This window comes from Pinus tabuliformis, chromosome J (assembly GCF_031772625.1).
Source record: "Pinus tabuliformis cultivar Carrire ecotype Pingquan chromosome J, CPIR1, whole genome shotgun sequence".
In the NCBI taxonomy this organism is placed as follows: Eukaryota; Viridiplantae; Streptophyta; class Pinopsida; order Pinales; family Pinaceae; genus Pinus; species Pinus tabuliformis.
Window position 1 is genome coordinate 738,725,452 of NC_142295.1, and position 288,358 is coordinate 739,013,809.

The 288,358-nt window shown below is 38.7% G+C and overlaps 1 protein-coding gene across 2 annotated transcripts; it reads left to right on the top strand.

Annotated features, from left to right (window-relative positions):
- The first annotated feature begins 5,874 nt into the window (after window positions 1-5,874).
- LOC149228837 (tRNase Z TRZ1-like) lies at window positions 5,875-152,239 on the top strand. Of its 2 annotated transcripts, XM_089378390.1 has the most exons (8): window positions 5,879-6,393; window positions 67,753-67,915; window positions 68,017-68,087; window positions 68,183-68,278; window positions 68,452-68,565; window positions 151,037-151,105; window positions 151,655-151,729; window positions 151,825-152,229. In XM_089378390.1, the coding sequence occupies exons 1-8, from the start codon at window positions 6,184-6,186 to the stop codon at window positions 151,897-151,899; spliced, it is 873 nt and encodes a 290-aa protein (XP_089234516.1). In that variant the 5' UTR covers window positions 5,879-6,183; the 3' UTR covers window positions 151,900-152,229. The 2 variants fall into 2 exon arrangements, with proteins under 2 accessions (XP_089234517.1, XP_089234516.1); XM_089378391.1 differs by lacking the exon at window positions 68,452-68,565 and having other exon boundaries at window positions 5,875-6,393; window positions 151,825-152,239.
- Window positions 152,240-288,358: the final 136,119 nt, after the last annotated feature.

The window sequence follows — 288,358 nt, forward strand, 5'->3', positions numbered from 1 at the left end:
TTGGTCCTCCTCCTGCAATATAGTTCGCAAAGACCGGACAGTGATCTTTGTCATGCCCCTGACCCTTACATTTCAGGCACCATATCTCTTCGCGCGCCTTCGGTCGAACTATTTTGTCCTAATTCAAGCTTTACATTTCGAGGCAAAGGTTTTGCAACTATGCATGGATCTTCTGAACCCCCACATTCGGATCTTGCATCAGTGTTTCATGCAGTCTTATTGCAATCTCCAAGGCCTCTTCCTGGGTCGTAATCTTCTATTGTGACAGTGAAACCCTTAGGTGAGGTAGGAGCGAAGCCAAAAACCATTCGCAGTGCTATCCATCTGTTAAGTTCATATTGGCTTCACAGATTTTACACTTCAATCTCTGATCCAATTCCCAAGGTGTCTTGCCTGGTTTCATCGCGATTTCCTTGAACCCCACAATCGACTGTGCCTCATATTTAGGCCTACTGAACTCTTTCTTCAATGCGCTCTGGATCTCTGGCAACCTAGCGTTTGGGTTATCATTAGAGTACTTGATGTACGAAGTTAGCGCGCGATCCTGTAAAGCACTAACCAACATTGCCTTCTTCACATGATCATTTGTGATGCCCTGAGCTTCCCATATAACTTTTATGATGAACTAGAACTGGTCCGGGTCCTCATTTCCCAAGCCCTTAAACAAAGGTAGCTTCACTGAATTCGCCATGTTGAACTGTGGTGGAGGTGGTGGTGGTGTGGGCGAAGTCGTAGGTGACGGTGGTGAAGTTGGAGGTGGTGTAGGTGGAGGTGGCAGTTGTGGGAATCCTTGTTTTATCAACTAAACTGCACTTCGCAGAGAAGCCTGTGCTACTCCCTCTTCATTACTCAAAGGAGGTGAAATCAGTGGGCTATATTCAGGGCCCTTTCTTCCTTTGTTCCTGTAAGTCTTTCCACTTCGCATAGCTCCGAACATCAAGGTAGCTGCATAACCCGTTTTTTCGCACAATAACATCTTAATCCAAGTATTTAAAGACTTCAAGTACTTACCTCGCGGACCTTTGAAAAAGCGTCGCTCCGCCTTGCTGTAACTGACTGAGGTATCGACCACGAATTTAGTCACAAATCCTCCTATGATACGATTGAGCCAATGATCGACAGTGCGGGTGATCTTATCCTCAGAAGCTTCCAATCTCTGTACTAGCTCCGGGGTCTAGACAATAGGACCATCAAGCCTCCACCTTCCTTAGTTATCCGCTAGCTTCACGATCCACTCGTATAACTCAACTGGAAAGGAACATAAAAAGATCTCATGGATTTCTGTATACAGGTACCTGTCTAGCCACTGTTCCTTTGTCAGCCGCAGGTTTCTGTTCTCCTACACCGTGAATTTGTGGATCTTTCTATCCAACTAGTCCTCAATCTCTTTCTTAGTTGGATTCTAGTGATATGACATCACACATCTCTCATGCAGATTCCAGTCCCGCAACGAAACCATTTGTTGGATTTGTGGGCCCTGACCTAAGTTCAATGTTAGTTAGCCAAACAAATCCCTACACTACTGGCCCTTTCGACATCAGCCCGCAGAGCGCAGACCGAAGTCTCACCCAAAGCAATATGGGGGGATGCTGGAACCAAGTTTCCGCACCCTGAGATGGTCATGATGTTGGTTTATACCCTCTGCCCCTACTTTCGTGCAGGTCGCTAAGCCTTAGGGCTCTGTCAGTCTACCCTTTATTCCACCCTTCAATACCTCCGCGAAGGTGTACGATTGACCTTCGCGCAGCCCTAACCCGTGGTCCAGGTACTTTCGCATAGCTATGACAATGTATTGTATAGGTTCCCAAGTTATCTCAAGTGTTTTACTTATCTTACTAATCAATCATAGTTAGCGCTGCGTAAACTGATATCCTTACTTGTGTTCAATTAACCGATACAATCACATATATTCGCGCATCAAATAAACATTGTAAATTAAACCCAAAATGCAATATAATCAGATGCATTAATAGGAACTAAATACACAGTAATTGCAAAATACTTCTCTTTATTGATATCTTCTAGTTTAATACAAACTCTATCCGCCCTGCACACACAACTGCAGGGGTTCGCGCACTCAGCTGCGAACTTCCACCCTAGGCCTCTGCGCACTCAGCTGCAGAGCCTCTACCTACGCTAAGACCCGAGAACACTTAGACTTGTCCACTCTACTTTGCTACTTTGTTCCTTTCTTATACTTAGCTCCTTTTTATACAATCCTATGGTCCGCGGATTATGGGTGGATCTTTATAGCCGACTTGACACTTTACAAAATAAGGGCGGACAACCCTTTATGACTCTTGACACCTTCGTGCTTCGTGACCACAAAATGCAGAGACTTTACAACTTTATTACAAAATTATCCCAAAACATGGGCTTTTAGCCCCAAAACTACTCTTGGGGGAACCTGTTTCCAACAATCACCTTGCTTGCACCAAGTAGCACTGACCTTATCATCTTGTAGCATTGCTTGCACCAAGATCATCATAATAACTTTATCATTGAACTCATACCATGCACCAAGATCCATGTAAACTGAGATTATCTTTTCGAAACTTCAAACTTGTTCCATTCATCCGAACTGTACTTAGTCATACTGTGATATAGTTGTTGTGATATCCGCACTGAAGTATCCTTCCTTTTACCTGGTATCCAAACTTATATATGTTCATATGAAGACTTCAGAAGCTGACCGAATCATAGAGAAGGAGACCGAACTGTACTGTGTCATCGAGCTCCTTTAGATCACCGAAAATCTCAGAGAGGAAAATGCGAGCTTTCTTCTGTGGCACAGTGCGAAGATACACCCGAAATCACAGAGGAAATGCGAGCTTGATTTTTGTGTCTGGACAGTGAGGGTATATGCCTATATATAGTAGTTGGGTCATACATTTAAGCTGACATATCTTTATGAACCAACGTGTCCTTTTATGTTGAGCCGACATGTCATATATATATGACATTCTCCAAAGGTTGTGTCTCCATTTATTGAAGCCGACATGAAGTTTGAGCATATATATATTGATGCCGTTAGGATGACTATGCTTGTCTATTCTGGAGGACTCTTACAAGTGTAACAACACTTCATATACATGACTCTAAATTATACATTTATGACAAGATGAAAAATCCCTAAAGACATCAAGAAGAAGTCTTTGACCTATAATAAAAACTTCTTGCTTAGGAAACCCATGATGCAAGTATTACAAAATACCTTTTATTATCTTTGTCTTCTTAATAAATTCATAATTACATGTCATTATGAAGACCGAACCTAGTTACATTCTACAACAATACACACACTCAACACTCCATTACTTGAACAAAGGAATTATATTACAGAATAATGTCTTCAATACATCTTTGAACTACAAGTTCTTATTAACTCTTACTTCTACTTCTTCCCACCTCAAGGAGAGCAAGGGATTTTATACAACATCTCTTTTATCTAAGAATAGAATAAACAAGTGGATGGACATCCATGAAAATAAGGTTGTTGATTCTTTCAAATAACGGAAAAAACATGGACCGACTGAGTCTATTCAATTGTGCGATAGTTGATGGTTGAGTCAACTTCCTTTCTTGGTCATTCACTTATCCCTGTCACTTTTCCCTTGTTATAATCCATTGTCAACTTGTTTGATTAGTTTAAAACCACCAACTGGATAGTTGATTGTCGTGCTGGAATGACTGATGTGGAGTTGCAACACTGTTGCCAAAGTTACAACAATGGGTAAAATAGAGTTGTAGCAATCACACCATGGGAGGCAGCATGAGTTGCAACAATGATATCAAGGATAACATGACTTGCAACATCGACAATCACAACACAATAGTCGCAGTAATAGTACTCATAGCATTGGAGCCACATCAATAATGATGAATAGCAACAATGGTGAGGAGTAGCAACAATGGTGAGGAGTAGCAATAATGATGAGGAGTAGCAACAAGGATGGAGAGTGTCAATGATGATGAGGAGTAGCAATAACGATGGAGAGTTGTAGCAATGATGGAGAGTTGCATCAAATGCAGTCACACCTCAGAGTTGTAGCCATTGAATCCTGCCTGAGCATTACAACACTCGTCGAGAGTTGCAATGCTTATGAGGAGTTACAACATTTGCTAAGAGTTGCAACTACTATAAAGACCCTACGCTGAGTGGTTCTTGTGCAATCCTTGAATCATGTATGCCACGGTTAGTGAAAAAAGGTAACAATTTCTTGCAAAATGCATATGAATAGACATTAAAGTGGCTCATAGAAGGTTATTTTCACCTTGACAAAAAATGAGTCAATATAGATGAAAAGGTAATAGAAAAAGGATGAAAAATGGGAAAATGATGGGAAAAAATGTATTAAACGGATGCTAAGGATATGCCAATTTAGGTACCCATCAATAGGCTCAGGATGACTTGGGTAGACCCAACAAAATTTGGAACAATTCAATGGAGTGATCCATGGACAAGTCACCAAAGGAGAGCAGGTCAAATCAATGGTACTTGTGTTCACCTTGGAAGAAATGGGGCTTCCAAGTGTGCAACAAGCTCATATCTAGGTGGATGCCTCAAGATGCCAAGGCATAGAGATACAAGCAAGAAGTTCCAAGTCACTTATAGGAGTGCAATGAGTTTTTTTATTGTACCAAGTTTAGGGTTGGGCAAAATGGAATGACTTGCATTGCCCTGGTAAGACATAGAGTGAAACATGGCATGTGTAATATTTAAGGGTTGGATTACGCAAGATTGCTGGGCAATTTAACATAGCACTGACATTCATAGTTTTTTTGTACTTCAATAGTTGATGCATAGATAGTTTCCCGCATTCCACCATTGTGTCATCTAACATACACTATATAATAAAGGGTTAAGTCATGTCTTAATGTCCATTTGTACTTGTGTTATATGGTTGCTTTATGTGTATATGATATTATTTGTTTCTTGCATATTGTTAATTAGCTAAGTGTGGCTGGACATATGCCTAAGTGTTGATTGTTGGATGAACTAAGTGAGTTAAACTTGATTAGGCATTAACTTGTTGTAGCCTAAGGCAAAGCTATGGGTAGACCTTAGGTGAAGAGATGTAGTATGGTTATAGTAGCTGTTGACTAAGCCACTATGATTGAGGCAAAGCATTACTACACGATCACAAGTGTTGCAATGATTTGCGTGAACTCAATTTGCAAAAAATAATTCAGGCAAACTGCAAGTTCTTGACAACTAAATTCCATAGAATGAAAAATTTAATATATAAATCTTTGTATTAGTAAACAATTAAAAAACCGATAATTTACCTTTGTGACTATTCACATTCACATTCACATTCATAGTTATAAAAAATAGTATTATGGATAAATATATAAATCAACACACACCCATATAAGCACACATTATAAATAAATAAATATCTAAAATAAACTATGTGAGAGAATGTAACATTTCCTTTCCATTAATAATCTTTATTTTGAAATTATATAAAATTCGTTTCTCTATCAATGAAATATCTATTTTTTTCACTCAAAAATTTTGAAATGTATTATTAAGGTTATGACGAAGCAAGATACCAAATTGATATAGAAAACACTTTTTTTTGTGTGACAAAAGAGGAAAACTCTCGTCTTGCTCACCACAAGGATTTGACTATGAGCACAAGGATTTGACTACTAAAATTTATGGTGTACATATTCTAGCCCTTTTAGATCTTAAACATATGACCATTTATAAAAAAACACATAAACACATATTTTTAAGTGGTAAACCTAATTAAACCCACACAAAAGATTTGACTACTAAAATTTATAGAGGCCTATATACTGTACTTCCTCTAATAATAATCTTGAAATGTACTTTTAAAATGAATTTCCTATCCTCCCTGATGGTGGTTTTTCGTTATACATTCACACTTTCTACTACCTCTGACATGACTGCACCTCACCAAGTTTCCGTTACATCAACAAATCCTCAAGATTTTATTACAGCTTCACATAACTCTAATGTTTTTTTGTTCATGTTCACCTGTAATATCAATTTAATGCACATGAGAACAGTTCTGAAGGCCTTTGCATTATAGACATTCCAACTGTGCAATCAATTTCATGCACAGGAGAACAGTTCTGATGGTCTTTACATTATAGACATTCCCAGTAACGAATTTTGAGAAATTGTGTTGCGAGTATAGGCTTCGCATCATGGAACAACACAAAGCAGTGGAAATGAAGAAGGAAAATAACAGAGGGCGGATGATTGCTGGATATTCTATCGAAGGTCTGTCAATCGGAGGGCACGAGACTTGCGTCATTGTGCCCACCCTAAAGATGGCCTTTGACATTGGACGCTGCCCTCCGAGGGCCATCGCGCAGGATTTCCTCTTCATCTCCCACGGTCACATGGATCACATTGTAAGTCGCCACGTCAATATTCTACGCACGCCTCTATTTTTATGGTTGGACTCAAATTGGTATTCAATATTCTGTAACTGTGGGTTGAATTTAAATGCAGAAGGAGAATATTAATTTAAGCAAAATTTCAGTAATATGCCATAACTTTTTTACAATACAGATAACAACTATAAGCCAAAGAAGTTTATTGATACGCTGCATTAATCCAGAGTTTTATTTACCAAGGAGGACCGTGCTAATACCGGACGAGACCGTGGGTTGACTCGTTCATGGTCTTGGCTACATGGTTAGGTGTTGTCCGCTGCAGTCCTATTTTATTGAATTTGGTCGAGCTGATTGGTTTACGAAACCCCGAGGGGATTGGTGATCGGCTGATTGATTAATTGAAGTTCATCACGCTGCTAGCAAGTATTTGCAGTTGTTTGCTAGATAGGGTAACTTCTACGCTCCCACGATGTGGGCTATTGACTGTTTTGTGTGGAAGTGATGTGAAATATAGAAATTGAATTGAGTTTATTAGTTTAAGAAGCCCCGATGTGATTTGTTTCCAACTGTCTACTTTAAATTGCAAACCTCTCTCATTATATTGTAAAAGTTACATGTCCCTGCAAAAGGAGATGGGTCACATAGTGACACCTTCCAGGCCATCATCGTCAATCAGACTCCATCAAGAAGATAGTAGCACACTAGAATCAAAATCAGAGAATTCAATTCGTTCAATGAACAGAAAAATTGCACTAAGGTCTGTCAAGGCTATTCTGAAACCAACAAAATCAAAACCTCAAGGTGATTGATGATGCCCTATTTCGAGCAAAGATGATTAGTGATAAGGGGATAATATGTGGCATATCCACAGATCGATGATATGGATTGTTGAATAAATATTGTAAGTGATACGGGAAGAAGCACAGATCAATGATGTGGCACATATGGATAAGGCTGTTTGACTTGGTTGATCTGACTTTAATATCTGTAAACCCCTGATATTTCTAATATAGGGCACACTAGATTCAAAAAAAATAAAATCATATTATACAAAGAACTGAAAAACTGAACTGAGGCCTATCAAGGAAATTCTAAAATCAACATGTCAAAAACAGAATTTCGAGTTGATTGTTGATGCCCTATCGTCAATCAAAGATTGTTAATGATAAGGGGTTGATATGTGGTTAATCCATAGATTTATGACGTGGCAGATATGATAAGACCATTTGACTTGGTCAGTTTGACTTTCATACTTGTAAAACATATTTCTAATATAAACACATGCATATTGCTGCTCTGCAATTTTTTTGACAACCACGGATTGAATGTGATCTTTGTGGTTGTCAGTCTTATGTGTGTTTGGTTTGTGCATCTCTTTCTCTCTCTCTTGCTTGCTTGCTGTATGGTATTAGATTGACAATCATTGGGATTGTGACTGGTGTGGTAACTAGTCTGAAAAGGGGTGCGCTATATGACTTGCCAAAAAGGAAGTTTTCATTTATATGGTGTGTGGTCGGCAGAGGAGGCGATTATTGCTTGCCAAAAAGAAAGCTTTCACTGGTGTGATGTTTTGTCCAAAGAATAGGCTACTGTTGCTCATAGAAAAGGAAGATTTGATTGGTGTTATGCACTATGAATAGGAGATCGCCATTGAACAACTCACTGGAGAGGAAGCTTGCCAGATTTGAGCATTTTAGGCTACTGAAAGGGCTAAACCATAAAAAAATCCTCAAATGGACTACAGATCTAGGTTGCATACTTATTGCTCTGTTTTATTCTTCAGAAATGCCCCAACAACATGCAATTTGAGTGTTTTTTTGTTATGGGTGCAAATTTTCAGTGGTTAGAGACAAAAGTTCAGTTGCGCTTCCCATTCCCATGTAGATTCGAGGTATGCACATTGTAGAATGCTGGGTGAATTTGAGTTTCAATAGCTCAGTTTTTGATTGCAAAGAGTTGGTTTTTAGGAAGGTGGCAAGTGTGTTTCAAGCATGTAAATGAGTAAAAGGACCATTTGAGTTTTTTGAAAAATGCTATAAAGTTTCTATTTAAATTTAATTTGAATTGAGTGAGTTTGTGAAGTTGTCTTTTCTACCAAAAATCTGTAGTTTTTTTTTTGAATAAAATGCTTCCTTAAATATTGATATGACCAAAATATGTATATAGAGGATATTTTACACAAAAAGGGGGCCTGCAAATGTCACTGCCACAAGCACTACCTAGACTCAATCAAGCTGGTTAATTACCAAAAAATCCTATTAGTCCTAAACACAATCACCAGGGCTAAACAAAAATATTGGAAGCCTATAAGAGAACAAGACATAAACATGGATCTTGTCCAAGCATATTCATGGTGATTTGGTCATCAAGCTACTTTAGGAAGGAGCCCAACGTCAGGGGCGGGTCATTGTATCTTAGGGGGTTGGCCCCCAATCTGTTCTAGCATATTCAGGCTCTACGATGATTGGATCCCATCCATTGTTGCTGGGGTCAACTGCTTTTCAACCTCAAATATAACAAGTTTCTATTGTTGGAAATTTGCCCTTTTGCTACATAGGCTTGGGTGGCTAGTTATGTCTTCTCTTCCTCCTTTGATTGCTGGGCCAACTTGGTGTTGTTGTTGGCCTTCTGACTTCTTGGACTGTTGAGAGCATTCAAAATGAGGTGGACTCTGGAGGGGTGCCAGGCAGCTCCCTACGTATGGTGCATGGGGAGCCTGCATGAAAATCCAACTCTTTTGTGGGGTGGACCATCTCCATCTTTACCTTATGTACTTGAACATTAATCTGCAAGCAATATTGCATGTATTTGGTAGCTATCAAAACCTAGAGAAACTTCTAGCAAGGTGTGAGTTATTAAATAGGACACGATAGATGAAAAAAGAATTTCCACTCATATGAGTTGCTAAGAATCATGAGTTTCCAAACCCAGGGGAGCTTGTCACCCAATAGAGCTACTTTTCAAGAAATGGAGACATTGAGAAATTGACCCGTGAAGGATCAATCCACCCCCATCTAGACTTGGCAAAGGGACAAAACCAAAACAAATGCTTGAGGGTTCAACTCTACCACACTGAGGACAACCACATCTCTCAAGTTTCAACCATAGGTGGGTAAATCTTGTGCCTATAAGTAGGCCACCCATAATTAACAGCCATGTAAATAAAGCTTTTTTGGGTTCTATAACAACTTCCACAAGCAACTTGAATAACAATATCTTATGCTTTGACTCAAGTCTCCATAACACATTCAATTAGTGATCAAGATTAGGCTTTGGGAACAACCACTTATATCCATTTGTTGGCTTTTAATTTCCTATCATGCCACCGACCTTAGGGAGCTTGAAGTCTTAGTTGACAAAGTGAGTCTAGATCAATCCTTTGACCCAATCGAGTATAATCTTGTTTGGATTGGTTAAAGCATACTCAACATTTTACTTCTAGCCACGTACCCAATCCCTTCCCAAAAGGATAATCTTGTTTGGATTGGTTAAAGCATACTCGACATTTTACCTCTAGCCATGCACCCAATCCCTTCCCAAATGAATAAACAAATCCTCGACATCGATGATGCCTCCTAAAGAAATTGAGGGACAAGAACTAGGGGTTCTGTTAGGTCCCTATAATACTAGTGATTCCCCCATTACTATTGTCATTGTAGCCCTTATTGTTATTGTTGTGCACCTATTGCTCCCATATTGTTATTATTGTGCCCCATAGAAGCCCACTATTGTTATTGTTGTGCCCTTATATTATTATTGTTATGTCGAATTTGATTATATTGTGACCCCTTAGACTCCTATATATAGAAGGGAGGTTTTGTCATTTGTATCATCCAAGAATTATTCGTGTAATGTAAAGGAGGTTGCCCCCTCGAAGAGGTTGATTTTGAAGTTGTTGATCTATCTTTTCTTCTATTTTGTGAGCTGGTTACATAACATTTGGTATCAGAGGTTTGGATTATAGGGTTTCGCTACTTCCAACAGGTCATCGTGGCATTTTCATTCTAACTTTTTTCTACGACGTTTTAGAAGCGGAAATTAAAACCCATTTGAGCCGAAATCTCAATGAACCTCGGGTCCGAATTTCAGATCTTTTCTCACTATATTTTCAGAGATAGGATCCAAGGAAGTTAGGGTTTTTGCAGGCTCTCGAATTATATCTCAAACAGGTGACTTGGGGAAAATCGTCATAACTTTCTCTCTAAGCATCAAATTGAAATTTTGTAATAAGTTACAGAAAGAGGATGACCTGTAGTTTTCTGTGTATCGGTTCAGGTCTTAAGGTCAAAACAGTGACATGTGGCACTTCATACAAGTTTGCTCTACTGAACCAGTCTATAATCAGGTCATCGTGGGAGATTTGGCATAACTCTTCCTTGGAGAATCCAATCTTGATCAGACTTGCGGGGTTGGAAAGAGGACTCAGAGGGCTACCGCAGGACGCAATTTCAGACTTTAGAGATCCGAAATTACAAAGATACTACAGATTCAATATCGAGCTCCTATAGAATGAAAAAATGTGTGTAGTTTTTTTAAATATTTGCATAAGTTTGGTTTGAAAAATTAGTTTGAAGGAATGCAAAGGGCATACTGAAACATTATTATCATTAATTGATGCCCCGAAGAAAGAAAATGGAAACACCTAGTAAGCAACTCGAAGAAGAGGAAGAAATGCAACATGATATATCAAAATTACGAGACCAAGTGTAACAAAATTCACTGTCACAAAAAGTAACAAAAACTAATATGGATAGTTTAAAGAAAGGTGTGGAAGTTAAGATGGATGGCGTGGAAGCTAAGATGGATGGTTTAAAGAAAGGCATGGAAGCTAAGATGGATGGTATAGAAGAAAAACTTAAAGGCAACATGGAAGATTTGAAGACAGACGTGGAAGCTAAGATGGATGGTATAGAAGAAAAACTTAAAGGCAACATGGAAGATTTGAAGACAAATTTGACAAATTTGCTACAAGAAATGCTTACTAATGGCGAAAGGGTAGTAAAGGAAACTCATGAGGAGAACAAAAGAAATGTTAATCATGATTTCATAGACTCTAATGGTGGATTGAAGACCCACCATGTTCCAAAGATCGATATGAGGAAGTTTGATGGCAAGGATCCCATAACATGGATACTATAGATGGAGCAATATTTCGATCTCCATAATGTGCAAAACACACAAAAGGTACGTGTTGCAATTTTATATTTGGAACCAAATCAGTTTGTATGGTATTTATGGCTTTGCTCTCGTAAACAAATTGTCACTTGGGCAATTTTTACGAAAGAAATGATAGCACATTATGAGGATACAAAAAACAACACTTTTTTTAGCCAATTGATAAATCTCAAACAAAAGGGTTCAATGATGGAGCACATTGAGGACTTCCAAAAATTGAATATAAGGGTAAAAGATATTCCAGAGGAGCATAGGATTGATGTGTTCATAGGGACTTTAAAGGATAACATCCAACATGAGGTTCGCCTTTGGGAACCTGATTCATTGGAGAAGGCATTTAGGTTGGCAAGAAAAATGGAAAGCAAAATTATGGCAACAAGGAAGCCTACCACTCACAACTATAAAGATGGAATTGTTGTTGCCCCTAGCCTTCCACAACCTACAAGGTTGACACCAACACAATTGGAAGAAAAAAAAGCAAAAGGGCTTTGTTACAGTTGTGATAACAAATAATTTAAAGGTCATAAGTGTGCTGAGAAGAAATTATTTTACATAGATTGTGAAGAGAAGAAAGAAAATGAACAAGAAACATCAAAAGAAGAGGATATACACCAAGAACAAACCCTAGAGAAAGAAGAAACAAATCCGACCATATCTTGTAATGCATTGGCTGGAATTATCACTCCTCAAACTATCAAGATAGAAGGTCATATCAAGAAGGAAAAGGTAATAGTGTTGATTGATTCGAGCAATACCCATAATTTTATTCATTGTAAGATAGCCAAGGAATTGAATTGCTTCCTATATCCAACACCAGAGTGTCAAGTGATAGTTGCAAGTGGAGGAACCATAAATTGCTCTGGAAAGTGCCATAATATCAAGCTATCCATGGGAGAGTATGTATTGAATAGCCCAATGCTTTCCATTCCAATGGGTAGTGCTGATGTTGTACTAGGAGTCCAATGGCTACAATCCTTGGGTATAATAACTTTTAATTTTCAAGAACTTTTCATGAAATTTTCTTCGGAAGGAAAGGAAATTGAATTAAGGAGTATCACAGGGAAACCGGGAAAGATAATCAACTCTAACAGAATGACAAAGCTTCTAAAGAAAGAACAACGAGGCGTAATTGCACAATTATGTTTGCTAGAGGTTCCCACATCGAAATCATCTATTTCTCCAGATCTCCAAAAAGTCTTAGACAATCATTCCAAGGTATTTGAGACTCCCAAAGGCCTCCCACCTATTCGTGATCATGATCATACTATTCATTTGATTCCAGGAAGTGTTCCTCCAAACATTAGGCTTTACAGATATCCCTATGTCCAAAAGAGTGAAATTGAACGTATGGTTGTAGAAATGCTAGAGGTTGGTATAATTCAACCTAGTCAAAGTTCTTCTCTGCTCCAGTAGTATTGGTGCACAAGAAGGATGGGTCATGGCGCATGTCTTCGGATTATAGGGAGTTCAACAAGCTCACTATTAAAGATAAATTTCCCATTCCTGTCATTGATGAATTATTGGATGAATTGCATGGATCAATTTACTTCACCAAGTTGGATCTTCGTTCAAGATATCATCAAATCAGAATGAAGACTGAAGACATTCCAAAAACAACATTTAGAACTCATGAGGGTCATGATGAATTTTTGGTCATGCCTTTTGGCTTTACCAATGCACCTTCTACATTTCAAGGTTCGATGAATTCCATTTTCAAACCCTTCCTTAGAAAATTTGTGTTAGTATTTTTTGATGATATACTAATCTATAGCAAGTCTTGGAAGGGTCATGTTCAACATGTTGACAGGGTGCCCAAACTATTGGAGGAGAAACAATTATATGCAAAAAGCTCTAAATGTTTCTTTGGAGTACAAAAGGTGGAATATCTGGGTCATATTGTATCTCATGAAGGTGTGAAGGTAGACCCTAGCAAAATTAAAGTCATTAAGGAATGGAAAATCCCCACATCCATAAAGCATCTGCGAGGATTTCTCGGGTTGACATAGTATTATAGCAAGTTTGTTAAAAATTATGGGCGAAAAACATCACCTCTAACAACATTATTGAAGAAAGATGCATTTTCATGGACTCCAGAAGCAACGAAGGCCTTTGAACATCTTAAAGAGGCAATGTGCCAAACATCGGTCTTAGCTACGCCAGACTTCACAAAAACCTTTATTGTGGAATGTGATGCCTTGAGAAATGGAATTGGTGCTGTTTTAATGCAAGAAGAAAGACCCATTGCTTTCGAAAGTCATCCAATCAAAGGAAAGTATTTACACAAAGCTATTTATGAGAAGGAAATGTTGGCAATACTACATGCACTTAAGAAATGGCAACCCTACCTAATGGGAAGACACTTCAAGGTAAAAATGGATCATGATAGTCTTAAATACTTTTTAGAACAAAGATTATCTTCAGAAGAGCAACAAAAATGGGTTACAAAGATGTTGGGTTATGACTTTGAAATCATCTACAAAAAAGGAAGCAAAATGTTGTGGCAGATGCACTCTCAAGAAAGGATGAGGACGTGGAAGCATTGCTTTGCGCCATTTCTATTATCCAACCAGATTGGATAAACGAAGCAAGGGATGAATGGAAGAATGACGAAGAAGTGTGGGCACTCATTCAAAAGTTACAACAAGATCCCAGTACATCTGATACATTTAGCTGGAAAAATGATTCGTTATGGTACAAAGATTGCTTATACCTATGTAAGAATTCCCAACTCAAACAAAAGATTCTTATGGAATTGCACACCTCTCCCTTAGGAGGGCACTCAGGATTTTAAAAAACTTACCACAGGGTTAAGAAGGAATTTTTTTGGGATGGCCTTAAATCAGATATTCAAAAGTTTGTGGCGGAATGTTTGGTTTGCCAACAAAATAAAGTGGAAACAATTAAGACCCCAGGTCTATTATAACCTTTATCCATTCCAAGCCAACGTTGGGAGGAGGTTTCAATGGATTTTATCACAGGCTTACCCAAGTCCAAAGGAAAGAGTGTCATCATGGTGGTAGTTGACAAACTTACCAAGTATGCACACTTTTGTGTATTATTGCATCCATTTAAAGCCAATACAGTTTCTACTGCATTTATGGAAACAATTCAAAAGCTACATGGAAACCCAAAGATTATTGTAAGTGACAGAGATCCCATTTTCACTGGAAATTATTGGACATAATTATTTTCTTGTCTTGGTACGCAGTTAGCTCATAGCTCATCTTGTCATCCTCAATCTGATGGGCAAACTGAGATAGTAAACAAATCTTCGTTGCTTTGTATCTGATAAACAAACACAATGGGTCAAATGGTTGCCTCTGGTTGAATGGTGGTATAACACTTCCTTCCATACTGCAGCAAAAATGACCCCATTTATGGAACTTTATGGATATCATCCATCGTCCATCACATCATATTTAAGAGAAAATTCTAAGGTTCAAGCAGTGGAAGATCACATCGAGCATCAACAACAAGTTCTCCAACTCTTAAAGGATAACCTCACTTTGGCGCATAATAGAATGAAACAACAGGCAGATCAACATCGCATCGAAAGAAGTTTTGATGTAGGTGACTGGGTATTCCTACATCTACAACCATATAAACAAATGTCCTTCAAGCAATCTAAGAAGGATAATAAATTATCACCAAAGTATTATGGTCCGTACAAGGTGTTGTAAAAAATTGGTACTATGGCATACAAATTGGAGCTTCCTGCAACTTCCCGAGTGCACCCAGTTTTCCATGTTTCAAGCTTAAAGAAGGTTATAGGTGACAAACTCCCATTTCAAACAATATTGCCAGAACTTGACAAGGAAGGAAAAATCATATTGGAACCTGAAGCAGTCACAGAAACAAGAACTCGACAGCTACGAAATCGATCAATTTCGGAGTATCTCGTCAAGTGGAAGAACTTACCCACTAAAGATTCCACATGGGAGGGTGAGAATTTTATACAGAAGCATCCAAAACTATTCAAGCGTTGAGGACAACACTTTTTTGAAGGAGAGGGGCATGTTAGGTCCTGATAATACTAGTGATTTCCCCATTACTATTGTCATTGTAGCCCTTATTGTTATTATTGTGCCCCATAGAAGCCCACTATTGTTATTGTTGTGCCCTTATATTATTATTGTTATGTCGGCTTTGATTATATTATGACCCTTTAGACTCCTATATATAGAAAGGAGGTTTTGTCATTTGTACCATTCAAGAATTATTCATTTGTGTAATGTAAAGGAGGTTGCCCCCTCGAAGACGCTGATTTTGAAGTCGTTGATCTATCTTTTCTTCTATTTTGTGAGTTGGTTACATAATAGGTTCTTGAGCACCAAGACACACGGATAGCCATATGGAGTGGTCAGTGAAGGTTATTTTAGCTCTCCAACATTGGTCCTTGTGGCATAGAAATAGTTTGATTGCTTCCTACACTTTTAGTTACTACTCAAACTCTCGGTAAAGGAAAAGTCTAACCTTGGTAGGAAAGCCGAGAAGCAACTACTAGGCTAGCCACCTGTTGTCACCTTAGTGGCCTTGCCTCGTGCTTTTAGGCTAAGAGAGGAAGTTTCCTAACTTGGAGTTGGGGGGGGGTGTCCCTTGTTGAAGATGTAACTAATATTGGTCTTTATAATGTAATGTAAATTCATCATTAATATATTTGTTTATTCATTATTACTATATTTTATTTTTGGTCAAAGAATGTTCTTCATGCTCATATAGTCAAAAGAGTCCAAAATAATTTATTATGAGTAAAAAAGAAATGTATTTGAGTCAAGTCCCACTTGGACTTTTGAAAGAAAAAGAAATTGTATTTTATTTTTGAGTCAAAAAGTCAACACAAGACCAAGTCGGCCTATGTGGCAGCTATTCAACCCTCCTAGACAACTATATATAAGAGTCAACTCGACCTATTGGAGCAATTCACTCACTTATCACTCACATCATCGATATCTGTGCCAAAAACAAGAAGAAAAGGAGCTAAAGTCCAATGAGAGAGAAGGAAGTTGAAGGAGAGATAAAATTCGAGTATTCTGCCTTGTTTTTGCTCACACATGCGAAGGTTTTGTGGCATCTCTGCTCAAATTACAGGTCCGAAGTTTGTCCTTCACTGCAGGTCCGAAAATTCTGTGATTTGACTAGATTTTAGAAGTTTGACTAGCATTGAATTTCATTGAATTTGACTTGATTGGAGGAGACTTGGAGGAGGGTTGACTTGGGTCTTTGTGGCAGTCTATAGTCTTGGTCTTGGGTCTTGGATATCTCATTTTGATCTGATTCTATAAGAAGGATCACACATGCGAAGGTCTTGTGGTATCTCTGCTCAAATTACAGGTTCGAAGTTTGTCCTTCACTGCAGGTCCGAAAATTTTGTGATTTGACTAGATTTTAGAAGTTTGACTAGCATTGACTTTCGTTGAATTTGACTTGATTGGAGGAGACTTGGAGGAGGGTTGACTTGGGTCTTTGTGGCAGTCTATAGTCTTGGTCTTGGGTCTTGGATATCTCATTTTGATATGATTCTATAAGAAGGATTATTGGGTTTTCCCCTGGCCTGGAGCCTAATTGTTGGTGTTCTTTGTCTCCTTGTGATCTTCATATTTTGCACTTTTGTATACTTAATTGATGAAGACAATAATATAAATAATAAAAAGCCAGGAAACATTAACAAGTAATTATCAAGTTAAGAGAAATCAATCATTATCTTCTTGCACTTGGTTTCTCAACATCCCTAATGGTCAATCAAGCTGTGACAATGGGTGGCTTGTCTAACAGTCAATCGAACTATGATAGTGGGTGGCTTGCAAGCAACTACTAGGCAAGCCACCCCCTGTCACCTTAGTGGAGTTGCCTTTTGCTTTTAGGTTTAAAAAGGGGGTTTCCTAACCTGGAGAGGGGCGTGGTGGTCTTCCTAATAGTCTATCTAGCTGTGATCATTGTGAAAAAGGAGAGTGTTCTTTAGCTTGGATTGACTAAATCTTAGAAGTTATTGTTAAACTTATGTTTTTGTAGATTTGAAACATGTGAAGCATACAAAGTTTCAATCAACCACTTCAATTACAACAAGCCTTTGGAGCTCATGAGTTGTGTTATGTGCTTATTGTTACGCTGGAAAAGAATCATGAGAAAGGGTGGCAAGTAGTTAATAAATTTGCTCAACATTCACAAATATGCTCATGTGTTGGATAGGAGTCTTGCTTCATCAATTTCCTCAAAGACAATGTGGAAGTGCCAAAGTCTAGATCATTTTATCATTCACATCCATCGTTCAGCCATATGAAATGTGTCTATTGGAAATACTGAGAGGGGGGTGAATCAATATTTCCTTTCAATTTGTTAATTCTTTTAATCTTTAGAGCACAAAATCACATTAGCATTAGATCAAACATAAATCAATATCAAATCACATGAACAGTAAACAACACCGTTCAACAATGCACTATAACAACCCCACCCATGGCCCTCTTATAAAACACATTGTAAATATTTTGCTATATGTGAAATTTGAAAAAGGGGGCTGACTCAAAGGGACATGGATTCAAAGCTTGGGAGGAGGATTGCTTGCTTGGGATGTTGTGGTTTCTTGTGTAGAAAACTTGAATTGTTTGGACAACCATTAAAGGTTGGCTGGTGCATGAATTTAATGAACTGGTTCTTGAAATTAAATGGGCTGCAAGAGAAAGTACGCAGGCCCATGTTGCTTGAGAAACAACAACAAGAAAAGAGGACAAGAAGTCCAGCAGAGAGTCTGCGCATTGCAGGTCAGCAAGGACGCAAAAGTCACTGTAAAACAAGGAAACAAAAAGGATGGCAGGAGGAGGATTCATTCGAAGGAAAAGCTAGAAGCAGACAGGGGAAGACACCCATTTGAACTCAGGTGTGCAAGAGGCAGACAAAGAAGGCAGAGAAGATTTGGAGCATCCAACGAGAACAATCCGCAAGTAACTCTAGAGAGAAGAGAAGAGAATGGGGTTGGTTCTCTGGTTTCCTAAAGACCGCCGGTTGAGATAGGATCCCTGGAGCCTTGTAATAGCTTGGGTCCCTAGAGGCTATGGGTTAAGACAAAGGTCTCTAGAGCCTTGTAACAACTTGGGTCCCTGGAGGCTGTGGGTTGGGATGGAATCTCTGGAGCCCTGTAATAGCTTGGGTCCCCTGGAGGCTGTGGGTTGAGATAGTAGACTCTGGAGCCCTATAACAACTTGGGAAGAGGCCATCCTGAAGCAACATCAAAGGAAGATCTAATTGATGACTTGTGGTTACTGCATTATTGTAACAATGGATTCTGGACTCCCTAGAAGGGGGTGAATCCTTGTGTGAGCACTTGGGGGTGAGGTGGAGCACCTTTGGACTCCCTGTGCTGTCGAAGGAAGCATTGGTCAGCTGGTGGGATTGAGGAAGGAGGTCCTTTGGAGTCCCTGTTTCGGTTGGCAGCTGGTGTTTTAACCCCTTAAGCAAGCACCCCCCTCAGACTCTGGAATCTGGCTCGAGGGTGACAACTGCAAGTAAGTGTGGCTGCAACTGTCTATGGTTGGGTGGAGAGTCCTTGTCCCAGACTCAGTTGCCTTGCAAGTTTAAAGATAAGTATCTGCTAGTACTTGTTTATCTGTTGATGAACCATGATGCATTCTTGACTGTGATAGTTCTGGATTATGGAACTATATTTGTGTTGTTTATGTATGAATATGTGGATGCATTTTTATGCAGATACAATATTGATGGACATGTTGAATATAAGTTGTGTGTGTGTGTGTTGTTTCTTTGGAATGAGTGATACTGTTAAATAAGCTTAGTAAGCATGAGCTTCTGAACTGGAAATAATAACTTGCTGGTGTTGATCATAGAACAACAGATGCACAAATGTGTAATAAACCATATGATAATAAGAACCAAGCTATAACGCTGAGCTGAACCTTAAGTCGAATGAAATGCTTAACTGTAATGAGAACAACACATAAATGAATGAAAAGGAACATAAGGCCATGTTGCAGGCCGCAACAAAGCCATAAGAGCTTGGAATAAAACTTGAAACAGTGGGCTCAAAGACCCTTTATTAATATGAAACAGTTACATTGAAGTTTGTCTGCTCAACAGGGTCTGCATTTGCTTACATCCATTTATTTGCCTAAGTTACAAGCTGCTTTGCTGTGTGACAGACATTGTGTGAGCATTGAGGGTTGTTTCCCTTGGGGGCAGATGAACCCATCAACTTTACCTAAATGGCCTTCAACCTTGCATTATGAGTAGGCTAGATATCTTTCATTGATGTCCTAGTGTTGTCGGTGAGGCACCAAAAGGTTCTGCGTAGCGCCATGGATCTGCTTACAGCCCCGACATGGATTCTGGCACTATCGTCGTGTGGCGGGCGAGGTGGAAACCTTTTAGTAGTCCTGCCAAGCCCGTGGTAGGTAATGGCCGCTGGAGCGCCTACGCCGACATGCGTGGGATTTCCTATTTAGGAATGGGGAATGCAGGCGGGTTAGGAACTACTTGGAGTTAGATTCGCCCAAACTCAGGAGGGCTAGTATCATGGAACGCCTTAATAAACCATTGGCGTCGACATGAAGCCTTGAAGTTGATCTGGAGGTTTGCTGGACCTCTAAGGCAGAGCCATGGTCGAAAAGACTGGCTCGAGGAAGTCTGTGAAGTAACAGAGTTTGTTCTATGGGCAATCGTGGAGATCCCCATCTAAGATGTCGTTTGAGGCAGGGCCAAAATCTCCTAACCGAGCCATCGCAGAGAATGAGAAGAAAAACTTGTTGCGACATAGAGGGATCAAGCCCCGAACTTATAAGAAAGATCGGGCAACCTTATCCTTTCGTGGATCAAGCCCTAGCCGTGGAGACCTCTCATTGACAAGTCTCGATTTCCCACTAATGCGATTGGTCGTGAGAGTGTTGATGTGGCCTCGAGGTGGAACTCAGAAGGAATACCTCGAAATATTGTGACGGGAGGCAAAAGGGGCTAACTGGGATAGCGACAGTTGGGACATGCTGGCGGCCATGCAACCCCGGTTGTTATTTTATTGGTTGGGGGTGGACCTACCTGACAAGTCATCTTGTTAGGTTTCCCCAGAGCAGTCGCATAAGGTGTAGGCGGAAGGGAGCAGGATGAGGTGGCAATGCCACTACGTGTCCCAATCAGGAGCATGGGTCGTGCACGGGTGCGACCCACCAAATCGATGTGGCCTGGAGATAGAAGCTGAAGGTCTTACCCTGCAACATTTCTAAGGGCACGAGCAAAGAAAAGCTGGGTGAAAAGAAGCGGGATGATGTGGCACTATGACGTGCGCCCGACAGGATTGCTATTGGTTGGAATGGTAGGCCCACAACCACATAGGCCCGAACGCCTAGCCCGAAAGCATGAAGAGAAGGTGCAAAGTGAAAATGCTTGGCAAAGCCTGGAGGGATGACATAAAGGGATACGTGGCTGGGCTCGCACCGTTGTTGTTGTGGTGTTATTGGGTCGAGGACTGGCCACTTGCCGAGTCAACTCGACGAAGTTCACCCGAAAGTTTAAAGTGAGAGTCAAATGTAAAGCGTCAGGAGGTAAGCTAGCGGGATGACGTAAGTCACTCCACGCATCGATGCACGCCATCCTATTGGTTGAGAAGGGTCTTGCTAGCCATGTAGGTTTGATGCCATGATCCCAGAAGAGATTAAGAGGGTAGGAAATTTGCAATCGCCGGGATGAAGGCAAATGGGATGACATGGGAGTGGTTGTGGTGGCAGCAGGGAGTTGGCTTTGGCGGACCAATGGGGAAGAGGCCATACAACTCCATCCATGTAAGCCCAGAAAGTGAAATCCGACGAGAAGTAAAAGGGGTGCTTTCAGTAGTGTGCTAGAAGGGACCAAACACGGTGATGTGGGTTGGTTGCATGGACATACACGCAATCTCGACAGAGCTCTCACTGGCGGAGGAAGCACTTGTTGATTTGGGGTAGCATCGGATGTGCTCTAGCCTCGAAACTTGGTGGAGAGGCTAAGGCACATGAGATCTCCAATACCTAGAAATGGTTTGGGTAGATTCTAAACAGTTTGAGAGATATTAAAATAATTAATATTTTCAATGGAGTCCCTAAGTTTGAACTTAGGGAAAATAAAATACTAATGTGAATTAATATAACACTGAGTTAGAATGGTCCAAAAGTCATGGATCAAGCCATATCTAATCTTAGCCGTTGATTAGGGACTTGATCTCGGCTGTTGAAATGTCAACGAGAAAAGTATAAGAGGAGGCTTGAGGGTCACTTGGAGAACACACCCAGTTGATCAAGATTTCAATTTTCTGGGGCAGGGTTTGCTAAGGAAGTCGAAAGAGTGATTAGAGTTGCAGCTTAGGGGCAGTGAATACAGAAGCAGAGATAAGAGATAGTACCAGGAGGATTAGCGCAGAAGCCGGGAGAGAGGGACGCAGAGCCAGCCAGAGGCTCACGCAGTGCCAGCCAGGGCCCACATAGAGGCAGCCAGGAGCTGCGCAGTGCCTCAGAGAGCCAGCGTGGGTGATGCAGAGGCTCTAAGGGCTGACGTAGTGCCTCCTGAGGCTGACTTAGGGCAAGTCAGGGTGACGATGGGCCAGAAAGGGATGACGCAGTCCCTAGAGACTGACTCTGGGGTTTTCGTGGGATAGATTGGAGTTGGGAGCTATCAGAGTGTTTATCCGGGGTTTCAGTTGGAATATTTGCTTCCGAGTAGACAGGTACTATTGTCGAGATTATTCTCTGTTGGGTGAGCTGGTTTTGGCACCCAGATTGTATTCAGAAACTGCATAATAATAAAACCTTCAGATAGCTGCACCAGTTTTCCCGCATTGGGTTTTTTCGGGGACATTGGTCCAAAAACAACGGTGTCACTTGTGTGCTTGTTTTGTTTGCTTCAGTTGATGATCTGTAATGTGTTGAGCATGTGCTTGTATTTATTTTCAATATTTACCTGGTAAATAACTTGTTAATTAATCAGAACAAGTAGGCAGAAATAAATCAGAAAAGTACATTAAGGGTTTTTAACAGTTAGACTTAGAAATTCCAACATGGTAACAGAGGGTGGTTGCAGATCACAGGAGAACTGAGGAGATCAACTGAGCAGAGCAGCAACAACAAAAAACAGCTGTCCCGAGTGATAGAAGCTGTTCCTAGCAGAGAAGCAGCAAGGAAGGGGTGACATAGTGCCTGTGTCATCATGCTTGAGCTGGGAAGAGGATCAACGCAGTGGCAGAGGGGAGCAGACTCGACCTATGCAGTGCCCGGTCATCTTTCTTAGTCAGGAAGGATTGACACTTGTGGCCAAGAGGTGCGGATTTAGCTAGTGCCGGGATTGCGCAGAGCCTAGAAGCTCTAACCCTCAGTTTGCTAGAGCTTAGGAGGCTGTGGGTAAGTTGCAGAGTGAAGCTGGTGGGGTACTGTAGTCAGAACAATACCTAACAGGGCAAGACTAAGGAGGAGGGAGTTGCTACTGAGGATTTCTAGCCAAGAAATCCGGATCAGTGGTGTAGCGGCACTAACGATCGGAGTGGGGGCATCTCGACATTAGTAGAAGGGTTTCCAGGAGGGAAATTGAGGCTCAGAGGGAGTCACACTAAGAACTTCCAGGAGGGAAGTAGAGGAGCAACGAGATGGCAGTGAACGGGGTAAGAGACCAGGACAAACTGGACGGAGCCTCAAACTTCGTAGTCTGGAAGGCCAAAATCTTGTTCGTTCTAGACAGGAATCGTGTCAAGTACTTCGCCTTGAGGACAATATCGGTCCCGGTTGACTCGGCTGATAACAATAAGTACAAGGATGCAATGGCGAGGGCTAAGAGCATCATCCTTGACAGTCAAGGACCATATAGTACTACATATTGCGGAGAAGAATACGACAAATGAGATGTGGGAGGCCCTAAAGAAATTGTATCAGCATACTTCCGTGCAGAGGAAGATGCTACTAGAAAATCAGCTGCGGTCATACCAGATGCAGAAGGGAGAATCGATCGACATCTTCCTCGGTCAATTGAAGGAGATCCGGGATCAGTTGACTTCCATAGGGGCCACGCCGGATCAAGAATTGATGGTGAGAACAACCCTGAACGCAGTCTCTGAAGATTGGGCGCTGTTCGTCCAGAGCATAATGGGCAGGGCGACCCTTCCAGATTGGGAGGAAATGTGGGCGACTCTTCGCCAAGAAGAGATTAGAAGGCTGACCAAGGTAGGAGGCAGCGGCAAGGGGATCAAAATCAAGGAGGAAGAGGAGGAAGCTGCCCCAGCATCTGAGGGAAAGCAAGAGAAACTGAAGAAGAAGGACCTCTCCAAGGTCAAATGCTTCAACTGAAGATGTCAAGGGAAGATGGAATAACCTCATATTTTATGAGGATATCTGAGATGCGGGATCAACTACAAGATCTGGGAGAAGTCATGTTTGATAAAGAAATGACTACAATTGTATTAAATGCACTACCATAGGAGTGGGGTAAATTTACTTAAAGTATTTATGGAAAAAAAGAAGCTACTCCATTCCAGGATCTATGGTCACTATGCAAGATTGAAGAATCTAGACTAAAGGCCAAATCTGATGTGGGAGTAGGTGAGCAAAATCAAGCTTATGTTGCAATGACAAAAAGAAAGGGACAAAAGTTTGGTCCTCAGAAAAAGAAGAAGAACATGGCTAAAATACAATGTTATGGGTGTAAAAAATATGGGCACTATAGGGGAGATTGTCCTAAGCTCAAGAAGGACAATAATAAAAGAGGAAGAGAAGAAGGCCACATCACCAAGGAAGTGGAGGAAGCTGAAAAGAAGAAATCCAAGGAGGAAGTAGTAAATCTCCACTATTGAGATAGTCTTCCTCACATAAGTTCTTTTCAAGTTCCTAAATCTTTTAAGATATGGCTATCATGATTCACGAAGTAAAATAATGGGATGCATCAAGGCATCATAGAAGCATTGAAAGCAAGAGCTTGGGACATCATCGTAGAGAAGCATGAGAGACAGTTAGAATCTATGGAAGTCAAGGATATAGCTCTTGGAAATCTCATTAAAAACACAAGTGGCAAGGTCATTTAGTACAAGGTTCATCATACATCTGTCAAATGGAAACATCTGCTGATGGGGATACTTTAGATCCTCAATATTCTCTGATGGAATCTTTATTGAAAGGTTCACCGATCATGAGGAGAAGCAAGTGTTTCATCAAGAATTTCAAACTTGTGGAATTCATGGGATGATGGTATGATGACATAAAAGTGAAGCAGATCAAGGGATTGAAGGGATTGAAGCCTTTTCAATCAAGGAAGCTGCTGCAGGAAGTCTGGATAACCCAAAGGAAAATGAGGTATGTATGCTTACAGTCTCTGAAACTAGATTCGTCCAAAACAGGCCACATGTCAGAATCCCACGAATCCGACAGGATTCGATGGGAATTCGAATCCAAAAATGGGACATGACATGTCTTAACTGGACACGATCGAATCCCGATCGTGTCCCGATTTTGGGATTCGAATCCCAAAAAAGTGAAACCCGCGGCATAAAAACAACGCTGTTCTTTTCATTATTTACCATTTCTCTCATTCGTTTTTGCAAATAGTGAGCTGTGGGCAAGGAGCTAAGGGTTTGGAGCGTTCGACAAGGAGATTCAAGCACCAGGTAAGTGCATTTCATCTCTATTTTTTTGCATTTCTATTACAGCAGTTTGTATATGATTTTTTTTTACAAATTTGTGCATGTTTTGTTTATTTTTTTTACAGTATTCATGGCTCAATCAAGGGCAGCAGGTAGGGGGCAAAGGAAGGGGAAGAATGTCTCCATTGGAGATGCCCCTCCTCCCCCAATATCATCAGAGTCTGCTGCAAGTAATGTTGAGGGAAGACTTCCTCCTAAAGACAACATTGAGAAATATCCCTTGTGGAAATATGTCACAAGAGAGGATGGGACAAGCACCAAGGGGAAGGGAGGAGGCAATGTGAAATGGAGATGCAACTTTTGCCACAGTTCTTTCAAAAGCACATATTACCGTGTGAAAGGCCATTTGTTGGCTTTACCAGGTTGTGGAGTTGGAGCTTGTAAAGCTATTCCTTTACAAAAGAGGAAAGAAATGGAAAAAGAGTTCACTGTTGGTATGGCAAATGTGGCTGCAAAATCAAGAAAAACCAAGAAGGAAGACCCCCTTCCATTTTTGAAGAAAGACACCACCAAATTTCCATTTGAGAGTTCTATTGGGGGACAAGTAGCAAAAAGAAAAGCAATTTCACTTGGTCCAATGGACAAGATTTTTCAAAAAGAGAAACGGGAAGAACTTGATCTCACCATTGCCTTCTTTTTCTCTCAAAATTTCATATCATTTAATGTTGCATGCTCACCTCTATTTATTGAGATGTGTCGAGCTCTAACTCACGGGTCTCAATCATGGTATGTGCCTCCTGGTTCAGAGAAGTTTAGAACCACATTGTTGACGAAGGCAAAAAAAGAGGTGCAAAAAATGCTTGAGCCTATTAAAGCATCATGGCCAACATCTGGGGTTAGCATTGTTTCTGATGGATGGACAGATCCAGCACGACACCCACTCATCAACTTCATGGTGTCTTCCTTGAATGGTCCAGTTTCCTTGAAAGTAGTGGATACACTTGGAAAATACAAGGATGCACAATTTACGGGTGAGTTATTTATTAAAGTTATTGAATATGTAGGTGTTGATTCTTGTGTGCAAATCATTACAGATAATGCACCTGTTTGCAAGGTTGCTGGCATGATTGTGGAAGCTAAATATCCACAAGTATTTTGGGCACCTTGCATTGTCCATTCATTGAACTTAGCACTGAAATCCATTGCTTCTGATGTGCTTTGGATTGGTAACATTATTGAGGATGCACGACATATCCGTAACTTTGTGCAAAATCATACAAATGCCCTCACTATCTACAAAGAGTACAACAATCTATCATTGTCGAAGATTGCTGATACATGGTTTTCCTCTTCATTCATCATGTTGAAGAGGTTGAGGGAGGTCAAGACCACTCTTGGGGCCATGGTTATTTTTGAGTTTTGGTCTTTTTGGAGAAAGACAGATCAAGTAGCCTCTAAAAGAGTGAAGGACACAGTGCTAGATGATGCTTGGTGGGAGAGGGTAGATCTAATTATTCAGATCATGGACCCTATCATTTCTTTGCTTCGATTTGCAGATACAGACAAACCCATCCTAGGAGAGGTTTATGAGGGATGGGATTCCATGATTGAGTCTGTGAGGAGCATTATTCTACAGAGTGAGTGCCCCGAGTATGAGACATCACCAGAGGCCTTCTGTGGTACTATACAGGATATTCTTGTCAGCAAATGGGACAAGAATTGCACACCTTTACATTGTTTGGCTCACTCATTGAACCCAAAATACTACAACCATGAGTGGTTGAATGGTGGACCTTCCCGCAAATTCCCTCCTCACATGGATGGTGAAATCTCACAGGGGAGGAAAGATGCATTCAGACAGGTTTTCCAGGATAGAGCATTGCTTGATGAGGTGGAGGATGCCTTTGCAGAGTTTTCCGCTGGCACTGGTCGATTTGCAGGATATGATGTGATTAGAGACAGGGGGGATAAGAAGCCCTATTCTTGTGGGCAAATCATGGGGCAACAAGCCCTCCTCTTCAACAATTAGCCTTGAGGCTCCTCTCTCAGGTGACTTCATCCTCTTGTTGCGAGAGGAATTGGAGCACATATGGGAATTTGTATAGTGTGAAGAAGAGCAGGCTTGAGCAGTCCACGACAGAGATAATGGTGTATGTGAACACCAACCTTCTTCTTATTTACAGGCAGAGGGAAGAGTGGTTGAGGGGAAAGACAAAGATGTGGGATGTCTTTCCTGATGATATGGGTCTGGACAACAGTGTTGAGTTGGCATTGGCCAACATGGATCTCAATGATCCAGTGCTAGAGCTTGTTAGATTTGATGACGGTGATATTTTAGAGGGGTCATCCTCCACACTAGCAGATGCAGAGGCGACTATGGATACAAGGGAGGAGGAGGATGCAAAGGAGAGCAGTGGTGACCATGATGATGAGGACATTGATGCTGATTCTGATGATGACTATGAGGATTGATGACTCATGAGTCATGGGCTACCTATTGCCTTGAGGCTTGTATACCTGTAGTTGTTTTATATTTTCTATTTCTATTTGCCATTGGCATTGCACTACCTATGTAACACATTTTGATTTGATGACTTAATGAGAAAACTACAGCTGTCAGTGTCTTTATCTTACTATTTTGTAAGTTGTCTTTCATTTATGAATCATGATTTATGTGACATGTATTTGAATTTTGTATGTACTATGCATGCTATAATGTTACTAACTTATTTTGTCAACAGTAAAACTAACATCTAGATGAAGATCTATGTTTGAAATCAGTGAATTTGTATCATTGATGAGAATTTGTGTAAGAAATATCTAATTTCTAATATATATATATATATATATATATATATATATATATATATTTTTAATAAAATAATATATAATGAATCCTACGTGTCCTTCCGAACCAGACATTCGAATCTCCGTATCCTACGAATCTTGAATCCCTGTGTCAGGTTACTTAGCTTACAGTCTATATTGAAGAGTCATGTCATATGGTTGCAGGTAACATGGACCAATGCTCTATCTTAAGAGCATGATCAAAAGAAAGGATCTCCTCCCTCAAAGGGATGCAGGAATGCATGGGTCACACATTCACTAGATGAAATCAACATAATATGTCCTCATATGAAATATGAGGTGGTTGACTACAATTGAGGAACTCTGATTGGAAGCTCCTGGGAATGAAATGTGTGAAGAAAGGAAGGAAGAGATCGTGGAATATGCAACCATGGTAAAGACAATCAACATCCGAAAAACCAAGAAGATTTGACTAGGATATCTCCATGGAAGATATGAAGACTCTGATGAAGTCTGAAAAAGAAAGAGACCCTTGACAATATATATATCTTTGGGAGATGTGTTGATATGTATGCAAGATGCTGATGCAAACTAGAAGATGTCATGATGAAATACCATCACAAAGGTAATGTTGATTTTAATGTTCATTCCTTTATTTTTACAAATATCTGGATGGGTTTATGCAGGGCTGCCAAGGGAAGATCTATGGATGTCTTCCACCACCAATGCACATGTAGTAGGATGAAAGATCCTTAAGTAAACATGGCATGAAGAAAGCAACATGGCATGAAGGAAGGCCAGATATGGATTGATGGATCACTTTCCGATGATGACATGGTTGACTCATGGATGAAAGTGATGGATGGTCGGTGCCCTATGTAGAAGTCCCAAACATGAAGACTCCTAGATAATGAAAAGAAATTCATGACATTGTGAAGAGGAGTTCTTCAAGCAGCTGGTTGTCCCATCATCTCCACCTGAGGAGTTGTTGTAGGTCCCTAATTAAGAGGGAGCCTGGAAACAAGTTTCTTACTTGGAAGAAACTTGGAAATTCCTAAGCCAAGAGGGAGCTTAGGTACATTCCTTCTGTGGAATAGATATGTCCTCCCTAATTAAGAGGGAGAGATAAACACATCATTCTTGTCTTCACTTGGGAAGACAGAATGGAGGATGAGGTAAACATCTGGCATCTGATACTCTTTGAGGATGAGTTAGAGCATCCAAGATAAGAGTAGTTGTAGAGGACCAATATTCTTTGAGAACTGGAAATCCAGGATAAGAATAGTCCTAGTGGAACACACCCTGAGAACCCGGGTGGGGTATGTTCCCACAGAGACAATGATGAGGGTGTCTATACATCATTGGTCTCACCAGCATTGTACTCAGATCTCGTGGAGAGATAGAGCTATTAGTCAAGGCCTTGCTATGTGACAATGCTGGTTGATATGATGCTAAACAGATGGGTTACCAATCTGACTCTTCTTATGAGAATTTCTTCAGATTGAGAATGACCAAGTACCATTATGAATACCACCCTAGTTAAGAGGGAGTGTTGAAAAGACTAACTAGGTTTGGTCTTCATAATGACGTGTAATTGTGATTTTTTGTAATTGATGAAAAGAAGAAAAATAAAATTATTATTGTAATGCTTGTCTCATGGGTTTCATTAGCAAGGAATTTTATTTTAGTGATGGTTCCCATTGTGTGCCTTTAGGATTTTTCATCTAGTCATAAAAGTCAATTTGAGTCTATGTCATGTATGAAGGACCCTTCTTGGGCACGTTACATTTTTGTACAAGTCATAAAAAATATAAGAAGGCGCTCCAAGACCAAGAGAAAGTCACCTTCAAGTCGGCTTCAACAGAATAATATAATCTCTCAAATGGACATGTCGGCTCATCCTCTTGTCAAGTCGGCTTCAAAAGAATAATATAATCTCTCAAATGGACACGTTGGCTCATCCTCCTGTCAAGTCGGCTAATTAGCATGGGCAACAACTATAAATAGGGCAGTTCAAATTCCATTTTAGCACAAAATTTCAGAGAAGTATTTTTAGTGGTCTGCAATTCGATCAAGGTCTAAGAAGGAATGCAAAGATCTCATAAGAAGTCTCTCTATCCAAGCGAAGGAGGAAAAATAGAATAAGATTTGTTTGGGACTGTTTTTAGGGCTGATCTCCACACGTGAGAGGAAAGGAGAGGGTTACTGCTGCAGAAAAGGGGCCGAAGATCTCCTTGTTGTGCTAAAGGCCTAATCAAGGAATATTCAAGAAAGCCGAGTTGAAGAAGAAAGCCTTCCAGTCCAAGCGAATGAGATGATGAGGTTAAATCACCATATGTATTGCAATTAGGGACGAAATACAGTGCAGGTCTGAAGCAGAAGGAAGCCAAGATTGCCGAAAAGAAGGAAGATGCAGAAGTTTAACTAGTATTGACTTGGGCATGAAAAGCAGCGGAAGGGAACTTGTGTCTGTTGAAGAATCTAGGGCAAATTTGGTGCAGTGTGATTCTTCGTTGCTTGATAACAATTTGTGAAGTATTTTTACTTTTCTTGTTAGCTTAATCTTCGTCTTATTATTATTAAGGCATGTGTGTGTACTTCATCAAATTGCTACCAAAACTTAAGAACAAGAACACAAGATGTTGGCTCTCTGCCAGGGCCAAAACCTCTCTTCTTGAGAGGAAAACCCTTTAGTGAATTTCTCTTATTGAAGCTTCTATTGATCAATGCCAAACCCTAGACCCTTGACTAGAATATCCTCCAAGCACAAGTCAAGCCCTTTCTCCTTTCTGCACTTTGTTCCCCAGCACATAGGCTTCCTTCTTCCGACACTTTGTTCCCTGGCACTTCGTCCTCCTCCTTCCGGCACTTCGTTCTTCTTTCAACTTGTTAGTAAACCTTGTTGCACTTGCTCTAGAGGAGATACCTTTGATGAGACCCTTTTCCTATGATGATTCCTTTCTTGTCTTCACCAATCAATGAACTTGTATGACTGTAATGGAAGGGCTGTTATGATAGCAGGGACAACCTCTTTACCTTCGCATGTGTGACTATTTTCTTTGTGATTTAGACCTCTTCCTTCTTCGCTTGAGAGAGCTCCTTCTACGCTTGAGTGAGGGGCCTTATAGGCCTGCTTAGATTGCCCAACCAATGATGTTATGTGACTGTGATGATAGTGCTGCAATGACCGCAGGAAGAGGCTCTGTTTCTCGCACGTGTGACTGTTTTCTACCCTAGAAAACAATCCTCTCAACTTCAGCCTAGACTTCTCCTTGTACGCTGCACTAGAGGCTCCCTTTCTTGTCACTTGATCACCCTTTCTCTTCCTTCTTTTCTGCGCTAATTTCAGAGATGAATGTGTTTTATTGGAGTGGTGTAATGACCCTAATATATAGGTGTTTGCTCCTTCTTTTAGGCCGACTTGAGGCCGACTAGATAACTTGAGGCCGACTTGACTTTTATGCTTCAGATTTCTTCTTTTTAAGATGTCGTTGCTTGGAGGATGCTTGTGACTTTGCTTGGAGGTATTCTCTTGACCATAATACATACACATACAAGGTGTAACATGCCCTTAAGGCCTTCAACATTTCCTTTTGACTATTTGACTCACCTATAGCACTTTAACTAGTGCTAGACCTATTTCAATGAGCAAGAAACTCATTGACATATATTATAAAAATAATATTTCTTTTCTTGAATAAGTACAAATATCAAAAGTACATTTATGAAGACCGAACCTAGTTACATTTCCTTCAACACTCCCTCTTAACTAGGGAGGTATTCATACAACATTACAAGGTGTTTGGCTATTATCAATCTTTGAAGAATTCACATAAGAGAAACCGGATTTGCAATCCATCTGTTATAGCATCATATCCATCAACATTGTCATAGTGCAAGGCCTTGACTAACAACTCCATCTCTTCATGAGACCATGAGCTACAATGCTGGCGAGACCAATGATTTATAGACACCTTCATCATTGTCTCTCAAGGTACATACCCATGCAGGTGTTCTCTGAGTATGACCTTCTAGGACTATTCTTATCTTGGGTTCCTAGCCCTCAAAGAATATCGGTCCTCTTGCCTACTCTTGTCTTGGATGCCCTACACACTCAAAGAGTATCAGATGCCAGATGATTACCCAGTCCTCCCATTCTTTCTTCCAAGTGAAGACAAGAATGTTGGGTCTATCTTATGTCTGCATTTTCATTCATGGCCTTTCATCTAGACTTACGACTGTTAGTCCTGGTCTAGTACATGACCCATGAGATGGAAAAACAAAATTGTCACTCCTTTGTAATCAGGGGTGATCTAAAATTCCCTCTTGATCAAGGACTTGTAAGAGCTCCCTCTTAATTAGGGACTCTTTCATTCATCAACAACTTCTTCTTCGTGGGTGCTTCAGCTGCTTGATCTCCTTCCTTTCTTTGATGTCATGAAGTCTTTTTTCGGACTTTTTCTAGGTAGGGCACCATCCATTGATCACTTTCCTTCTTGGTTTGTCATGTCATTGTTTCTTTTGTGGAAAGTGGCTTTCTTGTCATTCATCAGATTTTCTTGTCATCTTGGCTACTTCTTTGTCATCTTGTCCATGCTTTGGAATATTCTTCTCATGGATGCTTCGTTGTACTTGCTTGTTTACATGCTTCGACCTAGTAGCCCATCACGACTTCATCCTGATATTGCTTCAACATTGCTTTTTCTTTTGTTGGATGGCTTCTTCATCACGACATCTTCATCTAGTAGAATCAGTTATCTGCATCTTTCATATCTCCAAGGCCTTCATAGGTGTCAAGGGTACTTCCTTCTTTTGTCAGAGTTGTTCGCCCTTCTTTTGGGAGATATCTTCAAAGTATCTTGTCAGATAGTGATTCTCGGTGATCATGGTGTTCTTCACATGCTTGATCTCTTTCTTCATTTGCTTCTTCTTAGATTGATAGGTCAACCAAATTATGCTTCTTGTTGAGTATTTCTTCATTGCTTGCTTCTTGGACTAGTCAACAATCTTATACTCCTTATATGAGCATATTCTTTTGTTGACCTTCATTGCATTGTAGTACATGCCTTCGAGCATGTTCTTGGTGAAAGATATACTTTCATTCTCGATCATGTCATAGAACTATCCCCATGACTCAATAATATACAAATGCTAACATGACTAAACTTTGATGCATACATATCTCATCTTGATTCTCCTTTGATCATCTAAGCTTCTTGGTGTGGCCCTTCTTGCTTCATCTTAGCCTGCCCGCATATCATCCTTTTCTTGAATCCCATGAATGGGTTTCCCAATGAGACATCTGCTTTGGTTCATGAACCTTCTTTTGAAGATTCCGTCATAGGATCTTAAAGACCCTTATCTTGCAAATGTTTCCTTTTCTTTTGATGATAGAGGTCTTCTAAGATTCTTAATCATGATCAATTTTTCTTTCATCGTGGATGAGGTCCTCTACTATGTTAATTTGGGGTAGCATCGAATGTGCTCTAGCCATGAAAATTGGTGGAGAGGCTAAAGCACATGAGATCTCTAATACCCATAAATGGTTTGGGCAGATTCTAACCGGTTTGGGAGATATTAAAATAATTGATATTTTTAATGGAGTTCCTAAGTCTAAACTTAGGAAAAATAAAATATTAATGGGTATTAATATAAAACTGGGTTAGAAGGTTCCAAAAGTCATGGATCAAGCCAAATCTAATCTTAGTCGTTGATTAGAGATTTAATCTTGGCCGTTGAAGGACCAACATGAAAAGTATAAGAAGAGGCTTGAGGATCAGTTGGAGAACACACTGAGGGAGACCAGTCAGTTCGATTTCTGGAGCAGGGTTAGCTGAGAAATTCGAACTAGTGGTCTGGAGAGCAGTAGGAGGCAGCAAGTACGAAACAGAGAGTCGGGAACAACACCAGGGGAACAACGCAGAGGTTGGAGAGGCAGACGCAGAGGCTGCAGACTGCGCAGTCACTGGAGGGCCTGCGTGGGTGACGTAGAGAGGCCCAGTGCTGACGCAGAGAGGTAGGGGTTGACGCAAAGGGTCTGGGAGCTACGCAGAGGTCAACTAGGCTGACGCTGAGACTAGGGGAAATGCTGAAGAATTTTCTCTCTGTTGGGTAAGCCAGTTTGGCACCCAGTTGTACTGAAGAATTGCTGAATAATAAAATCCTCCCTTGCTGCATCGGTTTTCCCACATTGGGTTTTTCCAGGGACTGATTGTCCAAAATATTTGTGTTGATGTGATAAATCTTCTGCATGTGTTTGTTTCTGTATTATGATGTGCTATCTCCAACATAATTTATTTTAATGTTTACTTAAGGATTTTCATAAATAACTTATCAGAAAATAAGTAGGTAAAATAAATTAGTTGTTGCAGTGATAGAATTTTCACATACTAGGTATGCTTCTTCTACATGAATATCTTGAGCTATATCTTGTCATGCTCCTATATTCTAGAAGATACTTCTACCCATGCATTTTTATTCTTATTATCAATGCTACATCTTCATGAGTATCTAGAACTCTATGTACATCATGCTTCTAGATTCTAAAGGATGTTTCTATCCATGCAATTTTTTTCTATTCCTACGTGCTCCTATACTACTAAAACTTTGAAAGAAGACTTGAAGTAAAGAGTTTGACCTAGTCATGGTAGAGATGCAGAGGATCTTCCTTCTTTTGCTTCTTCCCTTCTTCTTTCACCTCTTGAGTTATGTGAGCTTCTTCCCTCTTTCTTTTGTTGTTGTTGTCCTTCTTAAGCTCAGGACAATTCCTTTTGTAGTGTTCATATTCTTGGCATCCAAAACATTGGATTTTGGACATGTTGTTTGTTCTTTGTGGACCAACTTTGCCAAATTTTCCCTTTCTCTTGGCCATGGTAGTAAATGTTTGCTCCTTTGATCCCCCATCTTCCTTTGCTTTAAGTTTGGTTTCCTCTGTCCTGCATAGTGACCACATTTCACTGACAGTGGTCGCTTCCTTCTTGTCATATATGCTTGATGTGAAGTTGCCCCAATCCTCAGGTAGAGCATTGAGTACTATAGTTGTCATCTCTCTGTCAGACATGACTTCCCCAAGCTCTTGAAGTTGATCTTTCATTTAAGAGATTTTCATGTAGTAGGGAGCTATTCCTTCCTTTGTTATCTTCATCTTATATAATTGATCCGTCAGAGATATTAATTCTCCGGTAGTGGAGACCGAGAATAGCTCTACTAGCTTATCATAAATTTCTTTCGATGTCTCAAATTTGGAGACATAGGGAATGAGAGAGTCTTTGATTGATTCTATAAGAATCCTTTGAGATCTTGTCTCATCCTTATTGTACCTGGCTAAGGCTTGAGTTTGTTCCTTAGTAGGGATAGTGATATTTCCTTTGACATGTTCTAGGAGTTCATTTTCCTTGAGAAGTAGATCAATCCTCTTCTTCCATGCAAGAAAGTTATTGGTACCTACCAATTTATTGCTTTCCTTGCAAAAAAGACATTGATGTATATTCAGAAGGGGACATGTACTTACTTGATAGATTTTGAGATGTAATGGATTTGCTTCCTCCTTGAAGACTTGATGGCTTGCCTTCCTTGGATTTTGATGTTGTTCAAGTTGCCTTCTCCAAGTGGACTTGCTTCATGATTAGATTTGCTTAATGACTTGTAGCTTGATGTAGGTCCTGCTTCCATCTGCTCTTATTTGTAGGTTCCTTTATGTAAGGCTCTTCTTCTTGCTATGTAGACCTCCTTGATGAATGATGGATTGTAGACCCTTCTTGTCCTTGAAGTGATTGAGACTTCTAGGCTTGGTGCTTCAACCTTCTAGATGCTTCTCCTTTGATGAGTGTTCTTGAGTTGCTCTTTCCTTGATGTGTCACCTTAGCTCTGATACCATGTTGAAGAATCTAGGGCAAATTAGGTGTAGTGTGATTCTTCGTTGCTTGATAACAATTTGTGAAGTCTTTTTACTTTTCTTGTTAACTTAATCTTCTTCTTCTTCTTATTAAGGCATGTGTGTATACTTCATCAAACTGCTACCAAAGCATAAGAACTGTTGGAATTTCTAAGTCTCACTGTTAGAAACCCTTCATGTACTTTTCTGATTTATTTCTGCCTACTTGTTCTGATTAATTAACAAGTTATTTACCATGTAAATACTAAAAATAAATACAAGTACATGCTCTACACATTACAGATCATCAACTGAATGAAACAAAACAAGTACACAAGTGACACTGTTGTTTTTGGACCAATGTCCTCGGAAAAACCCAATGCAGGAAAACCAGTGCAGCTATCCGAGGGTTTTAATTATTAAGCAGTTTCAGAATACAATATGGGTGCCAAAACCGGCTCACCCAACAGAGAATAAACTCGACAGTAGTACCTTTCCTTCGGAGACAAATTTTCTGGCTGAAACCTTGGATAAACACTCCGACAGCTCCCAGCTCCAATCTGCCCCACGAAAACCCCAACGTCAGCCTCTAGGGACCGCGTCAACCCTTTCTAGCCCAGCGTCCCCCTAGCTCGCCCTGCGTCAGCCTCTGGAAGCACTGCATCAACCCTTAGAGCCTCTGCATTACCCACGTTGGCTCTCTGAGGAATTGCGCAGCTCCTGGCTGCCTCTACGTGAGCCCTGGCTAGCTCTACTTGAAACTTTGGCTGGCTCTGCGTCCCTCTCTCCCGACTTCTGCACTGATCCTCTTGGTACTATCTCTACCTCTCTGCTTCTATATTCACTGCCCCTCAGCTGCAACTCTGATCACTCTTTCGACTTCTTCAGCAAACCCTGCCCCAGAAAATCGAAATCTTGATCAACTCTGTGTGTTCTGCAAGTGACCCTCAAGCCTCCTCTTATACTTTTCTCATTGGCAATTCAATGGCCGAGATTAAGTCCCTAATCAACGACTAAGATTAACTCTGGCTTGATCCATGATTTTTGGACCCTTCTAACATAGTTTTATATTAATTCACATTAATATTTTAAACTTAGGGACTCCATTAAAAATATTATTTATTTTAATATCTCCCAAACTGTTTAGAATTTGCCCAAACCATTTCTGGGTATTGGTGATCTCATGTGCTTTAGCCTCTCCACCAATTTTTGTGGCTAGAGCACATCCGATGCTACCCCAAATCAACACTCCATCTTGGCGAGGACTATGTTCTAATAACACTCCTCGCTGAGCATCAACCTGATAATCCGACATCGGTCCCTGTGCTGATGCTAGGTCTGCTGCCCAACATTCTTTGCACTATTGCATCATGTACTGCTACCCATGGCCCTGCCACTGCCACTGCTGCATCTGTACAACAACCCCTCTCATCATGCTGCCCATAGCACTGCCACTGCTAACTGCTGCACTACAACTCAATTACTGAGAAGTAAGTAACTGATCTCCCAACTCTGACATCTCTGTCAGACTAGAAACACTTCTGATGCTGAAGCTCCCTCTGTCACTGACAAGTGCTCCTTTTCTGACCTCTGCGCTGCTGCAACAACTCTATGCATCTCGCACTGCTGCCTCACGCTGTCCTGGGACTCCTGCACTGTAGCTCCCTCTGTTGCTCCATCATCATCCGTCTCTACTGACATCTACCAGTCTTGCTACTCCTCTTCGGGGCTCCTGTAGCAAGGTATGATCCAAGAGGTTGGGTACCTTGAGGATCCTGCCCCTTATCGCCTGTAGTCCGTTTGACTACAGCTCGATGTCTCCCCACTTCCGCTCAAGTGGCGTGTGAACACTCATGGCACAGTCATCATCTGTCTCCACTTCCTTCTCCGCCCTTGCTGGCGCAGCCTTGGTCTTAGAAGCCTCTCCTTTGCTCTTCTTCCTTGGACACTAGCTCGCATAGTGACCCAGTTCCCCACAGTTGAAGCATTTGACCTTGGAGAGGTCCTTCTTCTTCCGTTTCTCTTGCTTTCCCTCAGATGCTAGGGCAACATCCTCCTCTTCCTCCTTCTTGATTTTGATCCCCTTGTTGCTGCTTCTTGCCTTGCTTAGCCTTCTGATCTCTTCTTGGCGAAGAGTCGCCCACATTTCCTCCCAATCTGGAAGGGTCGCCCTGCCCAGTATGCTCTGGACAAACACCTCCCAGTCTTCAGAGACTGCGTTCAGGGTTGTTCTCACCATCAATTCTTGATCCGGCATGGCCCCTATGGAAGTCAGCTCATCCCGGATCTCCTTCAATTGACTGAGGAAGGTGTTGATCTGTTCTCCCTTCTGCATCTGGTATGATCGCAACTGATTTTCTAGTAGCATCTTCCTCTGCACGAAAGTATGCTGATACAATTTCTTTAGGGCCTCCCACATCTCATTTGTCGTATTCTTCTTGGCAATATGTGGTACTACATGGTCCTTGACCCCGTCAAGGATGATGCTCTTAGCCCTCGCCATTGCATCCTCGTACTTATCGTTATCAGCCGGGTCAACTGGGACCGCTATTGTCCTCAAGGTGAAGTGCTTGAGACGGTTCCTGTCTAGAACGGATAAGATTCTGGCCTTCCAGACTACGAAGTTTGAGGCTCTGTCCAGTCTGTCTTGGTCTCTTACCCCGTTCACTGCCATCTTGCTGCTCCTCTACTTCCCTCCTGGAAGTTCTTGGTGTGACTCCCTCTAAGCCTCGATTTCCCTCCTGGAAACCCTTTTGCCAATGTCGAGATGCCCCCACTCCGATCGTTAGTGCAGTTACACCACTGATCTGGGTTTCTTGGTTAGAAATCGTCAGTAGTAACTCCCTCCTCCTTGGTCTTGCCCTGTTAGGTACTGTTTTGACTACAGTACCCCACGAGCTTCACTCTGCAACTTACCCACAACCTCCTAAGCTCCAACAAACTGAAGGTTAGAGCTTCTAGGCTCTGCGCAATCCCGACACTAACAAAATCTGCACCTCCTAGCCACTGGCGTCAATCCTTCTTGACTGAGAAAGATGACTAGGCATTGCGTAGGTCGAGTCTGCTCCCCTTTGCCACTGCGCTGATCCTTTTCCCGGCTCAAACTTGATGACACAGGCACTGCATCATCCCTTCCTTGCTGCTTCTCTGCTAAGAACAACTTCCGTTACTCGGGACAATTGTTTTCTGTTGCTGCTACTCTGCTCGGTTGATGTCCTCAGTTCTTCTGTGATCTGCAACCACCCTCTGATACCATGTTGGAATTTCTAAGTCTAACTGTTAGAAACCCTTCATGTACTTTTCTAATTTATTTCTGCCTACTTGTTATAATTAATTAACAAGTTATTAACCATTTAAATACTGAAAATAAATACAAGTACATGCTCAACACATTACAGATCATCAACTGAAGGAAACAAAACAGGCACACAAGTGACACCGTTGTTTTTGGACCAATGTCCCAGGAAAAACCCAATGCAGTAAAATCGGTGCAACTATTTGAGGGTTTTAATTATTAAGCAGTTTCAGAATGCAATCTAGGTGCCAAAACTGGCTCACCCAACAGAGAATAATCTCGACAGTAGAACCTCTCCTTTGGAGACGGATATTCCGGCTGAAACCACGGATAAGCACTCTGACAGCTCCCAACTCCAATCTGTCCCATGAAAACCCCAGCGTCAGCCTCTAGGGACTGCGTCAGCCCTTTCTGGCCTAGTGTCTGCCCAACTTCACCCTAGCTCGCCTTGCGTTAGCCTTTGGAGGCACTGTGTCAGCCCTTAGAGCCTCTGCATCACCCACTCTGGCTCTTTGAGGCACTGCACAACTCCTGGCTGGCTCTGCGTGAGCCCTGGCTGGCTTTGCGTGAACCTTTGGCCAGCTTTGCGTCCCTCTCTCCCGGCTTCTGCACTGATCCTTCCAGTACTATCTCTGCCTCTTTGCTTCTGTATTCACTGTCCCTCAGCTGCAACTCTGATCACTCTTTCGACTTCCTCAGCAAACCTTGCCCCATAAAATCGAAATCTTGATCAACTCGGTGTGTTCTCCAAGTGACCCTCAAGCCTCCTCTTATGCTTTTCTCGTTGACAATTCAACCTTGGAGATTAAGTCCCTAATCAATGGCTAAGATTAACTCTGGCTTGATCCATGACTTTTGGACCCTTCTAATACAGTTTTATATTAAGTCACATTAATATTTTATTTTCCCGAAGTTTAGATTTAGGGACTCCATTAAAAATATTAATTATTTTAATATCTCCCAAACTGTTTAGAATCTGCCCAAACCATTTCTGGGTATTGGAGATCTCATGTGCTTTAGCCTCTCCACTAATTTTTGTGGCTAGAGCACATCCGATGCTACCCCAAGTCAACAAGAACAAGAACACAAGATGTTGGTTCTTTGCCAGGGCCAAAACCTCTCTTCTCTTGAGAGGAAAACTCTTTAGTGAATTTATCTTATTGAAGCTTCTATTGATCAATGCCAAACCCTAGACCCTTGACTGGAATATCCTCCAAGCACAAGTCAAGCCCTTTCTCCTTTCTAAACTTTGTTCCCCAACACATAAAATTCCTTCTTTCGGCACTTTGTTCCCTGGTACTTCTTCCTCTTCCTTCCGGCACTTCATTCTTCTTTCGACTTGTTAGTAAACCTTGTTGCACTTGCTCTATAGGAGATACCTTTGATGAGACCCTTTTCCTCTGATGATTCCTTTCTTGTCTTCACCAATTAATGAACTTGTAGGATTGAAATGGAAGGGCTGTTATGACAGCAGGGACAACCTCTTTTCCTTTGCACATGTGACTGTTTTTTTGTGATTTAGACCTCTTTCTTCTTCGCTTGAGAGAGCTCCTGCTACGCTTGAGTGAGGGGCCTTATAGGCCTGCTTAGATTTCCCAACCAATGATGTTATGTGATTGTGATGATAGCGCTGCAATGACCGCAGGAAGAGGCTCTGTTTCTCGCACGTGTGACTGTTTTCTACCCTAGAAAACAATCCTCTCAACTTCGGCCTAGACTTCTCCTTGTACGCTGCACTAAAGGCTCCCTTTCTTGTCACTTGATCACCCTTTCTCTTCCTTCTTTTCTGCGCTAATTTAAGAGATGAATGCGTTATATTGGAGTGGTGTAATGACCCTAATATATAGGTGTCTGCTCCTTCTTTTAGGCCGACTAGATAACTTGAGGCCGACTTGACTTTTATGCTTCGGATTTCTTCTTTTTAGGATGTCGTTGCTTGGAGGATGCTTGTGACTTTGCTTGGAGGTATTCTCTTGACCATAATACATACACATACAAGGTGTAACATGCCCTTAAGGCCTTCAACATTTCCTTTTGACTATTTGACTCACCTATAGCACTTTAACTAGTGCTAGACCTATTTCAATGAGCAAGAAACTCATTGACATATATTATACAAATAATATTTCTTTTCTTGAATAAGTACAAATATCAAAAGTACATTGATGAAGACCGAACGTAGTTACATTTCCTTCAGCAATGTGTTGGTCTTGGTATTCGTCAATTGGAATCTCTATAAGAAGAATTTGTTCGGCTTTTCCTCTCAAAGAGTGAGAGGTTTTGGCTCTCGCTGATAGCCCATATTCTGTGTCTCTTATCTCTTTATGGTTTATGCATTGGTAGTTGTTTGATGAAGAAGAACACTAATAACCTAAGTAAAAGAAGATCCTAATCTAAAGAAGTAAAAAACACTCACAAGCAGTTACTGATAGAAGAGAAATCACTTAATCTCTATGCCCTAGATTTCTCAACAAGATCTACTTGTTTGCTTGCTGGAAAATCACTGCATAACTGAATAGATCAGATCTGATATTTTCTGAATAACACATATTAAGAAGGCCTAAAAACTCATAATTGCACATTGGTAAATTTGTTTTAGCATTTAGAAAGTTTTGGACATATTTTGGCATAATTTACTACACTAATAGTTCACTGTTTGCATAATTTTCTCACTGCTGTAATAAATGATTTCAGATCTGATATATGCACTGAATATTGCATCTTAAGTGGGTTAAAATTCATAAATTTACATTGGCAAGTCATTAGGCTACTTATTGGTCATTTTATGTTTCATATGTTTGACAATTTCTTGATTTGAAGTGACATATTTACTGCTGTCCTATACTTCATCATAAGTGACTCTTTCATGATTTATTTGGTTCATGGTGGTTTATGTTGTTAAGTTCTAACAATTGCTTGTCTTGTGTTAGAGTTGAAATTTTGTTAACTTGGCACTAAAATCACTCAAACATCTAAGCTCTTAATCTCCTAATCTTATTGATGGTCTAAGTTACTTTGGGCATTAAGATCTAATTGACATTGTGGTTGAAACATTAAGTTAAGATCATAATCTTGTGCTCTTTCACAATCTTAAGAAGCTTTGGTAAATTTATTGTCTATCTTGAGCAATTGGTATCTTAAGATTTATTCTAATTGAGCATTTTTCAATATTGGCATTGTCTAAGAGCATAGCCTTGGCATTATTGTTGGCATAAGATTTTTTGAGTAATTGGCATCTTGTGGATTTGATATTGGCACTAAGTAAATTGACACTTTCTTGGTTTATCGTTAAGTACTATTGTCATCTAAAGGCTAATCATAAACATTAATTCAACCTTAAACCAAGAATTCACCCATAATCTTTTGCATAAGCATTCTAAGCTTAGTTTGCACTAATAACTTACCTCCAAGCATAAGCTTGGTTGATAGACTCCCAGGACAACCCTTTCTCACCTAGCTTGAGGGATTCAACACCTTTCTTGTGGTTAATACAGTGACCTTGCAGTCGTCAGAGCCACAGTCTTTGCAGCGCCAGAGGCACTAGAGGGTTGGAACACTGGGTGAGGTGTCGTTAATCAAGCCTTTGCTTGCTTCCCGTTGGCTTCCATCCCACAACCGACTTTAAAGACTGGTCTCAAAACAATTAAGAGAGAGGTTCCATCTAGACTAGGCATATAATTTAAAAGTAACCAAAATCCTTGCATTACATCTAGATCTTAGGATTTGCATAGCATATAGGTTAGTCAATCGTTTAAGCAGCGGTTGTCCATCTGGTTACTTGGTCATAATTTTTAATAACCAAGAATTTTGACTCCATTAGACACCAGTCTCAATTCTAAATCTAATCAAATCTTTAAGTTTTGCTAAATTTAACCAAGTAGCTAGGCCACTCAACCGTGTCTCCCGGATAAGTGGGTTATCAACTTGTCTTTCATCATCTCATTTCCATAGGGACTACCCCCCATAGCTTGCTGTTGGGAGACAACTAGAATGAAGTGGGCGGGGATTAGAGTGACAGCCCTCGCCTTGAGCGGTTGTCGTGGTGCCTGTACAATATGAGCGACAACAGGAGGGACTGTTGATGATGGTAGCATCAGCTAGGTACTTCTGCATAGGTCTTAAGTGTCTAAACATGTGGAAGTTGTAACATTTATTTTAATTAAAATAATTATTAGAGTAATTTTCTTTTATAAGAAGAAGTGAGTTAACTAATGAAATGCAAAGGTTATTTGCATTAGTGAATTAGAGGAATCGCAACCACTGATCTCAAGTGAAGTTGAGATCTAATCTCTGTTGAGAAATGAATGCATGTAGATAATAGGGTTCAATTCCTCTTTTCTTGATAATAACCTATGATGTGTGTTGGCTTCTTTTACTTCTTAATTTATTATCTTTCATCAAGCAATTACCAAATCAAAAGTGCATGAAGATCACAAGAACAAGGAACACAAGATATAGGCACTCAGCGAGGGAAAAACCCCTCTTAGGGGAAAACCCAGTCAAACTCTTCCATTAGTAGATTCAAAACAAAATGAGACAATCCAAGATCCTTTTGACCCAGATAAAGACCTCCTCCAATCACCAAGTCAACCCTTCCTTCAAGTAGATGAACTCTGCCAAAGTCTCCAAGTGTCAGCTTCTAATTTGCAGCTTCAATCCAGAATTTTGGCCCCTCAACTACAAAATTTCGGACTTGCAGCTACTTTAGAAATTACGGCCCCTGCAATTTGCCTAGAAACCCTAGAAAACTCGCACGTGAGAGAGAGAGAGAGATGCTCAGCTTCTATCTTCCTTCTCCTTGACTTCGCTCTCTTTTTCTTGCTTGTGAATTGCAGATCGAACTTGTGAATGAGATAATTCGTAATAGGTTGAGCTCCACTTCTATTTATACTTCTTTTGCTAGGTCGAATAGCCCTAATTTGGGCCAACTTCATCAGGATAGGGCCGACTTTGTGAGGTGACAAATGACAATTTTGATTCAAAAATAATTTTCTTTACATGATACAAAAGTCTAAGAAGGGTCTAATAAATGTGAAAATGACTCTTATGACTCAAGAAAAAACCTAGAAGCCTTCAATGGAGGCTATGACCTAGAAAATAAATAAAGGAGCATGAAACCCATGCTTCAAAATAGTTTTACTTTTATAATAAAATTTCTTTTTACACCATGACTCAAATACAATTATGAAGACCAACACTAGTCACATTCTTCAACACACTCTCTTAACTAGGGAGGTATTCATAAGTACATATATACAAAGGTACATGGATGATCTCAAAATGATATGGAGAGTCTCAACTCACGCAGTGCTATAGATTATATACTTGACCAAGGTATCTAACTGGTTGGGACTAAGGTGTGTTCCAAGCTTTAGCGAATATAGGTATCACCAGGCTTCAACTCTAACACCAATCCAAGAATCTAGTGTAATGATCCTAAATAAGAATACAAGTGATATAAAGCAAATAATCTGTGCTGCAGAATATAAAAACAAAATACACATTAAACACCCATGGAAATGCCGCAAATAAGGATCTGCTGAGCCATTTTATTACTTTTTTGAAGGCAAAATACAATGGATAATAAGATGGTGCACTTGCGTTTGTCTCAATGGACAAGCATGACCAAACCCAAGTGAGAAAATGGCTGAACTGAACGTTGTCCAACTGCTGCACCAAACTGCACTATGCTGCCCCAGAAAACTGCCTTTCTGCTGATGTTCGAATGGTTGAAAGGTCCACTTCCTATGCCCATAAAATTATATGCTTTTAACCCTGGACGCCTTGGTCCTAAAGTGCTGGGATGACTCCTACTATCAAATCCTTGACTTCCCGGATGGGCTTTCGGCCTATGGCACCTGCTCTTAAGCTCCACGAAAACTGCTGGAATGGCCCTGGAATGTTAGCTCTGCTAGCCCAAAACGCACAAAGAATGCTGGCCTATTGCTGCTCTCTTAGTCCACTAACTCTCCCGACAAATACTTGATCTCTGATGGCTCCAAACTCCCCTTGCGTAATCTCCAGCTACCCAGAAATACGCACTCCCTGTTCTGCGCTGAATGGAAGTGCTGTAACACACCCTCGAAACTCTTGAAATACTTGTGGAACTGCCTCTCTAGGGCGGGCATGGAAGGTCCCCCGAAGTAGAGGTTGAATCTCTCGCTTGAGAGATTCGTGGCTAAACAACTGGTTGACTCAGCTAAACATCAGAGCAAACAATCAAGTAATTTCGTTTGCAAGATGTAAGAATGAATCCCAAAATGAGAGCTTCTCCCGCCTTATAACTCCTTGGGCCTCCCTTGCCTCATGTGGGCCCCTCCATCCACCTATTCGACTTCCCTCCTAAGTCCCTAAGTCGAAAATGATGGGTTCTCTTCCTTAGCCAAAATTGTGCAAAATTGTGTAGCAGCACCCTGTTACAAATGTATTTGAGAAGGGACATGACAGTCCTCCCATCCCAAATGTTGCTTTCCATCAAGCAACCTCAAAGATGAGTGCTCTAGGATGTGCTCACCCTCCCAGGTGGCATCCTCATTTGGCAAGTTATTCCAATGCCCCAAGAACTCCTTGATGGTCCTGCTCCTCAGTTTTCTTTCCCTGCTCTCCAAGATGGCCTCAGGTTCTAAAACCAAGTGGCCATCATCATCCAGTGGGGGTAGATTAGCTGCTGTTGTCACCTGTTGTCCCAACACCCTTTTAAGTCATGAGACATGAAAGACATTGTGGATTTTGCTCCCTAGCTCATAGCCACCTCTCCAACTCGTCTAATCACCCGTTAGGGCCCATAGAAGCGTGGCTTTAGCTTCTCGGCCCCCTTCCACTTCAACGTGGACTGCCTATAAGGCTGTAGCCAAAGGAATACCAAGTCCCCCTCCTCGAAATGCCTCTCCGTCCTGTGCCGGTCTGCGTATACCTTCTGCTAATTTTGGGTTGTCACCAAGTTATCCTTGAGAGCCTTGAGGATGTCTTGGCTCTCTTGGACCTAGTCTTTGGCCTTTGGGGCCCGATTGTCTCCAAAAACAATGTCAGCAAAAGATAATGCATCATATCCATATAAAGCACGGAAAGGAGTCATACCAATGGACATGTGGTGGGTGGTGTTGTAGCAGTACTCGCCCAGATGCAACCACCGAATCCAAGTCCTCTGCTGACCGGTCACGTAGTTCCTCAGGTACCCCTCCAGCCACTGATTAACCCTCTCGGTCTGGTCATCTGTCTGAGGATGGTAGCTGGTGCTAGGAGTGAGCTCGGTCCCAACCAATCTAAAAAGTTCCTGCCAGAAGCCTCCCATGAACCTGCTGTCCCTGTCACTCACAATGTTCTTGGGGAACCCATGCAATCTGAAAATCTCCCAAAAGAACAATTCTGCAACCTGTGCAGCCGTGTATCTGGTGGGGATGGCGAAAAAGTGGGCAAATTTGGTCAATTTGTTGACCACTACATAGATGCATTCCTTCATCTGTACTGTGGGGAGCCTTGTGATGAAATCCATAGAGATACTTTCCCATTTCCCCTAGGGCATGGCAAGTGGCTGTAGTAATCCTGCAGGGTGGATCAACTCCCCCTTGTTCCTTTGACATGCCTCACACTCCTGTATGTGCTTCAGCACGCCCCCCTTGAGGCCCTTCCATGTGAATCTCTCCTTCACTGCCATATATGTTTTCTGGAACCCCTGGTGCCCGGATAATGGTGAGTCATGTGTTGCTTGGAGTACCCTCTCTCAACTGCAAATTGGGCACTAAGAAAATGCGCCCCTTGTAATAGATGACCTCATCCATCACTCGGTAACGCTCATTTGCATGGGTACCCTCCAATACCTCGCTTTCCCTCCTATCCTTGGACTACTCCATCAATAGCTGAGCCTTCCAATCATGGCAGATGCTCATGAGGGATAACCTAGTTGGTCTTCGAGATAGAGCATCGGCCACCACATTGTGCTTTCCCCGCACATACTCTATGTCGAAGTCATAGGCCTGCACCTTGCTGACCCATCTCTGCTGCCTGTCATTGAGGCCCTACTGCCCCATGAAGTGACAAAGACTGTTGTGATCAGTCTTCACTCGAAACTTGTTGCCCACCAAGTACTGTCGGAATTTGGCCAATGCATGCATGATGGCCAACATCTCTTTGTCATATATGGAATATGACAGCTCATGTGGTAGGAGCTTCCGACTCTCGAAAGCAATGGGATGCCCCTCCTGTGACAATACTGCTCCAACTCCCACCCCGGATGCATCACACTCCATGGTGAATGGCTGGGAAAAATCCGGAAGTGCCAAGACTGGGCAACTGCTCATCACCTCCTTGAGGCGGTCGAAGGCAACCTGTGCTCCATCAGTCCATGCGAAAGCCCCTCTCTTGGTCAAATCGGTCAAGGGTGTTGCCAACTATGAGAACCCCTTGACAAACTTCCTGTAGTAGGTGCAAATGCCCAAGAAGCCCCTCAGCGTAGTCACATCTCGAGGTACTGGCCAATCCCGGATGGCCCGAATCTTCTCCTCATGGACCTTCACCCCATCAGCACCAATGATATGCCCTAGGTAGAGCATCTCTGTCAAACCAAACTCGCACTTGGAGAGCTTGGCATAAAACTGTTGCTCCTCTAGAATGCACAGTACCTCCTCCAAGTGTTGGAGGTGCTCCTCCCATGTCCAGTTGTAAATCAAAATGTCATCGAAGAAAACTAGCACGAACCTCCTCAATTGTCCCCAGAAGACATGGTTCATGCATGACTAGAAGGTGGCTGGAGCGTTGGTCAGCCCAAATGGCATGACCAGGAACTCGAAGTGCCCATAGTGGCACTGGAAAGTTGTCTTAGGGATATCCTGATCCCTCACCCTGATCTGGTGGTACCCTGAACGTAGATCGATCTTAGAGAAGTACTTGGCTCCTCTAAGCTCGTCCATCAGCTCATCTATGCGGGGAATGGGGTACCGGTTCTTCAGTGTCTTCTGGTTGAGGGCCCGGTAGTCAATGCACATACGAAGGGTTCCATCCTTCTTCTTCACCAGTACTACTGAAGAAGCGAAGGGACTGGAACTTGGCCTGATATGGCCCAATGCTAGTAGCTCCTGAATGGCCTTCTCTATCTCGTCCTTATAGGCCTTGGGATGCCTATAAGGGGTGGTGATCACTACTTGCACACTCGACTCCAACTCAATGGTGTGCTTAAATCCCCTGTCTGGTGGCTGCCCTAGTGGAATGTTCCCAAACACCACTACGTATCTATCCATCAAGGCCTGTATGTCTGGTGGTGGTGGCTAAGCCTGTCCCCCAGCCTCTGGAATCCTTAGCTCAACTGCCCATGCAATGTCCCCATGTCGCAGATCTGCCTCCATCTTGTGGGCTAAAACTCCTTAAGGTGGATAAGACTGAATGCCTCTCAAAACTGCTAGTTTTCCATCCAGCCCATTGAACTCCACCTTTGGCTTCCTCCAATCTGTTGTGACTCGCCCAAAGGAATACAACCACTGGACACCCATCATCATGTTGGTGTCTGGCACATCGACCAGAAAGAAATGGTCCATCATCGAGTAGTTCCCATAACTATTGTCAAGGAAGGCTCATATCGAGTGCACTATATGGTACAATCACCTGGTACTAGGACTGAGAAGCCCTCGAACTCACCCGTGGTGAGGCCCCTCCTCTGAACCAACTGGGCATCTATGAAATTGTGGGTAGCCCCATTGTCAACTAGGACTGACACCCTTTGCCCCTGTACAGTGCCTCTGATCCTCAGTGTAAAAAATTTGGGAATCTTGCATAAGGAAGCAAGGACTCCCCCAGCTGGGGCAAGGGATGCCCCACCTTGTGGAGGTGGTGGTGGTGGCCCTCTATCTGCCAGACTCTCACCATCTGCCACACCACACTCCTGCTCCACCTCGTCCTCCTGGTCACTGTCAGAAAAAACCTCAATATAGTGTGCTCTATCGGCAGTGCATCGATGGCCTGGTGCCTAGGGCTCCCTGCATGTGAAGCACAACTTCCTCCTCCTGAGGTCCTTTCGTGTCTCATCATCTAGCTACCCCCTCCCCTGTGTGGTCCTCTAAGGTGGAGGTCTAGTCTCATGCCCCTTTTGTGGAAAAGGGGTCCGTGCAGGAAAAGGTGCTCTAGTCTTGGGGATGACCCCCTATAGATCTCTGGTGCACAAGACTGCTTCCTGCAGCGTGGAGGGTCTGTGTGACTTCACCAGTCCACGCAGGGGCTCAAGTAAGCCCTCAATGAAGGTGTACACCCTCCTAGCCTCTGATAGATCCGGAACCATCACTGATACTCGCAGAAACTCTGAGATGTACTGCTCCAGGTTGCCTGTTTGGCGCAGTTGGGTCAGCTCTCTGAAATGGGCCTCTGGATCTCTCTGGTCAAAACGCTCCACCACCCTCCTAGTGAAGTCCTCATAAGAAGCCACATTGGCATGCCCTAGGGTGGCCAAGCCATGAAACCACCAGTCATGGGCTTCCCCCTCCATGTGTAGCGCGACCATCTTGATGGCTTCCTGTTCTGTCATCTGGTTGAGTTGGAAGTAGGTGTCCATCTTCTCAACCCAAGCCCTAGTCGTGCACTTGGTAGTGCCATCGAAAGTAGGGAAGTACATCCTCCCTATGGTCCTTTGCAGCTCGTAGTTCTGGGTTCCCTGTCCTCCATAACCCTTGTTCTTCTCACTCTGCTTGAGCTTGTAGAAATCTCTGAAAGAGAGGGCTTCCTTAAAGTCTGCATCCATAGACTGCCACTCTCTGAAATAGTCTCCCATCTGAATGGGGTCTTCACCCCTTGCAGGTTCGATTTGTGCCACTGGTACAAAAGAAGGCAATGTAGCATGAGTTGGCCCACTGGTTGATGGGTGTTGTGCTGCTGGTGAGGGATGTTCGAATGGCTGAGAGGCCCCAGAAGTTTCCCCAAACAGAAACCCTCTAGGAGTGGTCCTCTCTCTGTTCTGCGACTTGATCTCTTCCAACATATCTTTCTGACCCTTGGCTAAGTCATTCAGGGCCCTCAGGAGGCTGTCGAAAGCCATCTCTTCCCTGCTCTTGGGTTCCACCATGTCCTCCTCTTCTACTACTGCTTTCCCTCTGTCCTCCATGTCTGGAGTAATCTCCAACTCTCTTTCTCTGCTCCGGTACCTCTGCCTTCGGTAGGTGATGTTCTGCTGGTCCCCTTCTCTCATAGGAGACAATCCCCACAGCTGAGCCAAGAACTAGGCTCTGATACCACTGTAATGATCCTAAATAGGAATACAAGTGATATAAAGCAAATAATCTGTGCAGCAGAATATAAAAACGAAATACACATTAAACACCCATGGAAATGCTGCAAATAAGGAACTGTTGAGCCATTTTATTACTTTTTTGAAGGCAAAATACAATGGATAATAAGATGGTGCACCTGGGCTTGTCTCAATGGACAAGCATGACCAAACCCAGGTGAGAAAATGGCTGAACTGAAGGCTGTCCAACTGCTGCACCAATCTGCACTGCGCTGCCCCAGAAAACTGCCTTTCTGCTAAAGTTCGAATGGCTGAAAGGTCCACTTCCTATGCCCAGAAAATTATATGCTTTTAACCTCAGACTCCTTGGCCTAACCTCAAAAAACCCACGAAGGATTTTGGCTGGTTTAGACTTCTGAAATTCGACCCCCTTGGAGCCCAACCTTAGCTACAACTGCAAAACTCAGCCTGCTGGAAACTGCCTGTAAATCCTCCCAGAAATGGTCCCAAAGTGCTGGGCTGACCCCTACTATCAAATCCCTGACTTCCCGGATGGGCTTTCGACCTATGGCACCTGCTCCTAAGCTCCACGAAAACTGCTGGAATGGCCTCTGCGTTGTCCCCAAGCCCAACAATTCGAACTGCTGGAATGCTGGCTCTGCTGGCTCCAAAACTCACAAAGAATGTTGGCCTATTGTTGCTCTCTCAATCCACTAACTCTCCTGGCAAATACTTGATCTCTGATGGCTCCAAACTCCCCCTGCGTAATCTCCAGCTACCCAGAAATACGCACTCCCTGTTCTGCGCTGAATGGAAGTGCTGTAACACACCTCTGGAACTCCTGAAATACTTGTGGAACTGGCTCTCTAGGGCGGGCACGAAAGTAGAGGTTGAATCTCCCGCTTGAGAGATTCATGGCTATACAACCGGTTGACTCAGCGAAAAATCAGAGCGAACAATCAAGTAATTTTGTTTGCAAGATGTAAGAATGAATCCCAAAATGAGAGCTGCTCCCTCCTTATATAACTCCTTGGGCCTCCCTTGCCTCATGTGGGCCCCTCCATCCACCTATTCGAATTCCCTCCAAGCCATTGAAATGGCCCAGTTTGAATTCTCATGTGGGTGGCCCCCACATTCCACTAGCAACCAAATAAAGTCGAATTGCCTCCTAAGTCCGTAAGTCGAATTGCCTCCTAAGTCTGTAAGTCGAAAATGATGGGTTCTCTTCCTTAGCCAAAATTGTGTAGCAGCACCCTGTTACAAATGTATTTGAGAAGGGACATGACATCTAGGTATCGTATCCAAGGTCGAAGCTCCACAAGACCAACGATACCCTCCCTACTTCAGGATCTAGACATCATTATAGGTCGGCCAGATGTCCTCCAAAGCATCTTGTCGCCCCAAGATGCTTCATCTCTCCCTATCTACTAATCTGTGATTTCTACTAGTCCAAGCATGCTTTTGAAATATTCAAACTTCTTATTTGGAAGAGATTTTGTCAATACGTCAGCTACTTGCTCATTAGTCGGAATGTATTGTAGCTTCACAACCCCATCCTGCACCAAACTTCTAATATAGTGGTACTTGTTATTGATATGCTTCGTCTTGGCATGGAACACGGGGTCTTCAAACATCTTGATGTTGCTTTGATTATCACAATTTATAATTGTAGGATCTAATGGCCCTCCAAACAAATCTGATAGAAGCTTTCTTAACCAAACTGCTTCTTTTCCTACTTCACATGCAACAATATATTCGACTTCAACACTACTCAAAGCAACTGTATCTTGTTTTCTACTCATCCAAGAAATCATTGCGGATCCCAAACTGAAACAACCACCGGTAGTGCTTCTTCCATCTGTCTCACTGCCACCCCAATCAAAATCAGTAAAACCTGTTAATCGAATCTCCTTCCCATCATATTTTAGGCAGTGATGAATAGTTCCATGTAGGTATCTCAAAATGTGCTTTGCAGCTATCTAATGATCATGATGGGGCTCCAACTAAAATTGACTTAGAACATTTACAACAAAGCATATATTAGGTCTAGTGTTCACCAAGTACATCAGAGAGCCAACCAAGTTTCGATAACTTGTGGGATGAATAGGACTAGAATTAGAACTTCTTAACCTTTTGAGATTTGTGATCATGGGAGTTGTCATAGGCTTGGAGTCCATCATACCAAACTTTTGTAGCATCTTGATTATGTGCTTTCCTTGATCAAGATATATCTCACCGGGTTTCTGCCAAACTTCCAAGCCCAAGTAGTAATGCATAAGTCCTAGATCTTTCATTTCGAATTCAACTGCCAACATCTTCTTACATTCTGGAATTTTACTCTCCACACCTGTAACAAATAAATCATCCCCGTATAGAAGTATGATGACTGGTTCATTCTTCACTATCTTGTTGTAGAGGTTTGCATTTGGAGAACTTTTGACAAATCCAATTCATAGAAGATAGGCATCCATTCTTGCGTACCAAGCCCTAGGATCTTGGTTCAAGCTTTCTTTAATATGCAAATGTGAGTTTCCTTGCTATTTGTCTCAAAGCCTTCCGGTTGTTCAATATATACTTCTTTATCTATGGTTATATTTAGGAAGGTTGTTTTGACATCCATTTGATGGATATTCGATCCCATAGTGGCTGCTAAAGAAACCAAAGATCTAATAGTAGTGTGCCTGGTAGTAGGAGAAAACGTTTCTTCATAGTCTATTCCTTCGCTTTGAGAGAAACCCCTTGCAACAATTCTTGATTTTTATTTGTCTATTCTTCCATCAACGACATGTTTGATCTTGTAAATCCACTTGGAAGTGACAACAGATTTATCACTAGGTCTAGGAACAATTTCCCAAACCCCATTCTTCTCGATCAATTGATATTCTTCCTGCATCGGTTTCTTCCATTCTTGTTGATGAGCGACTTCTTCAAAAGTAGTTGGTTCTGCTTCAATTAACTTCGTCATGTATGCTGCATATCCTGAGTATCTTTTAGGCTTCTTGTTTTCTCTAAATGTGTCCTTTGCTGCTTTATGCCCTTCTTCTTCTTCAAGTGTAGCCCTCAACCAAGCTGGTCTCTTCTTTTCTTCGGGAATGGTAGTAGGGGTTATAGGTTCACTTGGTCCTTCTTCTTCTTGATTTGTTGGTGACTTGTCATGTTGCTCTTCTTCTTCAAATAGTGGTGCATCTTCTTCATCGGATTCAATAGGTATGTCCTTGGATCTTTTGTAGGCATGATTTTTGTCAAATATGGCATCCCTGCTAACTTCAATTCACCTTTCTTCTTTGATGTAGATTCTATAAGCCTTTGATGAAAGGCTATAACCAACGAAGATACCTTTTATACTTGTAGAGTCTAACTTCTTTTGCTTTTCTTTTGGAACATGAATGTATGTAGGACATCCAAAGATTCAGAGATGATCTACGCATGGCTTCTTTCCTGAGAATGCTTTTTCTGGTGTCATATTATCAAGAATTCTATGAGGACTTCTATTTTGTATGTATACTGCTGTCATGCTTGTTCTCCCCACAAGAATTTTGGTAGACCTTGATCAAATATCACATTTCTTATGCATTCCAAAATGGTTCTATTCTTCCTTTCTGCTACTCCATTTTGTTCAAGATTGTAAGGAACTATGAGCCCCCTCTTAATGTGAAATTCTTTGCAATAAGCTATCAGTTCCTTAGAAGTATATTCACCCACATTGTCGGATCTAAGAGTTTTTATCTTTCTTTTGGTCAACGTCTCAACTTCAGATTTGAATTCCTTGAATTTTTCGAATACTTCCTCTTTTGTCTTGAGAAGATAAATCCATGTCTTTCTAGAGTGATCATCAATGAAGGTCACATAGTATTGATGGCCTCCAAGGGATTTATTAGACATGGGCCCACATACATCAGAATGAATGAGGTCTAGTATTTCTTTAGACCTTGTATCATTGCTTGTAAAGGGTTTCCTAGTATTCTTTCCCAAGGCACATCCCTTGCATACTCCTTCATGGTCTTCCTTAATGTTGGGGATGCCCTTTACCATTTGACTTAGAGAGGGTATTATACTGTAGTGAATGTGTCCATAATAGTTTTAAAACCAGGACGGTCCAAATTGGATTAGGCCTGGTAGACCGAGCCATACCCCTGCCTGGGTCGGCCCGGTAGAAAAAAACGGTCAGGCGACCGGTTCGTTATTGAACTGGCTGAGACTGACTCGGTCGAGCCCGTCTTAAACCAGCTAGCCTTGGCCGTGAGGAAAAAGGGTGACAAAGCAGACTTTAAAGTGAGTTTTTTCTTGGTTTTTTTTCTCTAAGTGCCTCTACCCCCCCCCAATAAAAGTGATCCAACCCCCTCACATTTCCTCATAGCTATCTCATTGCATTTGTGAGGAGTTTGTGAAGAGTTGGAGTTGGTTTTTGGAGCAACAGTGAAGAGGTTCTTGGGCAATCATTGGAGCAACATTTCGGAGCAGCATTGAGGAGTTGGTTTGGGTATTTTTTTTTTTAATCAGTTCTCAAATCTGCCCTTGTTTTTTTTTTTTTTTGCAAATTTGGAAATTGAAAAGAGTATTTTTTCTAGTAGAAATGAACATTAAAGAGTTGTTGTTGTTGTTTTTTTTTCATTTTCAGACTTTTGGCCTTCATTTCCTATTCCAAATATCAGAAAATGGCTCCTAGAATGAAAGGCATTGCTTGGGCATATGTTGAGATGATTGATAATCAGATGTATTGCAAATTGTCATAAAAGAATTAAGGGAGGTGGAGGGGGCATTCACAGGCTGAAACAACACTTGGCTGGTATTAGAGGCCAAATTGTCCCATGTGCAGCACTAGCAGAGTAGATTGGGGAAATTAGGAAGGAGTTGCTAGAAAAATTTAAGAAGTTTGAGGAAGAAAAATTTAGGCAAAAAGAAAGACGTTGAAATAGGGAGGAAGAGGAGTATAAAACACATGATGGCTGCCAACCCCAATTTTGATTATGAGGGCTCTTCATCTATCCCTTGCACTGTTGCATCCAACCCCTTTTGCTATGTTCCTCCCTCTTTGGAGTCTATTCAAGTAAAGGGTAAGGGTAAAATTAAAAAGAAGGGTGATATCAAAAGTTATTTCACAGTGACACCCTCCTCTCCCTCTGATAGTGCACATGGTCCTCGAGCTAATTGAGGTAAAATCCAACCTACTTTAGATGACCATTGGAAGAAAGAATTGAGAGAAACAACCTCTGATTACATAGTTAGATGGTGGTAAGATGATGATATCCCTTTCAATGCTGCCCGTTCACCATATTATGAACCTATCTTTGAATCTGGATGCCATATTTGTTGCTGGAAGGGGCTTCAAAGGCCCTATTATGCAAGTATTAAGGGGATCTCTTTTGCAAAAAGAGGTTATGTCCATTGAAGAATATTTGAAAGATTTCAAAAGCTCGTGGGTGAAAACAGGATGTACCATCATGTTAGATGGATGGACTGATCAAAGGAACCACACTATTATAAATGTTCTTATCTTTTGCCCACCGGGAACCATGTTTCTAAAATCAGTTGGAGGGGGCATTCATAGGCTGAAACAACACTTGGCTGGTATTTGAGGCCAAATTGTCCCATGTGCAGCATTAGCAGAACAAATTAGGGAAATTAGGAAGGAGTTGCTAGAAAAATTTGAGAAGTTTGCGGAAGAAAAAGCTAGGCAAAGAAAAAGAGGCTGAAATAGGGAGGAAGAGGAGTATAAAACACATAATGGTTGTCAACCCCAATTTTGATTATGAGGGCTCTTCATCTATTCCCTGCGCTGATGCATCCAACTCCTTTCGCTATGTTCCTCCCTCTTTGGAGTCTATTCAAGAAAAGGGTAAGGGTAAAATTAAAAAGAAGGGTGATATCTGTTGACCACTACCGGTCAACTACCCATGCAGTCCACCCCCTTTTTCTTTGCGAAAAGGGGCAGCACCTGATCGACATGTCCGTGCCATCCTGCAGTCATCAGCAGTTTCATCATTTTAATTGTAAACCCAGTCTGCATGTATGAATTGTAAATAATCCTAGCAGATATGAGTCCTGTATGTAAAATTGCCTAGGTGGACCTAACTTTCTAATGATAATCTACGTCCCGGAAGGTTTTTCGTCTCACCGATCTACGATCGGCAGAATTTTCCTTCAGCCTGACCCCAAAGCCGGGATTGATTTTGTCATTCGAATTTTAGGAGAATCCTAGTGTGTTAATCTGCTAGATTATAGTTGTGTCGCAAAAACTGGGTGGTTTATGAGGGTCTATGTTAAGTGGGTTTGTCCCCTTAAGATGTAAATTGTAAAAGTCATGATGTAATGTGTCTTGAGGGTTGAAAAATGTTTTAAATCCCCTCATGAGTCCTAAGTCCTAGGTGATGTTTCCGAAGGCTTAGTTCGATGATCCATTTAATAAAATAATAAAATAATAAAAAATTAAAAAATAATAAAAAAATCATAAAATAGAGCAAAAATCCTAAAATAATAAAATAATAATATTTTAAGTGAATGCATGCAAAATATTATTTTTTAATAATTCGACGGATGAGATTAAGAGATGTCTTGATCTCCATCGACGGTCGAGATCATTTCGACATGGATCACTCGAACTAGTCGTTGGAATCATTTCCTTTAAGTAGGGTGCTAGGGGTCAGTCCAGATCAATATGATCTGTGAGTCTTGTACTGAAGAAGCTCTCTTGTAATCTGTTTCTGGTTAATAAAAGAAGACTTTGGGGTCCAAATCTTGCTGGTGTTACTCTCTGGAAGTGCTGTGAGCTTATTTAGTTTCTGCATATTTTATTTTCAGCCATTAATAATAGCTTATTGTAGAGTATTGTGAGCACAGGTATCTTGTTCACTTGCTAGGGTTTGGGTGTTGTTAGAGTTTCTGAAGTAATGGCAGGTATCTCCATTACTTTTTGAGATCTAGCAGCATTTTTGCCCTCTTTACTGATGGTTGTTCTGAGCTGTGCAGAAAACCCTTACTGAAGAAAATTGGTGGGCGTTTGGGGAAGTTCTCGGCTGAACCAGCCAACTCCCGCAAGCATTTTTTGCTGAGCCCAGTTGGATTTGATCCTGGGTCTATCATTCAGTTTATTTTTTTTAGTTGCATGAGAGATTTTCTGAAGTTCTTCACAGTGAAAACCTTAAATTTTTATTTCTTTAAAATATTTCCGTGCGTATTGCTGAATCTGGCTGTTAAGGGGCCAAATTTGTAAATTAATCAAGCTGATCTAGGGTTTCAAAATTTTGCTTTATACAGTTTTCATTAGGGTTTTCAGTTTTGGTTTTATGCATATATCATTTTTGGGTGATCTGGTCTATTTCAGGTTGCAGGATTATTAAAAATTTCTAAGGCCCTCACCCACACTTTATTTCGCCAGCAGTCCTTCCACACTCAGCTCGAGGTTTCAGATGCCCTAGGGCATTACATATTGTGCTGATCTATTATTTGCTGCGTGACTTTCTGCCGGCAAAGGTGGTGCTGAAGCACTTTGAAAGGAAGAGCATTGTTGTTTGCTGGTACTACAGCTGAAAAATTATGCCATGAGAAGCCCGCACGTACACGTTGGCAATTAAATCAAGCCTCTATAGTGGTCTTTATAGAGTTGCTCCATTGAAATTCTGCCGTCACCAAATCCCGCGGATCTGGAAGAAGCACGCAGATGCCAAAGTGTGACAGGCATGAATAAAGCTCGAATCATGAATTGCTCCTTTCATTTCACGTGGCCTGATTAAAATTCGAGTTTGCTGTGAGGAGATTTCTGGATACGTGATAAACTGAGAACTTTCCAACGTGAATGCCAGTGCATCAACGCGTCATCGTATTCATCATATCTCCGTTTTTTCAAATTTGTCAACACGTCCAGGTCTCGATTTCTATTTTGATGAAGCCAGGTTAATCTGCCATGCTCACCACCGGCTCAGCGTTTTTGGGTTTTACGATACCTGTACCCGCAAATAAAAAAAATAAAAAAATCTCATCAACGCCGCAGCAGCACGTCATTTCGTCCAGCGTAAGAGGGTGACTGTGCGTCTCTACGAGTGGTCATCAGGGTAATCCATCGATTTATGAACTGTATCCGAATTTTATTTACGCACGGGCCACGACTTTGGACTTTGGCATTCATCGATTTGTAAAGCGGTGGATTGGTTGCAGTGCGGTTAATCTTCAGTGGCCAGGTATTCTCTGACGAATCGTTTTCTCCAGCGGAAGCCTCATGCATTTTTTCTCTGGTTAGGGTCGGCTTCAGGTTTCGCGTCCTCCTTGTTTCATGGTCATTTGATGCATTTTTGTATCATGTTTTAGTTGTGTTAGATTTATTTCAGACGTAGGTTATTTTTTGTTTCATAGTTTAAAGTTTTATTTTATATAGATCTCATTAAATTCATATTTTAGAATTAGGATCTGTTAGATTTTAAATTATATTTTAGTTTAGTTTAGGTTCTATTTTATTTGGATTTTATTTTAGTTTTTGCTTATAATATAAAAAATAAAAAAAAAATAAAAAAAGATTTATAAAATTTTTTTAGGCTTAGTTTAATTTTTATGCAGTTAAGTTTTAGATTAATTTTATTTAGGAATTTTTGTTTTAATTTTTTGCCTGAAAATCATAAAAAATATTGTGGGATATTTTTGCCAGTTTCAGTCTTGGCTCGGGAATTACCTATGTTTCATCTTTTATGCTGAGGTTGAAAATTTTAACGTGGGAATTGGTGTTTAATCTGATTCAAATTTTCATCTGATGGTTAATTGCATGAATGTGGTCTCTTGTTATTATTATTCAAAGCACTTTATCTCTCAAAATCTTAATTTGCTGGAATATCACTAAGTCGTTAAGCATTTTTCTCGCATTTGATAAAAGTTAATTTTCGCTCAGGCTTTGATGATAAATGATTGCTCCTAATGAGATCATATTTCTGCAGTATCTGGTAATTAAAACGATAAAAAATTTACTCCATAAGGCACTGGTCTTTTCATTTCTAAATCCATCTAGTGCTTATCATATCGTGTCTCCCAACCAGCTGGTCGACAGTTGGTCTTCGTCGTATCATAGGGTCTACCCCCCTTAGCCGCGGGAGACAGGCTTAAACGGAGGGATCGGGGATCAGGGTGACAGCCCCCGGTCTGAGCGTTGTCGTGTCAATCTGCGCGACAACAATATCAAAAGTTATTTCACAGTCACACCCTCCTCTCCCTCTGATAGTGCAACATGGTCCTCAAGCTAATAGAGGTAAAATCCAACCTACTTTAGATGACCATTGGAAGAAAGAATTGAGAGAAACTACATCTGATTACATATTTAGATGGTGGTAAGATGATGATATCCCCTTCAATGCTGTCTGTTCACCATATTATGAACCTATGTTTGAATCTGGATGCCATATTTCTTGCTGGCAAGGGCTTCAAAGGCCCTACTATGCAAGTATTAAGGGGATCTCTTTTGCAAAAAGAGGTTATGTCCATTGAAGAATATTTGAAAGATTTCAAAAGCCCGTGGGTGAAAATAGGATGTACCATCATGTTATATGGATGGACTGATGAAAGGAACCACACTATTATACATTTTCTTATATTTTGCCCACAGGGAACCATGTTTCTAAAATTAGTTGATGCATCTGATAAGGTGAAAGATGCAGACTTATTGTTTCAGCTTTTGAATGAGGTTGTTGAAGAGGTGGGGGTGGCTAATTTTGTTCATATCATCACAGATAATGCCTCTAACTATGTTCTTGCTTGTAAAATGTTAGAGGAAAAACACAAAACCCTCTTTTGGATCCCATGTGTTGCACATTGCATAGACCTCATGCTTGAGGATATTGGTAAAATAGATTGGATCAGGAACACTATAGAGGATGCCAAAAGCAGAATAAATTTTATATACAATCACTCATGGATTTTGAGCTTGATGAGGAAAAACACAGGGGACAAGGATCTTGTTAGGCATGCCAACACTAGACATATTTTGGAAAAAGGCAGCATATATAGTGAAAGTTGTTGAGCCACTAGTTAAGGTGTTGCGATTGGTGGATGGGGAAAGATTGTCTTTGGGTTTCATTTATGAGGCTATGGATCAAGCAAAGGAGAAAATGAAGGCAACATACAAGGATAGAGTGGCTAAGTATGAGCCCATTTGGGAAATTATTGATCAAAGATGGAACAATCAACTCCATCGCCCTATACATGCAGCTAGGTTTTTTCTGAACCCAAGGTATCATTATAAAGCTCTGGTGGGAGAAGCTTTGATTGGGGAGGTGAGAGATGGATTGATTGAGTGCCTTGAGCGCATGGTCCTTGATGAGAGTGAGCAGTTGGAGATACATCGACAGATCACTTCTTTCAGTAGAATGATTGGTACCTTTAGCACGAACCTAGCAAAGATTGCAAGGGAAGCAAATGAGCTAGGTAAACAATTTCAATTTTCAAATTCTTTTGATAAATTGTTTATAATTTGAAAGTTGGATATAATTTGTTGAACTAACTCATTACACAACTATGTTTTTTGCAGCACAATGGTGGGAGGCATTTGGTAGCCAATGTCCTCAATTGCAGAAGTTTGCAATCCGTATTTTGAGTCAAACTTGCAGTGCTTCTAGGTGTGAGCGCAATTGGTCTGTCTTTGAGAGGATTCACATGAAGAAGAGAAACCGTTTAGAACAAAAACGGTTAAATGATCTAGTCTATGTCCAATACAACATCCGGCTAAGATGCAACCAATTGCTGGACAAAAGACTTGATACAGATCCTATTGTGTTGGAATACATTGATCCATCCTTAGCTTGGGTAGTGGAGACTCAACTAGTAGAGTTTGACCTTGATGAGGATTTGGTGTTGATTTTGATTTAGAGATGGATGCATTACACACTGTTAAGTTAAATGCAGATCCACTAGTGTAGCCCCAGCTCCTCCAACTGCAGGCACTTCCTTTACTCAGCCACGACGCAGGCGCATAACTCGTCTATCTTAGCGAGAAGCTACTGCTAGTGCTACTACTTCTATAGTTGCAGTTGGAGACCTTGATGAAGAGGAAGAGCTATGGGTTTCCCCGTCCGACTCTGATTCAGAGTCTGAGCTAGATGATCTTGCCTTGTCTAGCAGTAGTGTCTAGTGATGTTTTGTTGTAGAGGCCATTTAGAGCCTCCTTAGTTATGTGTTTTTGTTTTGATATCTATATATTACATGTATTGGATAGTGCATTGGGTGCCATTTTGATATAAAAGATATATTCATGAGGATACTTTGATCATATGTTGTCTTCTCTCTATATTCTGAAACTTTGAGTCTAGAAACATGAATGAAAAATCTTTAAAAATATGTTCTTTCATAATAAAATAAATATTTAATGTATTTTTTACAATGACCGAGTCATTCAAGTCAACTAGGCCGAGTCGATACCAAGTCAAAGTCCGAGTCGGAGTCGACCCTCGGCCGGTTCCGAATCTGAGTCTGGGTTTTAAAACTATAGCTTCTATGCCAAAGTTCGACGGGGCTGATTTCCATGTGAACAAGGGCTTGAGGAGATGGTGTTATGATTCTATATAATCTTCCTTTACGAATACCAATAATCCTTTCCCAAAACCAAAACTTTACCATCCACAAAAGCAACAACCCTATCTCCTTTATCTTCTAAACAAGAAATGGAAAGTAAATTCTTTTTCAAACTTGGAACATAGAGAATGTTGTTGAGATGTAGCTTTCCTCCACCTTCTAGCTTCAAAGATGTAGATCCAAGGCCTTTGACTTCATAGCTATTGTTGTCTCCAAGCTCCACTGAATGGGATGATGATCCTCTTGATAATGTATGTAGTTGTCCACTTTCTCCTGTCATGTGTCTTGAGGCTCCACTATCAATAATCCATGCATTGTCATCATCAAGTGTACCTGTAAGTGCAACCAAGAATCCTCCACTCTTGACTCTCCTAGATAGATTGTAGATGATCTTTCCAACAAAGCTTCCTGTAATTTTCAAGAGATTGAGTCCCATCTTCAAATATCTTGCCATTGAGAGAGTGATCTTTTCTTCCAAGATTGCTTTTCTTCCTTCAAATGATAGCTGATAAAGTGATCTTCAAATAGTCCTTCCTTCACCTTAGCTTTAATACCATGTTGAGAAATCAATGCATGTAGATATTAGGGTTTGATTCCTCTTTTCTTGATAATTACTTGTGATGTGTGTTGGCTTCTTTTACTTCTTAATTATATTATCTTTCATCAAGCAATTACCAAATCAAAAGTGCATGAAGATCACAAGAACAAGGAACACAAGATATAGGCACTCAGCTAGGGAAAAACCTCGCACTCAAGGGAAAACCCAGTCAAACTCTTCCATTAGTAGATTCGATCAAAATGAGACAATATAAGACCCTTTTGACTTAGACAAAGACCTCCTCCAATCACCAAGTCAACCCTTCCTTCAAGTAGATGAACTCTGCCAAAGTCTCCAAGTGTCAGCTTCTCAATTGCAGCTTCAATCTAGAATTTTGCCCCCCCAGCTACAAAATTTCGGACTTGCAACTACTTCAAAAATTTTGGCCCCTGCAATTTGCCCATAAACCCTAGAAAACTCACATGTGTGAGATAGAGATCCCCAAGAACTTCGATTTGGTCTTCCTTAACTTCTATCTTCTCCTTGACTTCACTCTCTTTTTCTTGCTCTTGAATTGCAAATCGAACTTGTGAATGAGATGATGCCTAATAGGTTGAGCTCCACTTCTATTTATACTACTTTTGCTGGGTTGAATAGCCCTAATATGGGATGATTTCATCAAGATAGGGTTGACTTTGTGAACAAGCGACAAATGACATTTTTGACTCAATTTTTTTTTTCTTTACATGATACAAAAGCCCAATAAGGGTCTAATAAATGTGACAATACTCTTATGAATTCAGGCATCCCTGTCACCATCTGACTCACAGACCTCCGGTGCTATGTGTCAATGGACGTGGTCCCCAGTGGACTTCCTGCAACTTGATACAACCTTGAACTCAAAAACATCTTTGAATATTCTATTTTCAAACACGTACCTTTCCATTGATGAGTGCCACCTCGTAACCTTTGACTTCCATTGCTGAAATGGACACCACGTTCTTCTTGCAATTAGGTACATAAAAGAGATTCTGTAAATGAATCAAGTTACCCTCATTCAATTGAGGGGTAACATTCCCTACAACCTTTCCGGGATAGGTGGCATTGGCTCCAAGTATAATCCCACGATTATTTCCATCTCTACCAAATTAGAGAGTGCACCTTTCTATCCGATGAAGTGCCTAAGGTTACTTGCTTTCTTTGAAGAGTCGGCCATTTCCTTGATGACCTGCATTACCTGTCATTCCTTTGATCATTGAAGATGTCCCTGGAATGATTGTTATCTTCATCAAGAGACGTGTCTCTGCCATTCGGACACTCCTTCGCATAATGGCCGAACTTATTGCAACCAAGGCATCTGCCTTTCCTTCCACCCTTAGATTCGAACTTCCCAATGAAGTGATTTTTAGGTAGGCCATCAGAAACTTCTGCTGCGCTATTTTGATAATATTCTCTACTTCGACTTCACCCTCGGTGAATTTGAAGAGGGATGAGGAATCCACTAATACTTTTGTCCTTTCCCAACAGTCTTCAGTGATTGCTATTTCACTCTTGCTTGGGCATTGTCTTCACCTCAGCTCTGATACCATGTTAATTTTAGGTATGTTCTATGCTTAGAGAAATTTATTTCAATTTTCATATTTAGCTCAATACCTTTTCTAGATTAGCAATCACATCAGCATTAAAGTAAACTGCAAATAGAACATAAACATAAATCGCAGAAGACAAGCCAAGACAAGAGGATACAAGATGTGGCGCTAGCCAGGGACAAACCCTAATGTGGGGAAACCCTTGATCAATTCTTCTTATATGTTTTTCAATAGTTCAGCAGAGAGAGAGAGAGATAGCACGTTTACAACGGAAGTCAACACTTTGACTTATCTAGATAAGAGCATAGATCATCACTAAGAAGATGATACATGAGTCAGTTGAAGACATGCTGCTTCAACTGATTCTCCAAGGTGACTCCTTCACCTATCGTTGTGCTGCATTTCGTCATCATGCTGCACCTCACCGTGCTGCACCCATCATCACTATGCTGCATCTCATCATGCTTCATTTATCATGACTGTACCCATCACTGTACTGCATTATGTGCCATTATTGCACCATGTTGCCATATTGATCTATGTGCTGGCTGCATCTTGCTTGATTGTTGTCCCTAGCATGCTTGTTGTCCTTTGCATGCTTGTTGTTCCATGCCAGCTGTCCCTTGCATGTTAGCTGTAACATTGCATGCTTGGTGTATTTGTTGCTAAGTACCATACAACTGTCCCAATGTTAATTAGTTGTCCCTTGCATGCTGCTCTCCTTCGGAGACAGATGCTTGGGGTATTCTGGCATTTTCGGCAATTTCGGCTATTCCCGGCAATTCCGGCTATTCCCGACAGTTCTGGCAGTTCCGGCTTCTGCACTCTGCGTCAACTTTCCCGGCTGTTCTGGCAGTTTTGGCTGTTCCCCGTAGTTCCGGCTATTCCCGACAGTTTCTACAGTTCCGACAATTTTGACTATTCCCAGCAGTTCTGGCAGTTCCCGATAGTTCTGGCAGTTCCGGCAATTCTGGCTATTCTGGCAATTTTTTAGTAGTTTGACCAGGGTCTCTTGGTCAAATTAGCCATTAGAAATGTAGCCGTTGGGATCTCTGCACACTCTATTTATTCACGCTAAGCTAGATTGGTTCTTCAACTTGTCCTGACGATGAACCACACTAGTTGGTTCGAAACGCGTCGACAAAAGATTCGCTATGTGATTTTGCCGAAGATTATCTTACAATTCTGGCTATTCCCGACAGTTTCGGCAGTTTCGGCTTTTCCCAACAGTTCTAGCAGTTCCAACTTTCCTCGGCAGTTCCAGTAGCTTCCGACAGTTCTGGCTTTTCCTGGTAGTTCCGGCTTTTCCGGTTTTTCCTGGCAGTTTCCGCCAGTTTCGGCTTTTCCCGGCAGTTTTTGACAGTTCCGGCAGTTCCGGCTTTTCTCGGCAATTCCGGCAGTCCCGGCAGTGCTCGACAGTTCCGACAGTCTTAGTAATTCCAATAGTTCCCAGCAGTTTCGGCAGTTCCTGGCAGTTCCGGCAGTCCCGACTATTCCCGGCAGTTCCAGCTTCTACCCTTTGGATTAGGGCAGTGTTATCCCTTAGGATCTCTCCTCCTATTAAAACCCAAAGACAAGTAGAGAGAAAGAGATCCCAAGTGTGTTGAAATGACTTGAAGGCCACCTCTATTTATACTAAAACGTTGAGCACAAGTGGGGTTTATTTGGTTGCTGGCCGACCTTGACGAATTGTTCCATAACACAAATAAATTCATATCTCCATGAATACTTATCGGAATCGGATGATCTTTAGATCAATCCTACACCTCTCGATGAGAGGGATCCAAGAAAAATCTCAGCTTCCATTAATAAGATGACCCACATGGAGTTTGGCCCTGGTTGCCAATTTTAACAATGTCCCATGTCATTGTGCCAGGTGACTTAGTCATACACCAATTTGGTGTCTAGCTTGGTTGTGACTTTAAAATTAGATTATTATTATTATTTGTTGGAGCAACCTGTGAACTTTGAAGCCATTTGGTTGAAGATGATACTTGGTGTAATGAATCTTCCACAACGGTTGACCATTATCTTTTTGTGACAACCAAAGTAATATACACTTGTCAAAGAATCCAGTTTATCATGGCAGTACCAAGCCTATTGAGATCCATCATTACCATATCCAAGAATCGATTCAAAATGGAGATGTGCAGCTTGAATATTTTAGAAGCGGAGACTCTATGTGGGGTCAAATTTGTAAAATTTAGAGGGGATTTCAGTCTCAATTTTCTATGATGTGATGTTTTTTTGTGATGTAAATTGTAATTGGCCCCAAATAAATATTAAGGGGGGATGTTATCATGTTAGTGATAAGGGGTTAATTGATGGCTAATCCATTGATCAATGATGTGGCATTTGTGGATAAGACTGTTTGACTTGGTTGGCCTGACCTTCATAAGTGTAAATCCCTGATATTTCCAATACAAACATATTCCTATTGCAGCTCTCCACTTGTCTGTCTGGCAAACTAAGAATTGACATTTATTTTGTGGTGGTCAATCCACCCACATTCGGATTCTTGTGTTTGATTGCTTTGTATGTTTTTCTTTCTCTTGCTATTACTTTCAAAGCTGGTGATGATTAGATGGCTCTGTAGGTGGAGAGCTCTGGTTCCTTGGATTGGTATTTCCAGGTTATCCTGATTGACCCTTGAGCCTGTATACAAAATGGGGCTGTATGTAGAAATGATGTGAATTAACAAAAAATGAACTGTGTCTTGTATTTTGCCTGCAAGGCTACAAACATTACTAGTAACCACTAGATCTACCCCTCTTTTGTCTCTGTTTACAAGTTGCATTTAATCAAGTTTTGAATTTATTGAAGCTTTATTGTTTTTAAGACTTTCGATTTGGAAGGAATAAAAGCAAAAAAAGAAAGGAAGGACGTTTGCCTACAATGTTTTGTTTGTTAATCATGGGGATCTGATTCTAGGATGCAAATCGGAGGACAACTCAGACATGTTGGACTGGTTAAATTATGGGCACAGAAAGCAGGAAAAAAATGTGCAGAAAACAATTCAGAACAATGCTCTGAAAGAGAGCAACAAGGAAAAGATGTTCTGTTGCTATGCTTTGCATCATACACACTATGCATGGGAATGCATTCCAGTTGCAAGAATGTCTGTTAAGTTGCTGAAGGCGGTTTTGATTTGTAACCATTTTTCCTCTTGGTGCACCACGTGCTGCTGCTGATGTGCATGTGTAAATGGCCATGGCAATGATAAGCATTCCTGGTGTGCATGTAGACTAGTAAGGCGGGCATGCCAAGGCTGGTGAAGTGTGTGCATAGACTCGTGAGGTGGGTGCATGTAGGCTGCTGAAGTCTGTGCACAGAGTGAAGTGGGCATGTGTAGACTGCTGAAGTGTATGTGCAAGCTAAAACCTGGCTCCCCTAGCATTTTCTCTGCCAATTTGCCGAATGGTGTTGAGGTTTTGGTGTGTAGGGGTTGGTGTATTGGAGAAGGTCAGAACAGAGGGTCAGCCCTTTCTGGCACATGTGAGGTTGTGTGCTGGATATCTGTGGTTGTGCTTGGATCAAATGGTTGCCATGTTGAGCTCTTTGATGGACCAAGCTTTAATGTTATTTTGTGTGAACCCAGGGGTCCAACATACCATTTGTTTAAAGTAGTGTTAATTGGGATTGCTGTAATCATGATTGTAATATAAAATCCTGAATAAATGAATTGAGAGCTATTATAAATTCATTTATAGTGTTTTTAAGGACTCAGGTTTTAGAATAACCATTTTTCATGTTTGATAAAATATCAGGGTGGACTTCCAATGTATGTTGCAACTCGGGGTCTATACAACATGAGGCCCCCAACAATTTTTGTGCCGGCAGACATAAAAGAACATGTAGAGAAGTTGTTTGAAGTTCACAGAGCAATGGATCATTCAGAGCTGAATCACAATCTAGTAGGGTTGAATGTTGGTATGCTCTGGACATTTTTCCTTTCATATATAACCCAAAATTATTAAAAAACAAAGTGGTTTAACTATGGGTAGGTGCTTAGTTATCAGTCCTGTCTGCAGGTGAGGAATATCAGATAAGGAGGGACCTTCTGGTCAGGCCATTTAAGACCTATCATGTTATACCAAGCCAGGTAGGGTTTTGTTACTTTGGTGTGGTTTCTATCTATTATTTCCCACCAGCACAATGGAAAATTTGTAAGCTCTTTTTGTTGTTGAACGAATTTAGGGATATATCATCTATTCTGTAAAGCAGAAACTAAAGAAGGAGTATCTTGGTCGTGCAGCAAACGATATCAAGAATTTGAAGTTCTCAGGTGTGGAGGTATGTCTGTGCAATCTGAAGTTTTCTTTAAACATCTCTCGTGTTGGAATACTGTAGTTCCTGGATTTATGATCAACAGTCATTTTGTTATTCACTAGAATGACATGATTATTTCCATTTTTTTATTATTTTCATGTTGGCATTAGTTATTGAAAGTTGCAATTGAATAGCAGATCACAGACACACTGATATCACCAGAAATTGCTTTCACTGGAGATACAATGGCTGAATTTATAGTTGATCCAAACAATGCTGATGCATTGAGAGCAAAGCTTCTTATCATGGAGGTAGCCTGCCCCCTCCATTTACCTTCCTTCATTTTTATGTGTTTTAAGCAATGTCGAAAAAGTCAAAGTCGGGATTAAATCGGCAAGGGTCCAAAAATTGAAAAACTAGTTAAAGTCGGGAGTTTTTTGAAAAAGTCGGCAAAATTAAAAAAATACAAAAATATTCATTTTTATTTTTATTTTTTTAGCATCTAGAGTATCCACAACATCAAATAAATGCATTTCCACATAAACATGTAAAGAAAGCTAATATATAATATGTATATGAAGTCTAGTGCTACATCACATATCAAAATAGTGAATCAACTCCTGAATCTTGAGTCTTGTCTGAGTCTCAACTCTCAAGAGTCAAAATATCAACAAAAAATATAATAAATGTATATCATGAGTCATCTACATGTCATAAAGTAATCAGTCACTGAGATCCTTTGCCCCTTTTACGGGAATAGGGAATGGCTTTGCCTTTTCCTCTAGAGGAAGAAGGCCCAACCCCTGGAAATACAAATGGACTCAGTTGTCCTCTAGAAGTCGATAAAAGAGGTGGCCTCTGTCCTATGCTGCTGCTGCCCATCCTAGATGGTGTCACCTCCTCCTCATCATCCTCATCCAGCTCTGCCTCCTCCTCTACCTCTGGATCTCCCTCCCCTGCAACTGCTACCTCCTCTGGATCCACATCTAACCAATCAGGGATCGAGTCCATGGTCGGCCTCTCAGTCTCGACCCTCCATGCAACAATGGTATCAATATTGTCCAATGAGATGGCTTCCACATCAGGAGGTTTCTGAAGTTGTCTCATCCACAATCGAAGATTGTAGTAGACGTAGACCATGTCATTGAAGCGTTGGGACTCCAATCTGTATTAGGGTCATTGATTGTAAATTAGTACTTAGAAAGTCTAAAATTTAAATATTAAAAATAATCAAATGAATTCAAAAAATTTATTTTGAATTTTTTTTTACCTATTGCGCTTTTTGCTGTATATTTTGTCAAATACACTCCAGTTGCGCTCACACCCAGAGGAACTGCATGTTTGGCTGAGCACTCGAATGGCAAGCTTTTGGAGATGGGGTACTCTGCCACCATAGCTTGTCCACCAAGCATCTACAAGTTAAAAGAAAAACGAGAAACATACAAAAAAAAAGTTGAAATTTTAAACTTGAAAGTTTGAAACAAACTGAAGCTTACCTGGCATTTTGGTCATCCTATTCTTAATAGCCATGGTAAAACCAAATGTGCCATCTCCCATCCTATATACCTCCATTTCTTTAGAAATATCTTCACTTTCTTGCTCAGATGCCACCATCCTCTCAACACAAGTGAAGAATCCATCCATCACCTCGGCATCAAATCTGAAACCACAGGCATATGAAAATGCGGGGTTGAGGTAGATACCTGCAGCATGAATAGGGCAATAGAGGGTATTGTTCCATCGCTCATCAAGCACTCTCCATATGACCCGTTGTTTCTCTAACACCTCGTCTCCCTTATCTTCATAATAAGCACAAATGGCTTCTTTAGCCCTATCAATGGCCTCATACAAGTAGCCCATTGCGGGCTTGTCTCTATCAACCAACCGAAGAACCCTTACCAAAGGTTCTGAAATGGCACACACCTCTTCTACTCCTGACCAAAAGCTCTGATCATATGAAACTAGTCTGCATATGCCCTCTCCCTCTGGTTTGCGGCTAATAGATAAAGCATGCCAATCCGGTGAAAGAAACATGCTCTTCACATCCCACATAGAATTCAACAAACACTGAAGAGATATGAAAGTAGTGGCAAATCGTGTAATGGTAGGACACACCAACTCTTTGTTGTTGGTGAATCTTCTCATCAAGCTAAGCACAGATGCATGATTATATATAAATTTTGTTATGCTCTTGGATGATTCAATAATATCCCTCACAATAGGAATCTTACCTATATCCTCCAACATCAAGTCAATGCAATGAGCAGCACAAGGTGTCCAAAACAAGTTAGGATACCTCTCCATAAGCAACTTGCTAGCTGCAACATAATTTGCAGCGTTGTCCATTATGACTTGGACAACATTTCTTGGGCCTACTTCCTGAATGAAGATGTCCAACAACTCACATAATAAATGTGCATCTTTAATGTGTGCAGATGCATCAACAAATTTCATAAACATTGTCCCCTTGGGACAACTAACCAAGAAGTTAAGAAGGGTCCTACTCTTCTGGTCAGTCCAACCATCTGACATGACTGTGCATCCAATGTGTTCCCATGATGCCCTAAACTCCTCCAATCTAGAAGTGCAATCAGTGTTTTCATCTTGAAGAAGAGGCCCTCTCAATTTTGCAAAGGTGGGGGCTTTGTACCCCAGGCCAACAACAACAACGCCATCAAACATAGGTTGGTAGAATGGGTTTGTATTGGCAATGTTGAAAGGAACATCACTCCATAGAAGACACTTATTGACCAACCTGTCGGCTTCTGGCTTTTCGTTTTTTTTTAAGTGTTGATTTGATGCTAGGTTGTGCACCAGGTGTGGTTCTAGGAACAAAAAAAGTTGAGAAAGATGAGGGGTTGGGACATATGGGTGTGGAAGGTGATACTGAAGAACCACTCTCACTTCCCCCCACTCTTGTGGCCCCCACAAGTTAGATTTTTAGTGCTGCCCTGGTGTCTTTGCCCTCCTCTTTATCTATCAACAATTGAATGGCATGCTGGATGATTTCTGGAGACGGATTTGGGCAAAGGTCTACATTTTGCCCCTGAATTTGCCCCAAATGGAATTTTAATCTTTTGATACCTCCTGACATATGCTTGCCACACAACTTGCAAGTCAAATACATTCTATTGACCTCCCTAGATTTGGGTATAGTATCAGGTTCACCATATTCCCAATAGGGTCCAAAAGCCTTGGCATTTTGTTTGAAACTTTGAACTTGAATTTGAACCCAGGCACAATTTTTTTTTGATAAAAATAAAAAATTTCACATCACATAAGAAGCAAACACAAATGTAATTGTTGATTTTAGATTTTAAATGCCTCTTCTCACTCACTTGAACACACTCAGATTCACTAAACAAGGGTTTGAATTTTTGTAATTTGATTCTTGAAAGTTGAAGTTTTGCTCCAATCTAGATTCTAAACAATTTTTTGATTCAAAATTCTAAGCAAAAATAAGATAAAAATAAATTAATAGAGTTATAGAAAGATTTAAGAAGCCATTTGTGTAACAAAAACTAAGAGAGATTAAAATACATACCTGGCAACAACAATTCGACACTTTGAATCTCTCACGTTGAGCACTTGGGCAATGGCAAACAGCTACTCTCTCCGCAGGGACGAATGGGAGCAAAAACAACAAACAAATGTGTTTTTTCCCCTTTTCGGCCTCTTATCTACGGCCTGGGAAAGGAGGGACAACTTTTTGGGTTGACTCCCAATAAAATCAGGAGTATTACGATTTATTCCCAATTTTTTCAGGAGGGAAAAAGTTGGCAAAAAGTTGGCCAATTTAATTGGCTGGCTGAAAAAATCGGAATTTTAGGATTTAATCCCGATTTTTTCTCGACTTTTTCCACACTGGAACTTTAAGTGTTAGTCTATTACCATGTTGGCATAGGAAAAAGTTTTCAAAGATTAGCTTCGTTACTAAAACATGTATTTTTATTTATTCATGCATATTTTCCTTTGAGAGCATTAACTCATATTGTACTATATTTTCATTTTGTCTTTCAACACAATCTAAGTGTAAAATTTGTATAATGACAGCAGAAATATAAATTAAGTGTTACATTTATTGGCAATAGATTGTTGACATCAGGATATTTTCCAAGTTGTTCCCAAAGCTGATATTATTGGCTCTATTTATGGTGTTAATTTCATCTTTCGAAATTGTGGTGATAAATTCAATAATTATTGTGAGTCGATGTAAATTATCACCATGGTTTCATCAAACTTGCCTTATAACTGTTTTTTTGGTCTTTTAACCGTCATTCTACAAAAGTTAGTGAGGAGATTGAGCTTTGAGGATACTGTGACCATTTTCCATCAGGCAAACGACAGGAAATCAACTGTTTTCATTGCCATCAGTAGAGCAATTGTGGAGTGAGGATGTACTTTGATCTAGCATATAGTTATTGTTGAGAAATCCATTAGGGCAACATTTACATTTGATTTCTCTGATTCGACATTTACTTGTGATATTGCATTTGTCTAATGTTGATTATATTAGAGTTCTTATCATCAAATAAATGCAAAAAACACAATGAACACCAGATGTAGGCACTTAGCCAGGGAAAAAAACCCTAGGAAGTGGAAAACCCAGTCAAACTCTTCCAACAGTAGATTCAAATCAAGTTGAGATAGCCAAGACCCTATTTATCTAAACCAAGAACACCTTCCATCCATCAAGTCAGCCTTGTTCAGAAACAACACATCTGCTAGTCCATTTCTTTATAAGTCAACGGCAAGTAGTTCACCAAGATGCTTGTCCTTCTTTATGTAGCCTCGGCTTCCTCAGTGCCTGTGATAATAGAGAACTTCAATTCTGTAGACTTCTCTTACTTCTGTCCTCAGACCTCAGTTCAATACTTAATACTTTGATCCTGTAATGATGTGATACCTTAGCTCCTTAGTTCTGTAATTTAGTTGCTCCAATACAAACTTGAACCTTCGATTATACTGCTCCATTACTAACTGCAATTTTGCTGCTCAAACACATATTCGGTTCTGCATTTACACTGTTCCATCACTGTATCTTCTTCTCCTGCAATTACACTGTCTTGTTGCAGATTTCGATTCCTGTAGTTTTGTTGTCCTGTTGCAGACTTCGACTCCTGCAATTTCGCCGTCTCGTTGCAGATCTGAACTGCTCTGTAATGTAACGAACTTGACTGCTTCAGGTGGGGTCGAGTTCACCTAGGTATATATAGTTGTTTCTGCCTGTGATTGAGCTGATGTGAATAATAGGAGAAGCCGACTTGTCAATTGGTTAAGGCTGACCTGTAGACTGTTGAAGAGGCCGACTTGTAGACTGTTGAAGAGGCCAACTTGATGGAGGAGGAATATGACAATAAAATATTTTTCTTTCTAAACCTTAAGGAGCCCAAGAAGGGTCTCTTACAAAAATAATTTTAACTTTAACTCAAAAAAATCCTAGAGCACTCAATGGGTGCTTTGACCTATTGACCATTGACCCAAGCATGAAACCCATGCTTTAATAAGTCAATTTAATAATAATAAAAATTTCTTTTGACAAATATATTACATCACGACTCAAGTACAATTATGAAGACCGAAACTAGTTACATTCTTCAACACTCCCTCTTAACTAGGGAGGTATTCATAATTACATACAGGGAAGATCTCAAAATGAAATGAACTACGAAGAGTTCTAGGCTCTAGCACACTTAGTGCTGCAGACTAGATACTTGACCAGGGTAACCTATCCGGGTAGGACTAAGATGGACTCAAGCTTTCAGCCACTCTAGGTGTTGAAAAGTAACTAGGTCCGGTCTTCATAATGACGTGTAATTGTGATTTAATGTAATTGATGAAAAGAAAGAAAAATAAAATTATTGTAATGCTTGTCTCATGGGTTTCATGAGCAAGGAATTTTATTTTTAGAAATGGCTCCCATTGTGAGCCTTTAGGATTGAGTAATCTTGTCATAAAAGTCAAAGTTAGTCAATGTCATGTATGAAAGACCCTTTTTGGGCATGATACACTTGAATATGAGTCAATAGAAGTGTCAAACAACCCTCCAAGACAAGCACAAGCATCCTCCTACAGGTCGGTTTCAAATAAATGATAACATCTTCATAAAAAGGACATGTCGGTTCACCAAAAGTCATGTCGGCTTATTATGAGGCAGCAACCACTATAAATAGGCAGCTCGACCTATTTTAGAGCACAAAATTTTGGTCATCTGAAAGTCTGCAATTCGGTTGAAATCTGAAGTGAAAAAGGGAGTGCGAAGTTCACAATAAGGCAGCCTACCAACCAGCGAGGAAGGGAAGAAGAAGATTAAAGTTTTTAGCACTGTTTTTAGGGCTTATCTCCTCACATGTGTGGCATAATCTAGGGTTGCTGTTGCTGTAATATATCAGTCCTAAAAAAGTCATCGAGAAGGTCTACAAGGCACCTTCTATGCTAGCCGAGATCATTAAGAGAAGCACTCTAGTAAAGCGAAGGAGGATAGTAGCCTATGTCCTCTCCATCTCCTCACACGTGCAGAATTGCTGAAGTACGAAAGTTGCCAGTCCATGAAAGAAGGCCGAATTTCAGAGCGACCGAGATTAGCAATAAAGGAAGTTTGACTAATTTTGACTTAGTAAAAAAGACGAAGGAAGGGTTTGTGTCTTGGTCTTGGAGTGGCTGATAGGTCAAGGTTATTGGTCTTGGTATTCGTCAATTGGAGTCTCTATAAGAAGAATTTGTTCAGGTTTTCCTCTCAAAGAGTGCGAGTTTTTGGCCTTGGCTAATAGCCTATATTCTGTGTCTCTTGTCTCTTTATGGTTTATACATTGGTAAGTAAAAGAAGATCCTAATCTAAAGAAGTAAAAAGCACTCACAAGCAGTTACTAATAGAAGAGAAATCACCTAATATCGATGCCCTAGATTTCTCAACATGGTATTGGAGCTAAAGTGACTAAGTCAAGGGAGGGCGTGTTATCAAGGGACACTCAAGGATCAAATCTCAAAGGAAGGCATCAAAGCTAAGATCGTCTTGAAGTCAAAACCCTAAATCAAAGAAGTTTACAAAGAAGTATTGAGATCATCATCAAGAGGGAGAAGGCCAAAACCCTACATCTACTCAAGTGAAAGTGTTTTGAAGACTATTCATCCAAAGGAATCTAGATCAAAAGGCAGTGTCATCTCACTCTTTATGGGATCAAGAATCATTTTTGAAGACTATCTTCAACAAAAAGAAGTTTTCTATTCTCTATATCATCATCAACATCAAGGAAGCAACAAGGAGAAAGGAGCATCCTATCAAGTATATGACCTTATTTGAATATGTCAAAATGTCTTTTTGCAAGGAGAGAAACAAATTGGTTGGGGCTTCAAACTATCTTGCAGGGACGAAAATAATAGATCTAAATCTTATTGAAAATGAGGTCATGGATCATGCCAAAGGATCTATCACAAAAACAGGAGAGGAAGATGCTCAAGCTCTTCTCAAGTATATGAAAGGGGAAATTAGGGCTCAAAGGATTCTCATTGAATCCATCAAGGATCCCCTCATCCCATATGTATCTAAACTCGAATCTTCAAAAGACATCTATAACAAACTGGTAGAATTGTATTCCATAAGCACTGTTGGAGAAGTCATCTCATTAAGGCAAGAACTCTACAAGCTGAATATGTCTAGGGAAGATGGAATAACCTCATACTTTATGAGGATATTTGAGATCTAGGATCAACTACAAGATCTGGGAGAAGTCATGTCTAATAGTGAAATGACTATAGTTGTATTAAATTCACTACCAGAGGAGTGGGCTAACTTCAAGTATTTATGGGAAGAAAGAAGCTGCTCCATTCCAGGATCTATGGTCACTATGCAATATTGAAGAATCTAGACTAAAGGCCAAATCAGATGTGGGAGCAGGTGAGCAAAATTAAGCTTATGCTGTAATGACAAGAAGAAAGGGATGATTTGGAAAGTTTAGTTCTCAGAAAAAAAAAGAACATGGCTAAAATCCAATGCTATGGGTGTCAAGAACATGGACACTACAAAAGAGATTGTCCTAAGATCAAGAAGGACAATAACAAAAGAAGAAGAGAAGAAGCTCATATCACCGAAGAAGTGGAGGAAGCTGAAAAGAAGAAGTCCAAGATAGAGGAAGTAAGAGATCTCTACTATGACTGAGATAATCTTCCTCACCTAAGTTCTTTTCAAATTCCTAAGTCTTTTGTTGTAAGATATGGCTATCATAATTCACTAAATGGGATGCATCAAGGCATCATAGAAGCATTGAAAGAAAGAGCTCAGGACATCATCATAGAGAAGCATGAAAGATGGTTAGAATCTATGGAAGTCAAGGATATAGCTCTTGGGAATCTCATTGGAAACATAAGTGGCAAGGTCATCTAGTACAAGGTTCATCATACATCTGACAAAAGGAAACATTTGCTGATGGGGATACTTTAGATCCTCAAGATTCTCTTATGGAATCTTCATCGAAAGGTTCACCGATCAAGAAAGGAAGCAAGTTTTTCATCAAGAATTCCAAACATGCGGAATTCATGGGATGATGGTATGATGACATAAAAGTGAAGAAAATCAAGGGATTGAAGCTCTTTCAATCAAGGAAGCTGCTGCAGGAAGTCTGGATGACCCAAAGGAAAAATGAGGTATGTATGCTTACATTTGATATTGTGGTTGTTGGTAACATGGATCAATGTTCTATCTTGAGAGCATAATCAAACGGAAGGATCTCCTCCCTCGAAGGAATGCAGGAATGCATGGGCCATACATTCACTAGATGAAATCAACATAATATGTCCTCGTATGAAGTATGAGGTGGTTGACTACAATTGAGGAACTCTGATTAGAAGCTCCTGGGAATGTAATGTGCGAAGAAAGGAAGGAAGAGATCATGGAATATGCAACCATGGTAAAGGCAATCAACATTCGAAAGACCAAGAAGATTTGACTAGGATATCTCCATGGAAGATATGAAGACTCTGACGGAGTCTGAAAAGGAAAGAGGCCCTTGGCAATATAGGGAGATGTGTCGATGTGTATGCAAGATGCTGATGCAAACTAGAAGATGTCATGACGAAAGATCATCACAAAGGTAATGTTGATTTTTAATGTTCATTCCTTTATTTTTGAATATCTGGATATGTTTATGCAGGGCTGCTAAGGGAAGATCTATGGATATCTTCCAACATCGATGCACATGTAGTAGGATGAAAGATCCTTCAGTAAACATGCATGAAGAAAGCAACATGGCATAAAGGAAGACCAGATATGGACTGATGGATCACTTTTCGATGATGACATGGGTGACTCATGGATGAAAGTGATGGATGGTCGATGCCCTATGTAGAAGTCCCAAATATGAAGACTCCTAAATAACAAAAAGATGTTCATGACATCGTGAGGAGGATATCTTCAAGCAGTTGGTTGTCCCATTATCTTCACTTAAGGAATTGCTATAGGTCCCTAATTAAGAGGGAGCCTGGAATCAAGTTTCTTACTTGGAAGAACCTTGGAAATTCCTAAGCCAAGAGGGAGCTTAAGTACATTCTTTCTGTAGGAATGAGTACATTCCTTTATTGGAATAGATATGACCTCCCTAATTAAGAGGGAGAGATAGACACATCATTCTTGTCTTCACTTGGGAAGATAGAGTGGAGGATTGGGTAAGCATCTGGCATCTGATTCTCTTTGAGGATGTATTACGCCATCCAAGATAAGAGTAGTCATAGAGCACCGATATTATTTAAGGACTGGGAATCCAAGATAAGAATAGTCTTGGTGGAACACACCCTGAGAACTCGGGTGGTGTATGTTCCAGGAGAGACAATGATTAGGGTGTCTATAAATCATTGGTCTCAACAAAATTGAGCTCAGATCTTGTGGAGAGAGAGATCTGTTAGTCAAGGCCTTGCTATGTGAAAATGATGGTTGATATGATGTTATATAGATGGGTTATGTCATGTCCCCATTTTATTCTTCCTCATAGTACAGCCAGGTGGATTTCGAAGACAGGGTATGGCCAGGTCAGTGGAACAGGTTTATGTCATTAGGGGTACCGATGGAGTTTTGAGGAGTTTTTATGGGATTTGATGGCATTCGCTTGACATATTCCATCATCAGCATAGTTTGACTTTCGTTCCATTCCATTTCTACAACTTTCAAAAATCAGCGTTATGATTGGGCATAACCTCATTAATTATGCTCGAGGTGGCATTCCGGGGAGATTAATTGATGGAACACCTCAGTGTAATAGCTCGTTGGAACTGGAACGAGAAGATCTACATGATGGGACTTTTGGATGTGAGTTTCAGTGACCTGAGGAGACATGGTGGCCAATTTACCCTTTTCCTGCATTAAAAAGAATATTTTAATTAAAATAAAAGAGGGAAAAGTGCTCCATGATTAAAATAATAATAAAATAGAAGGTTCTAGAGGGGTCCATCAGATCTATAAAAGAGGAGGAGAAGGCCATTGGAGGACATCTTGGATTTAATATTGTTTCTTGTATGAGAGGTTGAGAACCCAGTTCTCTACTCCATTGGTAGCCCCAGGACGGAAACCCTTGGGTGATTCAGTGAGATTGGGCGAGTACCCATCTTCCCTTGGTGAATCCATTCAGGGTTCACAGGTTGTAGTGTATTGTTTTTCAGTTTGTTTTGGAGGCCGATTTGCGGCAATATTGTAGATCAATTGGAGGCCGATTTGCGGCAATATTGTAGATCAATTGGAGGCCTGCTCTTCATCTCAGCTCTTTGGGGTGTGTGTGCTTGTAAAACCCAGTTTATCTAATATAATAAAGCTGAGGATTTTTCTTATTCAGTGTGTTATGGATTGCAGTGCTCTATTTGTCTTTATTTTACATGGCAATCTTCTGTTAAATGAATGTAATTTTATTTGAAGTGCTTGTTCCAAATTTTCTTAATTTGGGACATTACAGTGGTATCAGAGCATCGAACTTGGCTCAGCCTGAGTGTTCGGGTTTTCAGTTTCAATTTTAAAGTATTCGTGGATTTATTTTGGAATTGCCAGAAGTCATCGGTCAAAATCTGGAAGCGACCAATATTGCATTGTTTCATACAAAGGTCGTGCGAAAATTTCGATAGCACATTATTTTAGAGGGGAGTTGTAAATATTATATGGGCTGTTTGTTTATTTCCATATCCCAAGTTTTTTGGTTGGGGCTGTAAGTCAAAACACTATTTTTTTGAAGGGCTGTAGAAGCAATTTTAAAAGACGGGCCAAGATTCCAATTTAAATTGCATTGCATTGATCGCGGCTGAGCACGCCTGTAGCAGTCGAAATTCGTGAAGCCGTCAATCGAGCTCCCATTGCTAGGACCAAATTTCTTTCGAATCCTTGTGCGTCGGTCGAATTTTTGGAAGCCAAATTGAGGCCGAGTTGGTAACTGTGAAAAAAGGGCCGACATTATTGGCCGAACTTCTTTCGCTGGATGCAGAGTTAATTGCTAGAAGCCGTCTCTTAAGAGCCGTGATTTTGCCCGGTCAGACTGACGCATGTCGTGCGACTATTCTTTCCGCCGCATAGCAAGGCGGAGCCACCATACGATTGAGTGAAATCCTGTATATGCCGAAGGCATAGCAGAGAATAAAGAAGACTGAGTGCAATGACATTATTGACCGAAAGAGTTAAGGCCCGCGACACGTTCAAGCAAATTTCCATTCAGTCGTGGCGGTGGCAGCGACAGAGGGCATAGAAAAATATTATTTTGAATACATCACCTGGTAAGAGTGATTGCTTGAGGAGTGAAAGCCAATAGAAATTCACAGTGGGATCGTGCCTGAGTTTGTGTTGACTGCGGTGATTAGAGTAACCAAGTGAGAGTTATAATACACAGAGCCTGCGAGGGAAGTCGACTGGTTCGTTGGGCACTATGCCTGAATATACACTGATCGCATTACTTCAGAAAGATTGAAATGGTTTGTGGGGCCACATCTTATTAGCATAATGATATTCAAGCCGCCGTTAGAGCCAGTCCACGTTTAGAAGTGTGAATTGGAGTTGTAGCACTGCCAAATCTACTCAGTTCCAACTAAAAAAAGAAGGGGTGATCACACACGATCTACAAACGTAGGGCAGCGCAAGAGATCAGGAGCTCTGTGGCAGCAAATGGCATTAGGGACGCACTACACTCAAATCATCAAGTAGAACGCGATTGGTCCAGCCGCAAGTACGGGTATTGCGTGTAATCATCAGTGCAGACTGATTGCATCATTGCACTATATATCTCAAGAAATTTCATTCAGAAGTTAAGAAATTGTATTTAGAAGGCTGAGATTAATAATATCTGGGGGAAGTCAAACTGCTGGGAAATCTTCAGAAAAGTACACCAGTCAACAAGTAGCTAGTTCGGGAAGGATTTTGTTGTGTGGGATATTACGAAAATTCAAAATTGCATTATCATGATAGATGAACACAAGCAATTCTTGAAGAACGATTTGTTAGGCCTAGACATCCTAAGCAACAACGACTTAATTAACGTGGCCCAACCGCTGGTGTTGTAACGTGCTACTATTGTGGCGAGTTCCTTAGCAACTCACAGGTCGTGGTTCTTCCGCCAGACAAATCACTTGCTGAAGGTTGAGTTTGTAAGTCAGAAGGGGCCAAGCTCACATATCTAGAAGTCCTAGCATGCCGTATTGACTGATATAAACAATAAGGAGCTCGATTTTCCATGATCCCTACGAGGCTGAATGCATCTCTAGGCATAGAACAAAATCTGGGCATCTCACTGTACATCGGAAAGCTAACTTGCACCCAGCCAAGTCTACGCACCAGTTCCAGGTTCCTATATACAATATTTTTTTTTTGTATTTGTCTTGCATTCTGGAGACAATATGAAATGCTGCTATTACTATCTTTGTGACTATGTTCAGTAAAGAGGAAATACAAATATTTGTCCCTGTCTGAGTTATATTTTATGGGATTGAGTTCTTCTTATATGCTGCTCTGGAGCACAGATATAGCACTTAGTTATTTTCTTTATTTGAACAGAAGTACTTCTACAGTCATAGTCACCACAATTATTTGACGGGGTCCATAAGAGGTAAGTTACATAAAAACTCAGAATTTGTTGGGTGAAATTATTCATCTCTCTGATTTTACATCGAGTGACAGCACTTAGAGGACCAACTCTTCCCTTAAATTTCAGAGTTGAGGGCCATTCTATATCACTGTGTGTTTGAGACTTGTGGACGGGTCTGCTTCAAAATAATGGATTTCCAATATAGTGGCCTTGCATATAAAGGGAGTCCTGCAGCATATTGTCTGCAAATTATTTGAGGAAATTCCTTAGTGAGCTAGATCATTCAGACTCAATACTGTCATTATTTGGGGGGAGCATACTTGGTATATTATGTGGCTAGAGAAAAGTATAAAAGAGCATATATGTGTCAGTGGTCATTCATGTAGCTGCTCAAAGATTATTTGGAGTCGCGCCTAAATGTCTCAGGTTCATTATTCAGTGACCTTTTTCTTTGCTCATTTCAATCAATAAATTATTATGTGATCCTGTGCAATGTTGTGTGATTCCCTGAGTATGTATATTCACGAGGAGAGAAGAATTAATGACTGTTCTTACTGATATTTAAGGAATCTATGCTTGCTGATTCAACATAAATAATATGAAATTGCTCTGAAGCAGTTTTATGAGTCATTGATGTTGTTAACAAATATTTGTCTAAACCCAAGTAAAGAAAGCACACTTACAACGCTATACCATTAAGAAGCTTCTCACTAAACTCAGATTGCTCATGGATAAACTATCAAGGACTTGGGATAAATTAGCCACAGGCCAACAAAAGTTGGATGAGTCGATGAGGCAAATCACAACCCTTAGTGCTGACCCTCTAGCCAAGAGAAATTTTATGGGAAGAATTTTGGGAGGCTTCAGATCTGGGAAGGATGAAGAGACAAAGCAAAAGCTGACTCAAGAGTTCCCTAGAAAGAGCAAAAATCAAATGAGAAGAGAGCAGATTTGCTTCACATGCCAAGGAGCGTGGACACCAGATCACACAAGTGAAATGGACAGGAAATCAAATGTGACTGCAAAAATTGAAGAAGAGCAAGAAATGGCAAAGAACTTTAGTCAGTTGATTGAGGAAAGGATTGAAGGCTCCTTGGTTGGACCAGACCACAAAGAGGGGTATGACTCTAAAATTCCTGAATTGCATCAGGTAGATCACAAGTCTACCGTCTTGATAGTAAAGGATGAGAGGAATTCTTCTACTGATAATGGATCCATTAGTGTGCATGAGAACACCCTTGACGAGCATGTGCAATCAGGGGGAGTTGATGACAGTAGCCTAAATATGCATCCATGTGTGGTAGAGGAGTATGATGATCAGTCAATTGTTCCCACGAAAGGAGGAGATCAGGGAGAAGATGAGTGACTGATGTTTCAACATAGAGAGCACATAGAGGAGTATGAGCCAGATGATACACACAGTGTGCGGGATGGGCCATTTTTGGAGAGTCAGATAGTAGCTTATGTCGAGCCCATGATGGAGGAGGAGCAGACACCCTTGGGGCCAGCCATTGGAGTGGAGCAGACAGATGTGCAGGCACTCTCCAGGGAGGCAATATTTGCAGACACTTGTCCTCAGGAGACGTTGGAGATTGACCGGATAGTTTGGTAGGAGGATAGTAGATGGCAGGAGTTGTTGGAGATAGTGGTGCATCCATCTTTAGGTCGACCCATTGATGAGGTGCGGGCAGATGCACAGGCAGCTGGCAGAGCCGCAGGACATTCAGGGAGCAACCCTCTTCAGGAGTACATAGATAGGGCTTGCAACACAGTTTGGCCACTTGTACCCATTATAGGGAGAGAGGCAGAACTTTCTCGATGGATATTGTTGACCAACCAAATAGGGCAACATGAGTTGAGCATGGGCCAACATCAACATAGTAGACTTGTTCCTTACACAGGAGTCCATGACTTAGATTGGCGAGAGATCATGAGTTGGTATCCTATTGATGGAGTATCATTCTTAGTCGGGAGCAGTGTACTGCAGGAGCCCTCAGAGGTGGGGGATATTACATGCTCCAGTGGGCAGCAGAATGTGGGTTGGTCGCTCATCAGTATCTCAACATAACATCAGTTATGCCAAGGATTGGATTGGAGAGAGGTGATGAGCTGGTACACAGTTGGTGGGGCAACATTCATAGCTAGAGCTACAACACAGCAGGAGCCATGGAGCATTAACGCCCCTTCTTGGTGGCATTGGGACCCAGGTGGATCTACTAGCAGCAGGTTGAGTCAGAGATGGACATGGGATCCAGGCTAAGTTGCACGAAACGGGGAAACACGGAAGCGAAACGAAACGGGGAAGCGAAACGAAACGCGACCTCCCCAAATTTTGGAAACGGGGAAACGCGAATATATATAATAATATATATATATATTAAAAATATTTAAAAATTATTATTATATATATGTGCAATCATAAAGCATGAATGATACATTTACTTACATAAACATTTAAACATTAAGATTAAATTTACATCACATTTACTACCTGGAAACCCTAAAAAAAATTAAAAACAAATTAAAAAAAAAAAAAATAATTAAAAAACAAGTGTTTTTTTGGGGAAACGTGGCACGTATGGCCTGGAAACGCTTTTCCGGCCGTACGGCCAAGTTTCCGTTTCGGGAAACGTGGCCGTACGGCCGGAAACGCGTTTCCAGGCCGTACGGTACGGGGAAACGAGTTTCGTTTCGTTTCCCCTAGGGAAACGGACCCCTGCCCACGTTTCCTGCAACTTAGGATCCAGGTATTAGAGGATCCAGCCATGTATTGATAGCTTGGAGACGTGACATGGACTAGTGATGGGATCCGGGCATTGGGTCTCAGTGGTGTTGGGCCACCAGATTGGTACACAGATTTGGATTGCTTGAGGGCAAGCAATCTTGGAGCGGGAGGACTGTCATGTCCCCATTATTGTTCTTCCTCATAACACAACCAGGGTGGATTTCCAAGACAGGGGATGGCTAGGTCAGTGGAGCAGGTTTATGTCATCAGGGGTCTTGATGGAGTTTTGAGGAGTTTTTATGGGATTTGGTGGCATTCGCTTGGCATATTCCATCATCAGCACAGTTTGCCTTTTGTTCCGTTGCATTTCGACAACTTTCAAAAATCAACATTATTATTGGGCATAACTTAATTAATTATGCTCGAGGTGGCATTCCGGGGAGATTAATTGATGGAACACCTCAATGTAATAGCTCGTTAGAATCGAAACTAGAAGATCTACATGATGGGACTTTTGGATGTGAGTTTCAGTGACCTGAGGAGACATGGTGGCCAATTTACCCTTTTCCTGCATTAAAAAGAATATTTTAATTAAAATAAAAGGGGAAAAAGTGCTCCATGATTAAAATAATAATAAAATAGAAGGTTCTAGAGGGGTCCATCAGATCTATAAAAGAGGAGGAGGAGGCCATTGGAGGACATCTTGGATTTGATATTGTTTCTTGTATGAGAGGTTGAGAACCCGGTTCTCTACTCCATTGGTAGCCCCAGGACGGAAACCCTCAGGTGATTCAGTGAGATTGGGCGAGTACCCATCTTCACTTGGTGAATCCATTCAGGGTTCACAGGTTGCAGTGTATTGATTTTCAGTTTGTTTTGGAGGCCGATTTGCGGCAATATTGTAGATCAATTTGAGGCCCGCTTTTCATCTCAGCTCTTTGGGGTTGTGTGTGCTTGTAAAACCCCAGTTTATCTAATATAATAAAGCTGAGGATTTTTCTTATTCATTGTGTTATGGATTGCAGTGCTCTGTTTGTCTTTATTTTACATGGCAATCTTCTATTAAATGAATAGTAATTTATTCAAATTTTCTTAATTTGGGACATTACAAGTTACCAATCCGATTCTTCTTATGAGAAATTCCTCAGATTGAGAATGACCAAATACCATTATGAATACCTCCCTAGTTAAGAGGGAGTGTTGAAAAGTAACTAGGTTCGGTCTTCATAATGTTATGTGTAATTGATGAAAGGAAAGAAAAATAAAATTATTGTAATGCTTGTCTCATGGGTTTCATGAACAAGAAATATTATTTTAGTAATGGCTCCCATTTTGAGCCTTTAGGATTGAGTCATCTAGTTGTAAAAGTCAAATTTAGTTAATGTCATGTATGAAGGACCCTTCTTGGGCATGGTACACTTGTATATGAGTCAATAGAAGTGTCAAACAACCTTCCAAGACAAGCACAAGCATCCTCCTACATGTCGGCTTCAAAGAAATAATAATATCTTCACCAAAAGTCATGTCGGTTCACCAAAAGTCATGTCGGCTTATTATGAGGCAACAACCACTATAAATAGGCATCTCAGCCAATTTCAAAGCACAAAACTTTGGTCATTTGAAAGTTTGCAATTCGGTTGAAGTCTGAAGTGAGAAAGGGAGTGCGAAATTCATAAGAAGGCAACCTACTAACCAACGAGGAAGGGAAGAAGAAGATTAAAGTTTTTAGCACTATATTTAGGGCTTATCTCCTCAAACGTGTGGCATAATCTAGTGTGGCTGTTGCTGTAATATATCAGTCCTAAGGAAGTTATCGAGAAGGTCTACAAGACAACTTCTATGCTAGCCGAGATCATTAAGAGAAGCACTCTAGTAAAGCGAAGGAGGATAGTAGCCTATATCCTCTCCATCTCCTCACACGTGCAAAATTGCTGAAGTACGAAAGTTGCAGGTCCATGAAAGAAGGCCAAATTTCAGAGTAACCAAGATTAGCAGTAAAGGAAGGAGGTTTGACTAATTTTGACTTAGTAAAAAAGACGAAGGAAGGGTTTGTGTCTTGGTCTTGGAGTGGTTGATAGGTCAAGGGTATTGGTCTTGGTATTCGTCAATTGGAATCTCTATAAGAAGAATTTGTTTGGGTTTTCCTCTCAAAGAGTGAGAGGTTTTGGCCCTGGCTGATAGCCTATATTCTGTGTCTCTTGTCTCTTTATGGTTTATGCATTGGTAACTGTTTGATGAAGAAGAACACTAATAACCTAAGTAAAAGAAGATCCTAATCTAAAGAAGTAAAAAACTCTCACAAGCAGTTACTAATAGAAGAGAAATCACCTAATATCGATGCCCTAGATTTCTCAACACTAGGTACCATTAGGATTACTTGCTAACCATCAACCCAGGTACTTAGGTGCGTATCCAATGTCGGAGCTCGATGACCAACGCCACCTCTTTGGGATCTATACATCAACACATAGGCCGACCAGATGTCCTCCCAAGCATCCACCATTAGATGCTTCAACTCTCCCTATCAAACTAGATATATCCATTTGTCCAAGCATGCTTCCAGAGTGTTCAACCTTTTTATGGAGAGATTTACCTGTACAAACACAACCCCAATCAATAATAAACTTTCAAATATATGTAAACACAAACCTTCGGGGTCCTCTGATGCTACTATCATCAAGCTATCCATATAAAATTTGTTGGAAGCTTTCTTCTTCTTTTATTTCTTCAATGGCACCAAATACGTCCTCAATACTTATCAAGTCTTTTGTTTGCCACTTCATCCAATTGTACTACTTTCATTCTTTTGTTGAAGGTATTATGACTGACATTATGTGCCCTCCCTCTCAACTGGGGAGACATACTATTTCTTCTATTCAGGTTCCTTCTCAACACAACAACTTCCTTATCTTATAAGATAATAGAGACTTACAGACTTTCAAGGCTTTATTTCTTTCTTATGTCAACCAATGTTTTAAAAACCGGAACCAGTGACCGCACCGGTCCACCTAATGAACTGGGTTACCAACCGGAACCAGTCGAACCGGGACTGGTTAGGTCTAAACGAACCGGTTTTAGAAAATACATTAAATAATTATTTTTTAATGAAAAAGACTATTTTTAAGATTTAAAACCTCGATTCCAAGCCAATAGAGACAAAATATGCAAATATTGCTCATTTATATACCATGTAAAGGTGAATATATCAAAATGGCACTGAGTGCAATACATATCATCGACAAACTACATAAGCAATGAGGCTCTAAATGGCCTCTAGAGTGCAAAAACAAAGCCTACAAACTATGGGGCCAATGGCTTACTACAAGACTCAAGTCTACATATATGATAATAGTGATCAACATTATCACTTGAAACTTCTCATGAGTCATCATGATCAAACTCAGTTGGTTGAGTCTCGACTCCCAAACTTTGTAGTCACAAACTTCTCTATTGGTTCAGTGACTTGAGTGTCAAACTTCTGAAGGTATTCTGCCCTAATATGCCCTATTATTTCATTTGGTGCTCCACATTGCTTTTACATGGCCTCCTTTCCCAGCCGAGTTTTGCTTGAACCTGTTAATACCCCCTCCTTCAATGGATTTCTGGCAATATTTGCAGATCATTTTGTCATCAATCATATCACAATGAGCCCATGCTGCATCTCTGGCTTTTGGAGGCATGATGACTACTACTTAGCTTAAACTCTGCTGTTCCACTACTCCAGCAAAAACTTAACACTCTCCAAGCTCCCAAGCAAACTCACAAACACTCCAAATGAGATGTGTGAGACAAATGAGAGGGAGAAGGGCCTCTTAAAGGCTTGGAGAGGGTGTTTTTGGAGGGAAAGGACCCTTACTTTCCCTCCAAAAACCCTAAACCACCTTGGATAAGCTGCTGTGTGGGTCCTTTGCGAGCATGGCTCCTAACTGGCCAGCTTAGGGCGGAACCGGCCGGTTTGACCACAAACCGGCCGGTCATGGCCCATTTCTCGCCATCCAGCCTCCTAAACCGGGTTTTTGCTCCGGTTCCAACCGGTGGGCCTGCTAACCGGCTGGTTAGACCGGTAACCGATTAGCTAGGCCGGTTTTTAAAACTATGATGTCAACAAGGTCATCTTGATCATCATCATTCTTATAGCCTCCTTCATCATGCTTATCATTATGAACATCCTCAACATCTTGAAGATCATGTATCTGCAAAACTTAAATAGCAAGTGCAAGCAAGTATAGAAAGCATGACATTAACTATATCAAAATCAAGTCATCAAAACATTCAAAATTTAGACATTAAATACCTAAACCTAGTTAGGTTCATAATCAACAAAGGTTACATCTTTTTATATTTTAGAATTTAACAACTTGCTAGGGTTTTGTCATAAACCTTGGACTTCAATTACAAAGCCTTAGATAATATGCTTTCAAGATAGACTTTGCTAGGGTTTTTGTTATAAACCCTGGATCCATTGATAATCAAGTTAGCATATGTATATCTAGGGTTTCATTATTGAAGCTTATATCAATACTTAGGTAAACCCTAGAAACATATATTACTACATCAAATTTAGATACACAACAATCTCGATCAAGCTAGTGTTTCGATTAAGCGGAAGCACACATTCCTAAGGTTTCATTCCTCGAATCTCCTTTTACAAGGGTTTTGCTTATAAACCCTAACTTACCAAACCCTAAGAATCTAGGATTTCGACTTATCAACAACAAACTCTAACTTATCACAGTCTTAATGATCTAAGGTTTCGGTTTATAACAAGGACTACAACAACAAATCCTAAAATACTAGGATTTTGTCATAACAATACCAAAACCCTAAACATTACAAGAATGGACTTTTCTTTATTGGATCTTTACTAATAACCCTAAGAGGTCTAGGGTTTCAAGATCTTTGTTAACATATCCTAAGCAAGAATACAATTTCATTATACAAACCCTAAGTAAACTAGGGTTTCATTGACATACCCTTAGGTTAGGATTTTTATAGTGAACCCTAAAGATTAGGGTTTTATAAACAAATGACAAGATAGTATAATGCGCATAGATTCAATCTAACAATTAATCTCCTTAACAAGAATCTTTTATGATTCAAAAACCTAGACATGAAAGAGTTAGTAATGTAGAACAAACCTTTTAAAATGACCGTACCTTGTAATATGAAGAAGATTTACTATAATTTATTATACATACCTTGAATTACTCCTTTTTACAAACTTGGTAAGTTTAATGAAGGGCTCCCTCTGAAGTATTTTCATCTCCTTGTTTGTCAACTTGTGCTATGAGGATTTGATTTATCAAGTCACCATATACCTGCAATATTTTGATCAGTACTTCCAAGAAGACACTAGGGCTTTTCAGATCTAAATTCAAGAAGATATTACTTTGAGTGAATTTCAAGGGATTCTAAATATAAAGATTATGCAATTCTATTTTTCACAAGGAGTTGTCCTATAGACTTTAGATTTCATGATTTAGAGATTAGAGGGAGCAAGCGAATAAGATGAGGGCTTCTTTCTATGTAATATCTACAATATCACTATCTAGCCAACCCTAGAATCATATAGATGCCCAAACTTTATATTATACATACTTCAAAAATTACGTACCTTTGATTTGATGTTTCATTGAGCTTGATGCTTTTTCTAGCAAACTGTAAACACATTGTTAGATGACAAAATTATAAAGAAGAATATCAATACTTGAGTTTCAAAATCTCCTTCAACTGGCTGAAACACAATGCTAGATGCTTCTTTTGACTGTAGAGGAAACCTTTTAGGATGCTAAGTCAATTCTTGCTATGGACTGCTTCCTTCTTTTAGATAGGGATACTGAGCTTACTTGTAACTTTACTGCCTTTTTCAGCTGCTAGATAGAATAAGATGTAGATGCTGTTACAAGTCTTCAAATACAATTGACTGTGTAAGATTCTTAATGTTGTTTGATATATTCTTCCTTTAAGACTGATATTTTCAATTTGGCTTCTATGTTAAACTTTTCATAGTTATCCAATTTTCTAGACAGGGTTCTTGTTTTTCAAAGATGACTTAGATTTTATGACAGTCCCATACTGCCTCTGTATGACTCTATTCTCATCCTTTTGATACTTGAACTTTTCGGACACTTTAGTAACTAAAAACCTTTGAGATTTTGAGGTAGATTTAGACTTTGAGTTTCATGCACAGGCCTTCGCTATTTCTTCAAAAAGACTCTATCTTGTTTGGTCCTTAAAAATGTTACTCAGTTCCTGTTAAATTTGGCAACTAGGGCCAAAATCCATGTGAGTCATCTTATTTATGGCCGCTGATATTTTTCTTGGATTCCTCTCGTCGAGAAGTGTAGGATTGATCTAAAGATCATCCGATTCCAACATGTATTCACGGAGATATGAATTTATTTGTATTATGGGACAATTCGTAAAGGTCAGCCAGCAACCAAATTGCCCCCACTTATCCTCCACGTTTTAGTATAAATAGAAGAGGACTTTAAGTCATTTGTTACATACACTCTTGTGATCTTTCTTCATTCTGTTTTGGGTTTGATGAAGATGAGATCTAGAGGGAGTGCCCTAGGTGATACGCTGCCCTAGAAGCTGTGATGGAGAAGGCTCTACACTGTCATGGACAAGGCTCTATGCTGCCCTAATGGAGAAGCCTAATGCAGCCATGGAAGAAGCCTTATTGTTATCATGGAGAAACACCTACGCTGGCATGGAAATAAGCCCTAAATGCTGAAATGAAGAAGCCCTACTTACAGCTAAGAATATGCCCTAACTACTGTTCTAATTGAAACATAGTCATGAAGGATAGATGCTAAACGCTGTCACGAAGTCCTGATGCTAAACGTTGTCATCCTAATGCTAAACGCTGTCATGAAGAGATCCTAATGCTAAACGCTGTCATGGAGGATCTATCCTACCCTAGCTGCAGTAAGGAAGTAAACACAATCTCCTAGCCACAACACTTAAGGCAGCAAGAAGGGACACTTATATACAACAATAATACGCTGTCCTAGGCTGCATTCATAAAGGGTTTAGATGCAGCAAGGGGAGGCCCTTGACAAGCCCTAACGCAGTCAAGAAAGAGATGCATACACAGTCCATGAAAGAATCTAAGCCACAGTTAAGGAGGGTGGTATAGGCAGCTCAAGGAGGCTCCAAACAACAACATTTAAATAGGCACTAGGACGCAGTCATTAAAGGCCTCAATCCGCAGTTGAGGAGGACTGTTCGAGGTAGACCTTACACGCTGTTTACAGGAGGAAGGTCACAAGCAGTTGGTTGCTGTCCTGAAAGAAGTCTTGCACAGTCATCTAGCCACTTGCTGTTGGAGACAGCATGGTTATGTTTTGGTATGATATCCTAGGCATAAGTATCCTATAAGAAGAAGCTATGGGGTTGTTGTTTGAAGGATGAATGGATCACTGTATGAATGGGACCTGTTGAAGGAGTCTGCTACTATAGCCTAGCTGCTCTGCTAGGTTGTAAGCCATAGCAAGCAGCTAAGGCTGGTATGCATTGAGTGTGTGATGGTGCAGCATAGTGCACAGTAACAGTATGCAGCATATAGGTGACAGTGAGGATGGGTGCTGCATGGTGCAGCACAGTGATGACGGGCATGGATGTATAGCAGCAGCATGATGATGATGTATTGCAGTATGCATTTGGGTGCAACATAGAGCAATGAAGGGTACAACATAGTGCAGCATGAAGGATGCAGCATAATGATGATGAAGAGCAGCTTGATGGGTGCAACATGATGATGAGGTGCAGCACAGTGATGGGTGCTGCATGGTGATGGAGTCACCTTGGAGGATCAGTTGAAGCAATATGCCTTCACTTGAGTTCAGATCAGCTATCTCATGTGTTATATTCATAGAGAAGATCTCTGCTCTTATTATTACAAAGTCAAAATGTTGAATTCTGATGTATATGTACTATCTCTCTCTCTCTGCTGAACTATTGAAGAATATATAAGAAGAATTGATCAAGGGTTTCCCCACATTGGGGTTTGTCCCTGGCTGGCGCCACATCTTGCATCCTCTTGTCTTGGCTTGTTTTCTGATGTTTATGTTTATGTTCTATCTGCAATTTACTATCATGCTAATGTGATTGCTAATCTAGAATTGATATGGAGCTAAATGAAAAAATTGAAATAAATTGCTCTAAGCATAGAACATACCAAAAATTAACAGTGCCTTACTCTGTTATGAATCTTAAGTACTGATCCACGGTCCTAATTAACGCAGGTCTGCAGCGTCATCAATTTCATAAGTAAGTTAATTCAGTCTTCCTCCATAGTAGCTCAGTCTTGAGAGCTAGACATGAGACTTCATTTTCCAACCATCAATGATCTTCTAGCTGCCTTTTATACCATTGACCTTAGCTCTGATACCATGTTGAGAAATCCATTAGGGCAGCATTTATATTTGATTTCTCTGATTTGACATTTACTTGTGATATTGTATTTGTCTTATGTTCATTATATTAGAGTTCTTATCATCAAATAAATGCCAAAAACACAATGAACACCAGATGTAGGCACTTAGCCAGAGCAAAACCCCTAGGAAGGGGAAAACCCAGTCAAACTCTTCCAACAGTAGATTCAAATCAAGTTGAGATGATCAAGACCCTATTTATCTAGACCAAGAACACCTTCCATCCATCAAGTCAGCCTTGTTCAGAAACAACACATCTGCTAGTCCATTTCTTTATAAGTCAACGACAAGTTGTTCACCAAGATGCTTGTCCTTCTTTATGTAGCCTCAACTTCCTCAGTTCCTGTGATAATAGAGAACTTCGATAATAGACAACCCATTCTACCATTCCATGTTTGAGGTCGTTGCTATTGTTAGCCCAAGGCATGGGGGCCCTTCCTATAATAACTTGTGAGAGTCTCTTCTTCAAGGGGTAAACACTGATTGTACTCAAATATTGGTTGAGCTTAGGGAATCATGGGAGATCACCTGATGTATTATTATGTCAGAGGATTGGATAGATGGGAAGGATAGGCCCATCATTAATTTCTTGATTAATTGTCCTAGGGGGGCAATGTTTATCAAATCTTTTGATGTATCCACATATGCTAAAGATGCACAGTTACTATGTGAGTAACTGAGTTGTTGGATGGGCTCATTCGGGTGATAGGTTCACAATATAGTCTTAAGTCACTACAAACAATGCTACTGATTATGTTGCTGCTGGTAGATTGCTTATGGAGAGGTATTAGACCTTATATTGGATTCCTTGTGCCATCCATTGCATTGATTTGATGGTAGAGGACATGGGCAAAATTTCTTTGATCAAGGAAATCATTGATTTAGCTAGCAGTACTCACGAGACAGTTCACGTGGAAAAGGTAGTTGGCCCATCCCAAAATCATGCATTTTCCCACCCACTTCATTTATCTTCAGTACCTCTATTGAAAATGGTTGTTATTGATGTCGAAATTTGTCCAAAGAAAGAGGAAATTATAAAGTCAAATAGCATATTTTGAGACCTTTCAAATGGTATGTTGCACTTCCTCTAATTCCATAGAAACGAGGAGATATTAAATATTTTGTCAAGAAGATCCAACCAAAGTACAAGCAAACTCCATTTGGATACCCTATCTTTGAAGGAATTTTTTCTCCAATTAACTAGCTCAAATGGGAGCATCTGATGTATGGTTGGAAAACTTATTTTGAGACCTATCCAATGATATATGGCATGCCTTCTAACTCCTTACGGTTGAGGAGAAATGAATTTTTGAATATTCACTATACATTCTGCCAAATGCACTAGTCAACCCTAACCCAACATTCAAACGTATTATAAATATGTGCTAGAAGGAGCATTTCTAGTCACTTGACTCAAGCATTTGGTCTTGTCTTTAGGAGACAAAAGGAGTAGGTCTGAAGTTCATACCTCATGAACCAAGAAGTGAAGTGAAGTCGAGTTGAAGCAGATTTTTGTGTAAGGGTTTTGGCACATCTTTTGAAGGGTTTTTGTTTTTGGGAAGGATATCTGGTTTGTTTGAGGTATATTTTTGAGGGTTGAGTGTAGGTGTCTTTGGAGGTCAATTAGGTTGAGTTTTGGTGAGGAGAAGGCCGAGCTTCAGGCTTGTCTTAAGGGCCAAATTTTGTCCATGTAGAGGCTGAGTTTCAGGCCTGTTTAAAGTTCAAGTAGCAATATTGGTTCGAGGGCCGAATTTTGTCCCTGTGAAGGCCGAGTTTCATGGCTGAGTACTGTTGATTGAAGGCCAAGTTTAAGGGGACGAGTTTTGTTGTTTGAAGGTCTAGTTTCATGGTTGGGTTCTACTATATGAAGGTCTAGTTCATGCCTGGTTTTAAGGCCAATTATTGGTGTCTTGAAGGCCAAATTCATACCTGATTTGAAGTCCAAATTCTGGTGTATTGTAGGCTGAGTTCAAGTTTGAGCCTGCAATTACTATAAGTTGGTGCTCACCGAGGATTGATGTCCTCATATTCTTGACAGGTTGAAGTTTGCAATTTTTGTAAGTGGGTGCTTATAGAGGATTGGTGTCCTCACAAAAGATTATAATAAATTAAAGATTGTTTTCAAGTATTTTTTTGTTCAATTTTTGATTTGCACTTTAATCTCCGTGTTCATACATTGTGGATTATTGATTATGTGATGTGAATTCAGTGTCAAGATTAACTAAGTTAAAATTTTTCAAAAGTAATGAAACACTGATTTACCCCCTCTCAGTATTTAGTATTTACAACAATTGGTATCAAAGTAGGCTTCTTCAAGAAAAGTCTAATAGCTGGAAGAAGATCTTATAGGGGGCCATGGCTAGTCGAGCAACATCAATCAAAATCCTCTTTTTGATGGAACAAATTTTGTTTTCTGGAAGACAAGAACGAGAACGAACTTGATGTCTCCTAGTGCTAAAGTTTGGTAGTTTGTTACAAATGGACATAAGGTCCCATCCTCTCCTCCAATTGATTAAGATGGGAGAAAGGCTTATGTCTCCAATGCAAAAGCTATGAACTCCATTTTAAGTGGCTTGTCAGATTCAAAATTTTTTAAAGTTATGTAGTGTGAATTAGCTAAAGAGATGTGGGACAAGCTTGTAAGCAACTATGAAGGAGATGACAAAGTAGAGAAAGCAAAGCTTCAAGCTTTCTAGAGACAATTTGGAAGCGCGAAAATGAATGATGAAGAAGACGTTGATGCTTATTTTCTTTGAGTAGATGAAGTGGTTAATTCTCTCAAAGGATTTGGTGAAGAAGTTAAAGAAACAACAATTGTTCAAAGTTTTTTGAGGTCTCTTCCTCTGTGTTTTGATGCCATGTGTTGAAATTCTATAGCATGTGCAATAGAATACAATTTTATGCTCCGATAATTACTTGCTAATGATTTTAAAACAATATTTTTCATGCCATTGATATCATTGAATAATTACACAAAAAATATCAATTGTAAATGCAGTGGAAACAATAAATATCATAGAAAGACAACCATGCACAATAGACACATTATTTTTACCTTGGGAAACCCAACCTTGGGAGAAAACCCAACAATCTTTTCTTGAGGAGAAATTGTCTTTTCAACAAGGTTTACAAATAAGAAATTTGTCTAGAAATCTGAGCCAATATTTCAAATTTTCAAGTTAAATCACTAGTGAAACTTGGTCAAACCAGTCAAAAAATCAGAAGTCAACATTGGTCAATGAGTTGCAGTCAAACTTGGCGCTATGGTCAACTTGCACATGTTGTCGTGTAGTGATACTTGGTCAAACAATTGCGGTCAAATTTGGTCAATTGCAGTCAACTGTTCACACGTGAAACTGTGGTCAAATTGCTTGTCAAATTCATCCTTCACACATGTGTGGCCTTCAAGACAAAGATAATGATGATGATGAGAGATGAAAGATGATCCTTAGCAAACATATTTCTTCTTAGCTGAACTTCTCCTCCAATAGAAAAGATTGAATGAGCTTGCATTGTTGATCATTTTCCTCCTTACATGCTTGTCTATTTATATAGAGCTCTAATGTTGAGTGGGGACCCATAAAGAGGCACCTCATCACAAGAAACCCCTTCACTTATGGAGCCTACATTACAACTCAACATTAGACTAAAATTGTTTATTCCACTAATGGGTGAAAAACCCCATTAGATAAACAAATCAAACGTGCTCTATAAAAAATAGATCACTCCATCCCAGAGCAAGCAATGTGAGCATCGTGGGCCAATATCCCCAAGCTAAATCAGAATGGCTCCATGGGAGAAAGACTGCCCCTGGGCCATTGACCCCTAGCCAAATCAGCTTGGCCCCATGGGTGAATGTATCATTCCCCCTAGTCAAATCAACATGACCCTATGGGAGAATGTCTACCCGATTCTGCAAAAACATCAACGCTCCATCTTAGCGAAGAAGACATTCGACATCATGCCAAGCTTCTTTTTGGAGCATACAAACTCCCCCCTAGATAGAGGCTTGGTGATAATGTTCGCAATCTGCTCGTCTGTGGATATATACTGGAGCTTCACTGCTTCCTTTTGCACCATGTCTTAGATGAAGTGATATTTTATCTCAATGTGCTTCGACCTGTCATGAAATACTAGATTCTTCGAAAGCTTGGCATAGCTTTCATTATCACAATATATCAGGGTCGTCTCTAGCTCTTAATCAAATAGCCCTGCAAGCAACTTTTAAAGCCCCACTACTTCATGAATTATGACACTGGTTACAATATACTCCGCTTCCGCTGTATTAAGTGTGACAGAAGTCTGCTTCTTGCTAAACCAGAATATCATAGTGGATCCCAAGTTGAAGCAACACCTCGAGGTGCTCTTTCTATCTGTTGTACTCCTGGCCCAATCTGAATTATTATATCCGTGCAACCTCACTTCACCACTTGAGACATATCTCAAACCGTATCCAATTGTACCATGCAGGTACCTTAACAAACGCTTCGCTGCAACCCAATGTACATGCCTCAGCTCAACCATAAACTAGCTTAGGGTGTTCATCGTGAAGCTAGTGTTAACCAGGTACATCAAGGATCCAATCAACTGCTTGTACATAGTGGGATCCACCAAATCTGAATCTGAAGCAGAATCACTTAGCTTCTTCAGATTTGTCACCATAGGTGTAGCCATGGACTTGCAGTCCATCATACCAAATCTCCTCAAGATCTGAACTGTGTACTTCCCTTGTCCAAGGAAGATCTCACCTGGTCTTTGCCACACCTCCAATCCCAAGAAATAATGCATCAAGCCAAGATCCTTCATCTCGAACTCCGAAGCCAACTCCCTCTTGCACCTGACAATGAGCCTCTTTGCCCTAGTAAGGAACAAATCATCAACATACAACACCAAGATCAAAGGATCACCATCAACAACCTTGTAGTAAAGGTTAGGATCCACATCACTCTTGGTGAAGCCCAAACTCATCAAGTATCCATCAATCCTGGAATACCATGCACTGGGTGCTTGCTTGAGTCCGTACAAAGCCTTCTTCAATCTGCAAACATGGGACTCCTTCCCATGTATCACAAAGCCCTGAGGTTTCTCTATGTACACTTCCTCCTCAATCACACCATTGAGGAATGTGGTCTTTACATCCATCTGATGTAACCTCCAACCCATAACTGAAGTAAGATAAATAATAGTCTTGATGGAAGTGTACCTGACAATTGGAGTAAAAGTATCCTCATAGTCATCTCCCTCTTTCTGGAAGAACCCTCTTGCCACAAACCTCACTTTGTACTTTTCGATGCTGCCATCTGTTGCATGTTTGACCTTATAAATCCACTTGGAAGTCACTACGGACTTCCCCTCTAGTCTTTAAACTATCTCCCACAGATCATTCTTCTGATGGATTGATACTCCTCCATCGCGACATCCTTCCAAACCTACTAGGCTGTTGCCTCCTCATAACTGGAAGGTTCAAAATTAATGATGTGGCTCATCAATGCCATATAAGTCGAGAACCTTTGTGGTCATTTGCTCTCCTTGAAAGTACCACTAGGAGCTGCATGCCTCTTTGCATCCTGCAAAGTGTCATGAAGCCATTCTAGCTTCTTCTTGGTCATTGCAACATCTCTAGGCGTGTCCATTGGCTCTCTTGGTTCCACTGACTCCTCCTAATAGTCTGAAGGATGAACAACTGGACTAGAGGGGTTTGTACCCACATCCTTCAGAGCCTCCCGCTCCTATCAATCTCCATATGAGACTCTCTAGACCTCCCGAAGGCTAACAATGTTCGTATACTTCAACAGTATGCTCTGATACCAATGTAACGAACAAAGTTCGTACTCTGCAATAATCTTTAGAACACTTCGAAGACAAAGACATCCATTGTAGGACAAGTAATTGTATAATAATATTTGAATACAAGTGAGATGCGATTGTTACAAATGAGGCTTACTTATATATCTGGGAAGGTGCCTCTTCATGATTGATCATGTCCCATTAGACATGCCTCTTCAGTACTAATTACTAATTAATGTTTCACTAATTAATCATTACTATATTTACATTATTTTTATATAAATTATATTCATAACATTTCCTTTTCGAAAAGCTTTGTCCTTAAAGCTTATTGTTGACAAGGCGCATCATCTGTTCTTATCTTGTAGTCTATTCGCATCTTTTAAGAATTCTCGGAGTAGTCATATTTGTTGATACAAATGATAGGATCCTCTAAGTGTAAACAAAATTGTCGCACTAAGAAGGGATATTTAATGGATCGATATTTATTCCTTTCTCTTCAATTTGAATTTCCACATTTGACGATTTCAATGCTTCCTTCTCAATAAGGTGTTGTACCTTGTTTTCTAATGACGTCTTGTCTGTTTTAAGCTTCTTAATTTGAGTTAGTAATTTTTCACTATGGTCTTTAAGCCGAGAAACTTCTTCATTTTTGTTAGCGGTGATCTTGTCAACTTCTCTTTGCATATTTTGTAGTACTTTTTTACCTTATTGAAAAATTACTTTTGAAATAGCTTGTATGTCCTCTGGTGTTATTGAATTTGGCTTCAATGTAACTTCCTGTAATGTTATTTTTTTCTTGTTGTATGAAAATGTGAAAAACTCATTTTTTCGTATTTAGGATGAAAGACTCTAGAGTTTCCATCCAGCGTGAACCCAAAATAATGTTACCTTGATCGTTCCATAGGGATTGAATTGAGAATTATGATATAAATGTATAATCCCCAATGTCTATTTGTAAATTGGTTATCATATTTTTTGTTGTCAAAACAACCTAATTTTTCAATTATATTTGTCTTGGGAATCACTAATTGATTTGCGATTTTAGGGTCGTTTTATATAATTTTTATTTTCGGCTAGCGAGATAGAAATAGTAACATCTTTCCCTACAATAGACCCTTTAATTCTAAATAGTACTAAAGCATAGTTATGTGAGACTTTTGGAAATCTTCCTTCCTTTACTTCCGAACTAGATTCCATTCCCTTTTTGTCATTTTGCTTTGTCGAAATGAACTTGGGGTTTTTAAAAGAAACCCTTTTATCCTTTATAACAATACTTTTAATTTTAATTTTATTCTTTTCTTTTAATTTGAACTTCAATGCTTAGCCCTTAAATTTTTATATCATTCCACTTAAAATTAATTCACTCCTGCTTTCATACGGTAAAAACCTACAAACTAAATAAAAATAATTTACCCTTATTTTCTCATGTGGAAGATAAACTTTCGTTTTTAATTTAAAACTAAATGATTTAATTCAACTTTTGTTGTAAACTTCTGAAATCTAAATACAGCTTATGGTTTAATTTTTTTTAACGGGGAATCTAAAAGGCATGAGATTTGGTGACTTTCGATTTTAAGAGCTATATCCTTAATTCCCTATTTGTTTGATTATTGAAGGGTCACGTTGGTTGACCAACTTGTAGATTGATTAATTTAGCTTCACAGAGTTGAGTATTGTGGCTCTGTTTGGTAACAATATTAGCGGCATAATATAAAAATTGTATCCACCCTGACGACCGATTATTGATGGTGGCCTGGCACAGAACAATCGCTCAACAATTAATTTTTTGAAGAGCTGTGGTGCGGCGACATTGGATGGCGACAACGATAAGTTACACTGGAATTTGTATGACGTGTATGGATGGCGAGTACCAGACTGTGGTGGCAGCGGTGTCTTGACTACGTTGCAAGGATGTTGTCGGTTGTAATCCGGCGACGGCTTGGGGATCGGGAGAGTCGACCGCTTGCAGAGACAGGCTTACAACTATGTATAGAATGGGTACGCTTCTTTTTCCTTTTTATATATATGTTAAATTCCGATTTATTTATTTATTTTTTTAATATGTTTTTTTTATAATCTTTTTTTTTAAATATAATCTCTTTTTCATAACTTTTTTTATTTATATATCTTTTTTTATTTTTATTTTGATTTTTCTATATATACTTTCTCTTTCTTATATATATATGTTTTTTTGACCTTTGTTTCCAATATATATATATATATTATTTTATTTTATATTTTTTATCCTTTATATATATATATTTAATAATTTTATGGCCAAAGGCCTGACAGCGAAATGGAGAACTTCCAGAAACTTGTGTAGCGAAATGCTTGAATTACGACAACAATGAAGTTGACGAAGAGTCAATGACCAAAGGCTAGATCAGACTGGTTCTCTGCAGCGGTTGAATGACCCTAAGGATCGAACAACTCTGATACCAATGTAATGAACAAAGTTTGTTTATGCTTTAATACCAATGTAACAAACAAAGTTCCTTTACGCTTTGATACTAATGTAATGAACAAAGTTTGTATACTTCAGTGGTATGCTCTGGTACCAATGTTACGAACAAAATTTGTGTATTTCAGCAGTATGCTCTCATACCAATGTAATGAACAAAGTTCGTATACTTCAATAGTATGCTCTGATACCAATGTAACGAACAAAGTTCGTACTTTGAAAAATCTTCAGATCACTTCGAAGACAAAGACATCCATTGTAGGACAAGTAATTGTATAAGAATATTTGAATACAAGTGAGATGTGATTGTTACAAATGAGGCCTGCTTGTATAACTGGGTAGGTGCCTCTTCATGATTGGTCATATCCCATTAGACATGCCTCTTCGGTACTAATTACTAATTAATCATTACTATATTTACATTATTTTTATATAAATTATATTCATAACAGCGTCCCGCTTCTATCAATCTCCATATGAGACTCTCTAGACCTCCTGAAGGCTACCTCCTCATCAAAAGTAACATCTCGACTAACCTCAATTTGATATTGTCCTGGAATGTAGATCCTGTAGGCCTTCGAAGTCTCGTTGTATCCCACAAAAGTACCCTTCTTCCCAGAAGGTTCTAACTTCTTCCTCTTCTCCTTGGGCACGTGGATGTATATTGGACAACCAAAGATCCTCAAATGACTGACCTCTGGCTTCACTCCTGTGAATGCCTCCTCAGGAGTCTTGTCCTCCAATATTCGGTGAGGACTTTTGTTTTGAACATAAATTGTCCTGTTGGATGCCTGTGCTCATAAGAACATGGGTAAATCCTGATCATGAATCATCGCCTTTATGGCCTCCACAATGGACATGTTCTTCCTTTTTGCAACCCCATTCTGTTGAGGGTTGTAAGGAACTATCCACTCCCTCTTGATCCCTACCTCCTTGTAGAAATCACTGAAGTCCTTGGAAGTATACTCTCCTCCATTATCTGACCTCAAAACCTTGATCTTCTTCCCTGTCAAGTTCTCTACTTGAGCCTTGAACTCCTGGAACCTACTGAAGACCTCATCCTTGGTCTTCCAGTAGAAATCATCAATGAATATCACATAGTAGCAAAAGCCACCCAAAGATGATACTGTCATTGGTTCACAGACATTTGAATGTACTAGATTCAAGATCCCCTTGGACCTACTATCACTGCTCGGAAAAGATCCCTTGGCATTCTTGCCAAGTGCACAACCCTTGCAAACACCCTCATGCCATCTGTTGTAGCCCAATTTGGCACAACTAAAATATTAAAGATCTTCAAGAAAGTTCCAACACAGGATTAAAATTGCAAAATTTGATGGCACCTGATAACATTTGCTGACAGCTCTACAAAGGGAAGACATTCTTGCTTTTATGAAAAATGATAAGAATGATGAAATGCCTCATGGTTTCATTTCAAATGTTTGGAAAGGGGGACAGTTTTATGGGAGCTATTTAATGTCAGGTATCATATTTCTATAATCATGTTTTGACAAAAATAATTTTGGTCCAAATTGAGCGTTTACGAAGTTAATTGGTGCCCTCGATATGTTAAAAGAGAAGCGTATTTATTTAAAAATTATAAGGCTAGAGCCTATTATTTAAGTCTCCTTGGTCTCCATTGTGCATCATATATGACTATCGCATCTCATAAATTAACAAACAGTGAGCAAGACAAGCCAAGGCATTGTGAATATGAGCCTACAAGAGCCTATCTATTGCACGACGTGCCAACATGGGAATTGAGCCACAAGTAATATAAGGGTTGAAATGTCCTTTTATTCGAACAATATGGGATATATCTGCCATTTGTATAACTAATGCAACTCAACATGAAAAAGAGCATGGGTATGTACGTTGAATACATTAAAGAGGAAGTTGTTTTATCACCTGCATATGCGCTTTTATTGGTTGTTGCAGGAGAAGAGCATTGCCATGTGGGATCAAATAATATCAACCTGCAAAGTAGTCGAAGTCACTCAATCTTTAATTTGACAATTGAAAGCAATGCTCATGAGGGTAATTTTGACAAATTCAATTTATCTCAACTTAGTCTAATATAGTAATAGGTCTAGCCGGATCTGAGAGCTCAAAGAGTAAGACCACTGGCCTAAGGCAAAACTAAGTCATCTTTGAATGCACATGGCCGTGTATCGCTTATATGCACTATTACACCAATGTCTTGTAATATAGAAAAGACAGGAAAGTGTGTATTGCCATGGAAGTTTTGTACCAAGTTCAGGACTATGAAAATAAGATACCTTGTAAAAAAACAGATTTGTGTTCAACAACAAAATAAACATGATGAGGAACTTTTTGGGATACTTGAGCAAATGTTTGGCAATGATGTGAGACAAAGATCAGGCCACCATGGCTCTACTGGTTAAGATGTGAAGGGAGAAGCATCAGGTGGTGACAAACTTTTGGTAGATACAATGTTGTCTATAGAAAGAAAATCATTGGAACCCTCAACTGCAGCTTATTCATCTCACCTTTCCACTGGCACTGATTTGAGAAATCTAAATGAGGTGAGGCCTGCACAAAATTGGAATGAAAGGTTTCCAGGTGATTAAACACCAATACAAGGTGGAAAGGATTGTTCTAAAAATGGAGGGGACGGTGTGTTATTGAACACATGTTTTTCACCTATTAGGTCTCCAGCAAAAGATGACAAGAGAGCAGAGGGGCAGAGTGAAGACCAGAAGTGTGAACGTAAGGCCAATGTGGATAATTTAGTGCTTCATTCAGGTGTCAAGATAGTAAAGCGGCATGTTAAGAGGGTAAAGTGGGGATTGAAAGATGAAATTTGTATCCCTTCTGCTGTAGAAGACGGTATAAATCGTGGTGTACATGGTGTGATATCTTTAAAAGATGCAATGTCCTTATCCAAGCATCAAGCATTTTGGACTGAAGTGACGAGAAAATTTAAAGAGGACATCGGGCTCTATCTATCAACATATAAGCTGTTTCAAAAGTTTAGGAGCATGAACTACAGGTACTTGAGTATTAAGCAGAGCGATATCCAAGAATTCAACAAGCATGATAAGGACCTTTCAATATGCTTGAACAGGTTTTTGGCAATGGTAGCTGTGTCACTTCTGATTCAGATATTAAAAGACGAAACATATCTGGTGCTCCTTTTTTAGGCAATGAAATTGAAGAGAATGTATGCAAACAGAGTAGAGTCTCGGTTATAGACGATGAACCACAAACTGAACATGAGAAAGCTATCGAACAAGATAGTCAAACTTGTAATCAACTTCCTTTTGAAGTGCTGTCTGCAGATAGAGCCAGCATGGGAGCACAAATTACAAAGCGAAAATAAGTTGAATCTTGTCCCAATGTTGTGAATGGAAGCACTCTACCTGTGCCTTCTTTATCCACTGGAAATCCTTCAACATGTGAAGGTCATCAAACAGAAGTAACTTTCTCAGCTTCAACTCATAATGGCGTGGAAAATCATAATGAATGAAGGACAGGGAACATGCTGGAGGTAGAAGCAATCAAATCCATGATCAAATCATTAAGCTACTAAATGAAACTGAGAAAGATCATGAACGGAGACTCCAGAACATACTTTCTAAATCAGAATGCAAGAGTGGGGAACAGAAAGGAGATCAGTTTGTCACTCATGACATTTTGACTGGGAGTAGAAACCTTGAAGATCTATCTGATAATCAAAGTGATTATGCTGAGGTTGTAAAACATCTTGAACGGAAATCAAGGAAATTACAACTCTTGCAGGAGCTTTACAAAATCGAACAACAGGAAATAGCAAGGTCAGGCTTCCAACAGATGAAGCAAAGCGCTCTGCTGAGAAAGAGAAAAATTAATTCATCTATGTCAGATGCAGAGTACAACAAGGAAGGCACAAATTGCAAGTATTGTATGGATGTCAGGAAACAATCTGGGCAATGCTATCCAAAGATTGATATAAAGGTTGTTAATGTTAAATCATGCAACAATGAAGAATTCAAAGAGATAAAACTCAGCAAATCGATGGTTAATAATGCAGTCCCTTCACATCGATGAAATCCCGGTAGCATAACTTGCACATAATTTATGCACAGAAGTGGTCCCGGAGGTGGAATCAGTAAAACTGCCCATCGAATGATCAATGGACCAAATTCATTACGGAAGCGCTACCTCGATTTTCCAGAAACTGCCACAAGTGGTCCCCTAGGCAGTAATTGGTTTCCAGGAATCATATGTATTTTTGTCAATGTATGCATAAGTACTATAGTGGGACCTGCGCTCCAACTCTCCACCTTCAGCTAGACTTTAGGTGGCTTTTAACGAAGCCTGGGCTTAATACTGACATTTATATTAAAATTTCATTAACAGTTTTGGGACATGAAATGTATTGGTATTCCCTTCTAACTTGAAAAGGAGGTGGAGTTTTTATTTTCAAAGTTTTTTTGTTTAATATTATATATATATATTGTTAAAATTCTTTTTTGTAATTTAAATTGCTTAAAAAAAAACCTTTGACAAACAATTCCTTAAACTGTTTCAAGAATCAGTTAGTTCAGTTAGGCTAGGAGGCAGAAATAAAAGCTCAGGAATTAGATTTTAAGGGGGTTCAGAGTCCAGTCTTCATGACTGAGTATTGTAATCCAAAATCTTTTTGAAGCCTGAATAATATATTGCAGTTTGATTCCAGTTATGGGAAGTTGCAGCCATTATTTTTCCTGTCATGTCTCGGTATTCATCCATGTCTTTTCCTCTTTTGGACAGTGTAAGATGTAGCTGGTGCTTTAGTTTAATTTTTAATGAATTTACTTAATTGTACTCATGATAATTAATCTTGAAGCCCTTAATGGGCGCTCCACATCCAGGAACCTCATTCATATTTTCTTAGTCTCACATTATTCTTTCTGCAGTGGTCTAAATTCAGATTCTTAAGTGCCTAGTTTGGACTCTATTCTCTATTCTTCTTCAACCCACTCCTCTAGTCCAGCATTTTGCAACTCTCAAAGCCTCTGGCCATTCTGCTTTGGAAGGCTAGGGTTTCAAAAATAGAACTTTTGGTTACAAGACTTCATGGCCTGTACTTTCAACCACTAATTTTAATTATTTTAATCAATTTCAAAATGTCTCGAGCACTGGTTCCCCCATAGCTAGGAACTGTTTCCTGAGGTACAACACCATCCTACTCAATGCTGACAAAGTCATGTAATGCAATTGAGCGAATCTCCAATGCCATAACTCACATAAACTGATACTGTCATGTACCAATGCCTAAGCTGGATGTCCTAACAATCTGTACAGTCCTCCCTCTCGAACACAAATCACTCCTGCTGAGTCTATGCTCGAGCCCTTAGGCCATACAAGAACTTGACCATCTACAAATGCAACTCTGTAACCTCTATCCTCCAACGCTGAAATAGAGAGCAGGTTCTTTTCAATCCTGGTACAAATAATACATCTCTCATGTGTAGAGAATCTCTAAACTTTGGCTGAGACGATGTTGTCCCAACTCCTTTCACTGCATACTTGTCATTATCTCCAAGTTCCACCTGCAATGCTGAATCCTTCACTATAAAATCTGTGAGAGAATCTCGTGAACCTGTCATGTGTCTAGAAGCACCACTGTCCACCAACCAAATATCACTACTGTCTGTAATAGTGCCTGTAAGAGTGGAGACAAAGAAATATTCTTTCCAAAGCCCATCTGCAATCTCATCAAGTTTACATTCCTTTGTCTTCCTCTATGGTAGATGCACATCATCATCATCATCAACATTGGCTGTTGATGAATGTTGCTTTCCCTTTCTTTTCTTCTGAGGGCACCGGGAGGCATAGTGACCAAATGTATGACATTTGAAGCATCTCATCTTTGAAGGGTCCTTCTTCTGATCTTGAACTAGACCTGATCTTCCACCTCTATTTTTCTTATCAAAGTTTCTTCTTCCTTTTCCTTTGGGTTCGTCATCTTGAGGTCTCCACAAGCTGTTCTTGTACAACAATCTGGCCTTTTCCTAGACATAATTAGTCCAAAGTTGATCAAGCTTGGGCAGCTCGGCACGTGCACAAATACCCTGTACAAATGGATCCCATGAAGAAGCAAATCCATTAAAAGTCATTGTGACAAGCTCTGCATTATCAATGGTATCTCCAATGGCTTTAAGATGATCTCTCAACTGAGAGACTCTCATGAGGTAAGTGGCAAATGAATTTGATCTAGACATCAAGATACTATGGAGTTGATGCCTCAAGCCTAATTTCCTTCAAGTGTTCTTACTCTCGAACAATCCCACTAAGGCATCATACATTTCTTTGGCAATCTTCAACTCAACAACACGTCGAATCAAGTGGTCCTTCATGGAATCTATCAAGATCCTCTTAGCTTTTGCTTCATTCTTCTTATGCTTGGCTTTCTCCTCAACAACTACTGGTTCTAGGACATTTTCCTTTAGATAATTTTGAATCTCATTTCTATTTAAGATAATGAGTATCCCAGTCTTCCAAGCTTTGAAATTTGTAGCACCATCCAACCTGTCTTCTAATTTGAGACTGGGTATGTAATGTCCCAAATCAAAAATTTTGGAACAGGCACTTCATATAAAACTATCATGCATTTTCCAGAAGATTGCCATGTAAAATCAGAACCATAAATCTATAAATTGCACAAAATCTCATTAAGAGATCACAACATGAGAAACAATGAGAAACGTAGCAACCAAAACCCAGTTTTATTATATATAGATAGATGCCAATACAATCGCTGGGAATGACACTCCGGTCTCCAAACTGAAACAGAAAAACAATCACTACACCTGTGGATTCTAAATGAATCCACCAAGGGGAGATGGGTGCTTGCCCCATCTCTCTAAATCACCTGAGGGTTTTTGTTGTGGGGCTACCAAGGGAGTAGAGAACCACGTTCTCAACCTCACATACAAGAAACAATATCAAAACCAAGATGTCCTCCAATGGCCTCCTCCTCTTTTATAGATCTGATGGACCCCTCTAGAATCTTCTATTTTATTATTATTTTAATCATGGAGCACTTTTCTCTCTTTTATTTTAATTACAATATTCTTTTTAATGCGAGAAACGGGTAAATTGGCCACCATGTCTGCTCAGGTCACCAAAAATCCCATCCAAAAGTCCCATCATGTAGATCTTCTTGTTCTGGTTCCAACGAGCTATTACACTGAGGTGTTCTGTTGGGCGCCGGATCCCCCAAGGGCAGTTTTGGGGCTAAAAACCCATATTTTGGTCATAATTTTGTAATCCAAGTGTAAAGACTCCGCAATTTGTGGTCGTAGAGCGCATAGATGTTAAAGAGTCATAGGGTTGTCCGCCCTTATTTTGGAAATGTAATGTCGGCTGTAGAAGATCTACCCATGGTCCGCGGACCATGGGATTGTATAAATAGAGCTAAGCTCTAAGTAGTTAGAAGAATCAATCAATGAAGCAAGATCGAAGATGTATAAGAGATAGCTCTGAAGTAGAAGTCTAATTCTTGGGTCATAGCGTAGGTAGAGGCTCTGCAGCTGAGTGCGCAGAGGCCTAGAATTCCACAGCTGAGTGCGCGGACCCCTGTAGCTGAGTGCGCAGGGCAGGTTGATTTTGTAATTGTTTGGAATTATCAATAAAGAGAAGTATTCTACAATTTCTGCGTCTTTATTTCCTGTTTATGCATTTGGTTATGTTGGGCATGAATTTCACTTATAATGCTTATATGATGCGCGAATATATGTAATTGTGTTGGTTAAGTGAATGCAAGTAAGAGCATTTGTTTATGCGAAGCTAACTAAGATTTGTTAATAAGACAAGTAAGATACTTAGCGTAGTTTGGGAAATATCGCAGCCAGCGTGAAAGTATATCAGCCCTAGGTTAGGGCTGCGCGAAAGCCAATTGTACCCTTTCGCGAAGGTACTGAAGGGTGGAACAGAGGGCTAAGCAAACTGCGTGAAGGCAGGTATAGCCGGAATAAACCGACATCACATCCATCTCAAGGGTGCGGAAACTTGGTTCCAGCATCCCCCCATACTACTTCGGGTGAGACTTTAGTCCACGCTCCGTGGGCTGATGCCAAAAGGGCCAGTAGTGTAGGGATTTGTTTGGCTAACTAACGCTGAACTTGGGTCAGGCCCCCACAAGCCAACAAATGGTTCCATTGCTGGGACTGGAATCTGCATAAGAGATGTGTGATGTCATATCACTGGAATCCAACTAAGAAAGAAATCGAAGGCTGGTTGGACAGAAGGATTCACGAGTTCGTAGCACAAGAAAACAAAAACCCGCGACTGTCAAAAGAACAGTGGTTGGACTGATACCTGTATACGGAGATCCACAAAATCTTTTTCGCTTTCTTTCCTACTGAGCTATACGAGTGGATCGCGAAGCTAGCAGATAGCCAAGGAAGGTGGAAACTTGGTGGACCTGTTGTGTGGACCCCAGAGCTAGTGCGAAGGTTGGAAGCATCAGAGGATAAGATCGCCCATGCTGTCGATCATTGGCTCGATCGCGTCATAGGAGGATTTGTTACTGAGTTCGTGGTCGACACCTCGGTCAACTATAGCGAGGCAGAGCGACATTTTTTCAAAGGATTGCGAGGTAAGTACGTTAAATCTGTGAATACTTGGATTAAAATGCTGTTGTGCGAAAAACGGGTTATGCAGCTACCTTGATGTTTGGGACTGTTGACCACTACGTGTCAACTTCCCATAGCGGTACACCCCCTTTTTTCGCAAAAGGGATAGTGCTTGAGCGACGTGTCCATGCCTGTCATCATCAGCCCGATCATATTGTTTTGTAAACCCAGTCTGCATGTGTAAATTGTAAATAATCTTAACAGATCTGAGTCATGTATGTAAATTGCCTAGGTGGACCTAATTTTCTAGTGATAATCTATGTTCCGGAAGGTTTTTTGTCTCACCGATCCATGATCGGCAAAGTTTTCCTTCAACCTAACCCCAAAGCCGGAATGAATTTTGTCATTAGAATCTTAGAGGAATCCTAGTGTGTTGATCTGCTAGATTATATTTGTGTCGCAAGACTGGGTGGTCTATGAGGGTCTATGTCAAATGGGTTTTCCCCCTTGAGATGTAAAATTGTAAAAGTCATAATGTAAAGTGTCTTGAGGGTTAGAAAATGTTTTAATCCCCTCATAAGTCATAAGTCCTAAGTCCTAGGTCCTAGGTAATTTTTCCAAAGGCTAAGTTCGAGGATCCATTTAAAAATAAAAATAAAAAATAAAAAAATAGATAAAAATAATAATAAAATAATAATAAACGTAAAAAATTAAAAAATAAAATAAAATAAAATTTTAAAAATAAATAAATTAAAAATTAAAAAAAATAATAAAATAATAATGTCAAATTTTTGAGTAAATACATGCATAATCTTAATTTTTTAATATATTAAAATGCATTTAAAATTCGACAGATGAGATTAAAAGAAATCTTGATCCTCATCGACAGTCGAGATTAGTTTGACATGGATCACTCGAACTAGCTGTTGGGATTTTTTCCTTTAAATAGGGTGCTAGGGGTCATTTGAGATCAGATTTGATCTGAGAGTCTGGTGCTAAAGAAAGCTCTCTTGTAGTCATTTTTGTGCAATAAAGAAAGACTTTGGGGTTGAAATCTTGCTGGTGTTACTCTTCTGGAAATGCTGTAAGATGTTTTATTTTTCTGCATAATTTTATTTTCAGCTATTGATTTTAGCTTGATAAAGATTGATTCAGGCACAGGTATCTTGTCTGATCTCTAGGGTTTGAATGATAGTTTAGATTCTGAAATATAATGGCAGGTATTTCCATTTGATCTGGATTTCACTATCGTTTTTCTCTCTATGTTAATGGTTGATTTTACGCTGTGTAAGAAATCTTAGTTTTGAGTTTATCGGGCGTTAGGGGAAGTTCTCGGCTGAACCAACCAACTCCCGGATTGCGTTTTCTGAAAGAGCCCAGCTAGTTTTAATTTTGGGCTTATCATCTGAATTTTTTTATGAATGCATGCAGGGTTTTTCTGAAGCATCTCACATTAAATTAAAATTCTGAAAATATTTATGTGGCATAACGAGAAATCTGGCTATTTTAGAGCCTGCAGTTTGTGAATATTGTAATTATTTAGTTATGTTTTCGGTTTCGTTTCTTGCACATATTATTTTTGGGTTTTCTATTCTTTGTCATTGCAGGTTGCAGGTACAGGCTTTGGGAATTTTTTTTTTTAAGGTTTCCATCAGGCAATTTGGAGCAAGAAAGATTTAAAATTTTGGTTAGGTTTCTGGACTACGGGTTTGCAAACTGCGTTTTCATTTTTCATTGCTACCTGGGGTTTTACTGCTGCAGAAAAATTTTGAATTTTTTTTTAGGGATCACAGTTTTTACCGCTGCCATACCTCTGCCATTTCCCTCTTTCCATGCATCCTCAGCCACCACACAGACAACTGCTCATCCATGCAGCTGCTCTTCTTTGCTGGCTGTCAAAAAATCTCCTATGTTGCCCCATTCCTTGCATGCACAACAAAATTCGAATTTTTTTTTTTATTTGTTGTTCGTATCGCCCTGCTGCTCCAATACACTTCAACTCCATTCTATACCTCTCCACGCAGTCATTGTTTTCTCCCACGCGCAGCCTGCAATCCCTAACCTGCAAATGCAGTTCCTGCTCCAGCAATCTGTTGACTTGCTAATCCCTGCACGCAAGTCTCCCTTCAGCTGCCGTCACCAATCGTTCTTCGAACCTGCGCAGCAAACGACAAGCAAAAAAAGGTCAAAGATTTGTTTTGCGTGGATTGGCATTATCAGGTTCTGAGGTTAGCGTATCATTTAAAAAAAAATCGATTTTCAGATCTGCAAAACGCCCACGCACAAAGCAAAAAAAAAAACAGTGAATCGATACCACCTTATTCTGCCCTGCTTGTCCACGCGTCTCTGCTCGCCCCTTCAACAGCTTTCGTTCTACTTTAAACGCACCTGCACACGCACAGCGTAAACCCCGTGAACCCATTCGATTTTGTTTTGTTTTTTTTTCAGTTTAGCTTATGATTGCAATTATATGCGTTGATGTATATTATCATAGTCAGGACTTAGGGTTAATGTTTTTTTTTTTAGATTTAAGTTTTAGAAATTAGATTATTGTTAGTTTTAGATTTTAAATTCTGAATCTTTATAAAAATATAATCGATTTTCATTTGATTTTAATAGTTTTAAGTTTTGTTTACTTTAGTTTTTAGTCTAGATTTTAATTTTAGTTTTGTTTTATTTTATATATATATATATATATATTATAAAAAAATCATAAAAAAGTTTTAATTTTTAGATTTTAATAGGTTGATATTTTGTAGTTTTGAACTCCATTTAGTTTAGATCAATTTTGTTTTATTTAAAAAAAAAATTTAAAATATTAAAAAAAAACCTAACAAAGAAATTTTTTTTTATAAAAAGCATAAAGAGTTTCTTTTTGTTGATTAGATTTTAATTTTATTTAGAGTTTAGATTTATTTAGTTTTTGACATTAAAAAATAAATAAAATCAACAAATAAATAAATAAAATTATTTTAGGTTTTGGTTTTAGTTTCATTTTCATTTTTGGTTTAGGTGATTTTGTTTATTTTGATAAATAAAAATAAATAAATAAATAAAGTTTTCCTAGATTTGATTTAAGTTTTTTTAGTTTAGATTTAATTTTGTTTAAAGTTAGATTTTAAAAATAAATCAAAAAATCATAAAAAATAAAAAATAAAATAAAAAAATTCATTTTTAGAATTTTAGTTTAGAATTGATTTAGGCTTTATTCTGATTTTTAATTGTAAAATATAAAAATTTCCTTTATGGTTTTAGATTAGATTTTAATTTTGTTCTATTTTGATTTTTTAGCTTAGAATTATATAAAAATGCATAAAAATTAAAAATTCTTGAAAAAGCTTAGCTAAAAATTGAAAAATCATTTTGGTGTCTTTTCGTGGTGTTTTTCTATAGCTAAATGCACTTAAATGTTCATCTGAAGTCAGCTATGTGAAAGTGGTAACTGGTCAGCATTTAAATTTTATGATCATTTAAAGCATTTAATTTTTCTTGAAGTTTAATTGCTGGAATATCGTTAAGCCATTGAGCATTTATCGATTATCTCGCATTTGGTAAAAGTTAATCTTTGTTTGAGTTATTTGATGGTAAATGATTGTTAATGAGTTCATATTTCTGCAAGCATTTGATAAATAATCATTCAGTCATTAACTCTATAAGGCACTGGTCTATTAACTTAATAAAATCAATTAAGTGCTTGTTTCCCCCCGTGTCTCCCAACCCAACTGGTCCACAGTTGGTCATCCATTGTCCCATAGGGTCTACCCCCCTTAGCCGCGGGAGATAGGGTTAAACGGAGAGATCGGGGCTCAGAGTGACAGCCCCCGGTCTGAACGTTGTCGTGACAATCTGTGCAACAACATTTTTTGGCGCCATTGCCAAGGACAGAGTTTTTTCTGTCCTTGGTTTATTCGACATTCATCTTCTCATTTCTCATCATTCTTTCATCTTTATCATCTCTCATTTGAGCTGGCAGATTCAACATTTTTTGGCATCATTTGGATCTTTTCATCGCCTTATCTTTCGTCATATCAGCAACTACTCTTCAGTTCGTTTCTTTTTTGGGTGGCGACTCCATTTCTTTTCATTTATTTTTCCCAGACAAGAAGCCTCTCTTATATCAGCTTGTTTGTTGCTTTTTGGATCCTAGAATTAGATTCATTGTTCAAGTGGCGACTCCACTTCTTTTATCTCTTAATTTTCTTGGGCATAAATCTCTTTCTATCATCCATTTGGTCCTTCATTATTCATCATGGATTATTCGTTTAAACCATGTCATTTTACTGATATTTGCCATGATGTTCCGGAAGTGGCCATTTCTAAATTACCTGTGTTTTCGGGTGGTGATTCAGTCGCTGTTAAAAGACATCTAGGCTTGTTTACTCGTATAATGATCATATATTGTAGACCACCTAAGTATAATCATGAAGATGTCAAAATGCGTCTTTTTGTCTTTTCTTTAGAGGGTGATGCTTTGAATTGGTTTAACAATTGTCCTAAGGATTCTTTCACTTCTTTACAAGACATTGTCAATGCTTTTAAAGATAGATATGGTGATCCAGATAGCTCGCCTTGTGCCCCTAAAATTGTGCAACAGAATGAAAATAATCTTATAAAAGGTCCATCTATCGATGAAAGATTCCAAGACAATTCTTCATATCAAAATGTGGCATCCACCTGTGGAAAAGCAGGGACAAATTGTAAAAACAGTGTTGACAATGAAAAGGAAGGTTAGAAGCAAATTATACAAGAACTAATGCGGTTGGTAAAAAATATGGAGATCAATCAAACTAATTACGCCAATGATGTGAGAACTTTATGCACCCACCTGGAAAAATGTAACAAGGAGATAGAGATCATGCAAAATCAGCATACTAAGGAAATTGAGGCCATAAAGACTAATCATGACACAGAAATTAGTTTTATGCAAAGCAAGTTATCAGGCTTAGAGGAAAATATGACGACCATGAAAGCTAATCATGATAGAGAAATTAATTCTATGCAAAATAAGTTATTGACCATGGAAGAAGACCATGCCAAGGAAATCAGTGCTATGAAGGTTGAACACTCTAGTCAGATAGATGCCGTTAAAATACAGGTTCAGAAGTTTCAACAATGGTCAGAAGATGAGAGAAACCAGGGAACGTCAATAGATCAGGAGCCTCCTTATCTGTTACGGCAAGCTCCATCGTATTATGAGGTCCTTTGTTCCACTGAAAAGTGGATAAATGAAGGTGACCTGGATAAAAAGGAAATTAATAATCAGATTGATGCTCACACGGTTAATCCACCAGTCATTGAAGATCAAGTTATAACTCATGGCACCTGTGAGATTGATCCATCATCCTTGGTAGGGCAGATGAAGAATGAAGAAAGACGTGTCATGCATATCTTACATACTTCATCTGAGAGCTTTGAAGCAAAAAGTTCCACGTCATCAATAATACAGCCTGCCAGGAAGAAAAAGCGAAAGAGAAAGAGAACGAGAAGAAGATTTGATACATCAGACGGCCGCGAGCAGCTTGACTTTCAGATAGGAAAAACTCCTACCATATGTAGAATTGGACATGGCACATCCGACAAGCAGCTGACAGATTTGCCTAAAGCAGGAAAATGCTCAGTATACACTATATTGAACACATCTGATACCATGGGGCATCCTTTGTATTGTATTTCTAACCCTTCTCCTTGTTTTTCAGCATTTTCATTTCTGTTTTAGGATTAGATTTACTTTTTCATGTTGTTAGACTAGTTAATGAATGAAGAGCTTATATTTTTCGTGTGCTTAATGTTATATGATGATTCTTGAACGGACACTACTTATTTCTGTTGTGTGTTGCATGGATGCAGATTCTGGATTCTTACATTCCTACAGTGCAACAACGTGTCCCTAAGTGGATCAACTTCCCATAGCAGTACACCCCCTTTTTTCACAAAAGGGATAGTGCTTGAGTGACGTGTCCGTGCCTGTCATCATCAGCCCGATCATATTGTTTTGTAAACCCAGTCTGCATGTGTAAATTGTAAATAATCTTAACAGATCTGAGTCATGTATGTAAATTGCCTAGGTGGACCTAATTTTCTAGTGATAATCTATGTTCCGGAAGGTTTTTTGTCTCACCGATCCATGATCGGCAGAGTTTTCCTTCAACCTAACCCCAAAGCCGGAATGAATTTTGTCATTAAAATATTAGAGGAATCCTAGTGTGTTGATCTGCTAGATTATATTTGTGTCGCAAGACTGGGTGGTCTATGAGGGTCTATGTCAAATGGGCTTTCCCCCTTGAGATGTAAAATTGTAAAAGTCATAATGTAAAGTGTCTTGAGGGTTAAAAAATGTTTTAATCCCCTCATAAGTCCTAAGTCCTAAGTCCTAGGTCCTAGGTCCTAGGTAATTTTTCCAAAGGCTAAGTTTGAGGATCCATTTAAAAATAAAAATAAAAAAATAAAAAAGAATAGATAAAAATAATAATAAAATAATAATAAACATAAAAAATTAAAAAATAAAATAAAATAAAATAAAATTTAAAATAATAAATTAACTAAAAAGTAAAAATAATAATAATAATAATAATAATAATAATAAAATAATAATAAGTCAAATTTTTGAGTAAATAAATGCATAACCTTAATTTTTTAATATATTAAAATGCATTTAAAAATTCGACGGATGAGATTAAAAGAAATCTTGATCCTCATTGACGGTCGAGATTAGTTTGACATGGATCACTCGAACTAGCCGTTGGGATTTTTTCCTTTAAATAGGGTGCTTGGGGTCATTTGAGATCAGATTTGATCTAAGAGTCCGATGTTAAAGAAAGCTCTCTTGTAGTAATTTTTGTGCAATAAAGAAAGACTTTGGGGTTGAAATCTTGCTGGTGTTACTCTTCTGGAAATGCTGTAAGATGTTTTATTTCTCTGCATAATTTTATTTTCAGCTATTGATTTTAGCTTGATAAAGATTGATTCAGGCACATGTATCTTGTCTGATCTCTAGGGTTTGAATGATAGTTTAGATTCTGAAATATAATGGCAGGTATCTCCATTTGATCTGGATTTCACTATCGTTTTTTCCCTCTATGTTAATGGTTGATTTTAGGCTGTGCAAGACATCTTAGTTTTGAGTTTACCGGGCATTAGGGGAAGTTCTCGGCTGAACCAGCCAACTCTCGGATTGCGTTTTCTGAAAGAGCCCAGCTAGTTTTAATTCTAGGCTTATCATCTGAATTTTTTTATGAATGCATGCAGGGGTTTTCTGAAGCATCTCACATTAAATTAAAATTCTGAAAATATTTATGTGGTATAACGAGAAATCTGGCTATTTTAGAGCCTGCAGTTTGTGAATATTGTAATTATTTAGTTAGGGTTTTCGGTTTCGTTTCTTGCACATATTATTTTTGGGTTTTCTATTCTTTGTCATTGCAGGTTGCAGGAACAGGCTTTGGGATTTTTTTTTTTGAGGGTTTCCATCAGGCAATTTGGAGCAGGAAAGATTTAAAATTTTGGTTAGGTTTCTGGACTGTGGGTTTGCAAACTGCGTTTTCATTTTTCATTGCTGCTTGGGGTTTTACTGCTGCAAAAAAATTTTGAATTTTTTTTTAAGGGATCACAGTTTTTGCCGCTGCCATACCTCTGCCATTTCCCTCTTTCCATGCATCCTCAGCCACCACACAGACAAGAGAGGGCTGACTTGTTTTGGAGGGAGTCTTAGTCTTAGTCAAGAGTCTTGGATTATCTTGTAAAACTATTGAAGGAAGAATTGTTGACTGGGTTTTCCCCTAGATAGGGGTTTTGCGTTGGCTTTCCGCCTATATCTGGTGTCTTTATGCTATTGTTTTGGTAATTGCTTGATGAACTAAAAGATAAAAGAAGAACATAAAGATAAAAGAATCACAAGTAACTATCTATATAAGAAAATCTTTCTGCCTTTCTGATTTTCTAACAAAGGAGGCTATTTGGCTTTGATGATTCTATTTGTGAAAGGACCACCTTGATGCCACGTAAGTGACAAGTCATTAGAATTTAGAACTTTAGATTTTTTAAATTCAATTATGTTTTATTTGAAAGTTTAATTATGTTTTGTTTATTTTGTATTTTCCATTGGAATGAAATGTAATTTAGTTCTCTTTCTTTTTGATTTGTTGTAGATGTTTGGTGGTGAAACTATCGTGCAAGGGGACCAAATTTACAAAAAATGGCCATCAGAATCCTCAATCAGACCTATAGCGCTTTAGTATGTGAGTACAATTGGAGTGTATTTGAAAAAATACAATCAAAGAAATGCAATGGGTTAGAACTTTGAACTTTGACAGAGCAATTACATTTATTGTAATTTATGATCCCCAAGAGTCAAGACTTGCTAATTTTTTTATGATTCTCTTATAGGTTAGAATTTTCAAGTCTCAATGTCTTGGTGTATGTCCATTACAATCTCCGACTATGGATGAAGCAAATGGAGAGAACACCGGATGTGGATGCCATTTCCTTAGACAATATTGATGTATTGTCTAAGTGGAGGGTGGAGTCCGAGGTTCCTATCATAGATTAGAAGGAACAAGTACAACAATAAGAGGAGCAAGAGGAGGAGGAGGAGGAGAATATGGTAGCATCAATATGACCTTCTACAAAGATTGATGAGCATAGTTCTACACCCATGAGTTATCATTTGACATTTGGTGTAGGGCTAGGGCCTTCTACTATTTGCAGGCTTGGCAAACAATCCATCATCTTTCCTTGCAAAAGGAGGAGAGGGCATTGATCTCAAATAATGAACTGCTAGATTTGTTTCTTTTGTCATTGTACATAGAACTCATCATGATGATATACATCTATATAGGTGATGTTATTTTGAATTGGTTCTCCACTTTCAAGTGCTTGATTGGACAACTATCAGGGTTCAGGATTCAATATCGACTTTGATGTATCCTTTTTATTTGGCATACACTACATCATATATAGCAGTTCTTTCTCCATATTTATGTGTTAATGTGTTTATTTGATGTTTTTGTTGCTTTATATGTTTAATTTTTTTAGAAAAATGAATATATTTTGTATTTTTTAATGTTTTTTTGCAACATTTCAATTTTTTCTGATTTTTTCGCCATTGTTTCTGAAAAGATGTTTTCTGGATCCTCGTTGCTTTTCGCTGATGTTGATGTTTTCAACACTGCACTAGATAACCAAAGATACATAAGTGGCTCACTTATGGATTCACACCAATAAATGCTTCCTCTGGTGTCTCCTCCTCCTAGATCTTGTGAGGATAACTGATTTGGATGTAAACCATCATATTCGATGCCTCTTCCCAAAGGAACATGGGAAAATATTGATCATGGATCATGACCTTAGCAACCCCTATGATTGACTTGTTCTTTCTTTTTACAACTCCATTCTGTTGTACGTTGTAAGATATTGTCAGCTCCCTCTTAAGTCTCGCCTCCTTGCAGAAATTCTTGAAGTCATCAAAGGTATAATCACCCTCATTTTTTGACCTCGAGACCTTGATCTTCTTCCTTGTCTGGTTCTCCACAAGAGTCTTGGACTCATGAAACTAACTGAAGACCTCATTCTTGTTCTTCATGAAGTAGATCCATGTCTTCCTAGAGAAGTTATTAATAAAAGACATGTAATACATGCCTTCCTCTACATACTACTGACATCGACCCACATACATCTGATTGTATCAGATCCAAACTACCCTTGGATCTAAACTTGCTGCCTGGGAAAACAACCTTGGCATGCTTGCCAAGTGCACACTCTTGCACGCCCCCTGCTGCTCAATACTAAAATCTAGAAGACCAGTGATAATCTTCCTCAGAATCGACAACGTCTTGTAATACAGGTGCCCCATCCTCCGGTGCCACAACTCACACATGTTGTCAATGCTATGAATCAAGGCTCAAACAAGCTCACCCCATAACTTGTACAAATTTCCTTCTCTAACCCCAATAACTTGAGCTGTGTCATGGCTAGATTGTTCTAGTTTGATAAGTGGTTACCCTTTCTAGAACTCCATGGCAAAACCCTTGTCTTCCATGATTGAGACTAAAAGCAAGTTCTTCTTGAGTAGTGGAACATACAATACATCCTTCACTTCCAACTAGCTACTTGACTCGAGTTGAAATTAGATTGTCCCAACTTGGCATCATTACCAAGCTCCACATGTGCTCTTGAGTCTTACTCCGTCAGATTGGTAAACAACTCTTGTGCTAATGTCATATGGCAAGATGCACCATTGTCAACATAACATGCACTCTTGGAAACTGTGCTAGTAGAAAGGCAGGAAAAATTGAGAAATCCTTTTCAAATTTTGCACCAAACTCACTCATCTGAGTTTCTACCGAGGCTGCTACCTTCTTTTGTTACGACTCCCCCTTTCCCTTCTTCCTCTTTGGACACTATGATGCATAGTGACGATGCTTGTGACATACAAAATACTTGAAATTACTCAAGTCCTTCGCCATCTGTGAGGCTGACTCCTCACTCTTTCCCTTACCAAAACCCTTTCCTTTTCCCTTCCTCGTTTGACTGACAAGGGCTAGGTTCTAGTCACCTTCCTACTTGTTGGCTTTAGACTCCTCAGTCTCTTCTTGGACACAATCGTCCTAAAGCCTCTAAAAAATGGGAAGGTTCTCCCATGCATAAATAACCTTGAAAAATGGTTCCTAAGGCTTTTAGAATCCATTTAGTGTCATAGTTACCAATTCTGCATTGGTCACCTTCCCCCCAACTACTACAAGTTGATCACAAATTTGAGTGATATTCATAAGGTAACTAATAATTGAATCTGATCTAGACATCTACGTAGAACTGAGCTTATTCTTGAATACCATCTTCCTATTTATGTTCTCGATCTGGTAGACATACCAAGGTGTTGAGCATCTACTTGGCCATCTTCTTCTCGGACAAGTGAGGGATTAGTTTATCCTTCACTGCATCCAAGATTACCCGCATGGCTTTGATATCCTTCTCGTGAGCTACCAATTTCTGAGGATTTGTCAGTGAAGGAAATACTTTGTCAACAATCTCCCAAAGATCATTTTCCTTAAAAACAAAAATAATTGTTGCTTTCTAGGGTAGGAAGTTTGAAGCTCCATCCAATTTGTGTTCATATGTAAGATTGGTTGCTACCATCTTCTAGATCTAAACAAAACCGCCCTGCAAATGTTTTGAGTCCTTTAAGCACCTAGTAAAAAATAACTTTTGGTCCCCATATCTACTAGATCTGCTTGTTGTATACCCAAATCTACACTAGATTTGTTTTGTGCTAGAGTCATGGATGCATGGAGATGGTCTGAGGGATTGTGGTGCAAAGAAGGAGATCTAATTCCTTGGGTTGTGCAAAATGATGGGGAATAGAGCTGGGCAGTTGGAATTGCTCTAGGAGTTGTGTCACTATGTTTTTCCTAGGTATTGGGTTGTGTGAGTAGATTGTAGACATCCAAGGAGCTTTCTCGTCCTTGTGGGCTCATAGCCCTAGCTTGTGGGTGACTTGTTGCTAAGAGATTTGGAGCAACATAGTCTACGGTTGGGTGGAACATCCAGTGTTTGTAGTCGATTATGTGAATTCGTTTTAAAGATAAGTATTTTATCACTATTTTGATTTACAGTTTGAATGCTATGATGAAATGTTGGAATGGTGTGTTTAATTCATGTTCCATATGGTCAAATGCTACCATGAATGTTTAATTCCTTTGCACTCATGATGTTAAGAATCACTATTGGTTGCATGAACATTTATAGTATGCTATGTGTTGACCTCTACTGGTCAACTACCCATGCAGTCCACCCCCCCTTTGCTTGGCAGAAAGGGGCAGCACCTGATCTATGTGTCCGAGCCATCCTGCAGTCATCAGCAGTTTCATCATTTTGATTGTAAACCCAGTCTGCATGTATGAATTGTAAATAATCTTAGCAGACGTGAGTCATGTATGTAATTTGCCTAGGTGGACCTAACTTTCTGATGATAATCTACGTCCCGGAAGGTTTTTTGTCTCACCGATCCACGGATCGGCAGAGTTTTCCTTCAAACCTGACCCCAAAGCCGGGATTGATTTTGTCATTAGAACTTTAGGAAAATCCTAGTGTGTCAAATCTGCTAGATTATAGTTGTGTCGCAGAACTGGGTGTTTTGTGAGGGTCTGTATTAAATGGGTTTGTCCCTTAAGATGTAATTTTGTAAAAGTCATGATGTAATGTGTCCTGAGGGTCGAGAAATGTTTTAAATCCCCTCATGAGTCCTAAGTCCTAGGTCCTAGGTGATGTTTCCGAAGGCTTAGTTCAGTGATCCATTTTAAAATGATTTAAAAAATTAAAAAAAATGAATAAAAATAATAAAATAATAAAAAACAATAAAAAATTAAAAAATGAAGCAAAAAACCTAACTAATAAAATAATAATATTTTAAGTTAATAAATCGACGGATGAGATCAAGAGATGCCTTGATCCTCATCAACGGTCGAGATCGTTTCTACATGGATCACTTGAACTAGCCGTTAGGATCATTTCCTTTATATAGGGTCTTAGGGGGTCATTTCAGGTCATCTGATCTGTGAGTCTGTACTGAAAGCTCTCTTGTAAACTGATTTCTGATTAATAAAAAGACTTTGGGGTTTCAAACTGGCTGGTGTTACTCTCTGGAACTGCTGTGAGGTGTTTGAATTTCTGCATATTTCAGTTTTTCAACAGTTAAAATAGCTGATTTTTTCAGAGCATTGTGAGCACAGGTATCTTGCTCACGTGCTAGGGTCTGAAATGTTGTAGGGTTTCTGGAAAATGGCAGGTATCTCCATTTTCTCTTGAAATCTAGCAGCATTTCTTGCCCTTTTTGCTGATGTTTGCTTGAGGTGTGCAGGAAAGCATTGAGGTGAAGGGTATTTGTGGGCGTTTGGGGAAGTTCTGGGCTGAACCAGCCGACTCCCACAGGCTATTCTATGCAGAGCCCAGCTGATTGTTCCCTGGGTTAATCATTCAAAGTTTATTTCCTGTTTTACATGAGAGATTTTCTTTCTGTTCACAGCAAAGTTCAAATTTCTGAAAATCTGAAAATATTTCTGTATTTATAGCTAAATCTGGCCGTTAAAGGGGCCAAGTTTGTACATTAATCAGCTTTTTAGGGTTTTAATTTTTGCTTTATGTATTTTTTAGGGTTTGCAGTTTTTGTTTGAGACATATATCCGTTGGGCTCTTGTTTTCTGCTCTCCAAGGTTATCATTGCACTGACTATGGTTTTTTGCAGGCTCATGTACTTCTGGTCTGAAGCTGTAAAACATGTTCTAAAACCGTGATGGGCATCTTTTCATTAGCTGGATGAAGGAGAATGCATCTGATCAGCAAACTAAAGACACCTCAACCCCAGTGACAAATGAAGATTGTTATTTTAAATTTTTGAGGGTTATCACAGTTTGGGATACGCCTGAATTTTTCACTGAGAAATAACTTCCTGAAAGGAATCTGCGTGAGAGATCACGCCGTCCTGCAATCACTGCCGATTTTCTGTTGGTTATACAAGCAATCATTCCCAGTCTCCCTTCACAAGAACAAGCTGTTGCTTCAGGTTAAAGTCCATCGATTTATGAATGCTATCGAAAATTCAGCAGCGTTTCCTTTTCTCCAGCCAAAAACCGAGCTCCGCCTTCGGCATTGACCCCTATCAAAACGTCCAAACCTGTCCATGCATCTGACTGTGCTCATGACATCTACGAAACCCTCGTTCTCGCTGAGAAACCCCGTCATTTCCAGCTGCGTCCTCCAGCAATTATCTGCGTGATTTTCTGGGTGGCATTCGATCCCATTCACCTCCGGTTTCTCATCACAGCAATTCGTTCTCAGATCAATGCCTCAGTCAACAACGTAAATCGTTTTGCTTTCTGCTGAGAGATTTCGTGATGCCCAGGTAATGCGTCTGGAGTGTTAACGCATTCATTTCGATCAGCATTTACCTGTGATTCTTGACGGCTAGGGTTTCCATACATGTTTTGTGCTCCGTTGCGTCTTCCAGTTTTTTGTCAATGCCTTCTGATTCCTCCTCGTTTTAACTCTGCAGGCATAGTTCAGATTTGTATGCGATTCGAATAGTTTCGATTTTATTTTTTTTAGACGTTAAATGATATGGAAATAAACAAAAAAAAGAAATTACGATTTTGATTGGTAGCGTAGGTTAGTTTTTAGATTTTAATTTATTTGTTTTAGTTTAAGTGAAATTCGATTTCATTTAGTTTTTGTTTTATTAATTTTCTTTATATTATATCATGAAAATCAAAAAAAAAAATGTGACTGCCCATTTTATTTTAACGTAGTTTTTTTTGTTTTATTTAAATTTTGGTTAAGTTACATTTTAGATTTAATGTTTCATTAGATTTTAAATTTATTTAACTTTTATTTTGTATAGTTTTTAATTAGTGCATAGATTTTAAATTTTTGTTTTATATTTTAGTTTTTATTTAGATTTTAATTAGATTAGATTTTTTTTTTATAAAAAAAAATATATATAAAAAATAAAAAAGATTTTATTTAGTTTTTTTTAGACTTAGGGTTATATCTTTGTATAGTTAATTTTCTTAGATTTTAGTTGTAGAATAGATTTTAAAATTTTAAAAAGTTTTTTTTTTTTTTAGATTTTTAATTATCATTTTTTATTTGAAAAATAAAAATTGAAAAAAGATTTAAAAATTTTGAAAAAATAAAAATTTTGTGGAAAATCATTTTGCCAGTTTCAGTTGTTTTCGCGATATATCTTTCATGCAGAGATCTGAAAATTTTCAAGTCGAAACACGAAATCCAATGTCTGGTTAATAATTCATGATGCTCATGGTGGTTTAAGGCATTTATCTCTTCAAAACTTTCAGTTGCCGGATATCGTTTTGGTCACATGATTTAGCTGATGATAGATGGTTGCTGTTCATGGTCCATGTTTCTTTATCATTTAAAAAGTAATCATTTAAGCATTGACTCCACAAGGCACTGGTCTGCTAAATTAACCAAATCATCGCGTGCTTTTTTACATCGTGTCTCGTGTCTCCCAACCAACTGGTCGACAGTTGGTCACATCATCTCACAGGGTCTACCCCCCTTAGCCGCGGGAGACAGGCTCAAACGGAGAGACCGGGGATCAGAGTGACAGCCCCCGGTCTGAGCGTTGTCGTGCCAATCCGCGCGACAACACTATGCATATGTATATAGGTACAAATTGATATTAGAGATCGTTTTTACTGTAGTAAAGTGGCCGGACAAGGGAGTTGAGTGTGTTACATTATGTTAGGATATTTCGACACCTAGGAAATAGTTAAGTATAACTTGGTCTAGTGTAGAGTTAGGTAAGTGTGTTTTTTTACTATGTACTTTTGTAACTTACAATCCGACGGTCACGATATGTTCTAGACATTAAGTGAACCAACGGTTCATTCTCTCCTCGGTATTGCTGACACTTGATCCGTGGCTTAACACCCGATTGGTCCATGATCTCTATTTAGAGAGCATGGAGGGTCATTTGTAGGGTGACTGTTCATGAGAGAAGCTCATGTAAATTTTCATTCTTTTATTAATAAATTGCCTGAAGTGGCCGCGTTGGCTCAGGCCATGGACTGTTTCCCTCTTTGAGGGTTTTAACCACGTCAACAATATTGGTGTATTGATCTGTGATTTGTTTGTGAGCGGTGTCCTTTGGTGTTCTATTTGAGGAACTTACCTTGTAAATTCCTACACATTGTGCTTATGTGCTGATCATGATGGTGTTCATAATGGTCACATGGTGGAAATTGGCACCTACTTGCTTATGTTAGTGTTTTCTCCTCTGATTATATTGGATTATGCCTATGGCTTTTTGTTAAATGATTCATTGCTCATAAGAGTAATGCAAAGTTGTAGCTCATTTGAAAAGGTTATGCCATTGGGCACACACCTACTTCTTGTTACTACCTAATGTAGTAATAGACTCCAAGATACTTGTTACTTGCTCAGATGTACCTAGCAAGGAACAAAGACCCCATTGCCTAATGGACAAGGCATTAGACAAATTTTTCCAAGTTCAAAAGTCCAGTAGGGTAAATCTTGCTCCTTCTTCTCTCTCTCTTCTTCTATCTTCTTTCTCTAGGCGAATTCGTTACCGCTGTGGGGGAATTGTATAAAATGACACTAGCATAATTAACTTATGTAACGGACTTAGACCCTTGGGACCTAGTTAGAAAGAATGTCACTCTAGAGTGTGTTTTTTTACTAGATTGAGTTTTTTCACTTTTTAGCAATAAATAATTGATTGAGTTTTTTCACTCACATCATCCAAAGTTGGAGTGTGATTAGTAACTAGGATTTGAGTGTTTTTAAGTCTAGGGTCAATGTATATTACCATGCTAGGCATTATCTTGAGTCTTGTAAAATTGCATTGGGTTCTAGTAGGATTTTTTATTAATTTTTTTTTTAGCAAAATGGAAAATTTTTAATTAATTTTTATGGAACGAATAAAAAAGTGGTACTAGGAAGACTCATATGGCATTTGGGTGCTTGATTTTCATGCTTGGAGCATCAACATTACCTTAGTACCCACTTTGGGGTGCAGAATATTATTTTTTCCCCATGAAAAATCACTTTTACTCATAAAAGTGAGAAAAAGACAAGAAAAATCAGTAATTAATAAACTGAGAACATGTTTTTAGTCAACTGACTCTCTCAATTAGTTAAAAGGAGTGACAAATCAAAGAAGAGGGAGTTAAGTGACTACTTGAGGGCAATGCCACATGGTTCGGGTTCGACAATGATTAGGTTTGGTTTGAGTTCGAATGTTTTGATGAGATTCGGATGACGTTCGCCATTAGGTTCGTATATATATATATATATATATATATATATATATATATATATATATAATGAATTATAGGATAAAATAGTAAGTAATCAACATTAGTAAACATAAAAAATGTTATCACAGACATGGAAACTGCAAGGATAAATTACAAGCTTGAGTTGTGACATGAGGTTATGAGTTTTGATCTATGGACTTGGTCGATGACTATGAGGTTCGCTGAACCTCAAATTTTTTTCAAGGCTCGCCAAAATTCGAATCTCAAGGTTAAAGTTCGACGAACCTTGTGACGTAGCTTGAGGGTGAGTTGGACCAACACTCAAGCACCAAGAGTTTGCTACTAAGTGAGGCCGAGTTCTCCCACCAATTGAGGAGCACGAGTTCACTCATTGAAGAGGGCCGAGTTTCAAGTGTGAGTTAAGTGGGGTATGTAGCATTGCCACTCCCACTCACTCACACTTAAGCTAAGTTCATCATACACTTGGCTATACACAGCTCATGAGGAGCCTACGCTGCCTCTCTTGAGCAACCATATGCAACACACTCGTAATATGCACAACTAGAAGGGGGATACACATGGTTCACTTGGCAGCGCTCCCTCCACTTGGAGCAACTCGCAGCTGCCTTTCGGATCTCTCCTTGCCACTTAGGGATTCAACCTCTCATTGGGATTATCAATTTGCATTGGGATTGTCTCCCTCTATTGTTATAAATTCAAAGCTCCCCTCTCTTGTAAACTAGTATTGAAGCTTGAGAGCTTGGGGAAGTGCTGTGGTTTTGTAAGCTTGGGGAAGTGCTGTGGTTTTGTAATTGTTCCATTTTTCTAATAAAACAAGGCTTTGGAGGTTCATTATTTTGTAGCATTGTGTGGTTTGCTTGGCTCTTCATGAGGTAAACTTGTTGTGTTTTCATTCTATTGCTTTGAGTTTGTAGCTTAGGCCTTTGATAGGGACATTGTTGTCCAAAGGAGAAGATTAACAAGTGTTTGTTATTTTCTTGTTAGTTTACATTCTAGAATTGAAATTCACATGTGATTCTCGGTTGAATAGCATGTTGACTCTTTTCATTGTGTAAGCTACACCTATGTCTACTAACCTTTTGGCAAGATTACAAGTTTTTTAGAGGTTCCTCTAGCTTCGAGTTAGGGAAGTCCTCGGTTGGACCATCCATCTTCTTGCACCAAAGAAGCATTAGTCCCACTCGAAATCAAGGGCTTTCAAGTGCCTTGAAAAAAGCCTGTAACTCTCTCTTCTTTCCTCATCTAAATTCTAAAAATTTATTCAAAGTTCTTGGGTTTGATTTCATGAGTTTATATTGATTAAATCTAGCATTTGAAGGCTTTTCACCAATCTAGCTAAGAAAGAACCAAGTTATCTTGGCTTTTCCTTAGCTAAATAGTGTAGGAATTTAGCATTTTAATTCTAGAATTTCACTTGGTGATTTTGGGTTTTATATACTAACTTTTCTTGAGTGTTCCAAAATGATGTTGGACACTTTTGGTACTAATTTGCTTGGTAGTTTTTAGCAGGCCTGTGATTTCACAAGGGGAGGTGCACATAAATTGGGTCACTTTAGAGATCTAGAGCACCCAGAAAGAACCATATATTGTACCCTTTGTAAAACTAGCTTTTAACCACCATCGTAACTTCACAAAACCATTCTTTTGCTCCCTTTATTCATAAGGGACTCCATCACCTCACCAAAAGCATTGTACTCTTTTGGGAGCTAGGAGAGTCTCCTAGGCATCCCCCCCTACCCAGTGGAGGTCTCTTGTAGTTGTCTTGTCTCTTTCTCCTCATGGCATGATTTCAGAGGGATAAAATTAACCATTAGATTAGTTTAAATTCACAACACATTAGATTAGTCTAATTTCATTTCATTTGATTAGTTTAATTAGATAACATTAGATTAATCTTATTTTATTTTATTAGAGTAGTTTCAATTTCATAGTTAGATTCTATTTATGCTCTTAGATTAGTTTCAATTTCTTGCAAAGTAACAAACCCCATCAAACTTGTTTATTCTCATGCCATTGCAAACTTTCCTTGATCATTGCACATGGCTTGAAAGAGCTCGTGGATGACTTAGTCTAATAGGGGAAACCACTTCTATTCTCCTTATTGTGAGAGTGGGGGAAATTGGTAAATGTTGATTTGTGAAATTAGGCTAGGGGCTTGTTTCCCTTAGTGTTGGATCTCCTTGCGATGAGCTGACTTGTGAAATCAGTGGAGTGCACGAGGCCTTAGCTTCCTCTTGTTGGATCTTCTTGCAGCTTTCCTTAACCCAACAAGGATAACGGTAGAAGAGGAAACACACCTTAGTTAGATTTACCTTATTACAATCACACATCTCACATTGTGCACTCATATAGATCACCACATATCCATCATCTTACATTTATCAATTAATCTAAATCCAAGTGAAATCTAATTTAACTAAAATGTACCAAGAACATTCCACAACATTTCGTTTACACCATTCAGTGCTTGGTTATTTTTATTTGCCACATTTACTTTCAAGCTCATTTACTTTTGGCATTTTCATTTCCAAGTATAAGCATTTTACTTTTCAAGCAATTATCTCTTACTGTGAGCATTTACTTTCACAAGTACTCTTTATTTGGCACTAGTCTCCATTTGCTATATCATTTGCTTAAGAGTATTTCATTCATTTGGTTATTATTGTTACATCTCTTGCTTATGGATGGTTATATGTGCTTATGATTATTTCATTTACTTGTGAAGTTATTTACATGCTTTAAAGTGATATGCTGTGATTTATCTTGTTGATGTGTTATTGTGTAATTCATTAACTCCTAGATATTTCTTGTTTAACTTAGTTTAATCAATCCTTAGTTATCTTTCCTCATAGAGACTAACCCCCTTGTCTTCACTAGGTGTTAGCCTAGATGGAGGAGTTGAGAATTGAGTGATAGTTGCTCAACTCAGGACTTGCCCCCAAAGCCACACCAAGTGGATTAAAGACTTTCTCCATGTTAACCTAGGTGTGGATTATGCGGCAACAATACTCAAGATAGTCATCATGCGCCCATTCCTCTATGTTAGGGGTGGAGCATGTGGAGCTACTTACCTGTTTGAGGGGGTAATGATGTTGACATGACATTGGCTTTTGCAGTAAGGTCTCTATTTGAAACTGCCCACATAATTTTCCTTAAAGATGTGAGACTGCCCACTGTGCACACAATGCATGACTTTAACATCACGTTCTTGTCTTTGATTTAGCAGGTAGAATTGCATGCCAACAAGCATAAAAAAATATTTTTGAAGGTGAGACAATCCTTCATTTGTGGTCTATGGAAACCTATATACTTAGATGCTAAGGATTGAGTAAGATGTCTTCCAGCAAGCTAAGCATAGAAAAAAACATTGTAGGCATAACATACCTTTCCCAGTTCTGTATTACAAAAATGACATGGCTCTTTTGGTTTCGTTAACATCATTTTTAGCATATGTATGTAGGAATTGGACATGCAGGGGTGGATGACATGTCCCCATTTTTATTCTTCTTCATAGTACAGCCAGGATGTATTTCCAGGACATGGGATGGCTAGGTCACTGGAGCAAGTTTATGTCATCAGGGGTCCTGATGGAGTTTTGAGGAATTTTTATGGGATTTGGTGGCATTCACTTGGCATATTCCATCATCAGCACAGTTTGCCTTTCGTTCTGTTGCGTTTCGACAACTTTAAAAAATCAGCATTACTATTGGGCATAACTTAATTAATTATGCTCGAGGTGGCATTCCGGGGAGATTAATTGATGGAACACCTCAGTGTAATAGTTCGTTGGCATCGGAACAAGAAGATCTATATGATGGGACTTTTGGATGGGAGTTTTAGTGCACTGAGGAGACATGGTGGCCAATTTACCCTTTTCCCACATTAAAAAGAATATTTTAATTAAAATAAGAGAGGGAAAAATACTCCATGATTAAAATAATAATAAAATAGAAGATTCTAGAGGGGTCCATCAGATCTAAGGAGGAGGAGGCCATTGGAGGACATATTGGTTTTGATATTGTTTCTTGTATGAGAGGTTGAGAATCTGGTTCTCTACTCCATTGGTAGCCCCAGGACGAAAACCCTCGGGTGATTAAGTGAGAGTGGGCGAGCACCCATCTCTTCCCTTGGTGAATCCATTCAGGGTTCATAGGTTGCAGTGTATTGTTTTTCAGTTATCCGGAGGCCGATTTGTGGCATTGCTGTAAATCTGTTTGAGGCTAGATTATCTCAGCTATATGGGTTGTATGTGCATGTAAAACCCCGGTTTATCTAATATAATAAAGCCGAGTATTTTTCTGTTCATTGTGTTATGGGATTGCAATGTTTTCTCTACTTAATTTTACATGGCAATTTTCTGTTAATGGCAATGATTTGTTGGATGGTTCGATTAACCAGTCAAAGGGCATGATCATAAATCATAGCTGAACGCGCGTGCCCCTCTTCTTAGGCAGTGTATCATTTGACAACTGGAGCGTATAGATATAATGGGCATGAAAATTCATTTTCAAGAGGCCTTATGCATTTCTGGGCGTGACCACGAATGTTGGGAATCACATTGAGGAGAACGTAGTCCATATTGTGCATTCCAGCATGGTTGTAGTTTCACCTGTGGGACAACGCGTTATCTCAGAGAAGACAGAACTTGTGCTATTTGAAAGAGGTGTGCTGAGCGTATGCATTTATCTCTGCTATGCTGAGCGTATACTCTCGTTGAAGGTTGAGTGAACCTATGGTGACCGTCTTTCCTTGCTAAAGAATTTGTGGGAGCGTTCAACTTTCTGTGGGTTGAGCTCTTCAAGTATTTGGATCGAGTTTTAGGGTTAGGAGGGACTGTATCGTCATTCCATCAGTTGGGTATTACACAATAGCGCCAAAAATCATCATCTGCAGCTTGCATCGCTGAAGACAACGCTGAAGGATTGAAAAACTTCCTGAAGAATATATTGCTGCTCATATGCCAGGTTTCCTCTCTTCTCTAGTCCCTACACTTTTTTATAAAATGCCGCGAAACTTTATATAGCTGAGCAAATCATCAATTGTTGAATAGACGCTGACGTCTTCATACATATATCACTACATGAGTAGCAACAAATATATTTGACCAATAAAATAAAATAAAATTATGTCAAAGTTTCCAAGCTATCTGTAATATGTTTTAATGGAGTCCTGATCATAAATTGATCATAAGTCTTGGTTGAGTAAAAAACTACTTGTCATTTTCATAAGCTAAGTTGTTAAATGGCTGAGTGCGATTGATGGTAAACGGGGGTTCAGGCAGAATCTTGTCGCCAGTGTTGGAGAGTCAAGTGTAGTTCTATGTCTTGAGTCAGAGTCTTGAGCTACCAAGCTGGTCTGTCATCACTTCTTGAAGTTTGTCAATTAGAGTCGTGCATAAAAGATTTTTATGTACCTATCATTCCTCAGCGAAAACATGGAACAAACTTTCCTAAACTCCCTTAATAAACTAGCAACAACAAACATCAGACCCTTCCCAAAGGGGATTTATGCCATTCTTCAAAGAGGACATCCAAAGGATGTGCAGAAGGGCCAGGAAATAGGGCACAAAATATTTTTACTTGGGACAAATTTGAAGCACACGAGGGTCACATGGAAGATTCTCTTCAAACTTGATGAATTAGATGCCCTCCTTTCCAAAGTGAGCCAATTAGAAGGGAATAAACTAATTTGGGCCCTAGAACCAACTATGCTTGCTCTCATACAACACAATTTCTTGGAGGAACCTTGTGAAGGGGTTAGACTTCTAGTTGCATCTTCTCTCAGTCACATCATGAGACTAATCGCCCCTAGAGCTCCTTACAATGATGATGTTATGATGAGAGTTTTCAAGTTTGTTGACCATTGAAGTGGCACCTGATGATTATATGAAGACTCCATGCCCAAGGATGATCCAGAGGACACTTGTACCATCAGATATCATTAGTCAACATAGTTTTTAAACTCTATTTCTGTTTTTTCATCATCTTTCTTGTACCTAGATTCCACACCTTGCGGGGAATTGTAATAAGTGATATTAGTAATGATGAGTTTTGAGTATGCAACAGGCCTAGGATGTTGGGATTCGATCAGCAAATGAGTACATCTTGGAGTGTTTTTTTATCTGGTTAATTATCTTTTCTCTTTCAGAAGCAAATAATTTTCTGGGTTTTTTCACCCACTTTTTACCACAAAGTCGGGGTGACGGTTTGAAGGTTGAGCCCCTAACACATCTTAGTGTCTAGAGTCGATGAATATTACCACACTAGATCACAAAAAAATTCGTGGAATTTGGTTAAGTTTAGGTAGTCATTTTTTAATTTTTTAGATTTCCCGCAGGTCAAAAATTGCAAATAAAATTGTACTTGTAATGTAATAAGCCATGTTACTTGGGAGCGGGAGCGGGAGCGGGGAGCGGAAGCGAAAACAGGAGCGGGAGCGACCATTTTCAGAAGCTCCCGGTTTGGGAGCGAATCCCGGAGCGATTTTTTAAAAATATATATATTTTTTTAATTTTTGATACATATATGTCAACAAAAACATGTAGAATGATGAATTAGATATAAAAAACATAAAAAAGCATAGATTGAACCATATAACAACAACAATCTAGAAGTTATAATCTTCATCAACCACGTCCGCAAGTTAGTAACATAGTAACATACAACATATTGAGTCTCATGATTCATCAATCTTAAAGTTTCAAGCTTTCAAAATTCAATATATAACATTTATCATCATTGATCACCAAAGTTGTACTTGTAAGCTAAGTGTAACCATTACAACAAATAATATCTAACATGAAATGAAATGTTATAAAATGAAATGAAATGAAACAACTTTCAACTTTCATGAAGCATCATATTCATAATTCATTACTAATGAGTTATAATTGCCAACTTCAAACTTAAATTGTCATATATTGTTTAAAAAAATATCATAATAAATATGAAAGATTCAATAGTTATAAAAGCTACTAGAAACTAGAAAAGAGAAGTAAATCTATTATCTATTTCTTATGCTTGGGCCTCTTGCCACCACGAGAAATGTCTAATTTTTTAGTCTTGTTGCAAAATCAGGATCTTTGTTATTAATATCACCCTCCAAGCATTAATATCCAGAGGTATCTTTGTCATTACCTTTGTATCTGTATAGGGATCTTTGTCATTAATATCACCCTCTAAGCATTAACATAAGATAGAAAAAGCATAGCATGTCAAGTCAAGATTTTGTTTGAGTGATGCGTACATTTTTAGAAGGGTCATGATAGAGGAGTTCGACAACCAATGTCACTAACATCAAGGTACATAGAGGGATTGGTACTCTTGATTAAATATGAGTTCCATACCCTAATACATGACAAAATTCAATGGAAACATTGCAATCCCCCAATCCTGAAATCCTGAAAAACTGATAAGTCTGCTGGATTTTGAATGAAATCTAAAATTCTACTTTCTCCATATGAAATCCAATGAGGACGAAACCACTCTCAAACATCCCGAGTCATTTCATGGTAATGTTAAAAATTTAAGTAAAAAGATGAAAATGAAAATTAAAGAAAATGTCACTTTTACTTTAAGAATTTAACATTACCATGAATAGCATATCAATACTAGGGCCTAGACTTGATCATTAAGCTGCCCCACTCAAAAACTATTTGTTTCTTTCAAAAAAAATTGCATTTCGAATATTACTACAAAAAAAAAAAAATGCAAAAAAGGCAAAACGCTCCCGAAAAGGCAGGGAGCGAAATTTTTTTTAGGGAGCGCGCTCCCGACCCGCTCCCGAGTCGCTCCCGCCCGGAGCGCGGATCGGGAGCGGGAGCGAGGGGGGGGGGGCGCTCCCCCGCAACTATGGTAATAAGTGATATCTAGAGAAGTTGTATGGGGTATGAGAAATGAAATTTACACCTCTCACCCTCAAAATTCTACTATAACACACTTTGATGGGTTAAAAATGTGTTTTGAACCCTCAAAACCCACTTTTTCTAACTTTAGTGGGAAATCTGACAATTAATTAAGCCAGAAATTAAATAAATGGAGAAAAATAAATATCCACACATGCTAAATGTTGTGGAAATGAGATGGAAAATTATGGGGGACTTAAAGTGAAGTTCCAAGGTGGTGTGGACTTCTAAAATCAAGGAAATGACATGTGCTCAAATAAAATTGAATTTTTGGCATTAAAGGAGAAAGTTGCTTACTTGGAAATTCGAATTAGTGAAGTTAATGCACATTTGGGAGGATTTGGGAGAATATTTGGTGGAGATTTTTGTGGGAAATTGTCCCTACATGGGTTACCACCCATATACACTTGTCATTTTATCATAAAATGAATTTGACACATAAGGGAAGAAAAAAATGATGTCGACTTGCCAGAATTCGATTTTTATACTTGGCATTGGAGCTCCATCCAACAAATTCGAATTTCTCTTTGGGATTGTCACCTCATGCCACTTGATTAATGACTTCTACATTGGGATTTGCTCTAATGCCATTTGTCATTGTCATTTGTCATTGGGATTTGCTCCCAACTCTCTATATAATAGAGCCATGGACTCTCACATTGTATCATGTAATACAAGCTATTGTGCCCGAGGAGACTCTGCGGGATTGTATTTACTACTTGTAATATAGTACAACAGTCTTTGAGGTAAAGCGTGTTGGTGTTCTTCTCCTTGCATGTGTGGTAAATTCTTGACTTGTTGTTGTGCTTCTATTTATTTCCTCATGTCATTATTTATTTCATGTTTGTTTCAAGCTATGTTAATATGCAGCGATCTCATATTAGCATAAGAATTAATTATTTGCTTTAGGAAAAGAAATCTTCTAGTGGATAATAGATGTATTTCTAGGAATTCTTTCCACTGCACTTATTTAATTTCATGTCGATTTAATGATTTGTGGTGAAGTTTTGTAGATGAATCATTATTTGGTCAAGCTTTTCAAGCGTGAGGGGAAATTCTCGGAGGAATCAACCCATTCTTGAAAAATATTCAAGGAGAACCCGCATGTTTTGAATTCCAAAGTCTCATCTATATCTTATTTGTGTCTTGTAGGGATTCTTTCAAGTTTCTTAAAGATTTTATTTCTTGAATCAAAATATTGAACTTAGAATATATATATATATATTTTTTTTTTTTTACGTATTGTACTTCATTTATCAATATCTGGTTATTTCAAAGAGCTTAGTCATGGCAAGTCAAAGAGGAGAGCTTTCTCATACTCTTTGGCCTAGCCTCTTGTAGATTATTTTTGTAACATACTTTGTTGTCATCTTGTTCTAACATTTGAGTTATTTTCATATCCTTTTGAGCAAGATAGTTTCCATGCTTTGATTTGTAGACTTATTCATCTTGAAAGCATTTATAATATCTTGTGCTAACAATTTAGTGTTTCACTTTTCAGGGTTATTTTGGCTTTTCATTTGAAAGCATTTCACTTCATTTTAAGCAAAATACAATTTCATTTCTTAAAGAGAAAATACTTCGAAGGCATTGGTTGTTTATGTATTTTATGCTTATCTTATGATGGTTATTGCTCATATCAATTTTTTGTTTATAAATCTTAAAGAGAATCTATTTAACTCTAACAATTCTCCTAGAAACTCACATCTTTTTTAAATTAACTTTTCATTAGGGACCACCCCCCTTAGCTAACCTAGGAGATAGTTCAAATGGAGAGAGTTGAGATTAGTGTAACAACCCCTTCTTTGAGTTCCCTGCCACCAACCACACCTTGTGGGGTGGAAGACTTTTCTCACTGACTTGTAGGTAGGTGTAGGTGGCAGGGTCAACATTTTTGGCGCCGTTGCCGGGGACAAGTCTTCTTGTACCTAGGAAATACGACTAACTTTTGGTTTTAACTTTTTGCATGTTGGATTTTAGAGTTAGATTCTTGTTCAAGTGGTGACTCCACTTATTTCATTTTCTGTAAGGATTTCTGCTTGAAGCTTGCTTCTTGTAGATTTCTTGCTAATCTTGGAAAGGAGCCTCTCTCTGGTATCCATTTTATTTTAGAGGGTCAAGTGAGCGTGACATCATGAATGATTTGTTCACCCCTTGTGATTTTACTAACATTTCAGGCTATCCGAATTTCATTCCGAATGAATCCATTGAGGCTATTGAAGAGTTGCCTAGTTTTCTAGGTAACAATGCCATTAGTATTGAAACTCACCTTAGGAATTTCCACTTTTGTGTGAAAAAATAGTGCCATGATATTAACCATGAGGATGTTAAAATGAGACTTTTCATTAGATGGTGATGCTATGGATTGGTTCATAGACTTACCTGCTAACAGTTTTGATTCTCGAGAATCAATTGTTGATTCTTTTGAAAGAAAATATGGATATGAAAGAAAGATCAAAGCGAAAGCAAATGAGAATGATCAGGATCTCATCAAGGGGTTGAATCAAATGATTAAGGATATGCAACTCAACCAAGTTCAACTCATAAAGTCCATGTGAGTCAATCATTCTAATCAGATGACCTCTATTCAAAACAAGTTGCTCGCCATGGAAGAAAATCAAGTGCAATTAATCAACACCATGGAAACAAATCATGCCAAGGAAATAAGTGTTATGAAGGCTAATCAGGGCACTTTTTAGAAAAGGTTGGATGAAATGGAAAGATTACAAGTACAAAATTCCAACTTAGGTTAAATGACGAATGGGAAAAGAACAAAGAAATAAATCATAAACCTCCTGATCCACTGAAGCAATCTTCATCTCATTATGAGGAGGTCATTTACTCTATTGAAAAATGGCTAATTGATGTAGTCTTGGATAGCAAGGAAACTGAGGAGAATCGAGTTTATACTTATGAGATTGATCCATCACCCATGTCAGAGCATAAGCAAAATGGACAAAGGAAAGTCAAAGAAGTCTTGGATACTTCGAATTTTCAATGAGATCATCTTCAAAATCGGATAGAGAGGTCTACTTTGATCACTTCAACATCAACATCACAATCTATTAAGAAGAAAAGAAAAAAGTGGAAAGGATTTGGTAAATCTGATGGCCATGTACAACACAGTGTTGGGATTGATCAAAGTCCTCAAATATTCAGAATTGGACAGGGCACATCAGAAAAGCAGCCCATGGATCTGCCTGAAAGTAAGCAGGTTCTCAGCATGAACTTCATTAAGGACATCTGATGCTATGGGGCATCTTTCTGTATCATATTTCTAACCTTATCCCTCGTCATTTTATTTCATGAATAAATTGTCATTTATGCTTTTAGAATAAATTTCCATTGCTTCATTTATGTACTTGATGATATTTTTGAATGGATACTGCTGATATATGTCTTTTGTCAGTGGATGCAGATTCCAAGTTGTTGCACACTATCACTTCATATCTAGCATGCATTCCCATATGGAGCCAAATGTTGACCACTGAAGTGGCACCTGATGATTATATGAAGACTCCATGGCCAAGGATGATCCAGAGGACACTTGTACCATTAGATATTATCAGTAAACAAAGTTTTTTAATTCTACTTCTATTTTCTCATTATCTTTCTTGTACCCAGATTCCACACCTTGCGGGGAATTGTAATAAGTGATACTAGGAATGATGAGTTTTGAGTATGTAACAGGTCTAGGATGTTGGGACTCGATCAACAAATGAGTACACCTTGGAGTGTTTTTTTTACCTGGTTAATTATTGTTTCTTTTTCAGAGGCGGATAATTTTCTGGGTTTTTTCACTCACTTTTTACCCCAAAGTTGGAGTGACGGCTTGAAGGTTGAGCCCCTAACACATCTTAGTATCTAGATTCGATGTATCTTACCAAACTAGATCACACAAAAAATTTCGTGGAATTTGGTTAGGTCTAGGTAGTCATTTTTTAATTTTTGAGATTTCTTGCAGGTAAAAAATTGCAAATAAAATTGTCCTTGTAATGTAATAAGTGATGTCTAGAGAAGTTGTATGGGGTATGAGTAATGAAATTTACACCTCTCACCCTTAACTATCTACTATGATACATTTTGATGGGTTAAAAATGTGTTTTGAAACTTCAAAACCCACTTTTCCTAAGTGTAGTGGGAAATCTGGCAATTAATTAAGCCAGAAATTAAATAAATGGAGGAAAATAAATATCCACACACGCTAATTGTTGTGGAAATGAGGTAGAAAATTATGGGGGAGTTAAAGTGAAGTCCCAAGGTGATGTGGACTCCTAAAATCAAGGAAATGACATGTGCTCAAATAAAATCGAATTTCTGGCATTGAAAGAGAGTTGCTTAATTGGAAATTCGAATTTGTGAAGTTAATGCACATTTGAGAGGATTTGGGAGAATATTTGGTGGAGATTTATGTGGGAAATTGTCCCCACATGGGTTACCACCCATATACACTTGTCATTCTATCATAAAATTCGAATTTGGCACACAAGTGAAGAAGAAAATGATGTCCACTTTCCAGAATTCGTTTTTTACACTTAGCATTGGAGCTCCATCCAACAAATTTGAGTTTCTCTTTGGGATTGTCACCTCATGCCACTTGTTTAATGACTTCTACATTGTGATTGGTTCTAATGCCATTTGTCATTGTCATTTTTCATTGAGATTTTCTTCCAAATCTCTATATAATAAAGCCATGGGCTCTCACATTGTATCATGTAATACGAGCTATTGTGCTTGAGGAGACTCTGCAGGATTGTATTCACTACTTGCAATATAATACAAAAGTCTTTGGGGTAAAGGGTGATGGTGTTTTTCTCCTTGCATGTGTGGTAAATTCTTGACTTCTTGTTATGCTTCTATTTATTTCCTCATGTCATTATTTCTTTCATGTTTGTTTCAAGTTATGTTAGTATGTAGCTATCTCATATTAGCATAAGAATTAATTATTTGCTTCAGGAAAAGAAATCTTCTAGTGGATAATAGATATATCTCTAGGAATTCTTTCCACTGCACTTATTTAATTTCATGTCGATTTAATGGTTTGTGGTGAAGTTGTGTAGATGAATCATTATTTAGTTAAGCTTTTCAAGCGTGAGGGGAAATTCTCGGAGGAATCAACCCATTTTTGAAAAATATTCAAGGAGACCCTGCATGTTTTGAATTCCTAAGTCTCATATATATCTTATTTGTGTCTTGCAGGGATTCTTTCAAGTTTCTTAAAGCTTTTATTTCCTACATCAAAATATCAAACTTGGAAAAATTTATTTTTACGTATTGTACTTCATTTATCAATATCTTGCTATTTCAAAGAGCTTAGTCATGGCTAGTCAAAGAGGAGAGTTTGCTCATACTCTTTGGCCTAAACTCTTGTAGATTATTTTGTAACATACTTTGTTGTTATCTTGGTCTAACATTTGAGTTATTTTCGTATCCTTTTGAGCAAGATAGTTTCCATGCTTTGATTTGTAGACTTATTCATCTTGAAAGCATTTATAATATCTTGTGCTAACAATTTAGTGTTTCACTTTTCAGGGTTATTTTGGCTTTCCATTTGAAAGCATTTCACTTCATTTTAAGCAAAATACAATTTTATTTCTTAAAGAGCAAATACTTCGAAGGCACTGGTTGTTTATGTATTTCATGCTTATCTTATGATGGTTATTGCTCATATCAATTTTTTGCTTATAAATCTTAAAGTGATAATCTATTTAACTCTAACAATTCTCCTAGAAACTCACATTGTTTTTAAATTAACTTTTCATTAGGGACCACCTCCTTTAGCTAACCTAGGAGATAGCTCAAACGGAGAGAGTCGAAATTAATGTAACAACCCCTTCTCTGAGTTCCCTGCCACCAACCACACCTTGTGGGGTTGAAGGCTTTTCTCACTGACTTGTAGGTAGGTGTAGGCGGCAAGGTCAACATTTTTGGCGTCGTTGCCGGGGACAAGTCTTCTTGTACCTGGGAAATACGACTAACTTTTGGTTTTTGCATGTTGGATTGGAACAAGTCTTCTTGTACCTGGGAAATACGACTAACTTTTGGTTTTTGCATGTTGGATTTTAGAGTTAGATTCTTGTTCAAGTGGCGACTCCACTTATTTCATTTTCTGCAAGGATTTCTGCTTGAAGCTTGCTTCTTGTAGATTTCTTGCTAATCTTAGACAGGAGCCTCTCTCTGGTATCCATTTGTTTTTCTAGGGTCAAGTGAGCATGACATCATGAATGATTTGTTCGCCCCTTGTGATTTTACTAACATTCCAGGCTATCCAAATTTCATTCCGGATGAAGCTGTTGAGGCTATTGAAGAGTTGCCTAGTTTTCTAGGTAACAATGCCATTAGTATTGAAAATCACCTTAGGAATTTCCACCTTTTTGTGAGAAAATGGTGCCATGATATTAACCATGAGGATGTTAAAATGAGACTTTTCATCTTTTCATTAGATGGTGATGCTATGGATTGGTTCATAGACTTACCTGCTAACAGTTTTGATTCTCTAGAATCAATCATTGACGCCTTTGAAGAAAAATATGGAGATGAAAGAAAGATCAAAGCAAAAGCAAATGAGAATGATAAGGATCTCATCAAGGGGTTGAATCAAATGATTAAGGATATGCAACTCAACCAAGTTCAACTCATAAAGTCCATGGGAGTCAATCATTCTAATTAGATGGCCTCTATTCAAAACAGGTTGCTCGCCATGGAAGAAAAACAAGTGCAATTAATCAACATCATGGAAACAAATCAGGAAATAAGTGTTATGAAGGCTAATCCAGTCACTTTTCAGAATAGGTTGGATGAATGGAAAGATTACAGGTACAAAAATTCCAACTTAGGTTAAATGACAAATGGGAAAAGAACAAAGAAATAAATCATAAACCTCCTGATCCACTGAAGCAATCTTCATCTCATTTTGAGGAGGTCATTTACTCCATCGAAAAATGGCTAATTGATGGAGACTTGGATAGCAAGGAAACTGAGGAGAATCGGGGTTATACTTCTGAGATTGATCCATCACCAATGTCAGAGCATAAGCAGAATGGACGAAGGAAAGTCAAAGAAGTCTTGGATACTTTGAATTTTCCATCAGATCATCTTCAAAATCGGACAGAAATGTCTACTTTGATCACCTCAACATCAACATCACAATCTATCAAGAAGAAAAGAAAAAAGTGGAAAGGATTTGGTAAATCTGATGGCTATCTGCAACACGATGTTGGGATTGATCAAAGTCCTCAAATATTAAGAATTGGACAGGGCACATCAGAAAAGAAGCCCATGGATCTGCCTGAAAGTAAGTAGGTTCTCAGCATGAACTTCATTAAGGACATTTGATGCTATGGGACATCTTTCTGTATCATATTTCTAACCTTATTCCTTGTCATTTTATTTCATGAATAAATTGTCATTTATGCTTTTAGAATAAATTTCCATTGCTTCATTTATGTACTTGATGATATTTTTGAATGGATACTGCTGATATATGTCTTTTGTTGGTGGATGCAGATTCCAGGTTGTTGCACACTATTACTTCATATCTAGCATGCATCCCCATATGGAGCCAAATGTTGACCAATGAAGTGGCACCTGATGATTATATGAAGACTCAATGCCCAAGGATGATTCAGAGGATACTTGTACTATCAGATATCATCAGTCAACAAAGTTTTTTAACTCTACTTCTATTTTCTCATCATCTTTTTTGTACCCAGATTCTACACCTTGCGGGGAATTGTAATAAGTGATACAAGTAATGATGAGTTTTGAGTATGTAACAGGCCTAGGATGTTGAGACTCGATCAACAAATGAGCACACCTTCGAGTGTTTTTTTATCTGGTTAATTATCTTTTCTTTTTAAGAGGCGGATAATTTTCCGAGTTTTTTCACTCACTTTTTACCCCAAAGCCAGGTGACAGTTTGAAGGTTGAGCCCCTAACACATCTTAGTGTCTAGAGTCGATGTATATTACCATACTAGATCACACAAAAAATTTCGTGGAATTTGGTTAGGTCTAGGTAGCCATTTTTTAATTTTTTAGATTTCCCGCAAGTCAAAAATTACAAATAAAATTATACTTGTAATGTAATAAGTGATGTCTAGAGAAGTTGTATGGGATATGAGTAATGAAATTTACACTTCTCACCATCAACTTTCTACTAAGACACGTTTTGATGGGTTAAAAATGTGTTTTGAACCTTCAAAATCCACTTTTCCTAAGTTTAGTGGGAAATCTGACAATTAATTAAGCTAGAAATTAAATAAATGGAGAAAAATAAATATCTACACATGCTAAATGTTGTGGAAATGAGGTGGAAAATTATGGGGGAGTTAAAGTGAAGTTCCAAGGTGATGTGGACTCCTAAAATCAAGGAAATGACATGTGCTCAAATAAAATCGAATTTTTGGGATTAAAGGAGAAAGTTGCTTACTTGGAAATTCGAATTTGTGAAGTTAATGCACATTTGGGAGGATTTGGGAGAATATTTGGTGGATATTTTTGTGAGAAATTGTCCCCACATGGGTTACCACCCATATACACTTGTCATTCTATCATAAAATTCGAATTTGACACATAAGGGAAGAAGAAAATGATGTCCACTTGTCAGAATTCGATTTTTACGCTTGGCATTGGAGCTCCATTCAACAAATTCAAATTTCTTTTTGGGATTGTCACCTCATGCCACTTGTTTAATGACTTCTACATTGGGATTGGCTCTAATGCCATTTGTCATTGTCATTTTTCATAAATTATGAGGTTATTCCATCTCCCTTGAACATCTTCAGCTTGTAGAATTCTTGCCTTAATGAGATGACTTTTCTAGCAGTGCTTACGGAATACAACTCTACTAGTTTGTCATAGATTTATTTTGAAGTTTTGAGTTTAGATACATATGGGATGAGGGGATCCTTGATGGATTCTATGAGAATCCTTTGAGCCCCGTTGACCTTGCCGCCTACCCCTACCTACAAGTTAGTGAGAAAAGCCTTCAACCCCACAAGGTGTGGTTGGTGGCAGGGAATTCAGAGAAGGGGTGGTCAAACTAATCTCGACTCTCTCTGTTTGAGCTATCTTTTAGGTTAGCTAAGGGGGGTGGTCCCTAATGAAAAGTTAAGTTAAAAAGGATGTGAGTTTCTAGGAGAATTGTTAAGAGTTAAATAGATTATCTAATTAAGGTTTATAAGCAAAAACTGATATGAGCAATAACTATCATAAAATAAGCATGAAATACATAAACAACCAGTGCTTTCCAAGTATTTGCTCTTTGAGAAATGAAATTGTATTTTGATTAAAATGAAGTGAAATGCTTTCAAATAGAAAGCCAAAATAATCCTGAAAAGTGAAACAATAAATTGTTAGCACAAGATATTATAAATGCTTTCAAGATGAATAAGTCTACAAATCAAAGCATGGAAACTATATTGCTCAAAAGGATACAAAAAGAACTCAAATGTTAGACCAAGATAACAACATGCAATTAAGTTTGCAACACAAAATAATAGTACTTGAAAGTGAAATCAACCATTCATGACAATATGCAATTAAACCAAAAGATGAGTCAATTCCCAAGTACAAGAAAATTGAACTTGTTGCAAAACTAAAAGAGATTACATTGCTTGCATCCAAAGTGCCTTTTGAAATAAGATTTGCATTTGAGACTTTAACCAAAGAAAATGTGATGGAATGTTGTTCTTGATTCATTTAATTAATTAGTGCTAAGGCAAAGTTAAAATTGAACTCTAGTCCTTAGACTTCATCCTCGCCCAAATGTTTGGATCTCACAATGAGGAGTCAATAGAGGTAGAGGGTCCCTAAGAGTCTATTCAACCAACTTAATTTGGAGGTAAGTTTTAATGAGACTTTGGGCCTTCCTATACTAAAATGCTTAGATAAAGTGCAAATTGTGTTAATTCCCCAAATTAAACTAATGTCTCATGCAAATGCTTCAAAGAGAAATAGTTTGCAAAACTTGAGAGCGTCTGCATGTGGGAATTTAAATACAAGATTAGTAAAAATTTGCATGTGGAGTGAAATGTATTGATTTTAAGCATGCACAATACGAAATTTAAAATCTAGAAAGCTAAGGAAAAACTAAAAGCGAGATTAGGCCACCCATAAGAATCCCTCCTCTAAATGAGGAAGGGAGATGCCATGGGAAAAATCCCAAGCTCCCTCCACCAATTTTTTTTATCTTTTATTAGCACTTAAACAGGGTAAAAACGCCTCTAAGAGGGCAGCCCACAATATGAGAGAGAGATCTTTACAAAGATGGGACTCTAACAAAGCTAGACTCTCTCCCCAAAAATATAACAACAACATACTTGAAGATGGAAAAAAACTCCCTAAAAGAGATTTACAAAGTTCGATGAGTTTGAAACTCTCTCCCAAGTGCTTATGGCCTCCCTAGAAATCAGTCTTTGGATAGCGTCAGGGGGTCATGCATACAGATAAGTGAGTAGTTTTCCAAAGCTTCTCCTCAAGCTCCTTGTTGCCCAATGCTCAAGCCTATGGGAAGCAAAACACAAAAAAATACCAATTGTAAGTGTAAACTTAGGAAAAAAAAACCAAAACTAAACTTAGAATTTAATTTACAAAGTACTAGTTCAAGTAATGGGGGTGAACCCCCATACTTGCCTAGCTTTAGAAATGACTCTTGAATAGGAGATATAACTTTGAAAGAAATAGAATCAAAAAAGTATTTTGAATTTTAAATGGATGATCAAGTAGCTATAGATTAAGAAAAATCTCTTTTGTTTTTCGTTGGATTGAAAAATTAAAGTGAAAAAATGGTTGAGTCTTAGATCGCTGTGATTCTAGGAGTGAGTTGATCTAATTTAGATTTCTCCCACTTCCAGATGGATTTTTACACACAATACAAAAGATCTTTCCTACACACTATCACTTTGTATCTAGCATGCATCCCCATATGGATCCAAATGTTGACCACTGGAGTGGCACCTGATGATTATATGAAGACTCCATGTCCAAAGATGATCCAAAGGACACTTGTACCATCAGATATCATCAGTGAATAGAGTTTTTTAACTCTACTTCTATCTTCTCATCATCTTTCTTGTACCAAGATTCCACACCCTACGGGGAATTGTAATAAGTGATACTAGTAATGATGAGTTTTTGAAAATGTAACAGGCCTAGGATGTTGGGATTCGATCAACGAATGAGTACACCTTGGAGTGTTTTTTTATTTGGTTAATTATCCATTTTTTTTCAGAGGCGGATAATTTTTTGAGTTTTTTCACTCACATTTTACCCCAAAGCCGGGGTGACTGTTTGAAAGTTGAGCCCCTAACACATCTTAGTGTCTAGAGTTGATGTATATTACCATACTAGATCACACAAAAAATTTCGTGAAATTTGATTAGGTTTAAGTAGTCATTTTTCAATTTTTTAGATTTTCCGCACTGCGGAAATTGCTAATAAAATTGTATTTGTAATGTAACAAGTGATATCTAGAGAAGTTGTAACGGGTATGAGTAATGAAATTTGCACCTCACACTCAAATTTCTACCACGACACACTTTGATGGGTTAAAAATGTGTTTTGAACCCTCAAAACCCACTTTTCCTAGGTTTAGTGGGAAATCTGACAATTAATTAAGCCATAAATTAAATAAATGGAAAAAAATAAATATCCACACATGTTAAATGTTGTGGAAATGAGGTGGACAATTATGGGGGAGTTAAAGTGAAGTCCCAAGGTGATGTGGACTCCTAAAATCAAAGAAATGACATGTGCTCAAATAAAATCGAATTTCTGGCATTGAAAGAGAAAGTTGTTTAATTGAAAATTCGAATTTGTGAAGTTAATGCACATTTGGGAGGATTTGGGAGAATATTTGGTGGATATTTTTGTGGGAAATTGTCCCCACATGGGTTACCACCCATATACATTTGTCATTTTATTATAAAATTTGAATTTGGCACATAAGGGAAGAAGAAAATGATGTCCACTTGCGAGAATTCAATTTTTACACTTGGCATTGGAGCTCTATCCAACAAATTTGAATTTCTCTTTGGGATTGTCACTTCATGCCACTTGTTTAATGACTTCTACAGTGGGATTGGTTCCAATGCCATTTGTCATTGTCATTTTTCATTAGGATTTGTTCTCAACTCTCTATATAATAGAGCAATGGGCTCTCACATTGTATCATGTAATACGAGCTATTGTGCTTGAGGAGACTCTGCAAGATTGTATTCACTACTTGCAATATAATATAATAGTCTTTGGGCTAAAGCGTGTTGGTGTTCTTCTCCTTGCATGTGTGGTAAATTCTTGACTTCTTGTTGTGTTTCTATTTATTTTCTCATGTCATTATTTCTTTCATGCTTGTTTCAAGTTATGTTAGTATGCAACTATCTCATATTAGCATAAGAATTAATTATTTGCTTTAGGAAAATAAATCTTCTAGTGGATAATAAATGTATCTCTAGGAATTCTTTTCACTGCATTTATTTAATTTCATGTCGATTTAATGATTTGTGGTGAAGTTTTGTAGAGGAATAATTATTTGGTCAAGCTTTTCAAGCGTGGGGAAATTCTCGGAGGAATCAACCCATTCTTGAAAAATATTCAAGGAGAACCCGTATGTTTTGAATTCCAAAGTCTCATCTATATCTTATTTGTGTCTTGCAGGGATTCTTTCAAGTTTCTTAAAGATTTTATTTCTTGCATCAAAATATCAAACTTGGAAAAATTTATTTTTTATGTATTGTATTTCGTTTATCAATATCTGACTATTTCAAAGAGTTTAGTCGTGGCTAGTCAAAGAGGAGAGCTTGCTCATACTCTTTGGCCTAGGCTCTTGTAGATTATTTTTGTAACATACTTTGTTGTCATCTTGGTCTAACATTTGAGTTATTTTTGTATCCTTTTGAGCAAGATAGTTTCCATGCTTTCATTTGTAGACCTATTCATCTTGAAAGCATTTATAATATCTTGTGCTAACAATTTAGTGTTTCACTTTTTAGGGTTTATTTTGGCTTTCCATTTGAAAGCATTTCACTTCGTTTTAAGCAAAATACAATTTCATTTCTTAAAGAGAAAATATTTCGAAGGCACTGGTTGTTTATGTATTTCATGCTTATCTTATGATGGTTATTGCTCATCAATTTTTTGCTTATAAATCTTAAAGAGATAATCTATTTAACTCTAACAATTCTCTTAAAAACTCACATCCTTTTTAAATTAACTTTTCATTAGGGACCACTCCCCTTAGCTAACCTAGGAGATAGCTCAAACGGAGAGAGTCGAGATTAGTGTGACAACCCCTTCTCTGAGTTCCCTGCCACCAACCACACCTTGTGGGGTTGAAGGCTTTTCTCACTGATTTGTAGGTATGTGTAGGCGATAGGGCCAACAACGCTGATAGTGGATACTTTCCAGGATTTGGACAACGGTGCAGGCTCTACCTTTGGGAAGAAGCTTGAGATTTTAGGAGTTATGGCCATGATTAAGACTTGTGAAGTCATGTTTGGTCTAGAGTGTGATGGTTTGATCTTGCAGATGTTCCAATGCTTCTTCAGCATTAGGAAACATCATCTTGACAGAGTCATAGCACACATGCAGTCCATCTTGTCCTCTTGTATGGGAGGCCGTGATGCCATCTGTTGAGAGTTGCAATTTCGATTATTGTCTATTTGGAGGAGAGAGCAGTTGGTCTCGCCTATCGCTTATGGTCTAGCTGAGAGGTTGGTTGAGCAGAACATTGGGTTGTTCAGGAGACAATTGACTAGGGAGGAGCAACTCAGGTTTGGGGGCTCATGCAACGAGAATGAGATGAGGAGTAAGGGACTCTGCTACATTTGCAAAGGACCTTGGGGACCTAACCACTCATGCTTGAGTGACACTGAGGAGATGACAATGGTAGAGCAGGGAGATATTCTTTATGTCTGTTAGGATGAGGACTCTTCGTTGGACGAGTCCATGGGTTCATACGATGATACCTTAGAGGAGCACGAGCAATCATATGGAGTTGATGACAGTAGCCCAGATATGCATCCATGTGTGGTAGAGGAGTACGAGGAGTAGCTGATTGTTCCCATGTGGGAAAGAGATCAGGGAGCAGATGAGTGGCTGATGATTCAACATAGGGAGCACATAGAGGAGCATGAGTCATGGTGAGTCATTGACATTAGGCCAGATTCATATGATGAGCAGTTTGTGGGTCGTAGGAGAGACATTCAGGATAGTGTGTCACCAGTGATGAGTCAACATGAGAAACATATGATGGAGTGTGAGTCAGCTGAGGAGGATGAGGCACACAGTATGCATGATGAGCCTTTTTGGGAGAGCCAGTTGGAGGTTCATATTGAACCCGTGATGATGGAGGATGAGCAGCCACCCTTGGGGTCAGTTGTTGATGAGGAGCAGACAGATGTACAGAGAGTTGGTAGGGTGACGATGTTCGCTGACACTTGTCCTCAGGAGATGCTGGAGTATGATAGGACAATTTGGCAGGAGATTGGTGGATTGGAAGAGCGTGGAGTTTCCTATTAGGTGAGGGAGATGGCAATGCATCCATCTTTGTGTCTACCCATTGATGAGGTGCAAACAGGTGTAGTGGTAGCTAACTGACCTGCAACATTTTTAGCGTGCAACCCTCTCCAGGAGTACATAGACAGGGCTTGCAGCACAGTTTGGCTACTTGTACCCATTACAGGGACAGAGGCAGGACTTTCTTGATGGATATTGCTGACCAACCAGATAGGGCAGCATGAGTTGAGCATGGACCAACATTAGCAAAGTAGACTTGTTCCTTACACAGGAGTCCATGACTTAGATTGGCTAGAGATCATGAGTTGGTATCCTATTGATGGGGTATCATTCTTAGTCGGGAGCAGTGTATTGCAGGAGCACTTAGAGATGGGCGATATACATGCTCTAGTTGGCAGCAGAATGTGGGTTGGCCACTCATCCGTATCTCAGCGCAACATCAATATGGTGAGACTGACCTTGGGGTATGCCAAGGATTGGATTGGAGAGAGGTGATGAACTGGTACACAGTTGGTAGGGCAACATTCATAACTGGAGCTACAACACAGCAGGATCCATGTAGCATTAACGCTCCTTGGTGGCATTGGGATCCAGGTCGATCTATTGGAAGTAGGTTGAGTCAGAGACGGACATGGGATCCACGTATTGGAGGATCCAATCATGTTTCAATAGCTTGGAGACGTGACCTGGACCAGTGGTTCGTATGGTATCCAGACATTGGGTCTTAGTGGCGTTGGGCCACCAACTTGGTACACAGATTTGGATTGCTTGAGGGCAAGCAATCTTGGGGCAGGAGTATTTTCATGTCCCCATTTTTATTCTTTTTCATAGTACAACCAGGGTGGATTTCCAGGACAGGGGATGGCCAAGTCAGTGGAGAAGGTTTATGTCATCAGGGGTCCCGATGGAGTTTTGAGGAGTTTTTATGGGATTTGGTGGCATTCGCTTGGCATATTCCATCATCAGCGCAATTTGCCTTTCATTCCGTTGCATTCCGACAATTTTCAAAAATCAACATTATTATTGGGTATTACTTAATTAATTATGCTCGAGGTGGCATTGTGGGGAGATTAATTGATGGAACACCTCAGTGTAATAGCTCGTTGGAACCGGAACAAGAAGATCTACATGATGAGACTTTTGGATGGGAGTTTCAGTGACCTGAGGAGACATGGTGGCCAATTTACCTTTTTCCCGCATTAAAAAGAATATTTTAATTAAAATAAAAGAGGGAAAAGTGCTCCATGATTAAAATAATAATAAAATAGAAGATTCTAGAGGGGTCCATCAGATCTATAAAAGAGGAGGAGGAGGCCATTGGAGGACATCTTGGTTTTGATATTGTTTCTTGTATGAGAGGTTGAGAACCTGGTTCTCTAGTTCATTGGTAGCCCCAGGATGAAAACCCTCGGGTGATATAGAGAGATTGGGTGAGCACCCATCTCCCCTTGGTGGATTCATTCAAAATCCACAAGTGTAGTGATTGATTTCATGTTCAGTTTGGAGGTCGGTTTCAGTATTATTATATATCTTGGAGGGCCATTCCCAGCTATTGTATTAGCATATATTTCTATAATAAAGCCGGATTTTGTTGCTGCATTTCTTATTGTTCCTCATATTGTGATCTTTAATGATATTTTGTGTAATTTATAGATTTATGGTTTGGGTTTTACATGGCAATCTTCTGGTAAATGCATGATAGTTTTATATGAAGTGCTTGTTCCAAAAATTTCTGATTTGGGACACTACAGTGGATGAGTTGGCCAAGTTCACATGTTTTTCATTTCAAGTGTTCTTCCCAAACTGAACTGCTATCTAAATGGTTTCTATAGATATGAAGGTACAATAGTTACATAGATACTTTCTATTTCAAGTTTGATAATAATAATACGATCAAACATCATAAGGACTGTATTAAATCAGACTATCGCATATCAAAAATAAGAAATTTCGTTTCAAGAGGCATCAAGAAATTTAACTATGATCAATACATCTTCAGCTGGGTCAAAACTGAATGTAATAACAAGCAAAGCAGCATCAGAATGAACAGTAATTGTGAGTAGGAAATCAGGCATGTCCCAGGCTATAGTTATGCATGCATACATTGCTCAAGAGCTGCTAGAAGGTGAAATAAGTTTCTTTGGTGTCAATTTTGAGAATATTTTGAACTATGATGGTTTGGCTGATTATTGTCTAGAGTTCATTCCACACTCGTATTATTGATGCTTTATATACTCTATTGACGTTAATGAAAGATTGAGTTAAATGTGAAACTTCCATAATGGTGTCTGTTTTTTTTTCTTTTTCCATTCCACAAGTTACAGTATGATGCACGATTCTCTAGGGCATACTTTTTGATAAAATAAGAATAGGCTTTTTTATGCAGCTTGCATTCTTTAATCAAGATCTGCATAGAAGAGAAATTCATTGTACCAGTACTCATTATGTTATAGCACGTAACTTTTGTATTTCCAAGTTATGCAACGTTACTTTTAGAGATATCCATATAATCTGATCTGTTTTCTTGGTTGTAGACTACCTTTGTGGATGATGCAATGACCGTTGAGCATGCACGGGAATATGGTCATACCCATTTGTCTGAGGTGAGTGTAGATTTATCAGGTTCAATGTCGTTCTTCTCAGTGTTTCCAGACTAGATATTTCTTGTTTGGAGAAGATAAGCAACAATAATACCATGTTCACTGAAAGTCCCTTTCTTCTTGTTCTTGAATTTCTGGTGTTTATTTTTCCTTTGGGCTAGGACAAGGATCAAATTTGATACTATGGACTGTGTTTAGACGATCCCTGGTTGAAATTGTAATCCACATAAATCCTTAGTTGTCATCATTCATTTGAGCTGCTAGACAAGGAAAAGTGATACATTTCTTTGCTTCGTGGTCTTTTTTTCTGCTTTCCTGTTGTGTTGATTGGGTACATTCTCACAATCTGCTTATCATCTGGGTTTAATGAACATAGAAGAAAAGCAATGATGTAAGTATAGAAACTGAAGGTGATTCTGTTGGCTGAGCAGAGGTTTCAGAGGGTAGATGAATGATTTTGTTTCGGTTAAGGCTGTAGTGAAATTGTTATCTACCTCCCATTGCAATAGTTTGTTCTGTATTACTTGAATGACTGGTGCTATATATCTATAGGTTGCAGCATTTGCAGACCGATTTCAAAACAAGGCAATTTTGTTAATACATTTCTCAGCTCGTTATAGAATAGAGGTCTGTTGTTCTTCCATTCCAACCTCATGCTATTGCTATCTTTAGTGCTTTATGCAATTAAAACAATGACATGACTGATCCATAAAAATCTGCAGGAGATTGAAGCAGCAGTGGCAAAGTTACCTCAAACTTTGCTCGACAGAGTTTTCACTCTCACTGAAGGATTTTGATTTGGTTATATATAAAAAGCTTTCATTATATATATTGGTTCTTCAGTTTCAATGTTGTATCAATGGAAAGTAATCTATTGATTACCTTATTTAAATTAATTTCATTCACATTACCTTTGTTGGAGTGCTCTTCTTATCCGGAGATGCCAAGAGATTTTGATATGTTATCATGAGAGAATCTCGACATTCTTACTGGTCTTAAATTATCTTGTTCCATGTTAAGTTATTTTTTGATTATTTAATTGGAGTTTATAAGTAGTCCTTCTCAGAGATTAGGGTAAGTTCAGGACAATTTGGAAAGAAGATTGTTTCATTTTGGATCAAGCAAATCTTGTTTTCTTTTATCATTAAGTGTAAATTATGTAGGTATTTTTTATAATCATGGAATCTTGTGATGATAAGAGTTCAAGTGGCTGAATGACGAAGAACCAAGGATTGTTGGTGGAAGGGGTGGGCTAGAGGTATTGGATTTTTTTAATTAGAGGCTGGAAATATAACTTTGAGCAGAGCAGCTAATGCTGTGTTTTTGAAATATTTGTGTTGAATTTATTTCAAATTTTAAATGACAATGGGACATAAACATGGAGAACTTGTCACATAAATACATTCATGAGAACAAACTTGCATTCATCTCAGATACAATGAAACAGAAACTTCTGACTTGGTTCCCCCATATAGAGAATATTTCGTGTAAACTACACTGGAGCTGAATTTTAGGCCAAACAATGAAAGCCTTATAGATTTGATAGAGGTATGTGTTGGATGGTGTTATCATTAATGTCAACCTTGGGGTTTCCCTGGGTTTGACTTTGATTGAAACATTCGTCATTGATGTCAAATGAACAATGAACACTTCTTAGAATTGTCTGGATTACATCAAGTTGAAGGTTACACTGTTGGATAGTTGAAACTCAAGTCCTAAGGTTTGGGTTTCCTGGACTGCAGATGTAACCTGACTTTGTCGAGGGTTTTTGAAATGTCAAAACATTGGTTTTGACTTGGAGATCCATGTCACTGGATTCTCCTCGTCGAGATGTTTCCAGTGGTATGTGTTACACCACGTAGTTCTTCATAGTTTGAGAGATATTCGTATTTGAAGTTGATGACTCCAATCAATGGGTCAAAACGCCATAAGGTGGCACCTCCTCCTTAACCAAGTCAAATGATCATGCCATATAACCCCTCTCCAAGAATTAAAATAACATTAGAATATTTGGTCCTCAGATCAAAGGCTAAGTCAAATACAAGGTTCTACGGTCAAACATCATTCTAAGATTAACCTTCAAGATCTTAGGGATATTTTAATTAAGAAAAATAATTAATCTTCAAATAATTGATTTTTGAGATCTCCAAAATGTTATATATATATATATATATATATAAGTTTTGAATTCTGTTAAAGGTTATTAAAATCTAAATAGGGCCTTTCAACAAACTAAAATGTCTCCCTAACTTAGGGAGTTCAATACCCTTAGAAGCCCCTTCCTAAGTCATAAGAGATTAAATTTCAAACAGCCCCATCCTTGGATTTTACTCTAAGGTCAAACTTCAACGTTCATCTTAAAAGATCCTAAACTCCATCCAACGTCAACCTTTGGAAGCCCCTCATAAGCCCAAACCTTCTCTATAAAAAGAGATCCTATGCACCCTCCAAAGGCAAGTACTCAACGCACGATCTTGTGAAAACACTCTTTGAAGCCTCCAAAGGAGAAATGCAGAAATAAGTGAGGGTTTTGTTTCTCTCTTATTTTTGATGGTTCGTTGGTGACAAAGGCTTGACTTGTTTTGCATTGGTTCTTAAGGGACTTGTTTGAGAAATCTTCTTGCAACATCAAGGACGATTGAAGGATTCTTTGAGCAGCTGTTAAGGGTTTCACTACAGGAATTCGACTCTCATTCCACAGTAAGGAATAATCCATTGTAGATCTTAGCCTTTCATAACAGTAAGCATAATCTCCATTTTAGGACTTTGACTTCCAATGATAGACCACTATAGGGCCATGACCTCTCAAAACAGCGAGTTTTTGGACCATAAAAGGAAGGAGATCTCTCCTCTATGCAACCCTAAATAACCTGCGGTTAGGGCATCCTTTTGAGCACATTAGTATGTTGAAGAATGTAACTAGTGTTGGTCTTCATAATTTTATTTAAGTCATGCATTTGTCAAAAAAAAGAAAATTAAATTTTATTATTAAATAAATTGACTTATTAAAGCATGGGTTTCATGCTTGGGTCAATTGTTTATAGGTCAAAGCCTCCATTGCAAGCTTGTAGGGTTTATGCCAAGTTTCTTTGTCCATGTCATAATGTAAAGAACCCTTCTTGGGATTAATTTGTTAAGAAAGAAACTTATTTATGGTAAAATAGGTCTTTTAGGCCTCCTCCACCAAGTCAGCCTCAAGGAAGGAAAAGCCGGCCTCAATAAGGGAATGCACCTCACAAACTTACTATATATTGGAGCAACTTGACCTCATTTGAATCACTCACTCAACCAGTTTGAATTGCAGTAATTGGAAGTAGTAAAGGGTGCGAATTTCAAGGAAGAAGGAAAGGGCTAGTGAAGGAGAAGGAAGTCTTTATCTAACTAAAGAAGTCAAAATTCTCTCTCTCTTGTCTCACACGTGCGAAGGAATTGAAGCTACAGGAGGGCCGAAATTGCAGTCTTGAAGCTGGGCCGAAATTCTGATGTAGTAGGGTTGAAATCTGTCCTTTGATGCAGTATTGAAGCAATGTTGATGCAGTCGATCTTTGAAGGTTGGAAGAACAATTTGAGGGTTGACTTGGTGGAGAAGGAAGGTTTATCGGTCTAGTCTTGGTCTATCTCATTTTGAATCTACTAAGGGAAGAGTTCTTTCACTGGGTTTTCCCATATATAAGGGTTTTAGCCCTAGCTGAGTGCCTACATCTAGTGTCCATTGATCTTCATGTTATTCTTTTGGTAATTGCTTGATGAAACAAAGATAAAGGAATAACATAAAGAAGTTAATAAGAACACTAAGATTTCACAAGTAATTATCAACATATGAAAATCTTTTTGCCTTTACGATTTTCTAACATGGTATCACAGCTAATGTGAAGAATTAAAGAGGATCATATAAAGGGATAAGCCTACCATGTATAGGAACTATGTCAAACTCAATGAAGGGAGAAAACAAACTAGAAAGAGCCTACAACTACAGGGCGTAGAAAAAGAGGATAGATCTCATCCTCGAAAAAAACAAAGTTTTGGATCTTGTTCAAAGGAAAAAAGAAGCCTATAGATGAAGCAAGTGAAATAGAGAAAACAAACTTCAGAGAAACCGAAATCTTGGCTATGAACCTAATAGTGGATGGAGTTAAGGACAACCTAATTCCATACATATGCAACATAAATTCTGTTCAAGATATGTATGAGGCTCTCTCCAAATTATTCACCATCAAGAACATAGGTCAAATAGAAGGCCTCAAGAATGAATTAAGGGCTATTAAGATGACAAAATATGATACTGTATCATCCTTCTTTGTAAGAATATCTAGAATCAGGTATGAACTCCAAACAATCGATGAAGTTGTCCCAGAAAAAGAGCTCGTAATTATTGCTCTTATAGGATTACCAAAATCTTGGAGTGCCTTTGCATCAGGACTTAATAGTTGGAAGGATATTCAAACATTTGAACAAATGTGGAATGCATGTAGTCAAGAAGAAGCTCAAATAATGTTGGTAATTAACAAGGAGGAGGATGAAGAAGAAAATATCTCTAATGCCTATTTTACTCATCACAAGAAGAAGGGGACCTTCAATAAGTTCAAAGGACAAAAAAAGAAAGTTGACCTATCCAAGATTGAATGTTACAATTGTCACAAAATGGGTCACTACAAAAATCAATTTTCGGAGAATCCAAGGAATAGGAAGAGAGGAAGAGATCAAGCAAATATTGCCGATGAAGCTCCACCAAAGAAGAACAAGATGGAAGAATTCGTAGTCAAAGACTTATTTGCTAGAGACTCTTAAGGACACTATCCCTTGCATATCCTTCTACTTTAAGTTTTGCAATGTTTTCCTTTATGTTTTGATTTCTAGAGTTTGTAGGTCTAACATGTCTTGTTAGAACATTTTTGAATTATTTTGATAAGTTAAAGGTATCCCTCAAGATTGGATTGAGAGGGAGCCCTCACCATTTTACCAAAGATGAGTATCTTGGTCTTAGTCTCCTCTTTTATGTTTGACTTTTCTCTCATTGTTGGAATTTCTAAGTCTGATACGTTAGAAACCCTTCATGCACTTTACTAATTTATTCCTACCCACTTGTTTTGTTAATTAAGAAGCTATTTACCATGTAAATACTAGAAATAAATACAAGTACATGCTCAACACATTATAGATCATCAATTGAAGGAAATAGAAACAACCACACAAGTGACACTGTTGTTTTTGGACTAATGTCCCCAGAAAAACCCAATGCGGGAAAATCGGTGCAACTATCTAAGGGTTTGATTTATTAAGCAGTTTCAAAATACAATCTGGGTGCCAAATCCGGCTCACCCAACAGAGAAAAATCTCGGCAGTAGCACCTCTCTACTTGGAAGAAGACATTCCCGCTAAAATCCCAGATAAACACTCCGGCAGCTTCATAGCTCCAATCTGCCCTACGAAACCCCAATGCCAGCCTCTAGGGACTGCGTCAACCTCTCTCTGGCCCAACGTTAGCCCAGCGTCACTCTGGCTTGGCCTGCGTCAGCCTCTAGAGGCACTGCGTCAGTCCTCTAGCCCTCTGCGTCACCCACGTTGGCCCTCTGCGTCACCCACGCTGGCCCTCTGAGGCACTGCGCAACTCTTGGCTGCCTCTGCGTGAGCCCTAGTTGGCTCTGCATGAACCTTGGCTGCGTATGTGTCCCTCTCGCTGGTTACTGCGATGATCCTCCCGGTGCTATCTCTGCTTTTGTATTCACCGCCCCTCAACTGCAACTCTGATCACTCTCTCAACTTTCTTAGCAAACCCAACCCCAGAAAGTCGAAATCTTGATCAACTCGGTGTGTTTTCCAAGTGACCCTTAAGCCTCCTCTTATACTTTTCTCGTTGACAATTCAACGGCCGAGATTAAGTCCCTAATCAACGACTAATATTAGATCTGGCTTGATCCATGATTTTTGGACCCTTCTAACACAGTTTTATATTAATTCACATTAATATTTTATTTTCCCTAAGTTTAGACTTAGGGGCTCCATTAAAAATATTAATTATTTTAATACCTCTCAAACTGTTTAGAATTTGCCCAAACCATTTCTGGGTATTGGAGATATCATGTGCCTTAGCCTCTCCACCAATTTTCGAGGCTAGAGCACATCCGATGTACCCCAAATCAACACTCCATCTTAGCAAGGACTGTGCTCTAGTAATACTCCTAACTGAGCATCACCCTGATCATCCGACATCGGTCCTTGTGCTGATGCTAGGCCTGCTGCCCAACATCCTCTGCACTGCTGCATCATGTACTGCTACCCATGGCCTTGCCACTACCACTGCCACTGCAGCACCCGTGCTGCAACTCCCTCTGCATCCGTGCTGCTACCCATGGCCCTGTCACTACCACTGCTGCATTTGCACTACAACCCCTCTCATCATGTTGCATCATGCTGCCCATAACACTCACTACTAACTGCTGCACTGCAACTCAGTTACTGAGAAGTAAATAATTGATCTCCCAACTCTAACATCTTTGTCAGGCTAGAGACACCCTCGATGCTGAAACTCCGTCTGTTGCTGACAAGTGCTCATTCTCTGACCTCTGCACTGCTGCAACAACTCTATGCATCTCACACCGTTGCACACCTCTCTGTGCCACCCTGCACTGGTGCAACACTCCCATGCCTCTCGCACTGTTGCAGCCTGCTAGCCTCGCTCTGTCTTGGGAATCCTGCACTGTAGCTCCATTTGTCGCTCCATCCGCATCCGTCTCTACTGACATCCCCAATACTGTTACTCCTCTTTGGGGCTCCCATAGCAAGGTCTAATCCAAGACGCTGGGTACCTCGAGGATCCTGCCCCTCATCGCCTGTAGTCCGACTGACTACAACTCAATGTCTCCCGACTTCTGCTCAAGTGGTGTGTGCGCACTCATGGCACATAGAACAGAAAGGATTCTGGCCTTCCAGATGACAAAGTTGGATGCCTCATCCAACCTGTACTGATCCCTCAGCCCATTCATGGTCATCCATCTGCTCTTCTTGTTGACTCCTCCGAGTCTCTCTACTTCCCTCCTGGAAGTTCTCTGTTCGACTCCTGTTGAGTCTACTTCCTGTCTGGAAGTTCTCTGTTCGACTCCTGCTGAGTCTACTTCCCGTCTGGAAGTTCTTTGTCCGACTCCTGCTGAGTCTCCTTCCCGTCTGGAAGTTCTTTGTTTGACTCCTGCTGAGTCTCTCTACTTCCCGCCTGGAAGTTCTCGGTTCGACTCCTACTGAGTCTGTCCACTTCCCATTTGGAAGTTCTTGGTTCGACTCCTGCTGAGTCTCTCTAATTCCCGTCTGGAAGTTCTTCGTTCGATTCCTACTGAGTCTCTCCACTTCCCGTCTGGAGGTTCTTGGTTCGACTCCTGCTGAGTCTCTCTACTTTCTGTTTGGAAGTTCTCTTCTAGACTCCCTCTGAGTCCCGATTTCCCACTTGGAAATCCTTCTGCCAACGTTAAGTTGCCCCTCTCTGATCGTCTGTGTAATAGCAACACTGATCCGGATTCCTTGGCTAGAAATCCACCTCGGCAGCAACTCCCTCTACCTTGCCCTTGCCCTGTTAGGTACTGTTCTGACTACAATACCCCACTAGCTCCACTCTGCAACTTACCCACAACCTCTTAAACCCCAACAAATTGAAGGTTAGATCTCCTAGGCTCTGCACAATCCCGGCGAATCAACTTCCTCAGCCAACTGCGTCAGCCCTGCTGGCTTCTGCGTGGCTCTGTGTGAGCCTGTCTTTGCCTCCCTTAGCCTTTGTGGTGCCTCTTCCTGGCTCAATCTTGATGACGCAGGCACTACATCACCCCTTCCTTGCTGCTACTCTGTTAGGAACAACTTTTGTCACTTGGGACCACTGTTTTCTGCTACTGCTGCTCTGCTCGGCTGATGTCCTCAGTTCTCCTATGATCTGCAACCACCCTCTGATACCATGTTGGAATTTCTAAGTCTGACACGTTAGAAACCCTTCATGCACATTACTGATTTATTCCTACCTACTTGTTCTATTAAATAACAAGTTATTTACCATGTTAATACTGGAAATAAATACAAGTACATACTCAATACATTATAGATCATCAACTGAAGGAAATAGAAACAAGAACACAAGTGACACCGTTGTTTTTGGACTAATGTCCTCGGAAAAACCCAATGCGGGAAAACTGGTGCAACTATCTGAGGGTTTGATTTATTAAGCAGTTTCAGAATACATTCTGGGTGCCAAATCTGACTCACCCAACAAAGAAAAATCTCGGCAGTAGCACCTCTCTACTCGGAAGCAGATATTTTGATTGAAACCCCGGATAAACACTCAGACAGTTTCACAACTCCAATCTGCCCCACGAAACCCCAACGTCAGCCTCTCTTTGGCCCAACATTAGCCCAACATCACTCTGGCTTGGCTTGCGTCAGCCTCTGGAGGCACTGCGTCAGTCCGCTGGCACTCTGCATCACCCACGTTGGCCTCTGAGGCACTACGCAACTCGTGGCTGCCTCTGCATGAGCCCTAGCTAGCTCTGTGTGAACCCTTGGCTGCTTCTGCGTCCCTCTTTGGCTATTGCGCTGATCCTCTCAGTGCTATCTCTGCCTCTCTGCTTCTGTATTCATTGCCCCTCAGCTGCAACTCTGATCACTTTCTCAACTTTCTCAGCGAACCTAGCCCCAGAAAGTCGAAATCTTGATCAACTCGGTGTGTTTTCCAAGTGACCCTCAAGCCTCCTCTTAAACTTTTCTTGTTGACAATTCAATAACTGAGATTAAGTCCCTAATCAACAGTTAATATTAGATCTGGCTTGATCCATGACTTTTGGACCCTTCTAACACAGTTTTATATTAATCCACATTAATATTTTATTTTCCCTAAGTTTAGACATAGGGACACTATTAAAAATATTAATTATTTTAATATCTTTCAAACTGTTTAGAATCTACCCAAACCATTTATGGGTATTGGAGATATCACGTGCCTTAGCCTCTCCACCAATTTTCGAGGCTAGGGCACATCCGATGCTACCCCAAATCAACACTCATATCAAGATTTGTTTGTATTTTATGCTAATACATTTTTTCTTTGTATTTTCCTTGGTAAGAAAAGATTGTAGAATATACAAAGGTTATGTAAGAGACTTCAAAGGATAGACTTGAAGCATGGTAGTAGTTCTATTGCAAAGGAAGCCCTTCAAGAATTAATGTCCTACAAGGTTTGTTAAGGAACAACTCAAGGTATGTCTTAAAGTATAAGCTTTGTTATCAGATTCTCTTCATGTAAAAGGTATGTTCATTCTCTTTTGAAAATTGCTTTAATTATTGACAATGTCATGTCTAGAGTTTTGAATCACAAAAAATCTTGTTAGGGTGATTAATCATTAGATTGAGTCTACCCTCATGATATTCTTTGATCATTCCTATGTAACCCTAACCTTTAGGGTTCACTATAAAACCCTAGCCTCTTGTTGCTAAGGGTATGCCAATGATAATTATGAAACCCTAGTCTACTTAGGGTTGTTGATGAAGTCTTAAAATTCTACTCTTTTCGATGTTTAGGGTTTTGGTATGGTTATAATAGAAACCCTAGTTGTTTAGGGTTTGTTGTTAATGTCTAAGTTATATATTGAAACCCTAAATCTTTAGGGTTTGTGAACAAAACCCTTGTAAGTAAGATCCTAGGAATGAAACCCTAGGTGTGTATTCCTCTGATCGAAACCCTAGCCTGAATGAAATTGTTGTATACCTAATTTTGATGTATTAATGTTTGTGTCTTGGGTTTACCTAGTAGATATGGATATTGATATGAGATGCTAGTGCATGAAATCCTAGATATGTATATGCTAGCATGCTAACCTAATTGTTGATATTTTATGAATTCTAGGGTTTGTAACAAAGCCCCAGTAGAGATTAATATTCTAGGATATAATGATATTGTTTTCTGATAATTTAGTTTTGATAATAAAAACTAGGGCTTGTAAGAAATTATAGTAGTCTAAAGTTATTGAAACCTTAGATGTATAGTAGGATTGTTCTTTGATTGAATTGTTGATATCTAAGGCTTTGTGTCTCTAAGATGGAGTCTAAGGGTTTGTGACAAAACCCTAGCAAGAGGTTGAAGTGTAGTATGTCTCTTGTTGATTATGAACATAACTAGGTTTAGTTATTCGCTGTCTAAAGTATTTGATTGTTTTGATGCTTCAATTAGATTGACATAATTTTGATATAGTTAACTTCATGCTTCTATATTTGTATTTTGGTTTAACTTGTTATTCAAGTTTTTGCAGGTACATAATCTTTAAGATGATGAAGATGCTCAAGCATTATGAAAGAAGTTATTGTTAAGAAATCTAGGGCATGGCATTTAAGTGCTTTCTCTTCAATTAGTAACTTCTTTTGAGTACTTTTTACTTCTTTAGATTATGATCTTCTTTTACTTAAGTTATTAGTGTTCTTCTTCATCAAACAACTACCAATGCATAAACCATAAAGAGATAAGAGACACAAAATATAGGCTATCAACCAGGGCCAAAACCTCTCTCTTTGAGATGAAAACCCGCACAAATTCTTCTTATAGAGATTCCAATTGACGAATACCAAGACCAAGACCCTTGACCTATTTTCCACTCCAAGACCAAGACACAAGTCCTCTTCCACCTTGACCTTCTTAGCAATGAGACATTATCACCACTATCATGACACTAAGGTCTCCTTCCTGTATTATCACTAAGATGTTACAACATCGAGACCCTCTTTTTGAGATATTCTTACTGTGGTAGTACCGAGATCCTCCTACTATGATGACACCGAAACCTTCTTACTGTGGTAGCACCGAATTCTCCTTGCTATTGTGACACCGAGACAGAGATTTCCCTTGACTGTGAGATAGCACCGAATTCTCCTTGTTTTACCAAGACAGAGATTTCCCTTGATTATGGGATAGCACCGAATTCTCCTTACTGTGGTGAGATCATAGCACTGTGATAACATTGAAGTTTGCTTACTATGATTACCGAAATTATCTCTGCAATCCTTTCCGAACTATGCAATTAGCCCAAGTTCCTGGACTTTTATTCGAGCTCCTTCACCAAAGTTGTCTCTGCAATTAGCCATCCAAATTTCAGAGGTGATCTGAACTGCTTGATTGTGAAACAGGTCGAGCTGCCTATTTATAGTAGTCTTTCCATGTATATTAGCCGACATGATAGTTTGAACAATTGTGTCTCCATTTAAGGTGAAGCCAACATGAGTTCTTCATTTCATCTTGAGGCCGACTTGAAGAGGGATAACTTGTGCTTATCTCGGAGGGCTACTTGATAATCCTATAGACTCATATACATTTGTAACATGCTCAAGAAGGGTTTTTCATACATGATATTGACTCTCTTTGACTTTTATGACTAGATGGAAAATTCTAAAGGCTCACAATGGGAGCCATCACTAAAAATAAAATTCCTTGCTTATGAAACCCATGAGGCAAGCATTACAATAATAATTTTATTTTTCTTCATTTACATCATTTACATAAAATTCACAATTACATATCATTATGAAGATCGAATCTAGTAACACTTTTCAACACTCCCTCTTAACTAGGGAGGTATTCATAATGGTACTTGGTCGTTCTCAATCTGAAGAATTTCTCATAAGACGAATGTTGGGTCCCTATAATACTAGTGATTACCCCATTACTATTGTAGTTATACCCCTTATTTATATTGTTGTGCCCCCATTACCCCCATATTGTTATTAATGTGCCCATAGAATCCCTCTATTGTTATTTTTGTGGCTTTATATTATTATTGTTAGGTCGGCTGGATTATATTGTGACTCCTTAGACTCCTATATATAGAAAGGAGGTTTTGTCATTTGTATCATCCAAGAATTGTTCATTTATGTAATGTAAAGGAGGTTGCCCCCTCGAAGAGGCTGAATTCTAAGGCGTGGATCTCTCTTTTCTATCTTTTTGTGAGCTGGTTTCATAACATTTGGTATCAGAGCTTTGGATTCTAGGGTTTCGCTGCTCCAAACAGGTCATCGTGGCATTTTCGCTATAACTTTTTTTCTGTGACGTTTCAGAAGTCGCAAAAAAAACCCATTTGAGAAGAAATCGCGCTGAACCTTGGGTTCAAATTTCAGAGCTTTTCGCGCGATATTTTCGGAGATATGATCTGAGGAAGTTGGTCTTTTTGCAGACTCCTGAATTACATTCAAAACAGGTGACCTGGGGAAAATCGTCATAACTTTCTTTCTGAGCATCAGATTGAAATTTCGTAAGAAGGTACAGAAAGAGGACGGACTGTAGTTTTCTTTTATATATTTTTCAGAGTCAAAGGTTGAAACAGTGACACGTGGCACTTCATACAAGTTCGCTCTACTGAACTAGTCTATAATCAGGTCACTGTGGGAGATTGGGCATAACTCTTTCTTGGAGAATCCAATTTGGTTCAGACTAGTGGCATTGGAAAGAGGACATAGAAGGCTACTACAGGTCACAATTTCAGAACTGGATGATTCGAAATTACAGAGATACATCAGATTCAATATCAGGCTTCTACAAAGTAAAAAAAAGGTGTGTAGTTTTTTTTTTTATTTTTGCATAAGCTTGGTTTGAAGGAATTCAAAGGGCATAGTAAAGCATTATTATCGGTAACTGATGCCCCGAGGAAAGAAAATGCAAACACCTAGTAAGGAACCTGAAAGCTCTAGCATGACTCATGAAGAAGAGGAAGAAATGCAACATGATATATCAAAATTACAAGACCAAGTGCAACAACTGTCCCTTGCACAAAAGGGAACAGAATCTAAGATGGATGGATTAAAGAAAGATGTAGAAGCTAAGATGGATGGTTTAAAGAAAGGTGTAGAAGCTAAGATGGATGTTTAAAGAAAGGCGTAGAAGCTAAGATGATTGACGTGGAAGCTAAGATGGATGATTTGAAGATAGATTTGAAGACAGACATGGACGAATTGAAGATAAATATGAATAAGTTGCTACAAGAAATGGTCCCTAATGGTGAAAGGGTACTAAAGGAAACTCATGATGAGAACAAAAGAAATGTTAATCATGATTCCATAGACGCTAATGTTGGATTGAAGAATCACCATATTCCAAAAATCGATATGAGGAAGTTTGATGGCAAGGATCCCGCCACATGGATATTACAGATGGAGCAATTCTTCGATCTCAATAATGTGCAAAACACACAAAAGGTACGTATGGCAACTTTATATTTGGAACCAAATCAGTTTGTATGGTATCAATGGCTTTGCTCTCGTAAACAATTTATCACTTGGGCAATTTTTACGGAAGAATTGATAGCACATTATGAGGATACAAAAAGCAACACTTTTTTTAGCCAATTGATAAGTCTCAAACAAAAGGGTTCAATAATGGAGCACATTGAGGAGTTCCAAAAATTGAACATAAGGGTAAAAGATATTCCAGAGGAGCATAGGATTGATGTGTTCATAGGGTCTTTAAAGGATAATATCCAACATGATGTTCGCCTTTGGGAACCTGATTCATTAGAGAAGGCATTCAGGTTAGCAAGAAAAATGGAAAGCAAAATTATGGCAACCAGGAAGCATACCACTCACAACTATAAAGACGGAAGTGTTGTTGCCCCTAGTCTTCCACAACCTATAAGGTTGACACCACAACAATTGGAAGAAAAAAGAGCAAAAGGGCTTTGTTACAGTTGTGATAGCAAATACACTAAAGGTCATAAGTGTGCTGAGAAGAAATTATTCTACATAGATTGTGAAGAGGAAGAAGAAAAGGAGCAAGAAAGGTCAAAAGAAGAGGATATATTCCAGGAACAAAGCCTAGATGAAGAACAAATAAATCCGACCATATCTTGTAATGCATTGGCGGGAATTACCACTCCTCAAACCATCAAGATAGAAGGACAAATCAAGAAGAAAAAGGTAATAGTGTTGATTGATTCAGGAAGCACCCACAATTTTATTCATTGTAGGGTAGCAAAAGAATTGAATTGCTTCCTATATCCAGCACCAGAGTGTCAAGTGATGATTGCAAATGGAGGAACAATAAATTGCTCTGGAAAGTGCCATAATATCAAGCTATCCATGGGAGAATATGTATTGACTAGCCCAATGCTTTCCATTCCAATGGGAGGTGCTGATGTTGTACTAGGAGTCCAATGGCTACAATCCTTGGGTACAATAGCTTTTAATTTTCAAGAACTTTTCATCAAATTTTCTGTGGAAGGAAAGGAAGTTGAATTAAGGGGTATTGCAGGGAAACCAGGAAAGATAATCAGCTCTAATGGTATGACAAAGCTTCTAAAAAAGGAGCAAAGAGGTGTAATTGCACAATTATGTTCGCTAGATGTTTCCACATTGGAATCATCTATTTCTCCAGATCTCCAAAAAGTCCTGGACAATCATTCCAAGGTATTTGAGACTCCCAAAGGTCTCCCACCTATGCGTGATCATGATCATGCTATTCATCTGATTCCAGGAAGTGTTCCTCCAAACATCAGGCCGTACAGATATCCCTATGTCCAAAAAAGTGAAATTGAACGTATGGTTGCAGAAATGCTAGAGGCTGGTATAATTCAACCGAGTCAAAGTTCTTTCTCTGCTCCAGTAGTATTGGTGCACAAGAAGGATGGATCATGGCGCATGTGTCCAGATTATAGGGAGCTCAACAAGCTCACTATTAAAGATAAGTTCCCCATTCCTGTCATTGATGAATTACTGGATGAATTGCATGGATCAATTTACTTCACCAAGTTGGATCTTCGTTCAGGATATCATCAAATCAGAATGAAGATTGAAGACATTCCGAAAACGGCATTTAGAACTCATGAGGGTCATTATGAATTTTTGGTCATGCCTTTTGGCCTTACCAATGCACCTTCAACATTTCAAGGTTTGATGAATTCAATTTTCAAACCATTCCTTAGAAAATTTGTGTTAGTATTTTTTGATGATATACTAATCTACAGCAAGTCTTGGAAGGATCATGTTGAACATGTTGACAGGGTGCTACAACTATTGGAGGAGAAACAATTATATGCAAAAAGATCCAAATGTTTCTTTGGAGTCCAGGAGGTGGAATATTTGGGTCATATTGTATCTCATGAAGGAGTTAAGGTAGACCCTAGCAAAATTAAAGCCATTAAGGAATGGAAAATCCCCACATCCATAAAGCATCTGCGAGGATTTCTTGGGTTGACAGGGTATTATCGCAAGTTTGTTAAGAATTATGGGAGAATAGCAGCACCTCTAACAACATTATTGAAGAAAGATGCATTTTCATGGACTCCGAAAGCAACAAAGGCCTTTGAACATCTTAAAGAGGCAATGTGCCAAGCACCGGTCTTAGCTACACCGGACTTCACAAAAACCTTTATTGTGGAATGTGATGCTTCAGGAAATGGAATTGGTGCTGTTCTAATGCAAGATGAAAGACCCATTGCTTTTGAAAGTCGTCCAATCAAGGGAAAGTTTTTAAGCAAAGCTATTTATGAGAAGGAAATGTTGGCAATACTCCATGCACTTAAGAAATGGCGACCCTACCTAATGGGAAGACACTTCAAGGTAAAAACGGATCATGATAGCCTTAAATACTTTTTAGAACAAAGATTATCCTCTGAAGAGCAACAAAAGTGGGTCACAAAGATGTTGGGTTATGACTTTGAAATCATCTACAAAAAAGGGAAGCAAAATGTGGTGGCAGATGCACTCTCAAGAAAGGATGAGGATGTGGAAGCATTGTTGTGCGCCATTTCTATTATCCAACCAGATTGGATAAATGAAGCAAGGGAGGAATGGAAGAATGACGAAGAAGTGTGGGCACTTATTCGAAAGCTACAACAAGATTCCAGTACGTCTGATACATTTAGCTGGAAAAATGATTCGTTATGGTACAAAGATCGCTTATACCTCTGTAAGAATTCCCAGCTAAAACAAAAGATTCTTATGGAATTGCACACTTCTCCCTTAGGAGGGCACTCAGGATTTTTAAAAACTTACCACAGGGTTAAGAAGGAATTTTTTTGGGATGGCCTTAAATCAGATATTCAAAAGTTTGTGGCAGAATGTTTGGTTTGCCAACAAAATAAAGTTGAAACAATTAAGACACCAGGTCTATTACAACCTTTATCCATTCCAAGCCAACGTTGGGAGGAGGTTTCAATGGATTTTATCACAGGTTTACCCAAGTCTGAGGGAAAGAGTGTCATCATGGTGGTAGTTGACAGACTTACCAAGTATGCACACTTTTGTGCATTATCACATCCATTTAAAGCCAGTACAGTTTCTACTGCATTTATGGAAACAATTCAAAAGCTACATGGAAACCCAAAGATTATTGTAAGTGACAGAGATCCCATTTTCACTGGAAATTTTTGGACAGAATTATTTTCTTGTCTTGGTACTCAGTTAGCTCATAGCTCATCTTATCATCCTCAATCTGATGGGCAAACTGAGATAGTAAACAAATGTTTGGAAGGATATCTTCGTTGCTTTGTATCTGATAAACAGACACAATGGGTCAAATGGTTGCCTCTGGCTGAATGGTGGTATAACACTTCCTTCCATACAGCAACAAAAATGACCCCATTTATGGCACTTTATGGGTATCAACCACCATCCATCACATCATATTTAAGAGAAAATTCTAAGGTTCAGGCAGTGGAACATCACATCGAACATCAACAACAAGTCCTCCAACTCTTAAAGGATAACCTCGTGTTGGCACAGAATAGAATGAAACAACAGGCAGATCAACATCGCAGTGAAAGAAGTTTTGATGTAGGTGATTGGGTATTCCTACGGCTACAACCATATAAGCAAATGTCCCTCAAGCAAGCTAAGAAGGATAATAAATTATCACCAAAGTATTATGGTCCGTACAAGGTGTTGCAAAAGATTGGTACTATGGCATACAAATTGGAGCTTCCTGCAGCTTCTCGATTGCACCCAGTTTTCCATGTTTCATGTTTAAAGAAGGTTATAGGCGACAAGCTCCCAGTTCAAACAATATTGCCAGAACTTGACGAGGAAGGAAAAATTATATTGGAACCGGAAGCAGTCATAGAAACAAGAACTCGACAGCTACGAAATCGATCAATTTCAGAGTATCTTATCAAGTGGAAGAACTTATCCGCTGAAGATTCCACATGGGAGGATGAGAATTTTATGCAGAAGTATCCAGAACTACTCAAGCGTTGAGGACAACACTTTTTTGAAGGAGAGGGGCATGTTGGGTCCCTATAATACTAGTGATTACCCCATTACTATTGTAGTTATACCCCTTATTTATATTGTTGTGCCCCCATTACCCCCATATTGTTATTAATGTGCCCATAGAATCCCTCTATTGTTATTTTTGTGGCTTTATATTATTATTGTTAGGTCGGTTGGATTATATTGTGACTCCATAGACTCCTATATATAGAAAGGAGGTTTTGTCATTTGTATCATCCAAGAATTGTTCATTTATGTAATGTAAAGGAGGTTGCCCCCTCGAAGAGGCTGAATTCTAAGGCATGGATCTCTTTTTTCTATCTTTTTGTGAGCTAGTTTCATAACAACGAATCAAATTTGTAACCCATCTGTATATCATCATATCAACCAACATTGTCACATAGGAAGGCCTTGAATAACAACTCTATCTCTCCACGAGATATGAGTACAATGCTGGCGAGACCAATGATGTATAGACACCCTCATCATTGTCTCTCTCGGAACATACCCCACCCGGGTTCTCAGGGTGTGTTCCACCAGGACTATTCTTATCTTGGATTCCTAGTCCTTAATGAATATCGGCCCTCTACGACTGCTCTTATCTTGGATGCCCTAATACATCCTCAAAGAGCATCAAATGCTAGATGTTTACCCAATCCTCCATTTTGTTTTCCCAAGTGAAGACAAAAATGATGTGTCTATCTCTCCCTCTTAATTTGGGGGGACATATCTATTCCAATAAAGGAATGTACTCATTGCTATGGAAGGAATGTACCTAAGCTCTCTCTTGGCTAAGGAATTTCCAAGTTTCTTCCAAGTAAGAAACTTGTTTCCATGCTCCCTCTTAATTAGGGACCCACAACAACTCCTCAGGTGGAGATGACAGGTCAACCAATTGCTTGAAGAATTCCTCCTCACAATGTCATGAACTTATTTTATCTAGGAGTCTTCATGATTGTGACTTCTACATAGGGCACTGACCATCCATCACTTTCATTCATGTGTCAACCATTTCAGCATCGGAAAGTGATCCATTATGTAATATCCCTTATCAAGGGTATCCCTCAAACACAAGCAAACTCCAACCAGAGATGGACTGGGAGGGCTTTTACCAGATATGTTGCCTCTGAAAAGAGGACGAGATCTAGAGGCTACTTGGCCCTTTCCAGACTCTTTCTAAGAGTATAGGAGAAAAACACACAAGTGGTATGGTAGCCGAGAAGCTCAAAGAGATAAAAATAATAGTAGTGCAACATACAATAATGTATACATGGAATATAAGTAGATACTTGAGAAATGCAGAGAGAAATGCTACGCCATTTTATTACACTGGGTAATGGAAAGAGTACAAGAGGTGATCAGAAAGATAGCACCTCGACTTGCACAAGGCAAGTTAAGGAATACACTCAGAATGGCAAGGAAATGGCCTCTCTCTGAACTGCGTCCAAGCCGCCGGAGAACTGCTATGCTGTTGTTACTGCTAGAACCAAGTGAGGATTTGGGGCTGTCCCCTCCTCACAAAACGCTGAAACTCTGGAATCAACCTCTGCTCAATAAACCCAGAAAAGCCCAGAAAGCTTTTCTAAAATAGTTGATCCCCGAAAATCACCCCCTTGAGGATCTATGCTATCCCTCAAGGATCTGCGCTGCCCCTGAAGAGAATCCTCCAAAACTCTACCTGAGACTCTGCCAAAATCCTCCAATAAGCAAAGGCTGATCCCTTGCTCAATCTCCAAGCTCAAATCCTGCACATAAACCTAATCTGGAGCTCCTACCAAAAGAGATTGCATCCTCCCCTCTCAAGACTGCGCAGTCATCAAAATGCTCAGTTCCTCCTCCACTCCAGAGATAGCTCCTCCTGCAAGATACTAATGAAACTACCTTGCTCGAGCAGGCACTCGAAGTCCCCCGGGGCTAAGGGTAAGATCTCTGAACGGAGACACTCAATGCTCTAAATAGTGCTGCAGACAGGCTAAACAGCCAGCATGCTCTAACTCGAAATGACTAGCTCAAATTCAACATAATCCAATGCCGAAATGAGGAGGCTCCTCTCTCCTTTATAGCATTTGCCTCTCTCAAAACCCTAAGGCCCACCTCCTCCAATGTAGCCTCTCTCTTGCCACGTGCCCCTTCTCCATCTGCGCAGTCCCTCCAAGTGTCTACATGGGCCCCCTTCTCTACGTGGTCCTTTGGCCCCCTTGGCTGCCCTTTTAAGTTACAACGTTGTGCTACTAGGGAGTGACTTTATTCAAAAAGTGAGTTATGTCCCCATTTCCTCACCTTTTAATTTATAAATAACTATAGAAGGCAAAATTGAGCAAACTCGAATATTCCAATTAGCCATGGCTAATTAGGAATATTACAGTCTCCCCCGGCAAAATGTTGCTTGTCCTCAAGCAACTGAAGTGATGGATGCTGCAAAATTTTCTCACTCTCCCAAGTGGCATCTTCACCCGGTAAATTCTTCCACCTCACCAAGAATTCCCGGACTGTCCTGCTCCGCAGCTGCCTCTCCCTGGTATTAATAATAGCCTCTGGTTGCAACACCAAATGCCCCTCATCATCCGTGGGTGGTAGCTCATCTGTCACTATCACCTGCTGCTCCAATGCCTTCTCTAGGCATGATACATGAAAAACATTATGAATCTTGTTGCTTTGGGGTAGCTCCAATTCATACGCAACCTGTCCAATCCTGCGTATCACCCTGTATGGCCCATAAAAGCGGGGCTTGAGCTTCTCAGCTCCCTTCTGCTTCATTGACGACTGTTGGTATGGCTGTAATCGTATGTAGACCAAGTCCCCTACCTCAAACTGCCTCTCCACCCGACCCCTGTCAGTGTACAACTTCTGCTGGTTCTGCGCTGTAGCCATATTATCCTTGAGTGCTCGGAGGATATCTTGACTCTCTTGGATCCAAATCTTGGCTCTCAGAGCCTTGCTAGCACCAAACATCACGTTAGCAAAAGATAAAGGATGATATCCATACAAAGCATAGAATGGTGACATACTAATGGACATGCGATTTGTAGTACTCCCCCAGATGTAGCCACTTTAGCCATGCTCGTTGCTGCCCACTGACATAGTTACGCAAGTAACCCTCCAGCCACTTGTTAACTATCTCTGTCTGTCCGTCCGTCCGTCTGTGGGTGGTAATTGGTACTCGGTGTCAACTCCGTCCCCACCAACCGGAAAAGCTCCTGCCAAATCCTGCCTATGAAACGACTGTCCCTGTCATTGATGATGGTCTTAGGAAGACCATGTAGCCTAAAGACCTCTCTGAAGAACAACTCGGCCACCTGTGCTGCTGTGTAGTGTGTGGATATGGCAAAAAAAGTGTGCGTACTTTGTTAGTCGATCAATGATGACAAAGATACAATCCTTGCCCTGCACCATGGGCAACCCTGTGATGAAATCCATTGAAATACACTCCCATTTCCCCTACGGAATGGGAAGAGGCTACAATAATCCTGTGGGATGGCTCATCTCCCCCTTGTTCCTTTGGCAAATGTCGCACTCCCGGATATGCTGGAGTACGTCCTCCTTGAGGCCCTTCCATGAGAACCTCTCTCTAATGGCCCTGTAGGTTTTGGTAAACCCCTGATGGTCGGCCAATGGTGAATCATGTGATGCCTGAAGTATCTTCTTCTTGAGCTGAGATCCCTTAGTCAAGAAGATCCAGTCCCTATAGTAAATGATCTCATCGACTACCCTGTACCTGTCATCCGCCACCTGCCCATCCAGAACCTCACATGCAAATCTGTCCTTGGAGTACTCTACTAAGAGTCGAGCCCTCTAGTTTGTGTCCAAGCTCATAAGAGACAACGTGGCTGGTCTACGTGAAAGGGCATCTGCTACCACGTTGTTATTACCCTTGACATACTCAATGTCAAAGTCATACACTTGGATCTTACTGATCCACTTTTGCTGCCTCTCTTGTAGCTGTTTCTGCTCCAAAAAGAACCTGAGGCTGTTGTGATCAGTCCTCACCCTGAACCGGTTACCCACTAAATACTGCCGGAATTTGGCCAACGCATGCATAATGGCTAGCATCTCCTTGTCGTATATTGAATACAACCTTTCATGCGGAAGGAGATTCCGGCTCTCAAAGGCTATAGGGTGACCTCCCTGCATCAACACCGCGCCGATCCCCTCTCTCGATGCATCACACTGCAAAACAAATGGCTACGAAAAAGCCGGCAACGCAAGCACTGGGCAGCTGCTCATAACCTCCTTGAGCCTGTCAAAGGCTCGCTGCGTTGTATCCGACCAACTGAATGCCCCCCTCCTCGTCAGATTTGTCAGGGGTGCAGCAAGCTGTGAGAAACTCTTGACGAACTTCCTGTAGTAAGTACAAATGCCAATGAATCCCCGAAGTTCTGTCACATTCCTTGGCTCTGGCCAATCTCTGATGGCCCTGATCTTCTCCTCGTGGACTCTCACTCCATCCACCCCTATGATGTGCCCCAAGTACAACATCTCCGTCAACCCAAATTCACACTTGGAGAGCTTGGCATAGAACTGCTGTTCCTCCAAGATGCGCAACACTGTTTCAATGTGCTGGAGATGCTCCTCCCAAGTCTTGCTGTAAATGAGAATATCATCAAATAACACCAACACAAACTTCCTTAAGTGATTGCGGAAGAAGTGATTCATGCAGGACTGGAATGTAGCTGGGGCGTTGGTTAGCCCGAAGGGCATCACCAAAAACTCAAAGTGCCCATAGTGACACCTGAAGGCGGTCTTGGAAATGTCTTGCTCCCTCACGCGAATCTGATGGTACCCAGATCTCAAATCAATCTTTGAGAAGAACTGTGCTCCTCTCAACTCATCCATCAATTCATCGATCCTGGGAATGGGGTACCTATTCTTCAGGGTCTTCTTGTTCTGGGCCCTGTAGTCAATGCACATTCTCAATGTGCCGTCCTTCTTCTTCACCAACACCACGAAAGAAGCAAAAGGACTCGTGCTCGGCCGAATGTGCCCAAGAGCTAGCAACTCCTGAATGGCCTGCTCAATCTCATCCCGATAGGCCTTGGGATGCCTATATGGGGTAGTAATCACTGCCTGTATGCCCTGCTCAAGCTCAATGGTGTGCTCAAACCCCCAGTCCGGTGGCTGTCCCGACGGAATCTCCCCAAACACTGTGGCATACTGGTTAAGGAAGGACTGTATCTCTGGGTGCACCGTCTACCCTGTAGTCCCTGCCTCTGATGCACGCAGCTCCACTGCCCACTCTACGTTTCCCTTTCGGAAGATTGCCTCCATCCGATGAGCCGAAACAGTCTAAGGCAGATATGTGTGCTGTCCTCGTATCTTCTCATGCCTCCCTGTCTTCTCATCATCCCACTCCATCTCTAGGGCCTTCCAATCTATCGTGACCTTCCCTAGAGTGATAAGCCACTGAACACCCAGTATCATGTTGGTGTTTGGAATATTGACCACGAAAAATTGGTCAGTTAGTGTGTAGGTGCCCATCGTCACTAATAACTCTGGGACATAACGAGCACACACCATGGTCTGATCTCCTGGGACCAAAACTGAGAAGCCATCGAAGCTCTCTGTCTGTATACCTCTCTGCTCAACTATCTCTGCATCGATGAAGTTGTGGGTTGCCCCACTGTCAACCAAAACTGATACTCGCTGGCCACGTATTGTCCCCCGTCCGCTCAGCGTCAAATACTTGGGAACTCCTCGCAATGCTGCAAGGGCCCCTCCGGTAGGTGCAAAAGCTGCACCACCTGCTGCTGGTGGTAGAGGTGGAAAAGGATCCTGCGCGACATGACTATCTCCTGCCCCCATATCATCCTCCTCATCCTCTTCCCCGCTGCTCTTGGAGAAGACCTCAATAAAATGTGCTTTGCCAACATCACATCTATGTCCCAGTGCCCACAGCTCTTGACAAGTAAAGGACAACCGCTTCTTCTTTAGCTCCCTCCTGGCATCATCATCAATCTGTGCTCGTCCTGGGTTCCCCTTTGGAGGTGGAATCCTCACATCCTTCCCCTTAGGCTAGAAAGCCTGTCTCTGGGGGTAAGATATCCGGGTCCTGGGTAAGGCATCTTGTAAGTCCTGGGTCCTGGTAGTAGCATCCTGGAGTGTGGTTGGTCTAGTGGATTTGACTAGACCCCAAAGTGGCTTTGCTAACCCTTCAACAAACATGTAGATCCTCCGTGCCACGGATAGATCTAGCATCATCACTGAAACCGTCAAGAAGTCTGCAATGTAGGTCTCTAGGTTCCTAGTTTGTATGAGCCTCATCAGCGCAACAAAATGTTGTTCTGGATCCCCTTGGTCAAACATATCTATCAATCTCCTGGTGAACTCGGCATATGTCGTCACTGTGGAGTCCCCGATTGTAAGCATCCCATGGAACCACTAGTCCTGGGCCTCACCATCCAAATATAATGTTGCCACCTTGATAGCCTCTGTCTCTGACATCTGGTTAAGCTGGGAATAGATGTCCAGCTTCTCCACCCAAGACTTGCCGAACTATTTGATGAGCTATCAAACGTAGGCAAGTGGAATCTACTAGCTGTGCGGTGGGTGTCTCCATCATGATAATGCTGATATCCTCTGTGATGGTCGCGGGGTCTACTATCCCGCTGGAGCTGAAAAAAGTCTCTGAATGAGAGAGCATCCCTGAACTCCTGCCCATAGGCCTGGTACTCTGCAAAATAATCGCCCATATGACCGGGCTCTGCCTCCTGCTGGGCTCCGGCCCTTGTGTCTGCTCCTAGGAAAGTGGGCATGGTAGAGCGTGTAGGGGCATGTGAGGCCATCTGCTGAGTAGTATCACGCTGAGTGGCACCCTGCTCTGGAAAATGGTGGGATATACCCGATCCCTCACCAACTTGGAAAACCTGTGGGTTCTCACACTGTCTAGCCTCCACCGCCATGAATCTCTGCCCCATCACCTCGATCTACCTCGACAGATCCTGCACTGATTTGAGGAGCATGTCCGCAAATCTCTTCCCATCCTCATCTGCCATCGGATTCTCCTGCTCTGTGTCCACCACAGGGTCCTCCTGTTCTGTGTTCACCACAGGGTCCTCCTGTTCTGTGTCCACCACCCGAACACAGTCTCCCTTTTCGTAGGTGTTCTCCAATCTATGCTCAATATCTTTGTATTTCCTACTTTTGTAACAGATGTAGGGCTTCTCCCTCGGTGTCATAGACTGCTAGCTCCACAGGTTGAGCCAGATCTATGCTCAGATACCACTGTAATATCCCTTATCAAGGGTATCCCTCAAACACAAGCAAACTCCAACCAGAGATGGACTAGGAGGGCGTTTACTAGATATGTCGCCTCTGAAAAGAGGACGAGATTTGGAGGCAGAGTCGGCCTTAATGCATTACATAGAAAAGGCCAACAAACTTTTGTGTTTTCTGCATTACTTGATAATAGATGGACATCCTTTACGCAAGCCTTAATAGGAGGAATCGAGACTAGCCTGTCTGATGGCCCAGTCCAGTATGATGTATATCCAGATTTCTCTGTTGCACTTGATGACCCTCACATTCTGAAGTGTCTCACTTTAGGAGTGCAGACCCAAGGCTATGAAGGTTTCAGATCTAAGGCAAAAAATCTGTCCATTTTTTATATAACTTGTGTCCGATTTTATAATACTACCATACCTGCAGTATTGAACTCCCCTGAAAAAGAATCTGGTACTGTTACTCTCATACAATATGACTCTGCTTGCAACCCCGTTGCTCCTGTCTATGTTTCTAGAAGGGCACTCACCCCTCCTGATGATTGGGTCACTAATTGGAAAAAACCAACTCTCAAACCTGTTGCTGCTGCCCAATCCATAATTACTGAAACAGCTGATCAGGTTATTACCAGATTTCCCAGAGTTCAGCCAGTCCAGCGTGGTGGACCCTCTGTTACGACTATTCCTACATCTGTCCCTACAAATCAATTACACCCTGTACAGTCTCCATAACAAATTGTAATTGATCCAGTAGTCTATGAGTCACTTCGAAAACTTTTTGTACAACCAAATCCAAATCCAGTTTTCAGCTCTGTCTGTGACCATCCGCACTGCTCAAAGACTTTTTGTCAGTTTTCTTCAGATCCTCCCACTCCGCACGGAGAACCTTCTGATCACCATCGTGTAAATATGATCAGATTTGTACCATCATCTGATTCTTCTGAACAAAGTTATAAAAAGGTTTCATTCTTTAATGTTCAGGAAGAACTTCTTGTAGACTCTGTCTCCTCGACTACCTCTCGTGGTCTTGGTTTTGTGAATACCTCTGCTATTCCTTCCTACAGAAGAAGTCCAATTGACAAGATTCCCAAATCTGTTGAGATTCCCTCTGACTCAGAAATTATTTCCGCCTTGAAAATATTCAATGGAATTGGACCATATAACCTAGAGGATGCATGGAAGAAGAAGATCCTCGACTACCTCTCGTGGTCTTGGATTTGTGAATACCTCTGCTATTCCTTCCTACAAAAGAAGTCCAATTGACAAGATTCCCAAATCTGTTGAGATTCCCTCTGACTCAGAAATTATTGCCTTCTTGAAAATATTCAAGGGAATTGGACCATATAACCCAGAGGATGCATGGAAGAAGAAGATGTTCAATTGGGACATCTACACACATGAAAAAGAACACTTGTACATGCAGGAAATACTTCTCCTAGAAAAACAGCATAGGAAAGAATTCAATCAGCGGAATGATGCTGCATGGAAAGCTTGGATGCAAGCTCAGAATCAGTGGATATCATTCTATGAATGGTATTACCCTTCTATAAATCAGGTAGAAGACTCTTTGATTAAACAATTCAGAAATGAAGCAAAACAAAAAAGAATTCCAGAACTTGAAAAATTTATAGAAGAAAAATTAGAGAAAAACCGAGTGGTTATTCCATCTCCTCTGCAAGCCCCAGTCTTTCATCCAAAAATCCAGCATATGCTATCCAAACCAAATATTCCAAAGTCATTGGTAGTAGTAAGGATGAAAGGAGAAAATTTAATCAGAGATATATGCTTGCAGTTTAATGTAAATATGATTAGGACTGGAAGTCCTAGCAAGCATAAGTGGGAACTCATGGATGGTTCTGTACTTGAAACAGAAACAGAATTTCCTCCATGGAAAAATTTTGTAATAAGACAACAAGATGGAAAAATGTACAAATTACTTCCTTCCCATCTTGATGACCCTTCTTTGTCTGCTAAAGAGTCAGTAGCAGCCACAAACTGGACAAATCTGGCATTGTCTAGTTTAGAAAGATATCTCAAAAAAGAATTTGCTTCCATAGAAACTGCATGTTCAGAAATGAAAACAATGCTCGACAGAATTCTCCAGAAGCAAGATTACAACACTGTATGTCTAAATGAGAGCATCAAAACTCTGACAGAAAATGATCAGGCAATCGCTCAAAGTCTAGACAAACTCTCTCTGCAAACAGAAAAGAAAATCCATGAAGCAGCAGTTGCTCATGGAAAGGAAATTGTTAAGGTTAACCATAGCCTTGACATAATTAAGAAGCAAGTTTGGGTTGTTTCCTCAGGAGTAGACTCTTTAAAGAAAAAGCCTAGTACAGAGGCTTATAAATCCTCTACTTTATTCTCAGACCCGAAGGCCTCAGTCCCATACTCCATAACTTCATCAGTGGAAAGTTTGATCAAAGCACCAAGTTCGATAAACTTTCCTCCACCAAGCTCTACTTTCCGATACTCACCTTTTGCTAATCCTAGTTTCTTTGGAAAAGTCCAGAAAGAACCAGAAGAACAAACTAGGAGTAGCCTCTCTGAATTCTTGTTTGGTGAAGAAGATGTTGAAGCTTCTAAAACAAAAGATGATCATGATACTGGTATTCATAAGATAGAACTTTCTCCTGAATTAGAAGATCTTGAAGCATGTATAGATAATTTTTCTACTCAGGACAAAGAACATTTTGGTATCATAAATTCTGATGATCTTGCTGACACCCAAGTCAATGCTACTTCATCAAGATCCAAATGGACTAGCACTTGGAATCCTGCCCTAGATCGTAGAGATCTGATGAAATCAGAATATCATAAGGACTGGTCAGCCAACTCCACTTATTCATGGAACATAGACAATTGTACAGAGGCCGAAGTAATGTCTGTGTTACATTCAATGTTAGTTTGCTACAGAACCTATCTAGCTGATGATATTGGTCCTGTAAATGCCACTAGAAGAATCATTGGTGGATTTGAAGGAACCTTGGATGCCTGGTTAAAAGCTGAAACATTGAAAGAGCCGAATTTGCTTCCATCATGGGAACAATCAGTCGTCACAAATGACGATGGAAGCACTTACATGGATCCAGTCACACATCTTCCTGTTAACAATATGATAGGAAGACTTTTGTATGGTATCACTGTTAATTTTATTGGTTTCCCTCAGATAACCAATGAAATTACTACAATTACTTTGTTGGCCATGAAGCTGCACAATATGCAGCATTTTGATGAGTATTTTAATGAATTTCTTCATCGACTCCATACTCTATCCCCCGATCTCATTTTGGAACCAAAGTGGAAAGAAATTTTTGTCTCCTCTCTCCCACATTGGGTCTCTTCAGCAATTGTAAGTAAACTCCCTGGAAAAATTGGAGATTATAAGTTTGGAGTCATTCGACAAGCTGTAAAAGCTGTCATTGTGGAACTTTGTTCCCAAATGAAAATTGCCCGTGCCGCTACAAACCCCAAAAAACCACAAGGTTACCAGCAACTTTGTAAGCAATGGCATCTCGGTAAGGCTGGAAATTCTGAGGGGCGAAGACGAAAGCATAAGCATTCAAAAAAGAATTCCCAGTCATCCCGAATCCCACAGAAAAAAACATTTCAAGAAAAAGCCGTATAAACATACTGAAATGTTTTCTAAAGAAAAAGAGATCATCTGCTACAACTGCAATGAAAAGGGACACACTGCAAACCATTGCCCTAAAAAGAAGAAAGAGACTTCAAAGAAAAAGCTCTCTTACAAAAATAAAAAAGGAAAAATCAATTTCTTTGATTTACCCAGCAGTTGTGATGAGTTACTATCTTCTGATACAGAATCAGAAAATGATTTGAATTTTGCTGATTATTCTTCATCTTCTGAAGAAGAGCTATGCAGGGATCCTCATTGTACAGAATGTAAAGATTGTGATTGTAGTGATCCTGATGTCTGTCAATGCAATGCAGTAAGGATGATGAAGGATGATTATGAAGAGACAAGCAGGAACTACTTCACTCAAATGATGGCAGCAACAGATCCGCAGATAAAAGAAATGTACAAATCTTTGCTGATGAATCATTTGAAGCAGACGCCCCTAATCTCAAAGAATCTCCCAAATAAAGGGTATGTTCCTCCTGCATCTCTGTTCTCAGTCGAAGCCTTGACTAGGCAATATAAGAATGAAGAATTTGGTGAAGATCTACCCCAGACCCTGCCTAGTATTCACCAAGCAATTAAAGAACTGAGAAAAACAGTAAAAGAAAACAAGAAGCTATGCATAGAAAACCATAAGGATTTATCTGTTAGACTAATGCATGCACAAGAAGCTTCTACTTCTCAGAATCCTCCCATATCAGGAAAATTAGAAAATTGGACGTTTCATACTAATCCAATTAGTGAACAAATAAATCAGAGAGAAAATGATTCTGATAATGAATCAGAAAGAACTGGTCTAGGATGTAATATACTTAACAAAGATGTTATGTATTGTGTTAAGATGAAAGTCAGGATCGGATCACAGTATGAATACTGGAAGGTACTAATGGATACTGGATCCCGTTTGAACATTGTAAATAACACAGTTGTCAGTACACATCTAAGAAGGCCAACTGCTTGTCCAAGGGTAACAACAGCCAACGGCGACATTACAACTGTGTCAGAAGTTGAAGTTGATGTGTTCCTGACTGATGAAACTGGTGTTCGTCTTGTTTGTCCGATAGTTCCAGGTATGGACTGTGCAATGTACCTAGGAACACCGTTCTTCCAAAATTTTGAAAAGCATGGAGCCAAGCTAGACAGTTCCAATCAAAGGTATGGATATTTTGTCAGCTTGAACAATAAAGAAATATTTTTTCCATTTATAAATGCTAATTCTCCAAATAGACTGAAAATGATAGAAAGAATGGAAAGTTTATTAGCAAAAATGGAAATCAAAAAAGAGATACTAAAAACTGAAGAACATTTTGATAATGGAAAATATGCTAGAGAAATTGCAGATATCACTGCCAAATTCAAAGAATGTTGTTCTGATGATCCCAACGCATTCTGGCATGTCAACAAGCAGGAAGTTGAACTTCCTCTTAAAAGTGATTTCAGTGGCAAATTAAGAAGATCAAAAGCTATTGCCATGAATTTAGAACAATTGGCACTTTGCAAAGCAGAAATCAAAGATCTATTGAAGAAAGGGCTTATAAGGAAAAGCAAAAGTCCTATTGCCTGCTTTGCCTTCTATGTAAATAAACATTCAGAAATAGCCAGAGGTAAACCCAGACTTGTTGTCAACTATAAGCCTCTGAATAGTATCCTTGACTATGATGCTTATCCACTACCAAAACCTTCCACCATACTTGCCCAGATTTCTAAATCTAAAGTATTTTCAAAGTTTGACCTTAAATCTGGATTTTGGCAAGTAGGAATAAAGGAAGTAGATAAATGGAAGACCGCCTTCTCTGTGCCAGAAGGCCATTATGAATGGAATATCATGCCATTTGGCTTGATAAATGCACCCTCTGCATTTCAAAGAATCATGGACGAAACTTTTGAAGGAATGGATGATTTTCTCAAGAAATATATTGATGATTTGTTGATTCATTCAGATAATATTCCTGACCATATTAAACACTTGAAGATCTTCCTGCAGAGAGTCAAGGAAAAAGGGATAGTCTTATCTGAATCAAAAATGAAATTGTTCAGATCCATGATAGATTTTCTAGGATATAATATCCAGTATGGGTCTTACAGTGTAATTCAGAGGAGTCTTAATTTTGTGGATCATTTTCCTGATGAGATCCAAGATAAGGTTCAACTCCAACGGTTTCTTGGAAGTCTGAACTATATTTCAAAATTCCTGAAACATTGTGCTCAGGAAAGAAAATTGCTGAATAAAAGGCTTCAAAGGCTCCCATTCCATGGAATGATGAATGTACCCAAGCTGTAAGAAGAATAAAAGACAAAGTGAGAAAAGTTCAGCCTCTATCTCCCATACAAGAAAGATGGGATAAGATTATTATGACAGATGCAAGTCATATTGGCTGGGGTGCAGTTTTGTGTCAGAAAAATCCCAGCAATAAAAAAGAAATTGAAGTCTGCCAATATGCTTCAGGACTATGGGCCAAGAATCAATTAAATTGGGCAAGTTTGAAAAAAGAACTAAGAGCAGTATGTCTTGGTATTGCAAAATTTAAGGATTTTGTCATTTATACCAAGTTTACTGTAAAAATTGATTGCCAAGCCTTGAAGTATGCCATTCAAAAATGTGAATTTGAAGATGTGGCTATGGTAAGATGGGTGATGCAGCTGAGCCAGTATAATTTTGACATCGAGTTTATACCTGGAGACAAGAACAACTTTGCTGATATGCTAAGCCGTGAATTTCTATCTGAACACTCAATCCTCTCTTTATCTTGTAATTTCATCAGAAGGGATGAAGACTCAGTCCAGATAGAAACCCCAGCAGGATGGATTAGTTATGATTTGGAAATCCCATTAATAGTCCATGATGAACATTGGTTCCCCATAAAGGAAATCAGATATAGAATGGGAATTCCTTATTTGTGGAATGAAAGAATGCAGGATGAGATGAACAATGAAGCCATAGAAGCCCTGGATTATTTAGAGCATATTGGAAGCATTTCTTATGTGCTCCAGAAAAGTGATGATGATGAAGACCTGATCAAAAGCTGCCATATAACTTTCAGAAGATTCAACAACCATCTCAACAGAAATAACTTTGATGAGAACCAGCAGAAAGAAGCATTCTACACAGGTATGAACTTACAAAATTATTCTTCTAATCTGTTTTATTCCATGCAGTTCTCTTTTCTCTATGAAGGTTGGACGGTTGATGCAATGGAAGAAGAAGATCCTACTCCGGATTGGTTTATTGAATGGTGGAAAATCTATGGCCTGTCTGCCCTTGTCATAAAGCCATATTCTCTAAATCTGCTAAAGATCTATGGATTCAGTGAACCGACAACACATCAATCCGGAATATTGTACAAATCTGTAAAAGATATTGCTGATATTGAAGATCTCCATTTCCTCCATGGGGTCAGAAGGTGTGGTCATGTCAGATGGTTTGTCACCAATCACTACAAAGCCAGGACAATCACCACTAGCAATAATGATGCTCATTCCAGCTATGATGATTTCCACAATCAAGTGGATCCAGAATCAAATCCTTTTGAGTACATAAATTTCTTGGAGCCACCTGATAGTCATGCTTCACAGATTTGGGAATCTGAAAAGGATGTACGAGTGCAGTATTTCTCAAATTACCTGATTGAAAGATTCTGGTACCAGCACTACTCACATCCCCAAATCGAATACTATGTCCTATGACTGTGTTGTCTTTCTAATCGACATTGGTATTAGACAGGCTTTAGTGGGTTCACCTGATTATGAATCTCCACTGTGTAATCTTTAGGTACAATAATAGAACTCTAGTGGGATCACATGTTTTGATTCCCCACTATGTTTTGCTTTTGCTTTTGTCCTTAGATTCGGTCCCCATATGCCTTTGGCTTTCCGAAAGGAAAAGGGACGAGATAATATGAGTTGTCCGCTCATACCCGAATCAGGGTTTGTACATATTTTACTTTTGAGTAAGAAAGCCGATGCTTCACGGATGTTTGTCCCCCTTCATGCTATAAGAGGAAGGTAAGGCTCATCTGAGAAGGAGGTTGGAGGGTGTAAGGGTTTTGAGTCCGAAGTTTCTAGACTCAGTCTGCTTTTATGCCAGGTAGCCTACAGGGTTTCTTATGCTTTGCTAAGATACTACTATTAAATGCTGCAGCAGTCCATCTGAGAAAGAACTTCCTTAAGTCTATTAAGTCTGTAATACTTTCTTCCAATAATAAAGTCTGGATTTTCGCATTCTATATCTATTCCGCATTCTATATCTTTTGAAGGTCCTGTAAATGATATACCCGGCCCTTTCCACACTCTGTCTAAGAGTATAGGAGAAAAACACACAAGTGGTATGGTAGCTGGGAAGCTCAGAGATAAAAATAATAGTAGTGCAACATACAATCATGTATACATGGAATATAAGCAGATACTTGAGAAATGCAGAGAGAAATGCTAAGCCATTTTATTATACTGAGTAATGGAAAGAGTAAAAGAGGTGATCAGAAAGATTGCACCTCCACTTGCACAAGGCAAGTGAAGGAATACACTCAGAATGGCAAGGAAATGGCTTCTCTCTGAATTGCGTCCAAGCTGCCGGAGAACTGTTGTGCTGCTACTATTGCTGGAACCAAGTGAGGATTTGGGGTTGTTCCCCTCCTTAGAAAATGCTGAAACTCTAGAATCAACCTCTGCTCAATAAGCCAGAAAGCTTTTCTAAAATATCTGATCCCCGAAAATCACCCCCTTGAGGATCTACACTATTCTTCAAGGCTCTGCGCTGCCCCTGAAGAGAATCCTCCAAAACTCTACTTGAGACTCTGCCAAAATCCTCCCATAAGCGAGGGCTGATCCCTTGCTCAATCTCCAAGCTCAAATCCTCCACGTAAACCCAATCCGGAGCTCCTACCAAAAGAGACTGCGTCCTCCCCTCTCAACACTTCGTAGTCATCAAAATGCTCAGTTCCTCCTCAACTCTAGAGATAGCTCATCCTGCAAGACACTGATGAAACGACCTTGCCCGAGCAGGCACTCGAAGTCCCCTGGGACTAAGGGTGAGATCTCCGAACAGAGACACTTGATGCACTAAACAGTGCTGCAGACAGGCTAAACAGCCAGCCTGCTCTAAGTCGAAATGACTAGCTCAAATGCAACATAATCCAAAGCCGAAATGAGGAGGCTCCTCTCTCCTTTATAGCGTTGGCCTCTCTCAAAACCCTAAGGCCCACCTCCTCCAACGTAGCCTCTCTCTTGCCACGTGCCCCTTCTCCATTTGCACAGTCCCTCCAAGTGTCTACATGGGCCCCCTTCTCTACGTGGTCCTTTGGCCCCCTTGGCTCCCCTTTTAAGTTACAACGTTGTGCTACTAGGGAGTGACTTTATTCAAAAAGTGAGTTATGTCCCCCTTTCCTCACCTTTTTATCTATAAATAAATATAGAAGGCAAAATTGAGCAAAATCGAATATTCCAATTAGCCATGGCTAATTAGGAATATTACACATTAGTCCATATCTAGCCTTCCTTCATGCTATGCTGCCTTCTTCATGCCATGTTTACTCAAGGATATTTCATCCTACTACATGTGCATCGGTGGTGGAATACATCCATAGATCTTCCCTTGGTAGCGCTGCATAAACCCATGCAGATATAAAAATTAGGAATGAACATTAAAATCAACATTACCTTTTTGATGGTCTTTCATCATGACATCTTCTAGTTTGCATCAACATTCTGCATACATATCGACACATCTCCCAAATATACATATTTTCAAAGGTCTCTTTTCCTTTCAGACTTCATCAAAGTCTTTATATCTTTCATGGAGATATCCTAGTCAAATCTTCTTGGTTTCTAGGATGTTGATTGCCTTTACCATGGTTGCATATTCCATGATCTCTTCCTTCCTTTCTTTGCACATTACATTCCCAGGAGCTTCCAATCAGAGTTCCTCAATTATAGTCAACCGCCTCATACTTCATATGAGGAAATTTTATGTTGATTTCATTAAGTGAATATGTGACCTATGCATTCCTGCATTCCTTTGAGGCAGGGGATCCTTACTTTTGATCATGCTCTCAAGATAGAGCATTGATCCATGTTACCTGCAATCATATGACATGACTTCCACAATATCAATTGTAAGCATACATACCTCATTTTTCCTTTGGGTCATCCAAACTTCTTGTAGCAGCTTCCTTGATTGAAAGAGCTTCAATCCCTTGAACTGCTACATTTTTATGTCATCATACCATTATCCCATGAATTCCACAAGTTTGAAATTCTTGATGAAACAATTGCTTCCCCTCATGATCGGTGAACCTTTCAATGAAGATTCCATCAAAGATTCTTGAGGATCTAAAGTATACCCATCATCAAATGTTTCCTTTTGACAGATGTATGATGAGCCTTGTACTAGATGAGCTTGCCACTTGTTTTCCCAATGAGATTCCCAAGATCTATATCCTTGACTTCCGTGGATTTTAACCATCTTTCATGCTTCCCTATGATGATGTCCCGAACTCTTGTTCCCAATGCTTTTATGATGCCTTGATGTATCCCATTTAGTGAATCATGATAGCCATATCTTACAATAGAAGACTTAGGAATTTGAAAAGAACTAAGGCGAGGAAGACAATCTCAGTCATAGTAGAGATCTCTTACTTCCTCTATCTTGGACTTATTATTTTTAGCTTCCTCCACTTCTTCGGTGATATGAGCTTATTCTCTTCTTCTTTTGTTATTGTCCTTCTTGATCTTAGGATAGTCTCTTTTGTAGTGTCCATATTGTTGACACCCATAGCATTAGATTTTAGCCATGTTCTTTCTCTTTTTTTGAGGACCAAACTTTCCAAATTGTCCCTTTCTTCTTGTCATTGCAGCATAAGTTTGATTTTTCTCACCTGCTCCCACATCATATTTGGCCTTTAGTCTAGATTCTTCATTCTTTCATAGTGACCATAAATCTTGGAATGGAGTTGCATCTTTCTTCCCATAAATACTTGAAGTAAAGTTACTCCACTCCTCCAGTAGTGCATTTAATACCACTGTAGTCATTTCACTATCAGACATGACTTCTCCCAATTCTTGTAGTTGATCTCAGATCTCAGATATCCTCATAAAGTATGAGGATATTCCATCTTCCTTAGACATCTTCAGCTTGTAGAGTTCTTGCCTTAATGATATGACTTCTCCAACAGTGCTTACGAAATACAACTCTACCAGTTTGTCATAGATTTCTTTTGAAGTTGCAAGTTTAGATACATATGGGATGAGGGGATCCTTGATGGATTCTATGAAAATCCTTTGAGCCCTAACTTCCCCTTTCATATACTTGGAAAGAGCTTGAGCATCTTCCTCTCCTGGTTTTGTGATAGATCCTTTGATATGATCCATGACATCATTTTCGATGAGATTTAGATATGTGATTTTCTTCCATGCAAGATAGTTTGAAGCCCCAACCAATTTGTTGCTCTCCTTGCAAAAATACATTTTGATAGATTCAGATAAGGTCATATACTTACTTAATAGGATGCTCCTTTCTCCTTGCTGCTTGCTTGATGTTGATGGTGGTATAGAAAATATAAAACTTCTCTTTGTTGAAGATAGTTTTCTTCAATAATGATCCTTGATCTCACAAAGAGGGAGATCCTTTTTGATGGCAAATTCTTGTTGATGAAGATCAATGATGAGTTCTTGGTGATATCTTTAATGGTAATGAATTTGTTTCAACGAGAGAGAGTCTTGATGACACTGCCTTTTGATCTAGCTTCCTTTGGATGAATAGTCTTTTAATTTGATTCGTAGATCTCTTCAACTTGAGTAGATGTAGGGTTTTTGCCTTCTTGTCTTGATGATGATCCCAATACTTCTTTGTAGACTTCTTTGATCTAGGGTTATGATGCTTCCTTTAACTTCAAGATGATCTTTTCTTTGATGCCTTCCTTGATATTTGATCCTTGAGTGTCCCTTGATAAGATGCCCTTCCTTGTCTTAGTCACCTTAGCTCTGATACCATGTTGAGAAATCTAGGGCATAAAAATTAAGTGATTTCTCTTCAATTAGTAACTTCTTGTGACTACTTTTTACTTCTTTAGATTAGGATCTTCTTTTACTTAGGTTATTAGTGTTCTTCTTCATCAAATAACTACCAATTCATAAACCATAAAGAGATAAGAGACACAAAATATGGGCTATCAGCGAGGGCCAAAATATCTCAGTCTTTGAGAGGAAAACACACAAATTCTTCTTATAGAGATTCCAATTGATGAATACCAAGACCAAGGCCCTTGACCTATTTGCCACTCTAAGACCAAGACACAAGTCCTCTTCCACTTTGACCTTCTTAGCAATGAGACATTATCACCACTTTCATGACACCAAGATCTCCTTCCTATATTATCACTGAGATGTTACAACACCGAGACCTTCTTTCTGAGATCTTCTTACTGTGGTATTACCAAGATCTTCCTACTATGATGACACTGAAACCTTCTTACTATGGTGGCACCGAATTCTCCTTTCTGTTGTGACACCGAAACAGAGATTTCCCTTGACCGTGAGAGCACTGAATTCTCCTTGCTGTACCAAGACAAAGATTTCCCTTGACTGTGAGATAGCACCGAATTCTCCTTTCTGTTGTGAGATCATATCACTGTGATAACACTGAAGCTTGCTTACTGTGATTACTGAAATTATCTTTGCAATCCTATCCGAACTTGCCTTTGCAATTAGCCATCCAAATTTCAGAGGTAATCTAAACTGCTTGACAGTGAAATAGGTCGAGCTACCTATTTGTAGTATGTCCATGTATATTAGCTGACATGATAGTTTGAACAATTGTCTCCATTTTAGGTGAAGCCGACGTGTTCTTCATTTCATCTTGAGGCCGACTTGAAGAGGGATAACTTGTGCTTGCCTTGGAGGGCTACTTGACAATGCTATAGACTCATATACATTTGTAACATGCCCAAGAAAGGTTTTTCATACATGATATTGAATCTATTTGACTTTTATGACTAGATGACAAATCCAAAACGCTCACAATGGGAGCCATCACTAAAAATAAAATTCCTTGCTCATGAAACCCATGAGACAAGCATTACAATAATAATTTTAGTTTTCTTCCTTTACATCATTTACATAAAAATCACAATTACATGTCATTATGAAGACTGAACCTAGCTACACTTTTCAACAGTTATATAAATGATGATAATCAAGATGACCTTGATGCCATAAGAATGCCATAAGAAGGAATGAAGTTGTGAAAGGTTCTCCAATGTTATAGAAAAAGGAAGTGGTTGATCTCCCTAAATATAGAGGGATCCTAGAAAGAGTATATCTCCCAATTGAGAGGGAGGGCATATTATGGCAGTGATTACTTTGAAGTAAACACTAGTACTATCGATAAATATTCATGAAGTTACAAACAAAAATCTTAAGAAGATCTGAGAATGTATTTGGTGCTACTAAAGAAATGAAAGAAGAAGAAAACTTCTGACAAATTATATATGAATAACTTGATGATGAAAGCAACATCAGGATTATTGAGGACCCCGAAGGTTTGTGTTTACTTGTATATATATTGGAAAGTTTAACGCAGATTGGGATTTGTGTTTGTACAGATAAATCTCTCCATAAGAAGATTGAGCACTTTGGAAGCATGCTTGTACAGATGGATATATCTGGTTTAGCATTTTAGGGAGAGCTGAAGCATCTAATGGTAGATGCTTGGGAGGACATCTTGCCGACCTATGTGTTGATGTATAAATCTTGAAGAGGGAGGGTGGTGTTGGTCATAGAGCTCCAACCTTGTATACACACCTAGATCCCTAGGTTGATGGTTAGCAAGTAAGCTTGATGGTACCTAAAGTGGTTGAAAGACTGAGTCCATCTTAGTCCCACTCAGATAGAATACCCTAGTCAAGTTTCTAGTCTGCAATACTGAGTGTGCTAGAACTCTTCATAGTTCATTTTGAAGATCTTCCATGTACCTTTATATATGTAATTATGAATACCTCCCTAGTTAAGAGGGAGCGTTGAAGAATCTAAGTAGTGTTGGTCTTCATAATTGTATTTAAGTCATGTATATGTCAAAAGAAAAAAAATGAAATATTATTATTAACTAAATTGACTTATTAAAGCATGGGTTTCATGCTTGGGTCAATTGTTTATAGGTCAAAGTCTCCAATGTAGGCTTGTAGGGTTTATGTCTCATGTCCTTGTCCATGTTATCATGTAAAGAACTCTTCTTGGGATTTATTTGTCAAGAAATAAATTAATTTTTATTGTAAAATAGGTCTTCTAGGCCTGCACCAAGTCAGCCTCAAGGACGGAAAATTCAACATCAATAAGGGAATTCAACCTCACAAACTCACTATATGTTGGAGAAAATCAACCTCATTTGAATCACTCACTCAACAAGTTCGAATTCAGTAACTAGAAGCAGTAAAGGGTGCGAATTACAAGGAAGAAGGAAAGGGCTAGCGAAGGAGAAGGAAGTCTTTATCCAACCAAGGAAGTTGAAATTATCTCTCTCTTATCTCACATGTGCGAAGGAACTGAAGCTGTAGGAGGGCCGAAATTGCAATCTTGAAGTTGGGCCGAAACTCTGATGTAGTAGGGTCAAAATCTGTCCTTGATGCAATATTGATGCAATGTTGATGTAGTGTATCTTTGAAGGTTGGAAGAATGGTTTGAGGGCTGACTTGGTGGAGAAGGAAGGTTTGTTGGTCTTGGGTCCTAGTTTATCTCATTTTGAATCTACTGAACGAAGAGTTCTTTGACTAGGTTTTCCCCTATAAAGGGGTTTTAGCCCTGGCTGAGTGCCTACATTTGGTGTCCATTGATCTTCATGTTTTTCTTTTGGTAATTTCTTGATGAAACAAATATAAAGGAAGAACATAAAGAAGTTAATAAGAACACTAAGATTTCACAAGTAATTCTCAATGTAAGAAAATCTTTCCACCTTTCTGATTTTCTAACGTAGTAGTGTCAAAACAAGGGTTTCTTATTGTATTTTCCTTTTGGGTTTGGGATTCACTTGGGCATATTTGTAATTGCAAGTATAGGCTTTTATTAGGAAACTCTAACCAATCTCAAACTAATAAAGTCACTACAAAAATAGGTGTGGAAGATATTTCTTTTGGGATCCTGATTAGTATCACAAAATATCAAAGAAGATTGATGTCCCCTTGTCAATATATGACATTGATTATCACCATAAGAAAGTGGTGGTAATCTCATTGTATCGTTGAAAAACTTAAAGTATCAAAATGCACTAAGCCAATGATTGACTTCATTTTTATGTTTCAAATTAGAGGTTCGATCTTAAGCAACTAAGTAAAGTAACCCCTGAAGTAATTTAGTGACATGATCATACCTTGAATCTATTGTAAGTACTCTCCTATACTTGCAACTCACTAAGCATAATTAGCTTGCATCTAAGACATCTGTTGCAACCATTATTAGCATTGTTATAATGTGAGCTTGCAATGCAACAATAATCATTGACTATGAATTAATAATGCACTTATGACAATATTGCATTTTCTGTGGTAGTTTTCTATATAGCAACGCTCTAGTAATTGCTCTAATATAGCGTTTTGGATGATTGATAGTAGCTACAATAACAATGCATCTCTCAATTGATCTTGTGATAAAAGTGTTTGATGATTGACAACAAACTATATATATAACAGTCGTGAAAATTCCTAAACTCTGAGGGAACCCCTACTGTAGCAAATCTGAATCTACTTCACCTACTTGATTTTAATGTACATTATCAAGTTATTTTTTTGAATATTGAAGCAAATTACTTCTACAGCCTACACTAATTAAAAATTTGATCTCATGAAACAGAAAATAGAGCAAAGAACAAGATACATAGGACACCCTTCTTTTTGGACACAATAGTCCCCAGAAAAACCCAATGCGGGAAAACTGGTGCAACAGTTCCAAGGGTTTATTATTATGCAAGAGAAATATTTGAATACAAATCTAGGATGCTCATCTAGTAATTCTTTACAGATAAAATACTGATGGAAAATATGAGTGAGTTTTACCTCACTTCACCTGACAGAATTCCAGCTGATCCAGCACAACACTAGCTAACCCTGACTATTTCTGCATTGGCTCTGTGTCAGCCCTGTGTCACCTTCTCTACCCTTTGCGTCATCTCTCTCGGCTATTCCGACAGTTCTCGGTAGTTCTGGATTCTGCATGATAGGAAACTTTTCTGTGTCAGCTCTCCTGGCTACTGCACTGCCTCTGCGTCATCTCTCTCAGTTGTTCTGGAAATTTTGGTAGCTCCCGATAGTTTCGGCTGTTTCGACAGTTCTAGATTCTGCGTGACAGGCATCGTTTCTGCGTCAGCTCTCTCGGCTACTGTGCCGCCTCTCTGCAAGCTCTCTCCACCTCTCTGTTCTGTATTTTCCATAAATTCCTTCTCCCAGATTCTATCTGCCCCTCAACTGCAATATCTCCCTAATCGATTTTCCTCCTAAGAACTTCTCACCTCAGAAAATCAATTTCCTCAATCTCTTTATGTGTGTTTCCAAATGAACCCCAAGCCTCCATTTTATACTTTTCCTGTTGAGTTTTCAATGACCGAGATTAAGTCTCTAATCAACGGATAAGATTAAAACATGACTTGATCTTCCTTCTAGATCATTTTCAACCATATTTTGATTAATACTCATTAATATTTTAATTTACCTAAGTTTACACTTAGGAAATCCATTAAAAATATTAATTATTTTAATAAAATACAATCCAGGTGGAATTTCACCAAACGGTTTTTGGGTTCTTTAGAACTAATGTGCCTTAGTCTCTCCACCAATTTTCAAGGCTAGAGAACTTCCGATGCTACCAAAAAATAACAACAATGAACTCCTATAATGAGATCAATGATTTTACATTGACTATTGGGCATTGAGTTTGAAAATTGGCAATGTTCCTGTTGGTAGCTTTGACACAATGATCTAAAACGTGTGTAGACAAAGGAATAATGATATGATTTTATACACACAATGAGTCGTGTGATGAATGAATTTTTGGTGAACTTGAGAGGTTATAGGGTTGATGAACAAATTGAGCAAAGGCTAAATTATTCATATTAACAACCAAGTTGATATCATAGTGCATTAATGGAAACATTCTTGATAGTGACCTTACATGGCACTAGGACTATGATTATTTAATCAATTAGAAGACATATGTCAGTATTCCTCCTTGGGAAAAGTTTGAGACAATTGCAAGAAGGTCATAGGGATGACCTAAGGCATGTCAATTTGGGCAATTATCAAACAGTAGTGCCTGACCCTTGCAATGGTACAGATAGCTTGGTACAATGGTATAGTTGACAGCTTCATGAACACTTGAATGCATATTCATACGTGAGCAGTGTAGTACATGCATCAGTGGTAGCGACAATGTATCTCGTGTGTAGTACAATTATTAGGTTGGACAATTTTGTACATCGGTAGCAGTTTGGTCAGTGATGAGTAGTGCATGTGTGTAGTGACAATGATGTGTAGTTAAGTAGTGAAAAGTGATGTGCGTTTGAGTAGTGAGTTTGATGTATAGTATTGTACAGTTGTCAGTAGCTACCAAGATCTTACAGGGTATAGTAGTATCTTCTTTACAACATTCTTCTATTGATTCAAAGCATAGGGGGATCCAGTGTGAAAATTGTGAAACGTGGTCCGCCAACTCTTTAGGGTGTTTGGAGACACCTTCAAGTTGTGGCTTGAGAACTATTCAGAGTGGAAAGGTGGTGAAAGGCAGGGGATTGGAGTCACTTTCAAGGTGTGACTTGAGAACACTTCAAAGTAGTAGGGTGGTGCTAGGGCAGGTTGTAGCTTGCACAGGTTGTTATGGTGTCCTTTCAGTTGGGGTTGATAAATTATAGGGAAACGAAGCATCCTGTTGATAGTAGTTGGTAAACAAAGTGTTGGGGCACTCGTCAAGTTGTGGCTAGAATTACAGGGCGTCAAGGCATCCTTCCGGTTGCAACAAGTTTATTGGGTGTATGAGTGTCCTATAGGGTGTAGCCTGTGAATTAGGGGGTTGATGCCTTCCTCAGTTGTAGCTGAAATCTTGATGTAATAATTTTCTTTTAAAAGAGAGAAGAAGACAATTACTAAGAAGCGTTCGGTGGTTTTTGACCCGGAGGAGGTTTTCCACCTAAAAATCTTTGTGCCTATTGTATCTATCTTTGTGCATTGTTGTATGGTGTTATTTACTGGTCTTGCTATCTGATACTGAATAATAATAATATCGCTGAATATTAACTAATGGGCTGAAAAAATATTAATAAAGTGCTAATTGCTAAGAAATACTGATTCACCCCCCTCTCAGTATTTCCAACAATTGGTATGAGAGCCAGGTTCCTTCAGTAACAACTTAACCACTAGAAGGTAGCTCTCAAATTAGAGAGATGGGGAAATTAAAGAAGAAAGTCACCAAGCGTTCAAAGGAAGTTTTAGGTACTGTAACATCTGAAGAAAATCAATATTGTGCACCAACTCCCGAATTTGATGAAGATAATTAATGGATATTTGAATATAGAATGATAGTCCATTTGGAAGCTCATGATGTATGGCAATCTATTGTGTCTAGAGACACATCTACCGATGAAGCTAAAAGGAATAACACGAAAGCCATGAATTCCATTTTAAATGTTTTTCCAGATCCCATAAAAGCGAAAGTTTGTCAATGTTCAATGACAAAAATTCTTTGGGAAAGGCTCCACAATCTCTACTCAAAGAAGCATGCAGATCAAGATATAGATGTTGATAATCATGTAGATCCCAATATCAAGGAATCAAACCATGATGATAGTGAAGAAGTTGAGGAAATGAGTGAGATCAAATTTTAAAATGAAGTGATCAAAGTTATAAAGGAACTCAAGAGTGAAAGGGAAAGGGAAAAATTTTTAGAAGCAGAATTGGAAATAGCAAAAGGATGTGTCGAAAGACTAAATAAGAAGAATGAAGAATTCGAGAAAATCATTAGCAGTCTTAAAGTACAGTTGGAAGAGGTCAGAAAGGTCGAAAAATCAGAATGGAAGAATACAAAGACAAAAAATCACACACTCAAGAAAGAATTCGATCAAAAGCAACGTGAACTTGATGTAGCCACTATAGAGATTAGTTGGTTTAAGAAACAAGTAAAAGAATTAGAAAATGGAAAGAAAGCCCAACGAGCCAATTAAAGGAATCTAGTCTGAGGAATGAAATTGAAGTTGATCAAAAGAAAAAAGAACTAGATACAACTACTGTAGAAATAGACGGGTCCACGAAGGAAAATGCAAGGCAGAAGGAACAAATACAAGTTCTCAAATGGAAGAAAAAAATGTCACTCTTCTAAAGCTACAAATAGAAGAAGCAGAAAGCAGAAAATTTTTGAAACGCTGGTTTTAAGAAGACCTTGCTCAAAAGCAAGAAGAACTTGACGCAACCCTTTATGAAGTCAACAAGTTCAAGGATTGGAAATAGGAAAATTTGTAGGTTAGTGACAAGAAAGATCAAGAAAATGCCAAATTAAAGATAATGGCAGAAGAAGCATCTTCAAAGAATGATGGTGAAACAATCAAGGACAAAGGACAACGAAAGACTACACCACTACCTCCAAAGAAGAAGGAATACAAAAGACCATCCAGGCACGCTCTTTCATTTAACGATTATTGTTTTTCATGTACTAACTATGGAAATATGGCTAGGGATTATGAAGTGTTTGACAAGTTTCATTATCAAAGGCAGCCACAAAATTTGAGAAGCAGATTTGTAGGTTCACAAGACAGGTTCCATAATGATTTTGTGGACAAAATGTACATGCCAGAGATGCCAAATTGTTAAAATAAGCAACTAGGGCCAAACTCCATGTGCGTCATCTTATTTATGGCAGATGATATTTTTCTTGGATTCCTCTCATTGAGAGGTGTAGGATTGATCTAAAGATCATCCGATTCCGATAAGTATTCATGGAGTTATGAATTTATTTGTGTTATAAGACAATTCGACAAGGTCGGCCAACAACCAAACTGACCCCACTTGTGCTCAACGTTTTAGTATAAATAGAGGTAGCCTTCAAGTCATTTTCTCACACTCACACTCTTGTGATCTCTCTCTTCATTCTGTTTTGGGTTTTGATGAAGGAGAGATCTAGAGGGAGTGCCCCAGGCTCTACGCTGCCCTAATGAAGAAGCCCTAACCAGCCTTAACGCAATCATGGAGGAGACTTCTATAGTGGAAAAAGGAGAAGTTCTAATTGCCCTAAACGTAGGTTTAGAAGAGACTCTAAGCTGCTGTCCTAGAGAGGAGATCTAGCCCTAGCCGCAGATCTAAATGGAGTCATAGCCACAGTTAAAAACAAGCCTTAGCCGCAGTCATGATAAAATCCCTAGCTGCAGGTGGAGAGGAGACTTAGCTGTAGATGAAGGAGAGCTCTAGCAGCAGTTAAGGAAGAGGTCTGGCCGCAGTTAAAGGAGGCCTAAATCCGTAGTAAAGAGAGGCTAGATCCACAACAATTGAGGAGACCTATACGTAGCTACAAGGGGAGGCCTAATCTACAATCAAGAGGAGCTCCAATACACTATCAAAAGGAAGTCCTAATCCATTGTAAAGTGTAGCCAAAATCTGCAATAGAAAAGGAGACCTAGCCACGTAAGAAGGACCCTTATCATAAGCATGAAGAAGCATGGAAATCTATGTGTGTTGTAGGTGACAGCATGTTAAATAAGACAGTTACAAAGCATGAGTTGAGGACTGTTACCAAGGTTGGGAATTCGTTGTCATAAGGAGAAGTAGTGCATTGTAGAAGTCTGCTCTCTAGGTCGAGTTTGCTGGGCAGTAGGCCAAGTTTAGGAGTGCAAGTTCAGAACCTTAATCTAAGTTCTGGATGGATAGTTTGTGTGGGTAACTATCTTCAGTATAAGGTATGATTGTGTTGTATGCTATCTTGTGAACACATGATAGTGGTATCTTCAATCTGATGTATGGTATGTTAGATATATACATGCTGTAATGAATGGACAAAGATTTAGTGAGGATTGATCAGAGATCCTAGTGTTTAATAATGTTCTTACTACAGTGGTATTTGGGTTTATGACTGTATGAAACCACAGTGCCACGATTCCATACCTATTGATTTCAAGTGAAGGACAGTCTTGTGGAGGGCAGTGACAGCCTTCCCTTAAAGGACAATTGCAGACAGATCTAGGCAGATTTTGTGACTGTTAGTTGACTACACTTTGGACTTGTTGAAGGAGTCTAGTTGCTCTGCTAGGCTATAAGCCATAGCAAGCAGCTCAGACTGGTGAGTGTAAATGGTTGCAACATATTGGATGCAGTGATGGATGCAACATGATGGGTGCAACATTGGGTGCGGCACAGTGATGGGAGAAGCACAGTGATGAGAGCAGCTCAGTGATTAGGAGCAACACTGTGACAGGTGCAATAGTATGAAGTGCACAACATGGTCATGAGGTCCAGCGTTGTGATGATGGGTGCAACATGGTGCGGTGCAACATGATGACGAGATGCAACACAATGATAGGTGAAGGAGTCACCTTGGAAAATCAGTTGAAGCAACATGTCTTCAACTGATCTCATGTATATTATTCTTAAGAGATGATCTACGCTCTTATCTAGATAAGTCAAAGTGTTGACTTGTGTTGTAATTGTACTCTCTCTCTCTCCCTTTGTTGAACTATTGAAGAACATATAAGAAGAATTGATCAAGGGTTTCCCCACATTGGGGTTTGTCCCTGGCTAGCGCCACATCTTGTGTCCTCTTGTCTTGGCTTGTATTTTGCGATTTATGTTTATGTTCTATCTGCAATTTACTTTAATATTGATGTGATTGCTAATTTGGAAAATATATTGAGCTAACTGTAAAAAATGAAATAAATTGCTCTAAGCATAGAACATACCTAAAATTAACATGGTATCGGAGCTGAGGTGAAGACAAAGCCCAAGCAAGAGTGAAAGAGTAATCACCGAAGACAGTTGGGAAAGAACAAAAGGATCAGTGAATTCCTCATCCCTCTTCAAATTCATCGAGGGTGAAGTTGAAGCAGAGAATATTATCAGAATGATGCAACGGAAGCTTTTGATGGCCTACCTAAAGATCACTTCAATGGGAAGTCCGGATCTAAGGGTTGAAGGAAAGGAAGATGCCTTTCTTGCAATAAGTTCAGCCATTATGCGAAGAAGTGTCTGAATGGTAAAAACACATCACTTGATGATGATAACAATCATTCCAGGGACATATTCAATGATCGGAGGAATGACAGGTAATGCAGGTCATCAAGGAAATGGCTGACTCTTCAAAGAAAGCAAGGAACTCCAGGTATGAAGAATCAAATGTTGTTTTTGATAAGATAAAGAAGCGATATCTTGTATTGGCCCTCTCCTTCAGATTCTATGGGAACTTGGATCATTGATTATAGTGCTTCAAGGCACTTCATTGGATAGAAGGGTGATCTCTCTAATTTAGTAGAGATGGAAACAATCGTGGGATTATACTTGGAGCCGATGCCACTTGTCCCGGAAAGGGTGTAGGGAATATTACCCCTCAATTGAATGAGGGTAACTTGATTCATTTACAAAATCTCTTTACGTACCTGATCGCAAGAAGAACCTGGTGTCCATTTCGGCAATGGAAGTCAAAGGTTACAGGGTGGCATTCATCGATGAAAAGGTACGTGTTTGAAAATGGAATTTTCAAAGATGCTTTTGAGTTCAGGGTTGGCAATTTGTATCAAGTCGCAGGATGGTCCATTGGGAACCATGTAAGTTGACATATCTCATCTATAGCACCGGAGGTCTACTTATGTGGCCCTATCCGATGTGAGTCAGATGGTGACTCGGATGCCTGAATTCAAGAAGAGCATGAAGGTACATGGCTGAGATGTACCGAAGGAAAATCTTACAAGGGGAACATTCCCCTCATGTAGCAGGTCCTCAGGTTTGGAACAACTTGAGGAGTTTAAGATTCATGATCGGGAATCTCATGTATACAGGTGGAAGAAATCCCTCTATGGCTTGAAGCAAAACACCCTGGGCTTAGTATGAGAAGATTGATAGCTGTCTGATGAAGTTGAGATTCACTAGGAGTGAAACCGATCCAAACCATTGCCCGAAGGTTGTGGATAATAGACCTCTCATACCGGCACCTTCAGAGGACGACCTATTTCTGACAGGTGTAGACCCTCTCATTTGCAGAAGTAAGAGGGAGTTGGATTCTAGATGAGGAATGGTAAGCTGCAAGCCATGACTACCTCAAGGATCTTAACTTTCAGAAGTTATATGGTAGTGATGTCGGACCAGATTTGGGAAATGCCTCTGAGTTTCATAAGCTCATTTGCTTTGATGTTCTTGGTGAACTTCCGTCTGGACATGTGTTTTGCAGTTAGCATAATGAGATCATATATGGTTGAGCCTCATGGGATTGGTGCTAAGAATTTTATAAGATATCTTCGGGGCACAATCTCTAATAAATTGAGATACACTGCCGGAAATATGAAGCTGCATGATTATTCAAATACTGACCGGGTAGGAAGTGTGGAGGATTGCAAGAGAACTTTCAAGTGCTGGTTCTCTTTGGGTTCTGTTCGATACCCTAGATGAGCAGGAAGCAGCAGTCGGTTGCTATAAACACCACTGAGATCGAATACATAGCTATGAGTATGATCTCGTGTGAAGCTGCCTGGTTGTGGAAGCTCTTCAATGAGCTGTTTGCACACATGATGAATACCCCCGTGATCCTATGTGACAACCACGGGGGATTCGATTATTGAGGAATCCTGTATTTATGATTGCTCAAGAAGATAGACATCAGATACTACGTTATCTAGGATATGGTACATTGATGAGCGAGGAGGCTCCATCGCATTGAGATTGATGTACAGGTCACAGACATTTTGTCAAAGCCCCGGGGAAAGGTCAAATTTGTGACTTTCCCAAATGACTTGGAGTTGTTGAGAGACCCTCTTATGAGGGTCCTGCATGTTGCATGCATTTAGCTCTGGTAGCTCCAAGGGGCTTGGGGTACTTATTGGAGCAACCATAAACCATAGGGTGACTTACCCTCCCATAATGGTGCACTGTGTATAGTGTGAATGGCCCAGCCTTCCCCTGTGATACCCCGTGGCGACTCAGGGACAGGATGAATGGTTCTCCTGTCGAGGCATCCTACCCATGCAGTCTGGGACTCATGGGAAGTACCTCTCATATGGCCAATGAGCAGGAAAATGGGGTTAGGGACCATAGTAGTACTATCGATGGACACATTGTTGTATCTACCGTACTCCCTATTCTAGGATGACCTCCATTGATCTGGGATCAATGAAAATGATATGGGATCAGTATGAGTGGTTTGAGACACTCTCTTGTGATATTGATCTGGGATCAATAAAACTGACTTCGGGTCAGTAGAGAATGGTATGAGACATTCTCGATCAATTCTTCTTCTTCATGGTTTAGCGGAGCAGAGTAGAGCTCAGCAGAGTAGAGAAGAGCAGTGCAGGGCATTGATGGCAGAGATAGTACAGTCGAACATATGGATCAACAGATGGAGTTCTCCCTAGTTGAGAGGGAGTGTTAAAATTGGAAACTAGGGCCAAACTCCATGTGGGTCATCTTATTTATGGAAATTGATATTTTTCTTGGATTCCTCTCATTGAGAGGTGTAGGATTGATTGAAATCTCATCCGATTCCGATAAGTATTCATGGATTTATGAATTTATTTGTGTTATAAGAAAATTCGACAAGGTCGGCCAACAACCAAACTGACCCCACTTGTGCTCAACGTTTTAGTATAAATAGAGGTAGCCTTCAAGTAATTTTCTCACACTCACACTCTTGTGATCTCTCTCTTCATTCTGTTTTGGGTTTTGATGAAGGAGAGATCTAGAGGGAGTGCCCTAGGCTCTACGCTGCCCTAATGAAGAAGCCCTAACCAACCTTAACGCAGTCATGGAGGAGACTTCTATAGCGCAGCAAGGATAAGTTATCACTGCCCTAAACATAGGTATAGAAGAGACCCTAAGTTGTTGTCCTAGAGAGGAGATCTAGCCCTAGCCGCAAATTTAAATGGATTCATAGCCTTAGTTACAAACAAGCCCTAGCTGCAGTCATGATAAAATCCATAGCTGTAGGTGCCGCAGATGAAGGAGAGCTCTAGCAGCAGTTAAGGAAGAGGTCTGGCCACAATTAAAGGAGGCCTAAATCTGCAGTAAAGAGAGGCCAGAGCCACAGCAATTGAGGAGACCTATACATAGATAGAAGAGGAGGCCTAATCTACAGTCAAGAGGAGCTCCAATACGCTATCAAAAGGAAGTCCTAATCCGCTGTAAAGTGTAGCCAAAATCTGCAGCAGAAAAGGAGACCTAGCCATGTAAGAAGGACCCTTATCATAAGCATGGAAATCTATGTGTGCTGTAGGTGACAACATGTTAAATAAGATAGTTACAAAGCATGAGTTGAGGACTGTTACCAAGGCTGGGAATTCGTTGTCATAAGGAGAAGCAGTGCATTGTAGAAGTTTGCTCTCTAGGCCGAGTTTGCTGGGCAGTAGGCCAAGTTTAGGGGTGCAAGGTCAAAACCTTAATCTAAGTTCTGGATGGATAGTTTGTGTGGGCAACTATCTTCAATATAAGGTTATGATTGTGTTGTATGTTATCATGTGAACACATGACTGTGATATCTTCAGTCTGATGTATGGCATGTCATATATATACATGCTGTAATGAATGGACAAAGATCCAGTGATGATTGATCAGAGATCCTAGTGTTTAATAATGTTCTTACTGCAATGGTATTTGGGTTTATGACTGTATGAAACAAAAATGCCATGATGCCATATCCTGTGATGTCAAGTGAAGGACAATCTTGTGGAAGGAAATGAAAACCTTCCCTTAGAGGACAATTGCAGACAAATCTGGGTAGATTTTGTGACTGTTAGTTGACTACACTTTGGACTTGTTGAAGGAGTCTAGCTACTCTGCTAGGTTGTAAGCCATAGCAAGCAGCTAAGACCGGTGAGTGTAAATGGTTGCAACATATTGGATGCAGTGATGGATGCAGCATGATGGGTGCAACATTGGGTGCAACTCAGTAATGGGAGAAGCATAGTGATGAGAGCAGCTCAGTAATTGGGAGTAACACAGTGACAGGTGTAGCAGTATGAAGTGTACATCATGGTCATGAGGTCCAGCATTGTAATGATGGGTGCAGCGTGGTGCAACACGGTGAGGTGCAGCACGGTGAGGCACAACATGATGACGAGATGCAACATGATGATAGGTGAAGGAGTCACCTTGGATAATCAGTTGAAGCAGCATGTCTTCAATGGATCTCATGTATCATCTTCTTAGAGATGATCTATGCTCTCATCTAGATAAGTCAAAGTGTTGACTTCAGTTGTAAATGTACTATCTCTCTCTCTCTCCTTCTCTGCTGAACTATTGAAGAACATATAAGAAGAATTGATCAAGGGTTTCCCCACATTGGGGTTTGTCCCTGGCTAGCGCCACATCTTGTGTCCTCTTGTCTTGGCTTGTATTTGGGATTTATGTTTATGTTCTATCTGCAATTTACTTTAATACTGATGTGATTTCTAATTTGGAAAAGATATTGAGCTAACTGTGAAAATTGAAATAAATTGCTCTAAGCATAGAACATACCTAAAATTAACACAAATATTGAATGTTTAGAATGTCACAATTATGTTCATATAGCTCGCGACTGTAAATACCAGACAAAATCCTCTATGGAGGACACTGAATGCTTCAAATGTCATAATTACAAACACTAGTTCGAGAATGCTGATACAACCCTGATAAGGAATTGTTATAAATGTCATAACTATGGACATTGTTGTAGCCTACTCTGTCATTTAAATTTTCATTTTTTATATTACTCAAAATTCAAAAAAATGGAATATTAAATTTTGAAAATTAAAAGAGAATTAGAAATTTTAGAGTATTTGTTACACTAATGGTGACATTTAAGATGTTATGAAAGTGGGCCCGATCCATCGGTTAAAGCCCGAACATGTCAGCGAAGTGCAATCAAAGATCGGTGAGGGAGACAGGTAAAGTGTTTTGTGGGGGAACAAGGAGCATGAGTTATAATTTATAGCCCAACCTTCGCAGTTGACCCTGACATCAACATGGCTGATTGAAATCAATGGCCCATGATCGCTGCGGGGGTTCCACCTCGATCATTTCTATTTAGCTCACCCACCGTATCTCGTCACCTCATTTGCCACTCCATTAATTCGTTACATTAATTGCAGGTTTCCCTCCGTTTTGCTCACCATATATAAAAGGAAAGTGAAAACCCCGTTGCATTAGTCATTTTCTTTCGGTACCGAGCAACTTCACCTCCAGTTTAGCATTTCGAGTCAACAACTGTCATTCACAGATGCCATGGCCAAACAAAGACGGGCTTCCCTCTTGCTAGGATTTACAGGGAAACTTTCTGCCATGGAAAACATATGAGACCTTGCTAGTTGAGGTGAGAAGCAAAGTTGACAACACCCATGAGAAGACAACAGTACTGAAGGGAGAAACTATTGTGAATTATCTTAATAAAGATTTTAAGCTTCTATGGATGGTGAAGACTTTGTTTACAGACAAGCCTACTTATAGTAGGATTACCACATGTAGAATGGCACTCAATGCACCAAAGTCACATATACAATTGTGGAGAAAATGCAAAGAGTAGATGATAGAGCAGACAAAAGATGCACCAGCAGGACCATCTACTCAAGCTACTGATTTGAACAGTGACCAACAATCACCAATCATAATTTAATTCCTTTCCATTTTATGTTATCTTATTTCCTGAGGAAAATGAGGTGTCTTTTACCCTCCAATGTAATGTTCTGAAATGACTTTTTACTTTAGGCAGTTAGAAAGTAGTTAAGTAGTTTGACAGTTTTGGTAGTTACCAACTGTCCTATGATGTATAAAAAGAGGAAAAATCAAAGAAGAAAGGTCTGATTTTTGGAGAATCTGAAGACTACACATTTTGTACTTAATAAATTGATGATTAATGAAAGAATCAGGAGTTTTCCATACAGTGTTGGGTATGATTTGTAATCTCTCTATTATGTGTCATTTGTCTCTTCCTCTCTTTAAATATGGTAATGAAGCTGTAGGTCTTTGTTTACTTCTGTGAATAAAGTTAAATTTCCTTAAAATAGCGCTCCCATGTTTAAAACTTCTTTATCTCTATTTCTTCTAAGTTAAAGTTAATAGTTTCTATCAAACACAACATATTACCTTTTAACTTCTCAAAGTATTCTTCACACAACATTTATATCCAACACCACATGGCATCTTGGGGCTTTCATATCAACTCTATATTAAGGGTTTAAGATCATGTTCTTCATACTCCTCAAAATGAAGACACATTATACAAATAAGTGACATGCATAATAAAATTTTAAAGTCTTAAGCATAATTTCTCCACAACCTAGAAATTGGTTTCTTAAGGGACAACATTAATTGGTGCCGTTGCCGGGGAACGAAGTCAAGAACGTTTTCCCTAGGTTTTTGAAATATTTTCCTCTGGTTCTTCAGTGAGGAGGAAAAATTTGGCTGTATTGAATAAGAATTGCAACTTTGGCTTCAAAAAGGCCTCATACGAGGTCAGATACCTCACTACAGAAAGCTCAAGTTCTTTCATACCCTGAGAGATTAGTTTCTAAGAGGGTTGGGAAACCAAAAGCTTTATCCACACCGAGTCCGACACTATCTACACCTGGCAACAGTTCTTCACCTCTTTCACCCAAAAAGTTAGGAAAAAGATCACCTTTCTTTCTTCAAGAATCACCTTTTATATCCATTCATTTCAAGAACCCAAATTTCAAGAACAGTTTTTAGAGTCTGTCTCTTTTTGAGTACCTGAAAATATATCTACTATAGTTGTTCAACTTGAACCTATATTGGCATTACCTCCCTTTTATACTCCATTTACCTCTTAGGAAGGTTCTCAATCTGTTGGTACTCAAGGTTCAACAAATTCAAGTGTAAACATGGTAGCACCTGCATTCTTGTTGAATAGGTATGCACCTATTCAGTTACCTCAACAACTAAATCCAATGCCTCAAGAATACTTAAAAATTCTTCCTCGCTTCTCAGGGGAAGATGAACAAACAACAGAGAAACATATAGCAGTGTTTTGTAACTTTGCAGAAAATCTTAATGTTGAACACCTGGATGTTGTCTTAAGACTTTTTGTGCAATCTTTAGATGGTGAAGCTAGAAAGTGGTTTAAAGGGCTTGCTAATAACTCCATCCCTACCTGGGAAGAAATGGAGCGCCAGTTCACCCAGAGATGGGGAGAGAAGCGAGATCATGGATATTCGCTTACAAAATTCAATTCTATTAAAAGGAAATCTGATGAAAGCGTTGTTGATTTCATCAGAAGGTTCAACAAGCTTTACAACAGTCTTCTAGTGGATATTAAGCCCCCTCCCACTGGTGCCAAAGTGACTTTTGCAGGGGCATTTGAATCAGACTTTGGATTCACATTAAGGGAGAGAAGATCCACAACCCTTGACCAGATTCAAACTAATGCTCTAGAAATAGAGGCAAATCTGGTGGCTGCAGGAAAAGCACCAGAGACACAACCTACCCAAGATAAGGGAAAGGCTAAAGAGGAAACATCTCAAAATCAAACATTAGAGGATATGAACAAAGTGATAAAAAATTTGTCTAGCAAATTGATAAAACTAGAATTGGAGAACAAAAATTCTCAAAGACAGGTACATCAAAATAGAGGCTTTAATCCCCAATATAGAAGACAACCTTTGCAGATTTTGCAGAAGGAAAGAAAAGACCAAGATCAGGTCCAAGCTCCACTTTACTTAGAGGCAGATCTTGGTGAGGCATCAGAAGAATATTCTAAAGATCATGATGATCATATTTCCACAATGTATGCAGGGGATGAAGATGAACTAGGTAATGAAGAAGAAGAAGAATATGCTGAAACAGATGTCACTTTTGACGAAAATGAAATTGATGAGTATTGGAAGCAGTTTATTGATTTTATGCAGGCATAATTGCACAAGAAGTATGACTTGAGATCAAGAAAAAGATCTAGAGTTCAAGAAAATGAAGGTGAGCAACAAGTTCCTGCTCCCTCACAAAAGGAGACTCCACTAGAGGCATATCCTGCTAAACAGGTAAATAAAGGAAAGCAACAACAAGGTATAATTAGTAAGACTTAGATGCATCAGGGTGAGTCCTCCCAAAATAAGACTGATAAAATTCCTTTAGAAAGAATTGTTTCCATTTTGGAAGAAATTCCAATTATCAAGAAAAGTGAAGAAGAAACAGAAAAGAATGCAAGACAGCTCCATGCATTTAGTCTCACTAAAGAATTGGAGAAGATTAAAATTCAGGTACCTCTCATAGAGTTGGTCAAGACCCCAGTTTACAAAAGGGAGATTGTTGAGTTTATCAACTTGTCTCAAAATGTGAATGTAAATGACACTGTGAATCTACAAGAAGATAAACCAGTAGTTGTTTTTGGCCCACATGTGGAGGAGGTAGATTCTTCAACTCCCCCTTTCTACATTTCTTTATTAATTCATGACTTTATCTTACATAACTGTATGCTCGACTCTGGGGCTTCACATAACCTCATGCCACTGTCAGTGATGAAGCAGCTGAATTTGCAAGTCACTAAGCCTTACAGAGACCTATATTCCTTTGATTCAAATAAGGTCAAGTGTCTTGGTGTCATTAAGGATATGGTGGTGTCATTAGCTCAGATCCCAGCCAGAAGCTTAGTAATGGATGTAGTAGTGGCAGATATCCCTGCTAGGTTTGGAATGCTGCTATCTAGGTCTTGGGGAGCTAAATTGGGAGGAGTACTGAAATTGGACTTTACTTATGCTATTATACCAGTTTTTGGTGGGGAAGAGAGAAGGTTGTATAGAGAAACAAGGTTTGTTAAAACAATTACAAAGAATGGAGCAAGTAATTCACCTGTGTATAGCCAAGATAAGGATGATTTCTCTTGTTTTATGCTGCATGACAATGTAGAACTGGCTTAAAATAATTAGAGGGAGCTCACTTTAGCATGTGTAAATACAAAGCTACAAACAGAAGGAGTTTGGAAGTGCTTCTTTGATGGTGCTTACTCTAAGGAAGGAACAGGTGCTGGTTTCCTGTTGATTACACCTGGAGGTAACATGATGCCATTTTCCTTTAAATTAGAGTTTGAAGCAACTAACAATGTGGCAGAATATGAATCCTTAATCATTGCTCTTCAGACAACAAAACAAATGGGGGTTCAGTCTATCTTTGTTTTTGGAGATTCAGAATTAATCATAAAGTAGATAAAAAATCACTGTCAAACAAAACACCCTAGACTTAGGGCATATAGAAATGAAGTTTGGGATTTAGTTGAGAATTTCTTTTAGGCTTTCAATATACAGTTCATTCCAAGAGATGGGAACAAGTTAGTAGACTCATTGGCTATGGCAGCCAATACCTTCAGACCTCCTATAAATCCAATACTGAGGTATGAGGTCGAGATGAAGTACATGCCATTGGTTCTAGATAACATAAAGCAATGGCATGTTTTCAAGGATGACCAAAAAATTAAGGAGTTCCTGACAATGATTGAAGACTTTCAAGGCACTGAAATTGATCAAAATGGGGATGAAGTAACAAACAATGTAGAAGTAGGTGATTTTAAAAAGTCTATAGCTAATCAAAAGATCATTCAATCGAAAGATAATGTTCTACCAAGAGGACTTGTCCCTCTTGAAATACTTTTTAGTTCTAATGATGTAGCTATCGGTCCAGAGAAAGTTTCACAGGATGAACAGATCCAAGATTGCAATATTGGAACCCAGAAGGAGCCTAAGTTAGTCAAACTGTTTAAGGGAGTTCCATTTAATTATAAAGAAAGGTATATTGAGCTTTTTAAGAAGTACATTGATGTTTTTTCTTTGTCATATGAGGATCTCAAAACATATGATGTGAACATAATTCAGCACAAGATTCCCCTGAAAGAAGGGATTAAACCATTTAAATAGAAACTTAGGAAGATCAATCCTTTGTTGTTACCATCAATTGAGAAAGAAGTTAAGAAGCTTCTTGATGCCAAGATAATAGTTCCACTCTGGTACTCTGATTGGGTGGCCAATTTAGTACCTGTAAGGAAGAAAAATGGAGAGATAAGGTTATGTGTGGATTTTAGGAATTTGAACAGAGCCTCCTTAAAAGATAACTATCCATTACCTAAAATGGATCATGTGTTGCAGAAGGTAATTGGATCATTCAGAATGTCAATGGTAGATGGTTTCTCCAGGTATAATCAGGTAGCTATTGATAAAGAAGATCAAAAGAAGACTGCATTTACAACCCCTTGGGGAACCTTCATGTATGCTCGGATGCCCTTTGGGCTAATGAATGCAGGTGCAATGTTCCAAAGAGCTATGGACATTGCATTTGTGGGTGATAAGTTTGTAGTGATATACTTGGATGATATCACTGTTTTCTCTAAATCAGATGAGGAGCATTTGGAACATCTGAAAAAGACTTTTGAGAAGTGCAAGAAATATGGGCTATCTTTGAATCCCAAGAAGTTTGTTTTTGCTCTAGAAGAAGGCAAACTGTTGGGGCACATTGTTTCAAGAGATGGAGTAAAGATAGATCCAGCAAGGGTATAAGCTGTACAAAAAATACCTCTGCCCAGAAGTAAGAAAGACATTCAAAAGTTTTTGGGAAAAATAATTTATTTAAGGAGATTTGTGTCTAATTATGCTGAAATTGTGAAATAGATTACTAATATGATGAAGAAAGAGAATGAAGTACATTGGACTAAGGAGGCTAAGGAGTCATTTTCCAGAATCAAAGAAGCATTACAAGCAACTCCAATTTGATTAGTCATGATTATCAAAATCCCTTTCAAATATTCTCATTTGCATCACCTTGTTCAATAGCTACTATTTTGTTATAGAAAAATGATGAAGGTAAAGAGTAGCTAGTTACTTTCTTTAGTAAGGTGCTCAGGGATGCTGAAATTAAATACAATATTCTTGAAAAGCAGGTGTATGCCTTGGTGAAGGCATCGAAAGCCTTTAGGACTTATGTGTTACAATCACATAGTATTGCCTATGTGCCAAATGCTGCAGTGAAGGATGTCCTAGTCCAGAGTGATGTGGAGGGTAAAAGAGGTAAATGGATAGCTAAGATCCAAGAGTATGACCTAGACATAAAGCGAACCAAACTAGTGAAAGGATAGGGATTGTCAAAGATGTTAATTGAGTCAAACTTTCAGGCTTTGGGGATAAATTTATTAACACCTGAAAAAGAAGAAATAAGTAAAGGGAATGAAGAAAAATCAAATCCAGGTATGAAGATTCAATACAAATCAGGTGGCTATTGATAAAGAAGATCAAAAGAAGATTGCATTTACAACCCCTTGGGGAACCTTCATGAATGCTTAGATGCCCTTTGGGCTAATGAATGCAGGTACAATGTTCCAAAGAGCTATGAACATTGCATTTGTGGGTGATAAGTTTGTAGTGATATACTTGGATGATATCACTGTTTTCTCTAAATCAGATGAGGAGCATTTGGAACATCTGAAAAATACTTTTGAGAAGTGCAAGAAGTATGGGATATCTTTGAATTCTAAGAAGTTTGTTTTTGCTCTAGAAGAAGGCAAACTATTGGGGCACATTGTTTCAAGAGATGGAGTAAAGATAGATCCAGCAAGGGTACAGGCTGTACAAAAAATACCTCTGCCCAGAAGTAAGAAAGACATTCAAAAGTTTTTGGGAAAAATAATTTTTTTAAGGAGATTTGTGTCTAATTATGCTGAAATTGTGAAAGAGATTACTAATATGCTGAAGAAAGAGAATGAAGTACATTGGACTAAGGAGGCTAAGGAGTCATTTTCCAGAATCAAAGAAGCATTACAAGCAACTCCAATTTTGATTAGTCCTGATTATCAAAAGCCCTTTCAAATATTCTCATTTGCATCACCTTGTTCAATAGCTACTATTTTGTTACAGAAAAATGATGAAGGTAAAGAGTAGCCAGTTGCTTTCTTTAGTAAGGTGCTCAGGGATGCTGAACTTAAATACAATATTCTTGAAAAGCAGGTGTATGCCTTGGTGAAGGCCTTGAAAGCCTTCAGGACTTATGTGTTACAGTCACAGATTATTGCCTATGTGCCAAATGCTGCAGTGAAGGATGTCCTAGTCCAGAGTGATGTGGAGGGTAAAAGAGGTAAATGGATAGCTAAGATCCAAGAGTATGACCTAGACATAAAGCCAACCAAACTAGTGAAAGGATAGGGATTGGCAAAGATGTTGACTGAGTCAAACTTTCAGGCTTTGGGGATAAATTTATTAACACCTGAAAAAGAAGAAATAAGTAAAGGGAATGAAGAAAAATCAAATCCAGGTATGAAGATTCAATACAAATTTTTATGCTCAGAATGGTATAAGCACATAGTCCACTATTTATGTTTTCTTTCTTGTCCTCAGTCATTGGATAGAACAAGATATAGAGCATTAAGAATCAAGGCACAACCATATGTGATTGTGGAAGGTAGATTGTACTGGAAAGATCTTGTGGGAATTTTGCTGCTATGTTTGACAGAAGATGAGTCTACATAAATGATTAAGGATTATCATGAAAGGTTATGTGGTGGCCATTATAGTTGGAAGGTCACAACACACAAAATTCTCCAGGCAGGATTTTATTGGCCTACCTTATTTGGTGATATATATAGGTTTGTCAGAAGTTGTCAAAAGTGTCAGCTTTTTGCTGAAAAGAAGAAGTTAGCCCCATTGCCATTGATCCCAGTCTTCATAGAAGAACCATTCAGACAATGGGGGCTAGACTTCGTTGGAGAGATTAATCCACCTTCGAGTGGACAGTACAAATGGATTCTTACAACGACTGATTATTTCACCAAGTGGGTAGAAGCTGTACCTACTAAAAAGGCAAATGACCAAGTGGTGATGAAGTTTTTAGAGGAAAACATCTTTAGCATATTTGGGTGCCCTGTCAAAATCATAACTGATAATGCTCAAGTGTTCAGTTCAATTAAGTTTGTTGCTTTTTGTCAGAAATATAATGTCATTCTATCTCATTCAACAGCTTATCACCCTCAAGGGAATGGATTGGCTGAATCCACCAACAAAACGTTGATGAAAATTCTTAAAAAAACCATTGCAGAGAATCAGAAGGACTGGGATTCAAAATTAAAATTTTCTCTTTGGGCTATCCAAGTGACTACAAAAAGGTCTACAAGCAAATCACCTTTCGAGCTAGTGTATGGAATGCAAGCCCTGTTTCCTAGTCAGCTTGTGAAACCTATAATTGCAATGATTCAAGAGGCAAAAGAAGAACCCAATGCCTTAGTGAGGAGGATTCATAAGGTAATGGAGTTGAATGAAAGAAGAGATAAGGTAAGAGATAATTTGATTATGTACCAATAAAAAATGAAGGGTATTTTTGACAGAAAAGCTAAAGAAATTGATTTTAAAGCTAGAGACTTGGTGTTAAGGTGGGATACCAGGAGAGAAGACAAAGGAAAACATGGGAAATTTGACCCTCTCTGGTATGGCCCATTCAGGATTACAGAGGCAAGGGAAAATAATACATTTTTCCTGGAGAACCTTGATGGTGATACTTTACAACTGCCTGTCAATGGGCAGTATCTCAAACATTATTTCCAGTTCTAAGTCACGTACACCTTGTCATTGTAAATACTGGGGTGAATCCATTGTACATTTTTCATAAAGTTGAATCTGGCGAAGCAATACATGACTCCATGCCCGAAGTGAAGGCACTGATCTGCGGTTCTTAGTGTTTCTGTGACAAAAGCACTATCCCCAGGTGGAGCCAGGTGTTGTAGCCTACTCTGTCATTTAAATTTTCATTTTTTATATTACTCAAAATTCAAAAAAATGGAATATTAAATTTTGAAAATTAAAAGAGAATTAGAAATTTTAGAGTATTTGTTACACTAACAACGAAATTTAAGATGTTATGAAAGTGGGCCCGATCCATCGGTTAAAGCCTGAACATGTCAGCAAAGTGCGATCAAAGATTGGTGAGGGAGACAGGTAAAGTGTTATGCGGGGGAACAAGGAGCACGAGTTATAATTTATAGCCCAACCCCTACAGTTGACCCTAACGTCAACATGGCTGACTGAAATCAATGACCCATGATTGCTGCGGGGGTTCCACCTCGATCAAACTCTCGTACACTCCCTACTCCCGTAGCGGGCCACCCCGCATTGTTTGCTCCACATCACCTCTGCCATGCCATCCGCCACTCCCATTCATTTCCGTCCATCTCACCCACCATACCCCGTCACCTCATCTGCCACTCCATTAATTTGTTACATTAATTGCAAGTTTCCCTCCGTTTTGCTCACCATATATAAAAGGAAAGTGAAAACCCGTTGCATTAGTCATTTGCTTTCGGTACTGAGCAGCTTCACCTCCAGTTTAGCATTTCGAGTCAGCAACTGTCATTCATAGACGCCATGGCCAAACAAGGAAACTTGCTGCCATGGAAAACATATGAGACCTTGCTAGTTGAGGCGAAAAGCAAAGTTGACAACACCCATGAGAAGATAGTAGTACTGAAGGGAGAAACTATTGTGAATTATCTTAATAAAGATTTTAAGCTTTTGTGGATGGTGAAGACTTTGTTTACAGACAAGCCTACTTATAGTAGGATTATTGCATGCAGAATGGCACTCAACAAATTGGAAGAAGCACCAAAGTCACATGTACCATTGTGGAGAAAATGCAAAGAGTGGATGATAGAGTAGACAAAAGATGCACCAACAGGACCATCTACTCAAGCTACTGATTCGAACAGTGACTAGAAATCACCAATCATAATTTAATTCCTTTCCATTTTATGTTATCTTATTTCCTAAGGAAAATGAGGTGTATTTTACCCTCCAATGTAATGTTCTGAAATGACTTTTTACTTTAGGCAGTTAGAAAGTAGTTAAGTAGTTTGACAGTTTTGGTAGTTACCAACTATCCTATGATGTATAAAAAGAGGAAAAATCAAAGAAGAAAGGCTTAATTTTTGGAGAATCTGAAGACTACACATTTTGTACTTAATAAATTGATGATTAATGAAAGAATAAGGAGTTTTCCATACAGTGTTGGGTATGATTTGTAATCTATCTATTATGTGTCATTTGTCTCTTCCTCCCTTTAAATATGGTAATGAACCTGCAGGTCTTTGTTTACTTCTTTGAATAAAGTTAAATTTTCTTAAAATAGCGCTCCCATGTTTAAGACTTCTTTATCTCTATTTCTCCTAAGTTGAAGTTAATAGTTTCTGTCAAACACAACATATTACCTTTTAACTTCTCAAAGTATTCTTCACACAAAATTTATATCCAGCACCACATGGCATCTTGGGGCTTTCATATCAACTCTATATTAAGGGTTTAAGATCATGTTCTTCATACTCCTCAAAATGAAGACACATTATACAAATAAGTGACATGCATAATAAAATTTTAATGTCTTAAGCACAATTTCTCCACAGCCTAGAAATTGGTTTCTTAAGGGACAATAGACGCATAGCTCGACATTGTAGGTACAAGATGGAAAGAACCACAAATGAAAAACCTTACAACAACAATAAGGCATGGAAAAGAAAACATGTACAAGATGAGTAGGAAGAGCAAGAAGATCAAGTAGATAAGAAAGTCTTAGCAGTCATGCTTTCAAGATTCGTAAGGGCGAAAGGTAATGATGAATCAAAAGTACATTGGACGATGACACGAGTCAGGATAATCCAACCGAAGAGTTGGGTGATACATTATTCTGAAGATATATTTGTGGCACAAGCCTACTATTGATAGATAGGCAACATGGATAGAAGAACAACATCAAGACAGATTCATAATAGGTTTGGGAGGAGAAGAACAATTACAGGATTACAGGTCCACATTAACAGATTATTAGAAGCAAACTTCTCGTTAGGGGGAGCACAAGCAGGTTATAGGTCCGCAAGAAACAAGATTCTTGTCAGGGGGAGCACAAGTAGGTTACAAGTCAATAGGAAGCAGGAAGATTGTCGGGAGGAGTCACCCTTTTCCATTGATGTGAAAGCGGGAGAGAAATAATAAGAAGAAGATTGAAATTATGAGAAGAAGAAGGAAGCATAAAGTTAGAGGTATTTATACTCGCATAAGTAGTACACATGTTTCCATCAATGAAAAAGGGGGATAATGTTGGATGGTATTCTCATTGATGTCAACCCTGGGGTTTGACTTTGACTGAAACACTTTTCATTGATGTCAAATGAACAATGAACTCTTCTTAGAATTATTTGGGTTACATCAAGTTGAAGGCTACACTATTGGATGGTTGAAAACCCAAGTCCTAAGGTTTGGGTTCCCTAGACTAAGGATGTACCTCGACTTTGTCGTTGGTTTTTGAAATGTAAAAACATTGAGTTTGACCTAGAGATCCATGTCATTGGATTCTCCTCGTTGAGATGTTTTTAGTGGTATGTGTCACGCCACGTAGTTCTTCACAGTTTGAGAGATATTCACATTTGAATTTGATGACCCAAATCAATGCACCAAAACCCCATAAGGTGGCCTCTCCTCCTTAACCAAGTGAAATGATCATGCCATATGACCCCTCATCAAGATTTAAAATAACATTAGAATATTTGGTTCTTACAGTAAAGGCTAAGTAAAATAGAAGGCTCTATGGTCCAAGGTCAAAACTCTATTTTAAGATTAACCTTCAAGATCTTATGGATATTTTAATTAAGAAAAATAATTAACCTTCAAATAATTGATTTTTGAGATCTCCAAAATGTTATATATATGTAAGTTTCTAATTGTATTAAATGTTATTAAAATCTAAATAGGGTATTTCAACAAACTAAAATGTCTCCCTAACTTATGGAGTTCGATGCTCTTAGAAGCCCCTTCCTAAGTCATAAGAAATTAAATGTTAAACAACTCCATCCTTGGATTTTAATCTAAGGTTAAACTTCAACATTCATCTTAAAATTTCCTAAACTCCATCCAATGCCAACCTTCGAAAGCCCCTCCTAAGCCCAAACCTTCTCTATAAAATGATATCCTATGCACCCTACAAAGGCAAGTATTCAACACATGATCTTGTGAAAACACTCTCTAAAATTTTCGTCCTCCAAAGGAGAAACAAAAAGACGAGTGATGGTTTTTTTTGTCTCCTATTTTTTATGGTTCGTTGGTGATAATGGCTTGACTTGTTTTGCATTGGTTCTCAAGGGACTCACTTGAGAAATATTCTTGCAGCTTCAAGGACGATTGAAGGATTCTTTGAGAAATTGTTAAGGGTTTCACTACAGGGCCTCGACTACCATTCCACAATAAGGAATAATCCATTTCAAATATTAGCCTTTCATCACAGTAAGCATAATCTCCATTTTAGGACTTCAACTTCCAATAATAGACCACTACAGGACCTCGATTCTCAAAACAATGAGTTTTTGGACCAGAAAAGGAAGGAGATCTCTCCTCCATGCAACCCTAAATCACCTGCGGCCAGGGAATCATTTTGAGCACATTAGTAGTGTCAAAAAAAGGGTTTCTTATTGTATTTTCCTTTTGGGTTATGGGATTCGCTTGGGAATCTTTGTAATTGCTGGTATAGGCTTTTATTAGGGCACTCTAAAGACCACTCTCAAACTAATAAAGGCACTGCATTAGAATGCCTGGAAGGTATTTATTTTGGCATCCTGATTAGTATCACAAAACAACAAAGAAGTTTGAGTTCCCCTTGTCAATACATGATTGATTCTCACCATAATAAAGTGGCGGTAATCTCATTGTATTGTTGAACAACTTCAAGTATCAAAATGCATTAAACCAATGATTGACTTCATTTTTGTGTTTTAGCTTAGAGGTTCGATCTTAAGCAACTAAATAAAGTAACACATGAAGTAATTTAGTGATATTACCATACCTTGAATCTATTGTAAGTACTCTCCTATACTTACAACTCACTAAGCATAATTATCTTGCATCTAAGACATCTATTGCAACAGTTATTAGTACTCTTATAATGTGAGCTTTCAATGAAACAATAATCATTGACTATGAACTGATAATGCACTTATAAAAATATTGCATTTTTGTGGTAGTTATCTATATAACAATGCTCTAGGAATTTCTCTATTAGACAATGTTGGATGAATGATAGTATCTGCGATAACAATGCATCTCTCAATAGTGATCTTGTGATAAAAGTGTTTGATTATTGACAGTAAAATATATATACAACAGTGAACTCCTATAATGAGATCAATGGTTTGACATTGACTATTGGGCATTGAGTTTGAACATTGGCAGTGCTCCTGTTGGCACCTTTGAAACAATGATCTAATATGTGTGTAGACAAAGGAATAATGATATGATCTTACACACAATGAGTTGTGTGATGAATGAATTGTTGGTGAAATTGAGAGTTTATAAGGTTGATGAAAAAATTGAGCAAATATATAGTTATTCATATTCACAGCCAAGTTGATATCACAGTGGGTTAGTGACAACATTCTTGATAGCGACCTTATATGGCACCAGGACTATGATTATCTGATAAACTATAAGACATATTCCAGTAATCCTCCTTGGACAAAGTTTGAGGCAATTGCAAGAAGGTCATACAAATGACCTAAGGCATCTCAGTTTGAATAATCATATAGTGCCCGACACTTGCAGTGGTACAAAAAATTTGTTATAGTGGTATAGTTGATTGCTTCGTGAAAACTTAAATTCATATTTATATGTGACCATTGTAGTACAATGCATTAGTAGTAGTGATAGTGTATGACGTGTATAGTACAATGATAAGGTTAGACAATTTTGTACAATTGTAGGAGTTTGGTTAGTAATGAGTAGTGCATATTTGTAGTGATAGTGATGCGTAGTTGAGAAGTGACAAGTGATGTGCATTTGAGCAATGAGTTTGATGTACAATACTGTACAATTGTCAGTAGCTACCATGATTTGACAGGGTATAACAATGTCTTCTTTACAACATTCTTTTATTGATTTGAAGCATAGGGGGATCCAGTGTGAAAATTGTGAAACGTGGTCTACCAACTTTTCAGGGTGTTTGGAGAAAAATTCAAGTTGTGGCCTGAGAACTCTTCAGGGTGGCGGGGTGGTGCAAGGAAAGTGATTGGAGTCACCTTCAGGTTGTGGCCTGAGAACACTTCAGGGTCGCAGGCTGGTACTAGATCAGGTCGTAGCCTACATAGAATGTTATGGCATCCTTTCAATTGGGTATGATAAATTATAGGGCAACGTAACATCCTTTCGAAAATAGTTGGTTAATAGAGTTTAGGGGCACTTACCAGGTTGTCTCATCAGGTTGTGGCTTGAATTATAGGGTGTTGGGACATCCTTTTGGTTGTAGCAGGTTTATTGGGTGTATGAGTGCCCTAGAGGTTGTAGCCTATGAATTAGGGGGTTGATACCTCCATCAGTTGTAGCTGAATATTGATGTAATAATTTTCTTTTAAAAGAGAGAAGACAATTACTAAGAAGTGCTAAGTGGTTTTTGACCTCGAGGGGACTTTCCACCTAAAAATATGTGCCTGTTATCTCTATATTTTTGCATTGTTGTATGGTGTTGTGTTAGGCTCCTATAATATTAGTGTATCCCCCTTATTGTTATTATTAGTCTAACCCCCTTTTGTTATTGTTGTGCCCATGTATCCCCCATATTGTTATTGTTGTGCCCTTACATTATTATTGTTATGTAGGATTTGATTATATTGTGCCCCCTTAAACTTGTATACATACCACAGAGGTATTATCATTTGTATCATCCAAGAATTGATTATTTATATAATGTAAAGGAGGTTTCCCCTCGAAGAGGATAATTTTAAAGTCGTTGATATATCTTTTCTTCTGTTTTATGAGCACAACATTTGGTATCAAAGCTTTGGATTCTAGGGTTTCGCTCCTTCAAACATGTCATCTTGGAATTTCGCTATAATTTTTTTTCTATGAAGGTTCAGAAGATGAAATTTCGACCACGTGGATCCAAAATCTTGGTGAAATTTCTATAAAAATTTCAGATCTTTATTCGCTATAGTTTCTGACAGATGGCCTGAAGAATTTAGGGTTTTTGCATGCTCCAGAATTCAGTATCAAACATGTGACCTTGGGAAAATCATCATAACTCTCTCTACGAGCATCAAATTTGAATATCATAAAAATTGACTAAAAGTGCACATATAGTTTTTCGTATATCATTTTTAGGGCCGAAGGTTCAAACAATGACACGTAGTATTCCTTACAAGTTAGTTGTACTAAACCAATCCATAATCAAGTCATCATGGGAGATTGGGCATAACTTACCTTGAAGAATCCAATTTTGGTCTGACTTGTGGCATTGGAAAAAAGACTAAGAGGGCTACCATAGGACGAAATTTCAGATATTGGAGAGCTAAAATTATAGAGATACATCAAATTCAATATCTAACTCCAAAAAACAAGAAAAATGTGTGTATTTTGTTTTTTTTTTTTTGTATAACTTTTGTTTGAAAAATCAGTTTGAAGTGATTCAAAGGGCATAGTGAAGCATATATATCATTGTTTGATTCCAAAATGTCTCTAAGCAAAAAAATAAACACACCTAGTAAGCAACTAGAAATATTCTACTATGACGCATGAAGAAGAGGAAGAAATGCAACATGATATATCAAAATCACGAGACCAAGTGAAACAAATTTCGCTTTCGCAAAGAGTAACCAAAATGAAATGGAAGTTAATATGGATGGCTTGAATAATGGTTTAAAAACATACATGGAAGATTTGAAGGATGGAATTAATGTTAAGATGAAAGGTTTGAAGGAAGGTTTGACAAAGTTGCTACAAAAAATGCTTCCTAATGACGACAAGGTATTCCATGAAACTCATGATGAGAATAAAATGAATGTTAATAATGAATTTAGAGACTCTAACTTTGGGTTGAAGACTAACCACATTCTAAATATCGATATGAGGAAGTTTGATGGCAAGGATCCGGTAACATGGATACTACAAATGGAGCAATATTATGATATACATGATGTGAAACACACACAAAAGGTACACATTGCATCTTTATATTTAGAACCCAATCATTTTGTGTGGTATCAATGACTTTGTTCTCGTAAACCACTTGTCACTTGGTCAATATTTACAGAGGAAATGATAACACATTATGAGGATACAAAAAGCAGCAACTTCTTTAGCCAATTGATAAATATCAAACAAAAAGGTTCAATGGTGGAGAACATTAAGGACTTCCAAAAATTGAACATCAGGGTAATTGATATTCCATAGGAACATATGATTGATGTCTTTATAGGGACTTTAAATGATAAAATCAAACATGAGATTCGCCTTTGGCAACCTGATGCATTGGAGAAGACATTCAGGGTGGCAAGAAAAGTTGAAAGAAAAATTATGGCAACAAGGAAGTCTACCACTCACAACTATAAAGATGGAAGTGTTGTTGTTCCTAGCCTTCCATAACCTACAGGGTTGACACCACAAAAATTGGAGGAAAAAAGAGCAAAAGGGCTTTGTTACAGTTGTAAAATAAAATACACTAAATGTCATAAGTGTGCTGAGAATAAATTATTTTACATAGACTGTAAAGAGGAGGAAGAAAATGAACATGAAACATCAAAAGAGGAGGATATACAACAGGAACCAACCCCAAAGAAAGAAGAAATGAATCCAACCATATCTTGCAATGCATTGGAAAGAATTACCACTCAAACTCTCAAGATAGAATGATACATTAAGAAGAAAAATGTAATAATGCTGATTGATTCGGGTAATACCCATAACTTTATTCATTGTAAGAGAGCCAAGGAATTGCATTGCTTCATATACCCAGCTCCAGAGTATCAAATGATGGCTGTAAATGGAGGAACTATAAATTTCTCTGGAAAATGCCATAATATCAAGCTAATAATGGGGGAATATGTATTGAATAGTCCAATGCTTTCCATTCCAATGGGTGGTGCTGATGTTGTACTAGGAGTCCAATGGTTAGGAAGTTGAATTAAGCGTATCACAGGGAAAGCATGAAATATAATCAACACTAATGACATGTCAAAGCTTCTCAAGAAAGAACAACGAGGTGTAATTTCACAATTATGCTCAGTAGCGGTTGAAACATCAAAATCATCTATTTCTCCATTTCTCCAAAAGCCTTGGACAATCATTACAAGGTACTTGAGACTTCGAAAGGCCTCCCACCTATTTGTGATCATGATCATGATATTGATTTGATTTCAGGAAGTGTTCTCCATACATCAGGCCTTACAGATATCCTTATGCCCAAAAGAGTGAAATTGAACGTATGGTTGCAGAAATTCTAGAGGTCTGTATAATTCAACCTAGTCAAAGTTATTTCTCTGCTTTAGTCGTATTGGTGCACAAGAATGATGGATCATGGCATATATGTCCAGATTATAGGGAACTCAACAAACTCACTATTAAAGATAAATTTCCCATTCATGTCATTGATGGATTGTTGGATGAATTACATGGAGCAATTTACTTTACCAAGTCGGATCTTCGTTCGGGATATCATTAAATTAGAATGAAGATTGAAGACATTTCGAAAACAATATTCAGAACTCATGAGGGTCATTATGAATTTTTGGTCATGCATTTTGGCCTTACTAATGCACCTTCCACATTTCAAGTTTTGATGAATTCCATTTTCAAACCCTTAGAAAATTTGTGGTAGTGTTTTTTGATGATATACTAATCTACAACAAGTCTTGGAAGGATAATGTTCAACATGTTGATAGGGTGCTCAAACTATTGGAGGAGAAACAACTATATGTAAAAACATCCAAATGTTTATTTGGAGTACATGAGGTGGAATATTTGGGTCATATTGTATCTCATGAGGGTGTTAAGGTAGTCACTAAAAAAATTAAAGCCATTAAGGGATGGAAAATCCCCGCAACCATAAAGAATCTTCGAGGATTTCTCGGGTTGATAGGGCATTATGGAAAGTTTGTTAAGAATTATGGGAGAATAAAAACACCTTTAACAACATTATTGAAGAAAGATGCGTTCTCTTGGACTCTAGAAGGAAATAAATCCTTTGAACATCTTAAGGAGGCAATGTGCCAAGCACCTGTCTTAGCTATGCCAAACTTCACAAAAACCTTTATTGTGGAATGTAATGCCATAGGAAATGGAATTGGTGTTGTTTTAATGCAAGAAGGAATACCCTTTGCTTTTGAAAGTCATTCAATCAAAGGAAACTATTTACACAAACCTATTTATGAGAAGGAAATGTTGGCAATACTACATTCACTAAAGTATTGACGACTTTACCTAATGGAAAGACACTTAAAGGTAAAAAGAGATCATGATAGTCTTAAATACGTTTTGTAGGAAAGATTATCTTCAAAAAAGCAAAAAAAATGGGTCACAAAGATGTTGGGTTATGACTTTGAAATCATATAAAAAAGGGAAGCAAAATGTTGTTGCAGATGCACTCTCAAAAAATGATGAGGATGTGGAAGCATTTCTTTCTACCATTTCTATTATCCAACATGATTGGATAACTGAAGCAAGGGATGAATGGAAGAATGATGAAGAGGTGTGGACATTCATTCAAAAGTTGCAGCAAGATTCTAGTATATCTGATACATTTAGCTAGAGAAATAATTCATTATGGTACAAAGATCTCTTATATCTTTGTAAGAATTCCCAACTTAGAAACGATTCATTATGGTGCAAAGATCACTTATATCTTTTTAATAATTCCAAACTCAAACAAACAATTGTTTTGAAATTGCACACCTCCCCCTTACGAGGGCGCTCAAGATTTTTAAAAAATTACAATAGGGTCAAGAAGGAATTTTTTTGGGATGGCCTTAAATCCGATATTCAAAAGTTTGTGGCAGAATGTTTGATTTCCCAACAAAATAAAGTTGGGACAATTAAGACCTGGGTCTATTACAACCGTTAGCCATTCCAAGTCAACGTTGGGAGGAGATCTCAATGGATTTTATCACAGGATTACCCAAGTTTGAAGGAAAGAGTGTCATCATGGTGGTAGTTGATAGATTTACCAAGTATGCACACTTTTATGCATTATTTCATCCTTTTAAATCCAATACAATTGCTACTACATTTATGGAAACAATTCAAAAGCTACATGGAAACCCAGAGATTATTGTAAGTGACAGAGATTCCATTTTCACTAGAAATTTTTGGACAAAATTATTTTCTTGTCTTGGTACTCAATTAGCTCATAAATAAGCTTATCATCTTCAATCTGACGGGAAAACTGAGATAGTGAACAAATGTTTGGAAGAACATCTTTTTTGCTTTGTATTTGATAAGCAAACACAATGGGTCAAGTAGTTACCTATCGCTGAATTGTGGTATAACACTTCCATTATGCAGCAAAAATGACCCCATTTATGGCACTTTATGGATATCATCCACCATCCATCACATAATCTTTAAGAGAAAATTCTAAGGTTCAAGAAGTGGAAGATCACATCGAACATCAAAAACAAGTTCTCCAACTCTTAAAGGATGACCTCACTATAGCCCATAAGCAAATGAAACAACATGCATAGCAATATCATAGTGAAATAAGTTTTGATGTAGGTTACTGGGTATTTTTATGGCAACAACCATACAAACACAATGGGTCAGGTAGTTACCTCTTGCTGAATTGTGGCATAACACTTCCATTGTGCAGCAAAAATGACCCCATTTATGGCACTTTATGGATATCATCCACCATCCATCACATAATCTTTAAGAGAAAATTCTAAGGTTCAAGAAGTGGAAGATCACATTGAATATCAAAAGCAAGTTCTCTAACTCTTAAAGGATGACCTCACTTTATCCCATAAGCAAATGAAACAACATGCATAGCAATATCATAGTGAAATAAGTTTTGATGTAGGTGACTGGGTATATGGCTACAACCATACAAACAAATGTCCCTCAAGCAAGCTAAGAATGATAATAAATTATCACCCAAGTACTATGGTCCTTACAAGGTGTTGCAAAAGATTGGTACTATGGCATACAAATTGGAGTTGCTTGCATCTTCCCGAGTACACCCAGTTTTCCATGTTTCATGCTTAAAGAAGGTTATTGGTGACAAGCTCCCAGTTCAAACAATGTTGCCAGAACTTGACAAAGAAGGAAAAATCATATTTGAGGTTAAAGCAGTCACGAAAACAAGAGACTGATAGTTACAAAATCGATTAATTTCAGAGTATCTCATTCAATGGAAGAACTTTCCCACTGAAGATTCTACATGGGAGGATGAAAATTTTATACAAAAGGATCCAAAACTACTCAAGCGTTGAGGACCACTTTTTTGAAGGAGAGGGGCATGTTAGGTCCCTATAAGACTAGTGTATCCCCCTTATTGTTATTGTTAGTGTAGCCCCCTATGTTTATTGTTGTGCCCATGTATCCTCCAGGGTGTTATTGTTGTGCCCCATAGAAGCCCACTATTGTTATTGTTGTGCCCTTACATTATTATTGTTATGTAGGCTCTGATTATATTGTGACCCCTTAGACTCCTATAGATACCAAGGAGGTCTTATCATTTATATCATCCAAGAATTTTTCATTTATGTAATGTAAATGAGTTTTCCCCCTCAAAGAGGATAATTTTTAAGTCATTGATCTATCTTTTCTTCTGTTTTGTGAGTTTGTTGCATAACATTACTGGTCTTGCTATCTGATATTGAATAATAATAATATTGTTGAAGATTAAATAATGATCTGAAAAAAATTACTAAAGTGCTAATTGTTAAGAAACACTGATTCACCCCCTTCTCAATATTTCCAACAATATGCACAAACAAAATGATTTAAAGAATATAGCTTCGAAGCAAAATAACCATATAGATTCAACAAAATTCAGGTACCAAAATAAAATCCAAGACTAAGACTCATGTAAAGACTAATACTTCTGTAGGAATTTCATTATTCTAGAGTTGTTAAAATCTAGAGAGAGCAAACCAAAATTTTGGCAATTTATAGAGGTATGTAAATGGGCCATGGATGTATGTTGATGCAGGGAAGGTTAAAGGTGGTTGTTTTCCATGCAAAATTTTAAAACTAACAAATTGGAAGTTGGTATCGTGCATTTTGCTTCCTTCTAATTCAAAACCCTAGGAAAGTAGTTCCAGAAATTGATTAGGAGGTTTGTCAAATATATGTTGTGGTAAATTTCCAAGTAAATTTTGGACTATTGAAAAAAGTAACTAGGTTTGGTCTCGTAATTATCATTATACTTGTACCAATATGTATTTCATGTAAAAACAAAAAGGAGAAAAATAAATTATTACTATTATTATTATTTTATAGTCAAAGCATGTTCTTCATGCTACTAGGGTTTATTGAGTCAATAAGAAAATTTGTCATAAGTCAAAGTCCCATTTGTACTATTTGTAAGAAAAAGTTTTTTTTTTTTTATTCAGAAGAGTCAATTTTGTCATGACAAGACCAAGTCAACCCTCTATATGGACAAGTCGGCCAACCCATAAGTTGTGTCTCTTCATATGGTCAAAAAACTATATATTGGTAATTGTGCTCCACATTTTGGCAACCAATTCGATTTTTGCGAAATCAAAAAGAATAAAATCAACGAAGTAAAAGGAGAAAGAGAGCGAAGTTTAAGAGGAAAGAAATTTTTGGTTTCTTCCCTAATCTGTCCACATGTGTGAGTATTCTTTGTGGATTTGCAGAGCTATTACAGTGCTGAAATTTCAAGGCTCGAATTTTCAAGGGATGACCATAATTCAAAGATTTTACCAACATTGAATTTGATGAATTTGATTTGGTGGAAGAGACTTGGAGGATGGGTGACTTGGGTTCTTTGTGACTGTCTTGGTCTTGGTCTTGGGTTTTGGATATCTCACTTTGATTTGATTCTATAAGAAGAGGATTTTCTTGTATTTTCCCCTTTGTGGGGTTTTGCCCTGGCTTGGAGCCTAATTTCCCATGTTCTTTGTCTCTTGTGATCTCCCTATTTTGAATTTTGGTAATTGCTTGATGAAGAAGAACATAATAAATTAAATAAGAAGCCAACAACCATTCAAAATTAATTATCAAGTAAGAGAAATCACCCTATTCTTCATGCATTTTGATTTCTCAACATGTTATGAGAGCTAAGGTGAAGGACAAGACAACTTGAAGATCACTTTTTTTTGGCTTATTGAAAGATAATACTGTAGCAATTACATCTCTTTTATAAAAGGTAAAGGAAGAGGACTTGGAGTATCAACTATTATTCACTTTTGAAGCGACAATCTCTCTGTTTTCATTATCAAATGCTCTTGCTTTTCAACACTCAACATTATTGACTTATTCCTGAATATCAAAGCACTCCGAACCTATGGCAGTACTTGTGAATAATTTGAATCTTGTGATCCTGTAAGAACTACTACAATCTGAAATAGATGTCTACATTCAACCCAGAAGGCCAAGACTATGGTAAACAAGAGATATCTGAACCCTCTGTAAGACATCTGAACATTCTACTAAAGGATATAGACAAAGACTAAGATAAGAAAATTCAAGATCTCTGTTGTGAATATTGGAAGCAAAGATATGTGAAGCTGGTACTTGTGTATATGATCAGAAATTTGTATCCATCCAAGTATTTCGAATCTCTGTGGTGACTTGTTACAATCTTTGTGGTATCTTAAAGAAAAGTACTATGAAAAACTATAAAGGTCATCACTCTTTTCAAAGTTCTATAGTATACTATCCAAAACTCTATAACTCTTTCTCGGATTTTATAGCTATCTAAATATAGTTCAAGACCAAGTGCGCTCGCTCAAGAAAGGTTAGATCTTTGAAACAACGTTATGTGATATGCACAACACTATGACATGTAGAGAAACTAAGGTTGAGACTTGAATATCAAAACCTATGGTTAAACTGTGGCTTATGAATTCAAGTCATACCTATTTGAGTTTTGTAGCACACAAAGTCTGATTTTTGAGGCACACACAAATTCGAGTTTTGGAACACACATATCCAAAGTTATGAAAACACCTACATCTGAAATTCCTGAACAAAATTCTGAGGCACTATTCATGCAAAGATCTTGTGGCATTATCTCTGTACTATGCTGAAATAATGGACAAAGTTTAGGCTTCTGTTGAGGACAAATATTTGGCTTTTATGGACAGTCTTGTGGACAATGCCAAGTCTGCATCAAAGCTCTATTTACACATTTGAAGCACTCCATATTACATCCAAGTCGAAGAAGGACTATTGAAGGATGAAATTAGAAGTTACAATTGATCTCTGCTAGCACTAAAAAATATCAAAAGACCAAGAACATTCATGATATCTAAGTAACCAAAGTACTGTAGCTGACATCTATTATTGTTCAAGTTCAGAGGTTCTGTGACACTTCTATGAGGTCTATTTGAAACTTTATAAGGCAACTCGACTCATTTGGAGACCATCCATTTTTAACATCCAAAAAGATCATCATCTTTGTAACCAATACAAATATGTGGCACTAAGATTATATACCTAATAGATGAAGGAAAATGAAATTAAAGGAAACAAAACCATATGGATCAACTCTAAGGCATGTAAATGTACGAATGATGAAGACATACAAAGCGATATCTTTATGTGAATTTCATGATAACATACCTAAGTTTATCATGAGACTAGTGCTACCACAGTGGACAAGGTATCTAGAGGATAGAAGTATGATAACTTGTGTCTAGAAAATACATAAGGCAACTATCTTGAAGAACAAAAAATTCTAGAATTCATCTCCTTGGTTCGAATCCTAGTTTGAAGACAAAGACATTGGAGTTCTATGAATGGACCGTGATTTGAAGCTTATCTCTATGACACTAGTACATGAAGCAAGCACACTACCCAAATATCCTTCTTGTTCATAATAGAAGAATGAGTGACACCAATGAAGCTGACCTAAAGTCTGAAAGAAGTGATTTAAATATTAAAACATAGTTGCAAGTGATAGACCTGAATAACTCTACTCTGTGTTGCACACAATGGAAAAACGTTTGGGACATGTATAAAGGTCACCTTGTTGTGGTATATAGTTTGTGAGAGACAGAAAATTGTGTAAATCATCTAAAGGCCAAGACTTTTTGAACTAAGGAAGAACTATATATGAAGGATTATGAAGCACATCTCTACGATACAAATATAAGAAGAATTCTCTTTCAAATGAAGTCAATACATGTCAACTCGAGGAATAAGACCAAATATTTGCAAAGAGGGGAAGGTAAAATCAAAGAGAAATGATATCATGCTGATGTGACGACAATTTTTGGTAATAGGTCTAAGATTAAGAGGAAGCTAACCTTCTTCAAAAAGGATCCATCTATGCTTGACTAACAGGAGGAAGATTTGGAAGAACATAGCTGTAATATATCCAATTTTGATTTTTCATCTGAGGAGGTCCTCGGGTATCCTTGGGGTGGTGCTAAGCATAGCACAATTTTGCAATTCAGGCATTAGAGGAAAATTTGATATGGGAGACATGAGGGCTTAGGATAATAGGAGAGATTACAACCTTGGTGGTAAGCAGGGACCACAAAAAGAAGGCAATTCGACCTCTAGAGATAATTCACACTTGTGGAGGAAGAGAGAGAAAGAAAGGGGTGCGAGTTAGTGGAAAATGGGGTCCACCAAGGGAGAGAGGACCAAATTATATAAATAAGGCAAGGATGCCTCCATTTGGGGATTTTGACAAATTTAAAACTGAACATTATATTTGCTTGAGTTGCTCAACGAAGTTAACAATGTGTTGTTTAGCACAAGGAGATTGCTGGGTGAAGATCTCAACTCCTTCGGTGGACCACGAGTGCCACCCTAGGGATCCTTTGGGAAATTTGGGAGCCATTCTAGAGCTATCACAAGAGCTTAATCTCCAGGTCTATGTGTGGCTAGGGTGCTGGGGAAATTCACATAAGTGGGAGAGGGAAACTATGGTGCAGGGTAGATTCCCGAGAAATATGAAGTGGTTTGGCTAGGCATTTGCTCAAGTTTTGGTGTGGGTTGCAGAGGAGAAAATCAGGGATTAAGGAAAGTCAAAATTTTATCTTTTAGGGCTTGGGCAGAACCTCACTGGCAGAATCACGCAAAGGTGAGGGAGAAATAAGAGTTGGCAACTTGAGGATTAGAGGCACAAGGAATTTGGGGAAGAAATTTACATGGAAATTTGTGGGAGGTTGGAGCTCCATTTCATGGGCATTCTACAACAAATTTGGGTAGTACATACATGCAAAGGAACTGGGTCGTACACCTCATTTTGTGGGTCTTTTGAGGGGTTTAATTGAGGCCAATTCCCTTCTGGGTTTTGTGGAGCTTCTTGAGAAGTAGCACCAACTGCATTTATAGAAATTTCTGAGCATTGCAAAGAGAGTTTCCTCCATTTTATAACAGCAACAACAATGAAAATTTATGGGTCAGTGTAGTGAATTAGTGGGAAAATTCTCTAGTTCGTGGGCAGAGTTTTCACAACTTGGGTTTGGCTTCACTTGCTCTAGCAAGCCTAGGTTCCTCTTCCCTTGATTTTATTGTACTAATTCAGGTCAATATTTAATAAAGCACACATTTTTGGTGCCAATATATGTGTATTTGATATTTATACGTGTTTGCAAATTTTGGGTGTTGTCATGAGCATGTTTCCCTATTATTCACTATTTATTTTCTATTAGGAACATTACAGTGGTACCAGAGCTAGTTTTCTTGCTAGTGTGAGGGTTACTAGATCAAATTTACTGCAAGTGTTGGAGTGAAAATTTCAGAAGCAAAGTACCAAAGTTATTACTTTTTGCAGGAGTTTGATTTGTTATTGGAGGTTGACTTAATAGCTGATTATGTTATGGAAAATGAAGATAATTTCAGAGGATCTAAATGCTATTCATTTGGAGGAGAGATCATTGTATCTCTCATCAGTTTCCAATATTTTCCTCAGAGCCACATTCTTGTCCAGTTGTGGGACTTAAAATGTTTCCAAGACAAGAATATTTTTCTCATAAATTTGAAGACTATAACAAAAATTTCTTGAAGATGACATAACTCATGGAAGCATGGGTATCATCAAAGATAACAAAGAGGGAAAAGAGGAAAATTGAAAACCCAAAGCTGCAGAAGAATAAAAATATTTTAGAAATTGAAAACTCTACCACAGAGGAAACTCAAGCAGAAAGGAATCACAATTGTTGTTCAAGCCTCCTGAATACTTCAAATTACATAGTCTTTGGGACTGAACAATTAGAACCTCTAGAATCTTTAGAGGAGAAAGGGATTGATATATGTCCAAAGGTTATAATGAATAATTTAGCTGTATTAGGACAAAACGATGTAGTTGAGAAGGAGGTTGAGGACACGTAGGATTGTGAGGAGGACATAGATTGGCCTAGCATGACTCCAAAGTCACCACCATTGGTTAGCCCTGTGATGGTGCAAGTTGAGGCAATGGAAAAGAGAGTAGAGCATGCACCTATTAGGCCATCCATTAATGAGGATCCAATAGGTGTAGAGGCATCCATATTTATGATAGAGTTACCAGAAGAAAACCACCTATAACTGACCATTGAGGATGTTTTGCATGATAGGTTGCCGATGGAGGAGCAGTTGGAGGCTCATTTTGAGTCCGTGATGGAGGATAATGTGCAACCATCCTTTGGGATAGCCATTGATGAGGGACAGTGAAGAGAGAACACATTGGGATTTCAACACAGTTCGCTTAAGAGGCATGCTGACAAGGCCTACATCATTATGAGCCCACCCCTACACATTGGATTGAGAGAGGAAAAGTTGTCTAGATATACCATAGAGGATGACAAGGCCAACAAGACTGAGCAACATGAGTTGAGTATGACACTACATAAGCTCAGAGAGCTTGTTCCTTCCACGAGATATTGTGCCTTTGATCCCTCTTTTGGTATAGGATGGCGTGAGGTATTGAGTTGGTACCCAGTGGAGCAGTCTGGGTGTTAGGATATATTCATGACTAGGGGCATAATCTAATAAGGGCCATGGATTATTAGAGGATCTCGAGGGCCAGATTGTTGGTGGAATCCAGGTTGGATTCCCCATCATGTCATGGAGTTAGCGAGGGTTGGCAGTGGCTATGTGGTGGATTTCATGATTGAGCGCACACACATTCTTTTTTTTCCATTAGAGTTCTTAGAGACACTAGTGATCGACGGGCTTGGCAAGGGAACAAACAAACTCCGCGAGATGTTTTAATATAGTGGTTGTACATGGGATCACATGATGATAAACACACTATGGCAGGAGTTTTTTGGAGGAGGTGGAATTAGTAGGCCACTAGATAGTTCCTTGTATGGGACCAAGGGTTCCCCCCAATTATGTGGGGCACAATGGTCACGGAGGAGCAACACAATGGTGGCATTGCCATTGGTACATAGGGGGGTTCACCTCTCGTGTCTCTAAGGGAGGATTTAGAGGTGAGGCCCATGCATCAGAGGGTATGGTGATGTGGTAGTGGAGGTTGTGACACTGATAGGGTGTGGATTGATGCATACTATCTCAGCCTTAGACCAAGGCATCCAGTGGTGTGTAGGATTATACAACAATGAGCAATGACATGCATGTGAACATGAAGGTGCATGGTGGAGTGTTGTGATGTGGCAGCTTGAGGATTGGAGGCACAAATAATTTGGGGAAGAAATATATAGAGAAATTTGTGGGAGGTTGTAGCTCCATTTCAAGGGAATTCTACAACAAATCTGGGCAGTGCATATAAGTAGAGGAAATGGTCTGTACAACTCATTTTGTGGGCCTTCTTAGGGGTTCTATTTGTTAATTTTTAGATTATTATATGATTTATCAATTAATTTAGACCAATTCAATATTTAAATTAGTAATATTTCCAATTACAATTAGTCTTTCCATTCATCAACAGTAATTGAAGATAGAACAATAAATGCAATGACAAAGGAGACAATCAACACATCAACAAGAGACACCAGGTTTGGTCAAAGACCAGGGAAAAACCCCACTAGGGGGAAAACCCTTTGAAATTATTCTTCTATTAGATTGTCATAAAATGTTCAACAGAGAGTAAAATGAGCCCAATACAATATCATCTAGCAAAACAACCCAACAATATTTAGAAATATTTTTCCAACATCAAAATATATCAGAGACAACTTTTCCTATTTGTGGTTAACTTCAGTCTTCGGTCAAATCTAAGTCAAACTTCCCAGTTTCATGTAGGAGGAGTTGTGCGAGTGACTGGAAGCTTCTAGCCGCACCCTTGATGCCTGAAAGCCAACAAATATGGTCACATTTTCCCTGTGACATACTTGCGATTTTAATCCAAAAACCCTAAAATATATGCAAGCCTCGGACCCTATAATTTCAGACTTTTGCAAACTTTTGTTGTCATCCCTACCTCAAACTTGTGTGAGCCAATCAATGAAGAAGAGAAGAAGAAGATGCTTGGTGATATCCAAATAATATTGAGGTCACTTGTATTTATAGGCTTCCATGGGTGACCAATTTTCTTTAGGGCCAACCTTATCCAAATGTGCATATGTTGGCTTTCCTTCATAAGTACACTTTCCCTTATCCAATTTGAGTGATCTTTAGGTTGATTTTTGTCTTCTCAAAAATAGTAATTAAATGCCATTGTTATCTCTATCAAATGAGCTTTCCAGAGTGGAATTGGACCATAGTTGCATATTTTTAACATGCCCTAAGTCCTCCTCAACTCGTTGAACAAAAGGGGGGAGGGGGGGACAATCCCAACAAGCCCAACTTGTGGGTATTATGCCAACTAGAGTATACTCTACAAAGACTGAGATAGGGGAGAAGAATCTCCAACCCTATGGGTAATAGATAAGGATGATACCCTATTGTCCAAATATCCCTCAATCCCAAGAGATCTCTATCTCAATTCCACACCCTGGGAGATCAAATAGGGGGAAGAGATGGCTAAGTGTCCTTGAGTAGCGATGCCCCTTATCAGGAGAGGTCACATCCATCAGCTCAAGATTCTCTTTGAATACCAAGAAATTCCTTTTCAACAAATCCTTGGTAAGAATATCTAAAATCTACTCATCTGTCAATATGTGATGGAATCTAGCGACTCTTCTATGCACCATGTCTCAAATGAAGTGATATTTGATCTCTATGTGCTTGGAATTGTCATGAAACACGAGATTCTCTGCCAGATGGATCCCACTCTTGTTGACATAATATATCACCGTAGTGTCTAGAACCTACTCAAATAGCTCTCCAAAGAGCTTCCTCAACCAAAGTACTTCGCATCTAACCATGCTAGCGGAAATATATTCTACCTCGATAGTACTCAATGTTATGGAATTCTACTTCCTGCTCATCCAAGATATCATGGCATATCCAAGGCTAAAACAACATCTAAACGTACTCTTCATGTCGATAATGTTTCCTACCCAGTCAACATTGGTGTATCCATGAAGTGGAACATTTCTGACCGAATGTCTTGGACCAAGTGTGATCGTCTCATGAAAAAATCTTTAAATGTGTTTGGAAGCGATCTAGTGTGCATGGAGACGCTTGGTTATGAATTGAATTAACATTTTCACCGCATAGCATATGTCTAGACGGGTGTTCACTAGAAATATCAGAGCCCTAATCAATTGTCTATACTTGGATGGATTCGCCAAATAAGGTCCTGCAACTTCTCCACATAACTTCTTGAAGTTCATTTCCATTTGTGTGAGTAGGGACTTTCATTATATCGTTCCAAATTTTTCCAACAGTTTCACAACATATTTTCCTTGTGAAAGGAAAATCTCACCAGGCCTTCGCCACACCTCAAGGCCTAAAAGGTAGTGCATGAGTCCAAGGTCCTTCATCTCGAATTCAGAGGCCAACTCCCTCTTACACTCAATCATCAGGGGATCACTACCTGTCAAGAATAGATACTTAGCATATAAAACCAAAATCAACGACATACCTTGGACTACTTTGAAGTAGAGGTTGGGATCAACATTACTTCTTGTAAAACCTAGCTTCATAAAATAACTTTCTCTGTGGGCGTAGCATGCTATGGGGGATTTCTTCAAACCATAGAATGCCTTCTTTAATCTACAAACATGTGTCTTTCGATCCTCTCTTTCAAATCCCTGTGGCTGCGCAACATACACTTCTTCTTGTAACATGCCATGGAGAAATGTAGTCTTCACGTCCATTTGATGAAGGGTCCATCCTTGACTTGTAACAAGTGAAACTATCGAACAAATGATTGTATATCGAGCCACAAGTGAAAATATATCATAACAATCTTCCCCTCTTTTTGGGAGAATCCTCAAGCCACAAACCTTGCCTTGTATTTCGTAGTTCTACCATCAACACCATGTTTGATCTTGAACAACCACTTTGAAGTCACCAAAGATTTCGCCTCCAGTCTCGAAACAACATCCCATACATAATTCTTCATAATTGATTCATATTCTTCAGCTATAACATCTTTCCAAACTTTTTCCTTTACGACTTCTTCGAATGTGGGAGGTTCGGCTTGAATCATAGTGCTCATGGCTGCAACATATCCCTGGTACTTGCATGGATTCTTCCTTTCTCTGAATGATATTCAAACAGGAGATCGTCTTTCATCATCCTGTAACATGTCTCGAAGTGAAAGTGGCCTCTTCCTCGTGGGAGGATCACATGGAGGAGGATCTAAGGGATCTATGGGCATCAACAATATCTGTCTCAAATTCCGGCACAGAAGGACCATCTAAAATGTCCATATCGTTATTCTTCTCAAGAGGAGGAGGTGGAGGAAGGTCCCTTTCTTTTCCAAGGGTGACATCTCCATTGAATGTAACATCCCTTATAATTTCGACCTTCCTTTGACCAGGAATATATATTCTAAATGCTTTAGAATTTTCACAATATCCAACAAACGTACCTTTTCTTCCCGAGGCTTCCAACTTGTTCCTTTTGTCCTTCAGCACATGAAATTATACGGGGGCAACCAAAGTTACATAGATGACCAACATCGGTCTTGACACCCTTGAATACTTCTTCTGGGGTCTTGTTGTCTAGTGCTTGATGATGTACCATGTTTTGAACATATATGATGGCATTCGTTGCTTCTCCCCAAAGGAACTTCGATAACTTTTGAACATGAAGCATGGCATGAGAATCTTCTATAATGGACTTGTTCTTTCTTTCATCCACTCCATTTTGTTTGGGAGTACAGGGCACAATTGTTTCTTTATTGATAGCTTCCTTCTTGAAAAAAATCAATGAAATCCTTTGATGTGTATTCTCCACCATTGTCGAACCTGAATATTTTGATTTTTTTCCCTGTTTTATTTTCGATCAAAGCTTTGAACTCCTTGAAGATTTCGAAGGCTTCATCCTTGTGCTTCAAGTAATATATACATTTCGTCCTTGAGAAGTCATCAATAAAGGTGATGTAGTAGAGATGGTCACCAATATAATTCAAGGGCATTAGACCACATATGTCAGAATGAATGAGATGGAGGATGTGAGTTGTCTTGTTTTTGCTAGAGGGGAATGGTCCCCTTGTCTTCTTTCCACTGGCATAACCTGGAACCTTGGGAATCCCTGATGAGCTTGAACCTTGGGAATCCCTTAGACCAATTCCTCCAATTTTGGAAGAGCATCATAATGTAGATGGTCCAATATTCGATGCCATAGCTCACTTAGATGATTAATATCATGAACCAATGCTAAAAGTGGTCTTATAGTAACCCTATATAGTCTTTCATATCTTGATCCCAACGTGAATGCATCTCTCATACGTGATCCAATAGGCCAAGTAAGAACCTTTCCCTTGATGAAGGCAACCCTCATCCCTTTGTATTCCAAAGTGTATATTGATACCAAATTCTTCTTCAATCCCAACACATACATCACATCATGGAGTAGAATAAATTCCCCGAAATTCAAATGAAATTTGAAAGACACAAAACCTTTAATAGGATGAGTGGAGTTGCCTCCAAGGATGATTTTCAAATTTTACTCCTTCTCTACCAAATTAGAGAGAACTTCCTTATAACCATAGAAGTGATGAGTGGCCCCACTCTCAACCAACCAACTATCCCACGAATCCAGAAGAGATGAACTTGTAAGGGCAGAAATAAGAATATCTTCAGATTGATTCGCAACATTACTTTCATACGTGGATAATTTTGACTTCGTTTGTGGGCGAATATCTTCTTCATGATCACTTGGAGCATCTCTTCTTCTTCTTTCATCTCTTCCATTGTGATCATTCCTTCGGTCATCTCTTCTTATTTGATCATTGAACTTGTTGTTGTTGCTTCTAGTATTGTAGCATGGTCCATTGTTCTTCTCAGGGAAATCTTGAGCATAGTGGACTTTCTTATGACAATTGTAACATTAGATGTTCAAAAAATCATTTCTTATATTTGGATTTCGAGAAGGAGGTTTTCTTGAATTTGATGGACCATTGTAGCATGGTCAATTATTCTTCTCAAGGCAATCTCGAGCATAATGGCCTTTCTTCTGACAATTGTAACATTCGATGTTCAAAAATTTCTTTCTTATATTTGGATTTCGAGAAGGAGGCTTTCTTGAATTTGATGGACCTCCTTTTCCTTTCTTCTTCTTCTTTTCATGAGTGATGAATGCATCGGGCTCTCCTTCCTCATGCTTTTGAATCCTTCCTCTTGATGTCATCCTTGATTCTTCTTGAGTGTTTTTTCATACAATTTCACCAAATGATGAAAGGAAATTGTTGTTTCTTATCATAGTAATAAATATTTCCCAGATAGGAGGGAGACCTCTTAGAGTCACAATCACCAATTCCCCGTCAGGCATAGATTCTCCAACTCTTTGCAATTGATCTCTAAGACGAGATATCCTCATTATGTAGTTTTGCACATATTATCCTTTGTTCATCTTTGTGTCTTTGAGTTGATCTTTTAAGGAGATGATTTCATTCAAATTGTTGACTTCATACATGCTAACGATCTTATCATACATATCCATATACCTTCTCAAGTTTCCAACATATGCAAGTAAATTATCTTGTAAACCATCAGCTATAATTTACTTCACTTTTAGCTCACCTTTCTTGTGTTTGTTCTTGGCAACAACAAAAAAATTCTTTGAAGGCTCAGGTACTTTTCCTTGAATGTAGCCCAAAACATCATTGTTATCAGCTATGATCTCCAGCATGACTTTCCATGTAGCAAAATTGGACAAGTCACCCAACTTCTCATTTTGCTTGAAGAAGGAAGTCATCTTGACTTGGCTAGATCAACTCTTTCAACTTTCCAAAGATGATTGCTTCAATTCTTATCTCCTTTTGGGCTCGTCCTTCACATTAGCTCTGATACCATGTTAATTTTCAGATTGTTCTATGTTGTATCAATCAATTTAGCCCATTCAATATTTCAATTAGCAATCTTTCCATTTACAATTAGTCTTCCCATTCATCAACAATAATTGAAGATAGAAAAATAGATGCAATGCCAAAGGAGACAATCAACACATCAACAAGAGACACTAGGTTTGGTCAAAGACCGGGGAAAATCCCCACTAGGGGGAAAACCCTTTGAAATTATTTTTCTATTAGATTGTCATAAAATGTTTGGTATAGAGTATAATGAGCCCAATACAATATCATCTAGAAAAACAACCTAACAATATTTAGAAATATGTTTCCATCATTAAAATACATCAGAGATAACTTTTCTTGTCTGCGATCAACTGCGGTCAACTTTAGTCTTCGGTCAAATATGAGTCAAACTTCCCGATCACATGCAGGAAGAGTTGTGCAAGAGACTGGAGGCTTCCAATCACACCCTTGATCTCTGAAAGCCAATGAATGTGGTCGAATTTTCCCTGTGATGTGCCTGCGACTGTAATCCAAAAACCCTAAAACAAATGTGAGCCTTGACCCTATAATTTTAGAATTTTGCAAAATTCTGTTTTCCATGCCTCACACCTGTGTGAACCAATCAATGCAGAAGACAATAAGAATATGCGTGGTGATATCCAAATGAGTTTGAGGTCACTTGTATTTATAGGCTTCCATGGGTAGCAAATTTTCTTTAGGGTCGACCTTGTCCAAATGTGCTTATGCTGGCTTTCCTTCATAAGTACACTTTCCCTTATCTAACTTGAGTGATCTTTAGGTCGATTTTGGTCCTCCCAAAAGAGAAATTCAATGCAATCTTCATACCCATGAAATGATCTATCCAAAGTGGAATTTGACCATAGTTGCATATTTTTAACACTATTGAGGCCAATTCCCTTCTAGATTTTCTGGAGGTGCTTGAGAAGGAGCACAAGTTGCATTTACAGGAATTTTTGAGCATTGTAGAGAGAGTTTCCACCTTTTTCTACCAACAATAAGAACATAAATTTCTTGGTCAGTGCAGTGAATTAGTGGGAAAATTCTCCAATTCGTGGGCAGAGTTTTCACAACCTAGGTTTGGCTTCACTTGTTGTAGCAAGCCCAAGGTTCTCTTCCCTTGATTTTATTGTACTCATTCAACTCAATATTTAATAAAAGACCTATTTTTGGTGCCAATATATGCGTATTGATAATTATGTGTGTTTGAAAAGTTTGGGTGTTGTCATGAGAATTTTTCCCTGTTATTTACTGTTTATTTCCTATTAGAAGCATTACAGTAGAAAAGCACAAAGACAGGAAGAAAGTAGCTTGAAGTATGCATCAAAGGAAGTCAAGGAAAGGAGTTTACATGTCTAAGCTAGAGAGAAGAAAATGTCATATCCTTGATGGATGCAATACTATGTGTAGGTTGGTAGAAAAATCCGAAGAAGTTTATGATAAAAAAGGGAAGATGGCAAATCAATGGCAAGATTCTTTAGCAGGAAGTTGAAGAATTCTGATATTATTTTACCAACAACTGATTGGTTTGATTCCGGAATACATTGATTAAGTTGAGAGTACTGATGCTGATACCACTAATGATTGGGAGTTGATATGATTTTTGGAAAAGCATGAAAGTATAACCTTGTTACGAAGAAAGAAGTTGTGAAAGGCTTGTGCAATCAGCCGAGGAAGTCTAGCTCCATAAGATGTTTGATGAACTACTTGATGACATGCTAGAGCTACATGAAGATTGACAAATGTCCATGAAGGTCGAATCTCATGATGATATGATGCAAGAAAGGATCCCAACAACTACAACTAGATCTCCGCGAAACAACAAGTAGCTAATGTATTGATGTAGAATGAGACAAGATGAGGCTTATGGTTATGTCTCCTTGGTTGAGAGGGAGTGATGGTGGACATCGATTCTCCATGTGTCATGCACTATGTCAAGGACTAACAACCGTAAGCCTAGTGAACACACTGGTTAGGAGAATGGTGGATTGGATAAGCATATGGGATAGATACTCCTTGAGGAATGGTATCCAAGTTAAGAGTAGCCCTGAGGACCGATACTCTTTGAGGATTGAGAATCCAATATAAGAGTAGTATTGAGGACCGATATTCTTTGATGATGGGGTTAAATCCAAGATAGAATAGTCCTTTAAGGACATACTTGGTGAACATATAGATGGGGTATGTGCCTTGAGAGGCAGTGGTGGTGTACAAATGTATGCCTCCCAACATTGTGCTCTAATCTAGTGGAAAGTTAGAGCTCGTCACTCAAGGCCTTGCTATTTTGTAATTGAAAATGTTGGTTATGATGATGCTTGATGATTCTTACCAATACAAACTCTTCTTATGAGAATATTTTAATTTGAGAGTATCCTTGTATCATGTTGTGCAATCATGAATACCACCCTAGTCAAGAGGGAGTGTTGAAAAATGTGACTAGGTTTGGTCTTTATAATTATCACTGTACTTGTATCAATATATATTTCATGTAAAAACAAAAAGGATAAAAATAATTTATTATCATTATAATTTTCTAGTCAAAGCATGTTCTTCATGCTTCTAGGGTTTATTGAGTCAATAAAAAAAAATTCCATGAGTCAAAGTTCCATTTGGACTAACTGTAAGAAAAATAATTTTTTTGTTTTGAGTTAAAAGGGTCAAATTTGTCACCACAAGACCAATTCGTCCCTCTAGATGGACAATTTGGCTAGCCCATAAGTAGTGTCTCTTCATATGGTCGAACAACTATATATTGGCAATTGTGCTCCACATTTTGGCAACCAATTCGATTTATGTGAAAGCAAGAAGAAGAAAATTAGCAAAGGAAAAGGAGAAAGAGAGCGAAGTTTAAGGAGAAAGAAAGTCTTTCTTTTTGCCAAAATCTGTCCACTTGTGCGAGTTTTATCTACAGTTTTTCAGAGCTGTTACAAGGCCAAAATTTTAGGGGCCGAATTTTTAGGGGATGACCATAATTCAGAGATTTGACCAACGTTCATTTTGATGACTTTGATTTGGTGGAAGAGACTTGGAGGAGGGATGGATTAGGTTCTTTGTGACTATCTTGGTCTTGGATATCTCACCTTGATTTGATTCTATAAGGAGGATTTTTTTGGGTTTTCCCCCTTGTGGGGTTTTTCCCTTGCTTGGAGCCTAATTTCGTATGTTATTTATGTCTTGTGATATTCATATTTTATATTTTGGTAATTGCTTGATGAAGAAGAGCATAATAAATTAAATAAGAAGCCAACAACCATTCAAAAGCAATTATCAAGTAAGAGATTCACCCTAATCTTCATGCCTTCTGATTTCTCAACATGGACTTGTTGATTACGAAGGTGAAGAGTAGTGAAACATTCTACCCCCTAGCAAAAATCTGTCTTGGCACCAAATGTTTAACTGTCAAGTGGGTTGAAATTTTTTAATGTGAAAATTCAATTCTTTTGATCCCTCTCAATGCCTATAAATTTAAGGAATAGATGTATAACTGTTAGTTTACATATAGTTGTTTAAATATGGTATGGATAATAGGATAAATAATATGTGATTATTAGGAAAAAACATTATGGTACTAATTATGAGAGAGGTTCATGTTTCTTTCAATTCTTCATTGTTATACACAAGCATTAAGTGTTGAATATCTACCTACCTTTGTTATGCAACTAACTCAAAAAATAGAAGAAGAGATAGATCAACAACTTCAAAATTAGCCTCTTTGAGGGGGAAACATCCTTTACATTACACGAATGAACAATTCTTGGATGATTCAAATTACAAAACCTCCTTTCTATATATAGGAGTCTAAGGGGTCACAATATAGTCTGAGTTGAGATAAAAATAGTAATGTAAGTGCACAAAAATAAAAATAGCGGGCTTCTACGAGGCACAGTAATAACAATATGGGGATTACATGGGAACAACAATAATAATAAGAGGCTACACTGCCAATAACAATGAGGGAATACACTAGTATTATAGGGACCTAACATGCTCCTCTTATTCAAAAAAGTGTTGTCCTTAATGCTTGAGTAGTTCTAGATGCTTTTGTATAAAATTCTCATCCTCCCATGAGAAATCTTCAGCGGTTAAGTTCTTCCGTTTGATGAGATACTTTGAAATTGATCGATTTTGTAGCTTTCAAGTTATTGTTTCCGTGACTGCTTCAGGTTCCAATATGATTTTCCCTTCCTTGTCAAGCTCTGGCAATATTGTTTGAATTGGGAGCTTGTCACCTATAAAATTTTTTAAGCATGAAACATGGAAAATTGTGTGCACTCGGGAAGATGCAGGAAGCTCCAATTTGTATGCCATAGTACCAATATTTTGCAACACCTTGTAAGGACTATAATACTTTGGTGATAATTTATTATCCTTCTTAGGTTGCTTGAGGGAAATTTGTTTGTATGGTTGTAGCCGTAAAAATACCCAGTTGCCTACATCAAAACTTCTTTCACTGTGATGTTGATCTGCCTGTTGTTTCATTCTATTTTGTGCCAAAGGGAGGTTCTCCTTTAAGAGTTGGAGAACTTGTTGTTGATGCTCGATGTGATCGTCCACTACTTGAACCTTATAATTTTCTCTTAAAAATGATGTGATGTATGGTGGACGATATCCATAAAGTGCCATAAATGTGGTCATTTTCACTGTAGTATGGAAGGAAGTGTTATACCACCATTCAGCTAGAGGTAACCACTGGACCCATTGTGTTTGTTTATCAGATACAAAGCAACAAAGATATCCTTCCAAACATTTGTTCACTATCTCAGTTTTTCCATCAGATTGAGGATGATAAGATGAGCTATGAGCTAATTGAGTACCCATACAAGTAAATAATTGTTTCCAAAATTTCCAATGAAAATGGGATCTCTGTCGCTTACAATAATCTTTGGGTTTCCATGTAGCTTTTGAATTGTTTCCATAAATGCAGTAGAAAATGTACTGGCTTTAAATGGACGAGATAATGCACAAAAATGTGCATATTTGGTAAGTCTATCAACTATCAACATGATGACACTCTTTCTTTCAAACTTGGGTAAACCTATGATAAAATCCATTGAAACCTCCTCCCAACGTTAACTTGGAATGGATAAAGGTTGTAATAGACCCGAGGTCTTAATTGTTCAACTTTATTTTTTTGGCAAACCAAACATTCCGCTACAAACTTTTGAATATAAGATTTAAGTCCCACACTTCTTCGTCATTCTTCCATTCATCTCTTGCTTCGGTTATCAAATTTAGTTGGATAATAGAAATGGAACAAAGCAATTCTTCCACATCCTCATCCTTTCTTGAGAGTGCATCTGTAACAACATTTTTCTTCCATTTTTTCATAGATGATTTCAAAGTCATAAGCCAACATTTTGTGACCCATTTTTGCTGCTCTTATGAAGAAAATATTTGTTCTAAAAAGTATTTAAGACGATCATGATCTGTTTTTACCTTGAAGTGTCTTCCCATTAGGTAAGGTCGCCATTTCTTAAGTGCATGTATTATTGCCAACATTTCCTTCTCATAAATAGCTTTATGTAAATACTTTCCTTTGATTGGACGAATTTCAAAAGCAATAGGTCTTCCCTCTTACATTAAAACAACACCAATTCCATTTCCCGAGGCATCACATTCCACAATAAAGGTTTTTGTGAAGTCTGGCGTAGCTAAGACCGATGCTTGGCACATTGCCCCTTTAATATTTTCAAAGGCCTTAGTTGCTTATGGAGTCCAAGGAAATGAATCTTTCTTCAGTAATATTGTTAGAGGTGCTGCTATTCTCCCATAATTCTTAACAAACTTGTGATAATACCCAGTCAACCTAAGAAATCATCGTAGATGCTTTATGGATGTTGGGATTTTCCATTCTTTATTGGCTTTAATTTTATTAGGGTCTACCTTAACACCCTCATGAGATAGAATATGACCCAGATATTCCACCTCTTGTACTCTAAAGAAATATTTGGAGGTTTTTTCATATGATGGTTTCTCCTCCAATAGTTTGAGTACCCTGTCAACATGTTGAACATGATCCTTCCAAGACTTGCTCTAGATTAGTATATCATCAAAAAATACTAACACAAATTTCCTAAAAAGGGTTTGAAAATGTAATTCATCAAACCTTGAAATGTAGAAGGTGCATTGGTAAGGCCAAAAGGCATGAACAAAAATTCATAATCACCCTCATGAGTTCTAAATTCTATTTTCAGAATGTCTTCTCTCTTCATTCTTATTTGATAATATCCTGAATGAAGATCCAGCTTGGTGAAGTAAATTACTCCATGTAATTCATCCAATAATTCATCAATGGTAGGAATGGGAAATTTATCTTTAATAGTGAGCTTTTTGAGTTCCCTATAATACAAACACATGTGCCATGATCCATCCTTCTTGTGCATCAATACTACTGGAGCAGAGAAAGAGATTTGACTAGGTTGAATTATACCAACCTCTAGCATTTCTACAACCATATGTTCAATTTCACTCTTTTGGGCACAAGGATATCTGTAAGGCTTGATGTTTGGAGGAACACTTATTGGAATCAAATGAATAGCATGATCATGATCATAAATAGGTGGGAGGCCTTTGGGAGTCTCAAATACCTTGGAATGATTGTCCAAGACTTTTTGGAGATCTAGAGAAATAGATGATTTCGATGTTTGAACCTCTAGTGAACCTAATTGTCCAATTATGCCCAATTGTTCTTTCTTTAGAAGCTTTGTCATGCCATTGGAGATGATTATCTTTCCTGGTTTCCCTGTGATACCCCTTAATTGAACCTCCTTTCCTTTCCAAAAAATTTTCAAGAAAAGTTCTTGAAAATTAAAAGCTATCGTACCCAAACATTGTAACCATTGGACTCCTAGTACAACATCATGTTGAATTTCCATGACCTTGGGTCTAGGTTAGAGTCTTAAAATCATTGACGCTACCAAACCAAGAATATCAACCATAAACTAGTTTTCACAGTAGAAATATAAAGCAGTAAATCACATATGCACAAATACACACGTTTTTTAACAAAATTGTACAATATTGTATAATCCCAATCATCGTTATATTAAACCAAATTTGAATAATACAACAATCTATGGTATACAAGATACAATGAAAAAATTTGTTGTGCAACTTCGATGTCGTATCTTGTCCTGCCGATTCTTCGCTCCCATACTGCTCACTAGTAGTGCCTTAGTCCATCAAGGCCACTAAACATCAAGACTCTATGAGAGATGCCTCCTAACAATGCTGCAAGTCACTTCTACTGCACGTACATGAGCTCATCAAATTGCTCTCTAGGCTGCCAATACCTGAGCTTCAATCTGTCTTTTAGTAGCCTCTTTCATCCATCAAAGAGCTACTCATAAGGCTGCAAAACTTCACCCAATCATGCACCAACAATGTCCTTCTTGTTTGCTGCTCTAGGGCTACTTTGGGTAACCAACACACTACCCTCTAATTAGATCAATGATACCCAATCATGTCACTTTCAATTCTGCTCCTAGGAAGACTCTTCACCACCACAAAAAATCCTCCACATGGCATCAATAAGCTGCTATGTCACGATCCAATTCTGGTCAACACTTTGACCCAACATTCCTTCACAAAAACACTATTGTCCTCCATTGTTTGCTTGTTTCTCCTACAATTCTGGTTAGGGAACAAACTCCATCCCTTAACCCTTCACACATTCAAGAATATGAAGCCCTCATGGGCTGCTGTCTTCCTTGAAGAGAGCCCTCCACTACCATGCTGCCTCAAACATGCCTTTGTCACCTTAACACTACCCTTTAAAAAACCTTAGTTGCTTGCTATTGCCCATGGACTAGATAAGCAGTTAGTTGTAGCTGCGGCTCCCTCAAACACTAACCCAAAAAATCCCTACACATCCCTATTCTGTCCCTCTCTTCCTCGACCTCGATTTCCCAACAAAATCAGTCTAGAATGTTGTGTGTGGAGCATGATTGTTCAAAGGTCTTTGTTTTAGCCAGATGTATACCCCAGGAAGTTTGTACATCCCTCCACGCAAGGGGGTGCGGGGGGGGACCCCTCGCAGGGGTCCAGGGAGGCCGATCCCCCTCGGTTGGGGGGTCGGGGGCCAGCAGTCCCCCGGCAGGGGCTCGAGGGCAGGGTCCCTGAAGCTAAAAACAGATGTAAAATTTCCTTGTAAAAGTATAGTAATTTCTAGTCAATCTAGGCCATTCATTAGGCGGATGATCTGACAGTAGAACTTATGTTTAGTTTAGGGTTTTTTTTCCCTAGAAGGCAACCCCTCTCTTTGTATGAGGGCATTGTATTTGAGGCTGTGTAATAGATGTGTATTCTGTGAGCGAGAAATAGAGAGGTGAGACTGTGAGAGAAAACAGAGGTACAAAGGATCTGCTGTAGGTTGTGTCGCTTCATTTTGTTGGATAATAGAAAGGAAGGACTGGCTGTTCGGGGTGGACTAGCCCAAATTGGGTGAACCACGTATATTTGTGTCTCTCTTGTTTTATGCGTTTTTTTGTGCTTATATTTCTGCAATATTTTATGTGTTTCATTGCACCGTAATATATAATTTTATAACAACTAGTATCAAAGCCGAAGGTCTATTTGGCTGATAAACTCGCAGGAAAGAATGGTTCCTCGTTCGAGTGGGAGCAATGGCGGGAGATGGTAAGTTTAGGGTCGAGAAATTTAACGGCCAAAACTTCTTGCTATGGAAGATGCAGATGGAAGATTATCTGTATCAGAAAGATCTGTACTTACCATTGAGACGAAAAACAAAGAAGCCGACAACTATGACAGATGAAGAATGGAACCTTCTCAATAGAAAGGCACTCGGAACAATACGGTTGTGCCTCGCTGTGTCAGTCGCCTTCAACATTTCGAAGGAAACAACGATAGAGGGTTTGATTCAGGCGTTGTCGAAACTATATGAAAAACCCTCGACCTCAAACAAGGTATTTTTTATGAAACGATTATTTAATATGAAGATGTTGGGAGGTGGATCTGTTGTAGATCATTTAAATGATTTTAATACAGTTACAAGTTAGTTAAGTTCTGTAAGGGTAAACTTTGAAGATGAAGTTAGAGCTCTGTTATTCTTGTGTTCATTACCAGAAAGTTGGAATGGTTTAGTAATGGCCATTAGTAACTTTGTCTATGGATTTAGTACTTTAAAGTTTGATGATGTTGTCGGTGCTATCCTTAGCGAGGAAATGCAATGGAAAAGCTCCGGTGAGACATCGGGTAATGCTTTGAGTGCAGAGTCTAGGGGAAGAAAAATGGAAAGAGAAAAGAGCTCAGGATATCGCAGTAAATCAAGCAAAGGAAGATCCAAGTCCAGATCGGGGATAGTGTGCTGGAAATGCAGAAAGAAAGGACACCTAAAGAAAGACTATAGATCTCGGAAGGGAAAAGAAGGAGATGCACAACAAGAAAACAATCATGAAGAAAATGTGACAGGTGAGGTGTTACAAGATGCTTTGATTCTTTCTTTCGAAAATATCACTGATTCCTGGGTGGTAGATTCAGGGGCCTCATTCCATGCCACACTTGATAAGAAATACTTTCATGACTATGTTCAAGGAGATTTTGGACAAGTTCATTTGGGTGATGATAAACCTTGTAAAATTGTTGGAATGGGTAAGGTTCTTGTAAAACAGCAGAATGGAAACCAATGGCTACTAAAGGAGGTAAGGCATGTTCCAGATCTAAAGAAAAATCTGATTTCAACAGGGCAGTTAGGCGGTGAAGGTTGTGTGACAACTTTCACAGATAAAGCTTGGAAGGTCACCAAAGGAGCCCTGGTAAAATCAAAAGGTGAAAATGTTGGTACATTGTATTTATGCAATGGTATTTCTAACTTTGTTAATGCTTTAACTTCCAAAGGAGCAGATGCAGCATTATGGCATCATAGGCTCGGACACATGAGTGAAAAGGGGATGAAGATTCTTCACTCAAGGAATTTGTTGCCAGGTTTGAAGAATGTTGATTTTGACTTCTGTGAGAATTGCATTTATGGAAAAAAGAAGAGAGTCAGATTTCTCAGAGTTGGGAAAGAAAAGAAGAGCGAAAAATTAGAGCTTGTGCATACAGATGTATGGGGACCTGCTCAGGTATCATCTCTTGGTGGCTCTCGTTATTATGTTACTTTTATTGATGATGCAACTAGAAAAACTTGGATTTATTGTATTAAGAATAAATATGATGTATTTGATACTTTCAAGAAATGGAAAGGTTTGGTTGAGATTGAGACAGGAAAGAAATTGAAGTGTCTTAGATCAAACAATGGAGGTGAATATTGCAGCAAAGAGTTTGATAGGTACTATTTAGAGCATGGAATTCGTAGAGAGAAGACAGTTCCAAGAACACCACAAGAAAATGGTGTGCCAAAAAGGATGAACAGAACAATCATGGAGCGTGCAAGGTGCATGAGGTTGCATGCAGGATTGCCTTTACAGTTTTGGGCAGATGCTATAGATACTGCTGTTTATCTAATAAACAGAGGGCCTTCAAGTTCCTTGGATGGTGGTGTTCCAGAGGAAGCATGGACAGGAAAAATGATAAACTACTCTTTTTTAAAGCCTTTTGGTTGTGAGGCCTTTGTCCATATTGATAAAGAAAATAGAACAAAACTTGAGGCAAAGTCAAAGAAATGTACCTTTATTGGATATGGTGTTAATGATTTTGGTTATCGCTTATATGATTACGAAAATCACAAAATCATTAGGAGTAGAGATGTAATATTCAATGAAAAGGTCTTGTATAAAAATCAGTTGTAGGAAAAGAAATAGGAAAAAGAAAACAAGGAATACGCAGTTTTTGATGAAATCACTGAAAAAGTAAAGGTGCCTGAAAATAATAATAATCAACAACAACCACCAAAATAGCAACAGGCACCCCAAACACCTGAAAGTGGTGTTAGAAGATCTACCAGGATAAGTAGACCCCCTGAACGATACTCTCCTTCATTATATTATTTATTGTTGACTGATTCGGGTGAACCAGAATGTTATGAAGAAGCAATGCAGGTTGAAAGCAGGAAGAAGTGGGAGGTAGCCATGGAAGAAGAGATGGACTCCTTAATGCATAACCAGACTTGGGACTTAGTCAGGTTGCCTGCAGGAAAAACTACATTGAAGAATAAATGGGTTTACAGGCTGAAGGAAGAAGATGGAGGAAAACAAAGGTACAAAGCTAGACTTGTGGTGAAGGGGTTTGCACAGAAGAAGGGTATTGATTTTGATGAAATATTTTCTCCTGTTGTTAAAATGACTTCAATCAAAACTATTTTAAGTCCAGTAGCAGCTGAAGATTTGCATCTTGAGCAGTTAGATGTAAAGACAACCTTTCTCCATGGGGATTTAGAGGAAGAGATATATATGCAGTAGCCACAAGGATATGAGGTAAAAGGGAAGGAGAAACTAGTGTGCAGGTTGAAGAAGAGCTTGTATGGCTTAAAACAGGCTCCAAGGCAGTGGTATCTAAAATTTGACAAGTTTATGTCTGAACAAGGTTATACTAGATGCCACTCTGGTCATTGTGTTTATCTGAAAAAGAAAAATTATGGCAGCTATATTATACTGTTATTGTATGTAGATGACATGCTTGTTGCAGGGTCTAACATGTAGGAAATAAATGTGCTCAAAAGAAAATTGCCAAATTCATTTTCCATGAAGGATTTGGGAGCTGCAAATCAAATCCTTGGTATGAGAATCACTAGAGACAGGAAAAATCACAAATTAACATTGTCTCAGAATGAGTACATACAAAAGGTGTTGAAAAGATTTAATATGCACAATGCAAAACCAGTTAGTACACCTTTTGCTAGCCATTTCAAACTTAGTAAGGAAATGTGCCCAAAGACCCAAGAAGACATGGATTATGTGTCTAAAGTTCCATATGCATCAACAGTTGGAAGCTTAATGTATGCAATGGTCTGCACAAGGCCTGATATTGCACATGCAGTGGGAGTTGTAAGCAGGTACATGAACAATCCAGGAAAGGAACATTGGATGGCAGTGAAATGGATTCTCAGATATTTGAAAGGTACCACAAATCAAGCATTATGCTTTGGTGGTGCAAACATTTTTCTACAAGGATATGTTGATACAGATATGGCAAGTGACAGAGATAACAGGAGGAGCACTATAGGATATGTATTTACTGTTGGTGGAACAACTATTAGTTGGGTTTCAAAAATCCAAAGTGTTGTTGCACTTTCAACAACAGAAGTAGAGTATGTTGCTGCTACAGAGGCTAGTAAAGAAATGATTTGGTTACAAAGTTTTATGGGTGAATTGGGTAAGGGGCATGATATGGGCACGTTATACAGTGATAGCCAAAGTGCAATTCATCTTGCAAATAACTCAGCATTTCATTCTAGGACTAAAAACATACAACTCAAATACCATTTCATACGATCAGTGTTGGAAGATGGAGAGTTGAAGCTGGAAAAGATACACACTAGCCAGAATCCTGCAGATATGCTAACAAAAGTTGTAACCAGGGAGAAATTGAGAATATGCTCAGTTTCAATTGGTCTTGAAGGATGACGATGAAGATGAGAAACAACCAGGTCCAAAGAGGAGTCATTGTCTAGCAAATGAAGCAGCGGTGGAGTTGCTACAATCATTCTCCAAGTGGGAGATTGTTGTGTGTGGAGCATGATTGTTCAGAGGTCTTTGTTTCAGCCGAATGTATACTCCAAGAAGTTTGTACACCCCTCCACATGGGGGGGGTATGGGGGGGACTTGTCCCCCCTAAGAGGGTCCAGGGGGGTCGATCCCCCCCGTTTGGGGGGTCCGGGGGCCAGTGGTCCCCCGACAGGGGCTCGAGGGCAGCGCCCTCGAAGCTAAAAACAAATGTAAAATTTCCTTGAAAAAGTATAGTAATTTCTAGTCAATCTAGGCTGTTCATTAGGTGGATGATCTGACGGTAGAACTTATGTTTAGTTTAGGGTTTTTTGCCCTAGAAGGCAACCCCTCTCTTTGTATGAGGGCATTGTATTTGAGGCTGTGTAATAGAAGTGTATTCTGTGAGCAAGAAACAAAGAGGTGAGACTGTGAGAGAAAACAGAGGATATTACAGCGGATCTGCTGTACGTTGTGTCTCTTCATTTTGTTGGATAATAGAAAGGAAGGACTGGCTGTTTGGGGTGGACGTAGCCCAAACTGGGTGAACCACATATATCTGTGTCTCTCTTGTTTTCTGTGTTTATATTTCTGCAATATTTTATGTGTTTCATTGCTCCGTAATATATAATTTTATAACATAGAATAGCCCTCAAACAACCCCTCAGTAGCTTTGTTGTCACCTACAACACTCGACCCTTAACCACAGACCCTCCATGCTACTCCTAGACCTCCTTACATGCTATCATTAACCTCCTTCCAGTTGCAGCTAGCCGTCTTCATCTCAGAGCTCCTGTAGAGGATGCTTTTCTCATTATGGATGCCTAAAACACAAGTTCTCACCCTCTTTTTATATGCTAAATAGGGGCTTCCACGAATTAGTGAAGAGACACTTCTATTGGAGTGTTTTACATCAAACCTAGACAAATTGATGACCAATAATTAATTAGTCAACTTCAAAAACTCATATCTCTCTAACGACAACTCGGAATCAGATGATTCTCATTGCGTTGGAATTGTCCCACCGAGCACTATCATCCTCATCCATCACATTTCAAAAATCCATCATGGTTTTGGCCCAAACATCAATGGGTGAAAAACCCCACATTTGGGTTCCAAGCCCACAAGTTTCCCTTGTGGTGCTTTGCCCTCCAAACCTTGAACCCCAGGGCTTGGAGTACCTCCCAAGCTACACAAATCAACCCTCCCTCTTAGTGAGGGAGGTACTTCCAAGATTAGTAAGTCTCTTGTCATCATCATGACTGCTCGCAATACTTGCCTAACTCCTGGCGCTCACAATCACAACAATCCCTGTACGGTGAACTACACCCTTCTCGGAAGTGTCGATGTCACTTCTGGAAGCATCCTTCTTCTTCTTCTTATCTTGTAACGTCTTCCACTCTATCCATAATTCCTTCTTGGCAGTTGTAGGAGCACCATTTCTCCCCACTGACCACACACTCTTCTTGGGCTGCAGAGTCTCCCTCTGAATCTGCAAGCTCCCTCTCCAACTTGATTCCCTCTGAGTCTCTAGAACTTGTACCTTCTCGGGAAGGTGTACCTTCTTATCAGGAACCTGCACCTACTCCTTTGAAGCCTTCATCTGCACCTGCTCCTGCTTCTTTGAACTTGCACCTTATCCACCTGCTTCTTCCATGATCCACAAGCTTTCCTGTCAACCTGTGGAGATCGTGCTCTCTAAATCCAAGTACAATCCCATTGGACTTAGAGCCTCTAGGCCTGAGTCTTGCCTTTCCATCCTAGAACAAGACCTCAAACCCCTTCCTATTGATCATCGAGATCGAAATCATGCTATATCTGAGTCTTGGTACAAACAATACATTCAAGACTGGCGTCACATGTCTTGTCTCCATCCTGAATGGGACAACACCCGATCCTCGGATCTCCAATTGAGTCTTGTCACCCAAAACCATGTGAAACTTCGAGTCCCATTTATTTAGAGTCTCAAAAACCTCATGTGACCCTATCATATGCTTCGTCGCACCACTGTCCATGTGCCATCCATTCTCATTGACAGTACCTTGCGAGAAATGAGAAATCATAACAAAGTCCTCCTCTTCCAATGTCCTAGAGAGATCATCTATCTCAGTTGAAGTGGCAACACCGATGACCTGCTTCCATTTCCTTTTCTCATCATATCCCTTCTTCTTCATCGGAAATCTCGACGAATAATGACCCATCTGACCACAGCTAAAACACTTGACTTTACTCAAGTCCTTCTTTTGCTTACCCTTCATTCGAGATGCAAGTTCCATGTCATCATCTGAAGCCTTTTTCTTCGGATGAAGACCCTCATCTCTCAACTCTTCCTAAATGAAGTCATCCCATAACTTATCCCAGTCTAGCAGCTTCTCCGTGATAATGATCCCTTTGATGAAGGGATTCCAAACCTTAGTGAACCCTTTCAAGGTAATCCTTACCATATCTTGATTTTAGGTAGACACACCAATGGCAACAAGCTCGTCTTTGACCTGAGACAATCTCCTCAAATACGATGTCATGCTTTCACCCTTTATCATCTTGGTGGACTTCAACTTATCCTCCAATACTAGTACCCAGTTCTCATTCTTATTCAGGAACAAATTTTGAAGAGCCATCCACATCTCATGTGCATTGTTCTTTCCCGGACAAATGAGGTATTAGGGCATCCTTCACACCATCTAGTATGATCAATCTCATCCTCGCATCCAAATCTTCATATATTTCAAGCTCCTTAGGGTCAGTTGGCTTCTTGATCTCTTTCTTGGCGAACTCCTAGAGCCTGTTGACCTCTAAGAACAACTTGATCCTTTCTTTCCAAGGACTATAGTTTTACATACCCTATAACCTGTCCTCATACCAAAGACCTGCCTACAAATTCGATATTGTAGTGAGCCCTTGACTTACAATGTGACCAACTCCCTCTCACATTGTACTTTGCTGCACACAACTCTGATTTACTTACTTCCAAAGTAGCTCAGACACGCTCCGATACCATGTTGAATTTCCACGGCCTTGGGTCTAGGTTAGAGTATTAAAATCACTGACATTACCAAACCAAGAATCTCAACCATAAACTACTTTGCACAGTGGAAATATGAAGTAGTAAATCACATATGCACAAATATACATGCTTTTTAACAAAATTTTACAATATTGTGTAATCCCAATCTTCACATTATTAAACCAAATATGAATAATACAACAGTCTATGGTATACAAGATACAATGAGAAACTTCGTTGCGCAACTTCGATGTCATATCTTGTCCTGTCGGTTCTTCGCTCCCATACTGCTCACTAGTAGTGCCTTAGTCCATCAAGGCCACTACACATTGAGACTCCAAGAGGGCCGCCTCTTAACAATGTTGAAAGTCACTTCTGTTGCATGCAGATGGGCTCATCAAACTACTCTCTAGGTTGGTCGATACTTGAGCTCCAATCTGCCTTCTAGTAGCCTCTTTTGTCCATAAAGAGCTACTCAGAAGGCTGCAAAACTTAACCCAATCATGCACCAAAAATGTCCTTCTTGTCTACTGCTCTAGGTATACTTTAGGCAGCCAACACACTACCCTCTAATAAGATCAATGGTACCCAATCATGTCACTGTCAGTTCTGTTCCTAGGAAGACTCTTCACCACCAAATAATATCCTCCGCATGGTGCCAACAGGGCACTATATCACAATCCAATTCTGGTCAACACTTTGACCCAACAATCCTCCACAAAAACACTGATGTCCTCCATTGTTTGCTTATTGATCCTACAACTTTGATTAGGGCACAAACTGCATCCTTGAAACCTTCACACATTCAGAAATATGAAGCCCTGATGGGCTGCAATCTTCCTTGGAGAGATCCCTTGACTGCCACGCTGCCTCAAACAAGCCATTGTCACCTTGACCTTGCCCTTGAAATAACCTGAGTTGCTTGTTATGGCCTGCGGTCTAGCTAAGAAGCTAGTTGTAGTTGTGGCTCCCTCAAACACTAACCCAAACAGTCCCTACACAACCCTATTTTGTCCCTCTCTTCCTCGACCTTGACTACCCAAAAAACTCGGTCTAGAACAATCCTCAAACAAACCCTCAACAACTTTGCTATCACCTACAACACTTGACCCTTAACCACAGACCCTCCACGTTGCTCCTTGGCCTCCTTACACACTATCTTTGACTTCCTTCTAGTTGTGGCTAGCCTTCTTTATCTCAGAGCTCCTTTAGAGGACGTGTTGCTCATTATGAATGCTTAAAACACAAGTGCTCACCCTCTTTTTATAGGATAAAGAGGGGCTTCCACAAACTAGTGAGATACCCTTCTATTGGAGCATTTTACATCAAGCCTACATGACTTGACAACCAATAATTAATTAATCAACTTCAAAAATTCATTTCTCTCTAATGACAACTCAGAATCAGATGATTCTCATTGCATTGGAATCATCTCACCGGGCACTATCATCCTAATCCATTGCATGTCGCAAATCCATCATGGTTTTGGCCCAAACATCAATGGGTGCAAAACCCCACACTTGGGTTCCAAGCCCACTAGCTGCCCTTGTGATGCGTTTCCCTCCAAAACCTGAACCCTACGAGTTGGAGTACCTCCCAATCTACACAAATCAACACATCAACACCACCCATTGGAATGGAAAGCATTGGACTATTCAATACATATCTCCCATGGCTAGCTTGATATTATGGCACTTTCCAGAGAAATTTATGGTTCCTCCATTTGCAACCATCACTTGACACTCTAGTGATGGATACAGTAAGCAATTCAATTCCTTATCTATCTTACAATGAATAAAATTATGGGTACTACCCGAATTTATCTACACTATTACCTTTATCTTCTGATATGTCCTTCTATCTTGAGAGTTTGAGGAGTGTTCATTCCTGCCAATGCATTACAAGATATGGTTAGATTCATTTCTTCTTTCTTTGGTGTTGGTTCTTGGTGTATATCCTCTTCTTTTGACATTTCTTGTTCCTTTTCTTCCTCCTCTTCACAATCTATGTAAAATAATTTCTTCTCAGCACACTTGTGACCTTTAGTGTATTTTCTATCACAACTATAACAAATTCCTTTTGCTCTTTTTTCTTCCAATTTTTGTGGTGTCAACCTTGTAGGTTGTGGAAGGATAGGATAAACAACACTTCCATCTTTATAGTTGTGAGTGGTAGGCTTCCTTGTTGCTATAATTTTACTTTCAATTTTTCTTGCCAACCTAAATGCCTTCTCCAATGAATCAGGTTGCCAAAGACGAACCTCATGTTAGATATTATCCTTTAAAGTCCCTAAGAAGACGTAAATCATATGCTCCTCTAGAATATCATTTACCCTTATATTCAATTTTTGGAAGTCCTCAATGTGATCCACCATTGAACCCTTTTGTTTGAGATTTATCAATTGGCTAAAGAAGGCATTCCTTTTTGTATAATAATAATTTGCTATCATTTCCTCCGTAAAAATTGACCAAGTGACAATTTGTTTATGAGAGCAAAGGCATCAATAGCATACAAACTGATTGGGTTCTAAATATAAAGTTGCAATGCGTACCTTTTGTGTGTTTTGCACATTATGGAGATCAAAATATTGCTCCATCTCTAGCATCCATGTTACGGGATCCTTGCCATCAAACTTCCTCATATCGATCTTTAGAATATGGTGGGTCTTAAATCCAACGTTAGAGTCTATGAAATCATGATTAACATTTCTTTTATTCTCATCATGAGTTTCCTCCACTACCTTTTCGCCATTAGGAAGCATTTCTTGTAGCAATGTTGTCAATTATTTCTTCAAATCTTCCATGTTGCCTTTCAATTTTTCTTTTGTACCATCGATCTTTTTTTTCCATTCTATTCTTCAATCCATCCATCTTAGCTTCTGTTACTTTTTGTGAGAGCAAAATTTGTTGCACTTGGTTTCTCAATTTTGATATATCATGTTGCATTTCTTCCTCTGCTTCATTTGTCATAGTAGAGATTTCGGGTTGCTTACTAGGTGTTTCCATTCTATTTCTTTGGGGCATCAATTAATGATAATTATACTTCACTATGCCCTTTGCATCACTTCAAACTAATTTTTCAAACAAAACTTATGCAAATTTTAAAAAATACACATTTTTTTTATTCGCTCTGTAGGAGCTCGATATTGAATATGTTGTATCTTTATAATTTCAAATCTCTAAGGTCTGAAATTTTGTCTTGTGGTAACCCTCTGAGTCTTATCTCCAACCCCACAATTCTGACCGAGATTGGATTCTTCAAGAACTAGTTATGCCCAATATCCCACGATGACATGATTATAGATTGGTTCAGTAGAGCGAACTTGTATGGAGTTCCATGTGTCACTATTTCGACATTCGGCCCTGAAAATGATACTCAACAAACTACAACCCATTCTCTTTCTGTCAATTTTTACTAAATTTAAATCCTATGCTCAGACATAAATTTTTCATGATTTTCCCAAGGTCACTTGTTTGAGATGGAATTCAGGAGCCTTAAAAAACCCTAACTTCCTCAGATCATATCACCGAAAATATAGCGAGACAAGATCTAAAATTCGTACACAAGGTTCAACAATATTTCGACTCCACGTGGTTTCAATTTCAGCTTCTGAAGCTTTGTAGAAAAATGTTATAGAGAAAATGCTACGTTGACTGGTTTGAAGTAGCGAAACCCTAGAATCCAAAGCTTTGAAACTAAATGTTATGTAACCAACTCAAAAAATAGAAGAAAAGATAGATCAATGACTTCAAAATTAGCCTCTTCGAGGGGGAAACCTTCTTTACATTACAAAAATGAAAAATTCTTGGATGATTCAAATGAAAAAATCTCCTTTCTATATATAGGAATTTAAGGGGTCACAATATAATCAAAGCCAACAAACAATAGTAATGTAAGGGCACAACAATAACAATAGTGGGCTTCCATGGGGCACAATAATAAAATTATCGGGAGTACATGGGCCCAACAAGAAAAATAAGGGGGCTACACTGACAATAACAATGATGGAATACACTAGTACTATAGGGACCTAACGACCTTTGTCTAGGCTACAAAGCACTTTGCTTCTATCAATGAAACAAAGGAACAAGCAATCCACTAAATATTAATACAATTACCTTGGTTTTTTATAAGGATATTTAGACACTTAGTTAAATTCAAATTGGATTAATGTGCCTATTCTTATGGCTATTAATCCATGGCTTAACACATGATTGGGCCATGATCTATATTTAAAGAGCATGAAGGGTCAAGGTCGATGATCAATCGTAAGAAACCCTCATATTTACATTTTTTTTAAAATTAATAAAATTGCCTCAATTGGCGATGTTGGTTGTGGTTATGGAGTATTTCCCTCTTAAAGGGTTCAAAACACACAAAAATATTGGTGTTATGATCTTAGATTTTTTTGTATGAGTGGTTACTAAAGGTGTTTGTCCTGTATGGAATACATCATTTGTTTGAACATGGTATCAGATCCCATTCGAAGAGCTACTAGTTGTTGATCGAGATATTGAGCCCATGTTCCTACATTTCTAAGATCTTCTATTTTTGCACATTTTTAATCTGAATACACCATTCCATTGTTTTTTGAGTGTTTCTTTTAGTTAAGAATATTGTTTGTTTCATCTGAAAAGGGTGTCCTTATGCTCAATATACAACTTTTTTCATCAATTCCACGGGTATACATCTCGAATATGTTTTTTAAATTTATTTTTTTGGTAATATAGTTCATATTTCAGTTTTTTATTTTTATTCCCGTTTTGCTACTCTTTTTGGTTCACATATATTTTTTTTCATGTGCTCTATGTAAAATATTATTAAAACAATGACAAATTTGACACAGTGAGAAAACTTGCGTTTTCTTAATATCCTAATTGAGATCTAACCCCATTGTTATTGAGTTTCATATTTTTTTCGAATTGTTTGTTTTTGAATGAACATGGTTTTTTCTTTGTTGTTGTAAGCACACACTTTGATAGGAAGCCCCAACAATAACAACACCACCACCTCAATACTCCTCCATTAGTATGTTATGTGTTTTGCACTGACTTACTTGGTTGAAATTTACTTTATTCAGTAAAGGTCTTGAGTTTTAATTATCTTATTTGAAATTACTTTTTGAAAAAGTTAATGTAAATTTGAGTTATTTCATAACTTTATTATAAATTGTATTTCAATTGTATCATAAAAGTGAATCACCAAGTAAATATAATATTCGTTTTTAGTTAGTTTTTCTGTGCAAATCTTCTTTATAAATTAACTTCATTGCAAAAGTGATTCTTATTTGTTTTATAAAAATGGACCACTTCATAAAGTAATTTATTTGTAAGAGTAAGATTATAGGCAAAACTAGTGAGAGAAACTAATTTTTTTGTATACTGGCAATGTCCATCACCACGTGGGCCAACTTCTGCTTGTTGCATGGCTTTTTGTTATCGTTATTGCATTTTTTGAAAAATATCATGACTTTCATGTTCAAAGTTTGTTTTTAGTGTCTTTTTTTTGAACAATCTATTTTTTTTAGAACTTTCTACATAAATAGTTAGTTTCAACATTTAAATCCATATTCTTTGCATATTTTTATATGGACACTCTAGGTGAAATTTTATTTATTAGTATCAACTAATTCAAGTGGGAATCTCACATAGAGGATGTATTAAGAAGTAAACGATTGCATAAAACTACCTTGGAAAAGAATTGATTCCAATAAGAAAGTCAAATGGGATAGTAAAACTAACAAAGCATGTGGATTAATTAGAATGTTCATTTCTCCTGATTTGTGATTTCATATTCAAGGTATTGATGATCCAATGTAGTATGAGAAAAGTTGAAAAAGATATTTGGTGAACCTAATGTGATTAGATCTCATTAACCTAAAAATTTTATAATGATTTTAAGTAATAATAATTTCTCTTGCATTGAAGATTTTTTATCGAAGTTCAAAACACTTAAACATTTACTTAAATATTGTTAAGTTGATTTGGAAGATGATTGGTGCATATATGTTATTCTTTCCAAGCTTGGTCCTACATATTATGTTTTTTTTTATCTATTTTTATGCCTCAAGATAAGTTTTATGGGTTGCATATAAAGATCCCATTATTGAATCATTTTGTGACTCTATGATTAAAGGGAAAAGAAAATACTTGCGTATTGAAGTGATCAACACTATAGGTGCATTTAAAAAGGTGTTGTTGCCCAACAAAAAGACAAAACCAAGCATCCCAATAAGCAACAACCTTGCAACAATAAGTGAAACAAGGGCTTCAATCCATTTCAGCTAACTTTTATTTCCAATTGTGGCAAAGGACCAAAATCAAAGAGTAAGAAGAGTGACAAACATTGCAATTATTGTGGGAAAAATGGTCATTTTAACTTTAAATGTTTTGAAAATATAGAGGCCTTAGAATAAAAAATGAAGCAACACAACATCAATCTTTATTTTTCTTATTTTAATGGACACACTTTTTGCTTTTGGTTTCTCTTTTAATCCAACATCTACTTCTGCTTATGAATGGCTTATTGATCTCAATGATTTTGGAGAATTTTATCATAAGGCCAAGGATAAAGTCATGTTTTCTACTCTTACTTATTGTAACACCAAAAAATTATTTGTTGGTGATTATAGATCTTTTAGTGTTGTTCTTTGGAACAATTGAGGTTGATAATGGTCATTTCAATGATGCATTATGTGTTCTAAGTCTTTCTTGTAACCTTCAATCAATATATTAAATCACCCATTCTGGTGAAGTTAAAATAATAGAGTTTTCACTTCACCAAGTTGTAACCAAGGAATTAAAAATACCTCAACATGTCTTAGCCATTGGAATAGTTGATGATTACGAGGTTTTACAAGTTTGATAACTTTGTGTCATCATATTTTCTCTCAATTTTTATTGTTCACAGTGTTGATTTGAGCATGACATGAACCATTTGGTCATTTACACTATTGTTCATTGTAGCAACTATGTAATCAAAATATGGTAACTAGTCTTCCTCTAATTTCTTGTAGATATGGTGTTTGTGTTGATTGTATTCTTGACAAACGAAATCCAGAAAATTTTGAAAAATGTGCATCTTGGCATGTTTTGACCTCTTTACTGCTTATTCATAGTGATTTGTGTTGTCCACTTTCTTCTCCTTCTTTCTCTAGATGAAAAAACTTCTTAAATTTCATTGATGAATTCTCCATGCACTTTTGGGTTTACTTCTTAAAGTTAAAGAGTGAATTTTTTTGACATGTTTTTGGCTTACAAATCCTTTGTTGAAAAACAATCTAGACAGTAACTACAAAAGTTAAGAACACATATTGGAGGTGAATATGTCAACAACAAATTCACCACTTATTGCACTATGTAGGGAGTTCAAATGCAACATATTGCTCCATATACAACACAAAAAAATCATGTTGTTGAGAGAAACAATCACACTTTAAAGGAAATGGCCAATTGAGTGATTCAATCTAAGGGATTAAGTCTTCATTATCGGGTGGAAGCAATCAATTGCACTAAGTACATAGTAAGTTGCGCTTCCATAGAGGCTTTAAAAAATATCACATTGGAAGAAACATGGTCCAAATTAAGCTAGATGTAAGTCACTTTCATGTATTTGGTAGTGTAGCATGGGCTCACATTCGTAATGAGAAAATGAAAGCATTCAGTTAAAAGAGAGAAGTACATTTTTGTTGAACATTCTAAAGATGTAGATGATTATATAGTTATTCAACCTCATTCCAGTGTGATAATTTTTTTGAAGAGATGCTAAATTTGACGAAAATATCTTGGTTTTCAAACTTAATTCGACGTTTGTTCCCTCTTTGGCCTACAAGCCATGTTCAATGTTTGTGCCACCTTTATTCCTCTTTTGGTTTCTTCTTCAGAAGGTGAGTGAATGAAAATCCACCTTCACTTGGGTACCTTCCTCTAGATGAATCCATTGAACATGAACCCACATTAACACCATAGCTTCCTAGACGAGTCTGTTCAACACAAAAAATAATGGGTAATCTTGCTGTTGATCCTATAGATCAATGCCATGGTCATTTGTAGTTCTAGAAAACCTCCTCTATTTTAGCTCAAGTTTCATAGGCATGATCTAGAATATTTGCAAAAGCTCTAGGCCATCTAGATTGGGATACACTGATGAATGAAGAATATTGTTTCTTAATGGCAAATGATACTTGGGAACTTGTACCTCTTCCAAAAGGAAAAAATCTTGTTAGACATAAATGGGCTTATAGAAATAACTATGCATTAAAGGGAAGTGTTGAAGTACGTAAGGAACAATGAGTTACTAAATGAATATCTCAAGTTGAGGGAATTGACTACAATAAAACCTTTGTCTTTGTTGCCAAAATGAATTCCATATACATTGTTCTTGTATTTACTACTTCATATGGATGGGAGGTGCATCAGATGGATAATATTTATGCCTTTTTGCATGGGAATCTATAAGGAAAAATCTACATGGAACAACCTCTTGGCTATGTTTATGTTGACTCCAACCTTGTTTGTTGCCTTAATAAATATCTTTATAGTCTTAAGCTCCTTGAGCTTGGTATGCAAAAATGGATAGCTTTCTTCTTAGCACTGATTGTTCTAGATGTCATTTTGACTCCAATGTCTATGCCAAAAAAGTGGGAAGCCATTTCATAATACCTATTCATTTTGTTGATGGCCTTATCCTCACTAATAGTGATCATAAAATTTTAACCCATTTGAAATCAAGCCTCAAGAAGAAGCTTGAAACGATAGACTTGGGATATTTTCATTATTTCCTTAGCCTCCCAAGTATTTCAAACCAATGAATGCATTTATCTTTCTCAATCTAAGTATGTATGTGACCTTCTTCATCTCTTTCTTATGGAAGATTGTAAACTAGCTCCTTATCCCTTTGAATCTAGAGTCAAACTTTCTGCCACTTGCACTATACTTGAAGTTGATGCCACCTTGTACCATTGGTTAGTTGGGAGCCTCCTATATTTGACTCATACACATTCATATATTTATTTTTTTGTTGGTCTTAGTGCTCGATATGTGGAAACACCCCATGAAAGTCATTAGAAAGAAACACAAATGATACTTCAGTATATTCGAGGTATAATTCAGTTTGAAATACTTTACAATTCAGGGGAGACTCCTTTGTTGGTTGGTTTCACTGATTCATATTGCACTGAGAAAACTTAATGACTAGAAGCCTATTGTAGATTATGTTTTCAATCTTGGTCCCATACTTGTCACTGGGGCTTGTAAGAAGCAACATGCTATTGCTTTTTCTTCAATAGAAGCAAAGTATCGAGCAATGTTTAATGAAAGTTAAGAAGCTTTGTGGTTTTGGTAGGTCATTTTAGAGTTTGGATTCTAGTAGTAACATCTTACTACCCTCTGGTGTGACAATCAAAGTTCCATTAAAATTTCCAAGACCCAATTCAAAATTAGTATGAAAAACAAATTGAACTACAAATCCACTTCATTCTAAATCTCATTCATGATCGAGTTATTGAAGTACACTTTTTCCTAATAGATGATCAAATTAAAAACATCTTCATAAAGTCTCTTATAGAAGTGAAGTTTTATAAACTTCGATCTATGTCAGGGGTTTAGGAATTTTTCATTAAGGGGGGATATGGTCTAATACCTCCTTCCTTCTCCTATTGTATCACCACTGTAAATCCTTCAATCCTATCCCAAGTTGTTCTTATGGAGAGATGTTAGGATATTTATACACTTACGAGTTAGTTAAGTTCAACATGGTCTAATGTGTATTAGATAAACAAAATGTGTTTCTTTAGTATGCATAGTTGCATTATAGTTCGACAATCACGATATGTCTGAGACATAGAGTGATTCAATGACTCATATTCTTATTAATACTAATGGCTACTGATTTGTGGCTTACCACCCAATTTGTCCATTATCTCTATTTAAAGAGCATGTGGGGTCATGGTTAATGATTGATTGTGAGAAACTCATTTATGTACTCATTTTCTTTTGCATTAATAAAATTTCCTCAAGTGGTCATGTTGGTTGGGGCTATGGAGTGTTTCCCTCTTAGAGGGTTTAAACCATCTCAAGATATTGATGTTATGATCTTTTTTTTTTTTTTTTTTTTTTTTTTTTTTTTTTTTTTTTTTTTTTTTTCGATGTGGTTCACGGGGGCACCGGAGGTGGCCACTACGTCCACGTAGAGCTGCACGGCCATCAGGCCTACCCCCGAGGGCGTCGAGGAGATTTGACCCCGTGACCTCTCAAACCGGAGAGTACTATCAGCGGGAACTCGACCATTTGAGCTAACCCTCGGGGGCATTGATGTTATGATCTTATGTCAAGTTGTTTGAGTAATTACTAAATAATTCATCCTATATGGAGTACCCCATTTCTCAAACAATTAAACCATTGGCATCCCATAAGTTGGGGTTAAATTTAACATAGATTATATATTGTTTTATTCAAGTAATTTAAGTTTATGAAAATGTTATTCTTCATTGCTTGCTTGGAATTTTTTCCATAAACCCCTTTGACTTGATTTTAGGGTACTAAAGGGTAACAAACAAGAAAAATATTAATAATCACAATTTATGAAGTTGTAGAGAATATAAGAATATAATAAATTCATGAGTTGGTAAAAGGTAACTTGCAGGAGTCAAATTTACAATGTGAGGCATCATACACATTGAATAAGGCATTCATATACTTTGGAGACTAGGTGTTGTTGCACTACTCAAAGGAATAATTTAAAGTAACATGCAAGCAAATGAAGTTCATTGGAAGTGAATTCTTCCATTTTTCGAGGAATATTATAAAAATACAATTGCTTCATATATGGGTATATATTGTGGTAAATGCGAATTATATGATATTTTTTAAACCATCTATATTAGGTGAAAAATTTAAAGTGTTAATTGTTATAGTGGAAGAATTGTACCAAATAATCAGGTTTTCTTGTGGTAGGGTCAAGTTTGATATAGAGAAGAATCAAATCCATGAATAAATGTGTAGAAAATGAATTAGTTTATTATGAACAAAAATTATCATCAAATGTCAGTCTTCCACATTATGTTTTCATTGATGACAACAAATGTCATTGATGTCAAAGGGGTGCTTAAAGGAGCAACAATACCCTCTATAAATCAGTATGAAAGATGGTTCTCTTGCAAACCCTCATCAAGTGAAGTTCAAACTGTGTGAATCTTATTTAGTTTTTGACAAGGTTATGATGTCTTAAGGATCCAATAAACAATATGGTTGTGCAGGTCTATTTGATAACTTTCCAACGATATATTCCACTGTGAAAAACTCCTCCCAGATAAGAAGTTATGGCCATTTGAAGTTCAACAATGATGAATATCTCAAAGACTATAGAGAGAAACCCCTAATGCCAAACTTGTTAGCAAGTGTGCAACTCTTGGGTGGATCCATGGTTAAAAAATCTAGTCAATGAAAAATAGTGGTTGGACATGCATGATTGTTAATGCTAATAAGAAATGTGCAACTTTCGGGTAAATCAATGGTGGATAATGTCAAGAGTTGCATGATTTTTAACACATTTCGTCGAGCCAATAGATGACATGTGACAATCACTTATCTGAGCATAGGTGGCCCAATTAATTATCGACACTTGGCACAATTTCATTAAATGTGTATTATGACATAGATGACATATGGCTCCTCTTCCCATTCGACATAACAAATTAGACACATGGTAACACTTTATTGGACATGACATGTCAGGTTTTGTGATGTGGAAACATGTGGCATGATATGTCAACAACTGATATGGTGCGCTAGGGGCTTCCACGTGGCAAGGATAAATGATGGTTTTGGATTGGTGAAAAGCCTAAAAATGAGTGACACATGGCACCCCTCATGGGCCACCATGTGGTATGATGACATCATGCTAATGTAATCACATCAATGACTAGGGACCCCTACAACCCATTCATATGGGCATGATTGTATGGTGTAGATTATGGATTATATGTCGACCTCATTGATGCCACATCAGCTCACATTTTCCCTTGGTTCACTCAACAATGATATCTATAAATACATATGACCATGGGATAGATATAAGCAAGTGAATGATTCAATTATAGTCCATTCTACGCCAAGGAGTTTTGTTGATTGGTAGTTTTTCTAGTTCAAAAGTTGAAATACGAGAGTCCATGTTTTGAAATTAGCCGTAGTTTCTTCATCAAAGATTCACTATTATGGTTCATCTAGTTTGCATGACAAAGAGCGATGGTTGAAAAACAAGAAGTTGAGGTACACTTTATTTTTATTTTTTGCGAAGGCCAGTCTGGTTGCCGTTACAATCCATTGATAAAAGGTTTATAGCCTATGGTTATAATTACATAGTCTATGGTTTATTGTGGACAATGTTCGTTGGATACATTGCACGAGACATGCGAGTAATGGATTAACATGTGAAGTGGCTACATGTTGGATTGATTATGGAATCCAATTGGCTCAGGAGCTCTCACATAGGTTTGATGCACCATGGGATGATGCACATATAAGATGTTACATATATAATAGTTTGCATCGAGCTGTGGGTCAATTATTGTATAGCCGTGTTGGACCTCTCTCCGAGATTGTGAATATGTGGTTGGTCAATACACAAACCCTGGCAGGGAAAATTTTAAGAACCACCCTAAATTTATATGTATAATAAATGGGCTAATCCCCATGATACATAGGAAAAATGGAAGGTGATTTTATCAATAATATAATATGCATATATAATTTTTTTGGCGAATCTCTCACCAGATTATATTATCTTGTACAGTGATGGAGAATATTTCACTGAATTATAAAATCTTGTAAGATCTTGGCAAATCTTTTACTAAATAATAAAACATTGTGAAGTCTTGGCGAATGTTTTTTTAAAGTATGAAACCATATATGATAATAAGAAAACATATTCATTAAATTGTAATATACTAACATACATGTTTGGAAAAAAGAAACATAATTTTCTCTTCCTACAAACAATGTTTCAAGTTTCAGTGGCCATGTTTGTCAAGGTTCTTACAATACACTCTTTCATATCCTTCTATTAGTTTTGATAATATTCCACAACAAAGTTCTTGTAGGTATTGATATTGACCACGAGTTCTGTCAAGGTAGGAGAGATTAATCTTTTCTCTACAACTTTTGTCAAGCTACCACTTTTTTCAAGTTATCAAATTTCTTTCATATTCCATAGACTCCAACTACGAGATAAAAAAAACACATCAAGTTTGTTTAACCCAACATGCCAACAAGTAGCAAGCCCCAACTATATTATATAAGAAAGTATTAGGTATCCCAGAGGCTTGAAGGGGATCTAATTGAAAGAAGTGACCATTGTGAGAAGCCTTCCAATCAATATATGAATATATAAATGTAGATTTACTATTATTTTAATGGGAAATATTCAATTAAATAATAAAATTTAATTACGTCTCTCCCAATCTAAATTTCTTATTAGCATAATTCACTACCCTCATACGTCTTGCATTTTTTTACAACGTTGTAACATGTAGATTAATTTCCTTTTTGGTGAATAATATCCACCTTTTAGGAAAATATGGTGCAGTCCTACAGATCATTAGGAAAAACTAATAATAGCACATAAAATGAAAGGTTGTACAAACCAACTTATTTTTCAAACAAATATGGTGCAGTCCTACAGATCATTAGGGCAAACTAAGAACAACACAGAAAATGAAAGGTTGTACAAACCAACTTATTTTTCAAACAACTAATCCAACACCAGTACCTAAAATTTTTCACGAAGATATCATATTGAGAATGTTTAAAAAATGGTGGGAAATCTTCTGGGAGGGTGATGCGGAAAGAGTGATAAGGTTTCGTTGTTTTGAATTTTTTTTTTGTTAAATTAGAAAAACCAATATTAATGGAGATATTGGTATGTTTTACTAAATTTTGTGAAGGGACTAAATGTAGCTTTAACCATTACCTTAAGATGTTTTTACAATGTAATTTCCTAAGTCTATTTAATATCTTCATTATCATAAAAACCAACCTATATCCATCTTAACTCCGCATCTACCACTCTTAGAGGGATGGAATCTATTTATCCCTCTGAGCACTTGGTAAACCCAGAATTAAGATGGATCTAAGATGATAGACCTCTACTCACATGAATACCATGGTATTAGCATGGGTCAATACCATGGGTTATCATAAACCTGGAGCTTAAAAATTATTATTATTAATTTATAAAAATTAATAAAATTAGTAATTGACTTTTATTTTATTTTTTATTTTAACCAAGTTAAATGTTTAACATACATTAAATTACAACATCCATTTTTACTCTTGATCCACCAACCCCTGAGGGATCAAATATTTTTTACTCTATGCTAGTTTGCATATCACGATATTTGATCCCTCTCGGGGCTTAGTAGATCCAGAGTAAAGATGGATCTATGCTACATTCCACGTGAATACCATGGGTCAATACCATGTGCCTTTTTTATTTTTATTAATACTGATATTAGGGTTAATAATGTTTTTTGCATGGTATTAATAATAATCTAGCCCATGGTATTTGGTCCATAGTATTTTGCCCATAGGTTTCAACTAAATATAACTCATTTTTTGAGTGTTCGTAAATATAAGGTGACTTATGGAGTAAATATAAAAATATGTTTTATTTATTTACCATACCTCTCGTTTATTTATATTTTTATTAATTTACCATACCTCTTTTACAAATATGGTATTTGGCCCATAGGATTCACTTAAATAAAACCTCTTTTTTGAGCCTTCATAAATAGAAAGAGGGTTATGGACTAAATATAAAAAGAGATTTTATTTATTTACCATACCTCTAGTTTATTTATATTTTTATTTATTTACCATAACTTTTGAGTAAGTATAAAAAGAGGTTTTATTTATTTACCATACCTCCACTTTATTTATATTTTTATTTGTTTACACCCTTGCATATATATAAGGTGACTTATGGAGTAAATATAAAAAATGTTTTATTCATTTACCATATATACGATTTATTTATATTTTTATTAATTTACCATACCTCCTTTATAAATATGGTATTTGGCCCATAGGATTCACTTAAATAAAACCTATTCTTGAAAATTAGGGCGAATGGAAGGTTGTAACTCCTAATTTCAAGGGCTAAATTTACATTTTTTATCCTCTCCCTTAAAATAAGGTGGGCTAACCTCCATACCTATTTTTTTTATAAAATAAATTTGAGGCAATTTGTAAAAATGTACTATGATACAAAATATTTGCCCACTAAAAATTTAAAACCCCTTAATTTCACCTAAGGGCGAAAATTCGCCCCTAAAATTTTCCATGAACCCTGGTCAACAATTAATCGTGTGGGCACATTGAATAAGTGACTAACACGTTGCATGAGATGGTACACCATGCCAAAGTTGAATGGGAACAAAAAGGTATAGGGTTCCAAGCTATTAGGTAGCTTGGAGGATAGTTAAAATACGAAGTGGTTGTGTGCAATTAAAAAATAAAGATTGCTTGCCACATAGGATGTTGTGATCCAGTCACAATATGAAGTGGTTTCTAGAGGACAATTACAATGCAAAGTGGTTGCATGTGATTTCTTGCCACAGAGAACACTCACAATAAAGAAAAGTTTGAATGGTGACATGGAAAGCATTATTGGACAAGAGAGTTGGCAATGAATATGTAGTGGACACTCGAGGTCATAGGTTCGAGGCCCAATGATAATAAGGTTGAAATTTTTATTATTTCTATTTTTGGATTTTAAGTTCATTATATTGAATAATTAAGGAAGCAAACAATGTGTCTTTTGTAGCACTAGCGATGGAAAATGCCCAATTTGTATAACGTGACTTGAAAGAGGCATTATGTAGAACAATTAATTTATTATATGGTTTAATTTGTTTTTTAATAGGTTTTTGGGCTCATTATTGATCCAAATTGGATTCCAAAAGAAGTTGGGTGATTAAGGCTTAGAGATGGATGCAATCAAAGATATATAATGACTTATTGAAACTTATTTGATGGAAAAAATATTTTTTGTATGTTTTGAGGGAGTTGTGGAGGTTTTGGGTGTATGGAAAGAATAGTTTCCAAGAAGGAATTTGAGTGACCATATTGATGAACTGATTGAAGTTAAGTACGAGAAACAATATGACAACCAATAACAATGATTGCAGTGATAGTGGTTGCATATTATGACAATGATTGTAGGTTGTAGATTATGACAATGATTGCAGTCGCAGTGGTTGCAGGTTATGGCTCTGATTATGGTTATGACATAGAGTGCAATGACAATGATTATAGGTTGTATATTATGACATTACTTATGTTTCAGAGATTAAAAGCCATTAAAGATAATAATGGATCCAATTTGAAAATCAGATTAAATAGAGGTCCACAAGGAGTTGAATAAGGAGGTGGGTGCCTCTACTAACATTGGAGCCTAGAGAAAGTTAGAGATCACTCATCACTGATGTTGGATAATCAATCAGGTTGGAGCCCAGAGCAGGTTGGATCCCTCTCATCACTAAGGTTGGTGCCTCAATCAGGTTGTAACCTATAGTGAGAAATTGTTTGGATACTTTCAATTTTAGTGCTTAAATCAGGTTGTAGCCTACTATAAGTGAAAAATTACATATCTTGGGGATGGTTGCCTCTAGGAGGACGAAGCCTGCAAATATATGCATTAAATTGAAGCATACAATGAAGAATATTTTGTGGTTTTCTCTCGTATGGGTTTTCACATAAAATCTCGTGTCTCTTTGATGTGATGGACTCCTGATTTACTATTTATATGATGATAGCTTCATGATGCATTTTTATGTTTATTGATATACTTCAAGTGGTTATTATTGATTGCTATATTTCTAATTGATGAAAATTAATAAATTGGTGGAATAGCTAAGCAAGAAGAATATATCTTCGAGAAATAAAAGCTACAATCATGTGCGCAATGTAGTTGATCCCTAGGAAAACTCCTTCTACATACACATGGATTCTAAAGAATCAAGTATTGTATTTTGTTTCAATTATGGTAAAGAAGGTCACTATACTTCTTTGTGTCCATACCCTGCCATAGATGATGAAGATGACATTCCTCATATACTGAACGAATTAGTAAAAGGAGATTATGAAGGAGAACTAAAAAGTTCCCCAAAGGAAGTAGAAGGCTCAAGATGGAAAGTTAATTATAAGAGTAGCTCCAATAAATAGACAAACTCCAAAAGAAGCAGGATCATGATATTATTACTTTGAAGGCTCAACTGAAGGAAGCAAGAATAATGGATTAGGTATGGAAAATAAAACTGAAAGAAAAGGAAGCCTATTGTGAAACCTTAAGAGAAGAAAATAGCTCCTTCAAAGATAAGTTGGAAGAAGTAAAACATAAAATGATGAATGAAAGAAAAGGGAAATAAGAACTTTCAAATATTAGGGAGTGTGATTCCATCAAATCACAATTGGAAGAATCTAAACGAAGAACATATGCCTTGGTGAATCAACTAGAAGAGAAGATGTATGATTCAAAAGAAAATAATTACAAGATTATAAAAGTAGAAGAAGAAATTGGTTACTTAAAGATCGAGGTGAAACATGCAAAAGAGAGAGAAGAAATTATGATAAGTTTTCATAAGAAGAAACCATCTCCTTGAAATACTAATTTGAAGAGTTTGTTTCATTAAGGGCTGAAGTTGATAGATTCGACAAGAACTTGAAGAGTTCATAGGTATTGGATAATAGTCTTAGCTGTTAGAGATCTCCAAGTGAGAAAACAGGTCTTGGTTGTTGTGAAATCGAGGGACAATAATATAGGTGATTTCTCTTGGTTATTATAACTTCTTGTGGAGACTTTTTATTTTTCTTGATTAGATTCTTCTTTAGCTTGATTATTATTGTGTTCTCTTCATCAAACCACTACCAAAACATTAAATGAACAATGAGACAAAGGACACAAGATATAGACGATCAACCAGGGCCAAAACCTCTCCAATCTTGAGAGAAAAACCCACACGATTCTTCTTCTTATAGAATATGTTGTATCTATTTCTCAAAGGTAGTTCGTGGCTATGAAACTGCACAGATAAACCAACTCGACCAAAATTTAGGTTCAAGATGTCCCTTGAACTAGAGGGGACTCCCTCAAGTGTTTCAAGGCTTTTTTTAATGTTGTTCACTGTCACTGGACAATAACCTTTGAAGCACAATGGCTAGATATCTTATTTGTTGTAGGTGGTTGTTGATGAATATCCAATCTCTGCTGAGAAATAAATCTCTCTATTGCTAAAACTTGATCAAAATGCCAATGTCTAGTTCCGACAGAAAAACATAGCTTAAAGAGTTTGGTGGAGGAAAATAAGAGAAATCATATGATTAAGTATTCATACTGAATACTTAATAAATCAAATATAGTATATGCGTGTAGAAGAATTCTACAACCAAACAAATACAAAACCAAGATATGACATAAGGAAACAATTAAATGATGCAGAGGAGTTGATTTAAACAAACTGTTCAATTAGATAATCTTAGTGTAGATGATAACTTTGCAACATGTTGTCAAGGAGGTTGATACTCAAACTTAGCCTTTACCTGTTAAAATTGGCAACTAGGGCAAAACTTCATGTGGGTCATCTTATTCATGGCTAATAATATTTTTATTAGATTCCTCTCGTCGAGAGGTGTAGGATTGATATAAAGATCATCCAATTCCGATAAGTATTCGTGGAGATATGAATTTATTTTGATTATGGAATTATTATCAAGCCGACCTACAACTCATGTAGGCTCAGAAGCCCAACAGTCGCATCTATTCACCCACCAACGTTGTGTATAAATATAAGAGGACTTTTCCTCATTTGGACTCACTCATCTCATCACATCTCTCTCTTTCTACTGCGCAGATATGAGTCTCTTCTCTACTGCGCTGAAATGGGTCTCTCTCTCTCACACATGTGAAACCGGAAGCTATTGAATTTGAAGCTGCAACTGCAGAAGTAAAGATTGACTTGCGTGGCCTAGAAGATCTCCTCTTTGGAACTATGCTGTAGGTCCATCTGAACCTCCTTTGAAAGCCGCAACTTTTGGTGGTGGAATGAAGTCAATCCGACAAACGGTTTGCAAGATATCGACTGCCCTAGTTTGAAGCCGGAAACTGCTGAAACTGAAGCTGCAACTGCAGAAGTAAAGATTGAATTGCGTGGCCTAGAAGATCTCCTCTTTGGAACTGCTTTGTAGGTTCATCTGAACCTCCTTTGAAAGCTGCAACTTTTGGTGGTGGAATGAAGTCAATCCGACAAACGGTTTGCAAGATATCGATTGCCCTAGTTTGAAGCCGGAAACTGCTGAAACTGAAGCTGAAACTGCAGAAGTAAAGATTGACTTACGTGGCCTAGAAGATCTCCTCATCTGAACTGCGCTGTAGGTTCATCTGAACCTCCTCTGGAAGCCGAAACTTTTGGTGGTGGAATGAAGTCAATCCGACTGTCGGTTTGTGAGATATGGTCTGCCCTAGTTTGATAATGAAGCCGCTAATGCTGATGCTACTGATCTAGGGTTTGCTACTGCTGATATGAATCAGATTTATTGTACTATTTCTCTCTACTGAATTATTGAAGATAAAAGAAGATTTGATCAAAGGGTTTCCCCACACATTGTGGGGTTTGTCCCTGGCTAGCCGCCACATCTTGTGTCTCTTGTCTTGCCTTGTTTTCTGTCGATCGTTTAATGTTCTATCTGCACTTTACTTTATGTACATGCGATTGCTAATCGGTGGAATATAATAAGAAAAAGAAGTAAACTATTATAAGCATAGAACATACCATAACTTAACATGGTATCAGAGCTGAGGTGAAGACAAAGCCCGAGCAAGAGCAAGAGCAATCATTGAAGAGAAGATTGGCAAGGCTATCCTAAAAGAACTATGGGGTCCTCAACACTCTTTCCTGCCGAAGACAAGCTCCGTGAGAAAGCTGACTATCACAGATGAAAGATGTCTATCGATCTAACCCTTGAAGATCAAGGAGTGCTGGACCATGTAAGAGGCAATATTGTTGAGCCTTCATCAAATGCATCTGCTGCTGCCTGGAACAAATGGAAAAATGGAGAAGTCAAAACAAAGAAGATCATCCGGGACTCTATCGACAAGCACTTGGTGGCCTACATCTCTGATATAGACACCTCCAAGGAAATCTACGACAGACTGGTGAGTTTATTTAAAGTTAATGATGCAAATCAAGTTTTGTTTCTTAGAAATAAGCTGAGGGAAATCAAGAAGGGTAAAGATGAAAGTATGCAAGCATACTTCTTAAGAACCACCAAGATCAAGAACGATCTCCTATCTATTGTGGAAACTATTACTGACAGAGAAATGGCACTCACAACTCTTGAAGGATTACCATCTGAATGGTATGTGTTTAGGACTACTCTTCTGAACTATAATGTAATTCCTGGTTTCGAGGAATTAATGGTTAGATGCATTCAAGAAGAAACAAGGGAAGAAGTGTAAGAAATGCCCATGCCTAAAGGTCCTCCTGCTGCCTTTTCTTTTCATGCAAAGAAAAGAAATAAGTCCGGGACTAAATCAAAAGGAAAGGCTGGACCTAAGGCTAGAAGAAAATGACGATGTTACATTTGCGATAAAGCAAGTCACTATGCAAGGGAGTGCCCTGATAGAAAGGACTCACTCTAGGACGATGATCAAAATCCCTCTGATGGCAATCAAAGGAATGACAAATTCAACAGCAAAGGTAAGAGGAGAGCTGGGAATCAAGGAAGAGGACAAGCATTCAAGAAGGCCAGAAATTCCAGGATGTATTAAATGCACCTGACCTCAAAAAGAACCTAGTGTCCATCTCGGGAACGGAAGACAAAGGCTACAAGGTAACCTTCAGCGATGGCAAGGTATGTATATGGAAAAATAATGTTAAAGATGCCTTTACTCTTGGGTTTAGTGTTGATTCATTATATCAGGTCGATGGAAGTCTGCTAGGTGTCATGTCTTATGACACATCTCTTCAGTCCGATCTCTGGCATTAGAGGTTTTCCCCCCTTCATTATAAAGCTATACTCGGTGTAAGATAAATGGTGATAGGGATGCCCGAATTCTGAATAGAGAATGAAGGTGTATGTCCAAGATGTGCTGAAGGAAAGCTCAAAAGGGGACCATTCCCCTCAAGCCAAAGCAAGACCTCTGATATATTACAATTGGTTCACTCAGGCATACCTGAGGTTGGCATTAACAGGGAGACTACTACACCACATACTCTTGAGCAGAATGGTGTGGTGGGAAGGAAGAACCGCACGATGATGGAAGCTGTCTGGGCCATGCTACATGATCAAAGACTTCTGATGTTTCTATGGGCTGAAACTACAAACACTGTCGTATATGTACAAAATCGATGCCCTCATCAAGCATTGGGTTCCAAGACTCCTGAAGAAAAATTCACCGGTAAGAAACCTGATGTTTCTCATTTTAAAATTTTTGGAAGCCTTGTATACTTTCATGTGCCGAAAGAGAAAAGAAATAAATTGGGAGCATCTGGAAAGAAGGGAATTTTTGTGGGATATGGTGAAAATGCCAAAGGCTATAGAATCTATGTAGCCGGTCAAAGGGAAGTCATAATTAGTCATGATGTCACCTTTGACGAAGATATGGCTCTCAGCAAGGTGATCAATCTTCCGACTTTGAGGAGCTCTCAAGAAGCCGACACCAGGGAACCGAAAGAAAAGGATGATGAATCAATGCCTGATGTAGAAGAACTCATGGATCCGATTGATCCTCCTCCATATGAGCCTTCCTCTTCTAGGAAGAGGCCTTCATGGCTTAGGGGGATACTTGATGATGCTAAAGGACATGCTGCACCCTGAGGAACCTTCTATCAAAGTAAGAAACTTAATAGGTATCAAGGATACCTGACCATCAAGAGCACGATCATACAAAATGAGCCTTCGTCATTCTCAGATGCCGTCAAGCATCAAGTATGGAAGGATGCTATGACCATAGAATATGAGTCTATTATGGAGAATGATGTCTGGGAAGTAGTTCCCAGACCCTGGACAAGACAATTGTTACTTCAAAATGGCTTTACAAGATAAAGCATGCAGCAGATGGAAGCACGGAAAAGTATAAGGCTCATTTTTTTGCTCGAGGTTTCTCCCAAAAGGAAGGTATAGACTATGATGAGATATTTGCACCTGTTGCCAGATATACGACCATCCGCTTAATCATAGCCCTTGCCGCTTCACAAGGATGGAACCTACATCAGATGGATGTCAAGAATGCGTTCTTGCATGGCTCAATCAAAGAAGAGGTCTACGTGGAGCAACCCGAAGGATTTGAGATTTATGATCGAAAATCTCATGTATACAGGTTGAAGAAAGCTCTCTATGGGCTGAAGCAAGCACCCCGAGCATGGTATGAGAGGATCGATAGCTACTTGATGAAGCTGGGATTCACTAGGAGTGAAGCCGATCCTAACCTTTACTTTAAGGTTGAAGATGACAAGCCTCTCATACTGGTATTGTATGTGGATGACCTCTTTCTAACAGGTGTAGACCCTCTCATTCACAAATGTAAGAGGGAGCTGGTCTCTGAATTTGAAATGAAAGACCTAGGACTGATGCACTACTTCCTAGGACTTGAAGTGTGGCAAAAGCTAGGAGAAATTTTCCTATCTCAAGGGAAATATGTGGTAAAGATATTGGAAAGATTTGGTATGATGGACTGCAAGCCTGTGACTACCTCGAGGATCTTAACTTTTAGAAGTTATATGGTAGTGATGTCGGACCAGATTTGGGAAATGCCTCTGAGTTTCATAAACTCATTCGCATTGATGTTCTTGGTGAACCTCCGTCCGAACATATTTTTTGCAGTTAGCATTGTGAGCTCATATTTGGTTGAGCCTCACTGGATTGATGCCAGGAATCTTCTGAGATGTCTTCAGGACACAATCTCTCATGGATTAAGATACACTGCCGGAGATGTGAGACTACTTGGATATACTGATGTTGATTGGGCAGGCAGTGTGGTGGAACGTAAGAGCACTTCCGGGTGCTGTTTCACGTTGGGATCTGCTTCGATATCCTGGATGAGAAGGAAGCAGAAGTCGGTGGCTTTGAGCACCGCCGAAGCAGGATATATTGTTGCTAGCATAACCTCGTGTGAGGTAGTCTAGTTGCGAAAGCTCTTCAGTGAGCTGTTTGGATTTACATTGGATACCACTATGATTCTCTATAACAACCAGAGGTGGGATTCGATTATTGAGGAATCCCGTATTCGTCGATTGCTCCAGCAGATAGACATCATCTTGGATATGGTAAGTTGATGAGCAAGGAGGCTCCATCACATTAAGATGATGTGCAGGTTGATACACCTTGTCAAAGCCCCGAGGAAAGATCTAATCTGTGATTTTCCCAAACGACTTGGAGTTGGTAAGAAACCCTTGTACAAGGGTCCTGCATGTTGCATACATTGAGCTCTGGGAGCTCTGAGGGCTTGAGGTTATTACTGGAGCAACATACGACCACAAGGTGACTCACCCTCCCCTGGTGGTGTACATTGGAACAAGATGATTCGCTCTCTTGTGGGACAAGATGGTTCACTCTCTTGTGGAATAGGATGATTCGCTCTCCTGTGTAGCAGGATGATTAGTTCTCCTGTGAGGCCTGGATTGATGTGTTCTCCATGGCGATTGTAGCAGGATTGATGTGTTCTCTTGTGAGGCCTGGATTGATGTGTTATCCATGGAAATTGTACCAGGATTGATGTGTTCTCCTGTGAGGACAGGATTGATTAGTTCTCCTGTCGAGGCATCCTACCCATGCAGTCTGGGACTCATGGGAAGTACCTCTCATCTGATCAATGAGCAGGGAAATGAAGTTAGGGACCATAGTAGTACCGATGGACGCATCGTTGTAACTACCATACTCCCTACGCTAGGATGACCTCCATTGATCTGGGATCAATGATACTGGTCTGGGACTAGTGGTAGGAGTTGTACCATACTATGACGCTGACTTCGGGTCGGTTGAGACTTGTCTGGGATCAGTGGTACATACTCTGAGACTGACTTTGAGTCAGTGGAGGATGATATTGGTCTGGGACCATAGGAGTTGTACTCACTATGACGCTGACTTTGGGTTGGTTGAGACTAGTATGGGACCAGTGGTACATACTCTGAGACTGACTTTGAGTCAGTATGATACATCCTCGATCATTTCTTCTTCTTCATAATTCGGACAAAATCAGAGTAGAACAGAACAATGCAAGAGCAGAGAAGAACAGAACAAAACAGTACAGATCAGTGCAGGGCAGAACAAGACAAAGCAGAACAGGAAAAATAGAGCAGAGCAGGGCAAGGGTCAGGCTGTACAAGGCAGTGCATTTGATGGATGAATAGTAACGACCGATAGACAGATTGCAGATGAAGTTCTCCATGGTTGAGAGGGAGTGTTAAAATTGGCAACCAGGGAAAAACTTCATGTGGGTCATCTTATTCATGGCTAATAATATTTTTATTAGATTCCTCTCATCGAGAGGTGTAGGATTGATATAAAGATCATCCAATTCTGATAAGTATTCATGGAGATATGAATTTATTTTTATTACGGAATTATTATCAAGCCGACCTACAACTCATGTAGGCTCAGAAGCCCAACAATCGCATCTATTCACCCACCAACGTTGTGTATAAATATAAGAGGACTTTTCCTCATTTGGACTCACTCATCTCATCACATCTCTCTCTCTCTACTGTGCAGATATGAGTCTCTTCTCTACTGCGCTGAAATGGGTCTCTCTCTCTCACACATGTGAAACCGGAAGCTGTTGAATTTGAAGCTGCAACTGCAGAAGTAAAGATTGACTTGCGTGGCCTATAAGATCTCCTCTTTGGAACTGCGTTGTAGGTTCATCTGAACCTCCTTTGAAAGCCGCAACTTTTGGTGGTGGAATGAAGTCAATCCGACGAACGGTTTGCAAGATATCGACTGCCCTAGTTTGAAGCCGGAAACTGCTGAAACTGAAGCTGCAATTGCAGAAGTAAAGATTGACTTGCGTGGCCTAGAAGATCTCCTCTTTGGAACTACACTGTAGGTTCATCTGAACCTCCTTTGAAAGCCTCAACTTTTGGTGGTGGAATGAAGTCAATCCGACGAACGGTTTGCAAGATATCGACTGCCATAGTTTGAAGCAGGAAACTGCTGAAACTGAAGCTGCAACTGCAGAAGTAAAGATTGACTTGCGTGGCCTAGAAGATCTCCTCATCTGAATTGCGCTGTAGGTTCATCTGAACCTCCTCTGGAAGCCGAAACTTTTGGTGGTGGAATGAAGTCAATCCGACTGTCGGTTTGTGAGATATGGTCTGCCCTAGTTTGATAATGAAGCCGCTAATGCTGATGCTACTAATCTAGGGTTTGCTACTGCTGATATGAATCAGATTTATTGTACTATTTCTCTCTGTTGAATTATTGAAGATAAAAGAAGATTTGATCAAAGGGTTTCCCCACACATTGTGGGGTTTGTCCCTGGCTAGCCGCCACATCTTGTGTCTCTTGTCTTGGCTTGTTTTCTGTCGATCGTTTAATGTTCTATCTGCACTTTACTTTATGTACATGTGATTGCTAATCGGTGGAATATAATAAGAAAAAGAAGTAAACTGTTATAAGCATAGAACATACCATAACTTAACATTACCTAACTCCTATCTTACGTTGAACATATGCATAAACAAATTATGGAATAATGGGGAAAGACATACATGAGAAATAATTTCTGTCATGAAACTAAAGCCATAATACTTTAATTAAAATACCTGTAATACAAGTCTTTACAAAAATGGAAGGGTTCTGGCATCAAAATCCAACCCTTTTACAATGAAGTGAAACAATATATAGGAAACCACCTTCCTCAAGCTGTCACTAGTCTAAAGGAAACAAATCATATCAAATAAACTAAAAATAAAATATGCTGCAGAAAATATGGAAATGGCAGAAAGTCTTTTGCCTTTAAATTTGGGAGTGATCCTTTAGTTTTTGATTCTTTTGCTAAGAAATTTGAAGCTATTTAAGATTCTTCCCTATAAATTTGGAAATTATTGCTTGACTTCTGATTTTGTTCCCTCAAATATGAAAATTGGCTCACTGATTGCTGATTGATTGCCTTTATTCTTGAAATTGGTTACCCATTTTTTGTCACAAGTTTGCCTTAAACTTCTGCGTGTTGATATTTTACCTCAAAATTTGGAGGTTGTTGAAGCTTCTCCCTAAAATTCAGTTAATATGCTCATAATATTGTTGACTAATCCCCTTTTATAGATATGATTAATCCTCCATCCTTTGATAATTCAATTATCTTAATTATCCTTCAGGTGCTTAATCATTGTCAAGAAATTTGAAAATGATTTGGAAATCATTCATTTTTTGTCACTCTTTAATTTTCAAAATATAAATCTTAAATTTTTGGGAATAAGATATTTTAATAAAAATATTTCCCAAAAAATTTATGAAATCATATTTCCATGAATTCCATAAATGAAAGCTCAAAATATTTCCTCAAATGATTTTATCCCATAAAATCATTCATTGTTTGAAATCCATGTCTTGTTTTTACTTGTAAAACTATTCCTTTCCTCATGAATTTCATAAATCACTATTCCTTTCCTCATGAATTTCATAAATCAAATTCCAAAATATTGCTCTGTAAACCAATCCATGGTTTTGAAAGCCATGTCTTATAATACTTCTCCATTGTAGCATTTATTTGTTTATTAATTTCATAAATGATTTTTTTTTACCCAAACCATTCACTATTTTCATATTTTGTTTTTCCCACTTTTGGTATATTTATGAATAAACGAAACTTCATAAATAATTCTCCTTTTTCCGTGAAAACCATCTACTCTTTTTCTTCCCATGGTTTTGAAAACCATGTTTCCAGCCATGTTTGGTAAATTATGAAAATATCTTCTCATCTCCCCCTTTTTTACTTCTGTAAAAATTTTGAATAAGAATTTATCCAAATTTCTCTTCACGCACATTTTTCCTCTTCATAATTATTTTCCTCATACCATAGAAACAAAAAAACATTCATTTGTTTGTTCTGTATAATTTCATTTTCACCTTTGTAAAATTATTTTACAAGGAGGAAATCTCTTTATATCATTGGAATGATTTGTTTTTTAAATGTACTTTTGAAACATGCATCTTCATTTTTACCGCATGAGGACATATTTCGATTGTTGACCTACCCTGCTCTTCCTTCAATCTTTCACCTGTAAGCTCATTTAAGAAAAATACGACTGTAAAAGTCTTCCCTCTATTATCTCCTTTCGTACAAACTTTATAATATATAAATTTGCTTGCATACCTCTTAGACCTTCCCGCCTGATATTTATAAATCCAAATTAATGTAAAAAGTAGTTTTACAATGGTCTTGCGGCAGGTGGTAGTGATGGGGGGTAGTAGATGGTAAACGGTTTAGGTAGGGGGGTCCTGCAATGCACGAGATGGGGGCAAATGTAAAAAGTGGAGGTAGGGGGGTCCCATAATGCATGAGATGGGGACAATTGTAAAAAGCGGTAAGAGTGAAACAACTTTGTGGTGAGGGCAGGGGGGGGCGACAGTAGGTTAAAATTTGAATAGGTAGCCCCTTCACAAAATATAGATTTGTTACTTCACACATCTCGAGGTAATTTATATAATGGTATTTTAATGTGTGAAATGCGGGGTGGGGACATAGGTTTGATTTTTCTTTTTAATTTGACTTGTGAGATGTTGTTGTTAGCTAACGTATATAACATGGATTTGGAAATTGGGTTTGGCCTGATAATTTTTTTTTTAAACAAAAAGTTTTGATAAATTAAATAAATAATTTTATAACATATAGATAATATATAATTTTATAAAATTAATTTAATTAATTTCAAAACTAAAAATGGCACAGAAAAATGCATAAGAATTATTTTCCTCATCAAATCTATATATAATGGATGATTTGGCTAGGGAATAAACTGGAAATTTTTGATTTTTTTTTTGTAACTTTTAAGAGTGTCAGAAAAAGTTACAACATAATCTTCAATTGATGAATTCCAAGAGCTAGAATCTTGACTAAAACTCGTCCAAGACCAAGTCAATCTCTGCCCTTCTTCTTGTTAAGTCCAACAAAGTCAACTTTAACTTAGCGGTGTTGCAATTTCTTCTTCTTTTCTTACTTTGGTCCTGCAACACTAGAATGTTCATCTTCCTGAAATTCTTGGCCTTTTGAAACTTCCTACAATTTCTACATGTGTGAGGTGATGAGGTCTATCTTGTCCTTTTCTCCCTCGCTTGACTGGACTTCTTCTCTTCAAGACTTTGGTCTTCAAGTTAGCTATTTTGGCACCAAGATTTGACTTCTAGAGATGACTGTAATTTGGTCCTAGGTTATGTAGAGGATGCCCTAGATTTAGCCTGCATGTGTGAGATATATTACCCAAGAACAACAATAGAAAGGTGTCTCTCCCATTTCACTTTATCTTCTTCTTCCTTAGCTGATTTCAGAGATCTTGGTTGAGATTATTGTGTGTGTATTCTCTCCTCAAGTTGGTCGACTATTGGTTCTTTATATAGCCTTCTAGTCCTTAAAAATAGGCTGACTTGTTCCAGCTTCTAGGCTGACTTGACATGTTTCAGAGGCCAACATGTTGCATGCATTTTGACTTGATCTTGGAGGGTTTCTTGACTCAAATAATTTTCTTTTACACAATGTAACTTTCCCAAATGGGCCTTCAATAAATGACAATGACTCAATAGACTTTATGACAAACCTAGAAGCACTTAATGGGTGCTTGAACAAAAAATAAATTCCTCTTGAGCATGAAACCCATGCCTCAAGATCAACAATAATAAATTTTGAAAATGCAGCAAGAACATCCTAATTTAATTTTTCCTTGATTAAATTAGGAGAAAATTCGAATTTCAATTTCAATAAAATACTTGGAGGTAGTTACCTGAGGTGACATGGGCCTTGTCACTCAATTAACTTAGTAAGTTTGAGTTTGAGACACTTGAGTTCAATTCTACATGATTGATTGCTAATTGTAGTAATATATTTCAGTTAATTTGAGTTATTATCAGTGTAACTAGTTCTCACTGTTAGTAGAACTAGTGGATGTTCAGTCAAGGGTGTGTAAATTTTTTCACACTAAGTGATCATCCAGTTAAAATATTCAATTAACCTAAATTAACTCATGCATGCAGAGAATTTGAGTTACCCAGTTGAGATTGGAGTTCAAGGGCAGTGTATTATTAGCTGTAGAATTTTCCAAGTTGTACAGGTGGTGCATGCAGTAAAAAAAGGGCCTAAAGGAATTGCACGATTCTCAATGAGTAATTTCCTTAATTAATAGGGGGATAATTCCTCATAAAAAAACACAAGGAAATAGGAGCCTAGAAGGTTGAGAAATTGGATAAGTATTGGCTTGAGTTAGTGTGTGAGGCCATGAGATAGATTATACTAGTGCAAGGTTGCTCAGGCTTGAGAAAGCATTGTATTTCTTCTCTATTCTTTGATTAATGCAATACAAATAGTAAGAGATTTTGAGCAGTTGCTTTCCCCTACATAAATCTCTGTGTATGTGTGTTGAATCTTGATGCATATTAATGATTTGGGTTCTCGATCATGATTTTCTTTCCACAGATGAGTAGAGTAGCTTCAAGTCTTGTGATCTAGTAAATTTCATGAGAAGTTTTAAATCTACACATTAAATTTCTACATGGTATCAGAGTAGGAATCACATTAGAGAAGATAATTTGAAGTTGTCTTTGCAGGTAGATAAAATTTGCAGGATCAATTCTTCAGAGCTAGCAACATGGCTTTCTATGGACTAAGACTCGAGTATGCCCTTGAGGGTAGCTCAAATTATGTTGCTTGGAAGGACATGATGGAGGCAATGTTGGAAGATAATGGTATGAAGGAATTCACACTACAAGAAAAAAGGTCATTGGTGAGGATCATGCCTGTGACGGACCTTTAAGGTCCGTCACCAATGTTGCATATGGTGACGATCTTTAAAAAATCATTGTTGTAAGTGTATATAGTGATGGTCCTTTAAGGTTTGTCACCAAATCCGTTTTCAATGAAACTTTTCATGAGGCTCGTTAAAGGTCTATCACTAATTCTCTCTTTGGTGACACTTTTGGTGAGGGTCGTTAAAGGCCCATCACTAATTCTCTCTTTGGTGACACTTCTAGTGACGATATTTTATTGACCATCACCAATAATCTTTTTGGTTACTTTTGGTGACGGTTAATAAATGTTCGTCATCATTGATCATTCCAATGAGTTTTTGATGATGCTTCATGCCTGTGACGGACCTTTAAGGTCTGTCACCAATGTCGCATATGGTGACGGTCTTTAAAAAATTGTTGTTGTAAGTGTATATAGTGATGGTCCTTTAAGGTTTGTAACCAAAGCCATTTTCAATGACACTTTTGGTGAGGGTTGTTAAAGGCCCGTCACATTCTGTTTTTGTTGACACTTTTGGTGAGGGTCATTAAAGTCCCATCACTAATTCTATCTTTGGTCACACTTCTAGTGACGATCTTTTATTGACCCTCACCAATGCTCTTTTTGGTTACTTTTGGTGGCGGTAAAAAAATGTTCGTCATCATTGATCATTCCAATGAGTTTTTGATGACACTACGTACCTGTTACTATATTTTTTGTCAAAAGATAATGATTTAAGACCATTGTTGTGGAGTATTTTTCATTATGTGCCCAAGGTCATAGTGGTTATAATAGTAAGTCAATTTGTTAAGAAGTAATTAGTGTGTATCATTTCCCTCAAGTCATAAGAATATAGTTTTCCTATGAGTCAACACATGATTCATCTCTAATATTTGGTTTATTATCTAGAAAATTTCCTTTAAATAAAGTTCCACTAGTGTGTGTAGGAACTATATTATTTAATACATAATCAAGCTCTGCCAATTCTATTAATGAGAGAGACCTAGCACTCCTCAACACTCATGGCACACCTTAACATGCTTTGGAACAATACACTAACATTCCTTGGCACCTCGCATGTCTTGGAACATCTTAGTACCTGGAACATATTTATACCTAGAACATCTTACCATGAGTAGGACGCCCAAGCACATGTTGGATTTCCCTAGCATAGCATAGCACTCCCCTGTCATGTGTTGGCATGCCCTATAGTCCCTAGCATGCCTTGGAACACCTTGGCATAATATTGCATTGACAAACATTAGCACTTGGCACACATTGACACTTGGCATGTATTGGAACATATTATTAGTGTGCCTAGCATGCCCCTTTTGAAAAATATTATGTATTGACTTATTAACCCTCTTATGTGTTCATTTCCTTTCATTTTAGCTTGGTTATTCCTTTTGTTGCCTTGAAACTCCTTGACGCATATTGGCATACTCTGGCACCCTGCACATCCTAGCATGTCTTAGCACCTGGCATGCCTTGGCAATATTTGGCATATGTTAGCACACCCCGGAACTACCTAGCACACTCTAGCACTTCTTGACATTCCCTGATATTCCCGGGCATGCCTTACCCGTGCTTAGCATACCTTGTCACTCCCTCCTTGGCATGAGAGCTAGCACTCATTGACACTCCTCGACACACCCTCATATTCATTCACTTCCATGAATTTTGACCTAGTGCTCCCTTGTGTTGTCCTAGTACTCCATGACACTCTTCGACATGCATTGGCACTCTCTAGCACACCTTAACACTCTTTGATATGCTCTGCCACTTCATATCATGCATCACACTCCCTGACGCACATTGGCACTTGGCACGTGTTGGCACTTGGCAAGTCTTAGCATGTTTGGCATGCATTGAGATGACTTGGTATGTTTTGGCATGGTTTAATATTAAAGTTATTTGAGATCAATTATTAGAAACTAGATGAGAAGAAACAGAGGAATATTTGGCACTTAGAATGCATTGACACTTGGCACTTGGCACCTATTGGCACCTAGTGTTGGTGTGCCTAGCATGCCCCTCATGGAAAAGGTAAATTGATGACTTATTAACCCTATTATTTTCTGATTTCCTTGTAGTTTAACTTGTTCCTCCTGTTTTTTGCCTTGACAATCCCTGGCATGCATTGTCACACCCTTGTACATCTTGACATGCCTTAGCACTTGGCACATCTTAGCTTGTTTGACATGTCTTTGTACTATCTAGCACATATTAGCATGCCCTAGCATTCCATAACACACCTTGGCATCCATGACCTCACAACTAACATTACATTTTTCCATGACTTTGGAACCTTACATTCACTAGAACACCTTGGAACTCCTTACTTGTCATGCCCTCTGTTATCCTCCACAATGTCCAAGGTTGATAAGGAGATCGACAGAGGTAACCACAGACCAAGATTTTAGTTTGGTAGCTAGCCCTACCAAACCAGAGAGGGCTCTCTCTATGAAATCACAACCAAGAGATTATTGGAATGTAAAGGATTTTAGGCTAGATAGCTAGGCTCAAGTGGGTTTTGGAAAATTTAGGGTTTTGTTGCTGGATAAGGGAGAAAAACCAGGTAGCTAGGTCATAGGATCAAAGGGTTACAACAGATATAAAGGAGCAAGGTAGCATTACTTTTGTGATGGATCTTAAGGTTTGTCAGTGTAGTGTAGTGTTTAGAAGAAGCAAAAGGTCTTAATGAGCATGAAACATGAATTCATTAAGCAAGAAAGAAAGTAACACATAATGATTTTTCCATCAAAACAGAGCTTTATGTAAAGAATTCTGTTTATAAACTGTAAGGAAAACCATTGAAGAATTGATGAATGGAAATAGAAGATGAATATATTTCATATAAAGATATAACAGAGAAAAAATAACATCACAAACTTACTACACATGAATTCCTAGATAATAGTTACAAATTGTGTCCTTTGATTTCTAGAAAATATCCAAGTACAAGCTACAATAGTTCTCTCCTCTGAAATCCAACCTGTTTTGTCATTGAGAAACTGATACATAAAGACCAAAACAACATATCCCCACTCTCAGGGGTTGAATCCATGACTCTAAGAACTATTGCATGAGGTGTTCTAACCAAACCCTAATGTCTAGGGAAGTTAAAAACAACTTCTACAATTAACTTTGACTCCAACCTCTCTCATAAATAAGGTCAAATTTACATCAAAACAACTTAAAAAGGCTAACCACCCATTATTTACATTTAATTTTACCCCACATTCATCTACTTAACCCTTTTTACTTTTACCAAAGTCAAACTAGGAATTACAAAAAATTACACAATGAACATTTTACAAAAAGCTCAGAAATTTCTAGGTGTGTAGCGAGCTATTGGAGGCCATTTTTGAGTGCCTTTCTGAAGTCAAAATACAGATTAGAAGCCTTTTCTGGAAATATGGGAGAGTTTATATGTCTTTAGAGTATTTTTTCACTCAAAATAACCCATTTGTGGCTGAGATATGGCCATTCTCCCTAGGTGTCACTAGGTGTGCAATGAAATGGAAAAAGAGGGGCAGAAAGGTGATTTTTTGCCTCTTTTTTGCAAATTTCTCAAAACCTGAGCCCCAGAATAGGAAAGTGGGAAAATGGGTTTTGAGAGGGGGTCATAAGCATTCCAAAAATGCTGAGTTTCCATCATTTGGAGCCCTAAGGAAGAAGCAAAGCGTGAGCTTGCTGCGCTCCTAGACAAAAAATTACCAAAAAATTGCAAGTCTGCACCAAAACACAATTTTTTCTCCAAATCCTCCCAAAATTTGTCTAGAGATGCCTGATGAGGTATTTTATCCAATCATGGAAGCATCAACAAGAAAATATAACTTACCCTTCTCCTCTTGGCTGATTAGGGTTTCCTTGAGTTTTTCCTTCAACTGCTTGATTTTGATCTTGGCAACCTGATTCCTTGTGTAATAATGGATGGCCATTTTCTTTTGCAAATTGTTATCCCTGTTGTCCTTGTAAAGGAGCTTCTCAAGGTGGAAATTGAGTTTGTCAAGCCAAAACTCACTGTCCTCATTTATTTCCATGGCAATCCTCTCTTCAAAGGTCAATTCTTCCATTGGTGGCTTTTGTTCTCTTTCCCTCTGAAGTGCCTTCCTAAGACCCATTGTCCTTGGTCTCTTCCTTGACACATGTCCTTCATGCTGCTCAATGTCCTCATGGTCCACCATTGCCTTGCATTTCATCTCTTATTTCCTAGCTTTGAATTGCTCTTTCTCCATGACTAGTTGTTTTGTCTTAAGTTGATTGTTTTCTTGCTCAAGAAATGGAATGATGAACTTGTCGCTTTCCAAATTGTCCTTGAGCTCCATGATCCAAGAATGCTTCTCTTTGATGACTTTTTGTAGGGTTTGATGCTCATCATTTACCTCCAAGTCAACTAGAACAAAGTCATGCTCAATGGGCTCCTCATCATGCAAATAAGCCTCATGATGTGATGGTGATCCATGTTCTGTTGATGTAGTAGGCTTGGCCCCTTCCTCAATTTGAGGAGAAAATAGAAGGATTATTCCTCTTTGATATGTCTTGGTCACCTCAGGCATAGGTGCCTTGGAAACCTCATCATGTTTTCTTGATGACCCCACCTCCATGGGTTGTACTGACATGGTTTGGTGCTGACTTGGTGAACTGGTTATATGCATTTTCAAGGTTGCCTCAATGAAGGTGTCCCATGTCATGTTCTTCTCTTTCAATTGATGGATTACTATAACCTTTATCAGGCTATGGTGAAAGAGGCTGGGATAATGCACTTTGCCTTTTAATTTCACCCTTTTAGACATTTTGGTTAGGCTCTTATACAAGTAGTTGGACAAATTTATAGACTTGGCAGTTGTAAAGTGCATGAGTAGTCTTATGTGGTATTGATATAGCCTATAAAATCTTCCCTCACATGTGAAGAACTTCATGACAACCTTCATCAATGGTGCATATCTCTCCAACAAGTATCTGAATGGGAAAACATGTGAGTGAGCTCCTTTGTATTGTGATTTCAAGTAGGGTTTGTACTCTTCTAGGTCTAGGTTCATGCCTTTGAACCAGTTTTCACCATGGTTTGGTATGCCTGTAGCTTGAGAGATGGCATCCACTAAAAACATGAAATCAGTCCCTGCAATGGTGATCTTGTCTTCCTTCAAGGTGATGGAAAATATACCTGTGAGATGCTCATGGTAACCTACTTCCTGCACTCTTTGACAAAACCCTAAATAATTGACATCTTCAAAGAATTTCATGAAAAATGGGGAGGAGGTGATTTCATTGCAATTAGAGGGCTCAAACCTCAGTATCTTTCCCAAGAATTTTGACCTAGTTCTCCCTTGTGTTCCCCTGAATCTCCTTAACACTCCTCACCATCCATTGACATTATCTGTCATGTGTTAGCACACCTTTTCATTCCTTGGCATGCCCTAACACTCCTTAGCTATCATTCCCTCACAACTACCCTTGTTTTTTTTAGACTTGGACGGAACCCAACCAAGTCCTACCCCGAATACAACAACTTAACCAAGCTATAATTACTACAACTAGACTATGCCTTGTTCACCTAATAATTTCCTATAACACATCTTAGGCAATCTCAACTCATCCCACTTAACAAGTTACCAATTCAAGGCTCACGTCCAACCATGGCCATAAAACATCTAAGAAACACGATTTACATCTTGACATGCCATAACACATGGCATGTCTAACAATCCCTTAGCCCTATGTGGCATGTGTTAGCATCCCCTACATTTCTTAGCATGCTTTGCACTCCCTAGCACACCCTAGCACTCTCTGACATGCCCTGGCACTCTAGCATGCCTTGGCACTGCCTAAAATATAACCTTGTCACTCCCTCCTTAGAACACTTGGAACTCATTGACACTCCTTATCACACACTCTTATATCTTCATTTCCATGCATTTTGAACTAGTTCTCCCTTGTGTTTTTGTGGTACTCCCTAACATTCGCTAGCACGCATTGACACACCCTGGCACATGGCACATCTTGGTATGTTGCCTTGGCACTCTAGCATTCCTTGGCACTACCTAACATATCTTATCATTCCCTCCTTAACACACCTAGAACTCACTAACACTCCTTGTCACACACTCTAATTCATTCATTTCCATGTATTTCAAACTAGTGATTCCTTTTGTTCCCTTGGCACTCCATAAAACTCCTTGGCATGCATTGGTACACCCTAGCACCTAGAACATCTTGGCATGTTTCCTTGACCTGTAGCATGCCTTAGCATTGCCTACCATACCTTGTTACTCCCTCAGCACACCTGTATCTCACTGACACTTCTTGTCACAAACTCTTATTTGTTCATTTGCATGCACTAATTTGACCTAGTGCTCCCTTGTGTGTCCCTGGCACTCCCTAACACGTCCTAGCACATGTTGACACAACCTGGCATCCGACACATCTTGGCTGCATGTCGCCCTAGCAATCTAGCATGACTTATCACAACCTAGCATACCATGTCACTCTCTCCTTAGAACAATTGGAACTCGCTAACACTCTCTGTCACACGCTCTTATTCATGCATTTCCATACATTTTGACCTAATGGTCCCTTATGTTTCTCTGGTGCTCCCTAACACTCCTTAGCACAGATTGGCACACCTTGGCACTTGGCACATCTTGGTATGCTTCCCTAGCACTCTATCATTCCTTGGAAACAATGCATAGCATACCTTGTCACTCCCTCCTTATCACACCTGGAACTCGCTGACTGTAATGTTCCAAACTAGGAAAAATAGTGTTATGCAAAGAAGACAATAAAAATAACACCATAAAATTAAATCAAACCATCATACCAAAAAATTGTCTAGCATGTGTTAGCATGCCTTTTCATTCCTTAGTACGCCCTGGCACTCCTTAGCTATCATGCCCTAACAACTACCCTTACATTTTTTGCAACATGGGAACCCAACAAAATCCTACCTCAACTATAACAATAACTTGACCAAGTTACAATTACTACAACTAGACTATGCCTTGTTCACCTAAGAACTTCCTATAACTCATCTTAGGTTACTCATGTATAATTTCCACTTATCCAACTTAACAAGTTACGAAGACAAGGATCACATCCAACTGTGGCCATAAAATTAAACAACTAAACAACAAATTTTACATCTTGACATTCCATAACATTTGGCACACCTAATAATCCCTTGGAACTATGTAGCATG

What these genes read in the sequence shown, in the direction of transcription:
- LOC149228837 (XM_089378390.1), top strand. Translation starts at nt 6,184, where the DNA reads ATGGAACAACACAAAGCAGTGGAAATGAAGAAGGAAAATAACAGAGGG. An exon ending in ATCATGTTATACCAAGCCAG is followed by an intron (nt 68,088 to 68,182) that starts GTAGGGTTTTGT and finishes GAACGAATTTAG; the next exon opens with GGATATATCATCTATTCTGT. An exon ending in CAAAGCTTCTTATCATGGAG is followed by an intron (nt 68,566 to 151,036) that starts GTAGCCTGCCCC and finishes TCTTGGTTGTAG; the next exon opens with ACTACCTTTGTGGATGATGC.